The 288,358-nt window shown below is 36.9% G+C and overlaps 2 protein-coding genes, 2 non-coding genes and 2 pseudogenes across 9 annotated transcripts; 2 read left to right on the top strand and 4 right to left on the bottom strand.

Annotated features, from left to right (window-relative positions):
* Window positions 1-80,232: 80,232 nt before the first annotated feature.
* On the bottom strand, window positions 80,233-197,505 carry SCFD1 (sec1 family domain containing 1). Of its 2 annotated transcripts, XM_043554315.1 has the most exons (25): window positions 197,384-197,505; window positions 190,802-190,872; window positions 188,430-188,518; window positions 187,068-187,158; window positions 184,752-184,874; window positions 183,222-183,309; window positions 178,816-178,905; window positions 175,437-175,492; window positions 174,405-174,490; window positions 172,207-172,306; window positions 153,792-153,931; window positions 150,143-150,233; window positions 149,499-149,572; window positions 148,747-148,828; window positions 128,756-128,852; window positions 124,966-125,036; window positions 122,385-122,464; window positions 117,408-117,470; window positions 111,360-111,435; window positions 102,675-102,728; window positions 98,330-98,382; window positions 95,837-95,870; window positions 94,209-94,274; window positions 84,122-84,190; window positions 80,233-80,437 (listed from the first exon to the last, which is right to left on the bottom strand). In XM_043554315.1, exons 1-25 carry the CDS (start codon window positions 197,439-197,441, stop codon window positions 80,414-80,416), a joined length of 1,926 nt encoding a protein of 641 aa, XP_043410250.1. In that variant the 5' UTR covers window positions 197,442-197,505; the 3' UTR covers window positions 80,233-80,413. The 2 variants fall into 2 exon arrangements, with proteins under 2 accessions (XP_043410250.1, XP_043410251.1); XM_043554316.1 differs by lacking the exon at window positions 102,675-102,728.
* Window positions 111,442-113,594, bottom strand: LOC122467732 (annotated as a pseudogene).
* Window positions 162,999-164,456, top strand: LOC122467731 (annotated as a pseudogene).
* On the bottom strand, window positions 181,398-181,501 carry LOC122469733. Its single transcript, XR_006293619.1, has one exon. It is a non-coding gene; the product is annotated as a U6 spliceosomal RNA (small nuclear RNA).
* A 2,771-nt stretch (window positions 197,506-200,276) lies between the features above and the next one.
* G2E3 (G2/M-phase specific E3 ubiquitin protein ligase) lies at window positions 200,277-268,037 on the bottom strand. 5 transcript variants are annotated; one of them, XM_043554311.1, is made up of 16 exons: window positions 267,912-268,037; window positions 267,658-267,782; window positions 244,121-244,161; window positions 239,006-239,103; window positions 235,880-235,981; window positions 232,061-232,185; window positions 230,263-230,428; window positions 222,531-222,637; window positions 221,748-221,864; window positions 218,517-218,641; window positions 218,279-218,411; window positions 215,103-215,410; window positions 212,506-212,687; window positions 208,656-208,828; window positions 203,999-204,189; window positions 200,277-202,870 (listed from the first exon to the last, which is right to left on the bottom strand). In XM_043554311.1, the coding sequence occupies exons 3-16, from the start codon at window positions 244,155-244,157 to the stop codon at window positions 202,614-202,616; spliced, it is 2,121 nt and encodes a 706-aa protein (XP_043410246.1). In that variant the 5' UTR covers window positions 244,158-244,161; window positions 267,658-267,782; window positions 267,912-268,037; the 3' UTR covers window positions 200,277-202,613. The 5 variants fall into 5 exon arrangements, 4 of the variants coding, with proteins under 4 accessions (XP_043410246.1, XP_043410248.1, XP_043410247.1 ...); XM_043554313.1 differs by lacking the exon at window positions 239,006-239,103 and having other exon boundaries at window positions 267,912-268,035; XM_043554312.1 differs by lacking the exons at window positions 267,658-267,782; window positions 267,912-268,037 and adding an exon at window positions 251,117-251,445.
* Window positions 268,038-285,488: 17,451 nt separating this feature from the next.
* On the top strand, window positions 285,489-285,619 carry LOC122469889. The gene has a single exon (XR_006293768.1).
* The last annotated feature ends 2,739 nt before the right edge of the window (window positions 285,620-288,358 follow it).

Raw genomic sequence — 288,358 nt, 5'->3', positions numbered from 1 at the left:
GGAACTCAAGGGATCCTATTTAAGTTTCTCAGCTTCTCTATTCAGCCATTTTTTCTCTGAGACCCTGCCATGTGGGTTTCAGGAGGCTCAGTGACTTTGAATTCTACCATCTCTTTTCTCAGTTTGTCAAAAATTCTCTGGGCATTTACCACTGATTACATGTATTAACATTTTTTGGTACCAATTTTCTCAAATGTAATATGGTTGTTGGATTAGATTGGGTAATCACTGAAGTTCTTTACAGAAATTCAGTGATTGCCTCTGGAATGATCAGTTTTGAGAAGGTTTAATGACAAATATTCAAAGACCAGATTTACATCTTAAGTCTAGAAATTCTATTTTTGAAATTTTATACAGCTAACCAACACAGATGGGGAAGAATAGGCAGTTCTGACTAATGGAATATTCTGGTTAATAGCTTATTATCAAACATGCCACACACAAATGGGAAATCTCAAGTCTTCAAAATTTATAACATATTCAAAATGCTATATTGAACACAATTTTTCTTAGGTGACTCAGAAGGTGTTTCTGGATTGTAGTTCCTCACATGAACCATTATGAACATGATTTATCATTGTACTTTGAATTTATAGAGGTAGCAGGTGGTAGAAATTTCTAGTTGCCAGAATCTTGGTTAAGCTGCTTTTTATGTTCCCTCTTTTCAATAGTTTAAAGATGCCCATCAATCTTGAAGAATAACTACTGGTGAAAATCAACCTCTTGCAGGGTCTTCATCTAAATTATCAATTATCACTTTCTTTTTAAAACTTAAGGTGTGAGTCTCAGAGGAAAAGACTATCTTTTCTCTTTATTTCTTTATTTTCTACTATGCCATCAAATGTTTAAAGCTCATTTATGATTCTCAAGCTGTCAAATTCAGGAGGCCCCAATACAACATGAAAAGCAAAATTATTGTTTTAAAAAATGCTTCTGAGGGGCCCCTGGGTGGCTCAGTCTGTTGTGCATCCTACTTTGGCTCAGGTCATGATCTCACAGTTTGCGGTTTGAGCCTCTGGTCAGGCTCTGTGCTGACAGCTCAGAGCCTGGAGCCTGCTTTGGATTCCTTGTCTCCCTCTCTCTCTGCCCCTCCCCCACTCACAGTCTGTCTCTCAAAAAATGAATAAACATTTAAAAAAAAATTTTTTTTTAAGTGCTTCTGAGAGGGGCGCCTGGGTGGCTTAGACGGTTAAGCATCCAACTTTAGCTGTCAAATTCAGGAGGCCCCAATACAACATGAAAAGCAAAATTATTGTTTTAAAAAATGCTTCTGAGGGGCCCCTGGGTGGCTCAGTCTGTTGTGCATCCTACTTTGGCTCAGGTCATGATCTCACAGTTTGCGGTTTGAGCCTCTGGTCAGGCTCTGTGCTGACAGCTCAGAGCCTGGAGCCTGCTTTGGATTCCTTGTCTCCCTCTCTCTCTGCCCCACCCCCACTCACAGTCTGTCTCTCAAAAAATGAATAAACATTTAAAAAAAAAATTTTTTTTAAGTGCTTCTGAGAGGGGCGCCTGGGTGGCTTAGACGGTTAAGCATCCAACTTTAGCTTAGGTCATGATCTCATGGTTCATGGGTTTGAGCCCTGTGTGAAACTCTGTGCTGACAGTTCAGAGCCTGGAGCCTGCTTCAGATTCTGTGCCTCCCTCTCTCTCTGCCCCTCCGCTCGTGCTCTCTGTCTCTGTCTCTCTCTCTCTCAAAAATAAATAATAAACATGAAAAAAATTAAAAAATGGCTTCTGAGGATAGAAGAAACATAGTTTTCCAAGGGAGTATTTTCTCATTATAACTTCTTGGAGCTATTCTCCGTGTATAGAATTTAAATACTGATTGTTTAGAAAATGTAAGCAAAGCTTCCTGGGAGGAGTTTCTCCAAAAAGGGCAGATACTTTAACTCATTTTGTAGTTTTCCTGGGTGAGGAAAATTCTATCAAAATGTTTCTTATGAATCTGAGAAAATTCCTTGAATCAGTGGGTTCCATTCAGAATCTGGCATGAGTCAATGACAGGGACAGAGGCATTTCACTTTGGCGTCTGAGTGATTTTAGCAGAATGCCATCCATATTCGAAGACTGCAGCTCATCTATTGGTTGCTACTGTCTAATATCAACACAGCAGCCAGAATGACAGTAATAAAATGTAAGCAAGATTGCCCTGTTCCTCTGCCTGGAACCATCCACTTGCTTTCCCTCTCATTCAGAGTAAAAGCCAAAGTATACAGTGACCTGCCCTCTCATTCTGTTCTTTCCATTCACTGCTTTATGGCCACTCATTTTGTTGCTAGTAGTCTCTTGAACCCTGCAGGCCAGCTATCTGTTTCCCTTTGGTTCCTCTTTCTGGAGCACTCTTACCAATTTGCACCAACTTCAGGTCTTTACTCTCTGTTACCTTTTCAGTAATCCCTTATCTGATTGCCCTATTTAAAAGCAGACTTTTCATTTAAAAATTTTTAATGGAGATCTTTTCTGAGATAAGTATATATTCACATGCAATTGTATGAAGTAAAGCGATGAGATCCCATAGACCTTTCCTTCCCAGTTTTTCCCAAAAGTAACATTTTGCATAACTATAATATACAACCAGCACAACGTCAGTATTGACATTGATACAGTCTTACTGATCTTGTTTGCCTTTTCCATTTCAATTTTTGAAGTATAATTTATTTCTTCTATGGCATTTCTTTTTTTTAATGTTTTATTTTTTATTTTTGAGACAGAGAGAGAGACAGAGCATGAGCAGGGGAGGGGCAGAGAGAGAGGGAGACACAGAATCCGAAGCAATTCCAGGCTCTGAACTGTCAGCACAGAGCCTGACGCGGGGCTCGAACTCACCAACCGCGACATCATGACCTGAGCTGAAGTCAGATTCTTAACCGACTGAGCCACCCAGGCGCCCCATAATTGGCTTTATTTTTAACTTAAGGTTTTGGTGGAATTCACCAGCGAAGCCATCTGGATCTGCAGTTTTCTTTGAGGGAATGTTTTTAACTACTTTAATAGAAAGATAGCTATTCAGGTTATCTATTTCTTCTTGAGTGGGCATTGGTAGTTTGTTTTTTTTTTTCAAGGAAATTTTATTTCATCTGAGTTGTCAAATTTATAGGCATAAAGTGGTTCATAATACTCCTTTATAATTCTTTTGATATCTGTAGAATCTGTGGTGATGTCACTTCTCTTTTTTTAAAAAAAATTTTAAATTTTTTTTAACGTTTATTTATTTTTCAGACAGAGAGAGACAGAGCATGAACAGGGGAGGGGCAGAGAGAGAGGGAGACACAGAATCGGAAGCAGGCTCCAGGCTCTGAGCGGTCAGCACAGAGCCGGACGCGGGGCTCGAACTCACAGACCGTGAGATCATGACCTGAGCCGAAGTCGGACGCTCAACCGACTAAGCCACCCAGGCACCCCATCTTCTATGGCATTTCTTACCATCCAATATGTTTTCTATTTTACTTATTCTGTTTATTGTCTTATTCTACTTCACTAGAACGAATGCTCCAGGAGGGTGTAATTTTTGTCTGTTTCGTTCACACTGCTATTTCAGAACGGGGTGTGTACTTACACGTTTTTGTTGGCTTAATAAATGAATAGTGGAGTCTCTCATACCGGACTGTGCATAAGGGATGGATCCAGTGCAGAACACACCTGGACCTGTCTTTGATTAAATGCAGTGACACCATATTTAAATAGGAATAAGCGAGAGGAGTGCTATTGGCAGCGGCAGAATGTAACATCTATAGTCCAGAAAGAGCCAAAGAAGCCTTTGCTTTTCTGCCCTAGAAGGCCCCTTTCTATATCTTAAGCTGACAAAGGTTAGTTAAGCTGGTGGCACATCTGGAAGTCCATTGTTATATTTATTAATTAGCATTAGAGCCTAGAGATACTAAACAAATCAGATCTAAATGGTTAAGATGATCTATCATTAGAAGAATGAACTAATGACACTGCTCAGTCAAGGCTGTCCTTATTTTATTTTTTTTTTAATTAAAAAAAAATTTTTTTAACGTTTATTTATTTTTGAGACAGAGAGAGACAGAGCATGAATGTGGGAGGGTCAGAGAGACAGACACAGAATCTGAAACAGGCTCCAGGCTCTGAGCTGTCAGCACAGAGCCCAACGCGGGGCTCGAACTCACGGACCACGAGATCATGACCTGAGCTGAAGTCGGACGCCCAACCGACTGTGCCACCCAGGCGCCCCTGTCCTTATTTTAAATTCCTAGGTCTTCCAGTTGTCCACTGGTGTCCACCCAGGATCTGACCATCAATTCTTTCTTTTTTTAAATGTTTATTTATTTTTGAGAGAGAGTGTGTGTCCACACACAAGTTGGGGAGGGGCAGAGAGAGGGAGACAGGATCTGAAGCAGGCTCTGAACTGACAGCACAGAACCCTGATGAGTGACTCAAATTCAGGAACTGTGAGATCATTACCTGAGCCAAAGTCGGATGCTTAACCAACTGAGCCACCCAGGCGCCCCCTGACCATCAATTCTTAGAGAATATTGGTGAAAAGGATACTGATGAAACCACTTTTCCCAAAGACCTATTTGGATTAAAACAGTGCAGAGAGCAATGTTTGACTTTACCTTTCAGAATGTTAAGGAATCAAATAGAAAAACAGATGCTCTAGATCAAATTTTGACCATAAGATAAAATTTGTTGGTAATGGACAAGTAATGAGAAACTTGAGGAAGACAGGTACCATGTACAATGTGTTTGGAGCATAGTTTAACTGTATTTGTCAGTTAATGTATGTATTCTTTGAGTCAGCTTTTACATTTGTAGGAATTTAACAGATATTACTTGAACATTTGCTATAACAGAGATGTTGGCCTTAAGTTTCTTTCTTGATAACTGTAAATATAGGATTGATTTGTCACTGACAAATAGTTTGTTAAGAAGAAATGTTTATATCAATTTTTTCTTATATCAGTGACTCCAGAATTCTGTAATCTGTCAGAATCTTTGTTTAGAAAGTTCTAATATATCCTATGCCTACAAAGGTTAAAATCATAATTAATCAAAATGACATTTTCTTATGACATCTGAATTATTAAGGATGATATTTGTTTGCTTTATCTATAATAGAAGAACTGAATATAATTCCCTGAGACTTTCAAAATGTATACATATAAAAGAGAGAATATAAAATTATTTATGTGCTATGGGTATTTATATGCTGTGTGAAATACATATATATGAGGTTTAGGATATTTATTGCAGCACGTTTGTAGGAAGGTAATATAAATCGGGACACCTGGGTGGCTTAGTTGCTTAAGCATCCAATTCTTGATCTCAGCTCATGTCTTTCTCTTTCTTTCTTTCTTTCTTTCTTTTTCTTTCTTTCTTTCTTTCTTTCTTTCTTTCTTTCTTTCTTTCTTCTTTCTTTCTTTCTTTCTTTCTTTCTTTCTTAAGTTTATTTATTTATTTTGAGAGAGAGACAGAGAGAGAGAGAGAGAGAGAGATAGCAAGAGCGTGAACCGGGGAGGTTTAGAGGGAGTGAGAGGATCCCAAATAGGCTCTGTGCCATTAGTGCAGAGCCCAACATGGGGCTCGAACTTTTGAACTGTGAGATCAGGACCTGAGCTGAAACCAAGAGTCAGATGCTTAACCAACTGAGCCACCCAGGCACCCCTGCCCTCGGGTCTTGATCTCAGGGTCATAAGTTCAAACCCTGTGTTGGGCTTTGCACTGGGTGTGAAACTTACTTCAAATACATAAGTAAATAAAAATAATAAATAAATATCTCACATGAACATCAATATGGGGCTGCTAAAAAAAATTAGGATTCATCCATACAATGGAAAAGTATACAAATTATACATCTGTGAACAAAAAAACCGAGATGTTATTTGTGCTGAAATGAAACAATTTCCAAGGTATGTTGCTAAGTAAAAAGCAACTTGTATTACAGTGTATGTGATCTGATATAATTTGGGTTAAAATGTGATATACACTCATGTACGCAAATATAAATGTGCTTGAAAATGCATAGAGTATTTCCAAAGGATACAAAAAACACATAATAATGTTTGCCTTTGGAAGAAGAGGGGGTGACTTACTTCTTATTTTAATATTCTTTAGTATATCATGTGTGTCTCTCTCTCTCTTTTTTAATTTAGAAGAAAAAAAAAAGATACAGTTTCACTTTGGCTAAGGATAGCCAGAGAGGAAGAATTCCATAGGAACCTTGGCATGTAGGAATACAGATTTGGAAAAGTTCATAAAATAGATGAGCATGATTCTGTGACATGAGTCTCTTCAAGGAAAATGTGGTTTAAACAGGATAGGACTCTTTATACAACATGTAAAGTCATAACATGTGACTTTTGAGTCACAAATGATCCAGTTAAAAAAAGAAGGAAAAGGGGAAGGTAGTATTTCTAGAAAGTGCTCTGATAAATTCAGATTTTAAAGGGGTAAGAATAAAAAAGGAAAAGAAGGGCATATGCCAAGAGAAATGGTTAGGGAGTGGCACAGAAGTGCATAAATGGTGTCAGGAAGATTTGTACTTGCTGAGTCAGGAGATAACAATTAGCTACTACGGATTCGCCACATTGGCCAAACTTTGCATGGATCGTGTCACTTGGTCTTTATGAAAACCCCATGAATTATTATCATAATTATGATTTGGTACTTAATTGTGAATATTATCACAATTATTATCATCTCATTTAATGACAGTAAAGTACAATACAGAAACCCCAAGATAATGCAACCTAGAAAGAAAAGACTGGCCATGCTCTTATTTTTTCTGTTATTCTTCCTTTTGTAGCCAAAAATATGCCAACAGATAGGACCCATGGCCCTATTCTAGCCAAGAAAAATATAATGGAGTTAAAGGAAAGGTTCTATATTACAATTTTCTTAGATCACAAAGTATAAGATATTTTTGTTGTTGTCACTGAACTCCATGAGAGCAACACGCGATAGCTCTTGTGGTCTTGGGCTGTGTTAGTTGTAACAGTATACAAACTATGAGGAAGATGGTAGACTTACTGAATTTAGCAACTGGTTACCACATTGGAGCACTATTTAGAAACACCAAACTTTTAAAAATTAAAAGATGACCTAACAATAAATAAAAATCTGGAAAGAAAGTATGCTGGACATTTCCCCATTGCAACTACTGATGCAAGTTTTTTTTCATGTTATTTCCAAGTAATATTTCATAGCGGATACATTTTACTGCAATCCATGTGTATAAATTATTTTGAATTTTTCCCCCATGTACCATACATAATCATCTTAATTATCATTTTTAGAGGCTAAATAATTTTCTGTCATGTTGATACACCATAACTCACTAAACCAAATTGTTGGGTACTTAACCTGCTTGTGTTTTCTTTCCTTTATAGGAAAACGTCATTTTGATCAATTGAGATTCTAACTATTCCGTGTGGGATGTATTATGGCTGTCTAAACATAGCTCCTGGCTGGTTATAGAATTTTTCAGAGCCAAAGGAATAAAAAAGGAATGATAGAACATTTCTATATTTCTTTTTCATTAGTCAATGATTTTTCTGTCAGTGACTTATACCATGCCTAGGCAAAGAAACCTGAGGTCAATGACAACCATCCCAAAGGTTGGGATATATGAAGGCTAAACCACAGCAATTGTCTTCAGTAAGACAGACAAATACATGTTTCTTTGGGTAAGAGTAACTGCTGCAGTAATGCATGAACTCAATGCTGTGGTGATGAGCTACTGGGATGTATTAGTCTGGTCTGTGAAAAATCATTAAGTATCAAGAACTAAAAATTATTTCATTCCTTTTTTTTATGTTTACTTATTTATTTTGAGGTAGAGAGAGAGCAGGGAAGGTGTCATAGACTCTAAGTCTAAAGTTCTCTTTTGGCCAGCAAAAGAGCATATGCAGGATTGAAGCAAGAGATGGCTAATGTCAGGGAAAAGACACTAGCCCCGAATAAGTGTCCTTGCTCCATTTTCATTAGGATCAGAAGGCTTACAAACATGGTGATGGACGTGCACAAAGGGACAATGAATCTGTGAACATTAACTTGTGGACGTGAGAGAAAAGGGGGGTTTTGAAGATATACAGTGTTTGGGGTTCGGGTCAATATAAAACAAAATCCTGGCGCTGGGCAGATGAGTAGATGGTTGTTAATGGCAGACAGGAGGCGTTGTGTCTGTTTATCTTAGCTAGCCTAGGGGATAAGAAAGATAGGGGAAATAACCTCAGGGTTAACAAGGCACGTTTTCGTTTGTTAACCATCTCCACTCTGGGCTGCTTTGCCTGCCACGAAGGGGTCCATAGTTCAACTCACCAATTTACCTAACTTGGCCCTATCCTCCTGTGAAAGCAGCCTTTCTGCCATAGTACTAAATTGGGGGTGCTTCCACCCTGAATATCTAATGTTGTTTATTTCATATACCTAGGTATTGGGCACCTTTGTGCCCATTCCTATTCCGGACCTTTGCCCCTCCCTGTCTATTCTGGTGGCTCTGCACCCCTTTCTATTTTGGGGTGCATTTGCACCCCCTATTCTTGGGGTGCCAATTTGGTTCACCCAAACTTGGGTGTGAGCATTTTACAGCTTTGTATTTCCTTATGCCTTGTTAACCCATTGGTGTAAGACTGGGGCATTCCTAAGCTTATTCCCCCCAGGAAGGGGCAAAGAGAGGGAGAGAGAGAGAATCCCAAGCAGCTCTGCATTGTAAACTCAGAGCCCCGTACAGGGATTGAACCCACGAAGAGTGAGACCATGACCTGAGCCAAAACCAAGAGTTGACTGCTTAACCGACTGAGCCACCCAAGTGCCCCAATTATTTCACTCCTTGAGAAGATTTGACTTAACCGTGGTGTTTCCAAAAGCCATACTCTCTAATGTCTGCCTGGTGAGCTGTCATTCCTTTCTTAAGAGTCAGCTTAACTGTCACCATCCTTGTGAAGCTTTCCTTCCTCCTTCCGAGCACAGAACCCTGTAATTCACCTCTTTTACTACCTTTACCCTGACATTCACAACTCCAGTTTTCAGAATAAGCTATGGGTGTCTTGGGGCTGGGAGTTGGTCTTGCTCATTATTCTAGCCCCACTGTCTACCATAGTATCTGGCATGTAGCAATGATTTACAAAGAGTGTAATGACTGCTTGTTGAATGTGTTACAGAGTGAACAATAGGAATATATTACTTCTGTTTTGCTTTGTCCAGCAACGTAAATACCACGGAGGGTTCCAGTTCTTAGTTTACAAAGTGTGTGCACACGTGAACGCGTGTGCATGTGTTCATGCGCGTGCGCGCGCGTGCGCACACACACACACACACACTTGCTGCAAGGGAGAGGTGGAAAGAGATTATCTGACCTACACCATCCTTTATAGAAAGGGCAGATGAGGAATGGGGGAGCCGGAATTAGGCAAAGGTGAGCCATCCTATGATATGATACACCTTCTTTCATAAAGGTCACACTAACACCTACAACAAATGCAGTCATTCGAGGGTTACAGAGCACCCCTTCTAGAGCACATATACATATGGGGTTATCTTCATTCTTTAAACTGGAGATTCACTTCCCACAGTCTCTATACCTTTGTTAAAGCTGAAAAGCACATTTATTCATCTTACTACTCACAGAGCCAAACTGTTTGAAATTGTTTATCTTTAGAAAGTAATAAGAGATGTAAGGGAAAAGATCACCAGGGTCTGTGTATTAACAGGAAGGAAGTTCCAGACATGCAGGGAAATTCCTAGCCTTAATGCCAGCTTTTTTGGTTTTTTTTTTTTTGGTTTTTTTTTTACTCTTTTATTCACTTTTCATTTGAATTTCTAAATCTATCATCATGTCTAGACACCTATTATTATACTGAGAAATATGCTTGCCCCATTCTGCCTTTCCAGTTTTGTTTCAGAGTCTAATTCCTTTTTTCTAAGTTTATTTATTTATTTTGAGAGAGAGAGAACTCATGCACATGGAGGAGGGGCAGAGAGAGAGAGAGAGAGAGAGAAAGAGAATCATAAGGAGGCTCCATGCTGATGCAGGGTTCAATCCCACAAACCATGAGATCATTACCTGAGCTGAAATCAAGAGTGGGATGCTTAACCTGGGCCACACAGGCACCCTTCCTTTTTCTTGGATCAGCAGTTTTAGGCAGCCACCCTTCTTTCTCAAGTGCACATTTGAATTTGTACTTTACCACTGTATGACCAAACTCCCAGTCCTTGACATGTTAGGACGTGTTTGTTCCTCTGTTCTTAAACACAAATTGCTGTTTGACCCTCTCTGATTTTCTTCAAACCTTGCAAGACTAAGGTATTAGCAGGTAGCTAGGCTTTGACACTGGAGGTGTCTAAACTTGTGATTAGAGCATTAGATATTTCCCGGGGGTATCTATTCTGTGTAACATACATCCTAAAATGTAATGCCTTAAAACATCAATTTATTTTCTCCATGGTTCTGAGAGTTGTCTTTGCTCAGCTGGGCTGTTCTGTCTAGGGGATCTCTCATGCTGTTGTGAGAGATAGTGGCTGGGACCGGAGTCACCTGAAGGCTTGACTGGGCTGGATATTCACTCAGTGTCTGGTACCTCATTGCTTCTCCACACACCTCTTTTTCAGAAGAGTAGCCTGGACTTTTTACATGTTGGCTCAGTGTTCTAAGAGGAATGTGCCAAGAGCATGTGTGCTAATGTAGAAACTCTAAAGCCTTTAATAACCAATCCATGGATGTCCTCGAACTTTGTTTCCACTGTGTTCTGTTGTTCAAGGCAAATCATTAAAGCCAGCCCAGTTTCAGGGGCACCTGGGTGGCACAGTTGGTTAAACATCTGGCTTCAGCTCAGGTCATAACCTCATGGTTCATGGGTTTGAGCCCCACATTGGGCTCTGTTGTCAGCACAGAGCCTGCTTTGGATCTTTTGTCTCCCTCTCTCTCTGCCCCTCTCCCGCTTGCACTCTCCTTCTCTCTCAAAAAAGAAACATTAAAAAAAAAATCCAGCCCAGATTCAGAGGGAGGGGAATTAGACTGCAATTTTGACTTGAGAAACAATATGCATGTGTAAGTGGGGAAGGAGTTGATAGTGCTGTCTTTGACTTTCTTCCACTGTCTGCCCTCTTGCCACACTTCATATCCTTCCTACATTCAAATTACATTCATCCTTTCCAAAGGTTCCCAAAGCCTGCTTTTATTTTCAGCACTGGGTCCGATTCCAGGTACAGGTACAATTCTTTGGATACCACAACTTGAGTATAGTTTCTGTTACAGTGAATATCTTGAGCTAAAGAAACACGTGTACCTGCCCTCTGCACACCCAAGACACTGGTGATACGGAGATAGGATAACAGCAATTAGTATTCCTGTACAAAAGGGGGTGGGTTGGGTCGCCTGAGTGGCTCAATCAATTGAGCATCCGACTCTTGGTTTAGGCTCAGGTCATGATCCCAGGGTCGTGGGTTTGAGCCTTGCATCAGGCTCCTTGCTGAGCTTAAGATCGCCTGCTTAAGATATCTCTCTCTCTCTCTCTCTCTCTCTCTCTCTCTCACTCTCTCTCTCTCTCTCTCTGCCCTTTTCCCCCATTCATGGTACTCTCTCTCTAAAACAAACAAACAAAGATAAAGAGGGATGGGTTGACATGTAGTAGTCACTGGTCTAATTCTCGAATCCAACTGAAGCACATGTCACCTGTTTGTTCCTTTACATGGGCCCAATCCTGCTTCCTGGCATGTTTCACCATAGTTCTTGGCTCTGAATTAAGTCGTCCTTCCTTTTATACCAGAAATGGCTCATGTTTGCAACTGAGTAGTTTCCTTAGCCTGATACTCATAGAAATTTGGGGGTCAAAACACTTTTTTTTTGCATTTATATGTGGTATAAATGGAATTATATGGCATACAGATTCTGTGACTTCTTTCTTTTACTATTCCACCACCAATGTATGAGAGTTCATGCCCCATATCCTTATATATGGTTTAAACTTTATAAAGTCCTTTATATGGTTAAAATTTTATAATTTTTTAAATGTTTTATTTATTTTTGAGAGAGAGAGACAGAGTATGAGCAGGGGAGAGGCACAGAGAGAGAGAGAGAGAGAGAGAGAGAGAGAGGCACAGAATCCGCAAAGCAGGCTCCAGGCTCTGAGCTGTCAGCACAGAGCTCAACATAGGGCTCAAACTCATGAACCGCCAGATCATGGCCTGAGCTAAAGTCAGACGCTTAACTGACTGAGCCACCCACGTGCCCCACATATGGTTAAACTCTTAAAATGTTGCTAATCTTCAGTAAGAGAAAGACAACTATCATATTACTTCATTCATATGAGGACTTTAAGATAAAAAACAGATGAACATAAGGGAAGGGAAGCAAAAATAATATAAACAGGGAGGGGGACGAAACATAAGAGACTCTTAAATATAGAGAACAAACAGAGGGTTACTGGAGGGATTGTGGGAGGGGGAATGGGCTAAATGGGTAAGGGGCATTAAGGAATATATTCCTGAAATTATTGTTGCACTATATGCTAAGTTGGATGCAAATTTTTAATTAATTAGTTAATTAATTAAAATAAATAAAATGTTGCTAATCTAAGGGTACAATATGATATTTCACTGTGGGTTTAATTTGTATTTTTCTGATTATCACAAAGAGTAATGATTTTGAATTATGTTTCTGGGCGTCTCACATTTCTTGTTATGTGAAATGCCTATTTATGTCCTTTGCTTACTTTCCTTTATTGGATGGATTCCAGTAGATCTGTAGGGGTTCTTTATATATTCTGGGTTATAATCCTTTCTAAGCGATATGTATTGAAAAGAGCTATTTCTAGTTTGTGGCTTATGTTTTTGCTTTCTTTACCATGTTGTTTGAAGAGAAGCTATTAATTTTAAAGTATTCAAATTTATCAGTTCCTTCTTTTAGGCTTGTGCTTGTGCCTTCTTTTTAAAGAAATTCTTCTTTGAGATCATATATATATTCTTTATTTTTTCAAAAGGTTTATAATTTTGGCTTTTATATTGAAGCCATTAATCTATAAATATGGTGTGAGTTAAGGATTAATTTTCATTTATTTAATATGGAGAACCTATTTTACCAGCCTCATGTATTGTATGTCCCATCAGTGCTATGCGCAATGTCAGCTCTGCCTTAAACCAGGTTTCTATATATTCATGGTCTCTTTCTGTGCTCTCTATTCTGTTAGCTATCTGTGACCAATATTACATTGGTTTCTGAGATCAATATTGTATTGTACTACTTTAAGTGCTATATCTTTAAGTTTTTAATGTTAATTTTATTTTTGAGAGAGAGCTTGAGTGGGGGAGGGACAGAGAGAGAAGGAAACACAGAGTCTGAAGCAGGCTCCAGGCTCTGAGCTGTCAACACAGAGACAGACACAAGGCCCAAACTCACGAACCATGAGATCATGACCTGAGCCGAAGTCAGACGCTTAACTGAGCCACCCAGGCGCCCCTATTTACTATATCTTTAAATAAGTCCTGACATCTGCGATGGCAAGTTTCCCAGCCTGGTTATTCAGACTGCCCTGGATCTTCTCAACCTTTTTTTTTTTTTTTTTTTTTTTTTTAAAGTAGGCTCCATGCCCAATAAGGGGCTTGAACTCAAGATCCTGAGATCAAGAATCAGATGCTCTAGTGGCTGAGCCAACCAGGCACCCCAACCCTTTATGATTTCATACAAATTTTAAAATCAGCTTGTCAGGTTCCATAAAAATGAAACAAAACAAAACAATCCCTCATTCATACTTTGATTGGAATGACAGACTTTACCACATTTTTGCTGTCACTCTCATGTCTTCATTTCCTTCCTCGCCCAGCTTGGATTCCATGTGTAATCCCTTCCTTAAAAATCCCCTTACTCCCTTGTCTCTGTCTCCCATCTTTGTACTTAGATCATATAATTGCTTACTCTGTGCCTGTAGCCAATCATCTAAAATTGCTGGAGAAAAACAAATAACTATACTAGTGGTTTCATTTAAAATTCATGGCTATGAATCTCAAATAGGCACTCAACACTGTCTAACATTCTACTACACTTACCATTCTCCAAAACTTTCCCCCTGTTCTCAAAAACTCCTGTTCTTTTCCCTCCTTTTTTCACTCTCTGCTGAAATCTTACCTCATACTTCATTGAGACAGAGCAATGAGCAGAAACTCCCTTATTGTCTTGTCTCCAAATCTACCTACCACATCAGTCTCAGTGTATGCTTTCCCTGTTGTTACTAAGAATGAAGCTCACTGTTCCCACCCAAGGTTGATTCCTTCACTTGTGTTCTGGATCTCATCCCCACTCATCTTTTCAAGATGTCTTCCTTTTGCATTCTCTCTCTCTTCTACATCATCGATTTTTCACTTTCCACTGACTAATTTCCATCAGCACAAAAACAGGCATTATCTCGCAAACTAACAAATAAGCAAAACCACTTAGGAAATCTCCTTTCAGTGACTATGCCAATAGGGCAGTATGATGTACTAGTTGTTGATGTAAATTCTGGTGCCAGACTCCTGGGGTTCAAATTTCATCTCTGCCACTTACTAGTATTGTGTTTCTGGGCAAGCTATCCTATATCTTACAGTAGCCATTAGCTACATGTAGCTATTTACATTTAAGTTTATATTAATTACTATTCAATACAATAAAAAATTTTGTTACTCAGTGGGACTAATCCCATTTCAACTATGGCTAATGGCTACCATATTGGATGGTGCAGTATAGAACTCTTCCACCATTGCAGAAAGTTCTGTTGCACACCAGTGGTCGGGATTAGCCACACTCTTTTTTTAAAAAAAAATTATTTCTACAATATTTATTATTTATTAATTTTTCCAGCTTTATTGAGATGTAACTGACATATAGCATTGTGTAAGTTTAAGGTGTACGATGTATTGATTCAATACTCTTGCATATTGCAAAATGATTACCACCAAGGCATTTGCTAATACCTCCATCATATCACGTAATCACCTCTTTTTTTTTTCTTTTTGTGGTGAGAACATTTAATATCCCTTTTGTAGTTATATTCTGTCATATCTCCATTAAAATTTTTATCATAACCTCATTCCTTTCTGATATATTTTGTGTTCACTTATTTATTTTTTGCCTATCTGTTCTTTTCAGAATGTAAGCTCTGTGAGAGAAGGTCTGTTTCACCATCTGATTCTCAGTGCCTAGAACCGTGCCTGACAGTGCTGAGTTCCACGAATATTTATTCAGTGATGGCTGACAAGATATTAAAAACTTTAAGTTGGGAAGAAAAATGTTTACCTAGACACAGTGTACTCATTTTTACATAGTTAGTGGATGTTAGCTATGGTGTATTGATAGTGAGGGATGCGGAATTTACTGATATTTAGAAATTGGTGGACTTCAGGATAAAGCATTTGTCCTGAGACTGGGAGATGGGTAGCCTGGGTCCTGATCTTTACGTTAATCAGCTGTGGAATACTATGAGCCAGCCTAAGATCTGATTAGAATATTTGAAAGCTTAAAAATTAGAGAACACATGTGAACCATTGTTGAGGAATTACAGGCTTTATTTGTGGGTTGTTTTGGAAGTGGGCTGCATTCTCAAGAATGTTCATTGTGATATTGCCTATGACAGTAAACAATAGAAAAGAACACACATTACCCACAGTCTTTTTTAAAAAGATAATTCATTTTTACATTTATTAATTTTTCCAGGTTTATTGAGATGTAATTGACATATAACATTCTGTAAATTTAAGGTATACAATGTGTTGATTCAATACACTTACATATTGCAAAATGATTACCACCATAGCATTAGCTAATAACACCTCCATCAAAAACACATTCTCAAGAATGTTCATTGTAATTAATATTGCCTATGACAGCAAACAATTGACAACAACTTAAATGTTCATCAGTATGAGAATTGGCAAATGCATCATGATATAGTCATATAATGGAACATTGTGGAACAGTAAAATGACTAAACTAAATCTTGATTTGTCAGTGTAAATAGATCTCAAAATCTAATAATGAGTTGAAAAGAGCAATTTGTAGATGAATAAATATGGCATAAACATTCATGTAAAATTTAAAAACACAACAAGTGGCACATATGGCCATTTATACAAGTAATTAAAGTATTAAAACATTGATGGTAAGGATACGTATCTAAGTGGATACTTCTAGGGCAGGAATATGGGAATGGGACCAGGGCGAGGTACAAAAGACTTCAACAACATCTAAAACATTTTACTTCCTTAAGATTTTGGAAGCCAACATACAATTTAAAAATCGGGGTGTTTGTTGTTATTCTCTAGAGTTTGCTATGTATCTGAAACATTTTATGTGAGCTGTATCTATATCAGGTGATGGCTTGCCACATTAATCCAGTAGTATTTCTTGAGGATCAACTATGTGTATGTCATAGGGGTAGGTGTAGAGGATTATAGAAAGCTCTTAAAGACATGGGTCTTGCTCCCCAGAAGCTTGATTTTTTATCTGAAGCCATAATACGTACTTAGATGAAGCAGTTAAGACATGGAAGTTGGCATGTAATTATGTATCAAAATGAAGAGTAATTAGAGCAGCCTGGAAATTAGAGTCCCTGGAGCAGCTGGAGGAGGGGTAAATTGAAGAGTGTAGTATCTGGGCAGACAGAAGGGAAGTTCAGTACCTTCCAGCCCGGAGAAGCATCATATGCCTAGGTTTAAAAGGCACTAGTAGTAAAACTATCTTGTAGAAATGAAGAGGTTTTTTTTTTTTTTTTTGGAGAGAAAATTAAATAGATAGTATTAAAGATACCCTGAGATAGTTGAATGCCAGGTCTAGGAATTTAAACACTATCCAACGATTAAGTGGGAGACCACCCCAATTCTGAGAATTGGGGTGATGTGGTTGATTTGATTTCAGTGAATATTCATCTGATTGTGGAGTGCAGGGTAGAGTGGAATGAGGCAAGCAGACTAGAAATAGGGAACTCAGCTAGGTGGTTATTTCAACAGTCTGTTGGCAGACGGAGGCCTTGGGTATGTTGATGGAAATGGGGATGGAGAAAAGAAAGAGCTAATATTTCTGAGAAAGGCAGGGTATTACTGCCTTTTTTACAAAGGCACAGAGTGGCTAAATGTCTTAGTTGGCCTGGGCTATGAAAACAAAATACTATAGACTGGGTGGCTTAAGCAACATAAAATTATTTCTCATAGGTCTGGGGACTGGAAAGTCCAAGATCAGGCGCCAACAAGGTAGGTTGAACTCTGAGGTTTTTCCCTTGGCTTGTAGGTGGCTGATAGACAACTGCCATCTCATTGTGTACTCACATGACCTCCTTTTTAAGTGCACTGAGAGAGAGACAGCAAGCGAGCCCTCCAGTGTCTCCTCTTATAAGGGCACCAGTCATATGACAGCTTTGCCCGGATGAGCTCGTCTAACCATAATTACCTCCCAGAGGCCCCGTCCCCAAATGCCATCACATTAGGGGTCAGGGCTTCAACATCAGGATTGTGGGGGACACAAACTTTCAGTCATAACAGTAAGGATTTATCAAACATTCCCATAGCTATTAAGTACCAAAGCCTGCAACCATACGTAGGTCTTTTTATTCCAAGGTTTGTGTCGATATTTTGAAAAATGGGTTGCAATGACTTGAGGGGTGATTGAATTTAGAAGATGAAAGAGAAAGAAGGGATAAAAGAATAAGGAGGTTTTGGTTGCCAGTAAAGGGCTTGATGGAATCTGGAAATTTGTGAGGGTAAGCTAGTTTGATGGAGACAAAATGAGTTCGTTGTGAAGATGGAAAGTTGGAGCTCATGGTGGGCCATCCCAGTGCAGATGGCCTGCAGACTGATGGAATTCTGGTGGTTTAAGCTCTCAGATCTAAAGTGTTGAAAGTCATCAGCACAGAAGTGGTAATTAAAGCCTGAAGACAACAGTTCCCAGAAGGAATGAGTAGAAATAAAAAGAGAAGCAGACATTATGCTCCTAAAAACGTGTTAAGGGAGTGGATCTCATGTTAAGTGTTCTTACTACCATTCAGTGAATGAGAGAGAGAGAGAGAGAGAGAGAGAGAGAGAGAGAGAGAGGGAGAGAGATGGAGGTGGAGAGAGACAGGAATGTTTGTAGGAATGCCCACACTTACAACTATTCCCTTGGTGAAACAGATATGCAAACAGGAAAAGCAATAGAAGAGCAACCAGAGAAAAACTGCTCCTTGGTTGATTTGTGTGTTTGTGTCACTGAAGTCTGTTCATTGAAGGGGTTTTAGGAAGAAATGGATGGTTGAATATGTCAGATACAACAGTGTTGGTTAAAGCAGATGACATGGGGGCGCCTGGGTGGCTCAGTCGGCTAAGCGTCCGACTTCAGCTCGGGTCACGATCTCACAGTTTGTGGGTTCGAGCCCCATGTCGGGCTCTGTGCTGACGGCTCAGAGCCTGGAGCCTGTTTCAGATTCTGTGTCTCCCTCTCTCTCTGACCCTCCCCCGTTCATGCTCTATCTCTCTCTGTCTCAAAAATAAATTAACGTTAAAAAAAAAATTTTAAAGCGGATAACATGACAGCTGGCACCGGATGGTCGGAATCTTCTGTGATTCAGTGAAAAGGCCATATGACGAGGAAGAGATCTTGTAGTTAGTGTGCTTCCCACACTTTTCGACTTCACAGACCACTAATATTTCAAAAAGTATTTAAAGGAACTAAATAAGACCATCTAAAACACCATAATCTCTTATCTACCTCATTTTCGTAAAAGAGGAAAAACTCTTTTGACATAAATCAAGAAGGCCGTAATTATAGGGTGAAAGACGGTTTGTGCTAAGGGTAGCATTTGTGATGTGGGCTGGTGCAAAGTTAATCCCTGACTGGAGGAGAACTTGCATTTGGGAACCACTGGAACAATATGATACAATATAAACAATGTGTTATCTCTCACTCACATCCCCAGTAAGTCTGGCATGTTATTGTTTCTAAAACCAACTTTTTAAGAAACCAATTTTTGTTTATATCTTTCTCCAGAACACCAAAGAGGAGGGTTGGGGAGGCTTAGTAGATCCCTATACACATAATAGAGGCAGATAAAATTAACCAAGTAGTGGGGATATTCAGGGGATATTCTTCCTGATGAGAGCAGCACTCCAAGTTGAGGAGATTGTACAGGTAGTAATAGTTTGTCCCATAAAATTTTAGTTGAATTTTCATACATGGCCAGGAGAAAACTGTGGCTTATTTATCCCTTGACATTTCAAGGTATATTTAATTTCTAAGAGAAATCCAGGAGTCTGATAATTCTCCAGATCTAATTATTCTTGTTGCAATGTAAAGATCACCCTAATTCTGTGAAGTAGCTCCTGAAATACTGTAATTTTCTACCTTCTGTCAGCCTGCTGCAACTAAAACAGTATATCGGAAGCTTGACTTTGTCGCCAAAATCATACGAACTGGACAAATTCAGAATGGGCAGCCCTTAAGGACTGGGGCTAGGTTGGAGCCAGACCAGATTCAGAAATAAAATTAAAAGGCACTAACAGTGCTACGATCTACCACAACACAGGCTCACATGGGATGTTTATGTGTGGAACCTGAAGTTTTATTATACAAAACAGTTCTCTGCTGGTTTGAGAAAGAAAGAATGAGAGACTAATTATGCAGGCACAAATAACAACAACAAAAATGTATTATGCATTAAAATCTGTTTTGGTTTTCAAAAATAAATAGCTCTTAGGCAGACACTGAAATGAACAGATTTCAATGACAACAGAGATAAAAATTGCCTACCCGCTCACCACAAAACATTATCCTTTATCTGTAGTATATGTTTCTATTGGTTCTGCTACTATATTTGATAGTCGTTTTTTTCACCAACTGTTCTCTTAAGTTTGAAAATACTGTCTTTGGCCAAATTTCTTCTTCATTAATGCGACCTCCAAAAAGTGGATATTTCTAAGTTCTGGGAAAAAAGCTTCTACAGGTCAAAATAACACTGTGATGATGCTAATGAAACCACCAACATGAAAAACATTTCCTCAGAAGGTACTCTTTTTCATCACACAGTCTCTAAGGAAAAAGCCAACAACAGTACTTACAAAACATATTTACAAACGCACTACTTAGTTATTCTTCTTTTACTGTGCAATATAAAATATATACGGGGCACCTGGGTGGCATAGTCATTTAAGCATCTGACTCTTGATTTCGGCTCAGGTCATGATCTCACTGTTTGTGGGATTGAGCCCCGAGTCAGGCTCTATGCTGACAGAGTGAAGCCTGCTTGAGATTCTGTGTCTCCCTCTCTCTCTGCCGCTCCTTTGTTTGTACATGTTTTCTCTCTCAAAATAAATAACTCTTTTTAAATAAATAAACTTTAAGAAAGTAAAATAAAATAAAATACATGCAGAAAAGTACACACAACAGGTATATACAGCTTCATGAAAAACCATAAGGCAGCCCCTCGGGTACCACCCTTCAGATAAAGAAATTGAACATTGCTGGCACTTCCCCCATCATCTATCTAGAGATAACAGATATCTTAATTTTACAAACAATAGTTCCTTGCTTTTTAAAAAGTTATCCTCTCTATGTATGCATCCTTTACCAATATACATGTAGTTTAGTTTTGTCTCTTTTTGAGTTTATGTCTCTGGCCACTTTTACAAGGATTTGCTATTTGTCTTTGGTTCACACAAGTTTTATTAAGACGTGTTCTGGAGGCTAGGTCATCATTTCTGATCTAATACACACAGTGGTCACATGTCACTACATATTACATTGCTCACACACTGACCCAAATTATGAAAATGAAAAGGCGAAAAAGGGAGTTTGGTACCTCAGTAAAAGACTGCATAGAAATTCATGACTTGATTTGAAAAAAATAGGTGCAGTCTTGTATTGTTGCAGAAATCTTGAATCACAGATCACAAGCTTCTCTTCATGGTCGCCAGTAAATAAAGAAAATCTTTCTTCTCTTTGTGTAGACAGGGGTCAGGAAACCGTTTCTGTAAATAGCTGGATAGCAAATAGTTTTAGCTTTGTGAATTATAGAGTTTCTGTTTCAGAAACTGCAACTGTAGTGTGAAAGCAGCCATAGACCATACATAAACAAATGGGTGTGGTTGCATTCTAATAGAACTTTATTTACAAAGACAGGCGTTGGGCAGAATTTGGCCCATAGGCTCTATTTTGCAGATCTCTGCTGTAGAAGAAAGCAGAGATTCTTGGGAAGATCTGTTTCTATAGTAACTTTGAAAATGAACAAGAGAGGATGCTTTTTTATTTTTCCTACACAGATGTTTTACAACTGGACTTGGCTTGTTGCTACCCTGGGTGGATCAACTGATGGATTTTGCAGAGGTTATGTGTCTCTTTCCTTTTTAAATTTTATTTTATTTTTTTTTATTCCTAGGACAGTATCTTTGAGGCATTTAAAACTAGATGAGAGAGAACTTCAGAGTCATCTTTAGAACAACTTAGTCTCATTTTTGACTGCTTCTGTTTTTTTTTCTTTTTTAAAGTCTTAGACCACAGAAATATTTATTTAATTATTCCATTAATTTCATCAGTTATTTTTGATCAGTTTAAACTTTTTCAAGTGTATCTCCTTTCTATTACTCTCAAAAAGCCTGTACAATGATACTAGTTATTGATAGACATGGTAGGACAGCCAACCAGGGAAAAACTGTTCTATCTCATTTCTATGTCTAGATTACTACAGCTGTTGTCTTTAAAAATACTCTTTAAGCAGCTTAACTGAATCAAAATTTAGAGTAAAATAGAAGCATAAAGTGAATAACCTTCTGGGTTGAGAGGCTAGGCTGGGGCATGTGTTTGAGGAAATGCTGAACTGCATCTGTAATTGTTCCTAGGACTCTTCCTAGCTACATAACACAGTAGATTCCACTAAGGCTCAAGCCAGTAGAGATACATTTCTATCACTTGTGGCTTAAAGAGTCCTACCTAATACAGAGGACTTCATATTGGCATTGAGATTCCAAAGATGATGTCTGTATACTAGGTAGAAAAGGGAGAGAGCAGGCAGAGGAAAGAGCAGGTTTTAAGTACAGAGCATGGAAGCAGATGGGAAAATTGTGTGTTCTGGGAATAGCAGGGACTTTGTTATTGCTGGAGACTAATGTAGGAAGGGATAGAGGTAGGGGATAAGGCTGGATAGGCAGATCAAATCATGGAGGGTTTTATATGCCCTTCTAAGTGTTTAAGGTTAGGGGTGCATGGGTGGCTCAGTCGGTTGAGCGCCCAACTTCTGCTCAGGTCGTGATCTTGCAGCTTGTGGGTTCAAGCCCCGTGTTGGGCTCTGTGCTGACAGCTCAAGCCTGGAGTCTGCTTTGGATTCTGTGTCTGCCTCTCTCTGTGCCCCTCCCCTGCTCATGCTCTCTCTCTCTCTCAAAAATAAATAAGCCATTAAAAAATTAAAAATAATTAAATTAAAAAATAATGAAATAAGTGTTTAAGTTTAATCCTGTAGGTGATGAGGAGCCCTTAAAGAATTTCCAGCAAGGAAGCAATAGGAGCAGATTCATGGGCCAGAACACTTGTTCTAATGGTGACATAAAGGGACCAAAATGGAGGCAAGAATGCTGGGTAACTGAGTTGCAGTTGTTTGGGTAAGAGATGATAAGGCCTGATCCGGGACATGGACAGTGGGAATGGAGAGAAGAGGAAATATATGAAAGATGTCAAGGAGGAAGAATTAGGAGTGATAAAGATGTGGAGAATAAGAGAACAGGGAAAAATCTGGATAACCCCGTGGTTTCTGGCTTGGGCAGCTGTATGGATGAAGGTGCTAATCATAAAGATAGAAAGTAAGGTATATGTGTGTGAAGGGATGGATGTGGGAGGGAGGCCAATGGGCAGAAAGGTGATGCATTTAATCTTAGATATGGTGAGACAGAGTGCATGGCATTTTCACTTCAGTTGGATTATGTGGGAGGCAGTAGGATGATCAGATATAAATCATGGTTGTTGAAGGGAGTTCTCAAAGTTTGTATGGTTAGAAAAGAAGAGGTAGTGACCCCTAGGGACATACCCATATCAATTGTAGTCAGAAGGAACAGCCAGAGAAAGAAGAGAAATAACCAAGGGGAGGTAATACCCAAAATCAAGGGATGAAATAATTGAAAGAAGGATGCAGAAGTTAAGGATGTCTGATATTCTAAAGAGGGTAGGCTTTATAAGAGCTGAAAAGAGTACATTGAATTTGGCCACTAATAGATGGCTGGTGATCAGTGCAAAAAAATAGTTTCAGGAGGCTACATGAAGCAAAGGCCCAGATTGCATAGCTCGGAAGAGGACTGGAAGATGAGGACTTGAAGGTGGTCATTTTAGACCACTCTTTTCTGTGTTTCACTGTGGAGGACAAGAGAAAAAAGAGCCTGGAAGGTAGGAGCACACATGCTCATGTGCTATGGAGAAGGAGTCATTGAAGATGGAAAGGATGAAGGTAAAGGAAAGAGAAGGAATATTTATGAAGCAAGGACTGAAATGGGGGAGTGGAGGATGGGATCCAGAGAACAGGTAAATGGATGAGTAGTGGATGAGGTAATTGCCTTGGTATCTATTTCTTTTTTTAAAAAAAATGTATTGTGGTAAAATACGCATACCATAAAATGTACCATCATAATCATTTTTTTAAGATTTTATTTTTTAATTTAAAAATATTTATTTATTTATTTTTTATTTTTGAGACAGAGATAGAGCATGAACAGGGGAGGGGCAGAGAGAGAGAGGGAGACACAGAATCTGAAACAGGCTCCAGGCTCTGAGCTGTCAGCACAGAGCCCAACGTGGGGCTCGAACCCACAACCTGGGAGATCATGACCTGAGCCGAAGCCAGATGCTTAACCAACTGAGCCACCCAGGCACCCCTAAAGATTTTATTTTTTTAGGTGATCTCTACACCCAGTGTGGGGCTTGAACTCACAACCCTGAGATTAGACTCAACGTGCCACACTGAATCAGCCAGGTGCCCCCCATCATAATCATGTTTAAGAGTACAGTTTAGGGGCGCCGGGGTGGCGCAGTCGGTTAAGCGTCCGACTTCAGCCAGGTCACCATCTCGCGGTCCGTGAGTTCGAGCCCTGCGTTGGGCTCTGGGCTGATGGCTCAGAGCCTGGAGCCTGTTTCCGATTCTGTGTCTCCCTCTCTCTCTGCCCCTCTCCCGTTCATGCTCTGGCTCTCTCTGTCCCAAAAATAAATAAACGTTGAAAAAAAAATTAAAAAAAAAAAAAGAGTACAGTTTAGTGGCATTAAATACATTCATAATGTCGTACAGCATCACCACCAGCCATCTTCCTCTTTTCATCTTGTGAAACAAAACTCTATTAAATAATAACTCCACTTTCTTCGCTCTTCCCAGTTTCTGGCAACCACCATTCTACTTTCTATGATTCTGACTACTCTAAGTATCTGATATAAGTGGAATCCTTATAGAACTTGTCTTTTTGCAGTTGGCTTAGTTCATTTAGTGGAACATCCTCAAGGTCCATCCATGTTGTAGCATATGTCAGAATTTTGTTCCTTTTTAAGGCTGAATAATATTTCACTGAGTGGATACTTGAGTGGATACTTGAGTGGATACTTCCACATTTTAGCTACTGCAGATAATGCTGCTATGGACATAGGTGTCCAAAAACTCTTTGAGACCTGGTTGTCAATTCTTTTGGGTATAACCAGAAATAGAATTGCTGGTTCATATGGTAATTTTATTTTTAATATTTTGAGGAACTGTCATATTGTTTTCCACAGTGGCTGTATCATTTTACATTCCCACCAACAATGCAAAAGAGTTCGGATTTCTCCACATCCTTGCCAACGTTTGTTATTTTGTTGTTGTGCTAGTGGCCATTCTAATGGGTGTTAGGAGGTATCTCAATGTAGTTTTGATTTACATTTCCTTAATGATTAGTGATAGTAAGAATTTTTTCATGTGTTTATTGGCCATTTAAATATATTCTTTGGAGAAATGTTTATTCAAGTCTTTTGCCCATTTTTGAATTAGGTTTTGTTGTGGTTGAATTTTAGTTTTACTATTCTCAATATTAATCCTTTATCATTGCAAATCCATTATGATTTGCAAATATTTTTTCTCATTCTGTGGGTTGCCTTTTTATTCTGTTGTTTGTGTCTTTTAGTGCACAACACTTGAAAATTTTCATGAAATTCAATATGTCAGTTTTTTCTTTTGTTGTCTATGCTTTTTGTGTTGCATCTAAGAAATCATCACCAAATCCAATGTCATTAAGTTTTGTCTTATGCTTTCATCTAAGCATTTTTAAATTTTACATCTTGCATATAGGTCTTTGATCCATTTTGAGTTAATTTTTGTATATGGTGTTAGGTAAAAAATGTAACTTCATTCTTTTGCATGTGGATACCCAGTTTTCCCAGCACCATTTATTGAAAAGAATGCCCTTTCCCCATGGAATGGATCTGTTACTCTTGTCAAAAACAAACTTAACACCCCCAAAACAAAGAATCCAGTGAAGAAATGGGCAGAAGACATGAATAGACACTTTTCTAAAGAAGACATCCAGATGGCCAACAGACACATGAAAAGATGCTCAACATCACTCCTCATCAGGGAAATACAAATCAAAACCACACTGAGATACCACCTCACACCGGTCAGAGTGGCTAAAATGAACATATCAGGAGACTATAGATGCTGGTGAGGATGTGGAGAAATGGGAACCCTCTTGCTCTGTTGGTGGGAATGCAAAGTGGTGCAGCTGCTCTGGAAAATGGTGTGGAGGTTCCTCAAAAAATTCAAAATAGATCTACCCTATGACCCAGAAATAGCACTGCTAGGAATTTACCCAAGGGTATAGGAATGCTGATGCATGGGGCACTTGTGCCCCAATGTTTATAGCAGCACTTACAACAATAGCCAAATTATGGAAAGAGCCTAAATGTCCATCAACTGACAAATGGATAAAGAAGATGTGGTTTATATATACAATGGAATACTACTTGGCAATGAGAAACAACGAAATCTGGCCATTTGCAGCAACATGGATGGAACTGAAAGGTATTATGCTAAATGAAATAAGTCAGGTAAAGAAAGACAGATATCACGTTTTCACTCATATCTGAAACTTGAGAAACTTAACAGAAGACCATGGGGGAGGGGAAGGGGGGAAAAAAGTTACAGAGAGGGAGGGAGGCAAACCATAAGAGACTCTTAAATACTGAGAACAAATTGAGGGTTGATGGGGGGGAAGGGGAAAGTGGGTGATGGGCATTGAGGAGGGGACCTGTTGGGATGAGCACTGGGTGTTGTATGGAAACCAATTTGACAATAAATTATATTTAATATAAAAAAATCATTGACCATATACATGAGGGTTTATTTCTGGACTCCCTATTCTATTTTATTGGTCTATATGTCTGTCTGTATGCTAGTACCACACTGTTTTGATTACTATAGCTTTTCTAAGTTTTGAAATCAGGAGGTGTGAATCCTCCAGCTTTGTTTTTCTTTTTCAAGATTATTATGGTTATTCAGGGTCCCTGGAGATTCCATATGAGTTTTAGGATGGGTTTCTATTATTATATGATATTATCTATATATTATATTATTAATTTTGACAGGGACTTCATTGACTATGTAGATTGTGTTGGATAGTATTGATGTCTTAACAATATTAAGTCTTCCAATCTATGAACATGGAAAATCTATTATGTCTTCTCAAATTTCTTTTAGCAATAATTTATAGTTTTCAGTGTATAAGCATTTAACCTCTTTGGTTATTCTATTCTTTTCAATGTTATTATAAATGGAATTATTTTTTTAACTTTCTTTTCAGATTGTTGATGTTAGTGTATAGAAATCTAACTGGGTTTTGTGTGTTGACTTTGTATCCTACTTGGCTGAATTTATTTATTAGCTGTGTGTGTGTGTGTGTGTGTGTGTGTGTGTGTATGTGTGATCTTCAGGGTTTTCTGTATATAAGATCATATTATCCTGTAAATAGAGATAATTTTACTTCATTCTTTCCAATCTAGATGTCTTCTACCTATTTTTCTTGCCTAGTTGGCCTGGCTAGAACTTCCAGTACTATGTTAAATAGAAGTGGTGAAAGTAGGCATCTTTATCTTGTTCCTGATCTTAGAGGAAAATCTTTTAGTCTTTTACCAATGAGAATAATGTTTGTTGTGGATTTTTCGCATATGGCTTTTATTATATTGAGGTAGTTTCCTTCTATTCCTTGTTTGTTGAGTGTTTTTATCATGAAAGGATGTTGAATTTTGTCAAAACTTTTAAAAAATTTTTAAGCATTTATTTTTAAAATTTGAGTGTAGTTGACGCACAATATTATGTTGGTTTTAGGTGTACAACTTAGTGACTTGGTAAGTTTATACATTATGCTATGTTCACCACAGTATAGCTACCATCTGTTCCATTACATTGCTACTACAATATCATTGACTGTGTTCTTTATGCTGCGACTTTTATTCCCATGACTTATTCATTCTATAACTGGAAGCCTGTATCTCCCTCTCCCCTTTATCCATTTTGTCTAACCCCCCACATTCCTCCCCTCTGGGAACCATCAGTTTGTTCTCTGTATTTATAGGTCTGATTCTGCTTTTTGTTTATTCATTTTTTTAATTCCAGTTATGAGTGGAATCATGGTATTCATCTTTCTTAGTCTGACTTATATCGCTTAACATAATACCCTTTAGGTCCAATGATGTTATCTCAAATGGCACAATTTCACCCTTTTTTATGACTGTATAATATTCCATTATCTATAATATATATACTATCTATAATAATACATAATATCTTACATTTTTCTTATCCATTTGCCTATTGATGGGCACTTGGGTTGTTTTCAAATCCTGGCTATTGTAAATAAGATGCAATAAACATAGGAGTACCTATGTCTTTTCAAAGTAGTGTTTTCATTTTCTTTGGGTAAATATGGTATTTTATTTTTAATTTTTGAGGAACTTCCATACTGTTTTCTACAGTGGCTGTACAAATTTACATTCCCATCAGTAGTGCTTGAGAGTTCCTCAAAAACTTTTTCTGCATCGATTGAGATGATTATGTGAGTTTTCTTCATTCTATTAATGTGGTGTTTTACATTGATCAATTTTTTAATGTTTATTTATTTATTATTATTTTTTTTATTTTAGAGAGAGAAAGAGTGAGCAGGGGAGAGGGGGAGACAAAGAGAATCTCAAGCAGAATCTCAAGCTGAGCATGGAGCCTGACATGGGGCTCAATCCCATGACCCTGGGATCATGTCTGAAGTTGAAATCTAGAGTCAGATGCTCAACTGACTGGGCCACCCCGGCACACCTATTTATTCATTTTTGAGAGAGAGAAAGAGAGTGGGTGTGCACGGGTGCACGGGTGCACGCAGGTAGGGGAGGGGCAGAGAGAGAATTTCAAGTAGGCTCTGCACTGTCAGCACAGAGCCCGATACAGGGCTCAAACTCAAGAACTGTGAGATCATGACCTGAACTGAAATCAAGAGTCAAGATGCTCAACCAATGAGCCCAGGCATCCCATACATTGATCAATTTTTATGTGTTGAACCATTCTTATATCCCTTGAATAAATCCTACTTGGTCTATCATTAGGTGCATAAATGTTTATAATTGTTATATCTTCTTGCTATATTGAACCTTTTATTAATATATAATGTTCTCCTTTGTCTCATTAACTTTTTATATTTAAAGTCTGTTTTGTCTGGTATTGATATAGCTCCCTCTCCTCTCTCTTGGTCACTTATTTGCATGAAATACCTTTTTTTCATTTTTTCACTTTTAATTTATTTGTGTCTATGGACTTCAAGTGAGTCTCTTGTAGATAGCATATAGTTAGATCATGTGTTCTTTATCTAGTCTGACAATATCTGTCTTTGGAGAGTTTAACCCACTTAGATTTAAAGTAATTCTTCGGGCATCTGGGTGGCTCAGTTGGTTGAGCATCTGACTTTGGTTCAGGCCATGATCTTGCGATTCGTGAGTTGGAGCCTCACACTGGGCTCGCTGCTGTCAGATTGTCAATGCAGAGCCCACTTCAGATCCTCTGTCCCCCTCTCTCTGCCCCTCCCTGCTTGCACTCTCCCCAAAATAAATAAATATTTAAAAAAACTTTAAGTACTTTTTGGGGTGCCTGGGCCTCTCAGTTGGTTATGTGTCTGACTCTTGATTTTGGTCCAGATCATGATCTCAGGGTCATGAGATAGAGCCCTGCATCATCTCCACTCTGGGCATGAAGCCTGCTTGAGATTCTCGCTGTCTCTCCCTCTACCCCTCCCTGGCGCTCTCTCTCTCTCTCTCTCTCTCTCTCTCTCTCTGTCTCTCTCTCAAAAATAAAATAAAATAAAAATAAAAATAAAATAAAATAAAGTAAAATAAAGTAAAATAATTCCTGATAAGAAGGGACTAACTTTTGTCATTTTGATATTTGTTTTGTATATGCTTAGAGTTTTTTTATCCCTCATTTCCTGCATTATTGTCTCCTTTTGTGTTGCTTTTTTTTTTTTAATGAAGTGTCTAAATTTCTCATTTAGTTGTGTGTATTTTCCATGGCTATTTTCTTTGTGTTATTATGGGGCTTACATTGAGCATCCTAAAGTTATAACACTCTAACTTGAATTTATACCAGCTTCACTTGAATACTATACAAAAACTCTGCTCCTGTAAGTTCTATTCCTATCCCTTTCAGTTGTCAATGTCACAAAGTTACATTTTTCCACATTGTGTTCCCCAAAACAAAACCTAAAAATTCTTGTAAGACCATTAAAATATGTAGAACACAGGGGTGCCGGGGTGGCCCAGTTGGTTAAGCATCCATCTTCTGTTCAGGTCATGATCTCGTGGTTTGTGAGTTCGAGCCCGCGTGGGGCTCTGTGCTGACAGCTCGGAGCCCAGAGCCTGCTTTGGATTCTGTCTCCCTCTTTCTCTGCCCCTCCCCCACTCCTGCTCTCTGTCAAAAAGTAAACATTAAAAAATACTTATAAAAAATATGTAGAACACAAAATGTGGAGCTACAAACCAAAGTTACAATAATACTGTCTTTTAGACAACATTTTTAAAATGTATTATTCTCTTAAATCATGTAGAAAAGAGAAAGTGGAGTCACAAAAGTTGTTACAATAATACTAGATTTCATCATTGCCCATGTATCTATCTTTATCGAGATCTTCATTTCTTCATACAACTTGGAGTTTCTGGCTAGCGTCCTTTCGTTTCACCCTCCCGGACTCCCTCAAGAAGGTCTTTCAGGGCAAGTCCGGTGGTAATAAATGCCTTCGGTTTTTGTTTTTCTGCTAATGTCTTAATTTCTCCTTCACTATAGAAGGACAGTTTTGTCAGACAGAAGATTCTTTGGTTGAGTTCGTTTTTCTTTTAGTACTTGGAATATATCGGCCCGCTGTCTTTTGGCTTCCAAGGTTTTTAATGAGAAATCTACTTACAGTCTTACTGAGAATCCCTTGAATGTGAGGAGTGCTTCTCTCTTGTTGCTTCCAAGATTCTGTCTTTGTCTTTGTCTTCCCGCAGTTTGATTATAATGTGTCTTGGTATGAATCTTTCCAAGTTCATTTTATGTGGAGTTCGCCGAACTTCTTGGAGGTTTATACTCATGTTTTTCATCAAGTTTGGGAGGTTTTCAGCCATTATTTCTTCAAATATTCTCTCAGCCACTTTCTGTCTCAACGTCTTCTGAGGTTTTTGTGAAGCTTTCCCTGAACATGTGTAGTCACTTTCTAATCATCCCCATATATACAGTTGATTTTGAATATCCTAGTTTGTAATGTCTGGTTCTCAAAAGGGATAAAAAAGAAAAATGATGGAAGTTGGGGGGAGGACACTAGCCTTTTAAATCCCCTGGGAATCACTCCAGCTGCAGGGAAGGAGGCCTTCCAGTAATGGGGGAGGTGCAAGAACAAGGGCTGCCCCCCCCCCTTTGTACCTCTGTGATCAGAATTGCAGCAATCAGAAGTGAGCGATTAATGCACAGATCCCTGATACTTGAAAAAAAAATTTCAGGTTTATTTTTGAGAGAGAGAGAGAAAGAGAGAGACAGAGCATGAGTAGGGAAGGGGCGGAGAAAGATGCAGACCCAGAATCCGAAGCAGGCTCCATGCTCTGAGCTGTGTGCACAGAGCCCAATGTGGGGCTCAAACTCACTGACTGTGAGATCATGACCCAAGCTGAAGTCGGCCACTTATCTGACTGAGCCATCCAGAAACACCGCCCCCCCCCCGCCCCCCAATATTTGGAACACAGGGTCCTTTTGCCTGATCTAACTCCCACAAGCTGTGTGCAAGCTGGTTCAGGAACATGTGCACAGTTGCCTGCCACGTGGCTGAGGGTGGGGGATGGTTGCTACTGTGATAAGAGCTGAACTACTCTGAAATTAACTACTATTTACCATTTAAGTCTTCCCCTGGAAGTAGCAGCCTTCTATAGACTCCAAAGTGCCAAAATGGTTACATCAGACAGATTCTGTTAGTGCAATTGTTGTCCAGGTGAGGAGAAAGATTCCTGGTGCTTCCTACTCTGCCATTTGTCCAGAAACCTTCTCCTTAACTGTTTGTCTCATTATTATGTAAATGGTTCTCTCTCTCCCTCTTTCTCTCTCTTTTTGAAAGGAGAGAGGGAGAGAGAGAGAGAGAGAGAGGAGAGTATGAATATCTTAAGCAGACTCCACCCTCAGCACAGAGCCTGAGGAAGGGCTCCATCCCAGGACTGTGAGATCATGACCTGAACCAAAGTCAAGAGTGACATGCACAACCAACTGAGTGACCCAGGTGCCTGTGTTTATACAGTTCTTAATATTATGCTATTTTGTGGGGATGCTAAGTAAGTAAGTAGAAGATACAGTACTGATGACTATTGTGAAGCACATTTTAGCTGGAGAGATAAATAGAAACAAATAGTGATTAGAGGTAAGCAATCAATAAGGCATAACAAAGTAGAAGAGTTTTGACAGGAATGGCCAGAATATGACACTCACCCTTGTTTGTCTCTTCCTGACCCATGACAAACAACAATAACTAATCACAATGGTTTTGTGTGTGTGTGTGTGTGCGCCCAGTCTTGGGCTCAGAATTCATCACAGGCTTTAGGCAGTCTCTAACAGTTTATAAAAATTGATGCTTGAGTTAATAGCTGTTTGTCATCCCTGGTTTACGGTAAAAATGTTAAATACCTTAAGAATTTGAAGAAAGGTACATTGTTGCTTGGAGTAAATTGTATTATTTCAAGGGAAAGGACAATATATTCTGTTTGGTAGTTCCCATGCCATTATAATCAGAGGTTCAGTTAGGGCTTGTTGAGTTAATTTCATAATTTTAAGAGATTTTATCATGAGGGAACACCAACTTAATATATGTTAACATATTGTTTATAGCACCTCCATAAGGGTTAAAGGAAAAGCATAGTTTTTCCTTTAAGAGTTTCTATTCCAGCGCCTGACAGCTTTTTCTACCCTTGCCTTTAAACTCATTTTCTCCTGTTTTCTTTGTCCTTATGGTAGATGGAAAACAGCTGGTCAGCATCCTCAGCTAATACTTATTAAATATCTTCTTAAAAATAATTCTTTAGCTTGAGGACGTGACGGTAAGTGAAATAAGCCAGTCCCCAAAGGATAAATACTGTATGACTCAATCACTTATGCGAGGTACCCAGAGTAGTCAAACTCATAGGATACAAAGTAGAATGTTGGTTGCCACCGCCAGGAGGGAGGGAGCCAGCCATGGGGAGTTAGTGTTTCATGGATACAGAGTTTCAGTTTTGCCAGATGAAAAGAGTTCTGTGGATGGGCGGTACAGATGGTCGCTCCACAATGTGAGTGTGCTTGATGCTTCTGAAGTATCCCCTTAACGATAGTTAGGATGGTGAAAAAATTCCTTACGTGCATCAAGAGGTATATCTTTACCCTAGGTGGACCCCGGAGAAACCATTTCCCAGCAACCTCAGTGTATTTACTTCCATTTGTTTCTCATCTTTCTTTGTGGCCCCTCTTTCCATTCTTGCAGGAACTTTGTTCTCTTCCCTGGACCATCTTCAAGCCTTCCACAAACCAGATGTAGTTTTGGAAGGAAGACAAAGCCAGTATAGTGGGGAGGCTATCTCAAAGATCCTCCAGTTCTGTGCCTTGTTAGGGTTGCTCTGTTTGCTTGACAACAGCATGGCGTCACCCGTGGTTTGTTCTAATTCATTGATTTAACTTTTGTTTTTTTCATCTATAAAGTGGGGGTGGATGAGCTCCGATGGAATTTATAGCTCACAGTTACCTTTGATAACCATTAATTTTTGCTGTGAACTTACAGATTATCATTGCTATCATTTGGGGGGTTTATGTAACAAAATATCATACTTTTGTTTTTCAAAATTAAGAATTCAATACAAGTTGAAAGCACCAAACTTGTGAACTTGTTTTTCCATTTTCCCCATCTCTTTTCTGTACTTAACATTTTTCTTTTGGAATGTTTTTTTAAAAAATACACCCCCTCCCCTCACTTTTTGATTAAGGATTGCGATTCCTCAGTAAGGCACCTGAATACAATCAGGCTTTATGTCTTTAATTAGTGTGCTTTCTTTTCTCCCCAGAAACACTGGGCTAGCTGAAAGTCTTTAATTTCCTAGTTTGTAACTTACAATTAAATATTATAGGCTGCAGGCTTTACTGGGAATGCCTCATCAGTAAAGTAGTTCAGCCTGGCTTAGTTTTAAATCTCTTTCCTTTGCCCTTATCTAGCAGAAGAGCCTTTGGGTGAAGACATGGAAACTTGGAAAGGAATTCTTTGTTACAGTAAGTGCATGACTATTTTTCAGTTTCCTTAGGGGAAAAATATCATAAAGCAGAGATATGGGTTTAAGTACTTGTCCACGAGTTGATAATACTGTTGTTGGTTTGTCTCAGTGTTTGCTTTCACTCATCCACTGTTTCAGTGAGGTGTAGAGGAGGACGGGGAGGTATTTAGTAGAATAATGGTATTAGTAGAGTAAGAAGTTAAGATTTGTCCACCCTCCAAAAAATTTTACCAAGAAACCCAACCCAAACTTTCTAGTTCTCTAAGAAGCAATTCATGTGAAATTGGTGCTGTGCCAGTTGGAAATTGTACGTGTGTGTGTGTGTGTGTGTGTGTGTCTTCTGTAACCACCACTCCGAAGTCTGCCTCGTGTCCTCTCCTGGCCAATAACCCCCCATTGGCCACTGCTGGTACAATTTGGTGTCATGGCTATCGGGTCTGTGGACTTGCGCTATGATAGATATAGCTTCAACCTTGGCAGACCAATCACACTGCAGGACCTCCATGACTTTGGATCTGTCCTGGTATTTAATATTCAGGTGACACTACTTGAACTGCTGAACAAGTCAGTTGTTGGCATCTGTGGAAGGTCCAGGTTTTACCCTGCAGCAGAAGAGGTTAGATGCTACCCCTGATTTATAGAAGTTGATGTTGGTCTGGAGCTTGATGCCAGGCTGGCGCCATGCTGTCTGCTGGCCTTTCAAAGGGAATTCTGGCCTTTTTAATTTGGCTTCATATTTCTTGGATGACCCATGTGTTTTGGACAGTATACTGCCTGTGTGGCAAAGTTTTGCGGCGCCATTTAGCTCTGCATTACCAGAAAGCATCGCTGGCCGAGTCCTTTCTTGAGCTGTGTGCTTTGTGGCTATAGCCGGCCTTAGGCTTCAGTCCTTGTTACCAAGCTGATACACCAAATGGGCCTGGATCCGTTGTTTGTGTTTTTTAGTATGCAGTCAACAAAACAGGACAGTTTTGGAGTATTCTGATGATCTTGGTAGGTTAAGGAGAAGGCTGTTTTCCCAGTGTGTGGAGTGTGCAAATTTGTACTCCCGAGGGAGATGGCCTAGTGTTTATTAAATAAAATCTCTTACGCCACACTGTTGTTGTATTGATGAAGTTAGAGCACTCTACATTTCACACATGCAATCAGACGGTGCTGGGGAATATTTTTACGCTGCCAAATGAATCATAGAAGCTGTTCCCCAGCCCCCAAAACAGTGTATGACAATGAATATGCACTCAAAATATGTGTGAATGGATGTGTGAACAAATGAACAAGTTTAATTAGTAGATCTCAAAGTCGAGTTCTGCAAATGGTGTTAAAAATTTCCATAAAGCCTTGATATTGCTCCTTGCTATTTTCCTTTACCTGTTACATAGCAAAGATCCTATCACCCCAGCTAAGTTGTTGTCGGAAGCTGCAGAATGTTTCTCAACCACAACAGTGAGAAACTAATCCAGGAGACCTTTTCCTGGGATTTTAGAGAGGAAAAGTGCATGACTTCTAGTGCCTTCTGAGAATTTAAGCGAGATTGCATGAGGTACTCCTCTCAACCCTGCAGAAAATAGCAAAGTAGGTCTGAGAACTCAAGAGAGTAGATTTCAGCAATACCTCACACGTGGGAATCATCAGCTCAAGATTCAGTACCACATGTGAATTGCTGCTAGACTGGATTCTGTTGACATAGCAAGGAAAATGCTGTTTTCAGACGGTTGTTGTAGATTTTGAAGCAGTTGGGGAGAAGGCTGCAAAAGTGGTTTTCTCTCCATGTGAAAGGGCACAGCCACTTAAAGAGTGTTTGAAAAATAATATGTTCGGAAGTGCAGACCCCAGGGAGAACCCAGTGCATCAGTGGCAATGGTAGAAGAAATAAGGACCAAAACAAATATGAGTGGACAGGAAAGAGAAACGTGCCTTCATTCCCCAGCTGATTCACTGTATGTGGAAGAGAAAAAAAGGTTCCTCTCTTTTTTTATATATTTTTTAAAGTTTTTATTTACTTATTTTGAGAGAGAACAAGGGGCAGAGAATCTGAAGCGAGCTCTGTGCTAACAGCAGACAGCCCATCTGTGCTAACAGCAGACAGCCCAATCCCGGGGCTTGAACTCACGAACCATGAGATCAGTCCCTGAGCCAAAGTTGGGTGCTCAACTGACTGAGCCACCCAGGAACCCCTCCTCTCTTTTGTAAAAAATTTACTTTCAACTGAAGTCTAGTTGGCCTGCAGTGTTGTATTAGTTTCAGGTGTACAGAATTGTGATTTGACATTAATATCCATTATGCAATGCTCACAATAAGTGCAATCACCATGTATCACCATGCAAAGTCACTACAATATTAGGGACTATATTCCGTATGCTGTACTTTTCATCTCCCTGACTTAGAACTGGAAGTTCAGATCAGCATAAAATGGCCTTTTATTTTATTTAATTTTTTTTTTCAACGTTTATTTATTTTTGGGACAGAGAGAGACAGAGCATGAATGGGGGAGGGGTAGAGAGAGAGGGAGACACAGAATCGGAAACAGGCTCCAGGCTCTGAGCCATCAGCCCAGAGCCTGACGTGGGGCTTGAACTCACGGACTGCGAGATCGTGACCTGGCTGAAGTCGGACGCTTAACCGACTGCGCCACCCAGGCGCCCCTAAAATGGCCTTTTAAACACCATGTAAATATAAAATCCTCCTAAAAGGCACATCTGCTTTATACTGGAAAACTTTAGTTTTTCTTTTCTTGTTTTGATCACAAAGAGTTAACATAGATTTGATGGAGTGAGAAAAAGTAGTGCAGCCTATTACTACTTTCCAGTAGTTTCCAGTTGTTTCCTCTATGAGGGTAAACAAAACCCTTCCTTATGTGGGTTACTAAGGGTCTTTTAAAAATCCAAGGAAACAGGGGCGCCTGGGTGGCTCAGTCGGTTAAGCGGCCGACTTCGGCTCAGGTCACGATCTCGCAGTCCGTGAGTTCGAGCCCCGCGTCGGGCTCTGTGCTGACGGCTCAGAGCCTGGAGCCTGTTTCAGATTCTGTGTCTCCCTCTCTCTCTGACCCTCCCCCCGTTCATGCTCTGTCTCTCTTAGTCTCAAAAATAAACGTTAAAAAAAATCCAAGGGAACAGTGGGAAGCCTAGGTGACATGGAAATAATGGGAGAGTTGCAGGGGGCGGGATTGTATCTGAAAAGGTTCTTGCCCCAGCAGGCATATCCTGGGTTCCATTACTTCGGGTCTTCCTCTCCCTCCCCGTTTTCCTCTTTGAAGTGGCTTCGTGGACTGCCTACACCTGGAAGCTGATAAGACAGACTCTCTACATACTCTCATGGTGTTCCAAGAAAAATAGCAAAGAATGCACTTGTGTTGGGGTACGGGAGTTGCTGGCTGGCACCGTCTCTCAGGAAATCAACATGCCCACATTTCTGCCTCCTCTCATGTTCCCAGGCTGATTCTCGGCTCAAAATGAATAAAATCGATGTGTTTTTGTAAATCAACAAATAGAAACCCTCAGCTCCTTCTTTAAATGTTGCTGTGCCAGTATGAAAGCATTCCCCTCTGTTCAGAGCATGACTCTGCTGATCGTGTCTGCTGAGAGGGCATTATCCAGAAAGTGGAAATAGTCTAGCCTGGTGTATGTTTGTTCCCATTATTGATAATTCATCTAATATTTATTAAGCACCTCCATGAGGTCCCGGGAGCAGGGTGGTGAACAAGTCTTGACTCTGCGAAGCTTCAGTATTGAAGGGAAGGTCTTGACTATTGTTGAAGTGGTATTGTGTAAAAAAAAAATTGAACATGAAACAAAAATGTTGTGTGGTATTGTAAGCAATGTATGACTCTTCAAAGATTGGCTTTTCACACTTCTATTAAAGAATAACATCAATATCAAAACTGCTCTTCAGGAGTGGGCACAATTAAAGAGGAGAATCTCAAACCCCAGTGGCTTGGGTTGTAGTAGGAGAGCTGTTTCTCAGAGAGTTGCGTCACAAAGCACATGTGTGGGAGGCATTCTTGCTTGAAGGAAATTCAGCTTGGGTCCTCTATCAGAACTAATTGTTCCATGTCTTTGGATGGAGGAGCATCCATTTATAGCTTCTTGACTTCTGTTTTAGGCAAATTTATATACACATGCATGAGCTTTCTGAATGGTTCAAGTTCCCCTCTCACCACGTTGTATCCTCTTACTTTGCATACTAGTAACTGTACATCAGAGCAGCATGGATTCTGGAACCATTTCCTCCGGTGAGTCTGACCCCTCTGCTTGAGACTGAGTAGGGAATGTAGAAATAGACCTAACGAACTTCCTGTGGAGGAGTATACCTGTTTTTGTTTGTTTGTTTGTTTGTTTTTAATGTTTGTTTATTTTTGAGAGAGAGACAGAGCACAAGCAAGGGAGATGCAGAGAGAGACAGAGACACAGAATCCAAGGCAGGCTCCAGGCTGTGAGCTGTCAGTGCAGAGCCCGATGCGGGGCTCAGACTCAAGAACTGTGAGACCATGAGTTGAGCTGAAGTTGGACGCTTATCCGACTAAGCCAACCAGGTGCTCAGAGGAGTATACTTGTTTTAAGCCGCTGTTCCCTTGGAGCTCTCTTTATCTTTTTGTTTGTTTGTTAACTCCTTTCACTGGAAATAACAGCTTCAAACAATTAGTTCTAGTCTGTTAAGTTTTACCTGGCCGTTGGCCTTTTCTCTTCTCCACTCCTTGCCCTTGCCTGCTTGCTTCTCGACACTGTCAAAGCGTATGTTCCTTTTCTGTGTATCATCTCTCTCCTTGCTCGCTTGCCTGTAAAGACATTCTCGGCCCTCCACTCCCATCTGCCTTTGTATCCTCAGTGAGGGAGAGCTTTGATTTGAGGAAATCCCGAGTGAGGGGGTGAGTGAGCTGGCTGGTGCTCCTTGAGAGCAGGGCCCACAAGCCCTGCAGGTGCCACTGTGCCCAATCCTGAGGGAGCACTTGCAGCAGCTCCTCTGGCTGCCCCTGGCCAGCATGCATAATCTTAGGCAAACAAACAATCCTTCCAGAAGGGGCGTCCAACCGCTCCTCAAGACAGAGCAACCATTCTTGGCTCCCGGATCAGTAAAATTATCTATTTTCAAAACAATCCCTTTTAAAAAAAGAAACCAACAAAGGGGATAGTGTTGTTTATGTAACTTTTTTGTAAGGTTATAAAAAGTTTTTCTCCCTGGGTACAAAACGGGAACGGTACGTGTTCCCAAGCCTAGAGAGGTTGTTTGGGAAAGCAGTGATGTCTCTTGGGATTTTCCTTTGCTAATGACTTCAGCCTTTCTCTCTTGTGGAAAAAGAAAAAAAAAATTTTAACATTCTGCTCTGAAAGCTCTTAGGAACGTATGTTGGGAGCTGGGTGTGCTGGATCCTCTCTCTTGCCCCAAGAGCTGTTGTCAGGCCCTAGGAGGCCCACAGACAGGGGTGAACTGGTGAGGCAGCCCCCAGCACCCCAGTGTTGAAGATGGAATGGGGCGCGGTGAGTGCTTAGAGCAGCCCTCCAGCTCCTGATCTGGTGCCCTGGGCGTCTCCGGATGCCCACCGTGACTCCTTTATCCTGGGCCACTTTGTGAGTTCAGTTTTCGTACTGCCTCTTGGCCATCAGCTTCCACACTCAGTAGCCTGTGGGTTAGTTGAGATCTGCATTACTGAAGCCCACCTGGAAAGAGGGCGCCACACAATATGTGTTGGGGGAGTGAGGGCCTTTGTTACAGATTTCAAGAAGCCTTAAAAATGGGATCACAATTTTAAAAATCCACAAATGGATTCAAAAACCTTATGTTCTCAGAAGGCTACTGTAGAGGGAAAAAGCAAAGATGAAAGAGAGCAAAGGGCACACTGCCATCTTAAACAAGGAAGGCAGAATAACTTACTGTGAAGATGCTTTGCAGGAAGAATGTCTAAACACACATAAATACAAGGCTGACTGGAGGACCAGGTGAAATGGAATCGGTCCGGCGGTGAATCTGTACCTGGCAGAAGTATCAGTGACCCAGCCTGAGGGAAATGCGGGAGACTCTGGGGTCTGTCCTCCATAGAGGGATTTGGGGTTTCCAGGGCCACTATCTCCAGGTTCTCTGCCCAGCGATGCCCGTTTTTCATGGCTCATGTAGTTGCCTGGCTCAGTCAGAGGGGACAGAAATAAAATTAAGGCAGTTATTTCAGGTCAGTTCTATCTGTTAGCTACATTTCATTTGTTTGTTTGCAGGGAGAGTAATTTAGAATCTCCAATCTCGTTGTTGACTTTGCAAGTTATCAGTAAGAAGCATTTCACAACAAATTTCAACTACATGCCACATTATCATCTTAACTCCAGGCTTAGACTGGATGGACCTGATCTTGTGCCCCTTTGGGATCTGAGGGTCTCTCATTTCTGTGTTTCTTGGCTTAGTGAGGATTTTCAGATAGGTCTTAACTTGACTCATTTGTTCAGAGAGAATCTTCAGGACACAGTATCTTAAGGATACTGGGCCAAAGGTCACTGAGGTAAGGGTCAGGCTGTGTATACAAGAGTTCAGATTTTATCCTATAAGCACTTAGAGTTCCTAATCAGAGTCATGATGTGGGAGGTGTAGTGGACATTTTTCACTCTTCTTGGCTACTCAGCAAATAATGATGTTGGAGAGATGGTAGGGAACCTGCTTCCCTTGTTAGAGGAGTTCCCTACCTTATGATGCAGAATGTGTCCCCACTGTAGAAGATGAAAGTGATACGTACTTTCTTTATCCCTTGCAATTAAAGAATAGGAATATGACCTGGGCTCTGCCAATCAGTTGTCATCACTCCAGACTTTAAAGAGTGACATGAAGAAGCTGGGACCTCAAGCAATCCATTTCTGGAGATGGAGCCATCGGTTTCTAGAGGCAGCAGGGGCAAGCACCCAAGGGTCAAGGCCAAGAGTATTGGTTCAGGGTGGTGGTGGAGACTGTGGTGTCCCTGCCCAGCAGAGGTAATGATTTTACTTTGCTGTCTCCCCAGCATGATTTTGGGCTTTGCTGCTGGATGCATAGCCTCTAAACCTGGTTCTCCAACTCTCCAAGAGATGCTGTGAGCTGTCCAGTTCAGTATTGGCTGTCTCTCTGTCTCTCCCCCACCTCCGCTTCTCTCTCAGCACCTCTCTCTCTCCTCTCTCTCTCCCTCTCACTATGTTTAGCATTATGCTGGCTGTGTAGCCTCCAAACTTGGTTCTCCAAGAGATGCAATGAGCTGTCCAGTTTCCTTCCTCCGTCATCTACTGAGGTATGATTTACAATCAGGGGAACTCTTTTAAAGTTTATAGTTGAGTGATATTTTGACAAGTGTATTCAGGTATTTAACCAATACCACCAGATATAGACTGTTTCCCCCAAAGGTTCCCTTGTGCCCCTTTGTCAATTGCCTCTCCCTGTCTCCAGCCTTGATCTGATCTGACTTTTTGTCTTTGGAGTTGTGCCTTTCCCAAACACGGATATAAATGGATCATACAATATGAGGCTTTTGTGTCTTTTTTTTCCCACTTAGCGTAATGCTTTTGAGGTTAATCCTTGTTGTAGAGGATACCAATTCATTCCTTTTTATTGTTGAGTAATATTCTAATATTTGGTTACATTACAAATTGTTTAGCCATTTACCAGTTGATGGACATTTGGTTCCTTTCCAGTTTTGTTTTGTTTTGTTTTGTTTTGTTTTACTATTGTGCATAAAGCTGTTATGAACATGTATGTACAAGTTCTTCTATGGACATAAAGTTTTCTTAGGTAAATACCTGGGAATGAGTTGATTGGGTCATATGGTAAATATATGTAAAACTTCATAAGAAACCAGTAAACTGTTTTCCAAAGTGCTTATGGAAACGTACAATGTTATAATCAAAGTATGAAAGTTCCAGTTGCTTTGCATCCTCAACAGCACTTTGCACTGTCAGTCATATTAATGATAGTCATTTTAGTAGTTCTGTAGTAGTATCTTTTTTTTTTCTTAAGTTTATTTATTTTGAGAGAGAGTGAGAGAGCAAGAGTGGGGGAGGGGCAGAGAAAGAGGAAGAGAGAGAATCCCAAGCAGGCTTGGTGTTGTCAGCATGGAGTTCATCACAGGGCTGTAGTTGTATCTTATGGTACTTGTAATTTCTCATGTTTTATAATGTGCTTTAAACTGTTTTAAACTTTCAGTTTCCAATAGCTCATGGTTAGTGTTGACTTAAAAGTAAAACACTCAGTTATTTTACCAGTAAAATGGGTTTAGTCTGGAATAGCAGAGGAATTGGAATTTAGGACATGCAAGCCCCTGCAAACCACAGGTAAATCTGGAGAGCGAATGATATCTTATAAAGAAAAGGAGGAAGTGGGGAGGGGCTCTTTGAATGAAAGTCCATTGGAGGAAAGTGGGAGTTCAGAGTGGGGACAGTTTCTCATTGGCTAAGTTGTGGTATTTTTTAATTGGCTAAACTTGTTGCTGGGCAAGGAGAAAATCTGCCTTCTTGCAGTTAAGGCCATGGAATGGTAAGACATGAAAGCTCCCCTTTCTGGCCCCCTGACTCCATTTTTTTTTTAAATTAAATTAAAAAAAATTTTTTTAATGTTTATTTACTTTTTGAGAGAGAGAGAGAGAGAGAGAGAGAGAGAGAGAGAGAGAGAGAAGGCCCTGAGAGAGAGGGAGACACAGAATCCAAAGCAGGCTCCAGGCTCTGAGCTGTCAGCACAGAGCCCAATGCAGGGCTTGAATGCACAAGCTGTGAGATCATGACCTGAGCCGAAGTTGGATGCCCAACCAACTGAGCCACCCAGGCACCCCTAATTTAAATTTTAAGTTATTTTTTACTAAGTTTTTAATTTTAATCCCAGTATAGTTAACATACAGTGTTATATTAGTTTAGGTGTACAATATAGTGATTAAACAATTCTATACATTATTCAGTGCTCATCAGAAATGTACTCTTGAATCCCTATCACCTATTTCACCCATCCCTCCCACCTCTCCTTTGGCTCTCCATAGTTAAGTCTGTATCTTGATTGGTCTCTTTTTTTCTCCCTTGTTCACTTTTGTTTCTTTCTTAAATTACACATGACTGAAATCATAAGGTATTTGTCTTTCTCTGACATTTTTTTGCTTAGCATTATACTCTATAGCTCCATCTATGCTGTTGTAAATGGCAAGACTTCATAGTCTTGCTATTGTAAATAATGAGGCAGTAAACATAGGGGTGCTTGTATACTTCTGAATTAGTGTTGTTGTAGTTTTTGGTAAATACCCATTAATATAATAGTGAATCATAGGGTAGCTGTATTTTTAACTTTTTGAGGAACCTCCATATAGTTTTCTAAAGTGGCTGCAACAGTTTGCATTACCACCAACATTGCATGAGGTTTCACATTTCTGTACATCCTCGCCAACACCTGTTATTTCTTGTGGCATTGATTGTAGCTATTCTGACAGGTGTGAAGTAATATCTCATTGTAGTTTTGATGGGCATTTTACTGATAAATGATGATGAGCATATTTTCATGTATATGTTGACCATCTGTATGTCATCTTGGTAGAAATGTCTGTTCATGTCTTCTGCCCATTTTTTAACTGGATAATTCGGTTTTTGGGTGCTGAGTGGTATAAGTTCTTTTTTTTTAATGTTCATTTTTTTTGAGAGATTGAGAGACAGAGAGACAGAGACAGGGCACAACTGGGGGAGAGGCAGAGAGAGAGAGAGGGAAAAACAGAATCTGAAGCAGGGTCTAGGCTCTGAGCTGTCAGCGCAGAACTCGACACGGGGCTCAAACCCACAAACCACAAGATCATGACCTGAGAAGAAGTCAGATGCTTAACTGACTGAGCCACCCAGGCTGCCTGGTATAAGTTCTTTATATATTTTGGATACTAATCCTTTATTGGATATGTCATTTGCAAATATCCTCTCCCAGGTGTGGTTGTGTATTTGTATATTTTTCCTTTTAGTTCCGTCAGTTGTCCTTTACGTAACTTGAAGCCACTGCTATTAGGCACAAAGATATTTAGGATTATTAGGTCTTCTTGATGAATGGGCAGAGGATCTTTATAGACATTTTCCCAAAAACATACAGATGGCAAACAGATGCATGAAAAGTTGCATTTCCCTGATGATTAGGGAGAAGCAAATAAACACTACTATGAGCTATCACCTCACACCTGTCAGAATGGCTAGTATTGAAAAGGTAAATAACAAGTGTTACTAAGTATGTGGAGAAAAAGGAACACTGGTGAACTGTTTATCCATAGATAAGCCTTCTCTTGACCTTTGGAAATACTCTGAAGTTAACTTTGATACTTCTGTAATGTCTTTAGCTTCCTTTTGAGTAGTATTCACATAGTAAAGCCTATGTTTTCTCATTCTTCAATTTTAATATATCTATGTCTGTATATTTAAAGTGACATCCTTGTGGATGGCCTTTTCTTTCAATCTGACAATCTCTACCTTTTAATAATATTAGATTATTTATGTTTTATGTAATAATTGCTGTGGCTGGATTAACATCTACCATCTTACTAGTTTTCCACTTATCCCATCTCTTCTTTGCTTTTATTCTCTTTTCCTTTGTTCTTTCAAGTTTATTGAGTATTTTAAATAATTCCATTTGTCTCTATTATTGGCTTATTAGTTACATGTATTTTTCTTTAAGTTTTTGCTCTTGGGTTCACAATAAACATCTTAACTTTTCATCTTAACCTTCAAATAATATATAACCATACAGTTTAATTTCCTCTGTTCCATCCTTTGTGCTGTTGATTTACTTTTTGCGTCTATATATGTTATTAACCTTAAAATACATAGTTATTACTTATGCTTTAGACAATTAATAATCTTTTTTAAAAATCTAAAGAAAAACTTTAAACAATCTATCTCCACTTTTTACCACCTTCAGGACTCTTCAATCCTTTGTATGAATCCAAATTTCAATCTAGTTTCAATCTTTCTGCGTGAAGAACATCCTTTAATATTCATAGTGCACCAGATCTGATAGTGCATTCTCTTTGTTTGTCTAAAACAGTTTTTATTTAATTATTATTTTTTAAAGATTTTTTTTGCTGGGCATAAAATTTTGAACTTTTTGTTTTGTTTATGTACTGTAAGACAATGTCACATCTATTATCTCTTGGTTTTCATTTTTTTTTCTGAGAAAAAGTTTGCTTTCTTCCTTATTATGTTATGTTTCTTATTTCTCTGGTTGCTGTCTAGCTTTTCTCTTTAATGTTGATTTCCAGCAGTTTGACTCTGTGTGTGTGTGTGTGTGTGTGTGTGTGTGTGTGTGTTTAATTATGTTTGGGGTTCTCTGAGCTTCTTGGGTCTGTGATTCATGAATTTTGGAAAAAATAAAATTTTTCTCATTATCTTTTCTCCTTTTGCATCTTCAATTACTTCTATTTGATACTATTTCGCAGTATCTTCAACATGTACTTTTTCCCCCTCAATTTTTCTCTTGGTGCTTCAGTCTGGATAATTTCTATTTATCTATTTTCAGGTTCACTAAATCTTTTCTATGCTGTGTTTAGTGTGTTGATAAACCCACTAAAGGAATATGTCATCTCTCATATCATGTTTTTAGGTATAAAATTTCCATTTCACTTAAAATTTTCATCTATCTGCTGAAATTATTCTCCATCTGTTCTTTTTTAATAGTTTTCATTTTCTTTGGGTAAATACGCAGTAGTGAAACAAGTAGATCATGTGGCATTTCTATTTTTAACTTTTTGAGTAATCTCTGTATTGTTGAAATCAAGATTTGGGGGAGTTGCGGCAAGATGGCGGCTTAGGAGGACGCTGGGCTCACCGCACGTCCTGCTGATCACTTAGATTCCATCTACACCTGCCTAAATAACCCAGAAAACCGCCAGAGGATTAGCAGAACAGAGTCGCCGGAGCCAAACGCAGACGAGAGGCCCACGGAAGAGGGTAGGAAGGGCGGCGAGGCGGTGCGCGCTCCACGGACTGGCGGGAGGGAGCCGGGGCGGAGGGGCGGCTCGCCGGCCAAGCAGAGCCCCTGAGTCGGGCTTGCAAAAGCGGAGGGGCCGGGCGGACTGTGTTCCGACAGCAAGCGCGACTTAGCGTCTGGGAGGTCAGAAATTAACAGCTCTGCTCGGAAAGCGGGAAGGCTGGAGGACAAAGGGAGGGAGAGCTGCTGAGCCCCCTGACAACAGAGCTCAGTTTGGTGGGGAACAAAGGCGCTCGCCAGCGCCATTTCCCCCGCCCATCCCCCAGCCGAAATCCCAAAGGGAACCGGTTCCTGCCAGGGAACTTGCTCGCTCCGTGCAAACACCCAACTCTGCGCTTCTGCGGAGCCAAACCTCCGGCAGCGGATCTGACTCCCTCCCGCTGCCACAGGGCCCCTCCTGAAGTGGATCACCTAAGGAGAAGCAATCTAAGCCTGCCCCTCCTGCCCCCGAGCACCTTGCCTACCCACCCCAGCTAATACGCCAGATCCCCAGCATCACAAGCCTGGCAGGGTGCAAGTAGCCCAGACGAGCCACACCACCCCACAGTGAATCCCGCCCCTAGGAGAGGGGAAGAGAAGGCACACACCAGTCTGACTGTGGCCCCAGCGGTGGGCTGGGGGCAGACATCAGGTCTGACTGCGGCCCCGCCCACCAACTCCAGGTATACACCACAGCACAGGGGAAGTGCCCTGCAGGTCCTCACCACGCCAGGGACTATCCAAAATGACCAAGCGGAAGAACTCCCCTCAGAAGAATCTCCAGGAAATAACAACAGCTAATGAGCTGATCAAAAAGGATTTAAATAATATAACAGAAAGTGAATTTAGAATAATAGTCATAAAATTAATCGCTGGGCTTGAAAACAGTATACAGGACAGCAGAGAATCTCTTGCTACAGAGATCAAGGGACTAAGGAACAGTCACGAGGAGCTGAAAAACGCTTTAAACGAAATGCATAACAAAATGGAAACCACCACAGCTCGGCTTGAAGAGGCAGAGGAGAGAATAGGTGAACTAGAAGATAAAGTTATGGAAAAAGAGGAAGCTGAGAAAAAGAGATAAAAAAATCCAGGAGTATGAGGGGAAAATTAGAGAATTAAGTGATACACTAAAAAGAAATAATATACGCATAATTGGTATCCCAGAGGAGGAAGAGAGAGGGAAAGGTGCTGAAGGGGTACTTGAAGAAATCATAGCTGAGAACTTCCCTGAACTGGGGAAGGAAAAAGGCATTGAAATCCAAGAGGCACAGAGAACTCCCTTCAGACGTAACTTGAATCGATCTTCTGCACGACATATCATAGTGAAACTGGCAAAATACAAGGATAAAGAGAAAATTCTGAAAGCAGCAAGGGGTAAACGTGCCCTCACATATAAAGGGAGACCTATAAGACTCGTGACTGATCTCTCTTTTGAAACTTGGCAGGCCAGAAAGAATTGGCAAGAGATTTTCAGGGTGCTAGACAGAAAAAATATGCAGCCAAGAATCCTTTATCCAGCAAGTCTGTCATTTAGAATAGAAGGAGAGATAAAGGTCTTCCCAAACAAACAAAAACTGAAGGAATTTGTCACCACTAAACCAGCCCTACAAGAGATCCTAAGGGGGACCCTGTGAGACAAAGTCCCAGAGACATCACTATAAGCATAAAACATACAGACATCACAATGACTCTAAACCCGTATCTTTCTATAATAACACTGAATGTAAATGGATTAAATGCGCCAACCAAAAGACATAGGGTATCAGAATGGATAAAAAAACAAGACCCATCTATTTGCTGTCTACAAGAGACTCATTTTAGACCTGAGGACACCTTTAGATTGAGAGTGAGGGGATGGAGAACTATTTATCATGCGACTGGAAGCCAAAAGAAAGCTGGAGTAGCCATACTTATATCAGACAAACTAGACTTTAAATTAAAGGCTGTAACAAGAGATGAAGAAGGACATTATATAATAGTTACAGGGTCTATCCATCAGGAAGAGCTAACAATTATCAATGTCTATGCACCGAATACCGGAGCCCCCAAATATATAAAACAATTACTCATAAACATAAGCAACCTTATTGATAAGAATGTGGTAATTGCAGGGGACTTTAATACACCACTTACAGAAATGGATAGATCATCTAGACACACGGTCAATAAAGAAACAAGGGCCCTGAATGAGACATTGGATGAGATGGACTTGACAGATATATTTAGAACTCTGCATCCCAAAGCAACAGAATATACTTTCTTCTCGAGTGCACATGGAACATTCTCCAAGATAGATCATATACTGGGTCACAAAACAGCCCTTCATAAGTTTACAAGAATTGAAATTATACCATGCTTACTTTCAGACCACAATGCTATGAAGCTTGAAATCAACCACAGGAAAAAGTCTGGAAAACCTCCAAAAGCATGGAGGTTAAAGAACACCCTACTAACGAATGAGTGGGTCAACCAGGCAATTAGAGAAGAAATTAAAAAATATATGGAAACAAACGAAAATGAAAATACAACAATCCAAACGCTTTGGGACGCAGCAAAGGCAGTCCTGAGAGGAAAATACATTGCAATCCAGGCCTATCTCAAGAAACAAGAAAAATCCCAAATACAAAATCTAACAGCACACCTAAAGGAACTAGAAGCAGAACAGCAAAGGCAGCCTAAGCCCAGCAGAAGAAGAGAAATAATAAAGATCAGAGCAGAAATAAACAACATAGAAACTAAAAAAACTGTAGAGCAGATCAACGAAACCAAGAGTTGGTTTTTTGAAAAAATAAACAAAATTGACAAACCTCTAGCCAGGCTTCTCAAAAAGAAAAGGGAGATGACCCAAATAGATAAAATCATGAATGAAAATGGAATTATTACAACCAATCCCTCAGAGATACAAACAATTATCAGGGAATACTATGAAAACTTATATGCCAACAAATTGGACAACCTGGAAGAAATGGACGAATTCCTGAACACCCACACGCTTCCAAAACTCAATCAGGAGGAAATAGAAAGCTTGAACAGACCCATAACCAGCGAAGAAATTGAATCGGTTATCAAAAATCTCCCAACAAATAAGAGTCCAGGACCAGATGGCTTCCCAGGGGAGTTCTACCAGACGTTTAAAGCAGAGATAATACCTATCCTTCTCAAGCTATTCCAAGAAATAGAAAGGGAAGGAAAACTTCCAGACTCATTCTATGAAGCCAGTATTACTTTGATTCCTAAACCAGACAGAGACCCAGTAAAAAAAGAGAACTACAGGCCAATATCCCTGATGAATATGGATGCAAAAATTCTCAATAAGATACTAGCAAATCGAATTCAACGGCATATAAAAAGAATTATTCACCATGATCAAGTGGGATTCATTCCTGGGATGCAGGGCTGGTTCAACATTCGCAAATCAATCAACGTGATACATCACATTAACAAAAAAAGAGAGAAGAACCATATGATCCTGTCAATCGATGCAGAAAAGGCCTTCGACAAAATCCAGCACCCTTTCTTAATAAAAACCCTTGAGAAAGTCGGGATAGAAGGAACATACTTAAAGATCATAAAAGCCATTTATGAAAAGCCCACAGCTAACATCATCCTCAACGGGGAAAAACTGAAAGCTTTTTCCCTGAGATCAGGAACACGACAAGGATGCCCACTCTCACCGCTGCTGTTTAACATAGTGCTGGAAGTTCTAGCATCAGCAATCAGACAACAAAAGGAAATCAAAGGCATCAAAATTGGCAAAGATGAAGTCAAGCTTTCGCTTTTTGCAGATGACATGATATTATACATGGAAAATCCGATAGACTCCACCAAAAGTCTGCTAGAACTGATACAGGAATTCAGCAAAGTTGCAGGATACAAAATCAATGTACAGAAATCAGTTGCATTCTTATACACTAACAATGAAGCAACAGAAAGACAAATAAAGAAACTGATCCCATTCACAATTGCACCAAGAAGCATAAAATACCTAGGAATAAATCTAACCAAAGATGTAAAGGATCTGTATGCTGAAAACTATGGAAAGCTTCTGAAGGAAATTGAAGAAGATTTAAAGAAATGGAAAGACATTCCCTGCTCATGGATTGGAAAAATAAATATTGTCAAAATGTCAATACTACCCAAAGCTATCTACACATTCAATGCAATCCCAATCAAAATTGCACCAGCATTCTTCTCGAAACTAGAACAAGCAATCCTAAAATTCATATGGAACCACAAAAGGCCCCGAATAGCCAAAGGAATTTTGAAGAAGAAGACCAAAGCAGGAGGCATCACAATCCCAGACTTTAGCCTCTACTACAAAGCTGTCATCATCAAGACAGCATGGTATTGGCACCAAAACAGACACATAGACCAATGGAATAGAATAGAAACCCCAGAACTAGACCCACAAACGTATGGCCAACTCATCTTTGACAAAGCAGGAAAGAACATCCAATGGAAAAAAGACAGCCTCTTTCACAAATGGTGCTGGGAGAACTGGACAGCAACATGCAGAAGGTTGAAACTAGACCACTTTCTCACACCATTCACAAAAATAAACTCAAAATGGATAAAGGACCTAAATGTGAGACAGGAAACCATCAAAACCTTAGAGGAGAAAGCAGGAAAAGACCTCTCTGACCTCAGCCGTAGCAATCTCTTACTCGACACATCCCCAAAGGCAAGGGAATTAAAAGCAAAAGTGAATTACTGGGACCTTATGAAGATAAAAAGCTTCTGCACAGCAAAGGAAACCACCAACAAAACTAAAAGGCAACCAACGGAATGGGAAAAGATATTCGCAAATGACATATCGGACAAAGGGCTAGTATCCAAAATCTATAAAGAGCTCACCAAACTCCACACCCGAAAAACAAATAACCCAGTGAAGAAATGGGCAGAAAACATGAATAGACACTTCTCTAAAGAAGACATCCGGATGGCCAACAGGCACATGAAAAGATGTTCAGCGTCGCTCCTTATCAGGGAAATACAAATCAAAACCACACTCAGGTATCACCTCACGCCAGTCAGAGTGGCCAAAATGAACAAATCAGGAGACTATAGATGCTGGAGAGGGTGTGGAGAAACGGGAACCCTCTTGCACTGTTGGTGGGAATGCAAATTGGTGCAGCCGCTCTGGAAAGCAGTGTGGAGGTTCCTCAGAAAATTAAAAATAGACCTACCCTATGACCCAGCAATAGCACTGCTAGGAATTTATCCAAGGGATACAGGAGCACTGATGCATAGGGCCACTTGTACCCCAATGTTCATAGCAGCACTCTCAACAATAGCCAAATTATGGAAAGAGCCTAAATGTCCATCAACTGATGAATGGATAAAGAAATTGTGGTTTATATATACAATGGAATATTACATGGCAATGAGAAAAAATGAAATATGGCCTTTTGTAGCAACGTGGATGGAACTGGAGAGTGTGATGCTAAGTGAAATAAGCCATACAGAGAAAGACAGATACCATATGGTCTCACTCTTATGTGGATCCTGAGAAACTTAACAGGAACCCATGGGGGAGGGGAAGGAAAAAAAAAAAAAAAGAGGTTAGAATGGGAGAGAGCCAAAGCATAAGAGACTGTTAAAAACTGAGAACAAACTGAGGGTTGATGGGGGGTGGGAGGGAGGAGAGGGTGGGTGATGGGTATTGAGGAGGGCACCTTTTGGGATGAGCACTGGGTGTTGTATGGAAACCAATTTGTCAATAAATTTCAGAAAAAAAAAAAAGAAATCAAGATTTGAATGCTTAATCCTTTCTTAATAAAAACCCTCAAGAAAGGATAGAAGGAACATACTTAAACATCATAAAAGCCATTTATGAAAAACCAACAACTAATAACATCCTCAATGGGGAAAAACTGAGAGCTTTCCCCCTGAGATAAGGAACATGACAAGGATGTCCACTCTCACCACTGTGTTTTAATCATAGTGTTGGAAGTTCTAGCATCAGCAATCAGACAATAAAAGGAAATCAAAGGCATCAAAATTGGCAAAGATGAAGTCAAACTTTGACTTTTTGCAGACGACATGATGGAAAACCTGACAGACTCCACCAAAAGTCTTCTAGAACTGATACATGAATACAACAGAAATCAGTTGCATTTTTATACACCAATAATGAAGCAAAAGAAAGGGCAATAAAGAAACTTATCCCATTCACAATTGGAGCAAGAAGCACAAAATGCCTAGGAATAAACCTAACCAAAGATGTAAAAGATCTGTATGCTGAAAACTATAGAAAACTTATGAAGGAAATTGAAGAAGACACAAAGAAATGGAAAAACATTCCATGCTCATGGATAGGAAAAATAAATATTGTTAAAATGCCAATACTACCCAAAGCAATCTACACATTCAGTGCAATCCCAGTCAAAATTGCACCGACATTGTTCTCAAAGCTAGAACAAACAATCCTAAATTTGTTTGGAACCACAAAAGACCCCGAATAGCCAAAGTAAAATTAAAGAAGAAAACCAAAGCAAGAGGCATCACAATCCCAGACTTGAGCCTTTACTACTACTACTTTAGCCTCTACTTCAGCTGTAATCATCAAGACAGTATGCTATTGGAACAAAAACAGACACACAGACCAATGGAATAGAATAGAGTCTCCAGAATTGGACCCACAAATGTATGGCCAACTAATCTTTGACAAAGCAGGAAAGAGTATCCAATGGAAAAAAGACAGTCTCTTTAACAAATGGTGCTGGGAGAACTGGACAGCAACAGGCAGAAGAATGAAACTTTCTTATACCATACACAAAAATAAAGTCAAAATGGATAAAGGGCCATTTCCTGTGAGACAGGAAACCATCAAAACCATAGAGGAGAAAGCAGGAAAAAACTTCTTTGACCTCACCCGCAGCAATTTCTTACTTGACACATCTCCAAAGGCAAGGGAATTAGAAGCAAAAATGAACTATTGGGACCTCATCAAGATAAAAAGTTTCTGCACTGCAAAGGAAATAATCAACAAAACTAAAAGGCAACCAACGAAATGGGAAAAGATATTTGCAAATGACATATCGGATAATGGGCTAGTATCTAAAACCTATATAGAACTCACCACACTCCACACCCAAAAAACAAATAATCCAGTGAAGAAATGGCAGAAGATATGAATAGACACTTTTCTAAAGAAGACATCCAGATGGACAACAGACACATGAAAAGATGCTCAACGTCACTCCTCATCAGGGAAATACAAGTCAAAACCACATGGAGATACCACCTCATGCCAGTCAGAGTGGCTAAAATGAACAAATCAGGAGACTATAGATGCTGGTGAGGATGTGGAGAAATGGGAACCCTCTCGTTCTGTTGGTGGGAATGCAAACTGGTGCAACCACTCTGGAAAAAAGTGTGGAGGTTCCTCAAAAAATTAGAAGTAGATCTACCTTATGACCCAGCAATAGCCCTGCTAGGAATTTACCCAAGGGATACGAGAGTGCTGATGCATAGGGGCACTTGTACCCCAATGTTTATAGCAGCACTCTCAACAATAGCCAAATTGTGGAAAGAGCCTAAATGTCCATCAACTGATGAATGGATAAAGAAGATGTGGTTTATATATACAATGGAATACTACTTGGCAATGAGAAAGAATGAAATCTGGCCATTTGCAGCAACGTGGATGGAATTGGAGGGTATTACGCGAAGTGAAATAAGTCAGGTAGAGAAAGACAGATACCATATGTTTTCAGTCATATGTGAAACTTGAGAAATTTAACAGAAGACCATGGGGGAGGGGAAGGGGAAAAAAAAGTTACAGAGAGGGAGGGAGGCAAACCATAAGAGACTCTTGGATACTGAGAACAAACAGAGTGTTGATGGGAGGCGGGTGAGAGGGTAAAGTGGGTGATGGGCATTGAGGAGGGCACCTGTTGGGATGAGCACTGGGTGTTGTATGGAAACAAATCTGACAATAAATTATGTTTAAAAAATGTATCCTAACTGGGGAATGTATTAATTTATCATCCAGGCCAAAATATTTTTGAGACTGAAATACCATGCTATTAATGATTATGTAAGGAAACCAGGTATAAACTATAATCAACCCAATATGCTTCTCCTCCCTAACTCATCTTTTTTGAGTCCAGTTTTCACATTCTCCAATTCAAGTTTACATTGTCATAAATTACTCATTTTGGCAGCCCACCCTGATCATGCCATGTGCCTGTGCAAAAAGTTTCAATAGTTTCACTATACATGTGGATTTAAACACAAATAACTTACCTCAGGATTTGGGGATTTCCCATAATCTGCTCCCAAATTAAAGTTTCCTGCCTTCCCTTTCAATATTTCCCAAAATATAAACAAAATCTCAGCTACATACGACCCTTCAACCAAAACAGGTTACCTGTAATTCCTTAAGTGTGCCCATACTCTCCTACCTCTCTGTGTTTGCTACTGTGGTTTCTTCTGTTTATAATGTCTTTCTCTCAACGTCGATATCATACTCATCATTTGAGGTTATGGCAAATGTGTCTTTTCTTTAACAAGTCATATGTAATTCTGTGTTCTTTAATTCGTACAATTGTTATGGTTATGGCTTATATGACCATGTTTCCAGAATAAATATCAGAACTTGTGATCTGTCGTGAACTGTAACAATGGATTGAATCCCAAACTGGGACTTTTATTACAGGTGAATTTGATGGGGCACCTGGGTGGCTCTGTTGGTTAAGCGTCTGACTTTGGCTCAGGTCATGATATCACTGTTTGTGAGTTCAAGCTCTGTGTTGGGCTTTATGCTGACAGCTCGGAGCCTGGAGCCTGCTTCAAATTCTGTATCTCCCTCTCTCTCTCTATCTGCCCCTCCCCCGCTCACACTCTTCCTCAGTCTTTCTCTCAAAAATAAATAAATATTAAAAAAATTTAATTAAAAAAAAAAGATTTGGTTGCTTAACTGAATGAGCCAGCCAGGTGCCCTTGGACAGTATGGGCATTTTAACCATATTAATTCTTCCAATCCATGAGCATGAAGTATCTTTTCATGTGTTTGTTTCATCTTCAGTTTCTCTTATCAGTGTTTTATAGCTTTCAGAGTACAGGTCTTTCACCTCCTTGGTTAAGTTTATTCCTAGGTATTTTATTCTTTTTAATTATTTAATTAATTTATTTTTGAGAGAGGCAGAGTACAAGCAGGGGAGAGGCAGAAAGAGAGGGACAGAGGATTTGAAGCAGGCTCAATGTGGTCAGCAGAGAGCTCAGTGCAGGGCTCGAACTCACCAACCATAACATCATGAGCTGAGCTGAAGTCGGATGCTTAACCAACTGAGCCACCCCGGCGACCCTCTTTTTGGTACAATTTTAAATGGAATTGTTTTCTTAATGTTTCTGCTACTTCATTATTAGTACATAGAAACACAACAGAGTTCTACATATTAATTTTGTATCCCCAAACTACTGAATTTATTTAAAAGCTTTCTAAAGCTTTTTGGTAGAGTCTTTAAGGTTTTCTTTGTATAGTATCATGTCATCTGCAAATAGTGACAATTTTACTTATTTACTAATTTCAATGCCTTTTATTTCTTGTCTGATTACTGTGGCTAGGACTGTCAGTACTATGTTGAATAAAAGTGGCAAGACTGAGGAGTACCTGGGTGGCTCAGTCAGTTAAGTGTCTACCTCTTGATTTCGGCTGGGTCATGAGTCCATGGTTCATGCGTTGGAGCCCCATGTTGGGCTCCGCTCTGATAGTGCAAGCTTGCTTGGGATTCTCTGCCTCTCTCTCCCCCTCCCCCACTCACACTCATGTGCTCTCGTGCTGTCTCTCTTTCATAAATAAATAAACATTTTTTAAAAAGTGAGGGTAGACATCCTTATCTTCCTGATTTTGGAGGAAAAGTGCTCAGTTTTTCACTACTTATCATGATGTTAGCTATGGAATTTTTATATGCGGCCCTTATGTCTCTCACATTATAGAGAGTTTTTATCATAAACAGATGTGGGGTTTTGTCAGATGCTTTTCTGCATCTATTGAGATGATCATATGATTTTTATTTATCCTTCATTTTGTTAACGTGTATCACGTTGATTTGGGATATTGAACAATTCTTACATTTCTGGAATAAATCCCACTTGATCATAGTGAATGATTTTTTTTTTAATGTACTGGATGCAGTTTGCTAGTATTTTATTGAGAATGTTTACATCCATAGCCTCAGGGATGTTGGCCTGTAGTTTCCTTTTTTTAGTGGAGTCTTTATCTGATTTTGGTATCAGAGTAAAGCTGACTTCATAGCATGAATTTGGAAGTTTTCCTTCTTTTTCTGTTTTTTGGAGTAGTTTGAGGAGAACACGTGTTGACTCTTTTTTGAATATTTGGTATGTGGTGCCTAGTTGGCTTAGTTGATAAAGCATTGGACTCTTGATTTCGGCTCAGGTCATGATCTCACAGGTTTGTGAGTTCAAACCCCACATCAGGCTCCTTACACTGACATTGCAGAGCCGGCTTGGGATTCTCTCTCCCTCTCTCTCTGTCCCTCCTGCACTTGCTCTCTCTCTCTCAAAATAAATTAATCAACTTAAAAAAAAAGAAAAAAGAATATTTGGTAGAATTCACCTGTGAATGTACCTGGTCCTGGACTTTTGTTTGGGAGTGGGTTGTTGTTGTTGTTGTTGTTGTTGTTATGTTTTTAAAGTTTACTGAGAAAGAGAGAGCATGAGCAGGAGAGGAGCAGAGAGAGAGGGAGACAGAGAATCCCAGGCAGGCTCCATGCTGTCAGCACAGAGCTCGATGTAGGGCTTGATCCCATGAACTGTGATATCATGACCTGAGCCAGCACCCAGGTGCTCCAGAGTATTTTTTTTTAAGTTTTTTTTAAATGTATGTATGTATGTACATATGTATGTATGTAAGTAATCTCTAACCCAACATGGAGCTCGACCTCATGACCCCGGGATCAAGAGTCACATGCTCTTCCTACTGAGCCAGCCAGGCACCCCTGGGAGTTTTTTCAGTACTGATTGAATTTCATTACTACTAATTGGTCTGTTCAGATTTTCCATTTCTTCCTGATTCAGTTCTGGAGGATTATGTGCTAGGAATTTATCCATTTCTTCTAGGTTGTCCAATTAATTGGCATATATTTTTTGGTAGTATTTTATTATAATCCTTTATATTTCTGTGGTATTGCTTGTTACTTCTTCATTTCTGATTTTATTTACTTGAGTCCTCTCTATTAGTTTCTTGATGAGTCTGGCTAAGGGTTTATCAATTTTGTTTATTTTTTCAAAGTACCAGCTCTTGGTTTTATTGATCTTTTTAAATTTTATTTTAGTCTCTATTTCATTTATTTCCCGTCTCATCTTTAGTATTTCCTTTCTTTTACTAACCTTGGGCTTTGTTCTTCTTTCTCTAGATCCCTTAGGTGTAAGATTGGATTGTTTAGTTTTTTCTCATTTCTTGAGGTAGGTCTGTGTGCTATAATAATCTCTTAGCATGTTTTTTGTTGCATCTTAAAGACTTTGACCATCGTGTTTTCGTTTTCATTTTCATATGTCTTCAAGTATTTTTTGATGTCCTTTGATTTTTTCCATTGACCTATTGGTTGTTTAGTAGCATGTTGCTTAGCTCCATGTGTTTGTGTTTTTCCAGTTATTTTTTTTTTTTGTAATTGATTTCTTGTTTCATTCCATTGTGGTTGGAAAGGATGCTTGATATGATTTTCATCTTCTTAAATTTAGTGAGACTTGTTTTGTGGCCTAACATGTAATCTATCCTTGAGAATGTTCCATGTGCACTTGAAAAGAATGTGTGTCCTGTTGTTGTTGGATGGAATATTCTGTATATATCTGTTAAGTCCACCTGGTCTAATGTGTCATTCAAAGACATTGTTTCCTTATTGATTGTCTGCCTGGATGATCTATCCATTGATGTACATGGGGTGTTAAAGTCCCCTACTATTACTGTATTATTGTCAATTTCTCCTTTTATGTCAGTTAAGATTTGCTTTATGTATTTAGGTGCTCCAATGTAGGGTGCATAAATATTTACAGATGTTATATTTGGTTGTTCGATTGATCCCTTTATTATTATGTAGTATGCTTTGCTCTTGTTGGTCTTGTTTTGTTTCTTTCTTTTTTTTAATGTTTATTTATTTTTGTGAGACAAGAGAGAGAGAGAGAGACAGAGAGACAGAGAGACAGAGAGAGACAGAGTACAAACAGGGGAGGGGCAGAGAGAGAAGGCGACAGAAAATCCAAAGCAGGCTCCAGGCTCCGAGTTGTCAGCACAGAGCCCGACATGGGGCTCGAACCCACAAACCGTGAGATCATGACCTGTGCCAAAGTCGGATGCTAAACCAACTGAGCCATCCAAGCACCTCTTGTTAGTCTTGTTTTCAAGTTTATTTTGTCTGATACAAGTATTTTGATACCGTGTTTTTTTTTTTTAATTTTCACTTGCATTTGCATGGAATATCCTTTTTCATCCTTTCACTTGCAATCTGTGTATGTCTTTGGGTCTGAAATTGTTTTCTTGTAGGCAGCATATTGATATGGGTCTTGTGAGGTTTTTTTGTTTATTTGTTTTGTTTGTACTCATTCTGTCACCCTATGTCTTTTAATAGGAGCATTTAGACCATTTACATTTAGAGTAATTATTGGTGGGTATTGCCATTTTGTTAATTATTTTCTGGTGGCTTTTGTAGTTCTTCTCTGTTCCTTTCTTCTTTTCTTGCTCTCTTTCCTTGTAACTGATGACTTTTTTAGTATTACGCTCAGCTTTCTCATTATTTCTTGGGTATCTATTTTAGGTTTTTCATTTGTTATTACTATGAGGTTCATATATAACATCCTAAGTATATAGCAGTCTATATTAAGTTGACACATTAAGTTTAACACATTCTAAAAGAATTTCATTTTTACTCCTCGCCTCCATGTTTAATGTGTAATGTTGTATATTTTACATCTCTTTGTTTTGTGAGTCTTCTGTCCTTTCATAATATTCTTATTTCTAATTATTACCTTTTATTTTACACTTAAAGAAGTTGCTTTAACATTTCTTGTAAGGCCAGTTTTGTGGTGATAACCTCTTTTAACTTATGTTTGTCTGGGACACTGGTTTTCTCTCCTTCCATTATGAATTGTAACCTTGCTGGTTAGAGTATTCTTGGTACTTTTACCAAAGATTTTTACCTTTTATCCTTTTGCAGGCCAGAAGGGAGTAGTATGATAATGTTCAACGTTATTGCTGAAAAATCAGCTGATAGCCTTATGGGGTTTCCCTTGTATATAACTAATTGCTTCATTTTGCTGCTTTAAAACTTCGATTTTTATCTTTAATTTTTGACATTTTAATTATTATGTGTCATATGTGGGCCTCCTTGGGTTCATCTTGTTTGGAACGCTCTGTGATTGCTGAGCCTGGTTGTCCCCAGCTTACAGAAATTTTTAGCTATTATTTATTCGAATAAACTTTAAAGAATAGGCTGATTCTCTTGTTAGGGGCTAATGCAGCTAGTGACTTTAAATTGAAGCCAGGGTTCACTTATCATTCCAAAAATCCTCAGTCCGTTAAGAATTATGCTAAGTCTATATTACCTGAGCTCTATAAATGGAACAACAAAGCCTGGATGGTAACACATTTGTTTACAACATGGTTTACTGCATATCCTAAGCCCACTGTTAAGACTAATGCTCAAAAAAAAAAATCCCTTTCCAAATACTGCTTCTTATTGACAATGCACCTTGTCACCCAACAACTCTGATGGAGATGTACAATAAGATTAATGTTTTCATACCTGCTAACACAGCATGTATTATGTAGCCCATGGAGCAAGGAGTAATTGTGACTTTTCAGGTCTTATTACTGAAGAAATACATTTTTTAAGGTAATAGCTGCCATAGACAGTGATTCATCTGATGGATCTGGGAAAACTAAATTGCAAATCCTTTTTTTTTTTAATGTTTATTTATTTTTGAGAGAGAAAGACAGAGATAGAGCATAAGCAGGGGAGGGGCAGCAAGGGAGACACAGAACCTGAAGCAGGCTCTAAGCTCAAAGCTGTCAGTACAGAGCCTGATGGGGGGCTTGAGCCCATGAACCACGAGACATGACCTGAGCCAAAGTCAGGTGCTTAACTGACCATGCCACCCAGGCGCCCCTAAGTAGTAATCCTTTTAGAAAGGATTCTAGATGCCAAAAAGAACATTCGTGATTTATGGGAAGAGGTCAGAGTAGCATTATTAACAGGAATTTAGAAGAAGTTGTTATCAACCCTCCTGGATGACTTTGAGGGGTTTAAGACTTGAGTGGAGGAAGTAAGTGTATATATGGGGAAATAGCAAAGGGAACTAGAATTAGAAGTGGAGCCTGAAGATGTGAATGAACTGCTGCAATGTCATGATAAAACGTGAACACACAAGGAGCTGCTTCTTAAGGATGAAGAAAGAAAGTAGTTTCTTGAAATGGAATCTACTCATGGTGAAGGAAGACATTGTGAAGATGGTTGAAATGACAACAAAAGTTTTGGAGTATTTCCTAAAGTTGGTTGATAAAGCAGTGGCAGAGTTTGAGGGGATTGACTCCAATTTTGAAAGAAGTTCTGTGGGTAAAATGCTATTAAACAGCATCACATATGTTAGAGATACAATTTGTGAAAGGAAGAGTCCATTGATGCAGCAAACTTCATTGTTGATTTATTTTAAGAAATTGCTTCAGCCTCCCCAACCTTCTGCATTCACTACTCTGATCTATCAGCAACTATCAACACTGAGGCAAGACCCTTCACCAGAAAAAGATTACAACTTGCTGAAAGCTCAGATGATAGTTTGCATTTAAAAACAAAAAATTTTTAATGCTTCTATTTTGAGAGAGAGAGAGAGCAAGAACGCCAGTGGGGGAGGGGCAGAGAGAGAGACACATACACACAGAGAATCTGAGGCAGGCTCCAGCTTTGAGCTCTCAGCAGAGCCTGACATGGGGCTTGAACCCACAAACCACGAGATGATGACCTAACTTGAAGTCTGACACTTAACTGACTGAGCTACCCAGTTGCCCCGATGGTTAGCATTTTTTTAGCAAGAATGTGTTTTTTAAATGAAGGTACCTTTTTTTTTAGACATAATGCTATTGCACACTTGATAAACTATAATAGAGTATAACCATAACTTTTATATGCACTGGGAAACAAAAAAATTTATTTGGCTAATTTTATTGCAATATTCACTTTATTGCAATGGTCTGGAACTGAACCTGCCATATCTGAGATAAAGCCTGTATTTGTAATTTTTCCCTGGATGCTGGACACTGTGCCTAGAACAGTCGAGAATGAGTTAAATCAGAAATAGGCACATTTTTTATTCTCTCAGTCCATTACTGTGGAGTGAGAGAGCTAAGTTAATCTAGTCAGCGCTTGAGATGGGCTTGAGTTTTGTTGTCTGTATGGTTACTTGCACGGCACCACAGACTTAAAATTCTGGTAGTGGGTTGCTATTCCCTTATGCTTAGTAGGTGGCCCCAGATGCTGGAGGCTTTTTTTTCAATGTATCTTCTCTACCTGCAGGTTTCAGAAGACCCCGGTGATCTGATCATCTCAACAAAATTTTAAATAAATAAAATTTTATGTACTAAATTATTAAGTTTTCATATTGTTAGGGTATCTTGTGGTTTTCTACATCTTGTGGAAGTAGAACTAGACTTAACATTTTAAAAATAAACCCCTTCTCTGTTTAAATCAGTTTTACATACTAAGAATTTTGGCTGCTGAAGGAGGCAGTATATGACAGTAGTTAAGGACAAACAAAAGAGTTCAGACAAAACTGGTTTTGAATCCCAGCTCTACCACCTAGCTTATCAATTTTACTAGTTAGGTGATCGTGAGCAAACTATTTAGCTCTGTCATTCAGTTTCCTTATTTGTAAGGTAAGGATTGAATGAAGTAATGTCAAGTCCTTAACAATTCCTGGCCCACAGAAAATGCTCCATGTGTGGTCATTATTATTGGGTTTAAATTTTGTGTGAGTCAGGATGGTGAGAGTGGAGGGCAGCCTATAGGGAGGTGAGCCTAAAAGTCATGAAAAACAGTTCACAGATAAATTGAGAAAATCAGATGAGAGTCACGAGGGCTCAAAATAGGACTTCAACAAATAGAGAAGATGGACTAAAAAAGGTTTATGTATAATCAACAGTTCCCTTGTGTGGTGTCATGTGCCTGTTCTTCTTCTATCATTCCTGTACTTCTCTGCCTTTTCCATTAGTTTGTGTTTTCAGACTAGTATCATGTAAACTTAAAACTGTTTAGATGTTTTTCTCTTTCTACTCTATGGGAATCCTTTGAGGGATGGGCCAAGTGTGATTCATTAGTGTATCCTTAGCTTCCTACAGTGTCTGGCATATAGTAGGCATCAGCGAATTGATTGTAACTCAACAGGAAAGTTGCCCCATTCTCTTTCTTATTAGTATAGCCCCTACTCAGATTGTCAATAGCTGAATGTACAATTATTGGAACATTTCCATTCTAGTAGCTTGTCAGGCTGAGCAGCTCTTCCATTTTGGTTCTAGCCAGATCTTAGATTTTCTGGTGATCTTGTCTTATCTCTTTGTGTTCTGTAGGGAAAAACAAGGGTGGTCCATATGCTTTGGACCATGGACCGAGGGACTGAAAGCTCAATCAACTACTTTGATTTGTTTGAGAGCTTCATACTCTGTTACTTTCTATTTATGTTTAATTCCCCAAAGATCCTTTTCTTGCTTTAGGTCCCAATTTCATTGCATACTAGTACACAGTTAACTAATGGGTTACCTGTGAGGCAGAACTTACCAGAAATTACACTGTGCTGTCAGTGTCTTTTCCCTCATCATAGGAAACCCACGTAGATGTGTGCTTTCTGGTTTCTAGGGTTAACCACCTTCCCCATGCGTAGGTCCTTATGCAAGAAGATGAAGAAAATTATATTTAGCAGAATTCCTTTCAGCAAGAAGGCTGTTTTCTTTAGAGGAATTTCCTTGACAAATTTTCTTGGGGTAAAAAAACATGAGACCTCAAGGGACCTCACTGGGAAGAGGACAAATATGAGTGAAAAGATGGGAGGTTTGTCTCTGGCGCCTGCAGGAGACCAAGGATCTGGAGACAGAGAGATGAGGGAAGGCAGCTCACTTTGTAATGTGACTCCTCTTGACTCTGCTTCACCATCTCCCACATCATTAGTAAACCTACCAGCTTCCTGTCATGCTTGCAATGAGTGACCTTAAAAAAGAAATAAAAATTAATCTAAGAAAGAATTGAAAGCAGGTGTTAAAACAAAAAACTTGTACATGAAGGATCATTGCAGCAATATACACAGTATACAGTAGCCAAAAGGTGGAAATAACCTAAATGTCCATCAGTGTATGAATGGACAAATAAAATGTGGTACATCCATACAGTGGAGTATCACTCAGCCATTGAAAGGAATGAAGTACTGTTACATGCTACAACATGGATGAACAATGGAAACACGATGCTAAGTGAAAGGCCACATATTGTATCATTCCACTTATATGAAATATCCAGAATAGGCAAATCCATAGGGACAGAAAGCAGGTTAGTGGTTACTAGTGTGTAACGCAGAGGCACTGCTTAATGGTGATGAAGTTTCTGTTGGGGATGATGAAAACTGGAACCAGATAGTGATGATAGTTGTACAACATTGTGAAAATACTTAGCACCACTCAATGGTACACTACAAAATAATAAATTTTATGTCATGTATTTTGCTATGCACACAGCTTAGGGGCTGGGCTCTGAATGAACACGGTTTGGAGAGAGAGGGCAGCCAGGGGGATGTGGAATCAGAGGGTGTGTACTGAAACTGCACCAAGAGAAACGTGGAAGGTCTTTGACTCTTTGAGCCCATGGCACTGGTGTTTGCATTAAGGTTAACCAGATCTTTGGCAGCCCTAATGGATACTCAAAGAGAAATGAGAACTTTACAGATGGTTTTTAAACTTTGAAAGTACAAGCAACATCTGAATGATGTGTAATATATGAAATTTGAAGTGTATAAACATTTATAGACTTGCAGTTAATCTAAATTTACAATAGTGTTAAAAATCTTTTTTTTAATAGTGTTACAGGTTGAATGTGTGTATTCCTCCCACCCCAAATTCATATGTTGAAATCCTAAGCCCCTATGTAATTGTATTAGGTAGTAGGGTCTTTGGGAGGTAATTAGGTCATCAGGGTGGGGCCCTCATGAATGGGATTTGTGCCATTAGAAGAGACTAGGGAGAGCTTGTTCCTCCCTTGCTCTCCAACACATGTGGATCCTACAAGTAGATGGTCATTTGCAGACAAGGAAGTGGGCCCTCGTCAGACACTGGATCTTTGATATCAGACTTCTCAGTCTTAGAAGGGTGAGAAATAAGTGTTTGTTGTTTAATCCACCCAGCCTGTGATAATATGTTACAGCACCCTAAGTTGACCAAGGTATATAGTGTTGGGTGATCACTTGATCTACTTATCATTTGTGGGTGTGGTTTAAGTCTGTTCAGTGGTAGAATTCTCAGATCAAAGTTCAGCTTTGTGAATATGGAAATAGATCCTGACTCCAGTTTTTATCACCATTACCATATCTCAAATATATCAATTTCTATATCCATAAGAATGACCCTAGTATAAAGCTTTCCTTACAACTGTCCATGGAGAATGATGCTAAGGAACCCAAAATACTAGATAGGCAGGCTGGGGCAGTGAAAAGAGAAGGGACTTTGTCATTGGAACACATGCTTTCATCCCAGCTCACTAACACTGATGTGCATGGTTGGGAATGTTGCTAAATAGTTGATGTGGAAACAGCACCAGCATCCCACCCTGATGAAGAGCAGACAAATGCTAGGATTGTTCACCTTCTTGTCATTAGCCCCCATGTGTTTACTGGAACCAAGGCCACTGGATCCTGTGTGCGGAGGTCATGGTGGCAAGACTCTTTAATGAAGAAATCAGAACATTTCTTCAAAGCTTCATCTCATTCAAGTCCTTGCTCAACTCTGACCTTTTCAACAAAGCTAGCCCTGGACTACTGAACACTATTCTTCCCAAGCCCATTCTCTATCCCTGACCTTGTAGTGCTTTTTCTTTTCCAGTAGAAATTATAATCTTTTAACATAATAGGTCATTTATCAAATTTATTATTTAGTTTATGTCTTCTTTCTTGAGTATAAACTCTATGAGGGTGATCTACTTGTCCTTCACTCGTGAGAAATTAGAATCCTTCTCATTATAAACTGAGACCTGTGTGTGTGTGTGTGTGTGTGTGTGTGCATGTGTGTTGACCTCTGCCAACTTAGAGATGACTTTACCTATATATCATGCCATCCTGCTATTAACCATCAGGGGTAAAATTATCATTGCTCAACCAAGGTCATTCCTGCTGGAGACCCAGTTCATAGATCTCTGATTTCTGTGGAAATCTTCTCAGTAAAAATTAGTTTTTATTTTTCAGGTTGATTTTGAACTTCAGCGAAATCGTTGAAAGTGCAGTATGTACAATTTAAACCACATTGGAAAACACAGATAATGATGTTGCCAATTCTTAAAATAGACCTTGTTTGGCTAGTAAGAGCCACTTTTTTAAATAGAAGTTTTAGCTACATAATTTAACATTTAAATTTTAGCTTAAAAGTAATTCATGTGCTTATTATAGCCAGAGTAGCTCTGTTCTAGAATAATGCTCAGTTGGGGGGCATCTAAGAGGACATCCAGTAAGACTACACCACCCAGTGACATCTCCACACATTTCCTTAAAAACACGAAGAGAATAGCCACATTGTTAAAGACACAAACAGGTCACTTCTAGTCCTACGTGGAGGCTTTGTCTATTTTTTTTATGTGACAGAGTGTAGATGTTCAAAGGATAATTTGACCTGGGAAAACACTGCTGTGGTCAAGAAAAGAGAGGACAGTTTGTGCCTTCTCTCCTTTTCACTTGGTGATGGGTGTGTTCGGAGAGTTTATAATGTCAAATGTACAATTTTGATGAATGGTCCTAAAATTCATTTATGCTGACCTCTCACCCCTCCTCATTCTCCATCCCTCCATGATTTCTGAGCCTTTTTCAAGCATCAGGTCTTATGGGGAGGTGGAGACTGAGATGAATAAAACTCTGACACAGTGCCTGGGAGCACCTTATGGCCTGGTGAGTAATAAGTCTGTATATTGTAAACCTTGATCACTTGGGTTCTGAAACAGGCATTGCTAAGATCTGGTATGGTGGAGAGAGACTCTTATGTATATTATGTTAACACACCTGAGCTAACAAAAAACATTTTTCACACCCGAAGAAATGTTAGAAATGTTATTTTCTTCAAAATAAAGTTTTAAATACTTTCAGGCCTTCCTAATAAGAGTAACAAATCAGAGTCCAAGCTAAGGGGTCACTGAGATTTTCCTAGCTCCATAGCCATCCAAAGTCCCAACCATGAGAAAAACACAAAATGGTTTTTGATTAAGGCCAGCAGTGTTCTTTGGAGGTGGGAGAGCAGTCACATTTGTTAACATTCAGAAGAGAGTAAAAACTCCAGTGGCAAACCTTGGCTAGCATTGGATGTTCTGCAGTGCCTGGAAAGGACACCAGACCACTGTTGCTTTTCTTTGGTCATAGATTGGCTGACAGAAGTAGACAAAAGCCAACAGAGACGTGGTAATGTTTGCAAGAAAGAGATGGCAGTGGAAGGCTCCAGTCAATCCAGTCGATGTAATAGTTTTTTCTTGCTTGCTTTCTTGATTTTTGCCTCTCAACTCCAGGAATGTTAGAATCTCATTGTCAGAAAGGAAGTAAGATCAAGAGTGTGGATAAGTTGGTGGAGTTACTGAGGCTAAAGAGAAGTGTTCATGAGATTTGGGATGAAGACCAGGAATAATAACAAGGCAATAACAGCATGGAAAAGCAAAGTCAGACCTGTGCCCCAGAAAGCACACTGTCTGCAGCATTGTCTCTTTCCCACTCTGCCATTGCTAAGTCTTGGGGTTGTACTGAAAGAAGTAATCATTCCCCAAATAATTTCTTCGAAATAGAAACTGACTTGGGGGCACCTGGGTGGCTCAGTTGGTTAAGCATCTGACTCTTGGTTTCAGCTCAGATCATGATCTCATGGTTTTGTGGGTTTGAGTCCCACGTTGGGCGCTGTGCTGGCAGTGTGGAGCCTGCCTGGGATTTTTTCTCTCTCCTCTCTCCACCCCTCCCCTGCTCACGCTATCTCTGTGTCTCTAAAAATAAATAAATAAACTTAAAAAAAAAATTAAAAAAGAAACTGATCTTGGTTGGCTGGTAGTTTAACAGTATAATTCTTTTGATGGCTACTAGCTACATGATCAGAGACTTATTCAGCCTAACTCAATGACTGGGTGGCTTCACTGTGAGGACTCACACAGACCCAGATGACAGTCCTGTTACCTGGCACATGGGAAGCCAGGAACACCTGTGGCCAGGCTTCATGAGTCTGGGAAAGAGTTTAGTCCCCAAAATGTCCATGAGGATGCATTGTGACTCAATGGCATAGTCTTTTCCCCTTAGTATCAGGACTTCATGAAACAAACCCTAGTTCTCTATCATGGCCCACCTTAGCCAAGCTGAATTCCCTTTGCTCTGACTGTCTCTGAACATCATTCTGCCTTTGAACCTGCTCCTACCTGCTCCTTCTTCCTAAAAATGCCCTAAGAGAGAAAATCTTTGGGTTTAGCCACCACTACATATGGGATTCCCCTCTTGGGCTAAGATTGCCTTATGTCAGTGTATAGGTTGAGGTGCTAATCCAGTCACCAATGACTCAGATGGTAGGTCGTGTGCTATAGAATGAATTTAGGGTAGCAGGGTCAGGACATAAGGCTGTCTCCCTCAGAAAGGGCCAAATGAGGTAGATACTCAAGGCTCTTGCAAGGCTTTTGCTGAAGCAAGGCTTTTGCTGAAGCTCAAGTCTTATTTTTTACTTGTTTAATGTTTATTTATTCTTCTGAGAGAGAGAGAGAGAGAGAGAGAGAGAGAGAGAGAGAGCGCGCGAGTGTGGGAGGGGCAGAGAAAGAGGGAGACATAGAATCTGAAGCAGGGTCCAGGTTCTGAGCTGTCAGCACAGAGCCTGATGTGGGGCTTGAACTCACGAACCATGAGATATGGACCTGGGCAGAAGTTGGAAGCTTAGCCTACTGCACCACCCAGGCACCTCTGGAGCAGTTTTTTTTTGTAACTAGAAGGCAACTGATGGCCTGGGTGGGATGAAGTATATTGCATACCAGAGATCAAGGATGGCCATGATGTCGGACACTATCCTGAGGTTTATAAATAAACTGTGACAAAATTCATGTAAACACATCACTTGTTTTCCTACACGTATCTGGGGCTTTGTCCAGATAATCCAAATTCTGCTAAGCAGATGGTGTGGTAGAGTCAGGTGAGAGCACAGTCTTCAGAACTGCAGTCCTGGCTTCTTCTTCTTTAAATAAAAAATTTTTTAATGTTTATTATTAGTTATTTTTGAGAGAGAGAGAGACAGAGTGTGAGCAGGGGAGGGGCAAAGAGAGGGAGACATAGAATCCAAAGAAGGCTTCAGACTCTGAGCTGTGCCCGCAGAGCCCGATGTGGGGCTTGAACCTATGAACCGTGAGATCATAAACTGACTGAGCCAGCTAGGTGCCCCCAGAAAACCTCTTTCTATGTCTCAGTTTGTCTTACCTATAAAATGGTCTATGAGTACCTATCTAGGCTTTATCAACACAGTGTAAAATACACATTCTGCTGTTTAATGCCTCTGATGTCACCTGGATGGGCTTAGAGGCCTTCCTGTTCTTGTGGCCATTTTGGGGTCCCTTCGAAGGGCCTGGTTATCCACCTTGTCTTGGCGAATTGTGTGAAAATGTTCTTTTGACACAAGTTATTTCTTCCAGCCACCTGGCCCCCTTCCTACTGAACTCTTTCTCTTTCTCTTCAACTCTTTCTCTTTCCCTCTGATGTCCACTCATTTGGAGACCAACAGAATCAAAGTGGTAGCAGCTTTCATTGCCCACCTCACGTCTTGGGAATGGGGTATTTCCAGCAGCATTGGGTTGGCTTTAGTTGTGCAGTTTATTTTTACCCCAGATCCCTGTCTTCCCTATACCTCTAGATCATCCCCAGAGGGCTGGTTTCATTATATTTCTTCCTCATTTAATGGTGATGATCTTCCTCAAGTGGCTTCTCTTGGCTCTCAGCCTTGTCCATTACCCACGTGTAAATCCAAGTAATGGACGGGGATTCAGTTCTCTGTCATGAAGCTGAGACAAAACCAAGGTGTTTGTACAGAACACAGCTGTTCTGACGGTGCTGTGTACCCAGCAGAGTTCTTGAAGGCTGGTGATGCTTTAATTCCACAGCCAGAGCCTTTGAATCCTCTCCCCTGCACAGCTGCAGCCCCAGCACACATCTGTAAACTTGGCCAGCTCCCAGCATAGGAAGAGACTCAGTCAATGTTATAGTAAATAGTAAAATAATGTTACAATCATTATTTTCATTGCTGCCCAGGCCTACTTTAAAATTATTGTTCTCTGGTTCTGTCTATCTAATCTAACCTTACCTAATCTAACCCTATCTATCCATCCATTCATCCAATTTATCTAGTCTATCTGTCCTAGAGTTCTCCGGAGAAACAGGAAACGGAATCAGTAGGAATATATATATCTCCTTATATGTATATCTATATGTGATATATTACAGCATGAATGTGCATATGCATGTGCAATGTGCATATATACACATATATACACACATGTATAATGGGAGATTTATTATGAGGAATGGGCTCACATGATTGTCTGAGCTGAGAAGTTCTACAGTTTGCTCTCTGCAAGCTAGTTGGTTGTGTAATTCTAGCCTGGGTCTGAAGGCTGATGGTGTAGGTCTCAGTCCAAGGCCAGGAGAAGACCAACATCCCAGCACAAGAAGGCAGGCAGGGAGAAAAAGGGCCAACCTGCTTGGGATTCTCTCCCTCGCTCCCTCTGCCCCTCCCCTACTTATGCATGTGCACACCTGTGCTCGCTCGCTCTCTCTTTCTCTCAAGAATAAGTAAATTAAAAAAAAATAGGCAGAACTTTTTCAGGGCATTTGGAATTTCCTATTTCTGTTCTCCTTGGTACACAAGTGAACATCTCCACTGAAACTTAATGTGAGTGAAATGCTGAGCCCCACTGTGGCTTTTGCGTACTGATGACAACAAGGCCTGCTTATTTAGGTACCTGGAGCACCAGAGAAAACAGGAGATAAGCAAAAGGAGATAAGCAGATTGCAGGTTGGCTGCAATCTGATGCCTGGGTTTTCTCATGATGACAAAGCTTTCCTAGTGTTTTCTGCTCATGGCGCTATGTGCCGGCAGACCTATTTATTATAAGTATGGTTATGGATTCTTTTCTTCACAAATACCCATGCTACTCCACAAAGTAGACAATTTTCAGTAAGTAGAACTGATAAATCCTGTGTTACGGTTCATAGTCGCTGTGTGAACATGATGACTTTTGGAGAATTTGTGAGGATCCTCTCTGCAAGAGGGCTTCTCTTCTAGACACATTTGAAGTTTTAGAATTAGCTCCTCTTTGATGGCTGATTGATAAGTTTTTTCTTCAAGCCAAATCATTATGTGTATGGTCAAGTGTCAGAGGTTTGACGTGCTTGTGCGTATATGAAGGTGGCATTCCTGAGCTTCCTTGCAGGTTGGCTCTGCTCTGTGAGGATGGCTCTGGTTGCCTTGGGAAGAAAGCACAGCCCCAACCCTGAAGGACTGCTGGCCTCGGTGGGGGCTAGGTTGGTGGAGGGGTGATAGGCCTTGAGTGGCTAGGCTGGGTCCCTGGGGTCCCCTTCAATTCTGAGTGGCTCTAATTCTATAGTTTCGGAACCTTTAATCTAAGAGAGTAATAAAGCAATTGCTCCCAAACCCTGATGTACTCTATTCACTTATTACCATCCTCTCTTTTTCTTTCCTTTGAAATGAAATAATTACATTCTAAAATTTGAAAACAGGACATGTAGTCTGGAGACATAGCCCAAAGTCAAGTGATCGGGTGCCATTACTCCTTAATGATAGTGCATGAGGACACCCTGAGAGAAGACAAACTGGAATATTTAACAAATTTTTAAAATTGTTTTTTAATGTTTGTTTATTTTTTGGGGGGGAGAGAGAGAGTATGAGGGGGTAGGGGAGGGAGCAGAGAGAGAGGGAGACACAGAATCAGAAGCAGGCTCCAGGGTCAGCGCTGTTAGCACAGAGCCCGATGTGAGACTCGAACCCATGAGCTGTGAGATCATGACCTGAGCCAAAATCGGATGCTTAACCAACTGAGCCACGCAGGTGCCCCTTTAACAAGTTTTTAAAATGTTCATTTATTTCTTTTTTTTTCGAGAGAGGGAGAGCACGCTAGCGAGAACAGAGCAGGGCAGAGAGAGAGAGAGGGAGAGAGAATACCAAGCAAGGCTCTGTGCTGAGCATGGAGCCCAACACAGGGCTTGATCTCACGAATTATGAGACCATGACCTGAGCCAAAATCAAGAGTCAGTGCTGAACTGACTGAGCCACCCAGGTGTCCCAGTAAACATTTACAATATTTAAAAGCAGTCGGGACAAAGTTTAATTTTGCTTTTTCCTGGGCATCTATTTTCTGTATATATTTAGGATATCTATATATTGTGATATGAAAGCTGGGATGTGTGAGGAGGTAGAGGAGGGAAGGAAAACACCAGGTGATAAGTCGTTGCCTAAAGAGGACAGAGAATAAATGTCCCTTACATGCAGGAACTGATTTCTAATCTTTAAAAACTACTATCTTTATTTTGACTGGTTTCAGATTCAAAGTGGTCTCTTTCACTCACACCTTTGGATGGCTTTCCTCCCAAACACAAGCAAACACGTGAGCGTCACGTGCTCTGGAGCCCAAGGATTGTCTCTGGGGCTGGATCCGCTCTGACATCAGCATTAGGGTGGTTGACCATCAAACATTTCTCTGAATTCAGGGAGCCTGTCAGGGCTACACTGGAGCCGGTTCTTGATGTCTTGTCAGGATTCAGAGTCTATGCCAAGGCAGATACACGGGCGCAGATGCTGGCACATTTGTCCGCATGGGCAGTCGAGGGAGAGGTGACAGCTGGCATGCGCTACCCACAGGCAGACCACACGGGGGTGATCACAGCCGACTCTGCGCCAGGAGGGAGGCAGAGCAAATCACAGATGGCACCTGAGGAATGAGAAAATTGCTTAACTTATTTCCTTCCCTTCCTGTTACTACAGCCTGGGGACAACTTGGGACATTCTGTGGTATTCTAAGAAGAGATATTTGAACTGCTGCCTCCACAGAGGCTAGTGAGGGAGACTTGCCTTCCTCACAGAACTATAATTGTGTAAACATAGGAAGGCTGCACCTTGGACCCCACATTTCAGCAGTTGGGAGGGTTGCGGAGTGGGGTACAGAATTTTTTTTTTAGTATTTATTTTGGGGAGAGCACAAGTGGGGGGGAGGGGCAAAGAGAGGGGGACAGAGGATCCGAAGCAGGCCGTGCGCTGACAGGCTGACAGCAGTGAGCCCGATACGGGGCTCGAACTCACGAACTGCAGGATTATGACCTGAGCCGAAGTCAGACGCTCAGCTGACTGAGCCACCCAGGTGCCCCTGGAGTACAGAATCTTGCCTTGCTGTCTACAGAATCTTAGGTCCTAGAGCTTGTGTTATGGCCATAGCAACCTTTTGAACAACAGTGGCACCCATCTTGAGGAAGGTCTTGGCACATCTCCGATGTAGCCACAAAGAGCCCCAAGACTGCAGAGCTGAGCAAGGCGCCGCTCCTGGATTCTTGTCTGTGAGAACTACTCCAAAACCACCCACAGTGCCTGGAGGCTGTAAAGGTCTCTGGACGAAGTAGCAGCCCCTGACCTTTGAACTTACAGTGCAGTACCTACTTGTAGCTTCAGACCCGGAGACAGGCGCTTTCGTGGATTATATCAATCTGCACAGCAACTCTATGAAGTTGGATACTTCTTTCCCCCTTTTTAGAGATGAGGAAATGGAGGTTTACAGACATGAGATAGCCTGCCTGGGGCCACACAGTTAATGAGAGGTGAGGCTGGGGTTGAATTCAGGCAGTCTGGTTCCCGATGCTCAGTTGGGGTTGAATATTTTTTAATGCGGACATTAGCAATGACCTTTGTAAAAGGAAGCCATTCTTCCTTTTTCACTCCTGTCAAGATGGAGTGACATGAGCTGTACCTGTACAAAGTATTCTATGACAAATCCAGTGACACTTCCTTACCTTGATTCTTAATCCAGGATGTCCGAATCTTAGGAATGACAGGAACATACTGCAAATCAAATGACTCTAATTTGGTACTTTAAGTCAAGGAGGCCAAAGGAAAATCTCAGGAATGGAGTAGATAACAGTATTTAGTGCTACAGAGGGAGAAAGTAAAGTAGGAAATTAGAAGACTCCATCAGACTTGTGGATTAGATTTTGTGAGCTAAAACTCCCTATTGTCTCCTTCTACAGCAAAAGAGGTATTTTTTCTCTCACACTTTTAATTAAGTAGATAATATACAAATGGTACTCAACTCTAAGCATAGAAGAGGTTTACAGTGAAAAGCCTCTCCATCTCCTTCCCATTCATGTACTCCAGGCACCCAGGTCCCTTTTTAGGAAGCAAATGTTGCTGGTTTATTGTGTATCCTTCCTGGGATAGTCTATATACACACACGATAAATAAGTGTATAGAATTTTTTTTCTTTTTACAGAGCATCATACTATATGCAGTGTTCTGTACCTTTTTGTTGTTAATTTAACAATACATCTGTAGTCTTGTAGACCATTCCATAATAGTGTATAGCAAGAGTTTCTTCATGACTTTTTGCAGCTGCATGGGGTTCTATGGTATGGATGTATTCAAATTTGTATAATGGAGGCATATTTTCAGCTGATCACCACCACCCCTCAAAAAAAAAGCGCCAACATTTAGGAAAGATAATGGAAATGGCTTTTTCTTTCAAGGACAGAAAGGTGCTATCTGGAGCAAGTAGATAGAGCAGAGGACCATTTGTGTGCCGAGGGTTATCTGTACTAGGTCTCATTGAACCCAGCAAGAGCTAGCATACTTCTGAGGGGCTTTCTTAAAAACTCCCACCCTGAGTTAGGATTTAGAAACTTCATTTCTGGAAATGGCATATACACTGGCTAGAAACAGCTAAGCTACTGTCTCCAGTCTTTTGGGGACGAGGAAATTATAAATCTCTTTGTTTGTGTAACTCTAGCATCCCCAGAGTATCTAAGTATCTCTCAGTTTTCTATCCTTTAATTCCGAATATCCTAATACTTCTATCATCCTGTAATTCTTCATGTCAAATGGAAAAGGTTCTATATTCTGATCTGGTCGGTTCACATTCCACTACTTACTAACTGAACAACCTTGGGTAGCTGCTAACCTCTTACCTTGTATTTCTGTATCTGTAAAGCAGGAATTGCATTACCTATTTTCTTAAGTTCTTTATCATTAGGATTACATAGGCTAACATCTAGAGCACCTAACAAAGTGCTGCTTCTTCACTGAAGTCTTAGGGAGGGCAGATATTCTCTTTTTTTGGTTTGTAAGACCAAGGTATTTTATATACTACAAAGACTATTCATTTTAAAAGATTTTTGATGATGCCAGAAATAGGTATGAAGATTAGGAGAGTTGAGAAGTATAGGATGGAGGCTAGTTGACCAATGGTGATGAAAGGGTGTTCTACTGGCTGTCCTCCAATTCATCTTAGGGTGAGTAGATCCGCTACTAAGAATCAGAATAGGCATTGGCTAAGTGGTTGGAATGTCATTCCTCGTTGTTTTGAAGTGTGGAGTAGGGGAATGATTGCTAGAATTAGGATGGAGAGGATTAAGGATTTAGGAGGATTAAGGATTTTAGGAGTACTAGGATTAAGACTCCTCCTAGTTGATTAGGAATGGATTGGAGAATTGCATATGCGAATAGGAAGTATCACTCAGGCTTAATGTGTGGCTGTTTTTTCTTTTTTAATATTTATTTATTTTGAGAGAGACAGCATGAGTGGGGAAGGGGCAGAGAGAGGGAGACAGAATCCAAAGCAGGCTCTAGGCTCTGAGCTGTCAGTGCAGAACCTGACGCAGGGTTTAAACCCACAAACCTCGAGATCATGACCTGAGCCAAAGTCAGATGCTTAACCGACTGAACCACCCAGGCGCCCCTGATTCTTGGTATATATTAAGTTGTAAATTGGAATAGAGGTTTAAAAATCAGGGGCGCCTGGGTGGCTCAGTCGGTTGAGCATCCGACTCCGGCTCAGGTCATGATCTCACAGCTCGTGAGTTCGAGCCCCGCTTCAGGCTCTGTGCTGACAGCTCGGAGCCTGGAGGCTGGAGCCTGCTTCAGATTCAGTGCTTCCCTCTCTCTGGCCCAACCCACTCGCATTCTGTCTCTCTCTCAAAAATAAATAAACCTTAAAAAAAAATTACAATTAAAAAAATCAGTCTTCTGTGACTTTGGTTGTAATCTTGGAATATTAATGATGGTAGCATACTTGGAGATTACATGATCACAGTTTTTTAAAAATAGAGGATACCCGAGCAGAAACTCACTTGTGTGTGAACTGCATAACTTAATTACTCACAGAATTAACAGTTCAAAGCATATTTTAGCACAAAAAGTAGTCCAAAAACAATCAGTTGTATTTTCACAAAAGATGTATAGTTGTAGACTTAGTGTAAGTAACTGTCAAATATAATAAAAATCAATGAAAATTCTGGTCTCTCACAGACAAGAGAGTTCTTGAATTGTGGTTTGTATTCTCTAGGCACATCTCAATTTTGAATCCATTTCTACTTCAACATCAGTTTCAGCAGTTCTGTGAAATAGAATGTGCTTCCTCAAAGCCAGTTAGACTGGTATATTGTTCAGAATTTGTCAACTATTTCATGTCTTTTTTTTTCCCCCTGGAAAATGGCAGGAAGTTCTCTCAAACTGTCTTAAGCCAAAAAGTGAACTTACTGAAACAGGTGATTGGAAGGGAAAAAAAAAGAGCTTCACGTATGTCTTGATTCTATCAGTATAAGTATATGGTCACAAAGAAATACTGAAGGAGCTATTTTTGTTTAAAAAGTTGATGGTTCATTAAACTTAATCTGAAAAACTTAGTTCTTCTTAAGTTTTAAATTCAATTTATAAATGTTATTATTCTACAGATAGATCTAATAGACTTTTCCTCTCAGATCTTTAAGTTGTTCATTTCTAGAAGTCCATTTTGGGCCTTTAAAAATATTTTCTTTATTAAAAAATGTTCTATCTTCTTGAATATATGGAATATAGTTCTAATAATTGTTTTAATGTCTTTGTCTATTCTATCATCTGTGACATTTCTGGGTCTGTTTCTCTTGAAAGGTTCTCATGATGAGCTTTATTGCCTGTGTCTTATCTGGTACGGTTCAGTTGGATTGCAGACACTAAATTTACTTTGTTGGGTAGATATTTTTTTATTTCTCCGTTCTTAGGCTTTTTTGTACATGGTTAATTGTAACAGTTTGATCTTTTGGGGTTTTGCTTTTAAGGTTAGGTGGGACCAAAACAGCATTTCGTCTAGGGCTTATATTCCCCAGCTCTGAGGCAAAAGCCTGTTAAGTACTTTTTCCAATCCTCTATGAATTATGAGGTAATTGGTTGATGGGAACAGACACTATTCCTGGTCCCACTTGGGCAAAGATTGTTCCTCCTCCCTGTGATCCTTGTAGGTGGTTCCTTCCCTGGCCTCAGGTGGTTTCCTCCTCACCTGCACTCACAGGCATTCATCAGACCCTTTGCAGATCTCTAGAGCTCTCCACTCCCTATTATCCTGCCTTGTGACTGCTAGCTGCCTTGACTTACCCACATGCCTAGCTCTGTCTGAGCAACTCAAGGAGCCTGTGCTGCAACCTGAACAAAAAAAAAATCTCGCTAGGAAAATGGGGCAGTTGTAGGATGCATCTTGATTGCTTCCCTTCTCTTAGGAATCACTATGCTGTGCTTTCTGATGTTCAATGTCTGAGAATCATTGTTTCTTATATTTGGGTTGGCATTTCTCTGGCTCTTCTAGGATGTTTAAATCATTCATTAGATTTTGTATCTCTTTCAAGGCTTTGCTGCTGGCTGCAACAGTCAAGTTACACTAGTGTAAGACCCAGGGGTTCAAATGATGTCACCTCTAAGCTCTGCACTGTCTTCATTCTCAGGTGTCTTGTGGCCATATCTATAGCCTCATTTGAAGGCCCTCCAGTTTAAGTCTGGCAGACAGTGGCTCTCTTGAGCCTTTCAAATAGTGACCTCAGCAGGAAACTAATAGCTTCTCATTGGCTGGGTTTAACTACTCACCTATCCCTTTATCAATTTTTGTTGTCAGGAATAGTTAGCTCCACCTGAGAAATATGAATGAAATAAGATTGGGGTGACAAAAATCAGGGAAAATGATGCTGATATGCAAATCAGCATTTTAGTCACTTAGCCATAATCCTTCAGGAGATCTTAGAATTCCTGTGGCTGTCTCTGGATTCTTAGGATACCACGTCATCTTGGTACACAGAGCTTGCTTTTTCAGCACAGTTATTCCTACTGAAACTGAGCCATGTTGATGGGGCTGATGCTTGATAATTTAGAACCATTGAGATTTCTCTTGTAAAAGCAGCTATAAATAAAGTCTGGTACATACTCATCAACATTCAGGGATCCCTTTGGATATCAATTTTTGAAATTCCAGGATTGTGTTGAACCCAGAGTAATAGAACAAAGTGAAGTTGAATAGTTCCTAGTTCTGCTTAGTCTGTTTCGATGTGGTCACTACAACAAATGATAAATTCAGGTTACTGCTTTCTTTAGTCCCATGTCACATCAGTACAGTCTCATCAGCCTGTAGAGCCAGGTTGCTCTGTGCCTTGCAATTTTAACAAAATTAAAAATTTCTACAAATGTCCACCACCTGACCTGGATATATTTAGCTAAATTTAAATCTTCACACCTAGCTTCGAATTCTTTTGACTATTACCTAAAAACTGTAAGTTTTACGGTCATGATTGTGAGCCTACTTGGATGTGAGTTTGTCTTATAATTCATTATAGTACAAAGTTACCTGATGGAGATGAAACGGAAGCTTCCGTTTCAAGGCAGATTTTGTTTTGACTTGAATTTCCTTTCAATCCTTTTTTTATTTTGCCTGTTCCTTTTAGTTTAGAGCCCAATCTATGCCAAGTGAATCGATCTTTCCCATGTTTATGCCAAACTACTCAAATTCTATTGGTCAGGTGGCTATTCCTGCCCGTTCATGTGTGTGAGCTCAGTAGTAAGATGGTTGTTTGGTTGAACACCCTGAGCTGGCTGGCTTAGGTGAGCTGCATTACTATGAAGGCTCTGCCATAAGATGCCCCTACTCTGTATACCTCATTCCACACCGGAGAAAAGAGAGAGGTGAAGTGGCGGAGTCAGGTTGATCAGTTTGGAGTGGCTTGGCAAGACTTCAAGCCTTCTGCTTCCTCAGCTAGGCGATTTCAAGCAGTGCACAGGGAATGGGTTTGGAGCACAGGGATGTATATTCCATCTTTGGCTCCACCATGTACCAGCTATGACTTTGAGCAGGGTATTTAACTTTCTGAGCGTTGTTTCCATCTATAAAATTTGTACCACCTACCTGTTAGTGCTGTTGTGAGGATTAACTGCTGTAACTTTTGTAAATCATCAGGCACAGCATTTCCCTTTCCCATTGACCTCTACCCTTATTCTTCTAAGAATCATTTTCGGGGGCAGATAAAATTGGTTTCTGAATCAGCCACGCTGGGGGCTTGAGGGGACGGACCTGCTGAGCTGCCAGCCCAAGACAGCATCAACAGTGACCCTGGCCGTATTGTGGATGGCCTGCTGGGGAACTCACACCAGGACAGATGGGGCTAGGCTGTGGACAGTTTGAGAAAAGCCAAGGTTTCCCCAGAGATTTTTTTTTTAAGGGCCCCAAATCTTTACAGGCCCCATAGAAACGTTTCTCGGAACCTTTGCAATGGTCTTCTTTTAAGTGAATTGAGGCAAACTTGAAAAAATTGTTCATTCATTGAGGACACTATTTCTAACTTATTTTTGGCTGCAAACACAACATGAAAAGAGACCACCTCCTGTGTCTTTCGTGAAGTTTTAACCTAAAAAATATTTTCTGAACATATGTTAAAGTCTAACTTCTCTTTTACTAAGGAAACTGGGACATTGCTTTATCTTCTCTGGAGTTTATCACCTTGATGAACATTGTTGTCTCAAGCCCCGAACATGAACCACTTTGATCACTTTGGCAGATGATGTGGTGCTACGGACTGAATGTGTTACCTACAGACTCTTTGGTTGAAGTTCTAACTCCCAATATAATAGTATTTAGAGGTGGTGCCTTTGAGGGGTAATTAGGTTTTCATGAGGTCACAGGGGTGGAGCCCCCATGATATGATTAGTGCTCTTAGGACAAAGGGACTAGGACTCTCTACTATATGAAGATAAATCAAGATGTCTGTCTGCAAACCAGAAAGAGGGTCCTCACCAGACACTGAGCTTTTGGCACTTTCATCTTGGATTTCCTAACCTCCCAAGTTATGTGAAATCTGTTCAAGCCACTGGTCTGTGGTAGTTTGTTACAGCAGCCCAAACAGATTTTAAGTTATAGCCCAGGACCAAGTCAGGTTAGCAGGTCACTACCCAAAGAGACCTCTTTTTCTTGACCTGTGCTTTGTATGATGGCACTGACTCCTGAGGGGTAGGAATAGAGAAAGTCGGTCTCGTGAATCTGGCTGTTTTATCTATTATCTGGATGTTTATCTGTAACATTAGAGATTCCTCTTGATGAGGCTCATTAGGAGCAAAACTCCCTGGCCTTGAGAGGAGTAAGAGGTTTTCTTCTGGAGCAACTGGTTTGCTTTTTTCTTAGAGCTGAGTTTCATGATTGATCAACATTCCTTCTTGGTGCTGCATACCAGGAAGGTTTGAACCAAATTTAACACTTAATTTTCCATATTTTTTAGTTCTTCATGGGACAAATGTTTTGTATTTGTCCATTCTAGATGTTAGTTGTTGTCATTATACAATGAAGGGATTTTATGTGATAAGATGTATTTGGGTGTGCTAGAGGAAGAAGAGACTTTAAGTAAGTACTGTAAAGTCTAGAGGCAACATGGCAGACCAGAAAACCACGGGGAGGTAATTTTACTGTTAAAGTGCATACAAGAAAAAAAAAAATACCAGTAGGAGATTCATTAACCAGTCAAGTAACATTTGCATTTTTTTTTTTTTTTTTTTTTTTTTTTTTGAGAGAGGATGCAAGTGAATGAGGGGCAGAGAGAGAGAAGCGGGTCTTGTGATCACTTGAGGCAGGACACAAACTCATGAACCGTGAAATCACCATGTCAGATGCTTAAGCACCTGAGCCACCCAGGCACTCTTTTTATTTTTTTAATAATATTTGCATAATTCTTAAATTTTCACTGGTTTCAGTCATAACAAATCCATTATAATAATATTTTAATATTATATTCAGGCAAAACTTTTCCTAAGTACTTTCTCTTTTGTCAAACGTAACAGGAAAGAAAATGTACAATGTTAAAAATTTATTTCTGAAATGCTTTATTCTTTTAATTAGTATACATTATATTAAGTATAGAATTTCCTTAAAAATTAACTCTAAGTTTCAATGTTAGGACACTGATACGAAGAAGAAAACATCTGGCTCTTTTGACTTTTGTCTTTACATTTATCCAAGTAGTTTCTCATATTAAGGTTCTTTTATGTTATTTCTGTCCAAGTTGTGACAGCTAAAACAAAACATAAAAATAGCTTTACTTTAGTCACAAAAGAAATACACCTTAAAAATGTACTCTTTAATCATGGTAACATCTAAGCTCCATTATTTCATTCATTGCATTTGTATCTAGAATAAGTTTTCCTGAAGATTCACCACCAACTGAAATTCATTTAAAACTGAATAGTAATAATAAATGCTGTCACAATAAAAAAAAAATGGATCAACATTATAGGTACAAATTCAACTAATGGAAAACAAAAACACTGAGAATAAAATCAATATTAACTCAGTATGAAAATGTAAAGAAAACTTTCACGTACAACTTCACTGCTGACAGTTTACTTCTCCACATATTTTGATTAATTTGATATTTCTAAAACATCATTAAAAAGAAAAAAGGCATTCAAATTCTGGAAGGCTGGGTAAACTCCTACTGGACTAATTCTCCCAGGGATAGCAATTAAAACTTTAAACAACATGCAAAAACCAGCTACCTGCAGGCAGTGGAGAACAACTGCAAGCTGGCAGGTTCGGGAACACAGGTGACACTTGGAAGGAAAGACCCGCACTGGCTGAGTTCTGTGGCTCTTAACCTCAAGAACGACCCAGAGTATGGGGACAACTAAAGCCGCTGCAGGTGAGGAGGAAAGCCAGGAAAGGAGAGGTCCAGAGTGTGGGAGCCCTAAATTTTGCACATGAACTTTTCTGATATCTATGGTGAAAAACCTTGAAGCAGGCACAAATGAGAGTGACTAACAAGCAAGATGTGAGCTGCTGCCCAAGAGACAGAGTTTGACATGTGAATTTTACCAAGTTAATTGCCGGCTAAAGGCCCAAATCAATACTCTTTAGGGAAATGGAATTCAGTTTCCAAAACAGCAATGTTAAGGATACAATCTAAAACTAATACATGAAAGAACAGAAAAATTGGGCCCATTCTCTAGGGGAAAGGGGAGAGACTGAGATAGATAATCCATGTGTTGTAATTAATAGACAAGGGTTTAAAAGAAGCTATAACAACTATCCTCAATGAAACAATAGAAAATATGCTCACAATGAAATGACATAAAATCCAACCAGAAAAACACAAACTATATTAAAAAAAAAAAACCCAAATGAAAATTTGAGATGGTGTAAATACAACATTATTCAAATGGTAGAAAAGAGATAAGAAAGCAAAGAGTGAATCTGGAGATAGTACAACTTATATTTAAGCCCAACATTAGGTGTAGAGACTACTAAAAAAATTAGTTAAAAACAAAACAACCCCCCCACCCCAAATCCTCAGAGACTTGTGGCAGAATATAAAATGTTGTACATATAGGTGAATGGAATCCCAAAAAGAGAGGACAAAATTGAACACAGAAATATTTGACGAAAAGCACAGAAAATTCCCTAAATCTGGTGAAGATATAAACATACAGATTCAAGAAGCTCAGTGATCCCCAAGATAAATACACAAGAAGTTATACATAAATACATCATAACTGCTGAAAACCAAAGATGACAAGGAAATCTTGAAAGCAGCCAGAGAAAAATAACCTATTACATATAAAATTGTATTGATCTGAATACTAGTGACTTCCTATCAGAAACAATGAAGACTGTGGAATAGTATCTTTAAAATTCTGAAATACTGTCAATCCAGAATTCTGTATTCAGCAGAAATATTTAAGAATAAAGGTGAAATACATTTTCATATAAAAGAAAATTAAGTGAATTCACTGCTAGCATACCTGAACTACAGTAAATGTTAAAAGAAGTTTTGCAGTCAACAGATGGAAATCAAAATCTACTAAAGGTAGGGATGAAGAACACTGAAAATCGTATCTGTGTAAAGGGAAAGGCTTCTTTATGATACAGATGAGTGAAGTGATACAAATGGTAACACTGTGTACTGTCTTGTGAGGTTAATGATATATATACAGATGTAAAATATGTGACAATCACAGAATAAAGGCTGAGGGAATGGGTCTATATGCTATATTGAATGCAAGTGGTACAATATTAACTCTAGTTTATGAGAAGTTAAAGATGTATATATTGTGATCTCTAGAGCAAATGCTAAATTAATAATGTAGAGATACAGCTAAAATAAAAAAGCATTCAAGTAATACAAAAGAAGGTAGGAAAGGAGGAAGGCCTAACAGAAGACTAGTAGAATACAAACAGTACAATGGTAAACCTAAACCCAATCATATCAATAATTACATTCGATGTTAACCGACCAACAGACACCAATTAAAAGGCAGAGATGGTCAGAATGGTTTTGAAAAAAAAAAAAAAAAAAAAAAAAAAACAGGTTCCAACTATATCCCATCTGCAAGATAAACACCTTAAATATGAATTCATAGGCAAGCTGAAGCAACCAGATGGAAAAGTTATAACCTGCAAACCTTAAGACTAGAGTGGCTATATTAATGTCAGATAAAGTAGACTTCAAGGTAAAGAGTATTACCAGATATGTAGAGGGACACTGCATAATGAAAGGGTGCATTCATCACGAAGACACAGCAATCCTCAATCTGTATGTACCTAATAACAGAGCTTAACAATAAGTTGACCTACAACTAAAAGGAGAGAGTGACAGAACTGAAGGGAGAAACAGTTCCTCAAACATAACTGGAGATTTTAATACTGGTCTTTCAATACCTGACAGAACTAGACCAAAAAAACCCCGCAAAACCACACATCAATAAAGACACAGAGGATTTAAGTAATGCTGTCAACTACCATGACCGAAATGAAATTTACAGAACCCTTCTTACCACTTCTGCCTAATGCAGGTTCTTTTTGAAGTGCACACGAAGTGCTCAGTAAGAGAAACCATAAAAGATATTTAAATAAATTTTGAAACAATGAAATCATATGCAGAATGTTCTTTAACCACAGGGAATTAAATTAGAAATCAATAAGATATTTAGGAAACCCCTAAACACTTGAAAACAACATCTCTAAATCACATGAGATTAAAAAAAACCCACCAAGTATATTAAAAATATACAACCAACCCCCCACCCCCGAAATATATATATAAAACATGGTGATGAAAATATATTAACATTTGTGAAATGCAGCTAAAGCAGTGTTTGGCAAGAGTTTTTAATTTTATGGCTTTAAATGCTTATTTTAAAAAAGAAAAACTAAAGAATTCAATATCCCAAAGTAATCAAAACAAAAATCAGCATAAACATCTGCTTCATTAAAAAAATTAACTAAATTGAGAATCCTCTACTTCACCCAAGAAAAAAACAATCCATTTAGTTTTGCCTATTCTAATACATTACATAATCTATGGTGGAAAAATATCAAGACCTGCTTGGGGATTGAATAAGGGCAAGGATTGACTGGGGAACTTTGTGGTATGATGGTTCTGTATCTTGAACAGGAATCTGGGTTATTCAGGTGAACACATCTCACAACCCAGGAATGTACACCTAGGAGGTATATACTTCACTGTTGTAAATTTTAAATTTTCTGAATTTATCCTCTCAAAGATTTGGGACAACTGAAATAATTATGTATCAGAATTTTCTTTATAGTAGTCCATGTTAAAACCTTACATTTTTATAGTTCCTATGGTTTTTGGCTTCAGTTGGTTCAAATGAGTATGATGATTCTCTTGCTCTTTTGAAAAATATCATCACCAAGTTACGGTATGTTACAAGAAACAAACTACCAACGTACACTTTACCTGTTTTATGAACTGTGTAGCATTAAAAAGTTCACTGCAGCCATATAAAATGTGTTTGCCTTGTTTCCCCTGTAAAAATAAGAGAACTCAGATACAAGTAACAAGTTATACTTTCAATATTACCAAGAAGAATGATTAAGCCTAATTAAGACTTTTTGTTACCCCTCAAAGTCTTTTTGGGGGGCGAGGGAAGAGGTTGTTGAATTTTAGTATACACATATCTATTCTAAAATCGCATGGAATAAAGTGACTGCCACGTTTCACACAAACGATTATCTATAAAATCTTAGGTCAACATTCTTCCAACATAAGATCTGTACTACCTGAAGAAAACATCGCTAGTTTTGTTATGCTGACAGTAGGATATGGTACAACTATGGCATGAATGGTCACTGCAGTCTCATTTGTGCAATATAGGATTTACAATAATTTCATTCATAATTTTGGCAGAATACTGTAACCCAATTACAGCAGTCAAAACTTCTACTGAAGAATTCTGTAAGTCCTTGATGCTGTAATTATTATATGTATTGTGTACTTGAAAGAAAATTCATTTCTGTAATTTGAAAAGTTTATTCCATAACAAAGCAAATATGATAATTCATTAAGAAACATAATTATGTTTTTGTAATACAAGAGAAAGACAGTTCTCTGTGATGTATCAGCTGAATAAACACAGTTCGTTGGCTGAATAAATGTTCTAGGTGGCCATCTCTGAGAACAACAACAAAAACAGTCATACCTCACTGTTACATATAACAATTACACAGCATTGGTCATATAACTGGGTCATATAATGTCAGGATCTACTCAAGACATTAATAAAAGTAGAGGTCATAGCATAGTAGGATAAAGAAAGCAAAGGGAAACATTAGAAGAGTCCAAATATTCTAGGCACAGGCCCTAGGATCCCATCTCAGTAGCACAGAACACATTTTATTTTCATTTGTGAATCTCAAGTTACAGTGCAGATACTCTGGTTGCAGGGAAGCTTGGTCTTGTCCAAGGAGGGGTCTTCATACCCCTCTGATCATGTATCCATGACCAGGCTCAAAGAACGGAAGCAAAACATTGGTGATTTGTACCTCATTTCTTTCATATTTATGTTTTCTATGAAGCAGTGCTGACAAGCTAGTGTTAGTTGCCCCCAGTCTATCTTGGACCCTAGCATTGGACTACATTAATCACTAGTTATGACATTTCATTCGTGGTTGGCGAAATGTTAGCACCATGGCTTCCAAGGTTCACAGAGAAATAAACTAGCAAAGGAGATTAATCACGTACTTAGTCCACACTCCCTGCACCATCCCATCCGCACCCTTCATCAAGCTTTAATAATCACTCATCATAATTTTTCTTTTTGTATCTTCTACAGCATTTACAGATTAACATTAACACCAAAACACTAATTTTCTGTATCATCCAATGAGGAATAGGGTTAAACACTGCAGCCAATATTTCAGTGCAAACTTATTCTTAATTATGCATAAACCTGATACTTCCTCCTTCCATTAAAAACTGAACTTTATGAAATGTACCAGTACCTGGATCCAATGTAACAATTATTAACTAAATCTATTTCATTCTCTAGCCAATCACCTTCCATCAAAAGAACTTATGGTGGCTTAAAGTTAAATTACCTATACATTTGGTTACTTATTACCACATTTTTAGGGTCAACACAGTTTTATTAGCAAATTGCCTTTGAATATTAGTGGATATTATTTCTGTAACTATAAAGAGAAGCAAAAGGTTTCTCAACTGGAACACATATTCAAAGTCTTTTGTGTGCTTTATATATTTGTTCCAGAAAACCTATGCAAATGACTGAGTTCCCAGATACCTTCGAGTTTGAACTTTGATTTCTTTTCGAGATGTACCTTTTAACTTCAAAACATCTGATAACAGGTTATTGCACAATTGGATATTATAAATTTTTTAAGCTTATTATTTATTTTGAGATAGAGCATGAGCAGGGCAGGAGCAGAGACAGAATGAGAGAGGATCCTAAGCAGGCTCCACACAGTGCAGAGCCTGATGGGGGCTTGAACTCAAGAACCTGTGAGATCGTGACCAGAGCCAAAATGCAGAATCAGATGCTTAACTGACTGAGCCACCCAGGCACTCCAGATATTATAAATTTCTAAACTATACTCATGCTTTAATAAATATGTTTCCACACATAAATGCTCTCAAAAGTGAAGAAATTAAGAAGATAGTTATTTCTATGACAGAGGACTGGCTACTGGTTTCATTTTGCAGTTGGCTCTACTAGTACGTTCAAAAGGCCAAGGTCTATGGAGTTTTTTCCTAGTACATCTTCTCTTGAGAGATGTAAAAGCCTTTGTCAAACACGTTCATTCTTGGGAGACCACTAGAGTGTCATTTATTTATTGCATCTTTTAGATACACACTGTTGTGGTATAGCCAGTATGTTCTATATTTCAATCACAAACAATTTTCATTTTTTTTTATTTATTTAATGTGAGACAGGTAGAGAGAGAATCCTCAGCAGGCTCTGTGCTGTCACTGACAATCTCATGAAACGTGAGATCATGACCTGAGCTGAAGAGTTGGGACACTTAACTGACTGAGCCACTGAGGTGCCTCAATTTTCTTGTATTTTTGAAAGTGTAGTCTTTGCTTAAGAGTACATTTCATTTTTTTTTTTCTTAACCTTTTCATCCCCTTCATCCATTTCTCCCACTTACTTCTTGGCAACCACCAGTCTGTTCTTTATATCTGAGAGGGTTTTTTTTTTTTTTTTTTTTTTAAAATGAGTCCACATAAAAGAGAAACCATACAGGATTTGTCTTTCTCTTATTTCACTTAGAATAATGCCCTCACGGTCCATCCATGTTTGTCACAGATACCAAGACTTCATTCTTTTCTATGGCTGAATACTTCAGTGTGCATGCATGCCTGCGTGCATAATTTCTTTACCATTCATCTGTCAGTGGATACTTAGGTTGCTTCTATATCTTGGCTATTGTAAACAATGCTGCAATGACTGAGGGTGCAGATATCTTTTCCAGTTAGTGTTTTTTTCCTTCACAAAAATACTTAGAAGTGGAATTGCTGGATTATATGGTAATTCTATTTTTACTTCTTTGAGGAATCTGCATACTCTTTTCCACAGCAGCTGCACCAATTTACATTACCACCAACAGTGCATGAGTATTCCCTTTTCTCCACATCATTGCCAACACTTGTTATTTCTTGTTCTTTTTGATAATGGCCATTCTAGCAGGTGTGAGGTGAGTCTTACTGTGGTTTTGATTTGCATTTCCCTGATGATTAATGATGATGAGCATCTTTTCACGTGTCTGTTGGCCATCTGTGTCTCTTTGGGGAAAATGTCTATTTAGGTCCTCTGCCTATTTTTAAATTGGATTATTAATTTTTTTGGTGTTGAATTGTGTAAGTTCTTTGTATATTTTGGATATTAACCCCCTGCCAGATACATTATTTACAAATATATTTCCCACTCAGTATATTGCCTTTTCATTTTGTTGATGGTACCTGTTGCTGTGCAGAAGCTTTTACTATGATGTAGTCTCATTTATTTTTGTTTTTGTTGCTTTGGCTTTTGGTGTGAGATTAAAAAAAAAAATCGCTGCCCATACCTATGTCAGTCAAGGAGTTTATGGCTTGTTTTCTTCTAGGAGTTTTAAGATTTGGGGTCTTAGGTTTAATTCTTTAATCCATTTTGCGTTAACTTTTGTGTCTAGTGTAAAATAGTGGTTGAATTTTATTCTTTTGCATATGGCTGTCTAGTTTGCCCAGCACCATTTAATGAAGAGACTGTCCTTTCCCCATTGTATATTCTTGACATCTTTGTTTTAAGTTAATGAACCATATACCGCATGGGTTTATTTCTGGTCTGTCAATTCTCTTCCACTGTTTTAATTACCGTAGCTTTGTACTATAGTTTGAAATTAGGCAGTGTAATTCCTCCAGCTTTGTTCTTTCTCAAGATTGTTTTGACTATTAAGGGTCTTTTGTGGCTCTATACAAGTTCAAGATTGTTCTATTTCTGTGAAAATGCCCTTGGAATTTTGACAGGGATTGTAATGAACCTGTAGATTGCTATGAGGAATATGGGTATTTCAACAATATTGACTCTTTCAATCCATGAAACACAGAATACCTATTTGTGTATTCAATTTCTTTCACCAATGGCTTGTAGTTTTCACTACACAGGTCTTTCAGCTTCTTCATTAAACTTACTCCCAGGTATTTTATTTTTTTAATGTGATTATAAATGATTTTTTTTTTTTTTTTTTTTTTTTTACTTCTCTGTTAGTTTATTAGTGTATAGAAATGCAACAGATTTTTGGGTATTATTTTTGTATCCTGAAACTTGACTGAATTTATTAGTTCTGACAGTTTTTGATAATCTTTAGAGTTTTCTCTATAGGTCATCTGCAAATAGTTTTCTAATTTGGATGCCTTTTCTTTTTTTTTTTTCTTTTTTTTTTTTTCAACGTTTTTATTTTATTTTTGGGACAGAGAGAGACAGAGCATGAACGGGGGAGGGGCAGAGAGAGAGGGAGACACAGAATCGGAAACAGGCTCCAGGCTCTGAGCCATCAGCCCAGAGCCTGACGTGGGGCTCGAACTCACGGACCGCGAGATCGTGACCTGGCTGAAGTCGGACGCTTAACCGACTGCGCCACCCAGGCGCCCCATTTGGATGCCTTTTCTTATTCTTGCCTAATTGTTATGGCTAGAACTTCTAATACTATTTTGAATAAAACTGGCATGATCAGGCATCCTCATTAATATTACTGAGTGTTTTAAAATTAATTTTATCAAATACATCACTGTTATACCAAATAGCAGTTACATTATGAGCTAGATTAACATCATTGCTAACTTTATCAGTTTGAATTACTGTAGTATTTTCTTTGCCTTCCCAACAAAACTGGCCCAATGTGAACCGGTATGACTCAAAGGCCAAGTCAGATAATTCTCCACTCTTGTAGCCATAGCCATAAGTTTTGTTTCATACTACATAGTTGTACTGATATGGGTTTCTAATGTCAAAGACCTCAGACCTAGCCCAGTTCTTCCTGAATTCACAACAAAGGAAACATTAACACTAAATAAGATTTAAAAAAATGAACTTTGAGAATAATTACACTGGGTGGCTTAGTAGCTACTAAAATGTAATGGCTTTAAAGGGAAGCTATGAAAAACTCATAGTTAACATTATCCTTAATGGTGAAAGACTAGATGTTTTGACCCTAAGATCAGGAAGAAGATAAGGAGGTCTGCTACTTATCTATTCAATTCAACATTGTATTGGAGATTCTAGACAGAGTGGTTAGGCAAGAAAAAGGAAAAACCATTCCAGATAGGCTAAGGAAGAAGTTCAACTAAGTCTATTCACAGATAACATGATCTCCTACACAGAAAGTTCTAAAAATACTAAAAAAAAAACCCCTAACAGTTAAGAAATGAGTTTACTGGGGTTGTAGGACACAAGATCAATTCACAAAAACTCCTTTTTATTGGATTGCAATGAGTAATCCAAAAATGAAATTAAGAAAAAAACTTCAGGAGCGCCTGGATGGCTCAGTTGATTAAGCATCTGACTCTTGATTTAGGCGCAGGTCATGATCTCAAGGTTCATTGGGTTTGGGGCCCATGTTGGGCTCTGTGCTGACAGTAAGAAGCCTGCTTGGGATTCTCTCTCTCCCCATCCCCTACTCACGTGTGTGCTCACTCGCTCGCTCCCAAAATAAATAAACTTAAAAAAAAAATTCTATTCATAATAGCATAAAAATACATAGATATAAATTTAATGAAAACTGCAAAGCTTATGCTCTGAAACCAACAAAAACAAAAAATTATAAAAATAAAGAAGATCCACACAAAGAGAACAAAATCCCATGTCATGGAGCAGAAGACTTAATTAACACTGTTAAGATGAAAAGACTTTGCAAACTGATGTACAGATTCAATGCAATTCCTGTCAGAATCCTGACTAACACTGACAAGTTGATTCTAAAATTCCTACAAAGTGTAAGGCATCCAGGAAATCAAAAACAATCTTGAAAAAGAAGGATAAAGTAGAAAGACTCACATGTCTGGAGTATGAAACTTACTACAGTGCAATGGTAATCTACAGAGCATAGTACCGGCTCAAGGATAGATCTATGGATCAATGAAACAGAACTGCAAGTCCAGAAATAAACCCATACATGTATGGTCAGCTTATTTTCAACAAGGCTGCCAAGTCTATTCAATAGGGAAAAACAAAAAAGTCTTTTCAATAAATGGTGCTGGGACAACCTGGACTGCCACATACAAAAGAAGAAAGCTGGGCCTTACTTCATAATATATGCAAAATTAACTCAGAATTGATCACAGACCATTATATAAAGTACTCTTAACACTCAGTAATAAGGGGCACTGGGGTGGCTCAGATGGTTAAGTGTCTGACTCTTGATTTCAGCTCAGGTCATGATCCCAGGGTCATGGGATCAAGCCCCATTTAGGGCTCCGCAATGAGCATGAAGCCTGCCTGAGATTCTCTTCGGTTTCTCTCCCTCTTCGCTGCTTGTACTCTCTCTCTCCCTAAAAAGAAAAACAAAACCCAAACCCCTCAATAATACAAAGGCAAAATAACTCAAATTTTAAAAATGAGAGCAAAGGATTTGAATGTATCTTTCTCCAAAGATACACAAATGGCCAATGAGCACATGAAAATAAACTTGATGTCTTAAGTCATCAGAGAAATGCAAATCAAAACCACAATGAGTTACTATCCCACTCCACTAGCATAGTCAGAATCAAAAAGTCAGATAACAAGTGCTGGTGATAATGTGGAGATATCAGAACCTTCATATACCAATGGTGCAAATGCAGAATGGTCCAATCAGTTTGGTAAATAGTCTAGCAATTCCTTACATAGTTAATCATTAAAGTTATAATGACCCATGATATTCCACTCCTAAGTATATACCTAAGATATGAAATGAAAACATACTATTTACATAGAGTAACACTGGACTATGACCTATGGTTCCAGGTGGACAGTAGCAGGTTTCATCCAGAATAGACACTGATTTTGGATCTATACATCTGGTTACTGAAGCAAACACCTTAACACTCTATTAGAGTCCTCAGCAGAAACTGTTTCAATTTAGAGTCCCTTTTTATATATCATTTGATAAAGAAACCCATGTTGCTGCAGATGCATTTCAACAAGTGTGCTAAGAAGCCTCATATACAATAGACTGACTTATGTACTTTACCAAACACAAAGTAGATGGACTGAAAATTGGAACATTTGGAAAAACTTATTTTCTAAATTGGGCACATCTCTTTCTGTGGCTTGTATGATGGAATGTGTGTTAAAATATGACCGGCATGTAATTAAAGGGGGAAATCAACAGTGGATAGATTGTTGGGATACTTCAGGGGAAGTAAGGGAGAGATGAAGAGAGGTAATAACACAGGAACTGACAAAAATTTATTGTGCATTTCTAAAAAATTTTTTTCTCTACCTGATCCTGTAGTTCAGGGACATGGATCAATTGCAAACATGACACCAAAACAATACCTCTAATTTGAGGAGTGATGGAAAAGGCTGTTTCTATTTCCACCTGCCTAAACTGGGATTAATGGGAGGACCAGAGAGTCCTGAAAGCGTGCACTTATCCACCCCTACTTCACTGGGAATGGACATCACTGGGAATGGACAAAGGGGAGAGCACTGGCCAGTCTCATACTGCTGACAGCTCTAGTGATCAGTCATCTTTGCTGAATCTGACAGTCTTCTAAATCAGGGGCCAAATTCTGGGTAAAAATGACTCTGAAAAAGGAGCCAATAAATGAATAATACAAAAGAAGAAAGCTAACATTATCTCTGTACCTTGTAAGAGGCCAAGAGCAAGAGAATAACACTCTGAGCTATATTCACACATGCCCACAAGGTGCAGAAATTGCCTCCTTCATTTGAAGCTGAAGGTCCAAGATGGTTTCCAGGAGTTTAAAGAATGATTTAATCTGCAGGTACTCATGTCGTGATGACGCCAATAACATCTAGGGGATAAATCCTCTGAATAATTCTAATCCTCCTTTTTCTTTTACAGGTTCTGTATATTCTAGAAGATCCCTCTGGGGAGGCAAAATTAGGATACTATTTCCACTAAAATGCATACAAAATAATTCGTTCAACAGCAGAGCCAAAGGCCAGTGTGTAACTATTAACCTAAGTGATGATCTGTTAAGAAAAGTGCTTGGATACAGGAACTTAAAATGCCTCCACACCATGTTTTTGTGGGTGCGGAATAATAATCAAGGAAAAATACTTAGGAAACTGAGACCAAGTAAAAGATAAAGGGTTTACATACCTATCACTGACAGTCTGATGTTCTTCTGATGAAAGCAACTGATCAAAAAACTACACTTAGTTGATAACTGTTACACAGCATCAACTTATTAATACATTTCACAAAATTAAAATTTCTATAGTAGAAAGAGGTAAGTTGTGAAGCTTATACATGAATAAAAACAAGTCTGCAGTATTTGGCAGACTGTAATGTTTCTTTAAAGTTATACCTGCATTTCTGCCACTCTACTCCACTAATGATTAATATTTTGATGTTTATCCTTCTTGTTTTTCTGTTCTATAAATGTTAAAAAAAAGATGCAGAAAGAAGAATGCTGACAAGTCTAATTAAGAAAGCTTAACCAGGACTGGGGTGTGTGGAATGTATAAGTACGGATTAATTTCAGCTGGTCTGTTGCAGCCCTTTGTTTATCCCTGGGAACACCTGGAACACTCATATAGCTAACCCTTTGCCAAACCTAAATGAAATAGATCAACTAGTGATTAATATAGTCCCCTGCAAGGGTCACAGATAGATTAGGGGACAACTTGAACTAGCTTGTCAGCACTGTTTATAGAAATAGTACAGATTAATGGTTTGCACCTGGTTCCTGTTATGTTTCCTTGGTTTACTGCTTTTGAGCCTGCTCATGCAGCCTGGTTTTGACTATATGACCAGAGGAGGGTATCAAAGACCTCTCCTTGTACAAGATGGATGTTCCCCTGAGACCACAGCATCTTACATAGATCTTGGTGGTTCACACTCTGAAGTATGTACTCTGCAACTGAAATAGGATCCCAGGAATTGTGCCTGACAGTTTTAAAGATCTGTGACTTTTTTTTCCTCTTGTACCAAAATCTCCACCTTTTTAAAGTCTTACATAACATAGAACATAAGGAATGATCATTACTTAATGTTAAGCAAATAAATGAAGATTACAAAATGTCATTCCAACAACTGATAATTCTATTGCCCCTACATTTTATTTATTTTTAAAAAAATTTTTTTTTAACGCTTATTTATTTTTGAGACAGAGAGACAGAGCATGAACGGGGGAGGGCTAGAGAGAGAGGGAGACACAGAATCGGAAGCAGGCTCCAGCTCTGAGCCATCAGCCCAGAGCCCAACGCGGGGCTCGAACTCACAGACTGCGAGATCGTGACCTGAGCTGAAGTCGGACGCTTAACCGACTGAGCCACCCAGGCGCCCCTGCCCCTACATTTTAAATGGCATTTTTGCTCTTCATATCCTTTTGCTTAGTTGTCTGTTAGTCCCTGATGCTCCTGTCGGATTTGACTAGCACTCTACTGCTAATTTGCTACCTCCTGTTTGCTGAAAAAGCAGACATTCCAAGTGTGTTGCTGATTTAAGTCAACAGGATGGGGGCAAAGTGCTTACTATTCGGGGAAGTGGGTTTGCTAAATCATTTCACTAAGGTAGACTTTTTGGAAGAGGAGCTTACTTAAAGTCTCTAAACATGTAAAGTCAAATTAGGATAGAGAGCTGCCAAGTACATCAGTAAGATACATTATTTTCCAGATCAAGTACAATTTTAGGCCAGAAACATGATAGGAATAGGAAAACAATGAGCATATGTGCATTTTTCCATATATATAAGGACTTTTAAACTACCTCTAGAAAAAGGGTTGAGAATCAAAAGAGCCACCAGACAATGCTAGTATTTTAAAGACACAGAACTGTGAAATACCAAATGCTTAAGGAATTAAAAGGCCAACACGTACCTTTATATAGTCAACGAGATTTTGATATTCAATGTAGTTGCCTCCTCCCACCACAAAAACAATTGCCTAAAATGCAAACAGAAAAAAGAAACAGGTAAGTTGAAAAAATCAGTATTTTAACTTTCAAGCAACATGGCTTTTAGTTTGGAGCATATTCCACAACTTAGGTAAAAAAATACAAGCTAGCAAAAGGTCACATCCTAATAAGCACCTGATGCTACTTCAATTAAAAAAAAATGTTTCCAAAAAGTATAGAAAAAAACTGACCTCATTCTTCATACAATTAAGTAATAGCAAATAAATCTAAAGGGCTTTCTCTAGAAGGCTTTTTAGAATTTGAGGTTATTTACTGTAGGTAGGAAAAACAAAATTATCATTTACATAATCTCCAATATATGTTCTTCACTGTATTTTTATTGAGAAGCTTATTGTGTTTCAAATGAAAGCACAGTCACAGTATCTTCACAAATTTGGAATCCAATTTTAGAAGGAAGTTCTATGCATATAAAACTTTTACTACAGTCTTAGACTCCTTTTTCTGTGAATTGTTAATTTTGTATCAGCTTTTTTACTTTTTATTTAAATTCCAGTTAACATACAGTGTAATATTAAGTTCAGGTGTACAATACCGAGATTCAACACTTCCAAACATCACCCAGTGGTCATCACAGCAAGTGCTCTCCTTAATCCCCATCATCTATTTCACCAATCCCCCCACCTTCCTCCCCTCTGGTAATCATCTGTTTGTTCTTTATAATTATAGTCTGTTGTTTGGTTTGCCTCTCTCTGCCTCTTTTCCCTGTGTTCATCTGTTTTGTTTGTTAAATTCCACATATGAGTGAAATCAGATATTTGTCTTTTTCAGACTGACTTATTTCACCTCGCATAATAATCTCTAGCTCCATCCATGTCATTGCAAATGGCAAGATCTCATTCTTTTTAATGGCTAATATTTCAATGTGTGTGTGTGTGTGTGTGTGTGTGTGTGTACACATGTATCTTTATTTCATCTTTTTTATCCATTCATCAGTCAATGGACACTTACATGAAAGATGTTCCACATCACTCATCATCAGGGAAATACAAATCAAAACTACAATGAGCTATCACTTTACACCTGTCAGAGTGGCTAAAATCAATGACACAAACAACAAGTATTGGTGAGGATGTGGAGAAAAGGGAACCCTCATACATGGTGGGAATGCAAACTGGTACAGCCAGTCTGCAAAAGGTTCTTCAAAAAGTTAAAAAAAGAACTACCTTATGATCCCTGAGCAATTACACTACAAGAGTTTACCCACAGAATACAAAAACACTAATTCAGAGGGATACATGAACCCCAATGTTTACAGCAGCATTATCTACAATAGCCAAACTATGGGAAACAGCCCAAGTGTCCACTGACTGTGTCAGTTATTACTAAGCTTAAACTCTTTTAAGTAGTTTTATGCATCAGAAAAATATGGTTACTAATAATTTTTTAAAAAGAATCTTGGGTACACAGAATTGGATGTATCAAGATTACCGGAAAGTAACTGTAATAAAGCCACGTTTAAGATGAAGATAATTGTTCAAACTGGTCATCTTCCTTCCTTTTTAGAGGCAGAGAATTTTTATATAGAACTTACCTCTTGGAATGGATTTTTGTTCCTTGGAACTGAGCTGTAACAAAGAAAAATGATACTGAAAATTTCACCTGAGGCTTTCATTACAGATGAAAGACGTATGGAAATACATGCATGTACACACACACTAAATATAAAAATGTATTTACAATCCTTCCTCCTTCGCTTTCTTTGAGGCTTGTCCTTAGTTTTGTGTATCCAAATAGTGAATGAGGAAGAATATGCTGGAAGTCTGTGTGTCAGTATCTAAAAGGGAGTAGGGCAATCTGTTAACTTTAAAATGAATGCAGAAGAATATGCTAGAAGAAGTGTATGTATCAGTATCTAAAAGGGAGTAGGGCAATCTGTAGCTTTAAAATAAAATTCTAGGGGCACCTGGGAGCCTCAGTCGGTAAAGTGACCAACTCTTGGTTTTGGTTCAGGTCATGATCTCATGGTTCGTCAGTTTGAGCTTCACATCGGAATTCCCACTGTCAGTGCACAGTCCACTTGGGATTCTCTCTGTCCATCTCAAAATAAATAAATTTAAAAAAAAATTCTAGGAGAAAACTGAGAGGGAGAAGGCAACACTGAGCAGCAGCTCTCATAAGGAATAAAATCTGGGTATAAGGTAAGTTGATAAAGTACCTATTTTAGTGGTAAATTACATAAAATTTTACCATACTCAATTTCATAGTTTGTCAGTATCTACATTTGTGAAAAAACTATGTCAACACATGTGGGGGAAGGATAACAATTTAGAGGGGAGATGGGAGGAGGTATTTCCATTTTGCTGTAGCTCATTTCTTTGTATTTATGTATACCACTATATATCATTATATATATCAACCACCATTTCTGTATTTATGTTTAAAAAAACTTATTTGGTGCCAAGATATCTTATAATAAAGGTATTTTTCAAAGCTTTTGTGAGTCAGATATATATTTGTTTTCAGTGCTAAAACAGGCTATACAAAGAGAGCTTAGATTTTTGAAAATGTCAACCAAGAGGAGAGAGGTATTATCCCTTCCTTAATTATTTAAAGGCTGATTCCACAGCTCTATCATCTTTTCCTCATTTCTATGGCCGGTCTGAGTATTCCATAAAAAGGGCCAGAAGTCCACCTGATTGAAACACCTCATCAGTGTTTAACTTCCTTCTGGAGTGTTTTAAGTTCCTCTGAGAGTAGACATGGATGGAATAAGGAGGTGAGACCTAAATAGCACAGTATTACTAGTTATTAATAACCAAGATTAATTGTGACAGAATAGCTCAGAAGGCTGAATCTATTAAAAATGAAACTGAATTCCTCTGTCTTATCAATGCTAATACTCATTATTATGCATAAACTACAGGGAGAATTAAGGTATTTCTCAGTAATTTTTTAAGAAGCAAAACATATCTACCTGTTAGTCATATGCAAATACAAGGAAGACTAAAATGTAAGCTGTGAACTGGAGAGTATCAAGATAGGAAAAGAGTTGTAAATCTACTGTTTCAAAGTGTACAAATCAGTGGTTTTTAGTCTATTTACAGAATTGTACAATCTTCGCCATTGTCTAATTTCAGAACATTTTTATCACCTCCAAAAGAAGCCCCATACCTATTAGCTGTCACTTCTCATTCTCTCTCTCTCTGATAATTTTGTTAAATTCTTTTGCCAGTGTTATTAGCTGCTGCTTTTGCAACTCTGGTAATATCTCTGGAAAGAACCTTTTAAGTTGCCAAAACAATCTAATCATCATCGATCTAGTGATTAGATTATCAATTCTATCTTACAAAGATGCAAAAGCTTGGGATAAAGCAGAAACATAGTTCTAAAGATCCCAAACATAAGATGTAGGCAAGAAACCAGTTGCACCCAAATTTTGGTGCTAAAGATCATTCTAAGAAGGTTTTTTCTTCTCCTAATTCTATTCTTTCTCTATGTCTTGTAGGCTATTTTTCAAACTACTATGAATTAAACCTTGAAACATAATATCCATAATGAAGTAAACAAGTACTTTCCATACCATGTTTGTTACAAAATAAGAGAAATTACTTGTGGAGTATTTCATTGCCATAAAATATAACAATCCATAGGGCCTGGATTTTATGGACCATATAAAAAACAAAACAAAAAAAATCCAACAACTGGGTATTCAACATAAAGTTCCCACCTTTGCTTCGGTTCAGTAAGAATATTCATTTAAAAACATATTATTCATATTACCCTTCCCACACACTTTGTAATACTGCCATCTCGTCATTAAGAAAAACCAAAACAACTAAAATATAATGTATTTTTTTTGGTGTGTGAGTGTATATACTTGAAAGGAAAAGAACCAAAATGTTAAGTACAATTAGCAATGATTATCTCTAGGTAATGAGATTATACATACTGTTCACTTACCAGTTTTCTATATAGTTTGAATATTTAATAAGCAATTATTGATTTGTAACAAAAAATCAATTTTTCCATTCTCGGTGGGGTGGGGAAACCTATAAACAAATTACACAAGTCAAGAGCTGCTTACCTGTCATTGCCCCGTAGCATTTTGGGATCAAAATATCTATAGTCATCAGTTTCCTATTAGAAAAAGCAAACAGAACTTGATTTCTCTTTAGAGTTACAGTTTGGCTTTGAGTATTTCATTAAGCTTTTAATATGGTAGATTAATTAAATGTGTGTCACCACCACCAACTGAACACTTACTACATGTTAAACATTATCCTAAATGCTTTATTATTTTTTAAATGTTTATTTTTATTTTTGAGGGGGGTTGGAGGGGCAGAGAGAGAAAGAGGGAGACAAAGAATCCAAAGTAGGCTCCAGGCACCAAGCTGTCAGCACAAAGCCCAATGTGAGGCTCGAATCTGTGAGCCATGAGATCATGACCTGAGCCAAAGTCAGACGGACGCTTAACCAACTGAGCCACCCAGGTGCCCCAACATTATTCTAAGTGCTTTAGATGAAATTACTCACTTAAACCTCACAACATCTGTGAGGTAGTTACTCTTATCTCTTTTTTTTCAGATGGGCAACAAGGGGTACAGAGAAATTATAGAACTTTCCTAAGATCATACGACTAGTAAGTAAGGGAACTCCAGACTCTGAACCCAGGAAATCTAGCTTCAATTCCCAAGCTTCTAACTACTATACTATACTACTATACTATTTCTTGAAAATTTACCATTTTATAAACCAAGTAATTATTTTGTCTTGTTTTCTATTTTAGAGTTTTATTATTTAGCCCTGATTTTACTGAATATACAGATGAGCCAAAACAGGTTCATAATCTTATTTGAAACATTTAAAGTTAGATGTATTCTGAAATTCTGAATTTAAAAAGTTTTAGACAGCTAATATAATGCATAAACTGTGTATGTAACATTCCCAGCAGGTACCACCCCATCATCTACCACATTAATATTCTATAGCTAAGTATATGATATTAACATGAAGTAGGATAAATTCAAGCCTCAACTTGAATTAAAATTAGGTTTTGCCACCAAGTGAGTTATACAACATCTTTCCAATTTTCAGAACTTTGTAGATTTCAGAAGTTGTGGATAAAGGACTGTGGAGAAACTAGCTTCTTGATATTAAAGGAGCTGAGAAGTATTGTTTTACTGCTTGTAACAGAATCATTTCCTTTTTTCAAATTTTATTTTAGAGACAGAGTGAGAGAGCCTGGGAAAGGAGCAGGGGGGGGGGGGGGGAGAGAGAGAGAGAGAGAGAGAGAGAGAGAGAGAGAATGAGAGAGAAAATCGTAAGAAAGCTGCATACTCAGTGCTGAGCCCAGTGTGGTGCTTGATCCCACGACCCCAGGATGATGATCTGAGCTGAAAGCAGGAGTGGAATGCTCAAATGACTGAGCTACCCAGGTGCCACTGTAATCACTTCCTAATCTCTGTCTCTCTCTCCTTCCATAGCACAGTCAGCCAGAGGAATTTGTTCTTTTCTGGAGTGTGGATGGCCCTACCCCAACCTCATCAGTGATAAGCTCTGCATGTATTGCCACCACCTATTCCTGTACTCAGTGGTGGACAGGGTTTAACCAATTACAGAACTTCCAGTGAACTCAAAAGTTGCATCAGAATTCTTTAACACTTAGCTCCAGAAAGCCACTGCCAGCCAGATTTACAAGATGAAAACTATGTGATACTGTCTTAATCCCTTCTTTCAATTTATCCAGTCAAAACAATCAAAGGAGAACACTTAGTAAGTGATTAGAATGCATCTACTATATGACTCTACTTATATGTGGAATGTAAGAAACAAAACAGATGAACACAGGGGAAGGGAAGGAAAAATTAAATAATATAAAACCAGAGAGGGAGGCAAACCATAAGAGACTCTTAACTATGGAGAACAAACTGAGGGTTGATGGTGGGGGGGGAGGTGGGCAGGGGATAGGCTGAATGGGTGATGGGCATTAAGAAGGGTACTTGTGGGGGTTCCTGAGTGGCTCAGGTAAGTGTCTGACTTTGGCTCAGGTCATGATCTCATGGTTCGAGAGTTCAGGCCCTGCCTCAGGCTCTGTGCTAACAGCTCAGAGCCTGGAGCCTGCTTCAGATTCTGTGCCTCCCTCTCTCTGCCCCTCCCCTGCTCACACTGTCTCTGTCTCTCAAAAAGAAATAAACATTAAAAAAAAAAATTTTTTTTTTAAGTAAAAAAAAAGAAGGGCACTTGTGATGAGCACTGGATGTTATATGTAAGTGATGAATCACTAAATTCTACTCCTGAAACCAATACTACACTGTATTAACTAACTTGAATTTAAATAAAAATTTGAAGAAAAAAAAAATTCATCTAGAACTAGGTTATAGCATTTTCAAGCCTTTGAGATAAGATACATTCAAGATTACTACTAGCTAAGTCTAACACAGTACACTTTGCTAATCTCTTTGGTATTTTGCTAAACTATCTTCAATGCTCCAAATCAAGTTGTCTATCTGGGAACAGGAAAAGGAGAAGAGAAAGTACAGGCAGCTGTCTCATCTAGCAGATGGATGAACAAATGCGTTCAAAGCAGAAAAAAATCTACTTTTTCTAATTAAAAAATGTGTCTGTAGTAATGTGCATTCAGTTATACAGTGAAAGTCAAAAGAACTAATAAAGGAACTTACACAACCTAGAGGAACATTAGAATAAGACCCCAAATTTAGCCATCCATGTATCTATGACAGAATATTGTGGAAAGCATGTGTATATGAGAATGAGTAGCAGGTAGAAATACAGGAATAGTGGGCTTTTGGTTCCAATTCTGCTATTAAAAATGGTGTGACTTGGGATAAGTCACTTAACATCTCTAAAGGTTTCCTCTCCTTTAATTGTTCAAATTACTAATTACTTCTAATTGTTCAAATTACTTCTAATGTTTCCTTAAACTCTAAAGCTCTGTGATTCCATAAAAGGCATGTTTCTTTGCCCTAATCAATATATCATAGTGGTGAAAAATGTGGCCTGCTTAGCTCTGCCATTTATTAACTTTGTGTCCTTGGGCAAGTTAATTTTATTGTGCCAGTTTCATCTATAAAATGAAAATAATAGTATTTTCTTAGAAGGTTCTATTAAGAATTCAATGAAATGTGAAAAATGTTTTGAATGGTTCCTGGCACATAAAAAGGGTGCAATATTAGCTATTATCTTTATTATCATCATTATCATCTCAACTTCAAGATTAGGGTCATGCAACAAAGTATCTTAAACTTAACTTCCTTAACCCCTTATAGATTTGGCATCTGCCTAAAATTCTGCATTTATTCATATTTTTAATCTTTAGTGTTTAGGATAGTATTTCTCACATATTTATAGCTTATTATGAATTACTGTTCTCTAAGATAACTAGTTTTAAGTATATACTTCTTTCAGGCTTTCAGGCTTTTCAAGAATTGCTATTTCTTCATATATTCTAGGATGTTTTAACAAAGTCTATTGTTACTACATTGTATACCATTTTCTCTGTATCAACTCCTAGATGGAAGAATCCAATCCCTTATATCTTAACATTATAGACGATTATTCTCTCATTACTTTCATAATTGTAGTTACCCCTTTTGGGGATGTTTTTATTATACTCTTTGTTTCCACATGGGCAGATTTTTAAATAAGTTTTTGTTAATTCCCTTTGATATTATAACCATGTTTTAACAATTACAAAAAGTGACACATTGATCTGAAGACTCTGCTCATTCTTAGCACTGGATCCTAAGCCTTGCTGCCAAGTCTATACAGAGATCCAGATCAATCCAAACTAGGGTTTTGATGCTGCCTTTCTTGATTCTAGACTCTTGTGACAACCGCATTCTAGCTGCCATAGAAACAGGATGGGCTGTTTTATGAAACAGATTGTGATGATTTTCACATTCTCTTAGCTTGGAAACCCAGTAAATGCTAAGAATATTTATCGGTCTATCTATCCAACAATTTATCTCTCTCAATTTACTTTTCAGCCCAAAAGAATTTAGTGCTATCTGAACACATGCACTTAAAAATTTCACTTCTCTCCTAATTTAATTTTATAAAGTTAAATTGCTCGGGTACTCTTTATACTACATCAGTTGATGCTCACTAGTTGTCATTTACAGAAACTTGCTCCTTAGGATATATTTTATCTACATTTAATTATACATGAAGAATATAATCTACATTTAATTTGGATGAGAGCTGGCCAGAATAGTTATAGCAGCTGAGAAAACCAATTCTCATTACCTGTGATAATGACTAAAAACAGGCTCTTGGAGAACATGGACTCTTTCTTTCCCTCATGTAGTCTGCTGTGATTAAGTGCACAATGAACTCAGATTTTATTATCTTTCATAAACTGAGTTTGATACATTCACGAATTTACAAGTACAATATTATACGCTACTCACAGGATTTGACTTCATCTCCATGAGATTGTCTAAAATACGAGTAACAGGTAGATTCTGTAGAAAACATAAATATTTTGTTAAATATTAGAAAAATAATCAAAATTGTTCTCTATTAACAAAACAACCAAACCATTTCACATTTAACTATGCTCACTTTTTGATTAAACACATTCTAAAATTAAGAATTCAGTGAATGGTGTCATAGATGTAAATATCCTTGGCACTACTGAAGTTTCCAGAAAAAAAAAAAAATAATTCTAAATCAAAATGTCCTTTTAATGTGAAAGTGTAACCAGGTTTCAGTACAAACACGTTTGGGCTTTTCACTTTGTTGGATGTTTGTTTTTTAATACTAGTAATTGCAATCTTCTGATAAAATAAGAATCCCATTTTCCCCCCATTTCTTTTCTGCAGATAGTAAGAGTTTCTTTCAACAGAGTAACTTAGGAGCATCTGGGTGGCTCAACTGGTTGAGCGGTTTACTTTGGCTCGGGTCATGATCTCATGGTACATGAGTTTGAGCTCCACATCTAGCTCTCTGTTGTCAGCACAGAGCCCACTTTGGATCCTCTGTCTCCCTCTCTCTCTGCCCCTTCCCCCACTCACGCTCTCTTTTTCTCAAAATAAACATTAAAAAAAAAAAAGAATAAGAAGAGTAACTTAAAGTTTGAAGAAACTCAGAGTCTCTCATTTCTAATGTATATTCTTTTAAGCCAGTGGGGCGCCTGGGTGGATGAGCATCCGACTTCGGCTCAGGTCATGATCTTGTGGTTCACGAGTTCGAGCCCCATGTCAGACTCTGTGCTGACAGCTCAGAGCCTGGAGCCTGCTTCAGATTCTGTGTCTCCCTCTCTCTGCCCCTCCCTGATTCATACTCACTCTCTCTCAAAAATAAACATTAGAAAAAAATTTATATTCTTCTAAGCCAAAAAAATACTTGTGCTCTTCCAAAAATGGGGAAATGGATACACACAAATTTTATTGACCATTTTTGTTTTGCCTGGGATAAACTTCAAATTTCCAATGACATACTTCATTGTCTTCTTACAGAGTAAATTTCACATTGAACATGAATGTTTAATACTGATATTGGCAGAAGATTGCCTCTTGACATGCTTACATGCCTTGGGATAAGAAATAGTACTGTTCCATTTCAATCTGATGATTTTTATCATTATTTTGAACATAACAACACATGGAATACAGAAAATTTACTAAGTGACTATTATGTCTGTTCAAACTGCATTCCCACTGGGATGATATTCTGTCCACTTTGAACCGATTTCCTTTGTGAACTGTACAGGATGTTCTGTAAAGAATATTTTGTATCTTAGAGACTTCATACAACAAAGGCAACATTAAATCTGATTATTTAAATAAATGTCGATAACACATTACTATTTTACAAAAGTTTTGCTTTCTTTAGTACATAAAATATTTTGTTACTAAAATGGATTATCACTATGGAAAATGCTGCTTTGCCCAGACAGAAAATTTGCATTTCTTTTTTCTTTCTCTATATTAGGAAGTAAAAACCTTTTAAGATGATTTTACCAAGTAAAATTAAAGCTATTTCATTATTCCCTATTTGTGTTGGCCAGGAACTTTTTAATATAAACAAAACACCAAAGGTTCAATCTAACTAAATGTACTTCCTGAATTCTACAATTTAGAATTAAAAAAAAAAATAAGGCAGCTCAAAATTTTACCTTTTAAGTTTTGTTTCAAATACAATTGAGCTTATTCATGCAGGAATAAGTCTAAGCCATGACATTCTCTGAAGAATGACTGGGAGCAGATTTAAATCTATAAAAATGCTTTATCCGAAAGAAAAAAACTACCCTTATATATTTAACTACAGTTAACAATAACAAAAGATGATGAAGTGCTTTGCAAAATAACAGGAGGGAATAATTTTTTAAAAACACCTGGAGCAAGAATACATTAAAATTATAAGATTTTACTAAATTAATTTTATACCAACTTCTTAACTTGCATACAACTCTCCACTGAGCTCCCTGAATTGCATTACTAGATCTGTACAATGCAGACAAATTCAGGAAAGATGTTATGTAATGACTAAAGTCATAAGAGTCATACTACTATATTTTTGAAAATACTTGGAAATTTTTGAGTATTTCTACCAGTATCTCATGATAAATCCTCCTGCAGTATAAAAATGAGATTTTTCTAAAAGGTACAACTAAATTTTGGTTTGTATTTTATAGCTCTGCAATACCTACAAACCTGCCAGTCAACAGGTCATCAAATAATGTAAGAAAAATTTCTTTCTAGCAGAATACTTTAGAAGTTCATGAACCCAGGGACAGTTCTTTGTTTTTGTCTGGTCTTTACAACCACATACACCCAAAGAATCATTTACCACTGCTGCACCATAGGATATTCACATACTGTCAGTGATCAAGGAAAACTTCAAGTGTAGAGAATGATAAAGGAAAGGCATAAGAAACAGTACAACTTCTGAGTTCTTTGTCACCAACTATGCAGTATCCAGGTTTTGTTCTTTGCCTAAGTGAAGGCTTGAATTGAGTTAATCATTTAAAAAATCAATTTTATATTACTAATAATTTATATACAAGACTAACCAACTTTTACTGACTGAAAACAAACTGACCTGTGGCAGCTTACAGCAAAGAATAAACATCAGAAGGAAACCATACAATTTTCTTTGTTCAACAAATGTTACCTTACTCATCTTTAGAAACACAAAAAATTTCTGTAGCTCAGTAAAAGATATAAATGAAATATAATCAAATAAAAAACTCACTAACTGTTTAAAAAATTCCCAAGCATAGGGGAGCCTGTGTGGCTTAGTCAGATAAGTGTCCAACTTCAGCTCAGGTCATGATCTCACAGCTCCTGAGTTCGAGCCCCACATCAGGCTCTGTGCTGACAGCTCAGAGCCTGGAGACTGCTTCCGATTCTGTGTCTCCCTGGCTCTCTGCCCCTCCCCCGCTCATGCTCTCTTTGTCTCAAAATAAACAGTAAAAACAAACAAACAAAAGCAAACAAAAAATTCCCAAACATTTTTCAGTGTTTTTGGGAACTGTTTTAGAAATAAAATGTAAAACATTATCATGTGGGCTAGCATTAAATCTTCATTAGCAGCAAGCTTTACTATAGACATAGATTTGAGAGATAAAAGTCTCATAAACATGAATATCCTACATTAAGGATCACTATTTCTAAAATCCTCAAATTTAGATACATGAACTAGAAATTTTATTTGGAGAAAAAAATAAAAAATAAATTAAAAAAAAGGATTCTAAAAACCCTTACTGGTTTTATGACCATAGTTATGTTCTATGATTTTAGTCACTGGAAAAGGCTGAACAAAAACAATGTTAATCTTATCTCTGATGATGTAATTGCTTAAAAACAAACTGAAATAGAATGTGCACAGAAGTTAAAAAACAATCTAAGCAAAGTAATACAGCTTTACACCTAAAACAGTTAAAGGATTTTTTTCCCTTTAGTTCTCCTAGAAGTAGCCACTGTACTCTATACTGCCAGCTGGTCTATAGTGACTATTTCTAATTTTCCCTTTACAGCCTTGGGCTTGGGATGATATTCTGATGCTGAAGTCAGCATTGAGATTGTGACAAGAATTGCTCCTGTCTTGATTATCAAAACCCTGGTGAATGAAAACCAGTTTGTGGACTTCCTTGAATGCTTTTTTTTTTTTTTCTTCCCCCAAGTAAGCTTCACGCCCAACACGAGCCCAACACGGCTTGAAATCATGACCCTGGGATCAAGACCTAAGAGTCATACACTTAACTGACTAAGCCACCCAGGTGCCCCAAGAATGCTTATCTTGAAGAGTATGTTAGCCAAGTAACTAATAAGATGAAATATGTGGATACCAGAAACACATTGGAAATGAGGAATTATCAACGATATAGGGATGGAAAGTTGTCAGTGAAGTAAAGATAGGAAAAGGGAGGGGGTATAAGATGGATCATCTATTTCCAAAATTTTAAAATTTTATACCAGAAGGGGATCTATGGATGAATCCAATATCCACATCAACATCTTACAGATGAGGAAATAATGAAATATAAAGGGGTGTTTTTTCCATAATCACAGTATGCTAATGGCAATGAAATCAAGAAAATAAGATCACATGGACCCAATAAAACACATCCAGTCCTCTATCACTCAGTTTCAACAATGATCAACTCATGGCAAATCCTATCTACTCTCACCTATTCCCCAATTTCCTAGGTTGTTTTAAAATAAGTCCTCAATAAAAAATCATTTCAGTCATCAATATTTCAGTATATATTTTCAAAATATAAGAACTCATAAAAAACTGTAACACTACTAGCACAACTAAAATAATAATTTCTTAATACAGTAATATCCAGTTAATGTTAAAATTTCCCTATTTCAAACATTTATTCTTGAGTTTTCTCATTCAAATCACAAACTTAAGGGCCACACACTGGAGTTAGATGATACACCTTTTAACTTTTTTTAACCTACTGGTTTCCACTGCTTGCAATTTATTTGTTAATTCATTTTAAAAGAGTGATTATTTTAGCAAACAATCGAAAGTGAAATAGAAAACTTCTAAATTATGCAACTTTGTGCTATATTATTCATCACATTCTTGTACAATTATCCTCGCACAAATTCCAAATCTGTGAATATCATTCAAATGGTTTTATGTGATAGCTGATACTTGTGATGCAGAAAACTTATGTTGCCCAAGAAACGAAGTATAAAAAGCTCTTAAAGGCAATATAGAAAACTGCACATGAGACATCGTATTCTTTTAATTTATAACTTAAAACATTTACTCAGATTAAAAAGTGTAAAATAATAGAGATTTTAAGAGTCATAAAGTACTCAAAACTTTACAAGTATGAAAGTGGCAGAATTCATCTCTAGCAGTCTCTTCTCTGGTCATCTCTTTCCTCTTAGTTCCCAAACTGCCCCAGATCTCCCATTGCAGTACTGCTAAATTTTAGAACATTAGGGCAATGTAACTTTTAAAATGGATTTCTATTAGTTTAAACATTTCTAGAACAATAGACTCTTTTTTAATTATTCAACTGACAAAGACTGCACACATATACACACATACATGTATGCACCAAGGTCTGGGAAGGATGTAGAGAAACTAGCACTGTAAGTCAATGCTAGTCGGTATACCTTTTCTGGAGGGCAACTTGGTATTATTTATTAAGAACAATTAGAAATGTTCACCCTTTTGATTCTATAATTCAACTATAGGAATTTATCAGATAGAAGTAATCAGAGACAAATACCCAGAAAAAAATTAACATTTAAATATTAGGTATGTATTCATCAGAATACTCTTTTTTTTTTTTGAAACAATAACAAACGATTGTATTAGACTGTTTTTTTCTTATTTTTAAAAATGTTTATTTATTTTGAGAGAGAAAGTGAGCAAGAGAGCACAGGGGAAGTGCAGAGAGAGGGAGAGAGAAAATCCCAAGCAAGCTCTGCACTGTCAGCACAGAGCCCAGCGTGGGACTCGAACTCATGAACTGTGAGATCATGACCTGAGCTGAAATCAAGAGTAATGTGCACTTAACCAACTGAGCCATGCAAGTGCCATTTTTTTTTTTTTTAAAGTAGGTTCCACACCTAGTGTGGTGCCCATCGTGGGGCTTAGGCTCACAACTTTTGAGATCAAGATCTGAGCTTAGACCAAGAGTTGCACACTTAACCAAATGAGCCACCCAGACACCCCTAAACGTTTTTTAGTATGACTTTTCTTTTTACTTCAAAATATAAAATGAACCATCCTCCCACAACAAAAAAATCACATTTATTTCCTCTATGTTGAGCCTAAATGTCTCATTAACTTACACTTTTAAAAAAATGCACGGTTCTTCTAGTAGTAGCGGCAGAAATATCCTACAGATAGAGATAACTACCAATCATTCCAAAATTTACTTCTGTAAGTGAGAAACTGCCTATTTCAAAGCAGTTTGTTACTTGCAATGTTAAGAAAAGCAAAGGGATTTGAGGTTACAGATGATAGTTTTTATACTTTATGAACTTTAAACAAACTTGTGTTAGTTTATTGTGTTAGTACAATAAAATATTTAACTAGATCAGTTTAGACACCTATTACAAACATCACTAGTGGACATTTATGTGAATAATAAGCTCAGAAAGTAAATAAGAACATTCCAAAAATTTAAGTCTGTAATTTCTCCATACTATGAGCTATTATTCCACTATTGCGATTTCCTTGTAAGAGTAACCCATTAAGAAAAATATGTAATTCTCCTTAAACATAAATTTAACTACATGTGGCTACACAACACCCACTCTATCTACCGAAAGGCAGACATTATCTTAGGAACTGGTGGTTCCCTTTTTGTCTCACATAACAAAATCATCTTGTCCATAGTTAATGCTAAATAACTGTCATTATTGGTGGTGTGACAGAGATTCTCTCTTGACAAAACTTTACTCAGGCTCCTCTGAGCTCTCTTTCAATCAGGACTTGACTTCTGAACTTCTGTGTCCATATTTGCACAGCCCACTTTAAAAAGCATCCTGCTAAGTTAGTTTAGCAAGAATCTCTCATTTTCTATACCTGATTACCCTTCTTATCTGGTCAGGTTCCTCATCCTCTCATCTCCCAGGTGATGTCTGATCTCATTGGCCTGCCTTCAGCAAGAATCCTGTTAGGGTGGTTTAGCCAGAATCCTCTTCCATCCCTGATGTTTCCTTTTAGTAATTTTACATCCACTGATTCCTACCCTGGTCCTTGGCTATAAATTCCCACTTTCCCTTGATGTATTTGGAATTGAGCCCAATCTTTCCCCCCAGGGACAAAACCTTACTGTGGTGGTCCCAATTCCTTTCACAGTGACCCCCCCTGAATGTCTGTCTTCCTGTTCTTTCCCAAGTGTCATGAGTAATTTTCTCTTTAACAAGTGCTAGGTTAAACTGTAAAGTACAATACATTAATGTCTAATGTGCCCAACTTCCTATTTTGTATTTTTTTTTTAACTTTTATTTATTATTGAGAGACAGAGACAGAGTATGAGCATAGCAGGGGCGGAGATAGAGGGAGACACAGAATCTGAAGCAGGCTCCAGGCTCTGAGCTGTCAGCACAGAGCCTGACGTGGAGCCCGAACCCACAAACTGTGAGATCATGACCTGAGCTGAAGCTGGACGCTTAACTGACTGAGCCACCCAGGCGCCCCTTTCCACCTTTTCACCTTCTGCAGAAGAAAGATGAACAGACTCAGGGAAGCAATGTAAACCAGTAAAAGAGTGGATTAAGTACTTACTAGTGGCTCTTTACCAGGAGAGAGGTAGACTGTGAGGGAATGAAAAGAATTCCTAAGAGGGATAATGAAGCTAAAAAGTGTTCCCAAATAATTAGGAAATAATGCAATCTGGAATGTATCTTAAGTTTGGAAAGTCAAGAGCCCTTTAATTAAATAAAGCATATTAGTTTTTTTCACTGTTCTTTACTTATACTACATGGTTTTTATAATAAAACATCACTCCAATAAAGAACTGAATACTTACTATATATATAGTGCTATGGAAAATTCAAAGATTGGTACAAAAAATTCCTTGCTCTCAAGGATCTTATCAAGATCCTTATCAAGAAGTAAAACATTCTATGTCAATTATATCTCAATAAAACTGGGGGGGGGGGCAGAGTAAAAAATAACATCAATACAAAATACTCCATGTAAATACTGTAAGGAAGATGAAAGTATGAAGAAAGCCCAGAGAAAGAAAAGATCAACCTTTTTCTGAAAACAAGTAAACACTGACTATTCACATCTGAATAACTGATAATCAACTCTCTTAAAAATTTGGGCTTTAAAATCTTTCTCATTATAAATTGAAATATTTATGTGTGAAATATTATGTTTTAGCCTTTCCTTCAACTATCTCAGTAAAAATAAGTAAAAGAAAAAATATAATAGGAATAATGAAACAAGAATGACAGGATGTTGCGTACTGAAGCTTGGTGAAGAGTTCAGGGAAGATTCCTATACTAATGTTTATTTGAAAATTTCCGTACTGTAAAGTAAAAAACAAATCCTATTTGAAAACAAACAAAATTAATGATGACTTTCTGAAGCAGAATACTTATATATTAGATTAACAGAAAAAAAGAAAAACAAAAGTCACTAAAAAATGTTTTCTGTACAAAACTATTATTCCAAAATGAAGTGTAAAATCAGGCTATACTACTTTTGGGGTAGTTTCATTACCCCAAAACATACATTCTACTTAAAATATTTTATTCTAACTTACATAGACCTTTAGACCTTTAAGTTCATTTGCTTATTCTCTTAATATATGTTAAAACTTATATGCATTAGGTAACAGTTTATTATTCTAAGTAGGGTAAGTTCATTTTTCCAATCAATGTACTTTTACAAACCTGACAGTAGTTAAAGGAAAATCAAAGTGTCAATAAAGTCCAAATGAATTAAAAAAAAAAAAAAGCCTAAAATAACAGAGCCCTGAACTACATGTGTGAAAATATCGTATTTTTAAATATGCCAGAAAGAGGCCCCTTGATTTTACTTTATTCCAAATATTTATAACTTGAATATATCTAGAAGGTATTCTAGCTAAGCAATCAACCTGTCAACATTTATGTTCAAAAATTACCAGAATGTTTTCTAACAAGTATACTCACTTGCTGTTTCAATACCAGGTTCTTCACTCCTTCCATCACAAACTGTGACCCAGTATTCATGACTCGTGATAAGAGACTAGGGACAAAAGAAGAGGATTACCCTAAGTATAACTTATCTTTCCAATTTGTTACAGATAAATCATTTGCCTATTACACATGACCTGCTGAGGCTCACTGTACCTACCACTTTTATTCTCACTAAACAGTGACCCGAGAATTTTTGCTTCCAGATATCCTGGCTGCAATTTTACCTAACAACAAAACAGTGATAAAATTGTCTATCAATAATTATTAATAAAATGTAAAAATAAAAGCTGCCCTCAAATTAAGCATCTTATTTTATTTTTTAAAGTTTATTTATTTATTTTGAGAGAGAGAGAGAGAGAGAACGAACATGAGTGGGGGGCAGGTGTAGAAGGATGGAGAGATGGAGAGCGAGAATCCCAAGCAGGCTCTGTACTGTTAGTACAGAGCACAACACAGGGCTCCGTCTTATGAACTGTGAGATCATGACCTGAGCCAAAATCAAAAGTTGGACCAACTGACCCACCCAGGTGCCCCTCAAATTAAACATTTTTCCATTAGCATTTGCTTACTTCATGTCCCTGTGTCATGGTATTCCAAACCTTTTCATTATTAGCGTATTGGCTTTGGTGACCTATGATCAGTGATCCTTGCTGTTCCTATTGTAATTATTTCGGGGTGCCACAATCCTTGCTCATGTAAGCTAGCAAACTTAACTGATAAATATAGTGGTGTGTTTTGAATGCTCCATCAACTGCCTGTTTCCCACTCTCTCACCCTCTCCTGGTGCCTCCCTATTCCCTAAGATACAACAATATTGAAATTAGGCCAATTAATAGCCCTATAATGGCCTGTATGTGTTCAGGCGAAAGGAAGAGTTACATGTCTCTCACTTTTATTTATTTATTTTTTGATGTCTGATTTTCTTTGTTATTCTTAGAAAATCTCCTTTTGATTGGACTCAGACTAAGAGATGGAGGTTCTCAGAGAGCACAGCTTCTGTCTCTTGGCAATCTGTTCCTGGCAGTTTTTTTGGCCTCCTTTATTCTCTTGGCCAAAAGTTGAGCATTTTCTGCAGCCTCTTCCTTCTTTTTTCTTAGTATGCTGTTTCTTCAGAGCAATATGCCGACATCTGTGTTGGAGGACATGTGGAATAACAAGATTGCTGAATACTGAGCGCTTTGGTTCCTGGTTTCTTACCTTCTCTGTTTAGGGACTTTCTCACAGCATACTTGTGGATATCATCTTCTTTAGAGAGACTGAAAAGTCTGTGGATTCTGCTAGCTCTTTTGGGTCCCAGGTGATGAGGCACAGTATTATCAATGAGTCCAGGAATATCCTTCCCCTCCTTTTTTTTTTCACAATGAGAACAAGTTGAGAACACTAAGACTGACACCCATAATGCAACCTTGAACAGATTTGCATTTTCTTTCCCCAGCCCTCCTTGGTCTGTAGTGGAAATGACCCTTACTCAGAAGGCAGACACAGCCATGGGTCAAAACACTCTGCTTCACTGGGAATCCTTGTTTGTCATTGCCACCACTGATTCAGACTACACATAATCCTTCTTCACCCAGAGCATCAGCAGCAATTTCTGTGGCCATATGCTTCCATAAAAGGTAAAAAATCTGTCGGCTGTCCACGTCAATGAGTTTCTGGAAGCCAGTAGCTGAGAAAGAGATGTTCAACTTCATCCTAAAGCAGTCTACCTACCACCTCTGAGGCGCATGAAAAAGAGCACATGTCTCTCACTTTAAATCAAAAGTTAGAAATAATTAAGTTTAGTGAGGAAGAAGGCATGTCAAAAGCTGAGGCAGGCTGAAAGCTAAGCCTCTTGTGCCAGTTAGCCAAGTTGTGAATGCAAAGAAAAAGTTCTTGAAGGAAATTAAAAGTGCTACTCTAGTGAGCTCACAAATAAGAAAGTGAAAGAGTTAATGCTGATAAGGAAAAAGTTAGAGTACTATGGATAGATCAAGCCAGCCACAAAATTCCCTTCAGCTAAAGCCTAATCCAGAGCAAGGCCCTAACTCTCTCCAATTCTACGAAGGCTGAGAGAGGTGAGGAAGCTACAAAAGAAAAATTTGAAGCTGGCAGAGGTTGGCTCATAAGGTTTAAGGAAGGAAGCCACTGAGAAACTTAACAGAAGGCCATGGGGGAGGGGAAGGAAAAAAAAAAAAAAGGGTTAGAGAGGGAGGGAGCCAAAACATAAGAGACTGTTAAAAACTGAGAACAAACTGAGGGTTGATGGGGGGGGGGGGGGTTGGAGGGAAGGGGAGGGTGGGTGATGGGCATTGAGGAGGGCACCTGTTGGGAGGAGCACACTGGGTGTTGTATGGAAACCAATCTGACAATAAATTTCATATTTAAAAAAAATAAAAAAATAAAAAAAAAGGAAGGAAGCCATCTCTGTAAGGTAAGTGCAGGGTGACACAAGAGCTGATGGAGGAGTTGCAGCAAGTTATCCAGATATAGCTAAGGTAATGAATGAAGGTGGCTACACTAAACAGTTTTTCAATACAGACAAAGAAACTTCTTTTTTTTAATTTTTTTTTCAACGTTTATTTATTTTTGGGACAGAGAGAGACAGAGCATGAACGGGGGAGGGGCAGAGAGAGAGGGAGACACAGAATCGGAAACAGGCTCCAGGCTCTGAGCCATCAGCCCAGAGCCTGACGCGGGGCTCGAACTCACGGACTGCGAGACCGTGACCTGGCTGAAGTCGGACGCTCAACCGACTGCGCCACCCAGGCGCCCCAAAGAAACTTCTACTGGAAGAAGATGCCATCGAGCACTTACACAGCTAGAAGAAGTCAAGACTTGGCTTCAATTGGCTTCAAAACTTCAAGGACTCTTATTAAGGGCTATTGCAGCTGAGGACTTTAAATCGAAGCCAATGCTAATTTACCATTCTGAAAATCCCTAAGAATTATCCCTTAAGAATTATGTTACATCTCCTTTGCTGTGTTCTAGAAATAGAACAAAGCCTGGATGACAGCACATCTGTTTGCATGATTTACTGAATATTTTAAGCCCAGTGTTGAAACCTACTGCTCAGAAAAAAAGACACCTTTTCAAATATTACTGCCCACTGCCAACACACCTGGTTACTCAAGAGCTCTGATGGAGATGTACGCTGAAGTTAATGTTGTTTTCATGCCTGCTAAAAACTTATCCATTCTTCAGCCCATGGATCAAGGAATAATCCTGACTTTCAAGCCTTCTGATTAAAGAAATACATTTTGTAAGCCTATGTAACTGTTACAGATAGTGATTGCTCTGATGGATCTGGGCAAACTAAACTGAAAATCTTCTACAAAGGATTTACCATTCTAGATGCCAGTAAGAACATTCACAATTCATGGTAAGAGGTCAAACTATCATCATGAAAAAAAGTTTGGAATAAGTTGAGTAAAACCCTCATAGGTGACTTTAAAGAGTTCAGGACTTCAAGGGAGGAAGTAACTGCAGATATGGTGGATACAGAGAACTAGAATTAGAAGAGCCTGAGGATAGGACTGAATTGCTGTAATCTCATGATACAACTTTAGTGAATGAGGAGTTGTTGCTTGTAGAAGGGCAAAGAAAGTAGTTTCTTGGGAGTGAATCTACTCCCGGTGAAGACTGCTGAAATGACAACAAAGGATTTAGAATATTCCATAAATTTTGTTGACAAAACAGTTCCAGGGTTTGAGGGACTGACTCCAATTTTGAAAGACGTTCTACTACAAGTAAATGCGATCAAGCTGCATGCGTGGTTACAGAGAAATCGTTTGTAGAGGAACAGTCCATTGATGCAATAAACCTCACCATTGTCTTATTTTAACAGGACGTAGCCACCCCAACCTTCACGAACCACCATCCTGAGCAGTCAGCAACCATCAATATCATGGCAAGACTCTCCACCAACAAAAAGATTACTGAAAGTTCAGATGATGGTTATCATTTTTTAGCAACAAACTATTAAAAAGCCTCATTAAAAAAAATGTTTATTTATTTATTTAGGGAGAGGGCGCATGCACACGGGGAGGAGAGAGGGTGGGTGAGGGCAGAAAGACAGGAGAGAGAATCCCAAGCAGGCTCCACACTATCAGCATTGAGCCTGAAGCAGGGTTTGATCCCATGAACGGTGATACCATTACCTGAGCCCAAATCAAGAGCTGGATGCTCAATCGACTGAGTGACCCAGGCACCCCAGCAATAACTATTTTTAAATTAAGATATGTACATTTTTTAAAGACAAAATGCTATTATACCCTTAATAGACTATAGCACAGTACAAATGTAATTAACATGCACAGGAAACCAAAAAATTAATTTTGAGTTGTTTTATTGTATTATTTGCTTTATTGCAGTGGTCTGGAACTGAACCCCCAATACCTTTGAGCTATGTCTATAGGTTTTAGGCAAATTATAATTTGGAGAGAACTCCCTGCTTTCCTGATTGCCTTACTATTAAAACAATAAAATTAATGATAGTAAATCAGGATAACTTGTTTTAGGAATTCAAAACACATCAACATATTGAAAATATATATGGGTGTAAGTATTACAAGTAAGTAAAAAAGTTACTATATTCTCTACATCACAGCAGCTACATCCAGTCCTGTGTTTATACAATCTCCCCACAATACATAACCTCTATCACATAAAAATGTGAAGCATAACATACCTGGTGAATTTTACCTCAGTTCTGAAGAAATGTTTGAGTATTTAACAACAAAAGTAGCATCAATAAATGACCTGCCATATTGGGCATATATTTGTGGCTCAGTCAATCTCTCATTTGGGATCAAGGGATGTTGTGTGGGACAGAATGGTATTCCTGTATTATGATATCAGAAGGCTAGGGATAGCCTTCAAATCATCAAGATTTTCTTACAACACATTTTATTAAAATCCTCAACTATGAAATCCACAAGAAATCTTTAGGCTTTTAATATTCAGTTAAGATTTTAAGATATGGAACTGGAAAGTCTACTAAATACATGAGAGTAATTTCCAAATAAATTTCCTTTTCCCTATCTTGCCTTTACTCCTCTGTGAAATCAAAGGATGGACAAGGTGGAAATGCTTTAACAGAAACAAGAGAAAGTAATCTTTGTTGGAATGAAGAGTTCAGAGGCAATTCCCTGGTACCAGGCAACTCGAGGCACTGCTAACTTACACAGCACTGTATGAAGGTGAGGCTAGCTGGATTCATTCTGTCAAGCATTTAAAACACTTGCTTAGCTGAGTGTTTTTGCTTTTTGCAAACTGTTCCATTAAAACTGGAAGCTTGAGGTAAAGCTAGAATAAAACTGTTTTCCTCTGGATTGTACACTTTTATTCTAAAACTTAAAGAATTTGAAACAAGTATGGTATGAAAAAGAGTAGTTAGAATTACCTTGTTCAGTTACTTTGAAAATCATGCACACTATAGGATTCTGTGGAGTCAGGAGTCAGACCTAGACCTAGACCTCCTCCTACTATTAAATGATTTCCTCCCTGTCATTTAATAGTATGCCTACATCTCTCTTGAAGCTAAGTCTTGAGTGCCTAGCTCCAAATCTGTATTACTTATCAACAGTGATATAAAAGTAGCTTTAACCTTCATATAACTTCTGAAAATAAAAAAATGTAATGTTTTAAGAACAAGGAAGCAAAAGAAGCCAACAGCTCATACCATGTAAAATATATTAACTTACATTTTATTTTAAAAAATGTTTATTTTGAAAAACATGTTTTTAATTATTATTTTTTTATGTTTATTTTTTGAGAGAGAGACAGCAAGCTGAGGAAGGGCAGAAAAAGAGGGAGAGAGAAATCCCAAGCATGCTCCATGCTATCAGTGCAGAGCCCGATGTAGGGTTCAAACTCCCAAACTGTGAGATCAAGACCTGAGCCGAAACCAGGACTTGGGTGCTTACCGAATGAGCCACTCAGGTGCCCCAAAGTGTCAGTGTGCTTTTAGGGCTTGAGAGTCTAATTATTAATTATGGTCTGGAGTACCAGACTTATTCCGTCAGAATTATTAAAAATACTTACCCCATTGGCTTAGTAGTAGTGTTACCATAGCTGGCAGGAGCTGAGGCCATCTTGGCAAAAGCCCTATGAAATAAAAAAAGCTATATTGAAAAACTGATTATCAGAGCAAACATTCAGCATCACAGTATTAAAAACTCCACTGACTTTTACTATGCAGACATTTCTGAAAAGAGAATCATCTTTCAACGAATATAATACAATGTTTCAGTATAATGAGCACTGAAACAATTATATAAATGTTGACTATATGATTTGTAATCATGTAAAATGTTGTCCAAGTACAGTACAATTAGTACTGAAACACTGAGATTTTGTTTTGTTTTGTTTTGCAGTTTATGTATTTTGAGAGAGAGAAAGCACAAGCAGGGTGGAGAGGGGGAGAGAGGGGGAGAGAGAGGGAGAGAGAGGAAGAGAGGGAGAGAGAGGGAGGGAATCCCAAGCAGGCTCTGGTCTACCAACACAGAGCCCAATGCAGGGCTCAAACCCACGAACTGCAAGATCATGACCCAAGCTGAAGTTGGATGTTCAACTGAATGAGCCACCCAGGAGCCCTTGAAATTCTTTAAAAAATACAAATGCATTCATTTCCCAAACATCAAGACTTTTTCCTTTTATTATATCTGGTCATTAACATGAAACAGACTTGCTGCCTTGAAAGAACAATCATGAACTAAGTTTAGTCTCTTTATCAGTCCCCACATTCCATACTCCCTCATTCCCAGACATATGCCTTTGTTCATGCTGTCCTTTGAGGGGGATAAATGGACTGCCTTCTTCTCCAACAGAAATTATGCATTTCCCTTTAAGACTCTGCTCAAAACTACTTTTTTCTTTTATTAAAAAAAATTTTTTTTTTAATGATTATTTATTTTTGAAAGAGAAACAGAGAGCACGAGCCAGGAAGGGGCAGAGAGACAGAAGGAGACACAGAATCCGAAGTAGGCTCCAAGCTCTGAGCTGTCAGCACAGAGTATGATGCAGGGCTTGAACCCACAAACTGTGAGATCATGACCTAAGCCGAAGTCGGACAGTTAACCAACTGAGCCACCCAGGTGCCCCAAAACCAATTTTTTCATTAAACTATTCTACCACCCAATGATTTTTCCTTTTAAGAGTTATTTTCTACAACACACACTTTTATACCTAATTGCATGTAGTCATTTATTTTCAAATCTTTCTAAGTGTCCAGAATTCTCTTTAACTAAACTATACAATTTCTGAAGTCTGGCAAAAAGATGGCACTTAGATGTGCTTTTAAAAATATTTTCCTTCTGGGAGTATGTTTACCATAGAGAATTGAGGACACAAAATGCTCCCAAAAGAACCCTAACACTTTGAGGCTCACAATCATGATTTTTGTGTATATTCCTCCAATCCCTGGACACACATATATATAACATATATACTTTAAAAACAAAATTAATATACTGTAAAACTGTTCTGTAACATTTTAATAGCATACCATAAACACTTTTATGTGACTCAATACTCTTCTATAATGATTCCTAACTATTTCAATTGTTTTTGTAAAAGAAAAAAAAGTTTACATAAATATGAGAAAATCATATGAGAGTAAAAAACGGAATGGAAATCACTAAGATGTGATAATCGAAATGTTAAAAACACTCTACTTCAACTGGGACAGAACTCACTGAAAATACCATTAGAGAAATCCCAAACACAAAAATCACAACCTTGTTCAGGAAGGAGGATGTGAATCAAATGTTTTCAGAAGTAGACTAGAATTTCTGCCTTCAACAAATACTTATTTTTCACTAGAATGAACTATATCTAAACAATATGGAAGGATTCAATAAATCATGGCACATTTTTATGGCTAAACAATATTCACACACTAAATAGTACCACTGAAGAAAATTTAAGAAACACTATTAAAAAAAACTTTTTAAAAAATGTTTCTTTTTGAGGGGTGGGGAGGGAGGGTGGGAAAGTGGGGTTGGAGCAGAGACAAAGGAAGACAGAGAATCCCAAGCAGGCTCCACCAGCTTTGGAGCAAAGCCCGGCCTGTGGCTCGAGCTCACCAGCAGTGAGATCATGACCTAAGCCAAAGCTGGACATTCAACCGAATGAGCCACCCAGGTGCTCCAAGAAACACTATAATTATTTAAGAAAATGGACTGCTAAAATGAGTTAATGGAAAACTAGAATACAAAACTGTATCAATACTAATAATTCCCAAATTTTAAAAAATACATGTAATGTACATATAAAAAGATATACAGTGTTTAGCTGTAGACTTTGGATGATGATATTACAAGTAAATTTTTACTTCCTTTCTAACAGAGTTTTATACAATTTTCTTCAAAAAACTTGTATTACTCTTTATAATTATAAAGAAAAATGCTAGGAATTACGTATTTTATAACCATATAAAATGATGTCCAAGACTGGCTTTCCTCTTCCAACAATAAATGTTTGATTAAGGAGTTCTCCACAAATCATAATGTAAAGAACAATGACATATGCCACAAAGCCAATGTGTAAAGGTATATATTATAAAAATTGGAAAAAGCAGTTTTCAGTTTCTCTTTTTAAACAGAGGTCTATTGTATATTTTCTTCTTATTACAAGAACATAGTGAAATAAAAAGAAATTTGAAAAAGCAGGGGCACCTGGCTGGCTCAGTCAGTAGAGCATATAACTCTTGACTTTGGAGTCATGAGTTCGAGACCCATGTTGAGGGTAGAGATGACTTAAAAAAAAAAAAAATGAGGCTCCTGACTAGCTCTGTCGGTGTGCATGGCTCTTGATTTCTGGGTTGTAAGTTTGAACTTCATGTTGGGTGTAGAAGATTATTTAAAAATAAAATATTGGGGGTGCCTCAGTGGCTCAGTTGGTTAAGTGCCTGACTCCTGATTTCAGCTCAGGTCATGATCTCACTGTTCGTGGGATTAAGCCCTGCATCAGGCTCTGTGTGCTGACAGCATGGAGCCTGCTTGGGCTTCTCTCTCCCCCTCTCTCTGCTCCTCCCCCACTCGTTTACTCATAATAAATAATTAAAAAAATAAATGAAATCATAAAAAAAAAATTTGAAAAAGCACTCAAACTCAAAAACTCAGAGATAACCACTGTTAACAACTTGACATACTGTTGAGCTTGGAAAGCATATTCAATCTTATAGTCTTAAAACAATCATTTTAAGAAATATTAAAAAAAAAAAGAAATATTTTTAAGTGTATTTATTAACTGTGGGAGAGAGACAGAGAGAGAGAGAGAGAGAGAGAGAGAGAGAGAGAGAGAGCGAGCCCCAAGGAGGCTTTATGCTATTAGCACAGAGCCTAACATGGGGCTTTAACTCAAAACTGTGAGATCATGACCAGAGTCGAAATCAATATTTGGATGCTTAATCAACTGAGCCACCCAGGCACCCCATTTTAAGAAATATTTTGAGGGGCACCTGGGTGGCTTGGTCAGTTAAGTGTCCGACTTTGGCTCAGGTCATGATCTCACGGTCCGTGAGTTCGAGCCCCGCGTCGGGCTCTGTGCTGACAGCCCAGAGCCTGGAGCCTGTTTCAGATTCTGTGTCTCCCTCTCTCTCTGACCCTCCCCTGTTCATGTTCTGTCTCTCTCTGTCTCAAAAATAAATAAACGTTAAAAAAAAAGAAAGAAATATTTTGACAGTAAGGTTTGTTGTAAAAAATTTGGAAGATAAAGATAAGCACATGAAAGGGAAGAAATTCTACCACCTGGAGTTATCCACTGTTAACATTTTAATATATGTCAAGGTATGCAATTGTATGTATATAGATTTATGTTCATATATACAAATACACACAAAAATAGATGGATGGATAATAGAGATCATAATGTAAAAACTGCCATCTAAGTTTTGGCTCAAATATCACCTACTCAGACACGTTCCCTGATCTTCTCAACAAATTTAACTTTTACCCCCAAGTTAAGATCTTATCACTCAGTGTTATTTTCTTTATACCACTTAGTATCATTTAACAGTATTCTGTTCATTTGTTTGCTTATTTGTTGATTCATTTTCCCTCCACTCAAATGTAAATTCAATGACTGAAGGAGCCTTCCACATGGTCACTATTATATTTCCAAGGTCTAGAAGAGTCTCTAGACACAAAGAGAGAAATCACTTGTTGTAAACTATTTTTTCACTATCATATACACATTTTCCAGTGTCATTAGTCTTATACGACATGAATTTTAATTTTCAATTGTATTCTATCTTATGGAAATGCTTACTGTTGAACATTGAGATTGGTTGCTTCTAAGATTTTACAATTCCAATTACTTCTTTGAAACCTTAGAAGTATGCAAAGATTTAAAAATAATTTTTTTAAAATGTTTTTATTTTATTTTTGAGAGAGAGAGACACAGCATGAGTGGGGGAGGGGCAGTGAGAGAGGGAGATACAGGATCCGAAGCAGGCTCCAGGCTCTGAGCTATAAGCAAAGAGCCCGACATGGCACTCGAACTCATGAACTGTGAGACGATGGATGACCTGAGCCAAAGTCGGCACTCAACCGACTGAGTCACCTAGGCACCCCACAAAGATTAAAAAAAAAAATTTTTTATACCATCTGGCAAAATGGTGACAATTTATATTTTCTAATAGCAGAATATAAATGCACCAATTAATTTTCTGTATCCTTAGCACAGCACTTTACTGTATCTGTGTGCTATGTTAATCTGCATTTCTCTACTAGTGAAATTAAAATTTTCTTCTGATGTTTTTGAGATGGCTGACCCAAAACATTTCAGTCTTTGTCACTCGTATCTAATCAGCGAAGAAAACATCAACTTCTCTAGGAAAGAAAGGCATCACCATTTTTTGTAATTTTAAGCTGTGGATAGAGAGGGCCAGATAGGGAAATATTTATGTCACCAAATTAAAAAAAAAATACTAAGGCACTGTTCAATTTTCTTAGTAACATTCTTATCTTCTTGGGACTTCCACTGTACTCTTTTATATAAGAAGAAAATAAAACTTACTTCCACTGTTTGATATATTGTAAAGGATTAAGGTTGCATCCTGCATCAGTTAATGCTTTTTTGTATTGCTCCAAATCAGCCTGAAATAAGCAAAGAACGATATAAAAATTATTACTTTCATGAAAGAGAAGACCATTTTGTTATTATTTTATTCATTAAAAAGTCAGACCAAAGGCACGAGTTTAAATTCCAGGCGCCCAAGTAGAACGGAGTCATATTTTGAGTATATGAGTGACACCCGAGACAAAAATCACATCTAATGAAAATTACCTTTGACAGACTCCCAAATCACCTATCCAGTACTTTGTCATCCCTCAGTGAGTCAGTCAATTTTTCCTCCACTTTTGAACTTGCCTTTCCTCAGGATAATCACTATATGAACCAACTGGCTTGACCAAGAATATTTCAGAACCAGAAACACAAGGGGTATGACACTGACTGAGGGGAAATGCAGATTCAGGTTTTCCCCTGTCATATACACTCTAGTGGTCCAAATGCATTAATGGAGTATCAGGTGTCTTACACTTTTTAAACTGTTGTTTTCTCTTTCTTGTTCTTTTTGTTTCCTGATGAGTAAGTCCAGTTGAATTCCTGTAATTTATAGGAGCCTATCATCATAGTGATTCCATTATAAAAATTTTAGAAGACAGAAATTTAATTTTTTTTAATGTTTACTTTTTTTTTGAAGGAGAGAGACAGAGCATGAGCAGGGGAGGGGCAGAGACACAGGGAGACACAAAATATGCAAATAGGCTCCAGGCTCTGAGCTGTCACCACCAAGCCTGACACGGGGCTTGAACTCAGGAGCCATGAGATCATGACCCGAGATGAAGTCGGATGCTTAACTGACTGAGCCACCCAGGTGCCCCTTACAAGTCAGAAATTTAAAGCTCACCTTCAACCAGAGATGTTCACTATTTTGCATTTTTGGGGCTATCAGCTGACATCAGTAATCATAATTTGCTTTAAGCCTCTTAATGATCACTTAAAACTTATGAAAATATAGTCCTTACCAAAAATAAATGAAAATAATGTGGTCAAATTAAGGGAATTCTGAATTAAGTTTCAGAATCATAAATTCTGAAGCAAATATTATAAATAGGCTATAAGCCTTTTTATATATAAGCCAAATATATATGTATATATACCTATAAAAATCCTCTAAGATACAGGTATGAGATGCTTCTAAAAAGAAAACTAGGGGCGCCTGGGTGGCTCCGTCGGTTAAGCGTCTGACTTCAGCTCAGGTCACGATCTCAGGGTCTGCGAGTTCGAGCCCCGCGTCGGGCTCTGCGCTCACAGCTCAGAGCCTGGAGCCTGCTTCAGATTCTGTGTCTCATTCTCTCTCTGCCCCTACGCCACTTGTGCTCTGTCTCTCAAAAACAAATGTTTAAAAAAAAAAAAATTAGAATGAGCAAGTATCTGGACTTGTAAATTGCCATTAAAATGTATGTTTAAAAAAAAAAAACAACAAAGAAAACTACACTTTCTTACTAAATTAAAATAAAAGACGTATTCCCAGAACAAAGCAGAATTGGCCTAAAGCAAATATTGGGTTTAGCTTACTGATTTAACACCAAGATTTTTGACCAAAAAAATGAGTTATGATCTATCAGACTTATAAAAATACATGGTATTGGCAAAGGAAAGACGTTTATAACTACTGTATCATCCTAGGTGTCATCTCCAAAGTTCTAACACTTGCTGCTCACCAGTAAAATTTTACTGAGTTAACAGGAGAGTTAGCAGGTCTCTAACCTGGCAACAACACTGACACCAAAATTACCATTTGCCTTCAAAGTCAATTAATTACCTATAAACTTTTTTTTCTTCTAAAGCAAGTGATGGCCCGTCACAGAAAAAGAAAACAACAAAATTATCCATAATCCTCTTTTCCAGGGGAAAAAAAAATCTAGAAAGGGAAATATGTCATTTCCCAATAATTGTGAGGCATTTATTGATATAAAAGTTATTTGATTGCAATATTAAAAAAAATCTCAATTTCATTTTTTTATATGAATCATATGACATACATAAATCTGAAGTGTAATCTAATTAAATTGCGATATTTACATAGCAATTTGGAAGTTTGGGTATTTTCTTCCAATTGACTCCTTATGTTCTATAATTGACATTAGTTTTTATATAACCTTAAAATATTACATTTTTACTTTAGGTTAAAGATAAATTCAGTGGAAAGCATTAGTGGCTACAGCTTAATGAAATGGAGCTTTTAAGATCATTACATAATGAGAAATAAGGCCAAACTTACAAAAAGCATAGCAAACTTGGTTAACTTCATTTATAATAGCTATTTTCCCAGAAATAAGAATTTGGGCACTTGAATTCAATTCATATTCCAACAACTTAAAAGTGATCAGACATTTCATGAGTGGATAGTTCTTTTGGTGACAATAAATACTGCTATAAAACTCAGCAGTAAATAGAACCAGCCTTAACAAATTGTTTTTTTTTTAAAGAAAGGAATGAGGTAGTTATTTGGTCACAGTGATCTGTCTTCTATTTTTGAAACAAACAAATATCTCCCCTTCTATCCAATAACTAAACAAAGAGGACATACCTCAGAGGGTGCTTGCTGTGCACTTATATAATAAATAAGAAACAGCCTCATTTTATCTTCTGGAGTTCCTGCTACATAGGGGGGAAAAAAACTTTCAGAATTCTGGTTAAGTGTTATAGTCAACACAAGTATATAAAAATTTAAGGCATATATAAATATGACAAGATAAAATATGGTTCTTTCAAGTGATTTAAGGTTATAGGCACTCTAATTATGACTATGTAACACACAGATATGGAAAATGATTAAATGTTGTGGGAGTAAAGGAATGGGATATGGGAGTATCTTCATTCTCTCTTCCTAAGTGTCTATAAGAGATGTATCTTTATTAAAAAAATTTTTTAATGTTTATTTTTTTTTCAGAGAGAGAGAGAGAGAGCGAGAGCGAGCATGAATGGGGAGCATCAGAGAGAGAGGGAGACACAGAATCTGAGGCAGGATCCAGGCTCTGAGCTGTCAGCGCAGAGCCTGACGTGGGGCTAGAACTTGTGAACCGAGAGATCATGACCTGAGCTGAAGTTGGATGCTTAACTGACTGAGCCACCCAGGTGCCCCAAGAGATGAACCTTTTAGATTGAAACCCTCAGAAAGAACGGAATAGGTAGGATAATCACACACATCTAAAACAGTATACTTCTGAGATGGAAAAAGGATGTCAGTACTAATTATGTAAAGACAATAAATATAAAAATCAGACTGTCCTGGGAAAACAGCTGTATGGTCCTGCTAGGTGTTAGGTTATGAAACCTAAGTATGAAATACTTCTCAAAAGTGGGGTCACAAAATATACAGGTCTCCTCTTTCTTGAGGGTATTCTATCACTATATAAGATTTGAGAAAAGAATACATTTATATATTAAAATAAACACTGTTGTATTATGCAAAATATATTTGCTAGAAATTCTAAGACAAACGTAAGATATCAAAGAAATTTCTTGCTCACATTGAGTTTGATCCGCTACTCTTACTACCCAGAGCCCCAAACTACAGAGAAATTCATTTATTCTCCACCCTGTTACTGGGTGTGCTTTGGTACAAAGTGATGAGGCACTGGTCACCGGTAACTCAGTTTTACCACCAACCAATAACAATATGTACTCTCACTTCAAAGTCCTAATACTCAAGAACTTGGCAGTGTTATACTTTCTTATAGAATAAAAACTAGGAAAATTTTTTCAAAACGTGACTAATGAACCATCGGTTTTTTATATGGTTTAGAATCCAGATAACCATTCTCAAATTATCCTTACTCCCTAACTATGGCAAAGAATGGTAATAAAGATCAATGATGGGTTCTCCAAAGTTCTGATGTTTACAAATAAATATTGTATCTTGGACAATGAATATTATGTTATGAAATTCAGGGTCTTGTTTAAATCCCAGGAGAAAGCTGCTATTTTTGTTTTAGCAGGGAATTAGCCTGGCTGGGTTCAGGCCAAAGTTCCCACCAGCTATCTATGGGTTGTGGTTCCATCATCGATTTCTATTTTCAAAACCTTCTGCAGTGCTACTGGGATCTGTCCAACCATCTAGTAGCCACTGTGGGAACTGGGAAATCATATAGCCCTTCAACTCTTAGTCTTAGGAATGCTATTTAGGATCAAATTCACGTATGTGCAGCTCAGGAGTGAGCCCAGGAATTCATAAACAACTTTATGAGCTTGCTTTCCTGAGCTCCTTCCTCTCTGCAATCTCCCTGGTACTTTCCAATTCCCTTGGCTTTCCCTTTCTGGTGCTTCGGTCAGAAAGCTTTGGCTTTAGTTACCCTGTTCTATTGTGCATTTCCTGCAACTATGACTAAGCAGCTAAAGGACAAAGAAAAAAAGCAACCAGGCTTGCTGTATGCTCTTGGCACCACCATTCCTAAAGCAGGAGAGAAAGGCTCCCCTCTCTCTGAGTTTTAGGGGCCTGTAGATGCCTGTTACTGTTTTTAATATCCTCAGCATCAACTACTTCTCCAACGAGTCCTAGTAGAAAATGTATTTATAAGCTACAGTCTTTACACTAGGGCATTGTTGCTCCCAGCCCTGCTCAGTTCACTGAACACACACACACATATATATATATATATGTATATATATATGTGCACGCACATGTTATATTTATTTCTGTCTGACAAATATATAGTGAAAACACCAAGACTATAATACTTCCAATTCCAATCCAACATTATAGAGCTCATTATAGTTTTCTCCCCTTCTCTACTTGTATAGTTTTCTCCCTTTCTCTACTTGTTTTCTCTTCCTTCTCTGACAAGAGGAAACCTGGCACCATTTGTAGCACCTGACATATACACTTCTTTAACCAGTGCACTGTATATAACAAATATCCTATCTCTGCAGCCATCCCCTTGCCTGTATGGATGTCTTCTCACTCCATGTGGGCTCTGATTCTCTACAATAGACTTGCTCACATGCCTGGCCACACTTCTCACCACACTTGGACTGATGCTGGGTTGCTACTGTGTACAGTCACCCTCCTCAATCTGTTACAGCTCTTACAGCCCATGCTTTCACATGTGGCTTCTCTGCTCAATCCACTGGGATTTTGATGCTTCCCTCTGTCCCACATGTGGATGCCTTTCTCATCCTGCTCAGGTTGCAACATCTTGTTTTGGGCTAAAATGGCACCAGACTTCCACTTTGCATGAATGCCTACCTTGTTCTCTTGTAGTTAATGTCTTTAAAACTAAACTGAGAAAGTAAGGGGAAAGAATAGAGAAAGGTTCTGATAGTTTTTTATTAACACATTCATTTGCTTCAACTTTAGTCAAAACTTATTATAAATAATAAGGAATAGCTCTGAAATGATGGGCTTATATATTTTGCATTTTTTCATTGTAAAGTGCAAATAACTCCAAAATAGTATGTTCTCACTACAAATCCAGCTTCTTAAAAGTGTGAGCAATAACCTAAAGCTTCTTAGAGAAGTTTCTGTGAAAAGAATCTTTAATTACAAACAATTTGGAATTTATTACTTTTCAGTTTGGAATAAAGTCTAAAAGTCATATCAAAGTCTAACTCAGAAACCATCATCATTCAGCTAAGTGACTTGTATGCAAAATATAAGCTGAATAGCTTATATACTTTTTATTCATTTTGGAAAAGCAGTTTACTGAGATTTGAATTGAAAACTATTCTGAAATGATCAACAAGTCTCTAAAGTTTGGATAGTTTTGGAGGCTAAAACCTATGTAGATCCCCATGATCATTATAACTGAAAGTAAAAATTATAACATTTTCTAAGTACAAAGAGTCATATCTTGTTTTAAGAAAATCTAACATACAAATATTTAGTTAAACGTAAATATGAAAGGGACTGATTAAGGAGTTTCTTTAAAAGTAAAGTCCCTAAATATTTAAAACAGAATTCAGTTTTAGATATATCCTTTTGGGAAATGCTTTAGGGTTAAACTAAAGTAATGAGAAGTGTATCATTTAGAGACACCTGCTTTGAATGTTATACTTCCAAGTCTTCCTAAAACCAGCAGAATTTGAACTTCAGCTATATCACTTTATTTTTTTTCCCCAGATATATCACTTTAAATAAATGAATGCAACAAGTTCTTCAATACCATCAAAGAGAAGTTCAGTGAAATAAAATGCAAATCATTTTTCCACTTCAGGAATTGCTATGCTACGAACTTCTCAACAGAAACTAGCTCATTTAATTATCTCATTATTGGCATGGATTGGAAAAATAATAATTCTATTCAGATTTTACTTATACTGAACATGCTGGATTCAACAGCTCTGAAACTTAACATTAACCTCAAATTTATGGTACATACCATCAGGGTCTGATATTATATCTAGAAGAGATTTATCCAGAGTAGTTTTGCTCATTATTTTTTCTTCATATTCAAAATATACATCTAGTTTTCTTGCCTGTTTCAAAATAAATATTAGATTAGACTATATGAAGTAATAAAGACATACTAAGGGCCTCTCAGCTTACAAGTTTCTATTTTCTATGATCAATTTTTAAAAATAAGTGTTCATTTACTAATAGAATTTACTTTCAAGTTTCTTACTTTTGATCATACACTTAGTTTAAAAAATTACAGATTGACTATTTTACCATACCTGACTTATAAACTCAGAATTAATTCTGCATGTCATATATTAGCAAAGATAAAAATCACACCAATCTCAATTACTGTATTTATTAGCAATTAGCATATAAATAAATAATTGTATTCCATGCAAATTAATGTCAGGTGGTCATGTTATGTTTACTTTTTTAGTGCACAAATCCACACATCTTCAACTTAAACTGGACAGAAAATTACCCTAATTATTTTTAGTGGTTTTTAAACAAAGCTAACTTCCTCATTAATTTTCCTACTTAATACTTTGAAGTTTTAGGTAATGGAAAAGTAGTCAAACTTAGCTCTCCTGTATGATCCCTTTTCCAATTTAAAATTTGTTTATTAAAACTATCCAAATGAAGTTAAAATATTAGGATTCTCCAAAGTAAATACAAATTATCATTATCAAGTATCTACTAAATTATGCTTCAATAACACAAAAGAGAAAAGAACATGATTTCTATTGAAAGTGTTAACAATTTAAACGAGAGTAGAAACCATTCATGAAATAAATTAGAATACTCAGAGATACCAATGAAGAACCAAAATATAAACACAGAACATAAATATACTGAGCTAAGATGATAGAACGAAATAAACAGTTAACCCATTGTAGAGAAGAAAGTGATGAATTTTGACTTGAGATTTCAAAGTGACTGGGGACAGGAATAGAGTTCATTTCAGTGAAAGGAACTGCACCATGCATAGTCAGAGTGGAGAAGTCTGAATGATAGTTTCATTCTAAGGAGTTTCATATATAAAGCAACAGAAAATCAGAGTCCCTCAATCCCATTCTCCCACAGTGGCACACAAGGCCAGTTTTAAATAGCTGAAATACTCAGTTTAAAAATCAATACAACATAAAAAGGTATTTTGAGACCAGTCCTCACCCTTGTTCTCTTCTACCCCTACTCCTATGGATACTTACTTCAACTATTTCTTCTACAGTTGTCCAGTTCCTTTATGCAAAATGTAAGCAAACAGGGTCTATATCCTAATACCTGTCGGCTTTCTGACACAAAAGGAATATACTATACTCTTCTGTTCCTTGGTTTAACTCAACAATATATTCTACATCAGTACACAGAGAATTCTCTTGCCAGTCAACTCTTGGAAGAGTATAATAAACCCTATAAGGGTCTTCCTTTTTATAAACCCTTGGGTCCTTCATATTCTTCAGATTCCCTGATATAGGAACTATTTTCACTACTGTATAATGCTACTTTGAATACTACAGATTAAGAGGTGAAGTCTTAGCAATGGAAAATTTTAATTTTGAAAAAGGACAAAAGAAATGGAAAAGAGATCCTAGGAAAGAGACCATGGTACTGGCTGTGGGAACAGAAAGGAAGAGACACATTTAATAATTAACATGTGAATGGATATGGGAATCAAAGTAGTGAAAAAAGTCAAAGATAACTCCAGGGGGAACTAAAATGATGGTAGTAGGAACTATGTTAATGTGAACTGAATATGAGACTGGTAAAGGCTAATCATCTCTAGAGTGAAGACTGGAAAGGGGGTGGGGGGGAAGGATATAAAATAAGGTGTTAAGCTGACTTTCAGGCCCTCATGATCTGCTCTAGCCAACCATTTCTGTTTCACCCACCACTTTTCACTTAGTCACATCAAACACCTCAATGACTTCTGATTAAACATTGTGTACACCTGTAGTCCTCTAGGCATAGGCTTGGGTTATTCTCTTAGTTTTTAAGAATACATTCCTCTTCTATTACCTGTGCAGTGAATTCTACTCATTCTTCAGGGACCAGCTTCTTTGCAACTCTCTTCAATCTCTATTTGTTCCCCCTTGTTGCCCATCAATCTCCTTTTTGCTTGGAGGAATTTATTACCCCCTTAAATGTGTACCATCAGCATTTTACATACCTCTCCATAATAACAATCTTCATACTATATTACTCTCCTTTATTTACATGCTACCCTTCTAAAACGGTAAATTCCCTAGACTGTGTTTAATTAATCGTTTAGCCCTGGGAATTTAACATAGCACCTGGCTCATAACAAGTACTTGACAAGGTCTTTGTTGAATTCCTCAACTAAAAGCAGGACATACACAGAACAAGTAGTCATCTTTAGAAGACACAAAAGTAGACGGATGAACTTCTAGGAGTGAAAAATGTAAAGAACCAAGTCTTTAGTGATTTAATATATAAAATTAAGTAGGTTCAATGCCATAATGGAGTATAATGTCTGTACCTGCAAACGAATGAAGAAAAGAAACATGGTTCACTGATTTTTGTAGCTACAGACATTAGATTTATTTTGCTAAGTCTTCATGTATTAACTTACACTTAAATTTCTAACAAGCAATGCAAACAGAATCTAAAAGTAAGTTAGTTTAATTGCTAGTGGGTAGGGAGTTTCTTTTGGAGGCGATGAAAATGTTATAAAAGTACATTTTGGTTGTGAATGCACAACTCTGTGAAAACACTATAAAAACCATTGAACTGTACACTTTAGATAGGTTAACTAACTGTATGCTATGTGAACTATACCTCGATAAAGCATTAAAGAAAATTAACTTAGCATTTCAATATACTGATTCCCATGAAGGAGAGAAAAGAGTTGAGTGGAGATTTTCTAGCCTGAATATCAGAACTAGTATATGTTCAGGATCTATTTGTGCAAGGCACTTTACTTACAGCTATGGCTTTCAAATGTTTTTAAACAGAGAACCTCAGGACCCTCTTTCTCAAATCAAATCTTCTGCAGAACCCTAAACATAAAATAGATACAAGCGACCCATTAAATGTCTCTATAGTGATCTAGGGTACCAGAGAACAGTGTTTGAAAACTACTAACTTAATCTCATTTAATTCTCCAAGTAACACTATGAACTAAGAATTATTAGTCCCATTTTAAAGATGAAGAAACAGACACACAGAAACATATATTTATTCAAGGTTACCAGAGTAGAAGTAGTAGAGAGTTGAGATTCAAATCCAGGTCAGACTCCAATGTACACCACAGATAAAGAGTAGGGAAAATTATATTTTCCTCAAGTACAATTTATTGCTTCTTTTGTTTATGCTTTATGAAAGAAAGTATATTTGTCAATTAGTACATATTTGGGGTTTTTTTTTGGTAATACATGTAATTTATATGTGGCAAAAGGTTATTTTGGCTGGATAGATAATATATAGAAGTTCTTTCTCAATTTCTTGAAGTAAAGGAAATACTAAGAGAAACAACTTCTGTAATCCCAAAGATTAATTATTCTTATACAATAGGAGTTCAAAGGAGAATACAATTTGGATAACAATAATCACATAAAAAATAAACAAATTAAAAATATAAAACAAAATAACAAGGTCAAGATAATAAACAGATTTTTGGTAACTTCAATAAATATCAATAAACAGTAAAAGGATTATTATAGAGACCCAGAGGACTATGCATGGAATACAACTTATATCCAGTGAATATACACTCTGAAAGCCATGAATTTCTTAAAAATCTCTTTAAAAGGGCTAAGGGAGGAATGTGATTTTTAAAAAATTCTAGTGTTTTTCTCCCAATTTCAGAGTTACCATTGGAAAATCAGGCTGATGTTTTTCATGTTTCAGTACACTACCTCAACATTTATATTAAATTAGCATAACCCCCACACACAACTTTTTTTTGACTGCAAAAGCCCACCAGGTTTGAAAAGGACAAAAGGGAACCCTTTAAAAAAATAGCTTGTCCCTTCACTCACAATAATGGAGAACTCTTAAGAGTCATCTGAGATGAACAAGTGGTATTCTTTCTCTTTAGAAAATCTATTACCGAAGCACATTTGTCAGATGACCTATACAGGGCATGAAATGAATTTCTTTTTCTTTCCTACAACTGCAGGGGATTTTTCCTTCTCTTAACCATTCTTTACATTCCAGCTACAAACACCACCATTCTGGTACTCCCTACTCACTGCTAGTTACAATTCTCATTTCTCACCTCAGTCTACGACTGGTTGATGACATAGAGTGGTATTTCTTGACCTTGCCTCTTTTCCAAGCCCTAATTCTATAACCTAGCACAAGTCAGCAGTGAAAGTAAAGGCAAAAAGGATTAGAGTTATACTTCCTTTACTATTAAGAATCTCAATATTCCTCTCCTACTTCTCACAGGAGAGAGATGGGATGATAAACTCTTCTCTGTTCAAAGACAGTATTAGCAACATTTTACATAATGAATTAAATATGGTTTGTAGGACAGGGGTCTGTGCATCACATTTTACTTATAGTAAAGCATAGCCTAAGCTAAAATAAACTTAGAACCATATTTTTAGGATATAACCTATACCTAAGTTGAAGACCATCTACACCCTAGCCTTTCCTTTCCTGTTCTTTTTTCCCCATGTTTAATCCGTATCATTTTTTTAGTGCTGTATTTACATATCCCATCCTCCAGGTGGCAGCACTTGAACACTGTATTATAATAGTCTGCAGTTGGTGTAGGTTACTAGAATATGAACTCCTTGTTACTATTTACTTATTACTGTGTGCCTTGTGCCCTCCCTCAAAGACAACTGGAATTCTCCAAATCTCAAGTGCTTTTTATAATACAACAAAATAGCAAGTTAACGTATTTTCCATTATCTAGGTGTGTATTCTGTTGCATTTTATACTGGTGGGTTTGAATGGGTCTGCCATCGTTAAGAAATTATGTGGTGCAAAAACCAGATGATACATTAAATTGTATTTGAAGGTGTTCTACAACAAAGGTAGATGAATATATTTACTCTAGAGTACTTGTTCATATGACAGAGTGAATTAGAAATCTTGAATAAAATTCATCCTTATACCTCTACCTCATTTCTATGCAGTGATGGACACTGCACCGTCAGGGTGAGGAATCTGGTTAGGATCTTCAATTTTTTACAACAGCCTATCAATTTTAATACTTGATTATCTTATTTCTAAATAGATGCATTTTTCTCTCAACCAAGCACAATGAATTTCTAGCATTTTAGGCCCAAATCAGAATACGTAACTTCAACCTCTCTGCTAATTCCTACCAAAAGACCAACTAAATAAAGTAGTAACATAATATTTAAAGAATATGCAATCTTTCCACTCTAGACACTATAAACTTAGACATTACTACATTGGAAACTCACAAAACACCCTCACTGAATTATATATTAGTATTACACCTTTGACTTTTATTAAAGTTGCTATAGAAAATGTGAGTGTAAAAATATCATTGTATCACTCAATTTATTCCAGATAATGCCCAATATGAACAATGTATTTTGTAATACAATGCTAAGCAACACTTTGCTTAGAATAAAAAAGGGTGCCTGGCTGGCTCAGTCAGTAGAGCATGTGTCTCTTGATTTCTGGGTGAGTTTAAGCCCCACACTGGGAGTCAAGTGTACTTAAAATAAATAAATAAATAAAACTTAAAAGGAAAAAAGAATAAAAAACAAATTCTCCTTTCTGGTAAGAAGGTTTTTGTTGTTGTTGTTTTTTTAACTTAATTACATCTCTCTCTTTTTTTTTACCTTGGTTGCCTGAAAATTCAAAGCCAAATTTGAGAATTATCATTATAACTACTGAGTTTTTATTTCATTATTTTTGTTCTATGTGCTATTTGTGAAAGTTACTTTAAATCTGTTTAAAAAATTTTTTTTTTCAACGTTTATTTATTTTTCGGACAGAGAGAGACAGAGCATGAACGGGGGAGGGGCAGAGAGAGAGGGAGACACAGAATCGGAAACAGGCTCCAGGCTCTGAGCCATTAGCCCAGAGCCTGACGCGGGGCTCGAACCCACGGACCGCGAGATCGTGACCTGGCTGAAGTCGGACGCTTAACCGACTGCGCCACCCAGGCGCCCCTAAATCTGTTTTAGAATACACATGCAACTTTAATCTACAAATTATATTGTATACTGACTCCTAAAAATAAATTCTGACTAAAGTGATCTATGTAATAAAAAATTTTAAATGTACATGAAGTGATTTTACATGTTTATATGAAAAGTATTAAAAACAAAAATATTAGCAACATAATGAAATCTAAAAATTGATTAATATTTCTAGAAAAAATATTTACAGGGCACTTGTAAACTATATTGTCTTATTTTACTATGACTCTCAGAAGCATTTAGTTTTAATTTATACCAACAGTGTGTTGAACTCTTCAAATATATACCCAGAAAAAGAAAAAACAAATTTAAGCAAACAGAAGAAAAGAAATAATAAAAATTAGAGCAGAAATCAATGAAATTATAAACAAGAAATCAACAGAGACAATCACTGGAACCAAAAGCTGGCTCTTCAAAAAGATCAATAGAATTGATTACAGAATTTTATCAATAATGAATAATCTTCCCAAACAGAAAGCATAAGATCTAGGTAGGTTCACTAATGAATTCCATCAACTATTTAAGTCAGAAATTAAAACAATTTTCTACAATCTCTTTCAGAAAACAGAATGCAACTGGGGTGCCTGGGTGGCTCAGTTTGTTGAGTGTCCAACTTTGGCTCAGGTCATGATTTTGCGGTTTGTGGGTTTGAGCCCTGGGTCAGGCTCTGTGCTGACAGCTCAGAGCCCGGAGCCTGGTCCGGATTCTTTCTCCCTCTCTCTCTGCCCCTCCCCAGCTCACACTCTGTCTACCTGTCTCTCTCAAAAAAAAAAAAAAAACCCAAAAAAACCCAATGCAAATAATGAGAAACTAGATGCTTTCCAGCTAAAATCAGGAACGAGGCAAGGATACTCCCTTTCAACTTTCTATTTAACACTGTACTGGAAACCCTAGCTAATGTAATAAATAAGAGAAGGAAATCAAAGGTACACAGATTGGAATAAAGAAAAAAAAAAAACTCTTCATTTGCAGATGACACAATTGTCAATGTAGAAAATTTCAAAAAACAACAAAAAACTTCTGGAACTAATAAGCAACTATAGCACAGTTGCAGGATACAAGGTTAATACACAAAAGTCAATGGCTATAGTAGGAAAAAGGTAAGGACGTCCCCCTCTTGCACTCTTTCAACATGATAATGGAGGTCTAGCTAATACAATTAAAAAAGAAAAAGAAAGAGAAGGAATTTAAAGACTGGGAAGGAAAAAAATAAGTCCATCTTTGTTTACAGATAACATGCTTATCTATGTAGAAAATCCCAAAGAAAAAACAACAAAAACTCTAGAAACTAGTAAGTGATTATACAAAGGTTGCAGGATACAAGGTTAATACACACAAGCCAAATGCTTTCTGATAAACTAGCAATGAACAATTGAAATCTGAAATTAAAGCAAAAATACTATTTTCATTAGTACTAAAAATAAGGAAATGAAATATCTATAAATCTAACAAACTACATACAAGATCTATATGAGGAATCTTTAATCTGATTAAAGAAATCAAGGAATTAAATAAATGGAGAGATATTCCATGCTCTTCTCAATGTGACCTATAGATTCAACACAATCTCCATTAAACTACCAGCAAGTTATTTTGTAGATATCAACAAAGTGATTTTAAGGTTTATATGGAGACAAGAAAGATCCAGAATAGCCAACACAATACTGAAGGAGAAGAAAAAAGATGGAGGACTGACAATACCTGATTTTATGACTTAAAATAAAGCTACAATACTTAGCCATGTGCTACTAGCCGAAAAGCAGGACAAATATATCAATGAAACAGAAAAGAGAGTACAGAAGTAGACCTACACAAATATAGTCAACCCATCTTTGACAGAAAAACAAAAGTAACTGAATGGACAAAGGATAGTCTTTTCAACAAATGGTGATGGATCAGACATCTAATGTAAAAGAAAACAATCTAGACACAGACCTTACCTTTCACAAAAATTAAATAAAAATGAATCACAGACTTAAATGTAAAATGCAAAACTATAAAACTCCTAGAAGATAGGAGAAACGCAGAAGAAAATTTAGATGATCTTGGATAAAGACTCTTTAGGTACAACACAAAAGCATGATCCATGAAAGAAAGAAATCAGTAAGCTGTACTTAATTAAAATTAAAAGCTTCTATTCTGTGAAAGACACTGCCAAGAGAATGAGAAGACAAGCAACACAACCAGAGAAAATATTTGCAAAAGATGCATCTTTTAAAGGACTTTTTCCTCAAATAATACCAAGAATGCTTAAGACTAAACAATAAGAAAATAAACAGCCCAAACAGACACCACACCAAAGAAGACCCAGATGGCAAGTAAGCATATGAAAAGATGATCCACATTGTATGTTATTAGGGAATTGCAAATTAAAGCAATGCGACACCACTACACATATATTTAAATGGCTGAAATCCAACATGGACAACACCAAATGCTGGTAAAGATGTGAAGCAACATGAACTCTCATTCACTGCTGGTGGAGAGCACAGCCACTTTGGAAAGCAGTTTGGCAGTGGGTAGTTTTGTTACCAATCTAAACATACTCTTACCATATGATCCAGCAACCAACCTCATGGGTTAAACACATCCACCCAAAAATCTTCACAGGGACATTTACAGCAACTTTATTTACAAATGCCACAAGTTGAAAGCAATCAAGATGTCCTTCAATGACTGATTGGATAAACAAACTGGTACATCCAGACAATCAAGTGTTAGTGATGAAAAGACTTGGAGAAGTCTTAGACTCACATCACTAAGACACTGAAATACTTCATGATTCTAACTACGAGGCATTCTGAAAAAGACAATACTGTGAAGACAGTAGAAAGACATGGGTGACAGGAACTCAGGGGAAGGGAAATAGGGATGAGTAGGCAGAGCACAGATGATTTTTAGGGCAGTGAAACTATTTCTGCATGATCCTGTAATATGGATACATGTCATTATACATCTGTCAAAACCCAGAGAATGTAGAACAGCAAGAGTGAACCCTAATGAAAACTATGGGCTTTAGTTAATAACAACGTATTAATATTCACTTATGAATTGTTACAAATGTACCACACACTAATGCAAAATGTTAATAATAGGGAAAACTGGGGGGTAGGTGATAAAGAGGAATATGGAAATTCTCTGTACTTTTCACTCATTTTTTTCTACAGATGTAAAACTACTCCAAAAAACAGTCTATTAGTTAAAAAATAAAATCCAAAACACATGCATACAGTGGTAAACAAATGAACATAAGGGTCACATTTAACAGTGTTACAAAATTTGGGAAAATCTGTGTAGCTTTGAATAATAACACCTTTCACTTTTACTTTTTCATAGGTGTTAAATAAAATGACTCAAAAGAATATAAAGGATTTTACATGCACTTAAAACAAAGATATACTTCCAAAATCTATAAAGAACTTATCAAACTCAACACCCAAAAAACAAATAATCCAGTGAAGAAATGGGCAAAAGACATGAATGGACACTTCTGCAAGAAGACATCCAGATTGGCCAACCGACACATGAAAAGATGCTCAACATCACTCATCATCAGGGAAACACAAATCAAAAGCACAAATGAGATACCACCTCACACCTGTCAGGATGGCTAACATTATCAACTCAGGCAACAACAGATGTTGGTGAGGATGTGGAGAAAGAGGATCTCTTTAGCACTGCTTGTGGGAATGCAAACTGGTGCAGCCACTCTGGAAAACAGTATGGAAGTTCCTCAAAAAACTAAAAATAAAACTACCCTACGACCCAGCAATTGCACTACTAGGTATTTATCCAAGGGATACAGGTGTGCTGTTTCGAAGGGACACATGCACCCCATTGTTTATAGCAGCATTATCAACAATAGCCAAAGTATGGAAAGAGCCCAAATGTCCATCGATGGATGAATGGATAAAGAAGACGTGGTATATATATACAATGGAGTATTACTCGGCAATTAAAAAGAATGAAATCTTGCCATTTGCAACTACATGAATGGAACTGGAGGGTATTATTCTAAGTGAAATTAGTCAGAGAAAGAAGTATCATATCACTTCACTCATATGAAGACTTTAAGAGACAACACAGATGAACATAAGGGAAGGGAAACAAAAATAATATAAAAACAGGGATGGGGACAAAACATAAGAGACTCTTAAATATGGAGAACAAACAGAGGGTTACTGGAGGGGTTGTGGGAGGGGGGATGGGCTAAATGGGTAAGGGGCATTAAGGAATCTACTGAAATCATTGTTGCACTATATGCTAACTAATTTGGATATAAATTTAAAATAAAATAAAATAAAAAGATATACTTACTTTTGTAGTGAATACAAAGAGTACCTAATAAAATTGTGCATGTGTATTAACATTTGGTATCACAGTCAGTACGTAACTCGAGCATGGAATTTGATTCTTGAGGTACTTATCAGTACTTCAACATAACTGACCTTTAAAAAAAATCCATTGCTTTAAAAAGTGTATTTGTTTTAAGAAACAACTAACTTAAAAGTTGACCATTAAATTTCCATTTCCTATTTAAGCATTCATGGACATAAAAGACCAGAGGATATGGTAAATTTTATTTCTAACTTAATGTGACCAAGGAAGAAACCTCACCATTAATTTGTGGAATCTATGTATAACTCTGTCCCAATGTTCCTTCTAGTTTATTTCATGTTCCATAGAAGCCTCATGAAGGACTATGGAAAACAGGGGCCAGAAAAAAATTTTAAGGGCTATGTTTGATTTTGACTTTGATTAATTATTCTCTCTTTGACTATTCTATGTGCTTTTATTTTTATTTATTTATTTTTTTTCAACGTTTATTTATTTTTGGGACAGAGAGACAGAGCATGAACGGGGGAGGGGCAGAGAGAGGGAGACACAGAATCGGAAACAGGCTCCAGGCTCTGAGCCATCAGCCCAGAGCCCGACACGGGGCTCGAACTCACGGACCGCGAGATCGTGACCTGGCTGAAGTCGGACGCTTAACCGACTGCGCCACCCAGGCGCCCCTCTATGTGCTTTTATTGTAAGCTACCTCCAATTCTGTGGAACAAGTTGAGGTATAAATAAATATGAGAAATTTATGAGAAAAAATAAGGAATGCATGTCCTTTTAAACATTTTACTCCTCATGTCAATTCACTTTTCTCTGTATTTATTCTGCTGCATACTTCCATAAGGGGAAAAAAAAATCTGTAAAGATCTACTGGGCTTTCTGGCCACATATTATGTAGCATATCCTATTTCTTGCTTTTCTAGGTCACTTTAAATCTAAAGCCAAAAAATTCGCATTACCAAAATTAATCATTGGCTTTCTCTATGATTTACACAAGGTTTTGTTTTGCTATTTTTTATTTTATCAAAGTATAATTAACATACAGTGTTATATTATTTTCAGGTATACAATATGATTCAACAATTCTACACATTACTCAGTGCTCATCATGGTTAAGTGTACATTTACTACCCTTTATTTATTTCACCCATCCCCCCACAAACTTCTCCTCTGGCAACAACCAATTTATTCTCTGTATTGAACAGTCTGTTTTGTCTCTTTTTTGTGTTTCTTAAAATCTACATGAGTGGAAATTATGGTATTTGTCTTTGACGGACTTGTTTCAACTAGCATTATACCCTCTAGGTTCACCCGTATTGTTGCAAATGGCAAGATTTCATTCTTTTTTTTTTTTTTTTTTTGGTAAAGTAATATTCCATTGCGTGTGTGTGTGTGTGTGTGTGTGTGTGTGTGTGTGTGTACCTAGTATCTTACCTATTCATCTACTGATGGACAGTTGGGTTGTTTCTATATCTTCACAATTGTAAATAATGCTGCAATAAATGGTGGGATGAAATTATCTTTCCAAATTAGTGTTTTTGTTTTCTTTGGGTAAATACCCAGCAGTGGAATTACTGGATCATAGTGTAATTCTATTTTTAATTTTTTGAGGAACCTCCATACTGTTTTCCTCAGTGGCTACACAAATTTGTACTCCCACCAACAGTGCACAAAAGGGTTCCCTGTTCTCTACATTTTCACCAACACTAGCTGTTTCTTGTGGTTTTGATTTTAGTCATTCTGACAGGTGCTCTCTCAATGCATTTCCCTGATAATGAGTGATGCTGAGTATCTTTTCATGAGTCTATTGGCTATTTGTGTATCTTCTTAGGAAAAATGTCTGTTCAGGTCTCCTGCCCATTTTTAAATCAGATTATTTGGGTTGTTTGGTGTTGAGTTGTGTAAGGTCTTTATACATTTTGGATACTAACCCTTTACTAGATATGTCATTTGCAAGTATCTTCTCCCATTCAATAGGTTGCCTATTCAATAGGTTTTGGTGATGGTTTCCTTTGTGGCGCAAAAGATTTTTATTTTTATATGTCTCTTCAGGTAAGGGAAACAAAAGCAAAATTAAACAGGACTACACACACCAAAAAAGTTGTTTGTTTTTTTTTTTTAAAGATTTGAAATAAATGAACACTAAGCTTTGTTCGAATTTTTCACTTCTATCGCAATATAACTGACATATAATACAAAATTTGTTAAGTTTTAACATATGCATATGCCCATGAAATCATGAACACTATCCACATAATCAACCTACCATTCATTGCCCAGAAGCTTCCCTATTGTAATGCCTCCCTTCTGGCCCTCCCACTCCTTTCCAGGTGCCTAGGCAAGCAGTGATATGCATTTTATCACTACATATTAGCTTGCATTTTTACAAATTTCATGTAAATGCAATCACAGATTATATACTCTTCTTTAAAAAAATTTTTTTTTATATTTATTTTTGAGAGAGAGAGAGAGGGGGGCAGGGCGTGAATGGAGGAGGGGCAGAGAGAGAGAAAGACACAGAATCCGAAGCAGGCTCCAGGCTCTGAGCTGTCAGCACACAGCCCAACACCGGGCCTGAACCCACAAGCCGTGAGATCATGACCTGAGCCAAAGTTGGAACCGAGCCACCCAGGCGCCCCTATGTACTCTTCTTTAATGTGGCTTCACTCAGTGTATTTGAGATTCATCCATATTGCTATATGTGACAATAGTACTTTCCTTTCTATTTCTGAATAGTATTCCATTGTACGGATATACTATAATTTATTTATCCAATTCAGCTGTTGGTGGACATTGGGGTGTTTCTGGTTTTTGGTTATTACAATGAAGCTGCTGTGTACATTAAACACAGGCTTTCATTTGTTTTGGGTAAATACCTATGAGTGGAATGGCTGGACCATGTGACAGGTTTCTGTTTAACATTTTAAGAAACTAATAAACTATCTCCCAAAGTGGATATACCATTTTGCATTTCTACCAGAAGTGTATGAAAGTTCTAGTTTCTCTATATCTTTGCTAAAGGTTGGCATGATCTTTTTTAATTTTAGATGTTTTAAACAGATGTGTAGTGAGGTCTCATGGTGGTTTTTGTTTCCATTTTTCTAGTGATTATTTATGTTGACCTTACTTGTCATCTGTGTATCTTTTATGGTCAAATCTCTGTTTAAATCTTTTGACCATTTTTAAATTAGGCTGTTTATGTTCTTATGTTTTTATTATTGAAGTCATATTAAAGACTTCTGAGAAGTCTTTATTTCTTCTCACTTAACCTTTATAATTGGGTCTCAATGACAAGGCTATTTTCACCGTTTTTTTTGAAGATGTGGAAGTAGTCTCCCAAAATTTACAGTGAGTGAGAAGTGAGAAGCTCTCATTTGAGAGCTACCTTTGGTTGTAATTGAAAAAAATGTCAAGTTCTGAAAGTAACTAATCTCATCTGGGTAAGAAGAGGTAGAAGACAATGAAGTGTCATTTGGGGACTTCCTCCTACAGAATATATTGCCCCCTGTGCCTTGAAAAGACATCAAGGTCACATGAACATTCATTTGGTATGTATACTGAGCAAGACATCACTCTAAAGCGATCAGTTAAAATAGAGCTAAAGAAATGTTGTGATTTCTAGTATAGTAAAATTTCTTTCCTACTGTGATCAGGGGAGTAGTGATGAGTTAATCAAAGTCCATTAATGTAAAGAATAACAACAACAAAAAAATATGTGTTGTGTATAAATAAACATTTTAAACACCACCTTTTAACTTAAGACCTAAAATGCACAACTGTCTGTCAGTCTTGTTGTGACTGTACTTAGTACAGTGGTTTTCTTTTAGTACAGTGGTTTCTTTAAGTACAGTGGTTTCACTGAATTTTTTTCTTTCTTGCATAAAGCACAACTATAACGATCACATATAATGTCCAGTTTCAGTTTCTTTGAAGTGGAACCAAAAACCATACAGATACTTGCAAAGCGAGTTTAGGATTTTTCAAAATTTTCTAATCTTTTAATGTTTTTTTTTTTTTTACTACTAATTTTATTTTAATGTTTATTTTTGAGAGACAGAGTGAGCAAGAGAGTGGGAGAGGGGCCAAGAGAGAGGGGGAAAGACGAAATGAAGTGGTCTCTGTGTTGACAGCAGACAGTCTGATGCCGGGCTGGAACTCATGAGTCATGATGTCATAACCTGAACTGAAGTCAGACGCTTAAGTGACTGAGCCACCCAGGCACCCCTTTTTACTACTAATTTAAACAACAGTTAAATCACTACCTTCAGTAAGTCTTTCTAAGGTGTACAACTTAGTTTTAAAGAAACAATCCTCTTCTTTTTTTTTTTTTTAAATTTTTTTTTCAACGTTTTTATTTATTTTTGGGACAGAGAGAGACAGAGCATGAACGGGGGAGGGGCAGAGAGAGAGGGAGACACAGAATCGGAAACAGGCTCCAGGCTCTGAGCCATCAGCCCAGAGCCCGACGCGGGGCTCGAACTCACGGACCGCGAGATCGTGACCTGGCTGAAGTCGGACGCTTAACCGACTGCGCCACCCAGGCGCCCCAGAAACAATCCTCTTCTTAAACAACTGACATACGTAGATTGGAATCAAATACAAGTAACTCTTAGGTAAGCAAAAAATGCAACTTGTGAAGCATACTAGTGGCCAGTTGTCAACACTCTGATTTCTCTTCAAATCGTATAAATCTTTCGCCTTTTACTAGTGGCCAGTTGTCAGCATGGCATAATGTGGCCGGCAGGCACTATGTTTTATAGGAATAAAGGCCATCAGTTAATTTGGTGTGTTGACTAGTAGAGATCAATTAAGGGAGCTCCTACTTTATTTTTAAAGCTTATCTTCCTCTAGAAAAGATAAAGAAGTTGAGCTCAAGAAAGGGAGGAGCCTCCTTCCCCCTGTAGTTAAAAGCTAGCATTGCTAGCAAGGGCTAAGTCTTTTCAGAGTATAAACCTAAGGTAGTACATGTTTGCTTGACCAGATTAAGTCTGCAGATCTAATTCAGTACGTCTTAACTTTCTCTACAAGAAGCAGGAAAACAAAAATGAGAATTCAGCACCAATGACGCCTCAATGCATAATAGCTTAACAGCTGTTTTTTGTCAACTGTATCAGGATGGAGTGTTCAGATGTTAGAGCTCTTCCTTCAGGTGGGGGCATTAGGGGAAAGAGCACATAATGCCATTTCTATTTCTCATCTACTATGACTTACACATAGGTGTCTTTTCCTTTTATTAGGTACTTGCTAAAGAATACTTAATTAAGTTTGACTAGGCACGTGGGACAAAAATAATCGAAATAAACTAAAATTTGTCTATAAATTACTTAAATAATTTAAGTAATCCCAGGAGCCATTCTCCAACAACCAGCAAGTGGTTTTGTATTAGAAATGAAAATGTATTAGAAATCAAGGAAATGCTAAAAAAAGAGATTTAAAAGGTATGGATTACTTAAAACAAATGAGAATTCAACAATTTACTCTTTCATCTATTAGACCAAAGCTAACCACCCAACCCACTAAAATCCTTAGAGTATCAATAAGCACAGGTAATAATAATTGCCAACGTTGTTGCAAACTGGTATGCTGTTTCTGCTTTCCACCAAAACACTGATTGCCAGATAACTGCCACAACTTCTAAACAAATTATTTTCTTCTAGTATTCTGCTTCAGAAAATGATCTAAGGAAATGTAAGAAGCAGCTATTATCTAAACATCCCCAAAGATATGCAAAACTGCAATGAAGACAAATCGCAAAAGAAATGTTCTGAGATCTCTGCATAAAAAGTCATAATATTCTTGCCAATAGTAATAAAAAATATCTACTGCTTAGGTGAGTAAAAGTTTGCAAGTAAGTGAAGCTCAAATCGTCAATAAATTCTAGTTATGAGAGCAAGAGATCATGGAGAACAATACTTATTAAGTTTGTATTAACATTATAGCTAGAGGTAGATGGTGTAGCTCAGTAAAATACAAATAAACATGCCATTTAAAAGTAAATATTATAGGGGCGCCTGGGTGGCGCAGTCGGTTAAGCGTCCGACTTCAGCCAGGTCACGATCTCGCGGTCCGTGAGTTCGAGCCCCGCGTCGGGCTCTGGGCTGATGGCTCAGAGCCTGGAGCCTGTTTCCGATTCTGTGTCTCCCTCTCTCTCTGCCCCTCCCCCGTTCATGCTCTGTCTCTCTCTGTCCCAAAAATAAATAAACGTTGAAAAAAAAATTTTTTTTAAGTAAATATTATAAAGTTGGAAATTTAATAATTATGGAAAACCTTAAGAAGAAATTTTTTAACTAGGAGTAATGAGAAATAATGGGACTAGAATTTATGTGCTAATTTTGACAAGGAAGAATACCTTCCTAATTTTGACAAGGAAGAATAAAAGAGACTGTCAATATTACAAAGACTCTTCACAGAAAACATTCTAATTTTTTTATACTAAAAGAATTTTTCACATCAAAATATTTCTTAGAGTATGCAGCTTATTAAATACAACTATAATTTACATATAAATATTTAAGATAAATATACTCCTTTATCAATGATATTTAAAAACGTTCTGAGTGACTGGGTTTCTTAGAATGACCCAAGAAGGAACAGCGTGTCCTATAGGGGACATTATTTTCCTTCTGCAAATGAAATGTCCTGTATAGCACTGTTTCTTTAAATCAGATCCTGTCAAAAGGGTGTCTTCCTTGAGTTACAGCAAAACAATCATCCCAAAATGTGTAGCTTTTATATAAAATCACTTAACAACACAGTGAATGACAAATTAGTTAGCATAAAATGTTCTGCCAATCAGCAGCCCCGGAAAAAACAACTTCTTTTATAAAGAAAGCCAAATTACCAGGTCTTAAAGAAGAATTATGTGGGTTATGCACAGTAGCATGTTAAAATACCTGAGACAGATGGCCTCTATTAGCACACATTGATTTTGAAAAACTCATATAAAATCATCAGTATAAAATTATAAATAAACATCATAAAGAATTTATAGTAAATTGTGCCTTAAAAAAAACAGTTCTTCACCTAGACAGCTATAATAGCTGTCTTCCAATTCCATACTTAATTCCAGAACTCACCCATCACTCAGACTCATTTTTCTATTTAAAACACAAATCACATCATGTCATTAATCTCCAATGACTTCCCATCACACTTAAATTCCAATTTCTCTTGATCCCACAGTCTATCACTTTTTCACTCCTTACTATAAGCACATTAATCTTCCTTTATGACCTGGGGCGCCTGGGTGGCTCAGTCGGTTAAGCGTCCAACTTCAGCTCAGGTCATAAACTCGTTTTCCTGAGTTCAAGCCCCCATGTCGGGCTCTGTGCTGATAGCGCAGAACCTGGAGCCTGCTTTGGAACCTGTCTCTGTCTCTGTCTCTGCCCCTCCCCTGCTTGTGCTCTGTTTCTCTCTCTCTCAAAAATAAAGATTAAAAAAAATAATAGAAATCTTCCTTTGTGTCCTTAAACACACTAACTTTGTTCCTTGTCTTAAGGCCTTTGCACTTTTTTAGTCCTTCTGCCTGGAATGCCTGGCCCTGGAATTTTCACTAACCAGCTCCTTGTGGTTCAGGTCTCAACTCAAACATCACCTCATCAAAGGTCATTTCCCTAACCACTTACTCCTAACCACTTACAGTAGCCCTCTCTGATGTTCTCTATCACCTCATATCACCCTGTTTTTGTTTTCTTATCACCTAAATGACTGAAGTTATCTTGTTTTCTAATTTGGGTACTTTGTTTATTGTTACTATAATAGAAGCTCCATGAGAATACATAACTTGTCTTATTTACCACAGAATTTCCAAGGCCTAGCACAACACACAGTTACTCCATAAACATGACTGAATAAATCAATTACGTTAGCTAGAATTTTCTTAAACCATAAGCTCTAGTCTCTGACCTGGAGTAATTCATATAAATTTGTAGCAGGATAATGTTTGTCAAGTTTTATGAATAGGATAAAACTACGCTTTCCATAGTATAATAAATTAGTTACTTTGGGTTACACAACTCCGTTTGGTAATTTTATTGGTTTTACAGCTATGAGAACTAAGGTCACAAAGTAAAATGTAAGAATCAATAAACTTTACTAATGAAAAAATAAACAAACAAAAACTAAAGTCAAAGTAAATCCACAGAAGGGTTTAAATCTTAAAGACCACACAGGACTATTAACAACTGTTGTAACTTCTTAGAATTTATTTTTACTTGTCCACTTACTTGCGCTTAGCACCTAGCAACACTGCTTGGCACAAAGCAAGTACTCAAAAAATATTAGTTTAATGGATCATAAGATCCTTAGTACAAAATTACAGGTTAACAGATATAAACCAGAACTTATATTTTGTTTCGATGCAATAAACTTTTTACATTAGATTCAGTCTTCACCTTGTAAGCCAAGCCTTTTCTCTCCTACTGAAGGATATTCTCAATATAGCTCTCTGTTGTATTTCACCTGATGATATATATTATCTCCACAGGAGACAATGACCTCAGGCAAACAGATCTGTGCAGTCTTTACCCATTTTACAGAGATGCTAAATATGGAAGGGAAAATATCAGTAGAGTCATCTATAAACTGAACAATTATGTTTCTATCCCTGTAGGTACATGAAAATCGCCAGTACCAATATTGAGATGTGGAACAAAAGAAATTATGCAGGTTTAAATTCCATGATGCACAATGTCCATTATCTATCTATATTAGTTCCTTCCTATCTCTATGACTTTTTAAATCACTAATAAAGAAAAATGTTTAAGTCCCTTTCCCATAAATTCAAGGTGTTATCAATATCTTTGAAAAGCAATAAACATATTTAGCTATTTTACACTGCTTTTTCAAATATATCATATCAGACGGAAAGCAAGGGTCAGTAATAACCACGTCCTAGTGTATGGCCAATTTGTCACTGAAATTCAGCTACATGTCCAGAGAATAAGGGACAGCAGAATACTGAAGGACTGATATGGGGTAATCATGAACAAAGTAATGAGATAAAAGAACTATGATAACAACATATAGAAGATACAAACCATTTATCTCAAAATCACAGTACAACAGGAGACAGTAAGAACTCTTAATAATAAAATACTCATCTAAGACTAAAAGTTAATGGATATTTTAGATAGTACTATAGTAAGAAGGGTGTCTAAATCTCTATTACTGACAGACACAGGTCTACTGTTAACAAAGTGTAGAGGTAGTACTGAAGCAATATTGAGACAACATAATACAAATATCACAGATGTAACTTTCATATACTAAACGTGTGACCTTGGCAAATCACTAATCTTTCTGGATTCTTAAGCTTCCTCATTTGCAAAAAATGAAGGCACTAATGTTGCCTTTGATAATTTTATCTCATATTATTACAGTGAGGCCTCAATGAGATAATGAATATGAAACCATCTTAAAAAGTATAAAACTCTACATAAATAGAACACATAAATATTGGGGAGTAGGTTAAATTTACCTTTATATGTTCTAAAACAGCAGTGGCAACATTTGTATGGAGATCAATAAGTCTTTTTTTTTCAAGGAGTTCTGGCAAAGAACTACAAATACCAAAAAATTAAAAATTAACCATTCAATTTTCTAAGAAAATGACATAGATCTTAATAAAATACACACCTGGGTGTTTCCTCTGAGGAAACAAGTAGTGATAAAATGACAAATTAAACTGATATCAACCAAAGTTAATCTCTAGGCTTTAACACATAACAATATTCACTACTTTAATACAAGTAAAATACTTCTTAAAGTAATCTCCCTCCCAAACATCATTATTCCACCATTTCACTTTCTGATTCCAAAATCTGGAGGTTTAGAGTAAAATCAGATTAATGGAAATATGATTTTACATATACATTTAAAACACATTTCTTCTCTCCTTGATGGTTTCAAGTACCAGAAAGAACATGCTTAACCTTTAGTTAACATAATAACAGCAGCAATGGTAAAATAGTAAGTTGTATTATTTTATCACCAATACTATCTTCCTAGTAAAATTATCCCCATTATACAATTCTAACTAGTGAAAGAAGCAAATGATCTGCTATATAAAAGGAACTTAAATCAGCTTAAAGAGACAATTTAGTTTTTTAAATTTAAAGGTCTATGCCATTACCTACTGTTTCCTATTATTAAAAATATTAGCCAAACTTTTAGCCTTCAAGATAAATCTTATCAACAGACAGACTTAAAGGTCGTATATTGCCTACTTACCTAACAGCTGATGTTAGCTTAGCAGTATTGTCAGAAAGCATACTTATGGCTCCTTCATCTTCCCCCTCTAGTCCCTGAGAAGGAAAAAAAAAAAGATCCCAGAAACATAAAAATCAATATATTCCTCAGATTACGGATCAACACTAAGATCTGAGGCACCCAGAGTGACGATTCTTCTCCTCTAAGGAACAAACAGCCATCTCTAATAGTTACATTAGAGTTCTAGGTACCACCAGTCTAATATAAATGGTGGGATGACCACCGAGCAGCACCGAGTATTTTCAGATAAGGAAATAGGCGCAGAAGCTTGGCACTGGTCACACAGTAATAAACAGTATGGCCACATGCTGAGTGTATCACAGTACAGTTAGAGTGTGCAGCGTTGGAACACAGACCTCTAACATGAAGCCACATTATATATTTTTTCAGATTATAAATACAGATCATTCTTTGAAAAAATTTTGCTCTTCTCAGTATTTACATTTCTTTTTTAAGAGATAATTTATGTAAATTGACAATACTTTTTTTGTTATTAAAACAATGAATGGCTCAAATTTTCATAAGGAACAAAAAAATTAACCTCTTCCTCCCTCCAGATGTCCTTCTACTTTTGTATAATTCTAAGACAGCAAACAGAATCTTACCATAATGCTTTTAAGTCGTTTAACCTCATCTTCCTGTGCTCGGTAAGATTCTAGTTCTTGCTGAACTGATTCTGCAACTTCTGGGAATGGACTGAAACAGTAATGAACAAGATGAACTATGATTATGACATTAAAATATTCCTTTTTGTATGAATTCTGAAATATATACCATGAGGATTTATTTTTATTTTAAATGTACCTATTTGGATTTGAATATTTTTTATATATAACATAGGCAGAAAACACTTAGCATAAATCCAACTATATATCCTTCTAGTATCTATATTATAAATACTATTTCTTTAAAATGCATATCATAATACTTCTACATTTAAGGACATTTAAATTTTTTTCTATTATTTTCATTAGCCATATCATATTTTTCTTCACCTATATGCTGTTAGGAAAAAAAGTAAAATATTTAAGTGACTGAAAAACAAAGAAGAGGAGTCATGGTATACCAAACATCAATTAAATATTACTAACCAAATTAACACAGATTATCAAAGGGTTCATATAACTACAAACATGGCATTTAAAAAATATTATATGCAGGTAATTGTGAAAAAAGGTCTTTTAATTCTGTAAGCTTAATATCTTAGAACACTGTTAGTAAAAACAGAATACAGGCCACAGTTTTGCTGTTCTAATGTGTGATGTCTTCTTCCAGGCAAATGAGGTTTAGCAGTAATATCCGTAGACTTAGGACACAAGTGATCTGCAATCATTGAGCAGCTTTGGTTGGAACAGTTTCACGTGACACTAATCTTGAATAATTCTAAACGAACGTGTGGTTGACCATGAAATAGTCCCTAATGTAAATAATTTTCATCTACAGCTTTAGCAGAGGCCAGAAGCTTTGCTTCCTTCAAAAAAGAAAAGACAATGAATAGCAATAAAACAAAAGCACTTTGCCCTGACACCTGGTAACACTCCATTCACAATCAGCACATTTCACCCAATGGAGACTGAGAGAAATGGCAGAAGTCCCTGAAAGGATTTTGAGGAAAACAGTCCAGTTTTACATGACAACTGTAGGCATAAACCTCAGCTTCAGCAGACTATGCTGGCAGAATATAGCACTGAGCATGTTTAAATGTGCTGGCTGAATTAGATAATTCTGAAATCTCCAGTATCTCCTAGTCTTAGGACTAACAAACAATAACTGCTTACATTTACAGAGTGCTCACTCTATGCCAAACACAATGCTAAAAATCTGTCTCAATTTCTCATCTAATCTAACCACGGTCTTGGTGAGGTACATACTATTAATAATTAAGACCAGGACCTTTGGGATCTGCCAGGACTGGCCTTTATTCTTGTTTTTACCAATGATAACTAGATGACTCTGGGCAAGTTACTTCTTTATATTTTTCACTTTGTCTTCATAACAACCCTCTGAAATAGGGCAATAGATTCGTAGAATTATCATCCCTACATTTTACTGATGAGGAAAATGAAGCTCAGAAAGATTTAAGTTACTTCTTTTATTCTACACCATCTCCCAGTATCTTTGCACATACATTACTATTACTGTATTTCTCTAATATTGTAGTACAATCTTTAGAGTGAGAGTTATTCAGGGCTACAATTACTTACAAAGAATTAAATATCTTACTATTCAACTGACTTCTTAGATTGTTCCTAAATATATAGTCTAAAGAAAATAGTCAAATCTTCCATATTTGAATAAAGACATTTTTTTCTTAAGCTTTTTTCTATTAGAAAATGTGAATCTTTTTTTAAAGTTTATTTATTTATTTTGAGAGAGAGAGTGAGATACAGCGTGGAAATGGCAGAGAGAGGGAGAGAAAGAATCCCAAGCAGGCTCCAAGCTGTCAGCAAAGAGCTGACACGGGGCTCTATCTCACGAACTGTGAGATCATGACCTGAGCAGAAATCAGGAGTCAGATGCTCAACTGACTGAGCCACCCAGTCGCCCCCCCAAAAGTGTGAATCTTCAAGTTAACTTTGCAATACTCTGCATACTCTATAAATAACGTAAATGTAATTTCTTTTTTTTTTAATTTTTTTTCAACATTTATTTATTTTGGGGACAGAGAGAGACAGAGCATGAACGGGGGAGGGGCAGAGAGAGAGGGAGACACAGAATCGGAAACAGGCTCCAGGCTCTGAGCCATCAGCCCAGAGCCCGACGCGGGGCTCGAACTCACGGACCGCGAGATCGTGACCTGGCTGAAGTCGGCCGCTTAACCGACTGCGCCACCCAGGCGCCCCCGTAAATGTAATTTCTTGTTCTTTGCCACTATGGAAAAAAATACAGACTATGGAATTCTAAAGAGAAGAAAATCATTTAAAATCAATTATAATAGTATTATGCTAAGTGAAATAAGTCAGTCAGAGAAAGACAGATACCATATGTTTTCACTCATATGTGGATCTTAAGAAACTTAACAGGAGACCATGGGGGAGGTGAAGAGGGAAAAAAAGTTATAAACAGAGAGGGAGGGAGGCAAACCATAAGAGACTCATAAATACACAGAACAAACTGAGGGTTGAGAGGGTTGGGGGAGTGGGGAAAGTGGGTGATGGGCAATGAGGAAGGCACTTGTTGGGATGAGCACTGGGTGTTGTATGGAAGGAAGGCCATTTGGCAATAAATTATATTAAAAAATAAAAAATAAAAAATAAAAATGAATAAAATCAATCATATTAGTACCTAAACTGCCACAGCAGAAAGAGGAAAACCGTGACTTTTCTTTGCACAGAAAATAAAACTCCTTGTTATAAGCAATGTGACTTTCCAGTGTTAAAAAAAAAAAAAAAAAGTTATAAATAGATAAAGCACACAAAAAATCCAGCTGATTGAATCAATCCTATTATTTTACTTCTCTTTAAACATAAATGAGGCCAAAAGGAATAGCCATATCACGAACATGGACACATATATAGGTACAGTAATGCTTGAAATACTCAAAATAATAGTAATAATAAATAACATTATACTTCTGTAATTGTTGATGAGCAGCATTCTTTTTCTCAGAGAAAAAGGATATTTTTGGTTTGTTTGTTTAGAATGACTTCCCTAGCCATAAGGACCACTAGATAACTTTTATAACAATTAATGAGGCCATTAAATACCCTAAACTTTAAAGGGACATAGCAACACATGGGATCTATATATCTGCCTACAATAAATCACAAAGCAAATTATTATTTCTAATGTGCTTTAAACAAATCTGATTTTCAGGCTTAGCTATTCTCTCTCCACAGTTATCTAAAACTGTGTTTGTATGAAGGCAGATACGGAACAAAGAGGGAAAATTACACTTCAATGTTTTCCTGTCACAAAAACCTATCTTAATGAAAGACAGAAATGGTCTTGTAGAGGGTCAATGGATAGCAACACAATTTAAAAAAACTACCTATAAAATCTACCAAATCATAGAGTATGGTTTTAATGAACAGGCAAGGGGCCCCTAAAAAACAACCAACAAAAAACAACATAGGAATCAGGAAGAAATCAAGCAATAAAGACATCTCTACAGACTATTTAGTTATGGCTACCTCTTGTGTAGATGAACCACTATTATCTTTTTTATTTTTTTAATCAAATTCATTGTCATATGACATCTTTATTTCTTTTTAAGGGGTGAATCTTTCACTTACTGATACTTTTCTTACTTACCTTCCTTTATGTTTCTGCCAAAATTTATCAACTGGAGTTAAATCATAAGACTTCTTGTTTTTTCTCTTTGGTCGAGCACCAGCTGGAGAATTTTCTACTCCTGAAGATTCTTCCAAATTAACTCTGTTTAAATGGAAATCCTAGGAAAAAAGTGATCTTTTTTTAAGTAACAATTTAAGAACCATAACATTTCCTACAACGAGGAACATAATCAACAGATTCTTGCTGTCTTTTCTAATATTTCTAATAAGGACAAAATATACATCTGAAATTTAAAGACCTCTTTCTAATGTTTTGTTACACAAAATATACTTTCAAATGTTTATGTATTTTAATTAAAATAGTAGATGCAAATGATTAAAACTTAAAAAATTATATAAAAATCATGTTAAGGTTGTGTATCCTCCTAGAAAAATATTTTTGCATATGGCAGCATAGACATATCCTTTTAATTTTAAAGAGTTAGATTACATTATGCATATTTTGTACCTTGCTTTTCTCACTTAACAAAGTATTTTATTTTTTTTTAAATAACATATTCTTTTTTTTAAGTTTATTTACTTTGAAAGAGACAGCGTGTGTGAGCACACATGGGGGAAGGGCAGAGAGAGGGGGAGAAAGAGAATCCCAAGCAGGCTTTGTGCTGCCAACATACAGCCCAACATGGGACTCAGTCTCATGAGCTGTGAGTTAATAATCTGAGCCGAAATCAAGTGTCAGATGCTTAACCAACTGAGCCACCCATGCGCCCCAATAATGTATTTTAGAGTTTTTTCTCTACCTCTGTATTTACATCTACCTCATCTTTATCATGGTTGTATAGGAGTCCAACATTTGGACATAATCCATTTATTTAAACAGGCCTCCTAATGCCTGTTTCTAGTAACAAACATAGTCTTAAATTTAATTTTTAAACTTTTAAAAAGTGAGTATTTTTTCTATCCTTTCCCTTCCTTCTTGCATTAGACCCAGGGAATTCCTTCGTGTAATAACAGTATTTTATGGTTCAGCTCTACTCTGAAGAATAGTGAGCCAAAGACAAAATATGGCCATCAGTAAATGAGTAAATGAATGACGAGCAAAAAAAGAAATTATGTGGAGAAATTATCTAATATGACTACATTATCATCTTAGTTCTAAGATAGAAGGGTTTTTTTTTTTTAATATTTATTTTTGAGAGAGAGAGAGAGAGAGAGCGAGAGAGAGAGCGCACCAGCAGGGGAGGGGCAGAGATAGAGAGAGCGAGAGAGATACAGAATCCAAAGCAGGCTCCAGGCTCTGGGCTGTTAGCACAGAGCCCGACATGGGGCTTGAACCTGGGAACTGTGAGATCGTGACCTGAGCCCAAGTCAGATGCTTAACCGCTGAACTACCCAGGCACCCCTAGAAGTTTTTAATTAATAATTAAACTTCTAGGTCCTAGCAGATTAAATACTGATTGTAACTTAATCTCCTCTTTTATTATTTTTCTAAATTTAAATCCAAGTTAGGTAACAGTGTAATAATGATTTTAAGAGTAGAATTTAGTGATTCATCACTTACATACAGCACCCAGTGTTCATCCCAAGTGCGCTCCTTAACGCCCATCACCCATTTGGCCCATCCCCCCACCCGAACACCCCTCTAGAAACCTTCAGATGGTTCTCTGTATTTAAGAGTCTCTTATGGTTTGTCTCCCTCTGTTTTTGTATTATTTTTGCTTCTCTTTCCTTATGTTCGTCTGTTTTGCATCTTAAATTCCACGTATGAGTGAAATCATGTTTGTCTCTCTGTGACTGACTTCTTTCACTGAGCATAATACACTCTAGTTCCATCCATGTTGCTGCAAATGGCAAGATTTCATTCTTTTTGACTGCTGAGTAATATTCCATTGTGTGTGTGTATGTGTGTATAATTTGGCTATTGTCAATAGTGCTGCTATAAACATCGTGATGCATGTGCCCCTTTGAATTGGCATTTTTGCATCCTTTGGATAAATACCTAGTAGTGCAACAACTGCCAGGTCATAGGGTGGTTCTATTTTTAATTTTTAGGGGAATCTCCATACTGTTTTCTAGAGTGGCTGCAACAGTTAGCATTCCCACCAGCAGTACGAAAGGGTCCCCCTTTCTCCTCACCTTCACCAACATCTGTTGCTTCCTGAGTTGTTAATTTTAGTCATTCTAACTTAATTTCCTCTTGATAAAAGTAGGTCAAGTCTAGTCTAGTACATTAGACCATACCCTGCAACTGTGTTTTGAGAAATAACATAATAATGGCAAGAACACTTCCATTGTTTGCATTAACAGCCAGGCAAATAAGAAAAATTTTGGTCTTCAAAATTGGGAAATTAGAACATTCTGTGCTGTACTTAGTCATATTAAAGAAACTGAATATTTATACACAAATACAAGACAACAGAATTAGTTTTAACAGGCAGAGTCGAAACTGTTCCCTCTGATATTCATACTTTCTTGACTTAGAAGACTGGACAATGGTGTCCCCAATCACGGGTTATAAATAAATAACATTGAGAAGTGCTAAAAACATGGGTAAGTCTTCAGCAGTATTGGTTTCCTTTTACAAGTTAAAGTAGACCAGTAGACCCAAACAGAGCTAATGTTAACAAAATTACATTTTGATGAAATAGGTGACACCCATTTATGCAGAGCTAAGATTTATATTCACATGAGAAAACAGCATAGTAAAATAAAAGTAACTTTTATTTTGTCAAAGAATCGAGACAAATCTAATCAAGTGTCTAGATCATTTTACAGAAAATACTGGGGATAGAGAACCATGTCAAATTGCGTCCCACAAGAATACAATCAACCAAACACAGAAATGTAGGAAATTCTTTAGAAAACAATTCCTATTCCTTCAACCAAAAAACGGCAATAAAAAAGGAATGGAAACAGAGGAATTACTATAAATTGAGAAACTTAAAGATATATCAACCAATGCAATGTACAGATACTGTTTGGATCCCTGTTTGAACAAACCAATTGTAAAGATGCGTCTTTGAAACAATTAGGAAATGCTGAATACAGAGATAATATGAGATACTACCAAAGAATAATTGTTAATTTTGTTAGGTATGATAATAAAATTATGGTCCTTCTTTAAAGATAAATGCTGTAGTATGTACGCATAGATCATATAATGCCTGAGATAAGATGCATATTGCCTGGGAAACTGAGTGATACAAATGGAGGTTCATTATAGCACTCTGTAACTTTGTCTTTTTATATGAAATATTGCCTAAAAAAATCTTAAAATTTTATCCATAACAATGAATACAACCTGCAAATTTTTGCCCCTTGCCACAGTGATTGTGAAAGTACGTGTTGAGATGGGGCCTCATCACCCTTAATTTGGGAGTGATTATGAAAAATAAGAGTTTCTCCTTGCCCATCCACATAATATAGATATGTTATTTTAATACACGGAGGTTCAAGGGTTCTTTTATATTGAACAGCACTACCCAACATATCCTAATTCAGATGCCAAGGTATTCTGTACAGATTCAGCAATGTCAGTGACACTCTGATAAGCTAGTTCATTCTTATTAAAGCAAAATTCCTTATTACTCTAGGAATCATGGGCTAAAAAAGCCCCTACAGATACACTGCTGACTATATGCAGACATTTCCAATTTATTCGTTCTCTAAACTAGCAAAGAACTTGAGACGTAATGATTTAGAAACAGGATGTCCAATACAGTTGATACTGGTCACATGTGGCCACTGATTATCTGGAAAGTAACTAGTCAGAATTGAGATGTGATGTAAGTACAACATACACCAAATTTTTAAGACTTAATATATAAAGAGAATATAAAATAATTCGTTTTAAATTGATGTGTTAAAATGCCAATAATTTGATTTATAGAGTTATATAAAATATACTAAAATAAATTTCATCTGTTCCTTTTTATGTTTTTAATGTGGCTATGGGAAAATCTAAAATTACATCTGTAGTTCACACTTTATTTCTTTGAGAAAGCACTGTTTTAGAAACCCTGAACTTTGGTCAATGATAAAAGAAGGAAGAGAAAAGAAAAATATGTGAAGACATTAAGAAAAAAAGAAGGAAAAATCTAACTTGGAATACTTCTAAGAATCATTTAATTTAAAAAGAAAATCTCTATACAATGCTGCATCATAAACATAGATAAAAATCTCAAAATCCTACATACTAAGCAAGTGGGATATAAGGGGGAAAAATGGTAGCAACCTAATGCTAGATTAGTATATGGCAAGTAACATATACTCTTCTTTCCCTTAAATAAACATTTTTTAAGTTTATTTATTTATTTTGAGAGAGAAGAGAGAGCATGGGAGGGGCAGAGAGGGAGGGCTAGAGAAAGAATCCTAAGCAGGCTCCACGCTGATGGCACAGAGCTCAATGTGGGACCTGAATTCACCAACTGTGAGATCATAACCTGAGATGAAATCAAGACTTAGATGTTTGGGGTGCATCTGAGTGACTCAGTCAGTTAAGCATCTAACTCTTGGTTTTGGCTCAGGTCATGATCTCATTGTGAGATCAAGCCCCATGTTGAGTTCTGCACTGACAGCATGGAGGCTGCTTGGGATTCTCTCTCTCCCTCTGTCTCTGCCCCTCCCCTGCTAACACATGCGCTTTCTCTCTTTCAAAATAAATAAAGTCAGAGCACTAAAAAAAGAATGAGACGCTTAACCAACTAAGCCACCCAGGAGCCCCTCCCTTAAATAACATTTTAATTCAAGCTCAGAAATAGCAATGAATATGGAAATACAATGAAACAATACCATTTTAAAAAATGAATGAAGTCAAGGTTGTTTTCTTGGCTTTTATGTAGTCTACACACTTTTATTAGGAGCTTCCTATGAACAGCTTAGATTAAGGGAGTAGAAGTTTACATCATACTTGACTTTTAGGCAAATGCCTCAAACTAGTCCAATACAGTGTTGTCCAAGGGGTTTTGTGTTAATAAAGACTACAGGATCAACAGAGCATCAATCTTCAAAGCATAAAACTTTGAACTACACTTAGGATCCAATATACTGTAATCACACATCTTTAAAAAACAGGAGTGCTTTGAATTGAGGGGCCCAACATGGCAAAGTAGGGGGATCCATACGTCCTGTGTCTCTTAAACAAACAAGTGTAGAAGCCAAAGGACCTTGAACACCAGAGCCTGGGAGGAAAAGAGACTGAATCTACTAGGAAGAAAATGGGAAAGCTGGAAAAAAGATAGGTGGGTAATTGCGAACTGGGGGAGATAAAAAAGGCCGTGTGGACACGGAGGGGAGGAACCCTCTTCTGTGGAAAGACAAAGGGAAGAGAAAGAGTGGCTCGGGAAGTGCAGGACCAGAGCTGGACAGGAGAAAGACCTTGCACTGAGACTGAGAGGGATCTGATCTCTAACTGCAGGGCTTTCTTTGGACTGGGGCTGGCTCCCTGTTTGTGCACCTGGGGAGGAGGGGAGCCAGGCCTAGGTGCAGTTGTAGGTCAGAAGCTCAGTCCACAGCTGGCGAAAGTGGTTCCTCCCTGGAAGGCTGCATGATAGCACAGAACCTGCCTGCGTCCACTACCCCCAGGCGTGGTAGCTGGGCGGAGGGTGCAGACTGCAGGAGAATAAGGTGGCCGTTTCCCTGAAGTGCTGTGGGAAAAGACAAAGCCTGCCTGCGTCCGCCACCCCGGGGCTCACAGTGAGGGCAGCGGCTCTCAATCCTCAATAGGAGAAGTTGGTCCTCCCTGTAGTGTGGCAGCACAGACAAAGCCAGCCGGACCACGTAACGCCACATTGAGAGGCGCTTCCCCAGCGCCAGAGCTCATGGAGCAGGACTCTGAATCCTAGCCAAGCGCAGGGTCATGGGAGTTGGTGGAGCAAGAAGGACCGCCCCCGTCTGCACCCGCAGCACAGTGCAGATGACTCCAACGGAATCCACCAGGTCTGGCTCTGTGGAGAAGACACTGGGAGATCACCATTCCCACCCACCACTACTCCAAGGCAGGGCCTCAGGGATCACTCCCTTGGCCCATAATGGAGGTGGGTCCAGAAAACGCCAAACCATGCCCCCTCGTACTGGGTAACTGCACATCCACCAGAGTGGCACAGACCCTGTGGACAGCTACTACCTACAAGCACTGCAGCATTGACCCAGATTAACTCTAGGTCAGTTCTGGATATATAAATCTATTCTCCACCCTCCACCCCCCATTCCTCCTCCTTATCTCTTCCCTCCCCTAGGCTGGCTACTCTGGTTATTGGTCTGTCTCAACAGGCATATTTAATCCACTGTCTTGATACATGTTCTACACCTCCTTCTTTACACTCCTCTCTCTCTCTCTCTCTCTGGAATAATCAAGTCATATAGTTTCTCTGGGTAATTTGATTTTCATTTAGTTTTCCCCACCTCCTTCTTTATTTTCCTTTCTCTCTCTGGATTAAGCCTTTTAGTCTCTCTGCCTAATCAATGTTTATTTTTTCTCCCCGCCCCCCACCACCCCCCCTTCCCCCCACTTCTGTCATTTCTTTCTTTGTATATGCTCTTCCATCAGCACCGCCTCCACCCTCTTCTTTACTTGTAGTTGGTGTTTTTGGGTTTTTTGGTTTTAGTCTTTAGGTTTTTGTTTATTTGTTTGTGTAATTTGTGTGTTTGTGTGTTTTTGTCTCCTGTTTGTCTACCTGTTTTCCTTTACAGGGCTACTCCAAGGAACAAATCAAAGCACACCTCGTGGAGGGTACAAAATATTACTACGAGTAGGGTAATAAAATAACCAAAGTCACAAACACAGAGAGCAAGTAACAATCCCCCAAAAAACACGTCCTGAAGGGCCAGGCCCTGGACAGCATATGACCCTCCTTTAATACAGCAGTGCTCACAGGTGCAGAGCACACAAGCTTTTAAAACACGTAAGAGACAGAAAACTAGCCAAAATGATGAAACGGAAGAATTTTCCTCAAAAGAAACTCCAGGAAGTAGTGACAGCTAATGAATTGATCAAAACCAATTTAAGCAAGATAACAGAACAAGGATTTAGAATAATAGTCATAAAATTAATTGCTGGGCTTGAAAAAAGCATAGAGGACAGCAGAGAATCTATTGCTACAGAGATCAAGGGACTAAAAAATAGTCATGATGAATTAAAAAAAATGCTATGAGGTGCAAAATAAAATGGAGGCAGCCATAGCAGGTAGATCCAAAAGAGTAGCCGTAGACCTATCTACTGAAACTTGGCAGGCCAGAAAGGAATGGCAGGAAATCTTCAATGTGATGAACAGAAAAAATATGCAGCTGAGAGTCCTTTATCCAGCAAGTCTGTCATTTAGAATAAAAGGAGAGATAAAGGTCTTCCCAAACAAAAACTGAAGGAATTCATCACCACTAAATCAGCCCTATAAGAGATGCTAAGGGGGACTTTGTGAGTGAAATGCTGCAAGGACCACAAAGTACCAGAGACACTACTACAAGTATAAAAGCTTACAGATATCCCAATGACTCTAAAACCTATCTTTGTAAATGGACTAAATGCTCCAACCAAAAGATACAGGGTATCAGAATGGATAAAAAAACAAGACCCATCTATTTGCTGTCTACAAGAGACTCATTTTAGACCTGAGGACACCTTCAGATTGAAAGTGAGGGGATGGAGAACTATCTACCATGCTACTGGAAGTCAAATGAAAGCTGGAGTAGCCATACTTATATCAGACAAACTAGACTTTAAATTAAAGGCTGTAACAAGAGATGAGAAGGGTATTATATAATAATTACAGGGTCTATCCATCAGGAAGAGCTAACAATTATAAATGTCTATGCACCAAATATGGAAGCCACCAAATGTATAAAACAATCACAAACATAAGCAACCTTACTGATAAGAATGTGGTAATTGCAGGGGACTTTAATACTCCACTTACAACAATGCATAGATCATCTAGACACAGGATCAATAAAGAAACAAGAACCCTGAATGATATATTGGATCAGATGGACTTGACAGATATATTAGAACACTGCATCCCAAAGCAACAGAATATACTTTCTTCTCGAGTGCACATGGAACATTCTCCAAGATAGATCACATACTGGGTCACAAAATAGCCCTTCATAAGTATAAAAGAATTGAGATCATACCATGCACACTTTCAGACCACAATGCTATGAAACTTGAAATCAACCACAGGAAAAAGTCTGGAAAACCTCCAAAAAAGCATGGAGGTTAAAGAACACCCTACTAAAGAATGAATGGGTCAACCAGGCAATTAGAGAGGAAATCAAAAAATACATGGAAACAAATGAAAATGAAAATACATCAATTCAAACGCTTTGGGATGCAGCGAAGGCAGTCCTGAGAGGAAAATACATTGTAGTCCAAACCTATCTCAAGAAACAATAAAAATACCAAATACAAAATCTAATAGCACACCTAAAGGAAACAGAAGCAGAACAGCAAAGACACTCCAAACCCAGCAGAAGAAGAGAAATAGTAAAGATCAGAGCAGAAATAAATAATATAGAATCTAAAAAAATAGTACAGCAGATCAATGAAACCAAGAGTTAATTTTGAAAAAATAAATAAAATGGATAAACCTTCAGCCAGGCTTCTCAAAAAAGAAAAGGGAGAGGACCCAAATAGATAAAATCATGAATAAAATGGAATTATTGCAACCAATACCTCAGAAATACAAGCAATTATCAGGGAATACTATAAAAACTTATACGCCAACAAACTGGACAACCTGGAAGAAGCACCCACACACTTCCAAAACTCAGACAGGGAGAAATAGAAAACTTGAACAGACCCATAACCAGCGAAGAAATTCAATCAGTTATCAAAAATCTCCCAACAAATAAGAGTCTAGGACCAGATGGCTTCCCTGGGGAATTCTACCAGACATTTAAAGCAGAGATAAAACCTTTCCTTCTTAAGCTGTTCCAAAAAATAGAAAGGGAAGAAAAACTTCCAGACTCATTCTATGAAGCCAGCATTACTTTGATTCCCAACCCAGAGACCCAGCAAAAAAAGGGAACTACAGGCCAATATCCATGATGAATATGGATGCAAAAATTCTCAACAAGATACTAACAAATCTAATTCAACAGCATATAAAAAGAATTAATCACCATGATCAAGTGGGATTCATTCCTGGGCTGCAGGGCTGGTTCAATATTCGCAAATCAATGTGATACACCACATTAATAAAAGAAAAGAACCATATAATCCTGTCAACTGATGCAGAAAAGCATTTGACAAAATTCAGCATCCTTTCTTAATAAAAACCCTCGAGAGAGAGTTGAACTGTTTGGTCCCTCTCTGCCCACCATATGAAAACTTACATGGAGAAGGTCACAGATATGGCGGATGTTACGATGGGAAAACTGACAACCATACCTGCAGGTCTGATATGTGCATCTGTAAGTGTACATGCAGCCAAAGAAGAAGAATTGAAAAAGCAGCTAGTAAAACCAGAGCAGCTCCCCATATATACCACACCACCTATGCAGTCTAAATATGTCAAAGAGCAGCCTGGTCATTTACAAATAGGCTTTGCATCCATCTGCAAAACAACTGGTCATTATATTGGCTGGTGCAAGGGTGTTTATGTCTTTGTGAAAAATGGGATAATGGATACAGTACAATTTGGAAAAGATGCTTATGTCTATCTGAAGAATCCACCTAGAGATTTTCTTCCAAAAACTGGAGTGATTACAGTTTCAGGATTAGCAGGCTTGTTTTCAGGAAGAAAAGGTTCTAGGTTTAAGAAAATTGCTTATCCTCTGGGACTGGCCACTGTAGCAACTGTTTGCTACCCAGTTCAGTCAGTAATAACTGCCAAGGTAACTGGGAAAAAGGCATATACTACAAACCAGCAAATTTATGAAGCAGTTAAATCATTGTGCACAAAAAAAACAAAAAAGAATCACTCCCTAAACCTAAAGAAAAAACTAAGAAAACTCTGGTGAAATAGAAATATCCGCAAAAACTCACAACCTGAATCTTTGAGTGCTTTTGCCAACAGAACTCATCTTTGAAACAAAGACAAAATCAGAATCTACCTCAGGTGCTACACAGTTTATGCCTGACCCCAAGCTCATGGATCATGGGCAGTCCCATCCAGAAGACATAGATATGTACAGTACTAGAAGCTGAAATAGTTTGCATAGAGAACTACAAGATGTGTGAAGTTGAAAATAATGATGAAAAAATCATGTAAAGGGTAACTGATACATAGAATATAACCTAAACCAAGTTTTTCCCTTACATCTTCTAATGTAATGTACAGTTTGACTAATCACATAAGTGATTAAAACACAAACTGAATTCAATTCAAACAATATTAAATGACTGACGAAGAGGCAGAATTGGAAGTACTGGGATGCATTTAATGATTTTTAGCGGTGTTTATAAAAAAAACCAAAAATAGACTAAATATATAAACACTGATGAGACTAAAATCTGAGCAAATATGTATGTGGGCACAAAAATATTTATACAGATACACATACATATTTGCTTTACCTTTTTGAAATTAATGTCAGCTAAATTAGAATGTTGGGTAGAAGGATGTGTTCCCCACTTTTTCATTTCCCAGAGCTGAAATAAAATATCCATATTTTATGACAAAAAAAAAAATAAAAACCTTCAAGAAAGTTGGGATAGAAAGAACATACTTAAACACCATAAATCCATTTATGAAAAGCCCACAGCTAATATCATCCTCAATGGGGAAAACCTAAGAGCTTTCCCCCTGAGATCAGGAACACGACAGGGATGTCCACTCTCACCGCTGTTGTTTAACACAGTATTGGATGTTCTAGCATCAGCAATCAGACAACAAAAGGAAATCAAAGGCATCAAAATTGGCAAAGATGAAGTCAAGCTTTCGCTATTTGCAGATGACATGATACTATACACGGAAAACCCGACAGACCACCAAAAATCTGCTAGAACTGATACATGAATTCAGCAAAATCGCAGGATACAAAATTAATGTACAGAAATCAGTTGCATTCTTATACGCTAACAATGAAGCAAAAGGAAGACAAATAAAGAAACTGATCCCATTCACAATTGCACCAAGAAGCATAAAACACCTAGGAATAAACCTAACCAAAAGATGTAAAAGATCTGTATGCTGAAAACTATAGAAAGCTTATGAAGGAAAATGAAGAAGATACAAAGAAATGAAAAAACATTCCATGCTCATGGATTGGAAGAATAAATATTGTCAAAATATCAGTACTGCCCAAAGCAATCTACACATTCAATGCAATCCCAATCAAAATTGCACCAGCATTCTTCTCGAAGCTAGAACAAGCAATCCTAAAATTTGTATGGAACCACAGAAGACTCAGAATAGCCAAAGTAATAATTGAAGAAGACGGAAGTGGGAGGCATCACAATCCCAGACTTTAGCCTCTACTACAAAGCTGTCATCATCAAGACAGCATGGTATTGGCACAGAAACAGACACATAGACCAATGGAATAGAGACTCCAGAATTGGACCCACAAATGTAGGGCCAACTAACCTTTGACAAAGCAGGAAAGAGTATCCAATGGAAAAAAGACAGTCACTTTAACAAATGGTGCTGGCAGAATGGACAGCAACATGCAGAAGAATGAAACTAGACCACTTTCTTACACCATTCACAAAAACAAACTCAAAATGGATGAAGGACCTGAATGTGACACAGGAAAGCATCAAAACCTAGAGAAGAAAGCAGGAAAAAACCTCTCTGACCTCAGCCGCAGCAATTTCTTACTTGACACATCTCCAAAGGCAAGGGACTTAAAAGCAAAAATGAACTATTGGGACCTCAGGAAGGTAAAAAGCTGTACTGTAAAGGAAACAATCAACAGAACTAAAGGCAACCAACGGAATGGGAAAAGATATTTGCAAATGACATAGTGGACAAAGGGCTAGTATCCAAAATCTATAAAGAACTCACCAAACTCCACACCTGAAAAACAAATAATCCAGTGAAGAAATGGGCAGAAAACATAAATAGACACTTTTCTAAAGAAGGCACTCAGATGGCCAACAGGCACATGAAAAGATGTTCAACGTCACTCCTCATCAGGGAAATACAAATCAAAACCACACTGAGATATCACCTCATGCCAGTCAGAGTGTCTAAAATGAACAAATCAGGAGACTATAGATGCTGGCGAGGATGTCAAGAAATGGGAACCCTCTTGCACTGTTGGTGGGAATGCACACTGGTGCAGCCGCTCTGGAAAACAGTGTGGAGGTTCCTCAAAAAATTAAAAATAGATCTACCCGATGACCCAGCAATAGCACTGCTAGGAATTTACCCAAGGGATACAGGAGTGCTGATGCACAGGGGCCCTTGTACCCCAATGTTTATAGCACCACTTTCAACAAGAGCCAAATTATGGAAAGAGCCTAAATGTCCATCAACTGACAAATATAAAGAAGATATGGTTTATATATATACAATGGAATACTACTTGGCAATGAGAAAGAATGAAATATGGCCTTTTGTAGCAACATGGATAGAACTGGAGAGTGTTATGCAAAGTAAAATAAGTCATACAGAGAAAGACAGATATCATGTTTTCACTCTTATATGGATCCTGAGAAACTTAACCGAAGACCATGGCGGAGGGGAAAGGAAAAAAAAAGTTACAGAAAGGGAAGGAGGCAAACCATAAGAGACTCTTAAAAACTGAGAATCAACTGAGGGTTGATGGGGGGTGGGAGGGAGGGGAAAGTGGGTGATGGGCATTAAGGAGGGCACCTGTTGGGATGCCTGGGTGTTGTGTGGAAACCAATTTGACAATAAATTTCATATTAAAAAAATAAAAAATAAAAAAAAGTAAAAAATAATAAAAAAATAAAAATAAAAAAGGAGTGCTTCTAAAATGCTTTTCTAATAATCTTTTAAAAGTACTTATTTAGAAACCACTTCCTTTCTTCAATTGGAAAAATAACCCTTTACATATTAGTATAAATTGTGGTTTAATGTTTCAAATAATAAAAGTCAGTAGCAGAGGGCCAAAGACACAAAAGGGCACCTGAGATATGAAAAAACAAAGCCCAAGTAAAGAACAAGATACTAAGATGAAATAATGCCCATCCCCCTTTGCCCAATGGTAACTATTCATTGCAGATGAATAATCAAATCTACCCTTCCCACAACCAGGGTATAATAAAAAGGAATCATGACTAATTATTAATCGTGCTTCTTATATTCCAGTAAAAGGAAAGGGGCACTGTAAGGTTTTCACTAGAAGAGTGTATTTCCCATGGTAAATGACCACACTCTTTCTGGCACACAGGGAAGCTGTGTGAATTTTTCAGTTGTTTCCAAGGTCTAGATATATAAATACTATCAGTGTTCCAGATTTTCAGGCAAAGATTTTTAATATAAAAAGCAAGCTCCAATTTTAGAGTACCGTTCCTATCTAGAACTTTTACTCCATCTTGTGGAGGTAAAGGGAATAATTATTAAGAATGTTAAAAATTTCAAGGAAACCTCAAAAGCAGCAGTTTTAACTAAAAAAAAATGACATAATTTATGATATCACAGTTATAGTTTTTTCATATTTAGAAACTGCATTAAAATTAATGAACAGGAACTACCATATGATCCAGTAATTGGACAAATGGGTACTTAACCAAAGAATATGAAAACACTAATTCGAAAGGATATATGCAATGCTATGTTTACTGCAGCATTATTTACAATAGTCAAATTATGGAAAGAACCTGCTGTCCGCCAAAAGATGAACAGATAAAGAAGATATGGTATATACACACAACGGAGCATTATACAAACATAAAAAAACAATGAAATCTTGCATCTCCAACAATATGGATGGATCTAGGGAGCATAGTGTTAAGTGAAATATGTCAGAGAAAGAATGCATTCAAACACATATGATTTCACTTATCTGTGGAATTTAAGAAACAAAACAATGAACGAAGGAAATAAAAGAGACAAACCAAAGAAGAGACTCTGGACTATAGCGAACAAAGAGACGATAACCAGAACAGACGTTAGGTGAGGGGGGATGGGTTAAATAAGTGAAGGGGATTAAGGGTACACTTCTCTTAACAAGCAGTGAGTTATATACAGAATTGCTGAATCACTAGATTATACACCTGAAACCCTAACACTGTATGTTAACTGTACTGGAATTAAATTTTTTTTTTAATTAAAAAAATCTTAAATTAAAAAATAAAATTAATGAACAGGATTAAGTCAGTGTAACTTGTGTAGTTTATCTTAACCAATCTCTTTAAGGAAACTATTGTCGTAAGACCTAAATGATCTGATAATGCTGAGAAAAGACTGTTTAAAGGTAATATGGAATCTGAGAACCTAGCCTAAGAAAGTTAACTAGAGATGTGTTCTATTATTTGTAACAAAAACTAAAACCAACAATAACCCAAATGTCCACAGGAATCCATTACTCCAACCTCCATGCAATCAGGGGGTAACATCCGCTTTGTTTACCACATATCCCAGTGACTAGCATGGAACAGGCACTTACAAATATTTTTTTGAGGGACACCTGGGTCGCATGGTCGATTGAGCATCTGACTTTGGCTCAGCTCATGATCTCACCGTTCATAAGTTCAAGTCCCACATCAGGCTTTTTGCTGCGAGCAGAGAGCCCACTTCAGATCCTCTGTCCCCTCTCTCTGCCCCTCCTCTGCTCAGGCTCATGTTCTCTCTCAAAAATAAACATTTTTAAAAATATTTTTTTGAACTGAATTTTTACGGACACAAGATTGCCAACTTTTAATTGTGTGAATTGAAGATGAGAGCAAAACCAACCAACCAACCAAACAAACCCTCTACCATCTATTTTTAGCACCTTGTATTTTTAAAAGGATTATTTTAACTCCAAAGAACAGGAAATAAATATTACTGCATTATATATCTCACAAAAATACAAGGGTAATAAAAGGTAATGCACACACAAAAAAATTAATATTCACAGCCCTTTCTATTCTCATTTCACTCTACAACACTGAAAACCTCAAAGACCAGTATAAGCCTTATCTGGCTTGAGGAAAGCTCTGCTCTAAGTTATGTTTCCCAACTTTCTCTTCCAACAAAGGGGAATAAAAGCTTATTTCTTCACAGTGCAATTACTTGTACATATACCTTAACTCCTGTGCTCAAAGCATCAAGTACTTTCATTAGAAAAAATAGCAGTATCTTAATGCTCTATACAGCCTCCACATACAACCAGCAGGAATGAAGAGATGACTCCTAACCTATACCACCACTCTTAGCTCCCACCCAAAAGCCAGGAACCCACCAACCAAATCTAAGATAATCAAAACTATCTCATCATGCCCATCTCTGTATGGCTCCCTATACTACCTCCCTCAGATCCCATCTCTCACTTTTAACCAATTCCTGAAACCATTCTCTCATACCCTCTGGAACTCCTACTCATTCAACAGCCAAATCTCCTTTTCTGAACATCTACTCGAAACTTCCACTGTACTTTCTTGCTCTAACTGAACTCCAACTGGTTGGACCCAGGACTGACACAGGGGTCTTCCTTGCTACTCCCAGATTCTTCACTTGTCCTCTTCCCTAAAACAACTCTACCTCTGAAATTCCTGCTATTAGTCTATAACAAGAGTTCTCACTCAGAGGCAGTTTTGCACCTCTTCATAGTCTGGGTATGGCACTGTGTGTAGACATTTTGGTTGTCACAACTGAGAAAGTGCTACTGACATCTAGACGGTAAAGGCCAAGGATGCTGCTCAACATCCCACAATGCACAGGGCAGCCCTCCACAACAAAAAATTACTGGGTCCAAAATGTCAATGCCAAGGTTGAAAAATCCTGGTCTATACTCATCCTGACCATTAATGCCACCTACAGAGGCATTTTTCTCATTAAAAAATTTTAATTTATAATTTTATAAATTTTAATGTATAATATTTAATATAATTTTAAAAAATTATAATTTTTCTCATTTAAAAATTGTTTTTTACCTCACCCTTGCAGCAATCACCACTTTTCTCAATTCTGCTAAACAGCAAAAACTCTTTCAGTTTATCTCTATTCATTCTGTCTCTTCTTTCAATCTCTCTTAAACCTACTTCAGTGTTCTGCCCCTACACTATGGAAGCTGCTTTTACCACAGTTAGTAATAACCTTGATGTTGCCACACACATTGGTGACTTCTTAGTCCTGAGCATTTGTCTAAGTTGATTCCTGCCTCCTCCCTGAAAAGAGTGAATTCACTGCCTTCCAAAACACCACAAATCTAGTTCTCATCTCTCACTTCTGGTTGGTTCTTGCTACATTATACTGTTAGTTCCTATTCTTCACCTTGACCTCTAAATGTTGAAAAATGCCTCAGAGTTCAGTTCTTGGATTCTTCTATCTATATTCATCCCCTTAGTTATCTCCTTTTATCTCTTGGCTTTAAATCTATATATGGACTATTCCATAATTTATTTCTCTAGACCAGATGTTCTTCTTGAACTCCACACTCATACATTTATTTGATATCTACGCTTGAATACTTTAACAGGCATCTCACATTTAACATGTCTGAAACTGAACATCTGATCTTCGCCCCCAAAATTTCTCCTGCCATGTCTCTCCTATCTCAATAAATAACATCTATCCATTTGCAAAAGCAATACTCTGGACTTATCTTTGACTTCTTTCTTTCTCTTAGATCCCACATCCAATTCATCAGCAAATCCTATGCTCTACATTCCAAAGATTGTCATAACCCTTACCATTTCCATCCTGTTGTAGGCCATCATTACCTCTTGCTAAGATAACTGCAATAGCTTCCTACTGGTCTCTTGACTCTTCGTATGCCCCCCAAATAAAGTGTTTTCAACACAGCAGCTAGAGTGATACTCTTAAAATGTGTATCAGATGTCACCCTTTACTCAAAACTGCATGTGGCTCCCCATTTCCCTCAAATTGAAAGTCAATATCTCTACAATAGTCTATAATGTCCTATGCTACATGGTTTCCCATATCCTATTTAACTTCATCTCTTGCTATTTTCCCCCTGCCTTACTTTGCTCTGGTTATCTTGGCTACCTTGTTATCTTTTAAACATGCTAGGCATCATTCTGCCTAGAATGCTATTCTCCCATATAGATATTAATTCACTACCTTACCTCCTTTAGATCTTTCCCCAAATATTTTGTCAGAGAGTAGGCCCTCCAGTAGTTGCTGAATTCTTCTTCAGCCTCTTACATGACCTCCTAAAACTAGCTTCCATGTTCCTTTACTCAGGGTTTAATTCATTAGTCCCTTTGATTCTTCTTGCCCTCTACACTGAATCAGAATTGCCTACTATTACATCAACACTCATCCTAGAGTCTAAAACAACACAAGACCCCAGGAGGGGCACCTGGGTTGCTCAGTTGGTTAAGTGTCTGACTCTTGATCTCAGCTCAGGTCATGATCTCATGGTCCTAGAGATCAAGCTCTGTGTAGGGCTCTACACTGATAGTGCGAAGCCTGCTTGGGATTCCCTCTTCTTCTCTCCCTCAAAATAAATAAAAACTTTATTTAAATAAACCTTATAGCTAGAATATGGGTTTTAAAGAAACGAACCAAACAAAAACCATCTATTGTCATGTTTTTCATTTCTTTTCTATATGACACTTCAGGAACTCTTTGCAATAATGATACTATTATATACTATAATCCCTAGAGGCCTGGGCCAGAAATTAGTAAATTAGAGTGCTAGTCTTTGCAGAGCAAATGATTTAGGTTCAAATTCTTTAACTTTGGGTCTAAATTTTTCTATCAAATGGGGACTATTCTGGCTTTATTACATTATGCCTTGTACAGAAATTATTTGTGTACATATTTTCTGCCCAGTGCCTTTGAAGGTTGGGGCTCTTTTATTTATCTGTGTATATCACATGCCATACACACTATTTAATACATGAATATATGTATGCATATAAATACAGATTTTTGTTTCAAACATGATTTTAAATATATGGAATTACTTCAGAAAACATGTGGTGTAATATAAAAATTACTATTTCTTTTTACCATAAAATGAGGCTACCTGATTCCCAGGAAAAAGGGAGAAATTATGGCTTTCCTCCCCAGAGAGAAACATATTATTTATTTACTTTCTCAGTATGGGAAAAACAAATGAAAAAACTTGTATGAAAACTTTTTTAAAAGTCACTCATTTTCTCCATTCCTTTTCTTTCCATCACTGGCAACAATACAAATGATTAATCTTACACTTTAAAGATCATAAATTCAACGCTTCACTATTCTCCATCATCCACATCCAGTGATACCAAATCCCATCACTTTTTCTTTCATATTTCTCACCTCCATCCTTCTCATCTGTGTTTTGGTAGCCATGACGTTAATTTTAAATTAAAAGGACCAATGAATGTTACTACATTTTAGTAAAAAGTAGTATATTTAGCCTCTTACCAGTACATCATGCACCAAGGCTTGATATGTCCAAGTATGGTGTAAAGGAGTTGCCAAATCTATGTTTCTGTCAACAAGGACTAATAAAGGCCTTTGGAAGCTGTAAATATATTTAAAAAATTATATAACTCCTGGTAACAGTATATACATCTCCATTTTTCTAATACCTTTCAGTATATACCATTCTGATATGAACGATAAGTATGCTAATACTAACATTCCATAATAGTTTGCTCTATGCTTTGGACTACTTAGAGCCTGTGTATAATGCTAGATTATTAAGTCTCAGGGAATTGTCTTAAAGGATAAAATCTATACAAGTACTTTTACAGAATAATCGTACAGTTATCAAAGTAAGAATAAGTTGCTTCTATTCAGATTTGTATTTCACATTTCTGGAAAAAAGGAAAGCTATTGTCAGTTTCTGGGACAATTAGAAGACAGAGTAGGATCTTATAAATGTACACTAATGTTTGACAGTTTCAAATAACAAATTACAACTTTTTTTCTGTAAACACAAATTCAAAACAGCAGACTCTAGAGAAGAACCTTATGAAACCCTATCCCATTATAAGATATAAAACTAAAAGCATTAAGCCACAACGGTACCTAATTATATTATTATTCACCTACCAGATACTTCATATATTATTGATGTGAAGCAGACTTAAAGCAAAGTGAGGCACAAAGTCATCTGGTTGCCAATTTGGCACTACTGTATCAAGAGTATACATCAATTTTACAAGATACTGTTATCTGATTATATTAATTATGCACGTTTTTTCCTGCTAGAGACCTTTGACCATTTTAGTAACTCATTACACTGTACTGATTATAAATGCACTGCACTGATTATAAAACTCTGCAATAAATAAGTAGGAGTGGCAAAGTTACCACCTACTATCATTTATTACTCCAGAGCTAGGTGAAAGGCAAGGAAGGATTGCCTATGGCAGTTTCTTAATTCAGCACTAGTGAGATTTGGGGCTTATTCTGTGCACTGTAGGATGTTCAGCAGCATCCTATAATGTAGCCCACCAGATTCCAGTAGCATTTACCCAGGTGTCAAAGCCAAACAGGTCTCCAGACATTGCCAAATTCTTATGGAGAATCATTAACCTACAAATGGATTCAAATGTATTTAACAACAGTAAGGCTACTGACTCCTAATTAAAATAATTTAGAAATGCATCCAACAAATTAAAAATGACCACTATGTTATAAATTATTTATTATTAATATTATTATAAATAAGTTTTTAGAAATTATCCAAATAAAACAGTGCCTTTATATTGGTTTCTAAGGCTTTTATGAGAGCACTGTAAGAAGGGAACTGTTAAGTAAAATATGCTATAGTAGTTCCGTCTGTTGAAAAAAAAAATTAGCTGAGAATTTCACATTTCTGCTCTCTTTAATGAGAAACATTTTGAAGAATATTTAAAGCCAACAATGAAATCACAGAAGATCTTAAAATAACGTAGGAGCCAAGACAGCTGAACAAACAATTGAAACACAATGCTAGTATAAACTGCAAATTATAGAAATAGTACATAAGACAGTAGGATCCATCTAAATTAACTTGAAGTCTATGGAAATTTACCATAGAATTACCATTCCAAGAAGGTATTATACTCTCTAAGTATCAGTTTATTTTCACAGGCTTTATTTATTAATTCACCTAAAAGTGGGGGTAGGAATTAATTTTCCAAAATATTGTCTATTCCCCTTGAAATAATTCTCAGCCATCTGTGTGGGTTTCTCTACTTCTTTACACCAATATTGCCCATTGATTTTAATAAACAAATATTTCAAGGTAAAACCAGAAACCAGTTGATAGCTCAAGACATACAAAAGCATCACAAGTTTTTCACTTATTTTTAATGTTATTACCAACAGGCTTAATGATAATCGGTATAAAATGGCTTCTGACCTTCAAAGCCATATAAAGAGAAAAATTTCCCCTACAGATGACAAAAATGCAAAAGACAAAATGCTAACAACAGAACATAAATTAAATAAAATATTTCACTTGTATTACAAGAACAATCTGAGTCAAAACTGTGACAGTGATTACCTCATTAAAAAGAAACAAATTTCAATTACAAGTATAAGGGTATTTTATAACATAAGAAAACAACCCAAAAAATGCTATAAATCTATAAATTTCTTTTCAAGTCCTATATTAACTAACATAATACCTGAATTGGCCAGCTCCAAGTGTGTCACCTGTAAAAAGACTGTTTCTTGCATCTCTGAGATTTTCTCGAAGTTTCTTATCTAGTTTCTGAAAAATCAAATTTGATAATAACTTTTAAAAAACAATTTCACAGAATTTTGTTCAGGAAAATCATAATATGTTCTTAGTTTCATAATTAAGAAACTTGGAATTTCTTTACAAAACAGCAATTCTAAAATCTAAATATTTTAGCTTCTTTATTCAATATTATCGTAACTTGAACTTAAAAAAGAACAATGCCTTTTCTACTGTGACTCAGGCCTGATTTGCCTTCCAATCACTTTTCATTCACTATTTTTACTTTACGTACAGCAACAATTTGCAATGAGCCACCGTCTTTCCCCAGTCATGACTCTTTGTATAAGGAATGTGTCCACAGAGTGATGCCACAAGAGGTTCCAGAATAGAGACGGGATATGTGAAAGAAAGCAGCCCTCCATCAATCAATGATTCACTTTGGCTAAGAAAACTAAACAAGGGGAGTGTATCTTCCATCTCTCAATACCACTTACCTTGTTTCCTTTTCATTCGTTTTGTAACTTCTCTAAATCTTATTTTTTAATTTTTAAAGCAAATTTTTGAATGCTCAATTTACTCCAATATAGTAAAATAGCAAAATGAACTTCATTTTAAAAATGGTTATGTCAATATACATTTGCTAAATCAAGTTAAATATAAAATGATTTAGGGGATCAAATTTGTGTAAAATACTACTTGTAGACACAAAGCGGAAAGACGAAGATACGTTTTAGTAAACAAGGAAAAGCTGGAACAGCACATCAGAGAAAATCATTTTTCTCCATCATGTAAAGTACACAATGATTACTTTTTATCTTTTGTGGAATTCCAATGTTAAAAAATAAAAATACTTGCTTTTGGTATTTAGTATACAACACATAGTAATCATATAATATTAACAAAAACACTTGAGGTACTTATGGAAAACAACTGATACATTATTATTTATTGCCAATGGATATCTGCATGAACTCACCACTGCTACCATTTCCGCTGCTGTTCCTCTTGAACATCTGATTATAGGAACAGCACCTATTGTAACAATAGTTAGCAATGATTTCAGCTCTTAATAATTAAAATGGATACTTATAAAACACCTAAGCATCAAAAATACAATAGAAGTATATACAATTTCAGGCTACAAATGTAAGAAGATTTATTATCTCAAGAGTAAAAGCAAGGTTTAAAAAAAAAGAAACATCAGGGAGTCAAAAAAAAACAAGATTATTTTTTTTATATAGCATTGGCCAATCAGTGCAATCAGAGATTTTTTTTCAATGAATTAACTAAATCAATATATGACTTCCTACAGACAGGTTCAAAGAGTTTGTTCACAGGATTCACTTTAATTTGACTTAAAGGAAAAGAGTGAAAAGAGCTTAGTTAATTTAGTGGTTTGTTATTATTATTCTTTATTTTACAAATTAACAATGAAGTATTACAGTCTAAAAAAAAAAATTAAAGATAACATATTCTTCATGTAACGTGAAAAGCTCCTCAAAGGCCTCAGTTCATTATTGAATCAACTCTATTAGACCTCTTAACTTCTCTCTTTATTACTCCAAGTTTTATCAAAGGTTGAAATCCTAAAGTTATACAAAAAAAAAAAAAAAAAAAAAATCCAATTGCACTGAAAATCTCAGAAAACTGAGAACACTGTAATCTTTATATGCTGAAATTGCTGCATTTTAAATTCTATACAAAGCACGTTCAGTCAACTGGAAAAGTAAAAATGTAGAATATTAGCAAAATTTTTAAAGCTCTTTTCTTCTAAGGGCAAATTATATATGCCTGTTATAAAAAATTCAAATAATATTAGAAATATATAAAGTTAACCCTCTTCACTCCAGCACCATAAAGAATCCCCACTAAGAGGTTTATGTACACAATGGAATACTACATGGCAATGAGAAAAAATGAAATATGGCCTTTTGTAGCAACGTGGATGGAACTGGAGAGTGTGATGCTAAGTGAAATAAGCCATACAGAGAAAGACAGATACCATATGGTTTCACTCTTATGTGGATCCTGAGAAACTTAATAGAAACCCATGGGGGAGGGGAAGGAAAAAAAAAAAAAAGAGGTGAGAGTAGGAGAGAGCCAAAGCATAAGAGACTGTTAAAAACTGAGAACAAACTGAGGGTTGATGGGGGGTGGGAGGGAGGGGAGGGTGGGTGATGGGTATTGAGGGCACCTTTTGGGATGAGCACTGGGTGTTGGATGGAAACCAATTTGACAATAAATTTCATATATTTAAAAAGAAAGAAAGAAAGAAAGAAAGAAAGAAAGAAAGAAAGAAAGAAAGAAAGAAAGAATCCCCACTAAGAATTAGACATGGATGTCTTCAGGTTATTTTCTACATATAGTCTTCTTTTTTTTTTTTTAATTTTTTTTTTTAACGTTTATTTATTTTTGAGACAGAGAGAGACAGAGCATGAACTGGGAAGGGGCAGAGAGAGAGGGAGACACAGAATCGGAAGCAGGCTCCAGGCTCTGAGCCATCAGCCCAGAGCCCGACGCGGGGCTCGAACTAATGGACCGCGAGATCGTGACCTGAGCTGAAGTCAGACGCTTAACTGACTGAGCCACCCAGGCGCCCCATATAGTCTTATTAAGTGCGTTTATGAAGAGTACAAAAAACAAAAAGAGGTATTATACATCCTGTTCTTAAATTTGCTTTTTTTCATTTAACAGCTTCTTATTGACATCCTCCTATATCAGACTGGCAGAAATTTCAATTTCTCTTTTGCAAAAATCACTTTCTAACACTGTATATAATAAAGGTAGCTCTAATACTTCAATGGTCTTTATACTGCTCTTTTTCAATCTACCTTTATCATGAGAACACAACGATCATCAAGGTAAAACAATCTTACATCCGCGAAAACCTTAGCATTCAGCACATTTATGGAGAACGTGTAGGATGGCAGATAGGAAGGTTAATTATGTCTGTTTAATGACTGAAAGTTATATATACATGTGCTTTGTTTACAACAGTAACAACTCCACTTGAAGGTACTGAAGGTACTCAAAAGCAGGCAGAAAGTGGAGGAATGTAAAACTCTTGAAAGAACAGCTAGATTTGAAAAATGAGATACGCTGTTAACCAGCTTTCCTCTGAAGTTACTTTCCAGTTTGCAAGGCACAGAAGAGAAAGAGCTCGGCAGAAAACAGAAGACTTAATGAGCTAAGGAATCAAAGACTGGAGTTCAGGGCTGGAAATTATGGAAGAAAATCCCTAAAAGGAGGGACCCCAAAATTTGCATGCAAATTCTCCTCAAACTTGTCTATATCTTTAACTATTCACAGTATCTGTTTTTTGCTTAATTTTCTCATTTGTGAAATGGAGAAACCTTCCAGTGTGATCATTTTAACTGTTAAGGTTTTCAGCGTCTACAAAATTAAAATTGCAATTAGAAGGTTCCTTTTTTTAGATACTTATTTATTTTTTAAAAAACTTTATTTTTAGAGGGAGAGAATTCAAGCAGGGGAGAGGAGCAGGGGGGTAGGGAGAGGAGGAAGGAAGGAGGGAGAGAGGGAGAGAGGGAGAGGGGGAGAGAGGGAGAGGGGGAGAGGGGGAGAGGGGGAGGGGGAGAGGGAGAGAGGGAGAGGGGGAGAGGGGGGGAGAGGGAGAGAGGGAGAGAGGGAGGGAGAGAGGGAGAGAGGGGGAGAGGGGGAGAGAGGAAATGAATCTTAAGCAGGCTCCACACTCAGCATGGAGCCCAACATGGGGCTGGATCCCACAACCCTGGGATCATGACCCGAGCTGAAACCGAGTTGGTCATTCAACCGACTGAGCCAGGTGCCCCACAATTTGAAGGTTTCTAAACACATCTATTAGTAATACTAAAGCATAAAATGACACGTTAGGTACTGAATGCAAAGTAGCTGTAAGTAAATTTAGACATACCAAAGAAATGTTTAAAATTCTGAGAGTATAGATTAATATTATATGTAAATTTAGTGTTTTCTGGAACCTTCTGAGTGTACCTTAATAGTTACACTTATCTTTCTACTTAAAAGTATATCTGAAATTTTTCCTAATGGAATATTAAAAGAAAATTAGCAGGCACATAGTTTAAGTCACCATCAAAACATTCAAATGTAGAAAATTATAATTACCAAAGACATCTAAGGAAACAACCCAACAGAGCTATGAAATGCTAACTCAACAGGAATTAAGTACATCAAATTATTAGAAAAATTATCGTTCTGTATAATACAGTATATATGTTTTATCCCAATTCTGGAGAGAGAGCCTACAGCGATCCAGACAAGAGGATCTTGTAACAGATGAAAATGAGCTGTCAAGTAATTTATTTTGAAGAAATAACCAGAAAGATTTGAAAACTTACCCAGTGTAACAAAAAAGCAGAAGAGGCTGTCAACAATAGTGTCCATAACAGTTTCCATTTCTGTGTCTGTGATATCTGGCCTGTTAATGGCTAAAGTAACAAATGGGGGAAAAAGTACCAAAATTTATGCCTTGATAACATTGGTAATACTTAAACAAGTAAAACTTTTTATGTGTTAAACTTTTAAGTGAATGAGTATCCATTAAAAATTATACTATCTCAAAGAAACACAATACCTCAATATCAGAGTAGTATTAAGAAAAAAATCTACCACATAAAGTATACAAAATTTTTGCCAGAAAATAAAAAAAATCATATTCCATAATTTTATTCACAAACATTAGATGGCTTCCAGAAACTATTGATCTCATTAACCAACTACTGCCAGAAAAGGACAATGCAAATCAATTACTGCAAGACCAGTGTCACGTATAATTTTCTTTGTATTATATTAAGTTACATGAATTTCTTTTCTGACGCATTACACTGTACCTAAGTGGTTTCTTAACTTCAGTGGGTACAAGAATCACTCTAGGAATATGAAAGAAGAGAAAGTTTCTCTGGAAGCTATTAAAAATTCAAGTTTCTTAGCCCTTTTCCTCAGGGATTCAATTCAATAGATTCTGATAATTCTAAGAAATCTGCCATTTTTTTTTAATGTTTACTTATTTTTGAGAGAGAGATGGGGGTGGGGAGAGTGGGAGGGATGGGGAGGCACAGAGAGAGAGGGGGACAGAGGATCTGAAGCAGGCTCTGTGCTGAGAGCAGAGAGCCTGACATGGAATCAAACTCATGAACCCTGTGAGATCATGACCTGAGCTGAAGTCAGATGCTTAACCAACTGAGCCACCCAAGCACCCGAAATCTGCAATTTTGACAAGCACCTCAGAGGATTCTTAGGGCTACATTAAAAAAACAAAACAAAAAAACCCACACTGCTGTGAAGACTATGCTAGACAAAGACCTTACCTTACTCATCTTCCATCTCACACAATACCTTGGCCCAGTATCTGACAAGTAGATGCTCAGTAAATATTTTTAAGAGACTGACTGGACTAAAAATATTATCTATATAATATTTTTAATTTCCCAACACCCCAAATGTGAAAACAAATATAAAACTCAATACAACTTGTGATTATCATGAGAGGAAAGCAGAATCCAACTGGATATACTAAAATATTTAAAGAAAGTATGAACCATGCAGAGAACATAAAAATAATAAAGAATTCAACCAGGCAATACAGAATCTGGATGAGGGAATGTGCTAATGTTGCACACTGTCATTCATTCATTCAATCATATGACAGAAATGGACAAAAGATACAATGTAAATTATGTAAATTCAAGCTACACCAATCCAGAGAAATACTCAACTCATTCTGTCAATCACTGGTACAGGTAAAATCCAAATGGAAGCCTTCAGCCCTGAGGTCCTATGACCTGGTCTCACACCTCTAAATGAGAACTGACTCGAAGAGTCAAAAAAAATGCCCATCAATGACCTCAACTCATTTATGTTAACAACTTGGTTTGAGATAGTAGCTGACTTTGAAAAGATAAATCTGCTTCCTTTATTGGATAAATTCCCAATTCATGAAAAGTAGATGATATTAATAAAAGCCATGATATCAACATATTTATGTTTGGGATAATCTGTTTAACACGATCACTTAAAGCACTTGCAATGTCTGAGAGGATTTGGCACATCATTACCAAATGGTTAAGAGCACTGTCTCTGGAGTGAGTGCCTTGGTTTAGTAACCTCGTTCTGCCATTTTCTTATCAAGTTACTGAATTTCAGTGCCTTGGTTACTTCATTCAGAAAATGGGAATAATACCTACTTCACAAAGTTACTCTGAGAAGTAAATGAACCTGTATTGTAAAGTGCTTATAGAACTATCTATTAATATTATAAATATACTATTGAGAATCTAGATAATCACGTAATTATGCTTTAAAATTAAACTTGTACTTTAAATTTAATTCTTAAGTTAATTCTTAATAATTTCAGACTTATGATTCTTTTTTTTTTTTTTTTTTAATTTTTTTTTTCAACGTTTATTTATTTTTGGGACAGAGAGAGACCGAGCATGAACGGGGGAGGGGCAGAGAGAGAGGGAGACACAGAATCGGAAACAGGCTCCAGGCTCTGAGCCATCAGCCCAGAGCCCGACGCGGGGCTCGAACTCACGGACCGCGAGATCGTGACCTGGCTGAAGTCGGACGCTTAACCGACTGCACCACCCAGGCGCCCCCAGACTTATGATTCTTTAAGAAAAAAAATTAATTACATTTATAAGTATGTGAAGGTGTAATGAATTTAGGCTCACTATAAATTTAATTATTTTTACAAATTCTTTAAATATTAGATTTATAAATTTGCCTGGTCTCATTTTTAAAGTATTTAAAGAAAATACTAAATTTATAAATGCAATTTAAACTGTTTAAGGGAATTCAGCAAACCAAGTATGCGGACTAAGCTTGTTCATTGGGACTGATTAGAATCTAGTCTGTTTAATCTGAGTTAACATATCAAAAAAGTTAAGGTGCTTGGTTAGTTTTTTGTTTGTTTTGCTTTGTTTTAATGGAACACTTCATGAATGTGCATATTATCCTTGCACAGGGGCCACAATAATCTCTGTATGGTTCTAATGTTAGTCTATGTGTTGCTGAAGTAAGCACAAGGTGCTTTGTTTTTATATAACCAGATTTACAAATAATCTAACAATTGGTAAGTTTAGCTTAAGGTTAGCTGAAGGAAAACTGGGCTTTCAACATGAAAGACAGAGAGACACAGAGTGTGAGCAGGGGAGGGGTAGAGACAGAGGAGACACGGAATCTGAAGCAGGCTCCAGGCTCTGAGCTGTCAGCACAGAGCCCGACGTGGGGCTTGAACTCACCAACCGTTGAGATCATGACCTGAGATGAAGTCGGTCACTTAACCAACTGAGCCACCCTGGCGCCTCTTAAACAGCTAATTAATTTACAACTCAGTTAATTGTAAATAGATTTATCTAAGTAACAACTGTCAAAAATCTATGACGTGGGTAATTCACCAAACACTTAAGGATGTTGTTTAATTTCACCAACAAAGCATGCTACAGAGCTCAGTAGAAACAAAAAATTGATGTTCTCTTCTCTCAGGGAGCTTAACATCTGGTCCAGTATTTCATAATAGGTACCACTGGCATTTTGAGCAGACAGTTTTCAGTTATGAGCATCATTTACACACTGCAGAACATCTAGCACCCTTAGTCCCTGCTCAATGAATGCTAGTAGAGTCCAGCTAAATGTGACAATTATAAACACCCTTCTACGTTTCCAAATGTCCTGTTAGATGGACATACTCTCCACTTAAGAACCACTGAAATTTTAGCCACAAACATCTCAATCCTAAAGGAGCAAAATTATTGATTATTTCAATAAACTGGCTAATCATTATCTCCTATAGTCTGCGTTTCCTTTAAAATATTCCATATAAATAATCAATGGAAATATAAGTTTTAGGTAGGCAAGATGAGTAAGTTTTAGAGATCTGCTATACAACACTATCTATAGTAAATACTGTATTGTATACTTAAAAAGGTTAAAGAAGTAGAACTCATGTTAAGTGTTTCACACACAGAAAAAGCAACACAGACAATAAAATATGGTATAGGTGTTGTGTGGTTGTGTGTTTGTATGCATGTGTGGCCTGTTAGTTTTAATCTACATCCAGGAATGGTCTGTTTACCAAAAGTGGGAATGCAAACTCCAGAGATGGTTAGATAGCATTTGATCAAATACAAATATTCAATCTACTGGTGAATAAACAAGGTATAAAAATCAAGGGAGGCTAACAATCTGTATTTGAAAATGGCACCTATACTTCATTCCTTAATAGTGCTATAGTAGCTGTTGACGCCTTAGCCAACCTTTTGTGAATACTTATGTGCCAGAAACTTTTCTAGGCATTTTACACACACTAATCCAATTAATTCCCACAAAAACTCTGTGAGGTAGATAGTATTATTATTCCCACTTTACAGATGACGAAAACTAAAGCACAGAGAAGCAGAGTAACTTGTCCTTGTCCAAGAGTCAAAGTAGTAGAAGACTCATTGAATCCTACTACTAAAATACTGTCTTACTTGTCATGAATAAACCATTCATGTAAGCTGCTGTGGGGTAGGTACCTAAAAAGTTAGAGGTTTGGTACTTCATTGAGCTTGCAAAACACGTCTAGTACATGTTGTTTTATGTGACAAAATTCAGTCTAAGACTTGTTTTGTGTGCTTTAAAAAATCTTTTACAGTTGTACTACTGTAAACAAAGCTGGTTTTTGAGAGTACTAAATGTGCTATTTTTTTTTTACAGTACATCACTCATTTTAACGAATTACAATATTCCTGTTTTTACATACCACGATATGAAACAAGCTCCTTATTTTGATTACATAATACAAACATATCATCTTCCAAAGTAATAAAATTGAGATACTGATCAAAAACCTGGAAATAAAAGAAAAGGTTTATACATCAATTTTACAATATTTTTGAAAATTTTATTTATTTTGAAAGAGAAAGAGAATGAGTGGGGTGGGGACAGAGGATTCAAAGCAGGCTCCAGCTGACAGGAGAGAGCCAAATGTGGGCCTCAAACTCACTAACTGTGAGACCAAGAGTTGCATGCTACACTGACTGAGCCAGCCAGTCACCCCAATTTTGCAATACTGAAAGCACATTTAGCTTGACTTAATCAACCAATGGAAAATAATGGAAAAAATTACCATTATATTTAATAACTAAAAATTATACCATGTGGCAGATTGCCTCATTGGGTAAGAATGAGGAGTTGATATTAAAAAGGAATATAAACAAGACTTTGGTCAATAAATTATCAAGGAGGAGAGTACTATCTTCAGATAACAACATTTATGAAGATAAAAAGATTTTTTCAAAAACTGTGCTTGGGATGGGAATGTATATCAGTTTTGAAGAAAAAAAATTGCAATTTAATTTTTATGTTCACTTTAATCACACTTTCCTAAGTAAGTCATAGTAACAATTTTTCCACCATGAACACTTATAAGTGGGAAAAAAGTTATACTAGTTCTTTAGAAGGGCAAATCAGGAGAAAAATTAAGAAAATTCTTAGAAGTACACTGAATTTAGTTAAACAAACTGAAAACCATTCCTATTATTTTATGTAAAATAATAAACTTTGAAAAGAAAGAACATTAAAACATAAGCCTCAAAAACTAATCAGAAGTAATAGTAGACTATCTAAATCTTAGAATGAAAACTCAGTGGGAAAAAATGGGAAGCAAATGCATGGTTGTTTTGTCTTTTATTTGCCCTATATGATTCCCTAGAATTTCATGTCTTGTCCAATGTCAAGAAGCACAAGGCACAGTACTGCTATAACCAAGAAAAGATTTTACAGATTTATTTATAACTAAGCTGAACCTATCTAAATGGTAAATATGATGTAGAACTGCTGGCCTGTTGTAAATTCCTTCCCTCTTATAAAATGTAACGTAACTTCGTTGGATCTTCTCTCCTAAGTAAAGACCTGAAGATAATATGGTGACTATAGTAACTATAAATAAAATAATGTCAACATATTTTTAGTATAATTTGTAACAACCCAACTGTCAAACTATTTCTAAGTTGAGCTAAAAAGATGATACAAATCCTAGACTAAAACAAAGACTGATTAAGCATTTTATTTTTATCTTTCAAATTCATCAAATAACAGGTACCATTAGTTTGGTGTATTCTGCCTAGTTCAAATTATAGGTAATTTACATTATCAAAAAAAGTATTGAGTCTAAATATTTCTTAGGTTGACCTCGTCTTTTGTAAATGAGAAACTTAAGTGAACTAACAGGTTTTAAAATACACTAAATTTTACATTAACAAAATGTCATCAGCTAATCAAAATCTCTTACCTTGGCTACTTGTGTTACTGCACTAGCAGCTAATGCTGCATTTGCAATATCTTCCAGTTTACTTCTTGAAATAGCAGAAATAAAATTTAAGTAATATGATTCATAGAGCTGATTTCGCAGATCCTATAAATACAATGAATACTTCATTCCTATGCACACATATAAAAGATGACCACAGACAGAAATCATTTAGATACTGTAAGAGTAAGATTTTGGAGGATAATACACATATTTAAATGACAATTAAAAAAAACCCAAGAGAAGAAAGTTATGTAGAAGTACTAGTTACTTGGTTGCCAGATATAATGGACCTATATATTAATAATTAGTTATAATTCTATTATCAATAAAATTCTACTAATTAAAGTATCACACAAGACTGCTTTGAAATAGTTTATTTCCCTTTTTCTCAAAAATCTCCAGAAGTGGCTCCCTTGTATAGTAAAATGCTTATTATATTTTGCAGCTAATACCTTCTATTGCTCTTAATAAAACAACACACTTCCTTCACTGTTCAGACATAATTCCAATGACCAATTCCAGAAGTATTACTTCTCAATCATCCAAAAGTACTATAATTTAAGTTATGCAAATTCTTAAATCAAATTTACTTATCTTCTTAAACTCTAGGAAAAACAGATATCTAAATAACCATACAGGCATACCTTGGATATATTGCAGGTTCAGTTCCAGACCACCACAATAAAGCAAACATTGTAATAAAATGAGTCAAAATAATTTTCTGGTTTCCCAGTGTCTATGAAAATTATGTTCACACTATGCTGTGGTCTATTAAGTGTGCAAGAGTCTTATGTCTAAAAAAAGAGTATATACCTTAATTAAAAAATACTTCAGGGGCGCCTGGGTGGCTCAGTCGGTTAGGTGTCCGACTTCGGCTCAGGTCATGATCTTGCGGTCTGTGATTTCGAGCCCCGCGTCGGGCTCTGTGCTGACTGCTCAGAGCCTGGAGCCTGTTTCAGATTCTGTGTCTCCCTGTGACCCTCCCCCGTTCATGCTCTGTCTCTCTCTGTCTCAAAAATAAATAAACATTAAAAAAAAAAAAAAAAAACTTCATTGCTAAAAAATTTAAGCTTTCAGTGAATTATCACTGATCACAGATCACTATAACAAATATAATAATAAAAGAGTTTGAAATAGTCTGATTATTACCGAAACGTGACAGAGAGGCGGAAAGTGAGTTAATGTTATTGGAAAAATGGCATCAACAGACCTGCTTGATGCAGGGTTGTGACAAACCTTCTCTTTCTAAAAAAGTGAATTATCTGTGAAACCTAATAAAACAAGGTATGCCTGCATTTCTTTGAATCTAAGAAAATGTCAATTGAAAGAGGCACCATTATGTTATGTAACACCAAGAAAGAATTAATGCTGCCAATAAAATTCTATAACACACCATCAATTTTAAGATGCATCTGGTATTGGAGATGTTTAAATGTGAAAAACTGAGGATTTGGAGGCTCTGTGAAGAAGGTAGCAAGCAGGGCAGTGGTTTAACAAAGGTTGGGACATTGGTTAAAGGAAAAAGGACTAATAATTATGAGTTCTGAGAAAATAAGTATGTTGAGGATATTGGGAGTCATGTTTGTCACTGTCAGAAAAAGGAGTTACAAATTTGTAAAGGGAAAAAGAAACAACTAGGATAAATCTTGTATTTCTGAAATGAAACTGTTTTGGATATTATATATGTCTACAGAGATAAGGAAGAAAATTGCTAGAGTTAAATACAGATATAACAATGCTGATTCCAAGAGACACATGTACCCCAACGTTTGGCTACTGACAATAGCCAAAGTTTGGAAAGGGCCCAAATGTCCACCAACTGCTGAATGGATAAAGAAGATGTGGTATACATATTCAATGAAATGTACTCGGCAACCAAAAAGAATGAAATCTTGCCATTTACAACTCTGTGGATCGAACTAGAATGTATTATGCTAAGTGAAATTAGTTCACTCAGAGACAAATATATGACTTCACTCATATGTGGGATTTAAGATACAAAACAGGAGAACATAATGGAAGGGAAGCAAAAATAATATAAAAATAGGAAGGGAGACAACCCATAAGACACTCTTAAAACTAGAGAACAAATGGAGGGTCGCTGGAGGGGTGTTGAATGGGGGCAAGGGCTAAAGGGGAGAGGGGCATTAAGGAGGATACTGGTTGGGATGAGCACTGGCTATTAAATGTTAAATGATGAATCACTAAATTCTATTCCTGAAAAAAAATTATTTGATTAATAATATAAATAAAAAATTAAAAAAACCTGTCTTTACATATAAGAACTCATATTACCTGGCACATTCTGTCAATATTTTCTTCAGTTGGCATTACAAAGTACACTGCGGGAACATCTGGAATAGGATCTCGATCAGAGTGTAAAAGCCTAAAGAACATAAAATTCAACTTTTTCTTAGTCATTTATCTAAAAAGATCATTTAAAACAGTACTTCTCAAATCAAGGATGAATCATTTTATAGACAATGACCAGTACACTAAAAGCTCTTGCTTCAATTAATCGTTTAACCCAGGCTTCTCCTTTTATCAGTGCTAACATTATTTGTTAGTAAGATCCTAATGTCAGTCTTCATCTCTTCTATTACAATCACCTTTATTTCTAATACCAATATTCTTCCTGAATAAGAACTAAAGCACATTCAATAGCAATTTTATTCCCATTTTTCACAGAAATATGTTTGGGGGAGGGTGAGCAGAGGAAAAATTCAGTTCTCCAAGAGAGGGAAAACAGGAAGCTGGAGGAGTCTTTAAAAACAATGAAAAAATTTAACCATAAGTAAAATCAAGTGTGTGTGTGTGTGTGTGTGTGTGTATGTATGTGTGTGTATATATACACACACACACACACACACACTTTAATGTTTATTTTCGAGAGAGAAAGAGAGCAGGGGAGGGGCAGAGACAGAGGGAGACAGATTTGTTATATTTATCAAACATACCAGAAATAATATAATCAAATACATTCAGTAGTTAAGAAGACAACATAGATAGCTCCTATAGTGGTTAACAATCATTATCCCATAGATACTTAAATTTTTCATATTAACGATAAACTAATTTAGACATTCTTTAAAAAGTATATTCAGGGGTGCCTGGGTGGCTCAGTCAGTTGAGCGTCCAATTTCAGCTCAGGTCATGATCTCACGGTTTGTGAGTTTGGGCCCCACGTTGGGCTCTGTGCTGACAGCTCAGAGCCTGGAGCCTGCTTCAGATTCTGTGTCTCCCTCTCTCTCTGCCCCTCCCTGACTTGTGCTGTCTCTATCAAAAATAAATAAATGCAAAAAAAAAAAATTAAAAAAAATAAATAAAAACCATATTCAAACTGAAGGAATAAAAAATTTTCAGAGATGGAAGAGAACTTAAGACAACCAGTTCTGTTCTTTCATATAAGAGGGTAAACTAGTCTTTACGAAAAGACATGAGAGAGAAAATTTAAATTCTGAAATTATAAAACCTCAGACTGAGAATTATTTCTAACTTCAAAGTAAATAGTTAAATGTTGTTTTATACAAGTACTGTAACCTAACATTTTCTGTATAAATGATGTCCTTTAATAACTGGATTTCAAGGTGGCCAAAGATATCCTTTAGCAATGTATCTGAAAACAAATGTCATTATTAGAAACATGTTAAAACTCACAGATGCAGAGTGATTCCCATGTCTCTCAGCTCTTTTACTGATAGCAGTGGAGAGATGATATCTTGGCCAAATCTGTCATAAATGAGCACCTGGTTTAAAAAAAAACGTGTTTTCGAAACATTATCAGTAAACAGCTGACAGAGAGCTCATATTAAGACAATGTTGAAGTATATTCTATTTTAATAAATCATGTATGCTGAATTCTTATACTTACCTCAATTTAATATTTTCTGTCATTGCCCAAAACGTTCACGTATGTCATAATCTAGTTTTTAAAGCATGATCACTTAGGCTAAATTAATATTACATAAATTTATTCTCATAGAATATTTTTGCTAGGATAAACGTACTAGCAACTACAAAATACTTATCTTAAGCTATAATAAAGGATCTTTAATATTCAGCAAACTCACATACACTTCCCCACCAAGTTTACATCAATCCTTTCTAAAAAGAGAGAAGTAAAAATAGTCCCTCTCAAAACTAATGGGTAACAGGTTCTAAGACTGTAAAGAAAATTTGGTAATTTAAGCATCTCAGGTTAGTAAGATGCTCATTTAAAAAACGAGTGAGTGACTGGGTTGGCTGGGTGGCTCAGCCGGTTAAGCATCTGACTTCAGTTCATGTCATGATCTTGTGGTTCTTGGGTTCAAGCCCTGAATTGGGCTCTGTGCTGACAGCTCAGAGCTCTGAAGCAGGCTTCAGATTCTGTGTCTTCCTCTCTCTCTGCTCCTCCCCCGTGTGACTCTCTCTCAGGAAATGAAGAAACATAAATAAACAATTTTAAAGAATTAAGTCCCTAAAGAGTACATGCTAGCCTTATTCTGTCACATACATTTCTTCACATTCTAAAATATTATAACTGACATCTTTGAGGGGTAGAAAAAACTCTGAATCTTCTAACTTAAAATTAGTTTTAGAGTTAAGGCTAATAAAAGAGAAATTTCAACTAGTGTTTCTTTACAACTACATCAATAATTCTTTACAGAGTAAGAAATTGCTAATGAGGGATGAAACATGCTGTCATAAAAAAATGTGTTTCCTATTTGACAGCATTTCCTTTAGAATAGCTAAAACTCTTGGGTGCCTGGGTAGCTCAGTCAGTTAAGTGTCTGGCTTCGGCTCAGGTCATGATCTTACCATCCATGAGTCCCGCATCGGGCTCTGTGCCGACGGCTCAGAACCTCGAGCCTGTTTCTGATTCTGTGTCTCCCTCTCTTTCTGCCCCTTCCCCACTCATGCTCTCTCTCAAAAATAAAATAAAAACATAAAAAAAATTAAAAAATAAAAGCTAAAACTCTTCTGCTCTAGTTCTAAGAGGTTGGGTGTTTCATTTCTCATAAATATCTTCCATCTCTAAATCTCAATATATCTATATTACTAATCTTGTGATACATAAGTAATGGATAGGGAAAGAATTTGACACAAATCAGATTGTACCCAAGAAATTCTCGAGCTATTTAATTCAAAAGCTTAATAAAGGCTTTAGAAACAATAATCGAGCATTGTTTATTCAAGGAGCAATAACAGGATGCCCACAAATAAACATGAAAGAAGGCAAAAATTAGGGGATATTTTGAAGCTTAACCTAGGAATTCATATAGATGACCTTAACCATCTTTAGAGTTAACCAAAGGACTTATAAGGATCATCAGAGTTTTCAAAACACCCCAAATAGTTACCAGGTTGAGTTGTTCTCAATTATTAACAAAAAAGAAATATAAAGTGACTATAAACTAACAAGTGTAAACCTAAGCAGCTGAATTCTAGTCTGTCTGAAGAAACAAAGTATAAAGTTTAAAATGAACAAGCTTAAAGAACAGGAATTTTTAAAGGTACTTCATCATTTCTCAAGGGAGAAATATTATAGATTGCTTTCTGGTCCAATTAACAATTTTACTGACAGTTTTATATATCATAAATTAACCAGCATTATGGTTTACAAATCACTGTCTCATGAGTCGGTTAAAACTGGCATTCTGGTTTACAGATCACTCTCTACCCAAGTCTGACTAACCTTGAACAAGCTTGCGAGATCCAAATTCTGGACCTGCAAAGCTAAGGAACAAAACATCAACCAGATGAAAGACCTACTAGTGAGGGGCCATTCAAGAGATCAGCTGGATTCCCTGGATGCATATTATTATCCTTGCCTGTCTCCCTCCATAAAATGTTTATTAAAAAGATTCACATTAAGAAACCATGTTAAATAAAAATAAACTCTCCATGCATAACTAAAATGCGCTACTGTTCAGCATTAACAAGAAATTCCCTCCAATCACCACCAATAAAGACCAAGCAAAAATAATTAAAATAAATTAAAGTTAAAATATTAAATAAAGTTAAATTAAAATTAAAATAAAGTCTCTTACCTTCCATACTGGTTCTCCAGTGCTGTTTTTAACATGAGGCACATTGAAATTCAGCATACGCTTCAAAGCCACTGGAAATGAAAACAGTCTTATTAAATATTATCATTGTCGGGGGCGCCTGGGTGGCTCAGTTGGTTAAGCATCCGACTTCAGCTCAGGTCATGATCTCACAGTCCGTGAGTTCGAGCCCCGTGTCGGGCTCTGTGCGACAGCTTGGAGCCTGGGACCTGCTTCAGGTTCTGTGCCTCCCTCTCTCTCTGCCCCTCCCCTGCTCATGCTCTGTCTCTCTCTGTCTCAAAAATAAATAAAAAACATTATAAAAAAAAATTTTAAATATTATCATTGTGGAACGCCTGGGTGGCTCAGTCAGTTAAGCAACCGACCTCAGCTCAGGTCACATTCTCACGGTTTGTGAGTCAAGCCCCATGTCAGGCTCTGTGCTGACAACTCAGAGCCTGAAGCCTGCTTCAGATTCTGTGTCTCCCTCTCTCTCTCTGCCTGCTCCCTGCTCACACTCTGTGTCTCTCTCAAAAATAAATAAAAAACATTAAAAGAATTAAAAAAAAATTATCATTGTTTTTCATGATTTCATTCCCTACCCCCCTCATCTATTACTTACCACCTCAAAACAAAATGCACAAATCACTCTAGTGAAACTGATAAATCAAATGAATGGATATGTAAAAACAGGTCAGACTGTGCAAGACCATTCCATCAACAGCTAACTGGGCAAGTGTTTGGGGAGATTTTCTGTCCCCAGATGACAATGTGGAAAATGTTCTGAAAGAAGCCTTTTCCATTCCTCCTGACAAGCCCCACACTACATTTTTTTTTGTTAGTTTAAAAATATTTTAATTCCAGTATAGTTAACATACAGTGTTATACTAGTTGTAGATATATGATAGAGTAATTCAATAATTCTGTACATTACTCAGTGCTCATCATGATGTGTACTCTTTAATCCCCATCACCTATTTTACTCATCTCCCCACCCACCTCCCCTCTGATAACCATCAATTTGTTCTCTATAGTTAGGAGTCTGTTCTTGGTTTATTCTTTTTCTTTCTCCTTTGCTTGTCTTATTTCTTAAATTCCACATGAGTAAAATCATATGGTATTTGTCTTTCTCCGATTTATTTCACTTAGCATTATACTGTCTAGCTCCATCCACGTTGTTGCAAATGATAAAGGGATAGCATCTAAAATATATAAAGAACTTATACAACTTAACAACCAAAAAACAAATAATCCAATTAAAAACGGGCAGAAGACATCAATAGACATTTCCTCATACATTGTATACAGACGCAAAAAGAAATTTTATCAACTACAAATTTGCAGTGGTCTCAGTAGATAACTGGTGTTGTTGTCTATTTACTACTGTCTGGCTGAAAGCACAGATCAGCATCACTCTTTTGAAAAACAAAAACTACATAGGATATATTTAAGTGGTTCATATACAAACCCTTCATACAGTAGGTCTATGTTTTAGTTATCTTGTAATACATTTTATGACCAATTTGTCTCATCAGATTCAATGAAAAGTTATACTGTTCAATATTATATGCTCCATGGAAAAAGTGAGACTTTCCCAAAGATATGGTAGATAACTCCTGATAAGAAAATACACAATTTCTAAAATCAAAGCAGTTATGCTCTATGTGTTATTGAATTTTGAGATTTTTAGTGCTCATCTGTTCATGTGTATTACAGATTCAGAAATATTTTCTAAGGAAAATTAAAATCTCTCTATACTTCTGTGTGAAGTTGAAAAGTCCTTGGGGTGCCTGGATGGCTCAGTCAATTAAGCGTCGACTTCTGCACAGGTCATGATCTCATGGTTCATGAGTTCCAGCCCCGCATCGGGCTCTGTGCCAACAGCTCAGAGCCTAGAGCCTGGAGCCTGCTTTGGATTCTGTGTCTCCCTCTCTCTCTGACCCTCCCCCATTCATGCTCTGTCTCTGTCTCAAAAATAAACATAAAAAAAATTTAATAATTAAAAAAAAAAAAGGAAAGGCCAAATATTCAAGGAAGCGTATTAGTTGGGTAATTAAATTTTTAAGATTGGCAACCCTGAAATCTATTTGGTTGATCTTTAAAAGCATTTGGGGGTTCCTGGGTGGCTCAGGTGGTTAAGCTTCCAACTTTGGCTCAGGTCATGATCTCATGGTTCCTGTGTTCAAGGTCCACATCGGGCTCTGTGCTGATGGCTCAAGGCCTGGAACCTGCTTCGAATTCTGTATCTCCCTCTTTCTCTGCTCCTCCCCTGCTCATGCTCTGTCTCTCTCACAAAAATAAACAAATGTTTAAAAAAATTAAAAAATAAAAAATAAAATCACTTGGATTAGACTTTATTAATACAAAATAATCTACAGGTCATACTCTTCCCTACATAATACATTATACTATATATTATATATATAGTATATATAATTGACCATATAATATTCAAACCACCAGTGTATTAATTTTTGGTATATTGATTCACACACTAGAAAAACCTCTATTAAATGCTAAGCTTACAAATAAATACTATGATATTATACAAAAAAAAATACATAAACAAGCAAAAAAACACTCTGATACTTAAAACTGAAGTAACATAGGAGGCATACAAGGTGCTGCAGAATGAACTCTCCTACTGAGCTTTTGGCAAGTTCTTCCACCTCCAGGCAATACAGCCATCATCACCCTGGCACCCATGGCCCAACAAAAAGAAAATCTTGTTTCTAGGAACCGTTCACATTCTTGGGACAACTAGGAAAAACCACAGCCCAGGCTGCATCAGAGTCCCAGGTGTATAGTTTCTCTAGAGCTAGGCCTTACCTTACTGAAAAAGGCCAGTATCACCAGATATTCCCACATCTGCCTTCCTAGTCCCATCTAGGTGAGTTTCTTCAACTGTGACCCTTGGCTAACTTGTTAACAGATTTTGACACAGTGGATTCCTTAATAAAGTACAGGGCCTGTGTTCAAAGAATATGTAAGAATGTATTTTTAGTTTCATCAGAGTAACTCTCCTATAGGCTTAAATCATTGCTTTTAAATGAAATGGCAAACTAGTTTTCTTTATTGGCTCTAACCATATCATTTCTAGACTTGGTTAATATAGTTTCACCCTAACCTGAAATATTTTCTTTACTCATCTGCTATATATTCAACCACATTTACTATTCATTCAACAAATGTTTAGTTATTGTTTACCATATGCTGGGCACTGCTCCAGCTGATGGCACTAAACACAACAGACTGAATAAAAATTACCTATCCTCAAGGAACTTTCATTTTAGTTGGGGTAAAAAGACAACAGATTAAGTTAAACATATGGCATATAAGATTATATTAAGTGCTATGGAGTAAAACAAAGGGAAGGGGGGAGAGCTGCAGTGTAATTTTAGTTTTACTTATTTTTATTAAAAAAAATTTTTTTAGTGTTTATTAATTTGGGGGGGGGGGGGCAGAGCGATAATCCCAAGCAGGCTCCATGCTGTCAGCGCAGAGCCTGATGTGGGGCTCAAACTTATAACCGTGAGATCATGACCTGAGCCAAGATCAAGAGTCAAATGCTTAACCAACTGACCCATCCAGGAGCCCCTGCAGTGTAATTAAAAAAAATTTTTTTTAACGTTTATTTATTATTGAGAGACAGAGCATGAGCATGGGGGGGGGGGGGCAGAGAAAGGAGGAGACACAGAATCCAAAGCAGGCTCCAGGCCCCGAGCTATCAGCACAGAGCCTGACGTGGGGCTTGAACTCACAAACTGTGAGATCATGACCTGAGCTGAAGTCAGATGCTTAACTGACTGAGCCACCCAGATGCCCCCTTGCAGTGTAATTTTAAATAGAGTAGACAAGAAAGGCCTCCTGAGAGGGTAACATTTGAGTAAAGATGAGAGAGTGAGCCATGCAGATGTCTCTGAAAGAATATCCAGAAAGGGGTAACAAATAAAAAGGCTCTCAAGTGGGAGCATTCCAACGTGTTCAAGCAAAGGGGAGAGCAATAGGGAGTCAGGTCAGAAAGTTAAGCAGGAAATATATCACATAAGGCCTTGTAGACCACTATAATATTATTTTGGTTTTTACCAGGATTGAAATGGAAAGCTGTTGGAGAGTTCTGCGCAAATATGTGACAAGATTTGTTACTTTGTGGGGAACAAACTTTGTTACTTTGTGGGGAAAAAAAATGAAGGGGAACAGGAATATAACAGCAAAACAACTAAATAAGAGGTTACTGCAGAAATTCTTGGCGTTCTGGACCTGCGTGAAAGCAATGCCAACAGTCAGATTGTGAATGTATTTTCAGAGTAGAGCTGATAACATTTACTCACAGATCTGATGTGGGATATGAAAAACAGAAGTCAAGAAACCTTAAAGGTTTCTGACCTGTGCAACTAACTACAAGGGTGGAGTTGCTATTAATTGAAATGGGGTAAATGGAATTCAGAGGAAAAGGTCCAGGCCTGAGATATAAACTTGGGGATTATTAGCATATAGATGATATCTAAAGCCAAGAGGCTACATTAGGTCACTGCAAGAAAGAAAGCAGTGGATCTGCGGCTTGCCAAGGTTGAGAAGCGGGAGTGTTGAGCAAGAACCTTCAACAGAGAGGCATGCATGAAGGGCAACGATAGGTAACACAGGATGTTGTCTGTTGCACTAAAGGTAAGAATAAAGAGGGTGAGTGATCCAAGAAACTTTCACAAATCAGATGACTTTTAAGGTGACCTTTAAAAGATAAATATTCTTCAAGCAGGAAAACAAAAAATAGCCATGCTAGTTAGTTATCCTCTCTATACCTTAGTTTTCTCATCTATAAAATGGAGACAATACACATAAAATCACATAAAACAATGCTTAGGAATACTATTCAGTATCAGCTATTATCTACCCAAATAGATCGCAAATTCCTGTGTCCCATGGTGTCTTCATCTAGAATATTTGAGAACTGATTTTGAGTTACTTCCAAAAACATTCTCAATAGTCATGAGGGAAAGGTTTACTTCTGGTACTCTAGCACACATATAGGGGTTTACCTTTGTCCGAAAATAAGACAGAACTCAACTAGAGTACTAATCTGATAAATGATTATTATGGCATAACCTATCTAGTTGTAATGTGAAATCTTACTACAATGAAGTGTATTTCCACAGAAATTGAAATTATATTAGGATTCAACATTCTACAAAGTTTCTGCATATAAAAATTACTACCATAAAAATTTTATTTTTCAAAACGCTGCTTTCTATTGGTTTCTAAGCAAAACGCTGCTTTCTAAGTCTTCCTTGATATGTTATTTTAATATGTAACATGACCTAATTCATTGAGCTTCATTAAGCTGTCAGAACCATACTGCAAAGACAAGTGGGGCTTCTATTTGCTTACTGGTAAAACGTATGGCAGGTATTCCCCAAACCTTACTTATTTAAATTATGCCTAACTTCACCTGATAGCTTATACTAAATTTATCTAATGGAAAAAGCAGAACACAATTCCATATGCACTGTGTTATTACTAGATAGTCTAATCATTAATTTTTTCTTTGAATTCCTAAGGAAGGAATCAAGCACAGCTGAAATCCCTTCTGGTAAGCCATATTAATTGTAACCATTTATTTTCCAGTTCGAATTAACATGCAAAAGAACTTAATTACAAGGGAAAGAATTTCTAATTGTGCATACTCTTTCTTGATGGTTCGTTTCTATCAGCTCCTCAGAATTCACAGCCTGCCAACTTTCAGGACAATTCGCTAACAGGAACAAACCATTAGTCTGTAGCTAACAAGTATAAACTCTGTTGTCATCAGAAGTTTACAAAAAATAAGTAAAAACAAAATATCTAACATGTAAAAATATGAAAGCTAAAGGGAAGAAATATGTACTTAAAAAAAAACACATTTAACGGTACAAACAGAAGCTGTATGACTGCTCTGTCAAGGATGAAACTAATAGTTTTACAATACTAATCTGTCAAACGGTTAAAATGACAAAGCTACTAATTCATTTGTTTTTTGCCATTCTTGAATTCCATTCCAGTAAGCTAAAGATGGAAATCTTTATCACTGGGCATTTCTCTTCAGGTACCCCCAAAAGACTGGTCCAAAGAAGAGAAATGGCAGAAGGTAAGCTGCTCTGAAAGAATACTTAAATTTTGTAATTGTGAAGGAAATGCCCCCAAACGAAACTCTTTCAACATTAAAATCTAGAGAAGACCTGGACCAGGCACAGAAACAAACCCGGAGACTTCATAGGTGGCAACACAGGGGAATATCTATGTTGTTATCTGCCAGCTGCCAGATATTCTTGTGATGGCCTTTTGAGGCCCAGCAGAAAAGGGACAAGAGCAGGGCCATAGCAACCCTTAAGCCCCTTTTCCTGAACCACAAATGAGGCCGCGTTCTCGAGCTATTACATCTCTTGCCTAAAAACTCAAAAGGGGAGGGGCTCTCGATGCTCTGGGAACTGGATTGAGCTTCAGGAGGTCCATCTCAGAGCTGCACACACCACGACCGAGGGAGGGCGACAAGCAGGAGAAGAAATCCCCACCACAGGCACAAAACCGCAGGGAGAAGGGAGTAAGACGTACCTGTTTGTCTCTCTCGAATACCGGCTGCTGCAGCCGTCGCCATCTTGACTCCCACCATCCACTGCCCGGTTAGTGAAGAACCCGAGGATTACGTGGCTGCCCGGACTGCCCCGGAAGCAAAGCCCAGAGGGGCGGGGTCAAGGGAGGTTCCTGGTGGCCGGATCCCGCCTCCTTCAGTTCTCTTCAGAACTTGGAGACGCAGTGAGCTTAGTACCTGAACACCTGGTAGTGCTTACTTTCCAGCTGCGTAATAGTAGGAATTTTTATCCTATCTAATCAAGCCACAGCTTCTCAGATGGTAGCTGCGTTGAATAGAGTTGTTAGGGTAGGAGCGTGGTGTAATGCTAAGAACCTAATTAAATACTAAATTGGTCGTTTACAGATCTCTTAAGTGGTGAGAAGGCTCTAGGGGATCTAAAGATCACTGGACTAAAGTAAATGAAGCTCCAGGAACAAAGTAGGCGTTTAAAAGCTGACTCCATTCTCCTTCCCAGTGCAGCAGGAGAGGTCTCCCCTTTGCCCCTTTCCCAGGGAAACAGGCAGCTTTGGAGCATTGCTCTAATTTGGCAGATTTCTCAATCTTATCTTTTAGGTAAAACGGTCTAGTTTTATGGTGTTTTGCGTACATGAACACAGGAGCTAGTAAGATTCAAAATAGCAAACTGAATATCCTCCTCCTTTGCTTTTAGTAACTGCAAAAATCATATGTGGGGGAGGGTTGCTTGGTTAATGGACAGCTGGTTTTTAATATACACTTGAAACTGCGTGATGACAAAACATATCCGATATTGATAACTAATTTTGGTTATTGTGTAATTTTTTGTCTTTATCAAGGTGTAATTGACAAATTCAAAAGATAAAGTTTACACTGTGATGATCTGATATAGTTATATATTGTGAAGGGTTCCCCCCATCTAGTTATCACATCCATTGCTTCACATATTTATCTTTGTTTTGGTGAGATTTAAAATCTACTCAGTAAATTTCAATTATACAATAATCAACTGTAGTCACCATGTTATATATTAGGTCTCAGACCTTATTCATCTTCTAGCTGAAAAGTTGTTACTGCATCAAATGACCTACATGTATAATCTTAAAAAAAAAAAAAAAGTCAAATTCATGGAAACAAAGAGTGGTTACCAGGGACAAGTGACTGGGGAAAATAGGAAGAGGTTGATCAAAGGTTATGAACCTACATTCTTTACCTTTAAGAACTGCATCCTCTAGTTTTCACAGCTAACTGGCATATTCACTGAAAACTTAACTGGAACATTTACTATTTTATTCAGTGTTATTTTGAAGGAATTGCCAATGATCTAGATGTACTGTAATTAAACAGAAATAACAATTCCTACCCTAGGGGAAAGTTGTACTTCATTGTTTGTCTTCATGGAATGTAGAATATATAGACTTTCCCATCTTCAAGTATCTGAAAGCCCAATCTTGATTTGTGTATTTTTACTTTCAAATGCAAACCTGTTAACCATTTCAGTTCTATCACAGACTTCTTCCCAGGACTCTGAGTCATAGTAATATAAAACATTAAAACAATGTTTAACAGTTCTATACAATATATACATATGAAATAATATAGTGTCCTAAGGAATGCACTTAGGGTGGCAAAAACATATAAAATATTATACTCCATAGAAGAATGATTACAGTAGACAAATAGAAAACAGACCCTGTGAGGCTGAGATTGAGAAAGGAATTTGTTACCCATTTTTAAAATCAGAAAGAATCAAACTATGGCTTCAGAGTGTTAACCCCTTATTTACTGTAGCCTGGCTCTACCATCCAGATTTTTGCCTTAAATAATTTATCCTGACAAAAAAACTATTATTTTACATTAGGGAATAGTTTTAAGTTTAACACAGAATGTCACAGAATGGCTTACTGAAGAGGTTCTCAGGTGTCAGTCAGAGGATTCAGGATCTCTCAAATGTGAAAAGGATCTTGGATCTAGTATTGTCAGAATCTTAACCTCAATAAATCCTAACAAGTTATTTAATTTAGCTCATATAAGCACTTCACATTTAGTAGCATGAACATATTTATTTAACAAACTTCATTGTAATTATCATGTTTTCTGGTTACATCTGAAGTCTTAAAAAAAAAAAAAACAACAACGGAAAAATAGGCTGACACATCAACTATCACCTAGTATAATACCTGGCATATGTTGGGCAACTGGAAAAGAGTCAAAATGAGAACTTGAAAATTGGGTCTTTTCAAAACAATCCAAAATTTTCTAAACTACATACACATTCAAGTAATCCATTATTCAATGTGTTCTTATACTCTGTATTGCATTACTTGAAGCATAAAACTTTGTATTGCATTACTTACAGCATGAACAGTAGTTTAATAGCTTATTCTAAAACTAACAATGAAGCATGTGATAATCCCTATATAAAAAAGAATTACATTATCATAAATAGAATCTTGTTCTAATCATTTTCTTATAATGACTAAATACTAAAGGCAAAGTCATGGAGAAAACTTACCTATTATAATCTCCTTTACTTAGCATTCAGTATTGAGTATAAAAGTAACAATAGATTACATAAATTTAGGGAAAAAATTACTGAAAGTTTTAGCATAAAGTAGAAGCCAAAGTGAATTCTCTGGTTAGTAATCAAATGAAAGCTTTTTACTTGACCCAAACAATGGCTTATTCATAATATGGAAATTAAATATTACAAAGTATAAAATCATAACCCAGTTTGATATAATATTTTAAAGAAACTTTAACCTTAAATACTAAAACACTAAAGTGACCAAGTACAAGAATATAAAGAATTGTATAAAAGGTCGTCAGACGAAGTTCCCATAACAAAAGGCTTAAAAGATGTCCAAAAACAACGAATTTAAAACTAACCAAAGACCATTAGCAGATGTGTAATAGGTGACTTTATGGTTTTCTTCAATATTGAGACCAATGGAAAACAAACTTGAAATATATGGCATTTTGACAACTCAAACAGTTAGGAAATACAAATACACATTGATAAGGTTTCATAGCATAATGACTTTAGAAATTCAATGTCAGTAAGAGTTGTGCACTGGCTATAACAATGAATAGAAAAAAGAAAAAGAACAATCACAATATTAACCATTTGACATAGTAACACTGCAGAAAATAAATATAGGATTCTCTACTATGCCTTGACTATATAGATTAACCTAAATATCAAATTAATGGAACATCCTTAAACCCAGAAGATGCTTTGCAATAAGTATGCTTCACTTTAAAATGTGAATATCCTAAATTATTATTTACATCATACCTTATCCCTAAGTCCCTGTCTACACATCACATAGTGAAATGAGGAACTGAAATACTGTTTCTAGTTATCGCCAACCAAGCATATTGCTTCCATACAAACCCTACCTTACCCAAAAACTGTGTGAAATTTCATCAGTTTTAATTACCACTTCAGGAGAAATTAAAACTACAAATGACCAGAAAATAGCTTTAATTAGGTTATTTGGTTTATACTGGTTTTTAATTTCATAAAATCTAGGTAGGGTTGAGAAATATCCAATTTATCATCACATTTAGAATAAAAGCTATATGGAAAATTTGAAGTTTATATTAGGTATTCAAACTTTTATTAATCCTTTAATTACTTTTGATAACTTAACAATTCAAGACAAAGACATGCCTTGTGTCAAGTTCTTAAAAACTTCAAGTTAAAATGAAACTGTAATTTGCTGGGTCTGTCAGTAAGTGTAACAAAGGAAATTGTTATTAGGATTATGTTTTAGTTTTCCTTTGGTATTAAGAGATATGTTGTTTTCCTTTAAAAAGTATCAATAATTAAAGGATGTCTTGGGGAGAATATGATGATAGTTGATTATCTGCTATGTGTATTTTAAAAATATGATTAAGACCAACCTCTCATAAAGATTTACCTCTTATCCAATTTACCTTGGTGGAAAACCCATTTAATATTTGATAATAGATTAGGGACATAAGACTTTTCCACCTTCTTCTTTTGTAAGAACATACACATGGGGACGTGACCATGGGACTATGTATCTTCAAATTGTTATTATATGATTTTTTTTGTTACTTTTAGGTGTTCTTTAATTTTTAGTAACATTAATAAAGTTTAAAAGGCAAGGAAAGGTAAAGAGTTTATAGTAAGATACAATGAAACACTGTAGTTAATTCTGCATGGTGACATCAGAGTGGGTTTTTCATTCTATTTTCATTTCTTTCTTACGTGTTTCTAGGTTGCTTTTATAATAACAATATCTTTCAAGAGCAAAGAAGATAACTGTATAACACAGTGGTACCAGTTTACCTATCATACAACCATCTTGGTAATAAATAACTGTCAAATAGTCAAACCTACCACATGGCGATCCACTGAGATAACTGAGACACCAAAAATGATTCTGGATCAGACATAATGTGATTTAATATGACACAGGGGATACAGAGAGGGGAAAAAAATCCTATGATTAAAGACAAGGCTTTAAAGAAGACACTTTCTTAGGTATTTTCAACTATATTTTATCCACCTCAGAAGTGTTCTTAAGACTATATGGAATGTCCATAGATTTTAGAATATTTGTGCAATTCTGCTTTTCATATAATACTTCCCATTAGGCATAATCTAATTGCAGTGAAGGTCTGTTTTAATATAAATCAGTAATCTAAAAGCATTTTTAATCAATTTAGTGCCATCCTAGAAAAAAAAAACACTTATAACACGTTCCCTGGAATATATGCCTTTGATTTATATAACAGGATTTATCAATTAGCTTTTCTATTTAATGCTTTAAAATAAGAAATAATTTGAAAATTTTTTAAAACTAGAAAAAACATTGTGGCATCCTGTAACTAATACTAATTTGCAGAAATAGTGAATACAAGTTTTTTCCCCCATATATATATATATATATATATATATATATATATATATATATCATGCTATTATACTTGAAACAAGTCTGTACAGCTATTTTAAAACTATTTATATTAAAGTTTATGAAGCATGTATTTTAAGAAAATAGAAAAATATCAACTTTGACTGGTATACTTTAACACAAAAAGTTTTTAGCTTAAGTGGCCAAAACATTCCTTTATGTTCATATCATAAATTTTATTGGGCCAAGAAGCTGACAAGTTTGTTGAAAAATGATGATGGACAGATTTCTGAAACAAAAAGTATCAATAGCAGCTTTTAAAGAAGCATGTCTTTGTTCAAAACATTTAATGTCCAATGTAGTGAGTACTTTCTTCCTTTTCTAGTCTTAGAGTGTTTTTTATGGCAAAATCCATATTTTCTTGAAATTCTTGATATGTATTGGTGATTGGAAGAGCTAAACAGTTATTACACTTGTTTCCGACAGGAAAATCCATATGAAGACACTCAATTGAAGGAGTGGGTTTAAATCCAGCTGGTGGAATGGAATTGCAACCAGTTGCAAAAATAAGAATGTCTTCCATTGTTACTGCAGATTTACCATCTGAAAAGTTTACCAAAAAAGAAAAATAAATCCATGTTATATATATTGCTATCATCATAGACTCTTTCCCAACTAGACAGTGAATGAATATTTAAAGGCAGAGAATCTAACATCTATCTTAGACAAACTAAATCACCAGATCAAATGTAATAAGAGGAAAACTGTACACCCAATAAATGTTTATTTGAACCTCAAAGTAGAACTCAGAAAATCATTTAGTAGAACTATTCATTATACATTCGAATGCCTTCTCTAATATAAAATTATCATATAATTAAAGAGGTTCAGTGGGCATGATAATAAAAATAATTTTAAACCATTTCCAGATCATCCCTATTTAAGAAAGTAGTTCATCAAATGCAGAGAGGAAAAATAAATGGTGTAAAACAACTAAACAGCCCACCTAAAAAGAATTTTAACTAAAATTTAAATCCTTCCTGCTCAATTTAAATGGAATGATTTTACATAGCTAATACTCAATGATATTTACCATTTCCATAGCCCTAAGCAATGGATGAAGAATAATTCAATTTAACTTAACATTGCAAAAGATGAAATCGATGACTAGTTTTAGGATTACTCTATGCTGTGGCAATCCCCTATTTATTTATTTTTCAAGTTTTTATTTAAATAACAGTTAATTAACATACGGTGTAATATCAGTTTCAGGAGTAGAATTTAGTGATTCACCACTTACATACAGCACCCAATGCTCATCACAGCAAGTGCCCTCCTTAATGCCCATCACTCATTTAAACCATCCCGCTGCCCACCTCCCTTCCAGCAACTCTCAGTTTGTTCTCTATAATTGAGTCTTATGGTTTGCCTCCCTCTCTCTTATTTTTTCTCCTTTCCCTATGTTCATCTGTTTTGTTTCTTAAAATTACACATAAGAATACCTTTCACCTCAAATTATCAAGAGGACAATATATTGCAAAATTTAACTTTACTCTGTAATCTTTCCTGATCACTTTTAACTCAGTCATATAAACTTGTCTTGAAATACATTCTGTAAATATGGAGTTAGATGAAAAGTCTTATTACCAAAAAGCAAAACTCAAAGAAATAAACTAATATACTATAACAAATTTTCTAAGACAATTAAAAAAAAATAAAACATCCACATACCCTCAACAGCCTGTAAATAACTGTTCCAAAACCCCAAAGACTGTACATTGGATAATGTGCGGACTGTAAAAAGATCACTAAGGATTTCTGCAGAAAGATTCTCAGGTTTATGACAGAAGATGCTATAAAATGCTTCTGGGTAAGTCTGAATTTTCTCCAAAACACCAAGAGTTTTCAGACCCTGCTTAAAACTTAAGAGAAATAAACAATAAGCCAACATTTATACATGTGTTTGGTATTACAATTACAAATTAACATTTCTAGCTAGTTTACCACCACATATACTTACATATGAGGAAAAATATATAATAATATAGATATACATGATGATACTTTTAAATCAATAACAAACAGGTATACTAATATAAAATTAATATTTTATCTGCTCACATTATTTGAGTTTATAAACTAGTTATAAATTAAGCTAACAACTTTTTAAAAGGAAAAAAGTAGACATGTGAAGTATTTTACACTGCAAAGTTAGTTGGTAGAAGAATGAAGATGCCTGGAGAATGCAAAGAAAAATAGTAGTAATAAATCTTAGCCACATAAAAAAATTAAAATATGTACTGCTAAAAAGAAATTAAGAAGACAAAAAAAAGTGGGAATATGTTTGTTATATACATGACAGAAAACTAATTTCTCTAATATACAAAAAATTGAAGTCATTTTTCTGAAAGAACAATCTAATAGGAAATGAGCTAAATATGAATGGGTAATTAACAAAATACAAGTAAACTTTTAAAAATGCACATTCTTACTAGTAAGGAAGAATGGAGGTTTATTTTTGCCTATCAGACTGACTGAGCCCTACCTGTGGCTCTAGATCCCCTACCCACCTTCTTAGGTACCTGCTACAGATTCATCTCCTTTTCTATTGGCTTTTCCTCCAGAGCACAGAAATGTGCTTATCTTTCCCATCTTTAAATAGAAAAAAAAAAATTCTTTCAATCCCATCTGTTTTCCTTTCTAAGTAGATGGTCAAGTAGGAGACCACCCACTTGAAAGATTAATGTACATTCACTACCTTCATTTGCTTATTTCCTATTCACTTTTATTCCATTCCTGTCTGTATCTGAGGAAAAACTGCCCTAAGTTCATGAATGATCTCCTTCTACAGCATCAGTCTTCTGGTTTCTCTTATTTCTCTGGCCAGATCGTTTCAGGCTCTTACAAAGCTTCGTCTTTCTTTATTTTGCCTTAAATGTTGCTGTTTCTCCCTCATTGATCTGTAACAAGGCCAATTTCTCTTCTCCCTTACCCTCTCCCATGGCTGTATTTAGCAGGTATACACTCATCACTATAAAATCTATTACCTCCAGCCCAGAAATATACCCAACAGACTAATTGTTACCATATATTCCAAGCAACCAAACAATTATCAAGTCCAAAAGAAAGTTAATTAGCTTACTACCAGAATCTGAACCATAATTGACAGTATATGCCTCCATTATCCCTCAAATTAGGATAGCTAAATCTAAAAGTCATCCTTAACTATTTCCTCTTCCATCCCTTATTACCTAGTCCTATGAATTTCCTTTTCTGAAATCCCTTTTAGCTGCTCATTTCTCCATATACCCCTCTACCACCCTATTACAAACCACTTGCAGAGGAATTGTATCAGGCATGCAAATTCCCAAGTTTGTTTCCATGCTCTAGCTCTAGAGATGTGCCAGAAACAAACCCTAATACTGTCAGTCATCCTGACGTAGACTGAAAAGATGTAGACTTTTTCCTTTGGAAAAAAGGTCTAAATAAATATAATTAAAGATCTTGAGATCATCCTATCTAGATTACTTGGGCTGTCTAAATACAATGACAAGTGGATTATAAAGTGTCTCTTTATAAGAGACACAGAGAGGAAAAGGCCATGTGATAGAGATTCTAAACTACAAGTATTTTCTACTGTGGAGTGATCTCCAGAATATATTGCCAATTAAAAAAAAAAAGACCAGAAAAAAGAGTGGATGGTATGTTACTATTTATCTAATAAAAGAAATTAGTACACATTCACACAAATATTTATCAGCTATCATTAAAAAAAACCCCAAGTAGAGGTGCCTGGGTGGCTCAGTCGGTTAAGTGCCTGACTTCCCTCAGGTTGTATCTCTTGACTCATGAGTTTGAGCCTCGCATCGGGCTCTGTGCTGACACCTCAGAGCCTGAAGTCTGCTTCGGATACTCTCTCCCTCTCTCTCTCTGCGCCCCTCCCCCACTCAGTCTCTCTCTGTTTCTCAAAAATAAACATTAAAAAAATTTTTTTAAACCCATAAATAATAGAAAGATAAACAATGAAAATCACTAAAATGATTACTTCATCAGGGAATGAAAGGTGAATGTGATAAAGATGAAAGCTATACCCCTCTGAATACAACTGGTATCATAGAGCTGAGTTTTTTTTTTTTTTTTTTTTTTGAGAAAGAGAGGGTGAGGATGGACACAAGTTGGGGAGGGGCAGACAGAGAAAAGTGGGGAAAGAGAGAATTCCAAGCAGGGTTTGTGCTGTCAGTGCAGAGCCCGATGCAGGGCTTGAATTCACAAACTGTGAGATGGTGACCTGAGCCAAAATAAAAAATCGGACACTTAACCGACTAAGCCACCCAGGTGCCTCTGAGTTCTTTCAATATACTTTCATTATAGATTAGACTTTGGAACCATGCAAATATTTGACATTATTTTAAAATAAAACAAAATTTTTAAAAATCACAAAAAATAGAGGTGCCTGGGTGGCTCAATCCATTAAGCATCTGACTCTTGATGTGAGGTCACGATCTCACAGTGGTGAGATCAGCATCACGTTGGGCTCTGCACTGAGCATGGAAAGGAGCCTGCTTGGGATTCTCTCTTTCCCCACTTTTCTCTCTCTGCCCCCCCCAACTTACGTCCATTCTCACCCTCTCTTTCTCAAAGGAAATAAACATTAATAAAAATAATAAGTAGGGGCTCCTGGGTGGCTCAGTAGGTTGAGCGTCTGACTTTGGCTCAGGTCATGATTTCATGGTTTGTGACTTCGAGCCCCACATAGGGCTCTGTGCTGACAGCTCAGAGCTTGGAGCCTACTTCGGATTCTGTGTCTCCTCCTCTCTCTGCCCCTCCCATGCTCATGCTCTGTCTCTCTCTCTCAATAATAAATAAATGCTAAAAAAAAAAAAAAGAAAAAGAAAAAAGAAGAAAAATAAGTAAAAATTATTAAAAATAAAAAATGAAAATAAAATGTATATTCAGTTAGTAGTATAAAAACAGAATATTCCAAATGTTTTTAAAATACAATAATTTACACAGCCCTAGAAAAATGTTAATCTGTTTTCAATACTAATATGGTATTGGTGATAATGTTGGTAATGTTATTTGAGACTGTTATTAATGAAATGTGGAATAAATCAAGTGAGTAATTATTTCATACTTTAATTCTCCTGTGTTGTTGACAATTAAGATTCTCAACATGGAGCAAAGAAAAAGTTAAAAATCTTGTAGTAGTGAATTTGAAGTTATCACTAAAAGCCAATATATTTTTTACCTTAAAAACCTGAAACCAAACCAAAACAGTCCTATATTTCCTAGTTTGGCTCCACTGAACAGGCCTAAAAACAGTGACTAATCTGGCAAAAATAAGCATTCCTAGCACCCAGATTGTGTTTTTCAAATACTATTCCCCTTTCAAAGAAACAAAGGTTCCTTAGTTCAAAATGCAAAACAGAGCCTGAAAGACCTCATCATACCATATAGCAAGAAAGCTATCATAGATCATTAAGGTTAACATCAGAAGAACTCAAAAAAGAGGCGCCTGGATGGTTTAGTCAGTTGAGTGTCCGACTTCAACTCAGGTCATGATCTCATGGTTTCATGAGTTCAAGCCCCACATCGTGTTACTGCTGCCAGCTCCAAGCCCACTTTAGATCCTCTGTCCCTCTTTCTGCCCCTTTCCCACTCATGCTTGCACTCTCTCTCTCAAAAATAAAGAGACATTAAAAAAAAAAACACAACTCAAAAGACACAAAAGAAGATTTACAATGGCAAAATATGGAGACAATTACAACTTAAGTGTAATGGTTTTGAACGCATCAAATGTATTTAAATCTATGGATTAACAAAGGTAAATGAACAAGACTGGCCACAGGCTGACTAGTAATTATTAGATTTGTGTGGTGATTATACAGTGTCCAAGTATGCTTACTTTCATATGTATTTTATATTATGAGAATAGAAAAAATGTGAGAACCATAAATTTCCAAACTTCTTTTAAGGGTGACTAGAACAAAAAGTTTGAAGACCAGTGTTCTAAGCTAACAAAGAGCAAAGCTCACACCTACCTTGTTAATCAAAGAATGCTTAGTACTTATTACCCAGCAGACAACAGGTGCTCAACAAATAGTTATTAAGTGAATGAGTAGAAATCGAATAGTTGGCTTATATGCTAAGAAATTTAAAATATTTTTTATTTAGAAAAATAATTATAAGTTGAGACAATGATTACTTTTCATACCCAAGTATGAGACATTTATACAACTCCATATAAAAGGGTTAGAACAGTAACTATCCTTAAGACATTAGTTTTAAAGCACTATTTAAAATAGCTTACATTTTTATCAAATATATCTAACATTATAAGACAATCACTTTAAACATGTAATTTGAGAGAATCATATAAACAACTTACCTTTCAAAGGGTGCTTGGACTCTCTTAATTACATGGTAAACTAGTATATCTTTTGCCAACATGTATTTGTCACTTATTGATGTTATAAGTCTTAGACATCCAATAAGCTCGAGATAGTTATAGCATTCATTTACTATTGAGTTTAAGTCAGCCACAGTTGTTGCAGTATTTACCTATAATGAAGAAAATATACCCAGTTTACCCATTTATGTGTGAATGATATTTACATTCAAATGACACTTACTACTTTAAATTTAATTCTAGAGAACACCAGAGTGGAGTGAAAGTATATCAAGAATTATTTTTCTATAATAAATGTATGGCAATCCAGTTTAATAAAGTGTAAATTTCTGCCTTCAAGAAACATAGAGTATAATGCCACTTTAATATAGAAATTTATTTACATCTGAGGCAACAATTGACACAGAACAGTTACATAGCATGAGAGAGGCAAATGAGATAACCTGAGATTTCATGAAAGACAGTATCAGCTAAGACTTAAAAGAGGGATAGAATCAAAAGAATAGTTGAGGGAACAACATAAAACAAAGAAATTCTTGACCATTTATATGCCAGACACTTCCATATAGGTTAGCTCTTCAACAAAATTACACAGGGAAAGAAATATTAAATATAGGAAGCAGTCAGGGTGCCTGAGTGGCTCAGTCAGTTAATCATCTGGCTCTGGATTTTGGCTCAGGTCATGGTCTCATGGTTTGAGATGGAGCCCCACATCAGGCTCCGTGCTGAAGGTACAGGGGCTTGGTATTCTCCTCTCTGCCCCTCCCTGGCTATAAACAAACTTGAAAAAAAAAAAAAAAAATAGAAAGCAGTCAATAGTCTATTTGAATAGAAAACTTCCTTTTTATTTCTTCTTTCCAAAAGACTTTTTTCAGAGATTTACATGATTTTCCTCATTCATTTCAGATCTCTGCTGAAATCCCAGAAGTTTTTCCTGACTACCCTCATCAAAATACTACCTTCACACTCAGAGACTAACAGTTGGGTAATATTACCTTATGCCCCCAAACCCAACCTGAGTTTTAGTTAGGCACACAGCCAAACTTTCCTTACAGCTCAATGTGGCTATATGTGATTAAGAGCTGTCTAATGGAATGTGAGTGTCAAACTTCTCTGAACTCTACTTCTATTTCCTCCTTTAAGAACAACCTTCATGTAGATGAAGACAATACCATGATTACACAAGAGATGAGGGAATCCAATTCCCTAGATGACTTGGTGTATCATAACTATACTGCTAAAATAGAAGCCCTCTGAAAGGCCAGAGACCATTTTACACTTTGTGAACCATAGGGTGTCTGTTGCAACTACTCAATTCTGCCACTATAGTGTGAAAGCTGTCACAGACACAAAACAAATGGGAAATGGGTAGGGTTGTGTTCCAATAAAACTTTTATTTATAACACAAGAGGCAGCAGGCCAGACTTGGCCTACAGCCATAATTTGTCAGACTCTACACTAAAATCTAGATAACAAGTTTTGGAGATATGAGTATCTGTTGGGGTCTCTGTTAGGGAAGCTAAGACTAAGCTCCAACTTATTATACCCCAAACATTATCTCCTCTCTTACTCTGTTTTACTTATTTTTTTAAATGTTTATTTTTGAGACAGAAAGAGAGAGAAAGAGAGAGAGAGAGGGGGACAGAATATGAGTGGGAGAGGGGCAGAGAGAGGAAGAGACACAGAATCTGAAGCAGGTTCCTGGCTCTGAGCTGTCAGCACAGAGCCCAATGTGGGGCTTGAACTCACAAACTGTGAGATCGTGACCTGAGCCAAAGTCAGACACTTAACTAACCGAGACACCCAGGTGCCCCCTGTTTTACTTATTTTTATAATACATTTTACTACATGACAGTATATTATATATTTATTTATCTTCTGTCCTCCCTCTAAAATGTAAATTTCAAGGAAGCAGGGACTTTGGTTCACTACCCTATCTTCAGTGATGAACCAGTATAGGGTACCTAGTTACTTGTTAACTAAACGAATGAACAAACATGGATAGGAGCACAGAAATAGGAGTAGATAAAGCCATGAGGAGGGCTGGAAGTCTTAAATGCCCTAATGAAGAGCCTAAGTTTGTTCAATAGGTATTGAGAAGTCACAGAAGATTCCTGAGGAAGAAAGCAATGTGGTCATAACTACTTTTCAAAGAATCATCCTGAATAAGAATATTAGAATAATATCCTAATTATTTAAGCCTAGACATAATTTGAGTTTGGTACAGTAAGTGCATTTGAAATAAGAAGGAAGGGCTAAAGATAAGCCACTTTTAGAGACAGATGACTTGACACACACTGATAAATAGAATATGGAGGAATGAAAATGACCCATTCTCCAGAAAGGCATGGAAATAAGAAATCTCTTGAAAACAAAAATCAGGCAAAAAACCCCACAAATTCTGGGGAAAAAATAGTTCTGTCTTAAATATATTTGGCTTAGTGTGTCAGCAAGATTCAGATCCTATTTGATATAAAAGTCTAGGGGCTCAACAATACAAGTCTGGGAATCATTTAGAAGGTTATGGGCGAGGAGAAGGTTTCCAAATAGTACAGAGTGAGGACTGTTAAGACAAACCTAAAAACTACCCCAAGTTTCAGGAGTAGGAAGAAGTAAATATTAAAAAAAAAAAAAAAAAAACACAAAAACAAAAAAACAAAAAACTGTAGAGATGAATTCCAAGACAATAGTGATTACAAAAGGAGATGAGGAAAGAAAGGCCTTTGCATATGGTGATTTAGATCCCTGGAGATCAGCCAGAAACTAGGGAACTTGGGATAATGGGGGTGGGAACAGAAGCCTGACTATAAGAAGAAATGAATATGAAAGAGGAAGCTGAAACAATGCAGTTATAATAAAGTACGTGTTTTAGTAAAGAGGAAAAAAGGAAAAATAAGTTGAAGAGTTAAAGGGTTAATTTAAACTACCATTTTAGGATGAAGTCTTTTGGGCCAAATAAAAAAGACAGACTTCCATCTTTCTTACTTTGTAGTTTTAAAACTGAGGCTTAACAAGATTAACTGATATGCCCAAGGTTACACAGTTTATAGCACTTATTTTAAATTAAAATCTGACTTCTGAGCATGTGCTTTTAAACATTAAACTATACTACCTATCAATTGAGACAACAGAGTAGGCTTAAGCAGGAAGGAGGTTAAAGGAAAAAAAGTTGAATGGATTTCAGTGTCTCCATTAGTTTCCAAATCAGTAACACGTATGTAGACAGGGATACTTATAGGGCATTATGATAGTTAAATTTTGTTTTTAAGGTCATATGTAGTACAGGGCTCAAAAAATCGTAACTATTTTTAGGTGGAAACACTGAGTCTCCCCACTGTTTCCATAAAGAAGAAATTCAGCCTTGTCCTTCTCTCCACCTAGCACTCTTATCTCCCTGTAGGAGTTAGAGTAAGTTTTTTGACTGATAAGCCAAGTCCTTGCTCTCTTCATATCCATGTGCCTGTAGGAAAGTACACTTTCATCTGCTCTCTAGCAGGCAATAAGGAGCCTGCCTTATGTTGTTTCTAGCAAGGTAGATAAATCCATCTAATTCTGAGAAGTGTTAACAAGCCATTTTGACCAAAGACCAAAGTCACATTATCCAATTGGTTGTATCAATTAAGGCTGGCCCTTTGATCTCTAGTTGTCTAACCTTACTTAACATCTATCTCTTAATTGGTTGTGATAAACATTGGTTCTGGTAAACAGAACTGATGATACACCTTAACTACCACAAAAAGAGAAGTATTATTCTATCATAGGTCCATCATTTATATTCAAATATAACTAGAATATAGTCTTTATTTTAATAAACAAGTACATTTCTTACCCTGATTATCATTTGCGCCACGTCAAAGTCTGAAACATCGTCTAAAATTGGTTGGGTATTTTCTGGTCCATAAACAAGGCAGTTAAACAAGGTTTTAGAAAAGAAACCAGGTGAAGGACCACCATGAACCAAGGAAATGGCAAGGATTTTGCCAGCTTCATAGTAAAGATTCTCTTTCAGAGCTGTAAATACAGATAAAAATACATCAAATATAATTATGTTATTATTATAAGATAACCATCATATGTGATGAATACATATACAGTAAAATTAAATACCCAAAAACTTAAATAAATGTAAAATAACTTAATTCACAGAAATTAGAATCATGTATAAAATATAGATCTCACCTAAATATATTTTTCTGAATAAAAAATGACCCCTAATAGAAAAATGTAAATACAGAAAATCTTTTAATACAAAAATCACCTATAATCCTATCACCAGAATAACCAGTGTGCACATTTTGATGTAAATTTCTCACATGTATATTACTATATACACAAATAGTTTGACTTCTGCATTTTTTCACTTATTATATTGTAAACTTTTTCTATGTTATTCAAAATTATTCAAATTTACAGTTAATAAATGTATTAAGACTAATTTACAAATGTGCTACAATGTAAACCATCTTATAATGGCTATGTTAGCTAAGTTACATTTTCAATTATATGAGACACAATATTAACACCTATTTCCATATTCTTGTTTATATATCTTTGGTTACTTGATTACTATAAATTCCTACATATGCTAGTAGTTCAAAAGACGTAAACATTTTTAAGGTCGTTGATACATAGCGCTAAATTATCTTCCAAATGGCACAGATTTACTCCCAACATTATATACTATCTTACCATGTAATCACAGATTTCAATATTTTTAAAATTATCATTTAAAATGTTTTAGCTAAGTGAAGTAAGTCAGAAAAAGACCAATATCCCATGATTTCACTCATATGTGGAATTTAAGAAACAAAACAAACCAGCGAAGGGAAAAAATATGAGAGAGAGAGATACACACACAAATCAAGAAACAGACTCTTAAGAATAGAGAACAAACAGATGATTACCAGAGGGGACAGAGGTGGGGGGATGTGTTAAATAGGTAATGGGGACTAAGGAGTGCACTTGTCATGATGAGCAGAGGGTGATATATGAAGTGTCAAATTACTATATTGTACACCTGAAAGTAATATAACACTGTATGTTAACTACCTTAAATTAAAATAAAAACTTAAAAATAAATAAAATGTTTTAGGTACTTTGATAAATCAAAAAGATATCATGTAAATTTTCCTTAAAATTGTTCTGAGCAAATTATTAATAAGTAACATTATCAATACATGAACTAAATGAAATCTCCTCAACAATAACTTTATATGCAATGTATTAGCAGTCACATTTTACAGTTGAACACCCTGAGTTCCAGAGAGGGCTACATAATTAACCTAAGGATGTAAAACTACTGAAGCAGATGTGTACGAAACTGAATTCAGATTTTGTGAATTCATGCACTCATTCACTGCACCAAAACTATCTTGAATTAACACTGCTGATTATTTGGAGTGTGTTTTGTTGTTGTTGTTTTTGGTTTTTTAAAAGGAGTTTAGAATTAAACTCAGTGTAGTGCATATAATACAAATAAATCTTGATAGTTCTCAATTATTTTAATGATTCAGGCAAAAGTGAGGAAGTAAGTTCTATGACATACATAGAAGGAAATTCAAATGGAATAAAATGAGACTTCTTTCAAATTTCCTATTACAGCAAAAGTGGTATAAAAGCTCCTAAAGAGTGCTAGAATTAACCATGCTTTTTTTTTTAATTAAAAAAGGTTTTTTAACCATCTTCTGAGATGCATGTTTTAATTCCTTACCAGAGAAGTATCATATACATAATTTCACACAAAAAATTCTTGAAAGCAAAAGTACATTAAAAAATCCATTACAGAGGCGCCTGGGTGGCTCAGTCGGTTAAGCGTCCGACTTCGGCTCAGGTCATGATCTCACGGTTCGTGAGTTTAAGCCCCGCATCGAGCTCTGTGCTGACAGCTCAGAGCCTGGAGCCTGCTTCAGATTCTGTGTCTCCCTCTCTCTCTGTTCCTCCCCTGCTCTGTCTCTGTCTCTCTCAAAAATAAAGGTTAAAAAAATTAAAAAAAAAATCCATTACATATGGACCAGAATAGTATCTGATAAAAATCCTAGGTTGTAAAGAAACATCCTATCGGCAAACTCCAAATATGTGAACAAGAAGGGCTCAAATAATCATCCATTCCATTTGGCTACATTATTCAAATGAAATTACAATGAATATAAAGTACATTTTTAAGAAGCTACAGTTAATTATGAATTCACTCCAAGGAGGACATTTGTTATAAAGAAATTAAGCATATTCTTAAATAAAAAACATTTCACTATAAAATTTACTTGTAAAAGTATCACTCCCCCTTCTCTTTTCTGTGATTCAATCGGTATTTTATTAACAAAGTGAACTATACATTTCGACCACAGGACAGAATAGTAATTCTAACCAACTATCTCCTTCTTTATATATGGTATCTTCAGTAGGTACAATAATAAATAAAACAATTACCTTGAGAATTTAGAGACAAGTTCTTAGACAAGGACCCTTCAAATATTGGTGAATTCTCAAGATGCTGCATTAAGAGACTTAGGAATTCTTGCTTTGATCCAGGATGTTCTCTTCCAAAATTATCATTTTCATTAACATATGCTACTTCAATTGTGTATGAAGGATTAAAGTTTTGATTTCTGAATCCATCTAAGGCACTATTCCAGATATTGGCTTTATTAATCCATAATCTTTTAGCTTTTTTTTTAATTTGAAATCCTAATTCCATTATTATTGTTGATATATCTCTTCTAAATTTGCTGCCTTGCCTATAAAACATGAATTTAAACATAAAAGTTAAGTACTCTAAAGTACTTCATGTGACACAGCAGTTATATGGCCAATAAAAAAATAGAAAACTACATTAAAAGGAAGTTCTTCACCAACTCCCACCCAAAAGCACACAACAGGTCCCCTATTATTTGATTTGATTCTAAATTCTTGACTTCTTCCCAATTTCCTACCAAATTAAAATGTAATGTCATAAATGATTTATGAGAATGTTGATAGATCTTTGTATCAAATTTGATCATTTTAGTAGATTCAGATATAAGAGTCAGAAGCTCAGAATCTCACCATCTTGGCCAATGGCTATAATAAACAGTTGCTTAAGTGTATTTCAAGTTCACGAGATCCTTTAAAAATAGAACAAATATAATCTTTGCTTACTCTATGAGAAAACCACAGTTGTAAGAGATTACACAATGTATTTTTAATCACAGAGTTAGTTAACAGCAGAGCTAATATTATAAACACAATTCACAACCCTTTAAATCGTACTTTTTAGTATAGACCAGTAATTCTCAGAGTGTGGTTCCAAACCAACGGCAGCAACATCATCTGGAAACTTATTAGAAATGCAAATTCTTTTTTTTTTTCTTTCAAGATTTTAAGTTATCTCGACACCCAATGTGGGGCTCAAACCCACAACCCTGAAATCAAAAGTTGCATACTCCACTGACTGAGCCAGCCAGGTGCCCCAGAGATGCAAATTCTTGAGCCACACGACAGGTAAACAGAACCAGAACCTCCGAGCGTGAGGCCTAGCAATCTGTGTCTTGATAAGACCTCCAGGCAATCGTATGGACTGACTCAATTGTCCCCGCCTCAATTTCTCCATCTATACGTGGAATTAATGTACTCAAAATAATTCTGTTTGGAGCAATGTCCATGGATCATCTTTCTACATCAAGTATAATTTTTTCTCATCCTAAAACATTATAATGCGCCAATGTGGGTCAGCCTTTGCTTTTTTTCTTCACACAACCCTCTCACTATTCATTAACCCAAGTTGCAAGAAAACCAGTCCTTTGGAAATTAAGACTATCCTTCAGAAGTATGCCTTCATGTAGCAGGTTGATTTCTTGCTCCTGCCTGGAATGGAAATGCCAATGCTATTCTTTTAGAATATGATGTTAAAGCATGGAACAAGGAATCAAACTTCCCTGGTATAACATCTTTGGAAACCTACATATTAAAATTTTTAAAATTAAGGTGAACATTTTTGATACTAAAAGTAATATAAAAACATTTTTAACAGATTTTCAGTTAACACAAGTGGTATCTTACAACAGCAATTCTTTACTTTTTGAAATAACTTCATATTCAAACACTTTTGGAATACTTCATATTCCATTTCTATCCATAAATCTAGTTATCAAATATTTTCACAGAAATTCTTTACTTTCTCAGTTTAAACTTGATACTGTTGTTAACAAAAAATATTTCAACAGGTTTAGCTACTATAATGTTACTTGTCTGTTTTTTTCCATAAGCTCCTTTGTAAAGTTATATATACTTAAAAATCTTAACTTCGGCTGAATAAATACCTGACACAGAATAAGGTTGTAATTCTAGTCTTATTTAAATGTTTATGAATGATTTTAAAGTTACTTATTTTGCTTTTATGAAAATATTTAAGCATCGCTGAGCGCGGTGGTGCGCGCCTGTAGTCCCAGCCATTAGGGAGGCTGAGCCAGGAGGATAGCTTGAGCACAGGAGTTCTGGGCTGCAGTGCGTTATGCCAATCGGGTGTCTGCGCTAAGTTCGGCATCAATATGGTGACCTCCTGGGAGCCGGGGACCACCAGGTTGCCTAAAGGAAGGGGTGAACCGGACCAGGTAGGAAAATATTTAGGCATTAATACAATACAATAATACTTGTAAGTATGTCTTAAACTTTCTAAAGAGGTGACATTTAGACCTCTGACATTGACAGCAAATATATTAAGCAAATGATTACAAAGTAAAAAAATAGTATCTATATTAAATGATTCCTTTTAATAAAGTAACACAGTATACTTGATATTTTAAACTACCTTTAAAATGATCTATAATATGTATTTTACATCATGATTTAGTACACAATAAATTTCATACACATTCTTTCTATGTGCAGTGCAATCTGATATTTTACATTCTATTTTAGCCTGTTTTTCTTTTTTTCATGTCGGTTACACTGACTTCATGATGATATGTTGGTCCTATAGTTTAAAAAACACTCTTCCAGGGGCACCTGGGTAGCTTAGTTGGTTAAGCTCTTGATTTTGGCTGAGGTCATGATCTCACGTTTTGTGAGTTCAAGCCCCACATCAGGCTGTGCACTGACAGCCTGGAGCCTGCTTGGGATTCTCTCTCTCCCTTGCTCTCTGCCACTCCCCTGCTCTCTCTCTCAAAATAAATAAACATTACAACAAAAATAAAAACGAAACAAAAAACACCTTTCAGGAATGCTTGGTGGCTAAGCTGGTCAAGTGTCTGACTGTGGCTCAGGTCATGATCTCTCTCTGCTGTCAGCACGGAGCCCACTTTGGATACTTTGTCCCCCTTCCTCTCTGCCCCTCACCTGCTCACAGTCTCTCACTCAAAAATAAACATAAAAAAAAAGGAAAGGAAAAGAAAAAGAAAAAACACACTCTTCCAGAATACTAAGATCAGCTAATATGCTAAGTGTATAAAGCTACTTCCTATTGTAATTTTTTTCAAAATAGAGTTTTATAGGGATTGCCTGGCTGGCTCAGTTGTTACTGCAAGTGACTCTTGATCTTGGGGTCATGAGTTCAAGCTGCACATTGGGTATAGAGCTTACTTTAAAAAAAAAAAAAAAGTTTATATTTTTCTCCAATTCAAAATACATACCTCAGAAGATCTTTATGCTGGGCTCCAGGTGACTGTCTGGGTAATTTAGGTGATGATTCTTCCAACAAACAATCAGTTATTCCCACATTATTAGTGTTGGGTAATGTATGCTTTTTGGCTTTTTGGAAATCCTCTGCAGATTTAAAACCCTATGTTAGCATTATAGAAATATAGGAAGAAACTTTTCAATAATATACATTTGAAATAAACTTCTTTATTCAAAATTGCAAAATATTACCTGAATTGTAGAGAATACCTCTACATTCCAAACACTCCCAATTTTGTTCCCATGATCGTAATGAGGAACAAGCTAAATGTGTTCCGCTAGAACCACAACACTGACAGCGCTTTATTTCCCATTTGCTGAGGATATAAAGAGAAACAGATGTTTACATTTTGGTATTAACTTGGTCTAATTCCAACCACTAGCACTACCATAGGCCAGCACATATAACCACATATAACCAGCTCTTCTACAAAAGGAGGAAAAATAGATTATCTGCTTTGATACTATATTACTTTTTCTTCAAGTATTTTTTTCCTATTTCATTTATTATGTTTATAACCTCCTCCTCTAAATATTCGCTAATTTAAAAGACCTAAACTAAATATCAACATGTACATGCACATACACAAAAATATAAACACTAGAAAGAATATGATTAAGAAAGAAAAAATTTCTTTTATATTTGGAAATTACTACAGCCAAAGGGAGATTGCTATGTGAATGTGTCCAACATGGAAGAAGCATTCATTAAATATATTATTTACCTAAAATATCTTTCCAATTCAATGTGAGGAATTACTTTCTACAAAAGATTGTTCAGACACCGATACTGGGCAGCTCAACAGGATCCAGATGTTACTATCTTGCCCATATTCATATTCTCTTATTTGTTCCCCTCCACCCCCACCCCCATGTTTCCCACTAGGCTGTGTGGTATGTGTGTTTTCTGTATAGGTGTGGGTATGGGTTGTGGTGTGGTGCCTACTTTTCGTTTGATTATGAGTAGACCCTCAATGAATCAAAATGGATATACATTCCCTGAGTGCATGGATGTGTAGGTGATGAGAGAGGCAACTGGAAACCCTCCCGTCCAGTAGGTATAGGTGAATCTCTCTCTGTGTGGATATGGGATATGGGTCTACAGCTGTGTGTCTCCCCAGCTTCCCCCAATAGTTCTGCCAAATGATGATGAAGAGAAAGAAGAGCACAGCGCTTAATATACACTAGGACCAGTTCTCACTCTTGTACGAAAAGTTTAATCCTTGTAATTTTAAAATGTAGGGAAAACCACTGTTACCCTTCATTTTAAAGAAGAGGAAACCATAGCATAGACGGGTAAATAACTTGCCTAATTAAATTTACACTGCTAGTAAGTCTCAGTGAGGCTTCCAACCTAGTTTACCCGGCTTCATTCAGGCCCATGCTCCTAACCACTACACCATGGTGCCTTTCAGCAAAACTGCTTTTCTATCACGAGGACGAGGGAGTGAGATTACCAGAAAAAGCATTCAAATGGCAGGTATTGTGCCCCAGGAGAAATGAGAAGGGATAGCAATCTCGAATAACTGCTAGAAAGAAAAGGGAGCTTGGTAACTACTGACTGGGTGAATAAATTTAGAAAATATCAGCATTAATGAACATATTTGCTTCTTAGAAATCTAAAGTGCTGGGGCGTCTGGGTGGCTTGACTGGTTAAGCGTCTGACTCTTGATTTCAGCTCAGGTCATGATCTCACGGTTCATGGGTTTGAGCCTTACATCAGGCTCTGCACTAACAGTGTGGGGCCTACTTGGGATTCCACTCGTGCTTGCCCCCAAACCTGCCCTCAAAAAATAAATAAATAAGCTTAAAAAAAAAAGAAATCTAAAATACCTTATTGTTTACAAAGCACATCTATATACATCATCTTATCTGTGTGTCAGCACAACTCTTTAGAGGGGGTATTATTGGTGTTTACAAACGAATAATCAGGATCACCAGTCACATAAGAATATACAACACTTGCCACCTTTGATAAGATCTCTGTCCTTAAAGAATTTTTAGTCTAATGAAAAAAACAAACTTGAATAATGTCAATCATATTGTAACATGCACACAAAAGAAAAAAACCCAGCCCAGAATGGGAAATCAGGAGTGGTAAGAGCTGCTTAAGGAAATTTTTCAAAGCTGGCAAGACATCAGCTGAGTCTTTGCAAATAAGAGGTATCTTACCCAGCCAAATCACTTTCCATGAGAAACAAGGCTCCCAATATTCTGCTTTGCACTTTAAGTTTCAGCTTGCCATGTTAAGTAAGATTGCATAACAGGGATTAAAAATTTATTGAAATATCCTCCATAAATTTCAACAAAACTAGATTGGTTACTGTTTATTCTACATCTTAAAAAATGAAGATACTCTTGATTTCTAGTATCCAACACAGTATAGTGTACACAGAGGGCACATAATGATTATTGATTCAGATTGGAGCCAATATCCACTGACAGTACTTAAGAATAATCAATAAATTTCAAATGCCAAACCCTTTTTATAGTGATCCAAAAGAATACTGCTAGATTATTTTAGTTAAATTAAGCTATGGAATAGTGCCATCCAAAAGAAACACAATGCGAGTCATTTAATTTAAACTTTCCTAGTACATGATTGAAAAAGGTAAAAGAAACAGATGAAACAAATTTCAACATTTCCAAAATATGATTTTGCTTGACATGTAATCAATATAAAAACAAATATAAAAAATTATATTAACAAGATACTTTAAAACTTATTAACAAGATAAAACTTATTAACAAGATACTTTAAGTTATTTTTGTCTTACTGTTATGGGCTGAATTGTGTCCCCTCCAAATTCATAAGTTGGAGTCCCCAAACCCAGTACACCTCACTATGTATCTGTATTTGAAGATAGGGCCTTTAAAGACATAATTAAGATAAAATGAGGGCCCTAATTTAATATGACTGGTGTTCTTACAGGAAAAGAACATTAGGAAACAGGCAGAGGGACAATCATGCGAAGACAGTTAGAAGGGAACCATGTGCATGACAAGGAGAGAGGCTTCAGCAGAAATAAAACCTGCGGGTACCTCTATCTGGAACTTCTAATCTCTAGGATGGTGAGAAAACAAATTTCTGTTGTTAAGGCAGGCTTAGCAAATGAAGACACTTAAAACACTTCTCAATTTGGAGTAGGCACATTTCAAGTGTTCAACAGTCAATGTGGCTAGTGGCTACCATATAGGACAGTGTAGCTCTAGAAAATGAAGGCTCAGTAAATACACCACAGAAATAAGTTACAACTATGCGGACAACAATAATTTCTCTGTAAAAATGCATTTAATAAATATACCTGCAAGTTAAAACTTCAAACATTCTAAGAGCCAAACTACATTTCACGAACTAGAAAACTACTTCCTCAACCGACGGTTTAAATAAGGACACTAAACACATGGGACTTCCCAACATACCTATCAGGTGCATTATAGTCTCGCCCTTCTTTGCAACGACATCTCCGGACATCACAATGCTCATAGTGCTGCAGAAGTTCTTGATAAGCATTTTCCTCTAATTCCCAAGATGCATCTCTGTAAATGAAGAAAGATATAAAATACACTTTGAACTAAAATTTTACATAAAAGGATTGGTAATGAATATAAAAAAAACTTTTCACATACTTGGGAATAAGGATAAAACTTTTGTTTTTTAGGATTAATCATTCTCTTCAAGATATATATCTATTAGTGTCATTTTATCCTACAGTTAATTATTCTTACAGTGAATTTTCAAATGTTAAATGAAAAATTAGAAATTTTCTAAAATTTACATTTTTCCTAATATTTCACTTCTAATTTTTAAACGTCAAGTTTAGTGCCATTATTTCTGGATTCCTCCTCTTTAAGTATTAAGAAAATCCTTCTTATACACTTTAAATAATTTATACATACCATTGTGAAGTCTGTTACTTTGGTATAAGTCAAACAATTAATATTGTACACACTGAGGTATTTATTAAGAGACTGTAAGTCAATTAATGAGACATTTAAGTCACAGCCCCTGCCCTCAAGAACTAGCAATCTGGGAAGAAGGAGGCAGTTTTGTGGGGGGGTGGGCAGCAGCTTTACATTTCCCCATTTAAGATGGCTGCTTATTTATAATTTTAATCATTCATAAATGATTATTTTGATTATTTCCACTGTTATTAAATACTACATTTAAATTATCTTTTTTGTCAAAGGCTAAATGGTACTCACTTTTCAGGAATATGAATTCCCATTCTCAACATCTCTTTCTGAAATATATCACTATTATTGCATATTGTGCATCTAAAGAAAAACACTCCTGCATTTATTGCTTGAACCTGTAACAGAAAACAGAAATCCATTGTTAACAATTTAATTATAAATTATAACAGCTAACAGAACATGTGATATTTTTTACTTAATATATTATGAAAATAAATTTTCTATGCTAGTTCTCAAGCTTTGATAAATGAAGTTATTCTATTGCTAAAATTTTGAAATTTTTTCCCCCAATGATCAAAAATAATTGCTAATGAATCGGCTATTCTTAGCTTTACATCTATCACTCACATATTTTTCTCAACCTGTTATTTTTTCTTTCTTAGGTCATTTTCTTTTTTTACTGTCATATGAAAGAGCAAGTAGGAGAGGGGGAGAGAGGGAGGGAGAGAGAAAGAAAGAGAGAGAGAGAGAGAGAGAGGGAGAGGGTGAGGGAGAGGGAGAGGGAGAGACTGAATCCCAAGCAGGCTCCATGCTGTCAGCACAAAACTCGACGTGGGACCCAAACCCACTATCATGAGGCCAAGACCTGAACCGAAATCAAGAGTCAGACACTCAACTGACTGAGCCACCCAGGTGCCCCTAATGTCATTATTGTCCTCAAATATTGTGTTATCCATCACTCTCTGTGAATAAAACAGTAAAAATATTGACTTACTTCATCTGGAAGGGTGTTTAAATAAGTATTACTATAAATCATTCTTGGTTCTGTTTTTAACTCAATCTCGAAGTTACTTTTTTCCTAAGAGGGGAGAATTATAAAACCTATTCTCACTTTCAGCACATAGAAATACAGAGCCCTCAGGCAGAGAGTACAAGGAAACAGAAAACTATAAACCTATTAGAAAGAGTAGCCAATCTCTATTTAAAAAAACTAGCAGCACATATTCATTTAATAACTATTTACCCCCCATTGTGTAGGTGCTGAACACTATGCTATGTACCAAAAATAGAAACATAAAATAACTTAGATCCTATATCAAGGAATTTTTGTGAGGTACAATTATAATTTGTAAGAGAGTGTGTCTTTAAGTATATACATGGAAGAGAAAGGAAGAAGTACCTAAGTCTATGTAAGAGCCTGACAAAAATGTCACAGGAATTGCGAGTTCAAAGCAAAATTTGGAAGAGGAAACAAAGGTTTACCAGGAAAATAGGACAAAAGACATTATAAGGAAATGGAATTGCACATATCAAGTTTCCATGGCAAGAGAGAGCACAATGTGATCAGGGAACTAATTAATAATATACTTCGGGATTACATGCTGGCAATACTGAACTCAGTAATGAGGTTAGACAGGTAAATCAAAGCCAGTAATGTATGTGAAAAACTGGTAAGGAATAAAGCATGCAGGAGAAAAGGACAGTTAGTAGGCTCCTTCGAAAGTCTAGCTTAAAAAAAAAAGTGTCTAAAGTTATATCACAGAGAGTTAAGGCAGAGGCTAGCAACAAATAAAGATACACAAAAATAGCTACCAGGTTGAGCTGACAGATGGGAAATTTATGAATGATAATGAAAACAAATTAGACTTGAGGTTCAAAAAACATTAGTAGTGAGGCACCTAACTGCTATGTCAGAAGAGTCAGCAACTTTTGGTCTCAGGCTCATGGGTTCAAGTCCCACATTTGGTGTAGAAATTACTTAAATAAATAAAATATAAACAAAAGCAACCACCAAGTAGCAAGTGGGACACACACACACACACACACATACACACACACACACATACACACACACACACACACACACACACACACACACACACACACACACACACACAAAGAATGTGGGAGGGAAGGGGTGTGTGAGTGGCTCAGTCGGTTGCCCCGACTCTTGATTCTGGCTCAGGTCATGATCTCAAGGTTCTAGAGATAGACACATGGAGCCCCAATGGTCAGGTTCCGTGATGACAGCTGGAGTCTGCTTGGGATTTTCCCCCTCTCTCTCTACCCCTCCCTTTCTCTCAAAATAAATAAATAAACTTTAAAAATGTGCGAGGGAAGCAACAAGTTACTAAAATCTGTGAACTAAAGGGTTTTTAAGCAACTGTACACAGATACCAAGATCTTAGTAAATAGAGTATATAATACATGAAAGTGTCTAGTATGGAGGAAAAAAACAACATGGGGCATATGGAAGATACCAACAAGACCACTGCAATGATGGAGGAATCCAAACTGAACAAGAATAGTGGCAATTCTCTACATACAGAGTGAAAAGTTTCCATCAATTTTTAAATGCTTATTTGTTTTGAGAGAGAGAGACAGCGTGTGTGCACACAAGCAGGGGAGGGGCAGAGAGAGAATCCCAAACAGGGCCTGTGCTGTCAGCACACAGCCCAATGTGGGGTCCAAACTCACGAATGGTGAGATCATGACCTGAGCCGAAATCAAATTGGACACATAACTGAGTCACCCAGGCACCCCCAATTTTTAAAATATTAATCTGCATGCTCTCCTCACAAAATCCCAATGTAGTGGTCACAAATGATGAAATATGCTTAACCAAATACAATTCTCATTCTATTTCTTCAGTCTGTTTTTCCTTCGACTTTTTTATGTTAATGAAGTTCAGGAATTAAAAATTTTTTTTCTTTGAGGGGCGCCTGGGTGGTTCAGTCGGTTAAGTGTCCGACTTCAGCTCAGGTCATAATCTCACAGTCCATGAGTTTGAGCCCAGCATCAGCCTCTGTGCTGACAGCTCAGAGCCTGGAGCCTGCTTCGGATTCTGTGTCTCCCTCTCTCTCTGCCCTTCCCCTGCTCATGCTCTGTCTCTCTCTGTCTCAAAAATAAATAAAAACATTAAAAAAAATTTTTTTTTAATCAAAAGAAATTTTTTTTCTTTGGGTATTGATATATAATGGGAAAAACTCCATTTACTATTTCAGTTAAGACTTGTGACAGAATGGCAAAAGCACTGTCAGCTCCTTTACTGAACATGACTCAAGAATTAGCTTTTACTGGGCTCTAATCAAGTAATAACGGCATGTTAGTATTTGTCACAGGTGTCCGTGTGGCTGTGATTTTATATTATATTTGCATAAAGTAGGCCTACACTGTTGTAAGAATATTATTTTAACTTTTTAATGATGGGATTAGAAATTTGGTATTTTCAGTGTTCACACAAAGGCATATGAATACTAGGGTCAAGTCTGAGAACCTGTTTCATTATCAACAAATAATTGAGACAATTCTTAATTGTTTTGAAAAATAATATACTCTTACAAATTAACAAGAGGATACATTTGGTAATAATTACATTCTTTCAAATACAAATTCTTAATGAAGAAAAAACTGTTTTTGTAAAATTGTCATAAAATGTGAACTGTTCCTCATTAGGCAAAGATAACTCTTCCTGATACTTATGAATTGCACTCTCTGGATCCTTTTTTACAAACACTTCTTTGTAAGAATTGACAGAATTTATGAAATTTACCCAACAAAATTAGGCTCCGCCCTGCCATTTTTAACTGAATAATCCTAAATATAAAAAAGTTCAAGGCTCATGCAAAAAACAAAAAACAAACAAAAAAACCCCAAAAAAAACCCAAAAAACTACTCAGGTATTTTTCTTTATCTAAATTACATTTTATTAATAATACAAATAAAAACTGATTTATCAGATGAAGCTAAAAAACAAGGCCTCATTTTAAAACATAATGTACCATATTAAGGGCTTTTGGGTCTATGGTATAACTAGGACTGTCATATTTCTTCCCAGATACAACCTAGAAGTCAAGGTTTTGACATTCATCTAAGATTACCTGTAATAATCCTAACTCACATAAAAAATCTCTTTTGCAGACATTTACAGTGGGTGACAGGTAACATTATCTCCTACCTTTTGTTACATTTTTGTCACATCCCTTTACCCCACTGTTAAGCATGAATATATAATTTCATAATTCTGTTTTTTAAAATGCATACTGTTGTTTCTTTATTTCATTTAGTTATATACATTCCTGATCATCTGATTTACTTTCTTTATCAAAATATATCATCAAAATAAAGATATGTTTGAGGTTGCTTCAGTGTTCAAGTTTGCGTGTGCTTTTCTTTTTCTCAGCTTTTCTTTAATTGTCCTAAACATGACTAGCTTCATTTTACAAATATACATGATATTGCTACCAAGTCAGGTTTGATACTGATTGTCCCGACAGTAAAGCATTTAAGCTTCTCCCCAAAAAGGGCTGTACGTACTGTTGCTCTTGGTTTTGAAAACTGTACTTTCCCAACAGTAATCTCTTATGAAAGTTCTGCTTAAGGTTGTTGTTCTATCAGTGGGTTAAAAACCTTTTGTTTTAAGCTTCCCTGTGGAAAACTAAACGCTGTGTTGTGCCACCCACTGCTAAACTCAGTACACAGTGTGACTTAGAGACATAAGTCCTGTAGTATTTCCTGCAATACACTGGCCAGCATCTGTCTGTATGTCTTCACAGAACACTGGCACTCATGAGGACAAAGTACAGAAAAGTTGTGCACGGTTTCATTTTATTAATGCTTTTTAATTTTAAGGCACTGCTTTTCTCAGGTAAAGCTAAAAAGGGACATCAATATGCTTAATCACTAAGACGAAACAAGAAAATCAGTTAACAAAATATTACCACACTATACACATAGAAATAAAGAAAATAATAAAGAAATCCCTTAAAGCAGACTCAAGATTGGTACAGTTGGAAAAGCTTTGGGATATTTCACTGCATGTTTGTACAAACAACACACGCTGCTTTCCTTTTCATCCTTAGATCCCAGAAGCTGGCTTTACCTAGTGGAGTTTTTGGGACAACAAAGACAAGGCCAAGAGTTCCACGAATTCATGAAGTTCTTCCCCTATCCACTGGCACTATGAGGCAGCAACAGTTTTTAAATAATTAAACCTTGTTCTTTTTCTTCATGTTTGTAGTGTTTCACTGAAAACTTTTTAAATTTAATTTTATATTTATTTTGAGAGAGAGAGAGCACATGTGAGCTGGGGAGGAGCAGGGAGGGAGGGAGGGAGAAAGAGAGAAGAGAGAAGAGAGAAAATCCCAAGCAGGTTCTGTGTAAGCACAGAGCCCAACGTGGGACTCAGTCTCACAAACCAGGAGATCATGACCTGAGCCAAAATTAAGAGTCCAACACTTAACCAACTGAGCCACCCAGGCACCCCCTCACTGAAAGCTTTAAAAAGAAAAGAAAAGAAAAGAAAAGAAAAGAAAAGAAAAGAAAAGAAAAGAAAAGAAAAGAAAAAAAGCCATCATTCTATTCTTTCCTCCCGTCAAAACTCAGTAGTGACATGAGGGTGAAAAGGTAACTGGGAACACCTAGGCATTAATATAACAAGAATTATCCATAATGGGCTACTGGTAACACTGTACATGGTTAGACAGTGGGCAACCAAGATGAATTTCAACTGCCCATGACATTAGATTGAGGTATTATTAGCTCTGTGGACTGACATTTAACATTAGAGTAACAGCATCTTGTCACACCGTCACTCTGACAAAATCCTATGTAGCATAGGATGACTATGCTATTTAAGTTTATGTACTGTGAAATAGCACTGTGAAAAACTTGGATGACAGACCAGTTTCTTGAACTTCACATGTGACTTTAGAGACATAGGGCTTTTTGGCTCAGATGCCTTGGCATCTAACATTGTTTGCAGCAGATTAAGGCAAGGTATTATTATTAAGGTATTATTAGCTCTGTGGGCTGACATTTAACATTAGAGTAACAGCATCTTGTCACACCGTCACTCTGACAAAATCCTATGTAGCGTAGGATGACTATGCTATTTAAGTTTATGTACTGTGAATAGCACGGTGAAAAACTTGGATGACAGACCAGTTTCTTGAGCTTCACATGTGACTTTAGAGACATAGGGCTTTTTGGCTCAGATGCCTTGGCATCTCACATTGTTTACAGCAGATTAAGGCTGGATAGTTCAAAAAAATAAAGGCAGTACAATTCCACTGAGACCCCTCACCATCTTCTGTGTCTTGAGTCCTTGGTGTTTTGATAGTGGACCTTTGATCTTTGGGTATTGGTGGCACAGGATCTACAAATCCCATATTGTCATAGAAGTTATGAATAGTGCTGAGATTAAAATGTGGTCCTCAGGTTTAAAAAAGATCAATTTCTTTGGTTAATGTCAAGGTCAATCTGGAATGGTCTACAATTCTAAACTGCTACATTTCTTTGATAGAAGATATTTGGGGATGTGGAATTTAATCTTTTCAGGTGCCCCTGAGTTAGAATATTTTCCATTTCAATGACCTCAGATTTTAGTTTAACCAGCTTTTTCTTTTGATTTTCGAGTTCTTTTTAAGTTGTTCTATTCTGGCCTTCTGGTGTACCAAAAGAGCTTGAGTGTAGACACCATCATCAGATCCCACACTCAACTGTGCTTCACTCATTCTATCCACATGTGCCACAAAGTAGGGTCCATTAGGTGCATTTGAATATTCTCTATTTCTACATAATGATCAGGATGGCTTAAAAGATTTGTCAGTTCAAAGGTAGGGGACACAACCCCTGGTGAAACTGCAGAGGGTTTATTATGAGAAACTGTAATTTTGAAAGTATATTTTTTACTGGGCTGAGTGACCACTACTTGAGAAGAAACTGAAGTTATTGCCTATTGTTTGATTCATTCAAGTACTTTACTATTATTAATACTTTTAAGACTGCCTTGAAATATGAGGACTTATAACATCTTTTAACTTTAAAAAGTACTTTTGTGGATAACCTATAATCAATAATAACATTATATTTTACTAAACAATAATAAAAGCCAAACTTTAATAAAAGCATTAAACTTAAATCCTTTATTATTTGGCATTCTATTAACTGTAACTATCAGTTGGCCGGTTCACACATGTACATTATTGTATATGATGTTATCAATAAGTGAGATCTTTTTAAAATCTTCAAGAATCATCTGAATCAAATAACTGTTCAATTACTTAATGTTATGTGTTGTATGGTATCTACTTAATAACTTGTCATCAAGTTTAACATACAAGGTGGCTTTCAAAAAGAACTAATGCTTTTAATTCATTAAACAGTAATCAGTCCCTGTCAAGAAGCTGTCATATAGTGTTGACCACAGTTGTTTCTGTTTTTGTTTTTGTTTTAAAGGCCTCTTAACATTTAAGTATCTTAGCTTACAGTTAAATTATCATTTCACATATCTTGGTCTTCTAAGCTTAAATATGTAAATGAACTTGGGAATTAAATCTGTGTTTTATTCACTGTGAAATACAAACAAAAGCCTTAGGTAAAAACAACAAAAATGTTCAAGCACAATAAAAACTAAAAGGTAGTATTCTAAACTATTTATTAAAATATTAGTTCGATATTCACTTCAAAAGAGTAAATTTCAATACAGTAATTCTTCAGTACAGTATATTTCATATGTAAAATATGCTTTAATTAAGCTGTTTTTAAAAGTTACAAGTACAGGTAAAATACACATGTCAACTCTTTCCAATTTAAAATTCAAATCAGGGCACCTTGTCATCCTCAGTTGGAGGAGCATATGACTCTTGATCCCAGGGTTGTGAGTTCAAGCCTCATGTTGGGTGTAGAGATTACTTAAATAAGTAAGTACATAAACTTAAAAAAAATAAAATAAATGAAATGAAATTCAAATCAGCAAGCAACAAATTTTATATCAGAAAAAGTTTATAAGATATCTTACCTGTAAACAGTCTCTATGAAACCAAGCATTCTTACAACAAGGACTTCGTAATATGCTGTAAGTTGGAATAGGCTCAATATATTCCAAGCAAATGGTACATGGTAAGGAGTCTCTATAATTATTAGATGTAATTATTTGAACAGGTCGATGGTTCCAACAAAATGACCTAAAAATATAAATTATTTAAAAATAACATCTAATAAATTGCAAAGCACAATCAGGCTAGCATTGTAATTTGCATTTAATAAAAGAAAACTCATTTGTATCATAATTAACCTACAACAGACAGGAACCTTGGCACTATAAATCCATCTCACAGGGAGGGGGGATGGGCTAAATGGGTAAGGGGCACTAAGGAATCTACTCCTGAAATGACTGTTGCACTATGTGCTAACTAATTTGGATGTAAATTAAAAAAAAAAAAAAAAAAAAAGAAAAAGTAAAGGAAAAATAAATTTGTGGTTGTAAGGCATTCATATGAATGGGTATCATTTAAATTTAACTTCATATTTCTCTCTAAAGGAGTGATAATGAATAAAAAGTTGAGAAATACTATTGTAAGATAATGAGAATTTGAAGTTGTTCTGTCTCTACCTCTTTACCTAATAAAGCTTGACTATTACTAACTTTAAAAAAAAACCGGAGAGTGTTATGCTAAGTGAAATAAGTCATACAGAAAAAGACAGATACCATATGTTTTCACTCTTATGTGGATCCTGAGAAACTTAACAGAAGTCCATGGGGGAGGGGAAGAAAAAAAAAAAAAAAAGAGGTAAGAGAGGGAGAGAGCCAAAGCATAAGAGACTCTTAAAAACTGAGAACAAAGTGAGGGTAGATGGGGGGTGGGAGGGAGGGGAGGGTGGATGATGGGTATTGAGGAGGGCACCTTTTGGGATGAGCACTGGGTGTTGTATGGAAACCAATTTGACAATAAATTTGATATTTAAAAAAATCCATTTCACAATCTATGAGCAAGGAGAGCTGGACATTCAGAATGTGTACCTTTTGTTGGTTAAGACTTAACTCACAGAATTTCAGTAACTAGTATTATGTTGAGAATCCTATGTAATAATATTGTTAGCAACACCATTATACTCAACAATGCACAAAAGAAGGAATTTAAACTTAAAAAATATTTTAATCAAGTAACACATAAAATGTAAGTAAAAACTTATTTTAAGTAACTAAATTTATTTCCTCTTGTATTTTCTAAACTGCAGTTTTATACATGGTAACAATCCATTAAATAGCTCAAGAACACAAAGACCACAAGAAATAGGACATTAATAATATCAAATACTAAAATTCATAAATTTTGATGTTTAAAGCTTGACTCAGGAAGTAAACATTGTCTGGGGCACTCCAGGGCATAATATTTATTTTTGGACTCCACCAAATTTAAATGCCTTTAATTTACTCAATGAGAAATATATCTGGCCCTGTGGAAGAAAAGTGGATCATAAATCTAAAAACATGACATAAAAATCTAGACTTATGAAAGGTGGAAATTTTTATTAAATATGAATAATTTAAGGGTTCCGTATCATATTCTAGAGTTGAAAGGTGAAAGTGAATATTAATTGTTAAGCCCATTCTACACTGGCAATTTCCAAGACTTTGAAGACAGTGATAACTCCATAAAAGAGGGGAGTATTTAAAACATAAATGTACATATATGTGTAAACTCAGTGTAGCTCTGAAAAGAAATTTTACAAAGGAATTATCATTGGGATATCCATATCCATTTTCTACTTTTCCCTAACATTCATCGTTCATATTCAATAGTTAATTAACTTACGCAAAATTGCCAGTAAATTGGAAAATACATTCTCTCTGAAGTCCACATGGAAAATGATAACTTCGTTTACATCGGGGTGCAACACATCCAATTGAAGCACCAGTTTTCTTGCAAATACAGCATTTCTAGAAGAAAATATGAAAACAGAGATCATAACATACGAAAGCTTAGTACTATAATATGACCTAGGTATAAATGAATATTCTTTGTGGGGAGTCTGAAATTATTTTCATCTTACAACAGCTATGATGATGGTATATTAAAGCAATTTCCTGAAAAAAACTGTCCAACCCAGAAACAATCTAAAGACACTAAAGATTCACTACTGTAACAATTTTTCACAAAGGATTCATCTCCCATCTAACATGTGGATGAGACAGAGATGCTTCTTTTCCTTTCTACCTGGCTAAAATACTTTCAACTAAAGGATTTGTAAACATAACGGCTATACATTAAAATCTCAAATCTCAGGGTGCCTGGGTAGCTTAGTTGGTTAAGGATCCAACTCTTGATTTTGGCTCAGGTCATGACCTCACAGTACATGGAGTCATGCCCCATGTCGGGCTCTGTGCTGACAACATAGAGTCTGCTTGGGATTCTCTGTCTCTGCCCTCACCTCTGCCCCTCCCCCACTCTCTCAAAATAAATATATAAACATTAAAAAAAAAGTCTCAAATCTAATAAAAAATACATAACTAGGAAATACTCATCAAGGAGAATAGCCGAACAATACTAGAAACCAATCTGTCAAAAAAAAAAAAAAAAAAAAATCTGCTAGGATCAATCACTCTATCCTAACTAAATGAAAAAAGTGTTAGATACTCATAATAGGTTACATAGTGACCTCCCCCCAACAAGATATGTTCAAGTCCTAATTCCTGGTACTATGAACGTGATCTTATTTGGATATAGGGTCTTTGTAGATGTAAGTTAGTTAAAGATCTTAAAATGAAACCATCCTAGATTTAGGGTGGTCCCTAAATCAAATGACTAGCGTTCTTATAAGTGAAAGGAGAGGACATTTAAGACACAGACACACAGAGGGGAAAGCCATGTGAAGCTGGAAGCAGAGACAGGAGTTATGGTGCCACAAACCAAGGAATGCCAAAGGTTGCCAGTAGCCACCAATAGCTGGGAGGGAAGCATGGAAGGGATTCTCCCTCAGAGCTCCCAGAAAGAATCAATCCTTCTGACAGTTTCATTAGGAATTTCTGGTCTCCAGAACTATGAGAACAAATTTCTGTTTTAAGCGACCTAGTCTGTGGTAATTTATTATGGTAGCCCTAAGGAACAAACACAATACCAATGGCACTAACTAAAATATAACACTGGTATATGAACACAAAGACTAATATTAGATAATTCAATCATTACTAAAATACACAGCAGTATCTAAAACATTTTGGAACCCTTGAGACAGCCATTATAAAATGGCCACTGATGAAGGGAGTATATAGTCTTATTGCTAACCCTGAAGTACCATTAGGTCACTGGAGAATACCTTGCCAACCTGAGGCTCCTCCCATAAACTGACATATGGAACTCTAGCTTCAGGTCACAAATGGAGACAACTCAAGGTTGAGGATATTTTTAAAGGTTCACAATATGCTCACAGAGGATTAAGATGTTTTTAGAAAACAGGTATTTCCAAGCTGTAAGGAGACCCTTTCAGGTCATATTTCACCACAAGTTCACTAATCATCAGAAGGTTGAGGAATTCTGATACTAATATTCTCACACAGTCCTTAGATAAATGCCACTGCTAACCTTTCGCCCAAGGTTTTCTTTTATGCCCTACAGTTATATCCCACCATCTAGTCCCATGCCTCCTCAACATATTTAAAAATAACTGTTCCCCCCCCCTTTTTTTTTTGCCTCAACTAAAATAAAGGTCTTGCTTCCCTTTCAGAATTTCTTGGATGAAATTTCTTATTTTCCCATCATCTTTCATTTTCATTCAGACTTGGCAAGGGTTGGGAGGAGGATATGGAAAAAAGCAAGGGGGGGTATCAAAATATTATTTTAGTTCTCTATTACAGACTATAGTCCACAACTCTACCTTCATACTTTAAAAACCCTGGTCCTTTGAGCCTAATGACATCTATCCTCTGTTACCTACTAACTTCTCCTGCCTTGAGACTTTGGCGCCTTTCTCTGTATCTAATTCTTGCTATCATTGTAAACAACTCCTACATTGATGAGACAACCTTTCTTCGAGTTCTTCAACTATGATGTGTCAATGCTCTTCATCTCTACTCCATAAAAATCATCAGTTCCAGTTACCATTTCCTCTGGACGGAATTCCCTATACTTCCAACCTTCTCATTTTTTTTAACCTTCTCATTTTCTAATTCTCCTTATTTCTACTCACACCACATGGAAACCTATAATTCTTTCCTTGTGTTTAATACAGTAGGTATCACACAGAAGACTCACAAACTATAATTAGATGAACAAAGGGTTAAAGTTTAGAATACAGTAAAACCTTGATTTGCGAGCATAATTCACTCCAGAAACATGCTTGTAATCCAAAGCACTTGTATATCAAAGCGAATTTCCCCATAATAATGGAAACTCAGATTATTCATTCCATGACCCAAAAAAATTCATATAAAAATGATTACAGGATTGTAATATAATACAAAATAATAAAGAAAACACAAAATATAAAGAAAAATAAACAAATTAACCTTTGAAGACCTTCATGGCTGAAGTGAGGGAGACAAGACAGAGGAGGTTTATGTGTAGGACAACTTCCACTATCACTAACAGAATCACTGCTCTTGGCTCAATGGAAACTTTTTCTGCATGGGGGCCACTGTATACACTCACACAGATGTTGACTACAGTATAGCATTAATAAACGCTTGTCATATACTGTATTTAATATAACTGGCAATAAGGCAGAGGAGGAAAGGGTCTGTTATCTGCAGGCACCCTGACCTAGAATGAAACAAAGCATTCCTAACCTAACTCTCGTATGGAAAGGCAAAGGACTGTAAATAGTGTTTTGAAGTGACAAAAAAAAAAAACCATGAGTGCCAGTTGTGGGCACCTTTCAACGTTCTGAAAAATCACTGATTTCTGCCAAATACCACGAGCTGAGACAGAGCATCTGAGCATGGGAGACGATCACCTACAATCCCACAGTGAGAGCAAGAGAAGAACCACTGGTTCAGTTGTGATCATGTGACATTCAGTGTCACATACTACTTGTATGGCAAGACATCGCTCATTTATCAAATTAAAATTTATTAGAAATGTTTGCTCGTCTTGGAGAACACTCGCAGAACAAGTTACTTACAATCCAAGGTTTTACTGTACTTACCTTGCAGAACATGAGAAGGAAGTGAACAAAGGTACACAATGTCACAGAATGGCCACAAGAGGTGTAGAGATCATAAATTACTGGTCTGCCCAGCTGCGTAATTTCCACCTCAACCCATCATGCCAACTCACTAACTGAAGTATAGGAATGAAAAGTGAATGACTGGGTTGACTCAGGATTAAAGATTTGAAGAATAGCAGAGTAAAAGTATGTTCACAATTCTGATGGTAAGAGTAGGTGAAATGATGGATAGGCTGGAATAAAATAAGGATATGAAACCAGCATTGTCACATGTATTATTGAGGGTTGGTTAACCTCACTCTCATTGCAAATATACAAAGTGTTCTTTTAAATTTACTGTATTTGACAAAAATAAGCATTTGAACATAAAATCAAAGTCTTGTAAATTTCCAGTTGGGAAACTGATGGGAAAAAACCTCCCTAGTATGACCATACTTATAGTAGTGTAAAGAGTAAAACAATTTACTTACCAGTTTAGAAGCTCTGTTCACTTCTTTCCTGATGTCTTCTATTAGAAAACCGTAAACTCCTTCTTCTTCTTTACCTCTCTGCCAAATTCCACTTGACATCAACTATAAATATATTCTCAATTAGAAAACAGACTCTAACAAACTAGTTTAGAAATATATGTATGTGTGTATGTGTATATATATATGAAATATGTGTGTACACATATACATATATGTACATATACATGTATATAAAATGTATAAATATATATATACGTATATATAAAACACGTGTATGTGTGTATATATAGAGAAGATTGATAATGTTCCACTGAAAAATGGACAAAACTCAAATTTCAAGCGCCTCTTATCTGTAACAGTTATTTTTCATGGTCAAAGAAAGAGGCTACTCAAATTCTTTGATTTGGAAGACACTGTATATTAACAGTTCCTATAACCAAACTGGTTTCTAAAAGCATTCCAGAAAATAATAGAAAAAGAGAAAAAGAAAGGAAGGCAGAAAACACCTGTTTTAGAAAAAATAGTGGTAAATACTGTAAGGTGTAAATGTAGTATCAGTAAATGTTATGGAGGTAATTCAGTTTATCAGTGCTATTTCAGGCCAACTTGAAATCTAGCTGGATTCTGAATCATAAAAGGAGTATTTACAGGGAAACCTACTGAATCATGGTTAACATGTTTGAATTTTTAAAAATCTTTTAACTTCAGTTTAAATATGTTAAGGAAACATGAATCAAGAAAACACATGGGACTATGAATAAATCCTGGCTTGCAAACCAGGCTCTGTGTCCTGGAACCTTCTGGAACTCTAGGCAAGTAATTTAGCATCTCTGACCTTAAACACAAAAATAAAAACACTAGACTAGATTGTCTCTAAGTCTCTCTTTTTTTTTTTTTTAAATTTTTTTAAATATTTATTTTTGAGACAGAGAGACAGAACACATGCAGGGAAGGAACAGAGAGAGAGAGAGGGAGACAACAGAATCCGAAGCAGGCTCCAGGCTCTGAGCTGTCAGCACAGAGCCCAATGTGGGGCTCAAACCACGAACCGCAAGATCACGACCTGAGCCGAAGTCAGAGGCCCAACCAACTGAGCCACACAGGCGCCCCTATAAGTCTCTTTCAACTCTAACATTCCATTACCATTTATAACATTACTGTACTTTCCTGTTCACAATGAAATGGAATCTTTGACGTGTTGAGCCTTGGGTATGTTTTGAATTATCATACTCATTAAAGACAAACAATATAAAGGATATTTTCATAAAATTAAATATATTTAATAATTTAAAAATACTTTAAATTTGTGATTAGAGGATTATTTTAATCAATATAATACATCCTAAACCTAAAAATACACATTACTTAAGAATTGGTTATGGGGGTGCCTGGGTGGCTCAGTAGGTTAACCTTTGGACTCTTGGTTTCATCTCAGGTCATGATCTCATGGTTGTGAGAGTGAGCCCCACGCTGGGCTCTGTGCTTGGGCAAGCATGGAGCTTGCCTGGGATTCTCTCTCTCCCTCTCTCTCTGCCCCTACCCCACTCACGTGCTCTCTCTCTCTCTCTCTCTCTCTCCAAATAAACTTGAAGGAAAAAAAAAAAAAGAACTGGCTATGAAAACATAACCCAATTACTAATAAAATAGCTCCCCTGATTCTTCTGCATAAAAAGTAAAATAAACTCTTAGAAAAATGAAAAGGTTTTCTTTGGTGATACAAAATTTAAGACTTCCAACTTACAAATAAACTTGGGATGCCAAATTCAAGTTCCCTTAAATCTTGGTACAAAGTAATTAGGTTCCTAAGCCAGTCCAGAAGTCTATTTAATCCATAGGGTATACCTGAGACACAACACTATAGTCTTAGAGAATCACCAAGAAATATGTTAAATGGTTTCTCAAGAAGTATCTAGAGTTTTAACAGGGATCCTGGGGTGGGTATGAAAATAGATGTACATATTTATTGATACTTCATCCTTTAAGAGATGGGGCCTATTTCCCTTTGCCTTGAATGTGGGCTCAACTTAATGACTCACTTCTAACAAAGAGAATAAATTAAAAGTGACAGTGGTATGGGACAGTGAAGACTAGGTCATATGGTTCTATCTTGGTGTCAATCTATCTCTCCATTTTTTTTCTCTTTCTCTCTCTTTTACCACTTCTTCTAAAAGAAGCCAGATGCCATGCTGTGAGTACCCTACAGAGGTACCCAGGAAGTAAGGAACTGAGGCTTCCTGCCAATACGTAGAAAGTACTAAGGCCAAAAGCCATGTAAAGTGAGCCATCAGAGATGGATCCTCTGCCCTCTCTCGCCTTTATATGACTGAACCCATATTGCAATTTATATGCAATATGAATTGCAACCTCATTAGAGCCCCTGAGACAGAACTACCAAACTCAGCCAATACCAGATTCCTGACCCTCAAAAAGTGTTTGAGATAATAACTGTTTAAACTGCTAAATTTCAGGATAATTTGTTAAGAAGCAATATATAACTTACATACTATCAAGAAGTATTGTGTCTACTGATGCAACCTTGGCATGCTAAGGTAGTGATGGTGCTATTAATATAAGGCACAGACTGAGTGAGGTAAGAAGTTGGTAAAGGAAAGGGGAAACAAATGAGAGACCAATTCTCAGTATGAAATCAGTTTTTCTTTCTTCCAAGTGACCCATAAACTCACCTATTTCCTCTTCCACAAGAATTTATTACCTTCATTCAAAACTTTTTTTTGCAGGTTCTCTGTGAAGTAAAATACTTTCCTTCTATTCCCTGAACCTTCAACAACTCTTTTCTGAGATTTACCACTTGCAACAATGGAAACAAAAAAGTGAAAAAAAAAGATACCACCTTAAAGCCCTAACCATTTTCTCCTTTATTCACTTAGGCCCTCAAGGGTTAGACAAAAATACAGATAATGATGACAGGTCTTCCTTCATACATACCAACTAATTTCAGGATCTTAGAATTTGATAAATGAAAAATCTTATTTTAGATATAGGCAAAATGAGATCCAAAAAGAAGTTAAATGACTTATCCAATTCTCAGAAACCAGCCATCAAGATCTAATTGTCTTCTTTAGAAGAATATCAAATTTCCAGGATTTAATTATAAATTATACTCACCAAACAATAGTAATGTACAGTGAGATTCCATTTCTCATTAGTTTTCTTTTCTCCATATTTATTAGGACAGTCATCATTTTTTCGACAAAAAACACAAGCTAACAGTGAAAAAAGTAAATAGATATAAAAAATATTTTTAAATTTTTAAAATAAAACCTATGGAACTGGAGCTTCTCTCAAGTGAGGTGTTCAATTCTTTCTGAGAGAGCAAATCACATTATACTATTATCAGTAACTTAAAATTTCTAACACCTATTTCTAAACAATAAACAGTGTTTTAGACTTTGCATTTTTTTTATTTATCTTTAATGATGAATTCCAGTGTGTCATCAAAATGGCAACTAGTAGGGTAATCACTGAAAATAGATTAGGAAACCCCAAAACACTATCTCCCCACTAAGGCAACATTTAAGCTGCCAAAAACTGTCAGAATCAATTTTTTAGAAACTCTGAAATCTAGTTTTAAAACTTACAACACTTAGGAGAATGCTCAATAAAGAAACAAGCTGGTAAATTCTGATGAGCACTTTGTGGTATTTTAACTTACCTGCCTACCATCCCCCACTCTCCAGCTGAGCAATGGCCTTAGGTACGATGGCCCATGTTCCAGGTTTGGCTTGTCCAAGAGGAGGTGAAATGAACCTTGTTCTTAAAGAAATGTGATTATGTGTTTTGATCTGTGTGGTGGATCCCTGAGGGATGAGCTCAGATGCATGCCCTTGTTTTGCTTGCCTCAGAACTTTCTCAGGGCTGGAGTCTCACCATTTGTCAAAAGCGCTTAGACAAATATACTAGCTGAAGCAGCTTGCACCAAAGGGTAACAGACAGGACAAGCAGGTAACAGACCAAAACACCCAGGAAAGAAGAGGCTGGGAAAAGGGGACACAAGGATAAATAAAGGCTTTGAAAAGCTCCCACAGATACCTGGGAATCTAGAAAGACACACACATGCTCAGGACTAGATACATGCTCAGAAAAAGACCCCAGAAACCCTAAGCTTTCACCTCTGGCTGATCTCTATGTAAGCCAATATGAAAAAACAAAGATCCCAAATCAATAACAATTTGAACCTTAAAGAACTAGAAAAATAAAAACATATTAAACCAAAAGCTGGCAGAAGGAAGAAAAAAATAAAGATTACAGCACAGATAAATAAAACAGAAAACAGAAAAACTATAGAGAATAAAAACTAAAGTTGATTCTTTGAAAAGGTCAACAAAACTGACAAAACTTTAGTTAGACTGATACGGAAAAAAAAAAAAAAAAGAAAGGAAATTCAAAACTTAGGAAAAGCCATAGAAATCAAAACAGTGTTGTAGTGGCCTAAGGACAATGATATAGATCAATCGGGGAAAAAGAGTCTAGAAATAAACCTATACATGTTATCTATGGTCAATTAATTTTGAACAAGGATGCCAAGATCATTCACTGCGGGAAAGAACAGTCTCTTCAACAGATGTTACTAGCACAACATGATAGCCACATGCAAGGTAATACAATTGCACCCCTACCTGACACCACATGCAAAAATTAAATCAAAACAGATCAAAGACCTAAATGTAAGCACCAAAACTAAACTCTGAGAAGAAAATATAGGGTAAATCTTTATAACCTTGGATTGGCAGTGGTTTCTTAGGAATCACATGATACCAAAAGCAAAAGTAAAAAAGAAAAAATAGATAAATTGGACTTCACCTAAGTTTTAAACTTTTGTGCATCAAAGAACACTCAAGAGAGTGGAAAGACCATCTACAGAATAGGAGAATATATTTGGAAACATATACCTGCTAAGGGTCTAGTGTCCAGAATGCATCATAAGAAATTCTTATAACTCAACAACAAAAATACAACCAATTTAAAAATGGAGCAAATGATTTGAATAAACATTTTCCAAAGGAGATATATAGCCAGTAAGCACATTAAAAGATGTTTAATATCATCTGTCATCAGGGAAATGCAAATCAAAGCCACAATGAGATACAACTTCACATCTACTAGGATGGCTACAACCAAAATGTCCAAAAATAACAAATGTTGGCAAGGATCTGGAAAAATAGGAACCCTCACACGCTGCTGGTGGAAATGTAAAATGGTATAGCGACTTAGGAAAAATAATACTTTTTGTTGCTTAAAATTTTAAACATAGTTACTATATGACACAACAATTCCACTCCTGGGTATATATGCCAAAGAACTGAAAATGGATGTTCAAACTAAATACTTGAATACTAAGATTTATAGCAGCACTATTCTCAAGAGCTAAAAAAGGAAAACAAACCAAATGTGCATCAATGAATGGATGAATGAATAAATTAATACATTATATCCGTACCATGGAATATTATTCAGCTATAAAAAGGAATGATGCTCTAATACATACTACAACCTGGATGAGCCTAGAAACATCATGCTAAATAAAAGAAGCCAAGCACAAGACGTCACATACTATATGACCCCATTAATATAATAGATTACATTATCCAGAATAGGTAAATCCACAGACAGCCCAAAAAGCAGATTGGTGGTTTCCAGGGGCTAAGGAGAGGGAAATGAAAAGTAACTGCCTAACAGGTACAGTCTCCTTTGGGGATGATGAAAATGTTCTGGAACTAGATAGTGGTGATGGTTGTACAACACTGTGAATGTACTAAATGCCACCAAACTGTATACTTTAAAATAGTTACATGTACTTTGTGTTATATGTATTTTACCATAACAATAATAATTTCATAAAGGCAAACTGTAGAGTCAAGGAGATCTGAGTTAAATTTCAGCACCACACTCCTGCTGTGTAATCTTGGACAAGTCACATAAACACTTTATGGCTCTGTTTCTTCATCTTAAAAATGAGGACAAGAGTACTTACCTCAAACTATGCCTTAATAAGGATTAAATGAGATGGTATACCGTAATATAATTAAAAGGGTGTGGCAGCTAGATAGAGCTGAATAAACATTAGTATTATAATTATCAAACTTTTCTACCTTATATTTACGTGTAAAGAAAATTTCTAATAACATACTAATATAACTATGAGAAAATCTTACCAGATGAAGAGAAAAGACTCTGAGAATCTCAAGGTAGCTGACCAATATAAGATGAAAGGAGCTTGAATCTCTTAAGTGATTGCATGGAGCAGAAACCCCCTATCTGCTCCAATTCCCCTAACCAATTCACACTGGACTGTAACTTAACCAAATAATAAACTTTTGTTGTGTTAAACCACTAAGACTTCAGCATTTACCTATTACAGCAGCCAGTCTCATTTACCTTTAGTTAATACATGTAATCAAGAATGGATGTTATGCATTGAAACGGTACAACATCTGGGGCGCCTGGGTGGCTCAGTCGGTTAAGTAGCTTCAGATAAAGTCATAATCTCACGGTTTGTGAGTTTAAGCCCCGTGTCGGGCTCTATACTAATAGCACAGAGCCTAGAGCCTGCTTCGGATTCTGTGACTCCCTCTCTCTCTGCCCCTCCCCTACTAACACTGTCTCTCTCTCTCTCTCCCTCAAAAATAAACATTAAAAAAAAAGAAAAGAAAAAGAAATGGTACTACATTTAACAGTGTACTCACAAAATAGATTCCAGGACTGGAAAAAAAACATCATGAGCTAATATTTAATATTATGAAATATCCCCCCCTATATCTGCCCTCCGTCACTAAAGGTTAGCCATAACTGAAAGCCCTTTCCGCAATCTTTCAAAATATGTCAACTCCCCTTCTGTCCCCATACAGAGTAACTGCCACATCAACTCCAGCAAATTGCCATTTGTTTACAGGACATCTTACACCAGCAGCTCTCATCTGCTCTCATCTTAAATTCTTTCATCCCCGTGCCTGTAATTTTAGCTGTAACTATGCATGCAGCTATCAAGAAGAGAAATACAAGGAATTAGCTAAGACTACAGAATGGGAGTCCTCATGATGAGCACTGGATAGAGCTGCATATGCTATGATGCCATGAACCTGCAGCTTTCCATTTGTCCTCCTTCCTACCTTCACCCAGTAGATGGAAACACTGGATGTAGAACACACTAGTTTTCAGGCATCCATTTTTATATGTAGATTGTTTTTGTTTGTATTTGTACTTTGTTGTCTTTTACTTTTAATATTTAAAATGCAGTAACAGTGTTCTTTCTGACTTCACTATATTAAGATCACCTTATAACTAGAGCAAATGATACTAAGCTGTATTAAAATAATGAAATAAACACATTCAGATAAGTAAAAAACTGAGTCAATCTTAGGAAAAATATTAAGTAATAACAGTAAAGGCAGTATTTGCAGTTAACAAATACATGAAGGTAGTCCATGAATTACGAAGTTTCTGAACAATTAACATAGTTGGTAGAAGTCTGTAGGTAAAAGCAGAAAAGCAAAGTACAGGGAGGAGTAAGAGCACAAATTTCTTTATCAACCATGAAGGTGGAGTTAACAGACACTCTTTATTAGTGATGGTCAAGACAGAGTTTTAAGTACAATACTTTTACTTTGAGAGAACATCAAAAATTAAATCTTACAAAGGGTAAATGGGTGGAGTAATGGCAGAAGAGCATAACTTAAATTTCTCATTTTCCATGGTAGCAAATCAATATATTACTGTTTAAACTAACAAATGAAGAACAACTAAAAGCAAAGGTATGCATCTATTTGAGACTGTTACAAGCATCTACAGATAAGTCTTCCTTTTCATATTAGGTTTTGTGTATTGTTTAAAACGGTCTTACCCGCATTTTTCCTTTTCTAAGAAAAAGTCATACAAAAAAGATGAAAAAAATTGTGTTTATTAAATAATGCTGTTTTATTCAGGTAAAACGCATACCTGATAAATACATATAGAGAATATGAATAAAATTTGACAAACTGTTATCTTACAGTGGATTTTTCTTGAAATGAATACACACGATATTATTATTTTAGTATATGGATGTATGAACAAAGCATGGACCAAGGAACTCATTCCTGTTTTGAGTCAGCACTCTACAAAGTTTTAATATAATAAAAAGGCAAGAGTAGAATATCTTAATATTATATTTGTTTATATTATATATAAACAATATTATATATTTCAAATAATTATATCTGAAAATGTTTTAAATATTTTACTTACCAAGATTCTGTGAAGCACCGGGTTTATTTTCATTCATTTTACTAGGAAAAATAAGTACATACTATAAGCCATCTTAATTTTTAAAGTTTCAAATTACCCACTTTAATAAAATTTAGTCACTCCATGATTACAAATAAGTTGCATAATCATTTCTTTCTCTAGAATTTAATTTCCTTACCTTTCATACATCTAAACCCAATAGTTTTAACAAGTATGGCAAAGTTTGGGAACATTATTAAAGTTGGAGGAAATGTTTTTTTAGTTGTCAAAAACATTAAGATGACTACTGGCTTTTGGTGGAAAGAGGTGAGGATTGAAGGATATCCTGTAATGTACCAAAAAGATCTACATAACAGTACAGACTTTCAAATTTCCAGCTGGAGCTCTGAACAGGTAAAAAACAAAAAAGAAAAAACAAAAAGCAAAAAACTAAAAAAAACCCAAAACTATTATAATTACATTAACCTAGAACTGAAGCCTATTTGACACATAAATACAGTCTTTTTTTCTTTGCTATTTTAGAATAAAATGAATTATTTCCAAACTAGAACTCCTATTAAATCAAGAAAATTTGTATTTTATTTTTGTTTATAACTTTACCAAGAATTTGTTCATTGTGTAGGGAAAAAAAAAGTCACACCATCAATAGCAATGCCATTCACATTTAAGTAGCCTACAAACCTTTATCAGACTACATTTGTGACTTGCATTTGCAGGGATTCTATACAGAGCTTTAAGCATCTGACTGCCATATCACTTCTTCTAGTACAACATTCAACCACGTACATACTGAAAGACACTGTTCTGCCTCTGTCTCCTCACTCCTTACTAGTTAACAAAGTTACTTATATTCATTACTGAAATATACCTTCTCTAACTTTTCTCTAGTTCCAAAAGATCAAATAGAGGAAGGACATTATCTTTTTTTTTTTTTTAACGTTTATTCATTTTTTTTTTGAGAAATGGAGAGAGACAGAGCATGAGTGGGGAGGGGCAGACAGAGAGAGAGGGAGACACAGAATCTGAAGCAGGCACCAGGCTCCGAGCTGTCAGCACAGAGCCTGACACAGGGCATGAACCCATAAACTGAGATCATGACCTGAGTTGAAGTTGGATGCTTAACCGACTGAGCCACCCAGGCGCCCCTGAGGAAGGACATTATCTTAACATCAAAATTTCACTTTACCAAAAATATATAAATAGCCTACTTAAAATGTTATGAGATTCAAGTAGATAATGTATGTGTAAGCTCTTGGAATTTAAGTAGAAAAGAATTAACTTAAAATGCTAGTCAGTAAATGTAATCTCATTTTACCATTTTCAAACCAATGCTCACAGAGGTTAAATAGTTGTCCAAGGTCACAGAGCTCGTAAGTGGGAATACACTAACCCATAACTGAGTGACTATGCCACTTCACATGAAAATAATAAAAGGACACAATAAATAACAGAATATTAAATATCAAAGGAAGGACAAAAATACCCACAAAGATGGCTATCAAATTCCATCAATGCTTTTTTACAATTTAGAACTTAGATTTCATACTGATTGTAAGAACTGATTTCTTATATAAAAAGTCACTTTTGTGTTTTTATAAAAAGTCATAGGCCAAATCTTTTGCCTTATTTTGTCTTCAAGCCTTCATTATTTCCTGGTTCTTCCTTACAAAACCATCTGTGCTATCAATATTGGTATTTCTTAAAAGAATCTATAAAACAAAAGAGCCCCACATTGAGCAAGCTTTGCCAATTAAGTAGGTCCAGCCTACCTTTCCCATCTCCTCTCCACACCATTAATGCAATGCTAAAGGAGTATTTTAGTGTTTTTCAGGCTTTTTCTTTTTTAGAGGCACAGATCGATCATACTCTATACGCATATGACAATACTTTTTTTTTAATTATTTTTTTAATGTTTATTTATTTTTGACAAAGAGAAAGACAGAGCACGAGCAAGGGAGGGGCAGAAAGAGAGGGAGACACAGGATCCAAAGCAGGCTCCAGATTCTGAGCTGTCAGCACCTAGCGAGATACGGGGCTTGAACTCATGAGCCGTGAGATCATGACCTAAGCCAAAGTCGGACGCTTAACTGACTGAACCACCCAGGCGCCCCAACACTTCTTTTTATTGTTTAGAACATGGGGTAGGGATAGAAAGAGAGGGGGAGAGAGAATCCCAAGAAGGCTCCGAGCTGGCAGCATAGAGCCCGATGCAGGTCTCAATCCCATGAACTGTGAGATCATGACCTGAGCAGAAACCAAGAGTCAGACGCTTAACTGAGCCACCCAGGTGTCCCAATGCTTTTGATGTTTATACATGTTCATGCAATGACTGCAGACTGCCCCAGTGGCCAAAACTGAAAGAGGACCATAACCTAATTTTAAAACATGTTAAAAGGTGCATGGGGGTAGGGGTAGGGGTTCATCTTAAAACTAATGAAATACAATAGGAAGATAAAATGCCTCTTTTATTAGGACTTCTTTATAATTCAACCTCTGATGATGAATTCTGCTTATCATAAATCCACTCATACATAAGAATCTATTGCAGAAAAGTCCACAAACACATAACAGTTCAGTTAGAATAAACATAAAAATTTTAATTTATAAATGATGTTTAGTCAGTATCCAGCACTACAGGTTTACATTTGAGAGTCACTCTCTACAGTTTATAATTCCTTACCCTCTACCCTCTGTGGGTAAACTGAATCTATTTTTTACTTTTAGATTTATTGTAATTCAGAATAATGACTGAGGTCCACAATACAGACACCTATAATAAAGATATTTTAAATTCTCTCAGTGACCTTAATGCAAATATTAATCACATATTACTCTGTATTATGTTTATTTCAATTTTTTTTTTAATTCTTCAGCTATACTGGCAAATGCCCTGAGGGTAAAATTCCCACATCATTCAGCACAGTGCTAATAAATATTTGAACGCAACTGATACATATTTGATACTGATATGATGGGCAAGGTTCTAGACTAAGCTTTCTAAGTGGCTACATCTTCTCCTCCTTTTCCATTTCCTACTACAAAGACCCAGAGCATCTCTTGATGGACAGTGTGATGGAAGTTCTACCTAGATCTTTATAACACACTTAAAGATAACTATGTTACCTTTAAAAAAAAAAAAAAAGGTATCTGAACTTTTTGGTTAATTAGTAGTCTCAGAACTCTGCACTAAACAAGAACTTTCTCACACTTACAAATAAATATAAGAATTAAAAGTGAACATCAGTATCACAAGACATAAAAAAGTATCATAGAAGTATGTACAGAACCATGCTGAAAAGCCTCCAACAGTCATTGGCTATAAAGTGATCTTAAGAAAGATCTCCTGGAATTCCTGGGTAGCTCAGTCTGTTAAGCATCCAGCTCTGATTTTGGCTCAGGTCATGATCTGTGTTGGGCTCTGTGCTGGGCATGGACCTTGGTTAAGATTCTATCTCTCCCTCTTCCTTTGCCCCTCCCCTGCTCACACATGTGGTACGCACTCTCCTCAATCTCCCAAAATAAATAAACATTTTTTAAAATGCTATCAGGGTGGCTAGGTAGCCACCCAGACCACTAGGGTGGCTTAGTCAGTTAAGCATCTGACTTCAGCTCAGATCATGATCTCACAGTTCATGGGTTTGAGCCCCATTGCTGGGCTCTGTGCTGACAGCTCAGAGCCTGGGGCCTGGTTCAGATTCTGTCTCTCCCTTTCTCTCTGCCCCTCCCCTGCTCACACTCTCTCTCTTTCTCAAAAATAAACATTAAAAAAAATTTTCAATGCTACCAAAACATGTATAGTAAAGACTTTTCCCTACATATGCCAATATCTAATAATCACTTTATGTAGTTTTTCAAAGTGTAGTAATATATACTATTCCATGGGTGCCAGGGTGGCTCAGTCGGCTGGGCATCCAACTTCAGCTCAGGTCATGATTTCGTAACTCATGGGTTTGAGCCTGGCATCAGGCTCTCTGCTGTCAGCGTGGAGCCTGCTTCGGTTCCTGTCTCCCTCTTTCTCTTACCTTCCCCAGCTTGTGCTTTCTGTCTCAAAAATGAGTAAGAAGATAAAAAAAAAAATTAATACACACACACTATTCCATATAGACCTATAGAACAAAACTAAAAAGCCCAGAAATAGATATTTTTCCAGTCATTCAATTTTCAACAAAGGTAACAAAGCAATCAATGGCGAAAAATCTTTTCAAAAAATGGTGCTGGAAAAACTAAATATCCATATGGAAAATAAATGAACAAATGAAAGTTGATCCATACTTTGCACCACAGAAATATTAATTTCAAGTAGATCATAGAACTAACTTTACAAGATACAACCAAAACATTTTAACAAAAAAAGTAGTAATTATGGAGTGCTTGGTGGCTCAGTTGGTTAAGCATCTGACTCTTGATCTTGGCTCAGGTCATGATCTCATGGTTCATAAGTTCAAGCCCCACATCAGGCCTGCTTGGGATTCTCTCCACCCCCTCTCTCTCTCTGCCCTCCCCTGCTCTCTTTCCCTGTCTCTTAAAATAAATAACGTTTAAAAAAAGAAACGTTTAGGGGCGCCTGGGTGGCGCAGTCGGTTAAGTGTCCGACTTCAGCCAGGTCACGATCTCGCGGTCCGTGAGTTCGAGCCCCGCGTCGGGCTCTGGGCTGATGGCTCAGAGCCTGGAGCCTGTTTCCGATTCTGTGTCTCCCTCTCTCTCTGCCCCTCCCCCGTTCATGCTCTGTCTCTCTCTGTCCCAAAAATAAATAAAAACATTGAAAAAAAAATTAAAAAAAAAAAAAGAAACGTTTAAAAAAAGAAACAAATTATGCTTCATCAAAATTAAAAGCTTTCACTCATCAAAAGATACAATTAAGAAAGTAAATATGCATGCCACAGACGAGGAGGAAGTATTTGTAAAAGTTGTGTCTGACAAAGAGTTACACCTAGAATACATAAAGAACTACAACTCAACAAATATAAAGAAAATAATCCAATTTGAAAAAATGGGCAAAAGACATAAATGGACACTTCCTGAAGGAAGATATATGAATGGTCAATAAACATGAAAAGATGTTCAACATCATTTGTAATTAGGTTAATAAAGATTAAAAACAGGGTGCCTGGCTGGCTCAGTCTGTAGAGCATGCAACTCTTGATCTCAGGGTTGTAAGTTAGAGCCCCACACATTGGGTATAGATATTACCTAAAAACAAAATCTTAAAAAAAATTTAAAACCACTATGACAGGGGCGCCTGGGTGGCGCAGTCGGTTGAGCGTCCGACTTCAGCCAGGTCACGATCTCGCGGTCTGTGAGTTCGAGCCCCGCGTCGGGCTCTGGGCTGATGGCTCAGAGCCTGGAGCCTGTTTCTGATTCTGTGTCTCCCTCTCTCTCTCTGCCCCTCCCCCGTTCATGCTTTGTCTCTCTCTGTCCCAAAAAATAAATAAATGTTGAAAAAAAAAAATTAAAAAAAAAAAACACAAAAAAAACCACTATGACAGACCACTTCATACCCATAATAATGGCTAAGATTAGAAAGACTATCAACACCAAACACTGGAAAGGATATAAATCAACTCAGAAATTCACATAAATTGTTGGTGGAAATGTACAAAGGAACTTTTCATTCTGAAAAGTTTTTGCACTTTCTTAAACATATACCCAGACACTAGCCTTTGATGCAGGAATTTCACATCTATTTATCTATCCAAGAGAAATAAAAACATATATAGACAGAAACCTTATGCACGAATGTTCATAGCAGCCTTCTTCCTGCTCCAAAGCTGGAAACCCACCTGTCCATTACTAAGAAAATGGATAAACAAATTGCAGTTGATGAAATGCAATACTACATGGCAATAAAAAGGTAAGAAGTGTTGCAAGATGCAACAAAACAGATGAACCTTACAGATATTATGCTGAGTGAAAGAAACTACATACCATTCATACCTACATTATTCCATTCATATGAAGCTCTGAGACTGACAAAATTAATCCACCATGAAAAATATCAGAACAGTGCTTGTCTCTCAGACAGGGAAATGACTAGAAAAGGACATAAGGAAACTTTCGCAAAGAGGATCAAAGTAAATAACTGATACAGAGAAAAAAATCTCAATTGCCAACAAAGGTACCAAACACAACTTTCCTCCTTTCTCTTAATTTTGTAGTTTTCAAGGAAACAACACCATAAGTCCACTGTGCAGTCCAGATCTGATGCTGACTCCTTTACATATAGCTTGGCTGTGGCTTTGCTTTAACACTATCAGAACATTGCTTCATTTAAATGTCACCTAGATGCCACTCTTCTTCAAAATCCTTTAATAAATCTGTTTTACCCTACAGTGAGAAGTCAATGGTTCCTCTGATCTTCAATCTCTCTCACTACAATGAGTTAATAAACCTAACTGTATCCCGCTACAGTTTTATGCCTGGAGGTTTTAGGCTGATTTTTAGGTTTTAGGAGAAAAATTAACAAGGCAAATGTCACAAAACAAACAACTGCTGAATCTGAAAAAAGGCTGTTTTTCAGGAATTCTGTATATATTCCTGTAACTTTTCTATAAGTTTAAAATTATATCAAAATTAAAAGCTATCCCCGAATTGGATGTTCTAAAGACAGCACTTATTTCATACTTTTGACCAGTTGACATTAGCCTTCTTTCTAATCCCCAGTACCTGAAACTAAAATTTTTGCTGATTCCTGACTGATGACTACTTTATTTCAAACAGTCTCCAAAACAAAACTTCGGGGAGGGGGGGGGAGGACTATTCACATATTTTTGATTTTATCATTTGTTTTCCTTCCAGTGCATGAACTTTGAGACTTCCTAAATGGGAAGAGGAAAACAATGATATGTAAATATGTCTCAATAACAGCCCAAGTCTTAACAAACTTAGTCTTCAAAATAATATCAAACAATTCTCTCCTTCCTTGAGACATCAACAATTTAATGAAGAGTTCCAAGAAACCACTCTCAAGAAGTATTCTGAGTCTCTTCCACTGCTTACCTCTACTTGGTCAGTCAGGGATATTCACATTTTGATACTCCTCCCTTCAAAAGTTACAGCCTGATTTCCCTCCCTTTCCTTTACTGTGGCCATACTTAGTAACTTGCTTCTACCAAGACGCCTGGAAGAAATGGCAATGTATGACTATTAGGTCATATTAGGTCATATTATGACTACTAGGTCATAAAAGGCATTGTGACTCACCCCTTACTCTCTATCACGGATCACCTGTGCTGGAGGAAGCTAGCTGCCAAGTCATAAGGACTTGAAGATGCTCCTTACAAAAGGCCCACTTGGCAAGGAAATAAGGCATTTATCCACAGCCATGCTGAGTGAGCCATTTTAGAAGCAAATTCTCCAGGGGCGCCTGGGTGGCTCAGTTGGTTAAGCATCCGACTTCGGCTCAGGTCATGATCTCGCCTGTGGTTCATGAGTTCGAGCCCCGTGTCAGGCTCTGTGCTGAAGGCTCAGAGCCTGGAGCCTGCTTCGGATTCTGTGACTACCTCTCTCTCTGCCCCTCTCCTGCTCATGGTCTGTCTCTGTCTCTCAATAATAAATAAAGGTTTAAAAAAAAAAATTAAAAAAAAAAAAGAAGCAAATTCTCCAGCCTCAATTAAGTCTTCATATGACTGAAGACTAGCTAACGATCTGAGAGCAACGTCACAGGAAACCCTAAGTTAGAACCACACAGCTAAGCTGCTCTCAAATTTCTGACCCACAGAAACTGTCAGATAAGGTTTGCTGTCCTAAGTCACCATGTTTTGGGGTGATTTATTGTATAGTAATAGGTAATTAATAGAATAAAGTAAGCCAAATTCCCTCTTAATTCCAGGTGGATAGCTATTCTAAAAGTTTTTTGGTAAGATTTTTAGGATTTTCAAAATAGAAGATCGTGTCATCTTGCAAATAGGCAATTTTACTTTTTCCTTTCCAATTTGGATGTCTTTTATTTCTTTCCCTTGCCTAACTGCTTGGGCTAGAAATTCCAGCTATGTTACATAGGAATGGTGATAATGGGCACCTTTGTTTTATTCCTGATCCCAGAGGAAAAGCTCTCAACTTTTCACCACAGAGTATGGTGTTAGCTGTGGGCTTGTCATGTTTGAGCTTTTATGTTGAGGTATGTTCCTTCTATACCCAATTTGTTGGGAATTTTTATCGTAAAAGGATGCTGAATTTTCTTAAATGCTTTTTCTACATCTATTGGTATGACCATTTGATGTTTACTTCTCATTCTATTAATTTGATGTGTCACACTGATTGATTTTCATAGATAGAACCATCTTTGTATCTGGGAATGTATTCCACTTGATCGTGATATATAATCATTTTTTTAAATTAATGTACAGTTGACATACAGTATTGCATTAGTTTCACATTTACAGCATAGTGATTCAACATTCACATTACAAAATGCTCATCACAATAAGTCTAGTTAGCATCTCTCACCATACAAAGTTGTTACAATATTAAGTATATTCCCTATGCTGTACTTCTCATCCCTTGACTTATTTATTTGACAGTTCTAAGTTTGTATCTCAATCCTCTTCACCTATTTTGCCCATTCCCTCCCACACCCCTTCTGCTTTAGCTACCATCAGCTTGTTCTTTTTATTTATGAGTCTGTTTCTGGTTTTTTAGTTTTATTTATTTGTTTTGTTTTTTGGAATTCTACACATAAGTGAAATCATATGGTATTTGTCTTTCTCAGTCTAACTTAGTTCACTTAGCATGATACCCTCTATATCCATCCATGTTGTCACAAATAGCAAGATTTCATTATTTTTTATGGTTAAGCATTCCAATGTGTATATAAACACACAGTATCTTCTCTACCTATTGATTTGTAGAGAGAAAGTTAGGTTGCTTTCACATCTTTTAAATAATGCAATAAACAGAGATGCAGATATCTTTTTGAATCACGTGTTTTCATTTTCTTCGGATAAGTATCCGGATGTGGAATTACTAAATCATGTGGTATTATGATCCTTTTAATGTGCTACTGACTTTGGTTTGATAGTATCTTTCGGAGAATTTTTTCATCTACACTCATCAGGAATATTGACCTGTAGTTCTTTTCGTGTAGTGTCCTGATCTGGCTTTGGTGTCAGGGTAATGTTGGCCTTATAAAACAAGCTTGGGAGTTGAACACATACTTTAGAAGAAATATAAGGCCAACAAACACATCAAAGAAGAAAAGCTTGAAAAAAACACAAAAATGTGGAGATTAAGCAACACATCTTAAACAAGCAAAAGACAGGAAATCACAAGGGAATTAGAAAAGATATAAACGAAAACAAAATACGCTAAAACCTAAAGCATATAGCAAAAAGTAATCAGTGGAAAATTTACAACTATAAATACAGACATTAAAAATTTAAAGACCTCAAAATAGTATCATAACTTTATACCTGAAGGGCCTAAAAAAGAACAGCAAACTGAAATGGAAGATAAAAGGAAGTAATTCAAAAAGATTAAATATAAAAAATAGAAAAACAGAATAAAATTACAAGTTGCTTCTTCATAACGAACCTTTAGTCAGACTTACCAAGGTGTGGGGGGAAAGACTCAAATTACTAAAATCAGAAACAAAAAGGAGACATGCCACAGATCTTACAGAAATAAAAAGGATTATGTGAACTGTATGCCAACCATTTAGATAATTAACTAGGTTAAACAAATTATATAATCTTACAAATCAGACTCAAGCACAAATAGAAAATTTCACAGACCTATATCAAGAGATTGAAATCAGTAACTAAGACTCTTCCAACAAAGTCCAAGCCTATAACTTCACTGGTGAATTCTATCAAATATTTAAAGAAAATCTGGCAAAGTTTCTCAAAACCATCCAAAAAAAAAAAAAAAAAAAAAAAAAGAGGGAACACTCTCGAATTCAATCTATGAAGCCAGGATTACCTTGATACCAATGCTAAACACATTACTACTCAACAAAAAGCTAGCACACTGAATCCTTGTTAAGAGAATTATATACCACGACAAAGTGGGATTTATCCCAGTAATGCAAGGGTAGTTCAACATAGGGAAAATTAATGTAATACACCACATTAACAAAATAAGAGAAAAAGGTCACATGATCATCTTGACTGATGTAGGAAAAGCACTGAACAAAACTCATTCATTTTTCATGATAAAAACTCTCATCAATCTAGGAATAGAAAACTTCCTCAGCATGAAAAGGCATCTGTGGAAAACCTACAGCCAATATCATATTCAATGGTGAAAGACTGAAAGCTTTTCACAAAGGATCTGGAGCAGAACGATGCCACTCTCACCACTTCTATTCAAAACTGTACTGGACATTCCAACCAGAATAATTTGGTAAGAAAAGAAATAAAAGGCATCCACATTAAAGCAAGAGGTAGCTCTATTTGCAGAAGACATAATCTTACATGCAGATATCACAATGAATTCACAAAAAAACGTTATCTAATAAATTCTGCAATGCTGCAGGATGCAAATGAACATGTAAAAATCAGTTGTATTTCTATACAATAGCAAAGAACAATTCATAAAGGAAATAAGAAATGAATTCCCTTTATAATAGCATCAAAAAGAACCAACTACTCAGAAATAAATGTAACCAATGAGTGCAAGCTCTGTGCACTAGAAGTCACTAAGCATTGCTAAAAGAAATTAAAGAGTCCAAATAGAGGACAAGACACTGTGTTCATGTTTGTAAGATTTAATATTGTTAACATGGCAATGCTCTCCAAAGCAATCTGTCTACAGTTTTGATGCAACCCCTATTAAAATCCGATATTCTTGCTTGTAGAAATGGAAAACCTGATCCTAATCATATGAATTGCAAGGGACCCTAAATAGTCAAAACCAAAAAAGAAAAGGTGAACGATTCATACTTTCCAATTTGGAAACTCACCACAAAGCTCTAGTAATTGAAACAGAGTAATACTGGCATAAGGATAAATATATAGATTAAATCGAAGAGTCCAGAAATAAAGTCACACATCTATGATCAATTAATTTTTAACAAGTGTGCCATGACTATTCAATAGGGAAAGAACAATCTGTTCAACAAATAATTCTGGGACAACTTGGTAGCCACATGCAAAGCAATGAAGTTGGCTCCCTAACTTGCACTATATACAAAAATTAATTCAGGGGTGCCTGGGTGGCTCAGTCAATTAAGCATCCAACCTCAGCTAGGGTCATGGTCTCACGGCTCCTGAGTTTGAGCCCTGCGTAGGGCTCTGTGCTGATGGCTCAGAGCCTGGAGCCTGCTTCGGATTCTGTGTCTCCCTTTGTCTCTGCCCCTTCTCTGCTCATTCTCTGTGTGTGTCTCTCTCTCAAAAAGAAATAAACATTAAAAAAAAATTAAAAACAAAAAAACAAAATTCAAAGTGGATAAAAGACTTAATACGAAAGAGCAAAAACTATAAAAATCTTAAAGGATAATTCATGATCTTGGATTTGGCAATGGTTTCTTACACAGGGCACCAAAACCACAAGCCAATAAAAAAAAAGAAAAAGAAACAAAACAACAAAAATTAATTTGGACTACACAATTAAGAGAAAAAGACAATCTTCAAAATGGGGGAAAATATTTGGAAATCATATACCTGATAAAGAGCAAGTATCCAGAATATATAAGAAACTCTTAGAACTCAACAACAAAAGCAACAAAATTTAAAAACAGGCCAAGCAGTCTGAACGGACATTTCTCCAAAGAAAATATTTAAATGGTCAACAAGCACATGAACAGAAGCTCATCATTAGTTATTAGAATATTCAAATTAAAACAACGAGATACCACTTAATGTCCACTCAAATGATTACAATTAAAAAAACAAGAATACAGAGAAATTGGAAACTTCATATGGGGCTAATGGGAATGCAAACTGGAACAGCTACTGTGGAAAGAAGTTTGGCAGTTGCTCGACAAATCACATGTAGAACTACCATATCACCCAGCAATTACACTAAGGACTTATCCAAAAGAATTGATAACATTTTCAAACAAAAACTTGTACTGGTTCGTGTACTTGAATATGTTCATAACAGTACTATTCACAATAGCTAAAAAATAGAAATGACTCATTTGTCCATTAAAATGATGTTATACAAAATGTGGTCCATCCATAGTATAGAATATTATTTAGCTCTAAGAAAGAAAGAAGCATTGATATTTGCTACAACCTGGATGAACCTTAGAACCAAGCTAAGTGAAAGAGGCTAGACACAAAAGGTCACATAATATATAATCCCATTTATATGAAATATCCAGAATAGGTAAATCCATAGAGACAGAAAGCAAATTTGTTGTTTCCATGAACTGGGGGAATAGAATATACAGAATTACTGCCTAATGGCTATCAGTTTCCCCTTAGGGGTGATAAAAATGTTTTGAAACTAGATGGAGGTAATGGTGATGGTTGTACAACACTGTGAATGTACTAAATGTCAATGAATGGTTAAAACCGCTAATTTTATAAAACTGAATTTTACTTCAATTAAAAGCTAAATGTGCAACCTATCATTTGCTGCATTATACACAAATATCCACAGTGGCTAAAAAACTTTCTTAGTTTTATAGTCAAAACCTGTAACCTAATTGTCCACAACAGACAATAGATGAGATAAATTGTGGTACATTCATATAATGAAGTACATTTATTAAAACGAAACTGCATACCACCTCACACCAGTCAGAATGACTAAAATCAACAACTCAGGCAACAACAGATGTTGGCGAGAATGCGAAGAAAGAAGAAACTTTTTGCACTGCTGGTGGGAATGCAAACTGGTGCAACCACTCTGGAAAACAGCATGGAGGTTCCTCAAAAGTTAAAAATAGAACTACCCTATGATCCAGCAACTGCACCGCTAGGTATTTATCCAAGGGATACAGATGTGCTGTTTTCAAGGGGCACACACACCCCAATGTTTATAGCAGCGCTACTGACAATAGCCAAAATATGGAAAGAACCCAAATGTCCACTGAAAGATGAATGGATAAAGAAGATGTAGTATATATATACACAATGGAGTATTGCTTGGCAATCAGAAAGAATGAAATCTTGCCATTCGCAACAATGTGGGTGGGACTAGAGGGTATTATGCTAAGTTAAATTAGAGAAAGACAAGTATCATATGACTTCACTCACATGTGGAATTTAAGATACAAAACAGATGAACATAGGGAAGGGGAGCAAAAATAATATAAAAACAGAGAGGGGGACAAAACATAAGAGACTCTCAAATACAGAGAATGAACAGATTGTTGTAAGGGTTGGGGGGAAATGGGCTAAATGGGCAAGGGGCATTAAGGAAGACACTTGTTGAGATGAGCACTGGGTGTTATGTGTTGGAGATGAATCACTGGAATCTACTCTTGAAATCATTATTGCACTATATACTAACTTGGATGTAAATTAAATAATAATGATAAACAAAGAAATAGAATGGGTGAACTTTATTCTATACAAATTCTATTACCAGAAAGATATATAGTTAATACCTTCATTAAAAAATATATTTGCTTGAATTAAAAAGAAAAGCAGCATGTAAGCAGCTTGTAAGTCCCCACCCCATCCTAACAAGAGCTAAAAAAACTGAAAAATCAACATTTTTTGGATCAGTAAGAGGGAGGGACACCAGACAAAACCAATGCCCTCAAGAATGGAGACATGTGGGGACAGGGAGTCACAGCTTAGTTCAGCAGAGATTTACCAGCTAAACCACTGCCGGATCAGTGCTGGGGTAAGAAAATCTGAACTGTAGCTAACTAATGGCTAGAGGCTCAATGTGCACAATTTTCAGAGTTAAAAACTTTGGGGGGGGGGGGGCAATTATGGGGACTTCTCACAATATTGTTGAGATTTACCAACAGGAACTCAGCCAAGATATCGACCAGGATCCCACAGTAAATATAAGAGAAAAATCTTGTCATTCTGGCAGGAAGAGGGGAAGAGGTACCATTTTGAAATATGCCAAAGCATTCAGTTCTTCTTAATTAAGGCCTGCCCTCAGGCGAAACTAGTTAACCAGAGCCTAACCTGCTAGGATATTATCAGAGCATAACTGACCCGGGGGAAGGGAAATACCTGACTCCAGCCTACTCTAGCCATCCTGTCCAATATAAGGGAGAAGCTGAGAAATATGTGGGAGAAGCTGAGAAATACTTCTAAGCTTACAGACCAGGGACGTAAGCTAGTGAAACAACTAAGACCTAATCATAGGACTACTGAACACTTCCCCTTCACCCACACCTCACCACCACATTACTAATGGCCTATTTATAGCAACTACTTTTACCTAGTACATCATGTATGAGTATCGAGAAAAAATTACAAATCATTGTGGCAAAGGCACAATCTGAAAAGACAGAGCAAGCATCTGAACCAGACATGGCAGGAATGTTGTAATTATCAGATTTGGAATTTGAAACAACTATGATTAATATGTGAAGGGTTCTAATAGATAAAGTACACAGTATACAAGAACAGATGGCAATGTAAGAAGGGAGGTGGAAATCCTAACAAAGAACCAAAAGAAATGCTAGGGATCAAAAACATTTTAACAGAAATAAAGTATTCCTTTGATTGATTTTCCTCCTGGCTGAGGAAAGAATCTCTGAGTTTGAAGATACCTCAACAGAAACTTTGAAAACTGAACAAAGAGAATAAACACTGGGAAAAAAAAAAAAAAATCCAAGGACTGTGGTACAAATACAGAAGGTATAACATACACATTCTGGGAATATCAAATGAGAGGAAGGAATAGAAGAACTATTTAAAATGATTTAATGACAGGGGTGTCTGGCTGGTTCAGAGCATGACACTCTTGATCTTGGTGTCATGGGTGCAAATCCCACAATGAACATAAAGCTTATTTAATTTAAAAAAATGTTTTAAAAATTTAATGACAAATCACACTGTCAAACATAAAACCACAGATCCGCTAAGTTCAGGGAACACCAAGCAGAATACATGCCAAAATACCTATACCTAGGTATATCAAACTACAGAAAATCAAAGCTAAAGAAAAAACCCTGAAAAGGGGAGTGGGGGGAGAGGGTCGGGGAACAACTCACCTATAGAAGAACAAAGGAAGGAATCGCATTTCATGTCTCCTCAGAAACCATGTAGGCAAGAAGAGACAGCAGTGAAATACTTAAAGTGATAAGGAAAAAGAAATTCCAATCTAGAATTCTGTATACTGCAAAATTATCCTTCAAACCTGTTCAAAAGTGAACAAGTAAAGATCTTCTCAAACACAAACTGAGAATTTCTTGTCAGTAGATCTGCCTTACAAGAAATGTTAAAACAAGTTCTTAGAAGAAAATATCCAGAAATTCGGATCTACATAAAGAAGACCATTAAATAATAAAAACTTTTGTTTTTCTTATTCTTAATGATCTAACAGACAACAATATGTTCAAAATAACAATAGCAACAACATATACAATTACTGTATGAGTTATAAATATATACTGCAACCTCTAGGGCAACCACTAAAAAAAGTTAAAAAGGAGGGGCACCTGGATGGCTCATTCAGTTAAGCATCTGACTCTCGATTTTGGCTCAGGTCATGATCTCACAGCTGGTTGTCGGATTCTGCTGACAGGACAGAGCCTGCTTGGGATTCTCTCTCTCCCTCTCTCTCTCTCCCTCCCTGACTGGTGAGAGTGCATGCATGCTCTCACTCTATCTCAAAATAAATGAACATTAAAAAAAAAAAAAACCCACAAAAACCTTTAAAAAAAAAAGTTAAAAAGGAAATATAGCTGATATCCTAAGTGAGGAGAAAAAAATAAAAATCATATAAAATGCTCAATTAAAACCACAAAAGGCAGAAAAAGAATGGAGACAAAACAGGAAAAAAGAACAAGGGCCACAAATAGAAAACAGTAACAAATATGGTAGACGTTAATCATGTTGACATGATGACATTATATCAATAATCATGTTGAATGTCAATGGTCTAATTGTACCAATTTAAAAGACTGAATGTTACTATACTAAAATTTAAATTAAAAAAAAAAAAAGATTTGTCATGGTGGATTGAAAAATAAGACCCAACAATGTTTTCTACAAAAAAAATCCACTTTAAATATAAATTAAACATAAATGGATGAAGACAAACATACCATGCTAATACTAATTAGAAGAAAGCAGGAGTAGCTATATTAATTTTACATAGAGTGGACTTTAAAGTAAGGAAATTATAAGGGATAAATACAGCATTAAATAATGATAAAGGGGTCAACTTTCTAAGAAGACGTAACAATACTTACCACGTACACACCTAACAGTGTCAAACTATGTGAGGCAAACTATGAGAGGCAAAAACTAATACACTTGCAAAGACAAACAGGTGAAACTTGAAAACCTCTCTATTAGAAATGGACAGATCCAGTAGGCAGAAAATCAGTAAGGAACTTGATTTGATAATTGAACTCAACATCATCATCAAACAACTAGATATAATGAAATACTTTATCCAAGAACCGCAGAAAGCAGATTGTTCTCAAGCTTACATAGAATAGTCACCAAGACCATATACATATACTAGGGCATAAAATAGTCCTTAACAAACTTAAAATAAAAATGATACAAGGTCTGTTCTCAGGCCACAATGGAATTAAACTAGAAATCACTAACAAAAAGATAGTGGGAAATCCCAAAATATGTGGAGATTACACAACACATTTTTAAATTTTTTTTAATGTTTATTTATTTATTTTTGTAAAATTTTTTTTAACGTTTATTTATTTTTGAGACACAGAGAGACAGAGCATGAATGGGGGAGGGTCAGAGAGAGAGAGAGACACAGAATCCGAAACAAGCTCCAGGCTCTGAGCTGTCAGCACAGAGCCCGACGCGGGGCTCGAACTCACGGACCGCGAGATCATGACCTGAGCCGAAGTCGGCCGCTTAACTGACTGAGCCACCCAGGCGCCCCTAATTTTATTTATTTTTGACAGAGAGAGAGAGACAGAGCACGAGCAGGGGAGGAGCAGAGAGAGAAGGAGACACAGAATCCAAAGCAGGCTCCAGGCTCTGAGCTGTCAGCAAAGAGACTGACGTGGCTGCAACCCACAGACCGTGACATCATGACCTGAGCTGAAGTCGGACGCTCAGCCGACTGCACCACCCAGGCACCCCTACACAACATTTTTAAATTACCTAAGGGTCAAAGAAGAAATCTCATGAGAAAATACAAAATATTATGAACTAAATGAAAATGAAAACATAATTCATCAAAATTTGACAGGTACTGTGAAAGCAGGCTTAGAGGGAAATTTGTAGCACTAAATGAATATATTAGAAAAGATCTGGAGCTCCTGGGTGGCTCAGTTGTTTGGGCATCCGACTTCAGCTCAGGTCATGATCTCACGGTCTCTGAGTTCAGGCCCCAAGTCAGGCTTTGTGTTGACAGCTCAGAGCCTGGAGCCTGCTTCGGAATTCTGTCTCCCTCTCTCTCTGCCCCTCCCCTGCTCATGCTCTGTCTCTCTCTCTCTCTCAAAAGTAAATAAACTTAAAAAAAAAAATTTTTTTTTTTAAGAAAAGATCTAAAATCAATCATCTAAGTTTCTGCCCTAGGAAACTATAAAAACAGTAAATTAAATCCAAATTAAACAAGAAAAAAAGTAGTAAGAATTAGAGGAGAAATCAAAATTGAAAAGAAATCAATAGAGAAAAATCAAGAGAAAGGACACAAATTACTAATATCAGAAAAGGACACAAGAGAAAAAAAAGAGAAAGGACACAAATTACTAATATCAGAAATTAAAGAAGAGATACCATTACAGATTCTATGAACATTAAAAATATAACAAAGGAATACCATGAACTCATGTCCACAAATTTGATAATCTAGATGAAAAGGGCCAATTCCTTCAAAGACACATTTTGCCAAAATTCACACAAGGAGAAATAAACTCGACTACATCAGAAAAGCAGACTCAGTAATTAATAACCATCCAAAACAGAAAGCACCAAGCCCAGATGGGTTTCCTGGTGAATCCTACCATACATTTAAGGAAGAAACTATACCAATTCTCTACAACTTCCTTCAGAAGATTAAAGCAGAAGGAATGCTTCCTAGCTTACTGTGATCATTACCCTCATCATACCAACACCAAGGACGTGACCAGAGAACTACAGACCAGTATCTCTCACAGATACCAAAATCTTCAACCAAATATTAGCAAATCAAATCTGTTTGTTTGTTTATGTATTTATTTTAGAGAAAGATGGAGAGAGTGCAACCCGGGGAGAGGGGCAGAGGGAAGGAGAGAATCTTAAGCAGGTTCCATGCTCAGCAACGGAGCCTGATGCTAGGCTCCCATAACTCTGGGATCATGACCTGAGCCAAATGAAGAATTGGTTGCTCAATTGACTGAGCCACTCAGGGGCCCCAAATCTAACAACGTATTTAAAAAATTATATACCACAACTAAGTAGGATTTACCTCAGTTATGAAAGGATGCTCCCTGATATTTACCCAAAAGAGGTCAAAACTTGTGTCCACACCAAAATGTTCATATGTATGTTTACAGCATCTTTATTTACCATTGCCAAACCTTGGAAGCAACTAAGATGTCCTTCAGTAAGTGAATGGATAGGTATATTATGGATCATCCAGACAATGGAATATTATTCAGTGATAAAAAGAAATGAACGATCTATCAAGCCATGAAAAGACATGGAGAAAACTTAAATGCATATTACAAAGTGAAAGAAACCAATCTGAAAAGGCTACATACTGTATGATTCTAATTATATGATATTCTGGAAAAGGCAGAACTCTGAAGACAGTAAAAAGATCAGTGGTTGGGAAAACGCAGAGGAGCATATCTTTAGAACAGTGAAAATACTCTATATGATACCATAATGATGGATACTTGTCATTATACATTTGCCCAAATCCAAACAATGCACAAAATCAAGAATGAACTGTAACTTCAACTATGAATTTTGAGTGTTTATCATGTGTCAGTGTAGGTTCAACAATTTTCACAAATGTACCATTGTAGTGGGATATGTAGATAATGGGAAAGGCTATGCATGGGGTGGGAGAGAAGGGATACACAGGAAATCAATATTATCTTTCCCTCAGTTTTACTATGAACCTAAAGCTGCTCTAAAAATATACAGTCTTAACAAAAAAAGGAAAAGGAATAAAGTTATACGTTTAAACTGACTTTTACAACTAGTCTCTGGAAGACAGGTTCCTCTCCCCCACTGTTCATTGGTTCCATATGCAACATTTTTCATAGTCACGATTCCACTGTGATCTCAGCAATATAAAGACCTTTTTGGCTTGGCTCTAATAGTTTTTGCCATCCCAACTCCAAAATTCAAGAAGAAATATGAATGGTCTAGCCTGCATCGGATATTCAGCTCTGATTCAAATACCTGGTACTACTTTGGCTGGAGAAGGTGTTGTGGAATGGGAGTCTATATTAGGATCATAAGCTTCTTACACCAAACCCTACCCAATGGTCTTTAGAATAACGTCCTTATATTATGGGGCAGCTTTTAAAAGAAAAGGTAATGGGCAAAGAGGTCAAATAACAGCTATTCACACTCAAAAGGAAAGGCAAATTTTGCTGTTTTTTAACTCCCCAATATTTTCTTAATTTAGAATTGAATTAATGTAGAAATGAATATTCATGTATGTACAAGTGGTACTACATCTCTATTATAATTATCTAATTACACTTAACATATATTATTCTTATACTAATAAAAAAATTCCACCAGGAGGAAGTTAAATGCAAAAAGTTTTTTTTTTAAGTAACTAAATCTTTTGGTGCCTGGGGGAAAATAATAAAATGACTAGAAGGATTAAGTGAGAAAATATATACAAAGCATGTGGAGTTCCATGAATGTTAGCAAATACTGCTTTTAATTTTTTCCCACTTGAAATGTCTTCTGAGCCTACAATTTCTATACTTACTTTTCCATACTTGTGAAATATACAAACCATATGGTATCACTAAAATCTCTACTAAACTACCCAGAATTACATACTATCACCTCAGAAAACATTTAAAAACTTCTTCAGCAATGACGTGACACAATGTATTAAATTGTTAAAATAATAAGCACTCATTGAACATAACACAGTTTCAGAGTACAAGGACACTCACTGTTCCGAACCAAGAAACTGCAGATATAAAGACAAAGAGGATAAGATCTCTCAGTCTAGTGCTATGTTTACAACTAAATTGCACTGAGGAAGAAGCACTCTGCCTGGGGAAGTCCACCAAATTATTTGAAACCCATTGGGTAAAATCTTAGAGGAACATAAAAAAGTTCATGTTAAGTACACATAAAAACAATAAACAACAGATCTGGGCAATGGTAGTAGTATAACTAGAACATCACAGGTTGGAAAAGAGTGGTAGAATATTACGAAGTTGATGCTTTAAACAGAGATTGGAACCAGATTGACAAGGGCTTTGGAAAGAAAGAAAGAAAGAAAGAAAGAAAGAAAGAAAGAAAGAAAGAAGAAAGAAAGAAAGAAAGGAAGAAAGAAACAAAGCAAGCAAGCAAGCAAGCTAGCTGAGAATTATATTTGGTAGACAAAGCATTATCAGAGATTTTTAAGAAGCAATATTTGGAAGGATAGACTGCAGAGAAAGGCAGGAAGCATTATTTAAAATAATAATAATAATAATAATAATAATAATAATAATGGAGCACCCGGATGGCTCAGTCGGTTAAGTGTCCAACTTCGGCTCAGGTCAGGATCTCATGATCTCATGGTCCTTGGGTTTGAACACTACACCGGGATCTGTGCTGACAGCTCAGAAACTGGAGTCTGCTTCAGATTCTATGTCAGCCTCTCTTCCTCTGCCCCTCCCCTGCTCACACTCTGTCTCTCTCTCTCTCTCTCAAAAATAAATAAAACATTAAAAAATTTAAAGTAATAATAATGATAATATTTTTAAAGAGGCATAATCTAATCAAATCTAGATTCTGAACCTGGTCAAATATTTTGGTAGTTGTGTGAGAACTGAACTCCTCTCAGCCTCTAGTTTTATCTGAAAATAGTACATACTGTGGGGTTCCATCGTGTAATGGTTAGCACTCTCGACTCTGAAAATAGTACATACTGCAGTGTTATCTGTGAAGATTGAGATAATGTGTGTAATGTGGTCTGTACATGCTTAGTAATTCAAGAGGAGATACATATATCATTTACTATGTGCCACACACTATTCTAAGATGTTTGTATGTGTTGAGTCATTTGACTCTCACAATAATCCTACAAGGAAGGTATTGTTATTATCCCCATTATACAGTTCAGGGATTTGAAGCACAGAGAGGTAATACAGCTTGTTTGGGTCATACAACTACAAAATGGTACAGATGGAATTCAAACTGAGGCAATCTGACTCCAGTTCCATGCCCTTAACCAGTATAATGCCTCGCTAGAAGAGATCAAGTCAGTGCTCTTAAAACCCTTGTCAAATGTTCTTTTTTTTTTTTAAATTTTTTTTTTTCAACGTTTATTTATTTATTTTGGGACAGAGAGAGACAGAGCATGAACAGGGGAGGGGCAGAGAGAGAGGGAGACACAGAATCGGAAACAGGCTCCAGGCTCTGAGCCATCAGCCCAGAGCCCGACGCGGGGCTCGAACTCACGGACCGCGAGATCGTGACCTGGCTGAAGTCGGACGCCCAACCGACTGCGCCACCCAGGCGCCCCTAACCTTCCAATTAAATTTACAGATTCCTCAACACCATCCTCCAGACTTACTGGATCACCAATCTATGAGATTTGAAGTGTAGGAATCAGAATGTTAGCCCTTCAAGGTAATGTGTACACAATAAAATTTGAAATTCACAATGGTTTAGGCAGAGAGAGCAAAAACTCAGTAAAAAAAAAAAAAAAAAAAAAGTCCAGGTAAGGACAAGTAACAGATTAAAATGTAGAGATGGGGCGCCTGGGTGGCTCAGTCAGTTAAGCCTCTGACTCCAGCTCAAGTCAAGATCTCACAATTCAGGGTTTGAGCCTTGCGTCGCGCTCTGTGCTGACAGCTCTGAGCCTGGAGCTACTTCTGATTCTGTGTCTCCCCCTCTCTGTCTCTCCCCTCTTTGTTCTCTCTCTCTCTCTCTCTCTCTCTCTCTCTCTCTCAAAAATAAATAAATAAATATTTTTTAAAAAAAAAAACTTTAAAAAATAAATAAAATGTAGAGACTAATTTTTTTTCAAATTACTATTTGCCCCTAGCTCCTATAAAATGAGAAGAGCTGTCTGCAATTCTTAAAAGTAAAGCTCAAGTCTTTGCTGAAGTCTCACCCAAATGTTTAAATTTCAACAATCGTAACTACTCAACATTTGAATCTATTTTACCTGGTTAACAGTGAAACAAAAGTTCACTAGTAGGATGGGAAAGTAGGATTAGCCAGTAATAGATGAAAGAATACTTTAAAAAAGATATTTATACATTTTTATGGCATGACCCCATAAAAGAAACACAAAATATCACTTTTATGTTTAAAAGAAACACAAAATATCAGTTCCTATAAAGCAACACAAAATTAGTGTGACAGTCTTCAATAACATAAAATTTCTCTACATTTAAACTCATTTATATTTTAGACGTAGGGTACACATTCAAACTATTCCAGAAGGCATGGCTTTGCTGTGGGGTTAAATAGTTTGATATCTGAGGTAGTTCATCACTAATAATAATACAGCAGCAAATAATAATAAAACAGCAAAAACAAAACCAAACAAAGAAAGCCCAATGCTGGAAACATTAGTAGAGCGTTTCCATTATGACTCCACAATAACCCAGTTGGCCAATGAATGAAGGAGGTGAAAAGGTAGTTCTGGGGAGCTAACTAAACCTTAACCCTATTGTTAGCAAACTAAGACCTTTGTAAATTATCACTGTTACCTTCGTCAGTTTAAATCAGCAAGAGTCTCGAATTTTTGCGGTTCACGAAAAATGTCACTCGTGAAAGAAAAATATCCGGGTTTTAAATACAAAGGATACTCAGATTTCAGTTTAAATCCCCACCGGGCATTTCAAAGGCTGTCACTTCCCTGCAGTCCAAAGTCATAAAGACTACTCCGAATATCCCTCTTAGGAGAAACGCAGAGCCACGTAGAGCATCTCATTCTAAACCTGCCCTAACCTTCCATCTTTAATAAAGGAAGATTCTTTTACCTGTGGTAACGCTTTCGCAATCAGATTTAACTACTGTTACAGCTTCAGCATTCGAGTCCAAATTGGCGTAAATACTAAACTATATTTACCATAAAGTCAGAGATTGAACAAGGCTTAATCTCAGGGACGGGGGGGGGGGGGGGGCGAATCCTCAATACTTAGAGTTGGCTTGTGAGCGCTGGCCCGCGAGACGCTTCCCAGCACCTCGACTTCCCAAAGTCTCCACGCCCGGCCCTACCACCCGACGCTCCCCAAGGCCCTCCGATTTCCGCTACACTGTCCCGCCTCTCGACCCCTGTCCCATCCGACGGTCCGAATTCTCTCCCTGGAATACTCAGTTTCTTCCCTTTCCCCATTCACTCACCAAGGCACGCTGGGCAGAAGTTCCAGAGCGGTCGTATCAGTTTTCCCTTCTTTCGCACAGCCGCAAAGCTGACCTCGAGCAGCCCCATCCAACGGCCCACAGGATTCAAATTCGTCCACTTCCGCCTGCAATCCGGAAATAGGGTTAAGCTCCACCCCCACAAGGGGCGGGGCCCGCGGCAACGAGGGACGTTGCGGGGAGGGACGAGGAGACCCCGGCTCTTTTCTGGTGGCATGTTGGGTCTGGTGTGCTACCTTCGCTTCAGAGTCTTTTGTCTGACTCCTTACATATGTTCACAGAAAAGTGCGGACGCAGCGTTGGTGTTCCTGCCCGGTGATTCTTGAGGCGATGCTCTTGTTTCTAAAATGGACAGAGACGCGTCCTTCAAGGACTGGAGAGAATAAAAGCACTAATGGAGCCCTGACGTTTATCGCCCTCCCGTAAGCAACAGCTGCAGCCCAGAGGAAAAAACAAACCCTAAACAAACCTGCTTTCCCTGTCCCTCCTCAATCCCGGCACAGTAGGACATTTAACCTCTTTCCCTCCCCTGTTTAAGGAAGACAAAAAGCCAAGTGCACCAATCACACTTACTCGAGCCACAAATTAAAAATTAGTGATCCGACTAGTTGCTGGTTCCAAATAAAATACTTGAGGATACATGCTAGAAGGCGACACATCTTTTTTCTTCGCCTATAACGAGACTATTTTACATGATTATTACGCAGTTGTCCTGTGAAATTCTTGGGACAATAGTGTTTACCAAGGACCGCTTCTGAAGGGATATATGCAGGAGCTATAAGGAAAAGAAAGACCGAACATACCTTAGCCCCAATCCTCCTCAAAAAAAAAGGGAACTAAACTCTGATTTTGGCGTTGCCACCAGATCATCCTCACACCTGATATTATTGATTTACGTAAACAGATCATTTCAAACCAATCCATCCATGACAGAACACCCTCAGCCTCTGTCAAAACTACAATTTGAAAGATTAGACTTCTACAAATTTATTTTACAGATAATCTGACAGAAGGGAGTGTAAACCTATTAACTGGTGTACTGTTTTTAATAGTGGGAAATAGGAAATAACCTAAATGCCTATCAGTAAGGGAATGATTAAATAAGCTATGATACTTTAGGATCTGATATTGTGCAGGCACTAAAAATAATGAAGTAGATCGGTAGATACTCAAATGAAATAATGAAAAAAAAATCAGCTGTAAAAGGACTATGTACATAGTATCCTTCTTTTAAAGTATGTGAACGTGCCTGGCAAACAAAGTTTCTGGATGGATAGTAAACAAAAAAGTTATCTCTGTGAGTCAGATGATGAATGAGGATGTGAAGAGACTTTTTACCTTTTGCTTTATAACCAGTTGAATTTTTAAACGAATAGCATGTTTTACTCTTGTAATTTGAATTTTAAGTGAAGATTGTTAGAAATTGAATATATTAGAAATTTAATATATTCTAGATATAGAATCAAGTTAATAAATGTATAAAAGTAAAATGTTTGAATAGTCTGTGTCCATTCATTCATAGATTTATTCAACAAATTATATGGTAATGGTTTGACCACACATTTTGTCATTTATAATTTGTTGTATTATTTAATGCCACCACATTTCTTTTTTTTTTTTAATTTTTTTTCAACGTTTATTTATTTTTGGGACAGAGAGAGACAGAGCATGAACGGGGGAGGGGCAGAGAGAGAGGGAGACACAGAATCGGAAACAGGCTCCAGGCTCTGAGCCATCAGCCCAGAGCCCGACGCGGGGCTCGAACTCACGGACCGCGAGATCGTGACCTGGCTGAAGTCGGACGCTTAACCGACTGCGCCACCCAGGCGCCCCAATGCCACCACATTTCTAAAGTGGCCCCACTGAATAAATATATTGCTCCTTCAAGTTCTTTGAAAGCAGAAACTATGTCATATATTTTCCTATTTCTTTCATATGTCTTGGCACCTTCCCACCATTAAGTTTAATTCCTCACATGAATTACATCCTCAAGTTATCCACAAGCAAAAGTTAAATACTCAAATGGGGGAGGGGAAGCTCCCAAGACAATTATAAAATACAATAAAAAATACTATTTCTTAATACAACTATATAGGCAAGTTTTGCTTTGTTTTAATGTTTTATTTAAATGTTTGTCATCTGAGTTTTCCTTACTCAGTTCTTCTTGGACTCTCAATAAATTCTTTAATTTCTTGTCAAGATGTTGACAAAATATCACCAGCAGCCCTGTCATCAGTCAGACCAATGATATTAATTTCTCATCTGCAGTGGAGGGTCCCTTAAAGTCACTGACGTTTTTTTAGGCTTAATTGTATAAATTTTCTAGGGCTGGTGTCTATTAAGTGGAATATCAGGCTTGTTTGCACTTTTTAAACCGTTACTCCTTCCCCTCCCCACTTCAGAATAACTATAGGTGAATTTGAATAAAATCAGTATTCAAGCATGCTACAGCATTTCATTATCGCAGAAGATCTACAATAAATACTCACTGACTAAATCGAGGAGTCTGAGTAACCTCAGACTTAAAAACATTTTAAAGAATATATTCACTGCAGGATATATTTATACAAATAAATCTGGCCATCAAACTGGGCATTCAGATAGCTAATAAAATTCTTAAATTAAGTAAAATACATTGATATGAGTATTCCACTTACTAAAAGCTGCAAAAACTGGAGAAAAAAAACCACACACACACAAGAGAGTCTTATTTAGTTTCTGGTAACCGCTCAGTAATCTGAAATAGCTAAGAACGGAATCCTTAGAAATTTTGAACCACAGCTAATATAACCTTCTCTCTTCCCTGCTTTCCTCCTCGTATTCACTCCATATGCCACAGAAAACAGGACAAAAACACATCTGGGACCAATAGTCATCAGCTCACACACAAGAGCCAATACAAAGTGTGGCAGAAGAGCTCCTAGAACTTCCTTTGAAAGATTCTTATCACAAGCAACGTGACTGACAAGAACAATAAAATGCCTAGAAATCATTTTAAGTATAGGATATGTAAAAAGTTGGAGACCATAAGTGATTTCAATATTTGCAAATGGAAGATGAATGTTTAAGAATAGTTTAGAAAAAGAAGAGTAGCAGAGGCCGAGAGTAGTCAATGTGTCTTACCAGGTAGTAAAACCTAACACAAAGTTACTTTGATCAAGGAGTAGTAGGGAAAAAAATTATTAGTATAAAAAAGATAAATACATAGAGAATCCAGAAAAATTCAACTATACATAGAATATGAATATAAAGGTGGCATTTCAGTTTAGTGGGCAAGGAATATCTTCACTCACAAATTAACAAGAAATGGTAGTAACTGGCTATCTGGAAGATACAAAGTTAGATCTCAACCTCGGTAGAAAAATTCTACAAGAATTATAGATTGAAATATAAAAAATATAACAAAAACGTGTTGGGAGAAAAGTTAGAAGAAACTGTTACTTTAGGTTAAAGAGATATCCTAAAGAAAGAAAGAAACTTAGAAGCCATAAAATAAAAGATGAATGTGCCATGCCAAAATGTGCCACTTTGGCATAAAGATTATTCTGAACTGAAGGTAACTGAGAAGCAGACATGGGAAGAATTCTCTGCTTTCTGTCATCTAACAAAAGCAGGGCACAAATTTCCCTTTGTGAAGATGTTTCCCTCTTCCCTATACCAAAAGAAGAACATCCCTTAGCAGTGGAGGTGGAGATGGCATTGATGAGTCCGCATTAAAAAGCCTCATTAGGGGTGCCTGGGTGGCTCAGTCAGTTAAGTGGCCGACTTTGTCTCAGATCATGATCTCATGATTTGTGGGTTCAAACCTACATCAGGCTCTGAGCCTGCATCTTGCTTTTGATTCTGTGTTTCCTTTTCTTTCTGCCCCTCCTCTGCTTGCGTTCTGTCTCTCTCTCAAAAGTAAACATTTTTATGGGGTGCCTGGGTGGCTCAGTCGGTTGGGCATCTGACTTCAGCTCAAGTCATGATTTCACGGTGGGTGGATTCAAGCCCCGCATCAGGATCTGTGCTGGCTCTGTGCTGACAGTTCAGAGCCTGGAGCCTGCTTTGGATTCTGTGTCTCCTTCTCTCTCTGCCCCTCCCCAACTCATGTTCTGTCTCTCTCTGTCTCTCAAAAATAAATAAATTTTTAAAAAATAAAAAAATAAGCATTTAAAAAAATTAAAAATAAATAAATTACATTAAAAGACTTACTAAATAACTTTTATCTACCATTAGTTCCCCTTATATATTTACCTACCTACAATTTACCACTCCTAGAAGCCCACACTCCTCTTCCTTTGTCTAGTCATTTCACAACCTACTGCCCTTTGTTAAAACAGTATATAAGCTCTCAAGCCTAACCACTTCTTTGGGTTTTTACTTTTTTTTTTTTCTTATGGACCCCCTGTGCATGTAAAATTAAAAAGAAAAAGTATATACCTTTCCTCCTGTTAGTCTGTCTTTGCCAGTTTAATCTGCAGGACTCCAAGTTCTGAATATAAGAGGGTTGAGAAAAAATCTTTCCTCTCCTGCAAATTCAAATGACTATGTTACAGTTTAACGTATTTAGTTGGCAAGATTCACCATAAAACCTCAAGAGATAAATGAAAGACTGTGATAATATTTATAATATATATGATACAGGTTAACAACTCTAATTTAAACAATTTTTATAATTTAATCTTTTTCAAAAAAGTAATCACAATGGGCAAAAGAAGTGACCAAGTAATTCACTGAAGAGGAAATGAGAAAGGACAATAAACAAAACAATACTCAACCTTACTACCACCCAACCAAAATTTTCTTGGACTGGCAAAAGTTAAAACAAATCATAACATCCAACACCTGGAAGATGTGGTGGTAAAATATGTATTCCCATCTACTGGTTGCATGCACTACTACAACTCTTTTGAAAAGTAACTCTTCGACCAAATTTTCTCAACTTTGGGATTCTCCTATGGAAATAAACATGCACTCCTAATTGGAAAGAACTGTTCATCAAGAGGGAGGTGATTATATAAGTTAGGATACATCTATGTTATCAAGAATCTTCACAAAGCTGTATATTGCTTTGCCCCCAAACCAGTGCCTCCACAGTTAGGGCTATTGAAGTCTCAAAGACACACACATGAAAATGAAGACTGGTATTATTTAATTAGAAAACTAATAATTTTCTTTCTTTTTTTCTTTCTTTTTTTGTGCTAAGTCTTCAAAATTGGTAGACACTTGACCTTTGAACAACATGGGTTTAAACTGTGCAGGTCCATTTGTATGTGGAGTTTTTTTCAATAAATACAGTATAATACTCTAAATGTCTTTTCTCTTCCTGAAGATTTTCTTAACATTTTCTTTTTTCTAGTTTACTTTATTGTAGGAATATAGTGTATAATACATATAATATAAAAAATGTGTTAATTGACTGTTTATGTTCTCAGCAGGGCTTCTGGTCAATAGGAGGTTATTCGTAGTTAAGTTTTGGTGAATCAAAAGTTACATGTGGATTTTTGGGGTGCCTGGGTGGCTTGGTCAGTGAAGCATCTGACTCTTGATTGAAGCTCAGGTCTTGATCTCAGGGTCACGAGTTCAAGCCCTATGTTGGGTTCTGTGCTGGGCATGAAGCCTACTTAAAAGAAAAAAAAGTTATACATAGACTTTTGACTGTGGTGGGGGGAGGGGAGAGGTCACTGCCCTTAACCCCCGCGATATTCAAGGGTCAACTCTACATTTTATACTTATATCACATCTCAACTGTACTAACCATATTTCAAGTGTTCATTAGTCACATGTGACTAGTGGCTATCAGCCAGCACAGTTTAAAATACGTCACAATTAGTCCTTCTGAAGAATACAGGCTATCATGAGACTATTCCCAAAATTCTATTTCTCTAACATCTGACAAGCATTTGAAAGTATGAAATAGAAATAATTATCTCCCCAACTAACTCTGTATCTTAACTATTCCTGCTTTTCTGTATTTACCTCAGATTTGTTGTTTCCACTTTCTTTTTTAATGGATGTTTTTGTTCTTACCCTCTGTGTAAGAGGCTTTCCATAGGCTTGTCTGTTCCATAGGCTTTCTTCTATGATTCTCAGCAATTTTCAAATACTTTAGAATATACTTATTTGCAAAACAAATTAGTTCATTTAATTGATCGCCTCTTGTGTGCAAGTCATAATGAGAAAACTGTACCAAATAAGTATATGACAATAAGTATATGACATATATACATATGTCAGCAGTGCTAATAAATTTCTGTGTGGAGTTTTCACTATGTAACTAAAATACTCCTTATATTAGGTTGCCTGGCCAGTCTTTTTACATCAATTTTTGAACTTGAATCAGAATGCATTTTAGGACAAGTAGGCTGTTTGCTACCAAACAGAATTATTTCCCTCAATGTCTCACTCACATAAATGTTTTGATCTAAATTTTTAATCTAACTGTGGTTTGCTGTCTTTTAAGTCAAACACACCACCTCCTGGCAGCAGGAAGTACCACCCAAAACAGCAATTTCAGGTTTCTTGCTTCAGGGTTGTTTGGATAATAAGTAGGTTTATTAACAACAGTGATTTGGAATGATACCATTCCCGCTGGGTAACTGCATGATTTCAGCAAGAAGGGCTCAAAGTTTGCTTGCAGCCATTATGAGACATGGTTTTTTATATGGGTCAAAGTTATGATGTGTTTATGTTAGCATTCCTCCTCTCCATGTTGGTGATTCAAATGGTTGTCTGGATTGCTTTTTTTTAATTGCTGTCCTTTGGCCTGAAGTGTTTACATAGAAATCAGAGCCTTTTTCCAGTTAAGAATAACTCCACGCACTGGTAATGCCACCCAGAATAAATCAAGTAATGAACAACATGTTTGAACTGAATCTTAAAAATTCTTGGATACAATTGCTGACAATCAAAACTGTTTTCAGTTTATATTGTGTACTTTGATTTTTTAATCCCTCCCAGAATAGTTGAGGGAAATGACTTCTCAAGTGAGTTGATAAAGTGAGTCAGTTATAATCAGCCTGGTCCTCACCTGCATGTTTTGATGGGGATGGAAGAAAATTTCAAAAGTCCAGAGCACAGAATTGCCATTTAGGAGGCAGACACTTGCTTAAAGCCTAGCTTAGACTTTATGACTGTTCTTTAGGGAAAATTCTTCAAGGAGACCAATGGTGTAGTGGTAAGAACTAACACTAACTCACACAATAACTAAGTGGCCTTTACATCTAGACAGGCTGGGATTTAAATACCAGCACCATTACTTACAAGCTGCATATGAAGGACCCAATCCTCTGAGCATTACTGTTGGTTTATAAAATGTAAATCATAGTAACTACTGCACAGGTATGTTGTAAACTTTAAATGAGAGGCTATTTTAAAGGTAATTACAATTAGGCAAAATGGGCACAACATATAGCCAACATAATCTTCCTTCTCTCAGTAGCATGAAGCATTCCACGTCCAGTTTCTTGAGTCTGGCGGTCCACTTAGAATCACCCAGACTTGCCTCCTAAGTGGATCTTCACCATACTCCTTACCTCTTCCCTTAGAGCCTGTGATAAATTCCTCAGTGACTTGCTCTCTACTTTCCACCTTGGCAGCTAACGGGAAAAGTTTATCCTTGTTAATATAAAGAGTGAATGCATTAGTTTTAATAACCTCTATCTGTTGCTCAAAAGGATAGTGAGAATTTGTGGGTAGTCAAATATGATGTTTTTGGTATGTAACTCTCCCTCCTCCTTTTTTCAATAATTTGGGTTTACAAGTCTGGTATCTCAAGAAGCAGTTCACCTCTTTTCTGGTGTTCGTACGGTAATAGATTTAAACCTCAGTACGTGGGCAGTGATTATAATGCTCAATCAGATTTCTCAGAAACAAGATTAATGAAGGGGATATATGATAGGAAAGGAAAAAGGACACTAACATTTATTCAATACTTTCCACATTCCAAACACTGGGCTAAAACTATTCAAAAGTTGATTTACCTAATCCTGACTCATAAAATAGGTAATGAAACTTAATGCAATTAAGTAATTTGCCGAAGGTCACAGTAGACAGAACTGTTTACAGACACAGTAAACACTGGTATTTAAACACAGCTCATTTGCATACAAAGGCTGTTCTTTATCCATCACAGCATTTTAATTCACACACCCCATGAGAGATACGAGCAGCTATAAAAAAGCCTGACATTAACCTAAAACAATCAGTGAATATTATAGTTTGGCTTTTATGGGAAAGTTGTTTTCTTATCTGCAAAATTGTGGATGTTAATTTGGTAAAAGACCTTAGATATCATCTATTCTCTAACCCATAGCACGTAAAATCCTCCCAACTTTCTAGGCCTTTTATAAAACATGTATTCAAGAGAACTGAGGAGAAAAGAAAGCAGTCCAGAATTCCCCTGGAGTAGAAAAAGTTTGGATCTCAAATCAAGCTCAAGTTTTCTGCCCATTTAATGAAGTTATCTAAAGATTTCTTTTTCTAAGAGGGGCATTCATGTCTAAATTGAGCCCTGATTGATGCCTGGCCTCATTTTACCAAGGTGCAATCCCTGCCGCATTTCAGGTAGTGGCCAGTATGCTTTTGTAGTGCAAATCCCATACCACATGTTCGCTGAAGACCACTTGATGATATATTCTCTACTAACATACTCCCAGGAGTTGTCAAATAGCGTGGTAACATTTTGCCATCACTGGCACAAGGAAAGGCTATCTGTAGTATTGAGATGCTTAGATAGATTTAAAGCAAAGGAGAGAGGTAGCGTAACTCATTTGTAAAATCTGTGACAGCGAGACAATCTCCAAATGTACATTATCTGCTCCTTAGAGCTCTTTAAAATTGTATTCCTGTAAATAATTGGTTACAAAAGCTAGTTTCTATGAAAGCACCTTAATTATTATTTCAGCAAAGATGGAAAACTCCATTTCTATCATAGAGATGATTTGATAGGGGAGTTTAGATTTATGGCTGTCTGGCCTGTTATGTTGTTTACCATCTAAATATTCACCTAATGATTGATTTCAGTTACCCAGGAAACCTTGGGTTTCCTTGATTCATTACAAGAAACTGGTGCCAAGGAATGCTGAGTGTCTCTCAAAGGAAAATGTATACAAACCCATGAGTCAGTAAGATTGTATGATTTAGTCAATCACAAGTAAATTACAGCCAGGTGTTAGATTCATACCAGCAAGTGACTAAAAACACAAAAACTAATATTAAGAACAAGGGCTTTAAAAATCAATCAATCAATCAATCAATCAATCAATCAATAAATCGCATTCTTTATTTGCAGACAACAAGATTGTCTATGTCAAATTCTGAAAGAATTTACAAATAAGCAACTACAGTTTTACATGAGTTTAACAGGTTTTTGGATATACAATCAATACACAAAAATGAGCTGTATTTTTATATACTAGCAATGAATAATTGGAAATTGAAAACTTATATAATTATCTGGATTACGTAATAATTTCCGAGACTCAATACCAAAGCACAAGTGATAAAAGAAAAATTTGATAAACTGAACTTCATCATTAAAAAAATCTTTTTAATGTTTATTTATTTTTGAGAGAAAGAGAAAGAGGGTGAGCAGGGGAGAGGCAGAGAGAGAGGGAGGGAGATAAAATCTGAAGTAGGCTTCAGGTTCTGAGCTATCAGCCCAGAGCCCCACTCGGGGCTCAAATTTACTGAATTTATGAAGTTATGAACTGTGAAAACATGACCTGAGCCTAAGTCAGAGCTTAACTGACTGAGCCACCCAGGGGGCCCTGAACATCACCATTTTTAAAAACATTTGCACTTCAAAGAATACCACTAACAAAGGTAAAAGACAAACCCATAGGCTTGAAGAAAACATTTGCAAATCATATAATTTGACAAGGAACTTATATTCATAATATAGTAAGAACTTACAGCTCAATAATAAGAAGATAACCCAATTAAAAGATGGACAAAAGATTTAAAAGAACAGTTCTCAAAGAAAAATTCACAAATCACTAAGCACAAGAGAGAATGCTGTCATTAAACAGTAGGGAAGTGCCAATCAAAAACAACAAAAGATATTACAAGAAATATAGCCACTAGAATAGTGATAAAACAAACAAACAAACAAACAAACATAACAGAAAATAACTAGTCCTGGCAAAGATGTGGAGAAAACAGAGTGTAACTGTGTCCCATGCAACCTGAAGACTACATATTTCTAACTCACTGACCTGTGGCCTTCAGCTCATAGCTTGATTAACTATAAATTCTTTGAGATTTCAACAAAACACTGACTCTGGAGAGACAAGGAACACTAACCACTGTTGCCAATGTGACCAATTGTTGGATCCATCATCCAAAGCCTCCATCAGTACGGTCATTCTAATCCTAGAGTTACTCTTGTGTATAATTTCACTCATGTACCCCCTCGCACAACAGATTTACAGAAACCTGTTTCCCCGGTCACTTATCAGGTCCATCTAGTAATCCCCTATTCAGAAGTCCCATGTTTCTTTCTTACTCAATCTCTCATCAAACATTATATTCAAAATAGTAGTAAAGACCCACGAGCTTACAAATGTACTTTCTATTGGCCAAATGGAATCCCTAAATTAACTACTTACTGTAAAAGTTCTATTATGGCCTTTGCAGAATCACCACCTCTAAGCTATTTTGTTGAGAAATGCTTCAACTCCTCAGATGGAGATTATCAGACCCCCATTTGTAACACAGTATGCCAATATAAAGAATGTTTCTTGGGGTTTGGAAAAATTAACTGTCTGCCAAGTCAGGAGGAAGAAGTCAGCTCCCTCAGACAAACTCCCGGTTCAGAAATTTAACACCTATTATACCTAAAAATACCTCTATAAATCTTTGGGCAGGTACTGTCTGCACACTCCCTGGATGTGTTTTTGGCTGTGAGGATAATAAGAGGACCTCACGGGTTTATGATTGTTTGAACAGTGGGACAATGGGAGGCATGTGCTTGTTAGCATTTCTTATCACTCCCTTCTTAGTACACAATAAGTCTAAAGTGGCCCATTGGACTAGCTCTTTCAAATTATTTACCTGGGCTACTGGGGATCTCCCTGGAGAAATACCAGGTGGAGATGAATATTTCTTTGGATATACTCTGCTCTCTGGTAGGGAGTTGCAATTCATAAACATGTGTTAGAAAATGTGTCTAAAATGTTAATTCTTATTGCTAACAAAACAGTAACTCTCTTGCCATTCTGCAAAAATCTTTGGACTCCTTGGCTAAAGTGGTATTAGACAACAGAATAGCTCTAGACTATTTTTAGCAGAAGAAGGAGGTGTATGTGTAGTAGTCAATTCTTTTTGCTGTACTTAAAATAACAGCTACAAGCAGGTTGAAACTAGTATAGACAAAATTAGACAGCAGGCAATTTGGCTGAAGGAGACCTTACAACATTACACCCCTCTGCTTCAAAAGGGTTGATTGGTTTACCAGCCTTTTTTTTTTTTTTTTTTTTGATCCCTCTAGTATCAGATCTATTTTAGAAGAAATAACTGATACTTACTGGAATGTAGTTAGGGGAAAAACAATAATGTTATGTGTCACTAGATTATGCAAAATGGTGTCCAAAGTTGTAGATAAAGAACTGCTTCTGATATCCAGCCCCCCTCACTTAAAACAAGGGACCAAGACTTCCATCCTACACCATGTCAAGACCTTCCATTCCAAAATCCCTTCTACACTCTGATTCAGCTTGAAGTAGCTATGGAAGACAGACCCATATTCCCCATATTCCATAGAAATGGAATGAAGGAATGACAATCGGGATTTGTAACTGTGTCCCAGGCAGCCTAAAGATTACATATCTCTAACTCACTGACCTGTGGCCTCTAGCTTATAGTTTGACTACTGATAAATTCTTTGAGATTTCAACAGAACACTGACTCTGGGAAACAAGAAAGCAGAGGTTCCTTGAAGATTAAGGTTGACCATGCTAAAAAATAGCCTTCCTTCGTGCCAGCAAGTCTGCTTGAGATCATACTGAGAATGATTAACCGCTATACCACCGCTTCCCCTGCTTGTGGAATGTCACTACTTCTCTGTGCCACCCCCCCAGAAAAACCTCCCTGCTTGATCTGGAACTTTGGAGACGGTCTTTGGACATTAGTGTGTCACCTCCCCAGGTTGCTGGCCTCCTGAAAAAAGGAGCAACCTTTCCTTTCCAACCAACACTTGTCTCTGGAGTATTGGCTGTTCAGGGACAAGCTGCTGAACTTCGGTTTTGGTAATAAGAACCCTTATGTGTTGCTTGTGAGAATGCAAAATGGTGCAGCCTCTTCAGAAAACAGTTTGGCAGTTTCCTATAGGGTTAAACAGAGTTATCATATGACCCAACAATATTACTCCTGGGAATCTCCATAATAAAAATGAAGTATGGGGGCACCTGGGTGGCTCTGGGTTAAGGGTCCAACTCTTGGTTTCGGCTTAGGTAATGATCTCACAGTTTGTGAGTTTGAGTCCCACATGGGGCTCTGTGCTGACACTGCAGAGTCTGCTTGGGATTGTCTCTCTCCCTCTCTCTCTCTCTCCTTCTCTCAAAATAAATAAATAAATGTTAAAAAATGAAGTATGGGGGTGCCTGGGTGGCTCAGTCGGTTGAGTGACTGACTTCGGCTCGGGTCATGATCTCATAGTTTGTGAGTTCGAGCCCCGCGTCAGGCTCTGTGCTGACAGCTCAGAGCCTGGAGCCTGCTTCCGATTCTGGGTCTCCCTCTCTCTCTGCCCCTCCCCCTCTCATGCTCTGTCTCTCTCTGTCTCAGAAAAAAATAAACATAAAAAAAATGAAGTATGAATTCTCACAAAGAGACTTGTAGCAGTATTCTAATCGCCAAAAAGTAGACATATCAACTGTTGAATGGATAAACAAAATTTAGTGTATCTACACAAATAATACTACTTAGGATTTAAAAGGAATGAAGTGTTGATACATGCTATAACATAGATGAGTCTCAAAAGGATTATATTCAGTGAAAAAAATAAGATACAGAAGATCATATATTTTATGATTCCATTTATGTGAAATGTTCAGAATAGGACAATCTATAGAGACAGAAAGGGATTAGTGATTGCCTAGAGCTATCAAGAGTTGTTGGGGATTGACCTCTAATGGGCACAAGTTTTCTTTGTTTCAGTGATCAACTGAATCAAAATATCCTAAAATTAGATTGTACTGATTTTTGTACAAGTCTATAAGTATAATAACTGCCATTGCATTGTAGACCTATCATGAGCAACTTTTATGGTATGTAAATTACATCTCAGTAAAGCTACTTAAAAATAATTATAACTTTTGTGTTTTTGGATAAGTGTTTCCTGAAAAAACAAGTCATGTTTTTTCATAACAAGTCATGTTTCATGTTTCATAAAAACAAAGGAAATAATAAAGTTTTTTAATGAAGACAGAATAGTAAAGTCATATTTATATACACAGTAACTTATGGTATTTATGGTTTCAGATTTAAAACCAATACATACCTTTTTAAATCATAAACACATCAGATACTTAAAAATGTAAGGCAAGAATTAAAATATAGTGTGTGATAGAATGAGATGAAGCATTCAGAGAGGACTTTTATGAAAACACCTATTTATTTTATTTTATTTTATTTCATTTACTAAATGAGAGATATGAATGACAAAGAGGAGCCAGTTTTGTGAATATGGCGGTGGGTGTGGGTAGAAGTATGGGAAGAGCATTTCAGAAAAGGAAATAGCTAGTGCAACTGGGGCTATTTCTTAGTTAATATTTCTCTAAGGCCCTAGGTTAACTCTTTAATATCCATCTCTCCAGACACCCAAACAATGCATTTCTCTAGTTCCTGTCAGTGCTCAGCAAACTCTTGAATATATTGATCTTCCTTTAACTTTTAAAAAACATCTTTATTGAATTATAATACAAACACCATAAAACTCACCCATGTTAGGTATACGATGTAATGATAGTGTATTTACAGATTTGCTCAAAAATCACCACAATCCAATTTTGATGAGCTCAAAAAGAAATCTTGTAAATAATGTGACTCCTCCTCATACTTCTCTCCTTTTTTTCCTTTCCATCTCTCTCTCATCAACCAAAGGTTGTTGAAAACTTTTTCACTCTTCTGCATTGGCCCACTGACCAGTTGTTAGGAACCACTATTTTACAGCATTTTCCAACACTAAAACTTCGTGATTCTCTAACTTACCCATTCTTTCATTGTGCTTTTCTTTCTTTCCTGAACTTCCTAACTTATTTTCTAGTTGACAGAGTAGGCGCCAAGGGCAGGCTTGCCCCAAGACGGGCACTTTGGCAAGAAGATCGTTCTGAGCTGAAAGCAATATCCTTAAGAGCTGAAACCTAATATCCTTAAGAGAAACTTTTGCTCCGTCCTTAACTATATAGAAGGATCTAAATTAGGGGTCTTTTCCAGAAAAAGGATTATTAGCAAAGATAAACTCTACCTGAGTGACCCCTCTGTATGGCAGGGCAAATATCTAATCACCAAACATTTACTCTTCTTATTGCCCTGTGAAGTGCATTTCTTTTCTCTGAAGTCCCACCCCCTCCCCTCTTCTCTTTAGTTCAGGATGACATATATACCTCATTTTGCCTGATTGTCTTTGGAATTTCCATGTCTGTGTGGATTCCCCATATATATGCTATTAAATCTAAGCCATGCCGATTTGATTCTTACTTCAGCTAGAAGAATCCTTGATAGGGACAGGAATTCTTGCTCCCCACCAATGGCATTATCTTCATTGCCTCTGGGAAAATTAAAATTTTATAGCAGAAATCAATGCAAGTTTTACTGTTATTAAGACTTCAGCTAAGTCTCTTAAGAATAAAATATTAGGGTTCTGAAAGGATGGAAATATAAAATCAGTGCCAAAACAAAGATGAAAGACTAAAATAGATGCATGTATACCTAATCTCCTCCAAGGCCCCTTGCCACTTCCTCCAGACACCTAGTTCTGCCATGAGACTTTGTTGAGGATACAATTGAATGCACTGTATGAACATTTTCTTTTTCTTAACAGAGTACTAGTAAGCTTCTTCCCCTATTGGAGAATGAGGTCCTTAATCTTCTACACGTCCCCATGGGTGGCAGTGGCATAGAAGGGAACGCCCTGGTGGGACCAGAGGGAGTCAGAATAGTGGGGAAACCTTCCTGATTCTAATTCATTTAGTAAATATTTATACTAGGCCTTTCAGACTCTGACTGTGCTCTGACTTTCTGACAGTGAAATTGTAGGTGAACAATGCACTGTAAAGAATTATAATTTGGTACATTTTGCAATAAATATTCATGAAATTTATTGTTTATAACATTCTGGAATAAAAGTTTCACTATGTTTCCATCTATTCAAGTAAATTAATGTCAATAGCCCTTGTCAATGTTTTTACAATGAAACTAAGCTTTTAAAAAACGATTAACTATCCACTAACTAAATTCCACACTTCCTCATTTGCCTTTTGAGAATAGTAAAGTCAGCAGGAGAGGAGTTTATTCAGGTTCCCTCCTGCTATCCCTCTCTTGCTTCCAATCAACACTTGCTAACATTTTGTTTGTAGAGAGAAGATATAAATAAAAATTTTCATTGAAGAAGAAATAATAGGCTTATTACAATAAAAATTCTGATTAGAAGCCAAATACATGGTGCTTTACCCCAGCTCCTAATTTTAAATGAATTTTTAAGGCAGATTTTTCTAGATAGCTAATACATTAGATTGTCCATAAGAATTTATAGCCAAATATATGCCAGAAAAAGTCATTTATTTTTACCTTAGTGTAATTCATATATTATATTTTTCAACAGAGAAAGAGAGAGAGAGAGAGAGAGAGAGGGAGAGAGAGAGAGAGAGAGAGAGACCACGTGAGCAGGGGGAAAGGGGGCAGAGGGAGAGAGAGAATCTTTTCTTTTAACTTTTTTTTAATGTTTAATTATTTTTGACTAAGTAAGAGAGACAGTGTGTGTGAGTGGGGGAGGGGCAGAGAGAGAGGAGAACAGAGGCTCTGAAGTGGGCTCTGTGCTGACAGCAGAGAGCCGCACGTACGATCATGACCTGAGCCAAAGTCAGACACCCAACCCACTGAGCCACCCAGGAGCCCTGAGAGAGAGAATTTTTTTTTTTTTAACGTTTATTTATTTTTGAGACAGAGCATGAACAGGGGAGGGGCAGAGAGAGAGGGAGACACAGAATCTGAAACAGGCTCCAGGCTCTGAGCTGTCAGCACAGAGCCCGATGCGGGGCTCAAACCCACGGACCGTGAGATCATGACCTGAGCCGAAGTCGGACGCCCAACCGACCAAGCCACCCAGGCGCCCCAGAGAGAATCTTAAATAGGCTCCATGTTCAGTGCAGAGCCCAATGCAGGCCTTGATCCCACGACCCTGGGAACATGACCTGAGCTGAAATCAAGAGTCGGTTGCTCAAATGACTGAGCTACCCAGGAGCCCTACAACAAAAATGTTTAAATGTGTAAAGCTGTGATTTTGATATGACTAAAAGGAAAATATCAAAGATGAAATTATTATAAAGATAATTATTAATGTTCACAACTGAGTTTTTTCTTGATGGGCTAGCAAGGTAATAAAAAGTACAAAAATCATAAATTCTATAATAAAGAATAAATAACAATAAACATTTATATCTATTTTATAAAGTGCATTTTCTTACCTTACTTTCAGAAATTCCCTTCTCCAATCACTTCAAAATCCTTTAAAAGACTATTTCTTGGGGCACCTATCTGGTTCAGTCAGTAGAGCATGGGACTCTTGATCCTGGGGTCATGAGTCTAAGTCCCACATTGGACATAGAGCTTATTTAAGACTTTTTTTTTTAAAGAATATTTCTTTAATATCCAAGCATTATATCTCAATTGTATTTTAATAAAGCTGGAAAAAAAATCCAAGTTATTAGTCTTGTTAAATCCATTTTTAACAGCCTCACTGAGGTATCATTGACATACAATAAACTATACATTTTATTTATACACCTGTGAGACCATCACCACAATCAAGATATTAATTTAGCATTAACATATCCATCATCCCCAAAAGTTTCCTCTTGGACCCTTTTGTAGTCCCTCCCTCCATTCCTTCCTTTCCCACTGCCCTATTCTGTCTTTTTTTTTTTTTAATTTTTAAAATGCTTATATTTATATTTGAGAGAGAGAGAGAGAGAGAGAGAGAGAGAGAGAGAGAGTGCAAGCAGGGGAAGGGGCAGAGAGAGAGGGCTCTCATCTGAAGCAGGCTCCAAGCTCCAAGCTGTCAGCACAGAGCTCCACGCAGGGCTTGAATTCATGAGCCAAAGTCTGCTGCGTAACTGACTAAGCCACCCAGGCACCCCTGCCCTATCCTGTCTTAAGGCAACCACTGATTTGCTTTCTGTAACTATAGGTTCGCTTACATTTTCCAGAATTTTATAAGAATGGAATCATAGAGTAGGTACTCTTTTTTATAAAGTTTCTTTCACTCAGCATAATTATTTGGAGATGCATCTAGAGTGTGTGTGTGTTTATGTATATTTCCTGTATGGATATACAATCTGTTTACCCTACTGATAGACTTTTGGTTGTTTTCATTTTCGGGCTATTACATATAAAGCCGCTACAACATTTATATGTAAGTCACAAATATGGATATAAGATTGCATTTCTCTAGGATAAACCCCTAGGACATTGCAGGTGTATGTAAACTTTTTAGGTTTTTCAAAATGTTGTATCCTTATACATTCCATCAGCAGCAGTGCATGGTGGTTAAAGTTCTTCTGTACCCTTGACAATATTTGGTTTGATTAGGCTTTCTTAATATTAGTTATTATAAGGGCCTCTCTCCCATGGGGCTGTGAGGGGTCCCTTTTCTCCTCAACCAGGGCTGGAGGCCAACATCAGTCCTTGAGGATTGTTGTGAGGGCTGCTGGGGGCTGGCAGCCTTGTTTTCCTGCCTTGGACATCTGTAGTTGCTGGGAGCCCCCACTTGGTCTATTCCAGGCATGCCAACTCCACAGCCAGACTAGGGGCTAAAGTGGCAGCGCTGGGCCTCCAGCTTCTGGCTGTCCTTGGGTAGTGCCAGGCTCTCATGAGCTGCCCCTGGCCTGTAGCTCGGTCCCCTCCCTGCCCCATAGACAGCACCTAACAAGAAAACACACCTAAACAGGAACATTCTTCTTTCACAAAGTTGTTTTGGCTATTCTTGATTTTTTCATTTCCATCTGAATTTTAGAATAAGCTTGTTAATATCTACAAAACTCCTGGAATTTTGGTTGAGATTGCGTTGCCTGTATCAATCAAATTGGGGAGAATAGATATTAACAACATTGGGTCTTCTGACTTGAATACAGAACACAGCATATATCTTCATATTGGCTCAGTTGTGATCATGTGACACTTGGTGTCACATGCTATTCGTATTGCAAGCCATCACTCGTTTATCAAGTTAAAATTGATCAGGAATGTTTGCCCGTCTTGCAGGACAAGTTACTCGCAATCCAAGCTTTTATTGTATTGAAAAACAAGAAGAACCACTGTCAAACCAGAGTTCCATGCCTCATGAAAATCTCTTTCAAAAATGAAAGAGAAATAAAAATATTTCCAAACTTTTTCACACTTTTATTGCCAGCAGACCTGCATTATAAGAAATGTTAAAGGAATTTCTTCAGACAGAGAGAATATATACATGATACCAGATGAGAATTTGGATCTATGCAAAGAGATGAAGTATTCTGGAAATGCATAAAACAGTGTCAAGAATGAGTAGAGCATTATAACTTGTTTCCAGAAATTGTCCATTACTCATGCCTCACCAGCCTTGATCATAGCATAAAAATTTAAATAAATTTGAGCAAATTTATGATAGATGAAATAAAGGGAAAAACATTTCTTACCCTCTGAAATATTACCAATTTGTTTTCCTACATCTCAGGATTTTCAAGCTGTATCTTTTAGGTATGTAATATTTTTCATCTCATATATGCAATTCATGGCCAATGTTTCATATTAAAATCACTTTACAAGCCTTGTGTTTCTGTAAACAGAAATGTAAGTCATAGGGCTAATATAATTTACTAACACTTTGAGTGAAAATCAGAATGAGTATAAATGACATCTTGGCTGAATAAAACCCAGAAACACATGGTTTAAAACCATTTATGTCTTGGCTCTCCTCTTTTAAAATATTCGTTTGTTTAAAAAATCTAGGGGCGCCTGGGTGGCTCAGTCGGTTGAGCGTCTGACTTCAGCTCAGGTCATGATCTCGCAGTCCGTGAGTTCGAGCCTCGCATTGGGGTCTGTGCTGATGGCTTGGAGCCTGGAGCCTGTTTTAGATTCTGCGTCTCCCTCTCTTTCTGCCCCTCCCCCGCTCATGCTCTGTCTGTCTCTCTCTCTGTCAAAAATAAATACACATGAAAAAAAAATAATCTATTTATTCATACTATCAACAGTGATTATTGAGGGCCATGTTCTATTCTAAGCCCTGAAGACAGAACAGTAAACAAAACCCTTATTCTCATGCAGCTCCTATTCTAGTGGAAAGAAACATAAAACAAGTAAACAATACATATATAATATGGCAGATGATGGTAAGGGCTGTGAAGAAAAATACAACAGAGCAAAGTAATAGTGGGGAGGGAGGTTTTAAAGTGAGAGGTCATGGAAGTCCTTTCTGATAAAGCAACATTTGAATAACTATGAGTAAGGTCAGGGAATGAGACACTGACACAGAAATGTGCTTGAAATGTTCTAGGAATAGGAAGGGTGTCAACCGGCTGCAATAGAGTGAATGAGACAGAGTTGGAGGAGATGAGGTAGCCAGGGGCCAGGTTATGCACGCCTGTGGGCCATAGTAATGACTCACATTTTATTCTGTGTGAGATGGAAAGCTACCAAAGGGTTTGGGGGAGGAAAGGGACACTATCTAATGTTTTAAATGTCTAACTTTAGCCATGTTGTTGAGAATGGAGAGCATGAGTGTCAAGAGAAGAGGAAGGGAGACATGTTACAAAGATAAATAACATGACACAGCAAAACTTTAAGTCAACTCTAAGTTCTTTGTGCTCTGCTAACAATATCATCCAAGTGCAAATTTAAGGAGCAACTGAGCCTGTTGCTACTTTGGAGCTTTCTGGCTTTAGGGCTCTGCAAAATGAACTTTGTGTCTATTTGGCAGCTTCTCTGAGGAACTGTTCTTAGCATTTGGGTTGCAGTTCATTTTGGTGTTGTTCCAGTTATCTACTGCTACCTAATAAATATCCTTAAAACTTAGTGGCTTAATATAATAACATTTGTTTTGCTCACAAATCTGTCATTTTGGCAGGGCTTGTCAATCCAGATCTCTGCTCCACTTGGCAACAGCTGAGAGAGCTGGAATCATCTGAAGGCTGGGTCACTCACATCTGGCATTTGATGCTATCAGCTGGGTCCTTGGCTGTGGTTGTGTTCAGAACACTTACATACAAATTTTCCATGTAGCTCCCATGGCGTCCTCACAGCATGGTAGCTTAGTCCTAAGAGCCAGTATCCCAATGGTGGCTGGGGTCCAAACGTGAGCCACATGAAGTGATATCACCTTTTCTAACATAATCTTGAAAGTCAGGCAACAACCCTTCCACTGACTTTGATTCATTAGAAGCAAGTTTGTAAGGCCAGCCCATATTCAGGAGGCAGGAAATTAGTTGCCACCTTTTGATACAAAGAACAT

The sequence above is a fragment of the Prionailurus bengalensis genome, chromosome B3 (assembly GCF_016509475.1).
Source record: "Prionailurus bengalensis isolate Pbe53 chromosome B3, Fcat_Pben_1.1_paternal_pri, whole genome shotgun sequence".
In the NCBI taxonomy this organism is placed as follows: domain Eukaryota; kingdom Metazoa; phylum Chordata; class Mammalia; order Carnivora; family Felidae; genus Prionailurus; species Prionailurus bengalensis.
This window is presented reverse-complemented; position numbering and strand designations above follow the sequence as displayed.

Bases quoted from the DNA above. Each gene is read 5' to 3' on its own strand.
- G2E3 (XM_043554311.1), bottom strand. From the start codon at position 244,157: ATGAATGAAAATAAACCCGGTGCTTCACAGAATCTTG. The intron at 232,186-235,879 runs GTAAGTAAATTG...ATTTTCTTCTAG, and splicing joins TGAACAGAGCTTCTAAACTG to AAATGCTGTATTTGCAAGAA. The intron at 208,829-212,505 runs GTAAGAAATGTA...TCTTCATTATAG, and splicing joins TGGCGCAAATGATAATCAGG to GTAAATACTGCAACAACTGT.
- SCFD1 (XM_043554315.1), bottom strand. From the start codon at position 197,441: ATGGTGGGAGTCAAGATGGCGACGGCTGCAGCAGCCGGTATTCGAGAG. The intron at 183,310-184,751 runs GTAAGAGATTTT...TTTTATTTCCAG, and splicing joins CAGTAACACAAGTAGCCAAG to GTTTTTGATCAGTATCTCAA. The intron at 122,465-124,965 runs GTATGTCCTCTT...TGCTTATTTCAG, and splicing joins CACAGCAAGCACCCTCTGAG to GCTGATTTGGAGCAATACAA.